This window comes from Hemiscyllium ocellatum, chromosome 17 (genome assembly GCF_020745735.1).
Source record: "Hemiscyllium ocellatum isolate sHemOce1 chromosome 17, sHemOce1.pat.X.cur, whole genome shotgun sequence".
NCBI lineage: Eukaryota > Metazoa > Chordata > Chondrichthyes > Orectolobiformes > Hemiscylliidae > Hemiscyllium > Hemiscyllium ocellatum.
Genome location: NC_083417.1, coordinates 27,411,648 through 27,682,984, shown reverse-complemented (window position 1 = coordinate 27,682,984; position 271,337 = coordinate 27,411,648). Strand labels below are relative to the sequence as shown.

At 38.9% G+C, this 271,337-nt stretch overlaps 2 protein-coding genes and 1 long non-coding RNA gene across 3 annotated transcripts in view; 2 read left to right on the top strand and 1 right to left on the bottom strand.

Moving 5' to 3' along the window:
- The first annotated feature begins 1,169 nt into the window (after nt 1-1,169).
- Nucleotides 1,170-27,361, top strand: tmed6 (transmembrane p24 trafficking protein 6). Its single transcript, XM_060838329.1, has 4 exons — nt 1,170-1,382; nt 14,046-14,172; nt 16,887-17,041; nt 27,128-27,361. The coding sequence occupies exons 1-4, from the start codon at nt 1,170-1,172 to the stop codon at nt 27,359-27,361; spliced, it is 729 nt and encodes a 242-aa protein (XP_060694312.1).
- Nucleotides 27,362-36,604: 9,243 nt separating this feature from the next.
- Nucleotides 36,605-237,064, top strand: wwp2 (WW domain containing E3 ubiquitin protein ligase 2). Its single transcript, XM_060838011.1, has 24 exons — nt 36,605-36,654; nt 60,282-60,365; nt 82,433-82,577; nt 87,913-88,034; nt 119,505-119,642; nt 125,194-125,278; nt 158,552-158,694; nt 165,087-165,318; nt 176,244-176,333; nt 177,954-178,128; nt 192,398-192,452; nt 195,086-195,167; nt 207,367-207,501; nt 209,445-209,520; nt 210,320-210,391; nt 211,855-211,943; nt 219,009-219,168; nt 221,311-221,444; nt 221,956-222,096; nt 223,639-223,759; nt 228,697-228,801; nt 231,662-231,758; nt 232,694-232,766; nt 235,203-237,064. Exons 2-24 carry the CDS (start codon nt 60,296-60,298, stop codon nt 235,300-235,302), a joined length of 2,640 nt encoding a protein of 879 aa, XP_060693994.1. The 5' UTR covers nt 36,605-36,654; nt 60,282-60,295; the 3' UTR covers nt 235,303-237,064.
- Nucleotides 237,065-267,937: 30,873 nt separating this feature from the next.
- LOC132823669 (uncharacterized) overlaps nt 267,938-271,337 on the bottom strand; it is a 13,469-nt gene continuing 10,069 nt past the window's right edge. The window contains exon 3 of the long non-coding RNA XR_009645575.1: nt 267,938-268,026. This is a non-coding gene — a long non-coding RNA (uncharacterized LOC132823669). The remainder of the gene's footprint in view (nt 268,027-271,337) is intronic.

Here is a 271,337-nt window from a genome sequence, read left to right as displayed (position 1 = left end):
GTTCATAGGCCTGTCATATCATTCAAGTAATTAAACTGCTTGTGTGAAACTCCAAAATGTTGGAATGGCCTTACTTCAAACAAAATCAAATGGAACTTCACGACCAAGATTAATTTGAGAACTCTATGGTGGGAATCTTAATTGGTCACTGGGGTCAGTTGTACCTTTCCATATGTACAATGCTGAACAAATGCAGTCCAGCAGAGGGCAAGATTGTTCACTTTTCAGATATGTCATACACATTTTTCTAGAAAACTACAGTGAAGCCAAACCTATGAACCAAAAGCCCTTTCAGTTACCTGATGACAGTATCAGGTATTTTATTGTCCCCGCAATGAGTTGAAGCTAATTTAATTGATATGTAGTTGGGGGAACATTTGATATTCCATCAAACTATAACAATCCTCCTAAATGACTTTATTTGAAGTCACGTCATGAGGCTGGCAAGTTTTGGAGCTGTTATGACTCTTCTGTTAATAGGGTGAGAGGTGACCAATTAGCAGCTGGCAAGGCTATTTGATTTTAAATAACTTCTCAGGAATGTGTGAGACATGTCTAGCATTGACTGCAAGGACATCATAAAATAAGCTGTCTGACTTTCTGATTTATGAAGATAGTTTCCGTATTCTGTTTTTTTACCCTCCGATAATGTGTCCACATTCCAAGAAAAATTACAGGCATGTGTCGTGGCCATAACAAGGTCCATAAGATTATATTGTTAAGCAAGACCTCCCCAACCACCCCCCAAAAATATACTGACACCAGCTCTACTCTAGATTCAAGTACAAATTAAATATCATTGCAATGTGCAGTCTGCTTATAATATGTTCAGAAGGCTTTGCTTTTTATGTGTCATCGTTAATGTAGCCATTGAGTACCATTTATAAAATTGACACTTCTTTTCAAGTCCAGAGGAGGCTAAAGATAACAATGTTTTCTTCAATCAGCTCAGAGTAACATGAAAATATGTCATGCTTCTCAATGGATTGCATAATTTCTAGTTCAGCAATAGGATCTTTTTGAATGATGTTTGTTTAAAATGTGTATTTTACAGGTGCAAAAGACATTGAGTAGGATTAATATGCAGCAAAGATGAGATAAAAAGTTAATAATTTCTTAAGTTGTAAGTTTTCTGCTTGTGGGAATTCTCTATTCATCACTGCAGTAAAATGTCTGCGCAAGGTGCTACATTTATGTACGTGTGTATTGTTCTGCTTGTAAGTGGAACATCACAAAATACCAAGTCAATAAGTGGTTCCGGTGAATCTGTTACTTTTCGTGGTGCTGATCAATATGACTTTTCCATCGTTATCTCAGGGGGTGAGCAGGAATGTTTCTGGCATTATGCAGACAAGGCAGGCTATTTTTACTTCAATTACGAGGTAGGATCTTACCTTCCTGATTTTGTTGTTACTTTCAAATAAGACTTGGTTGAAGTAAATTTTAAGAATTCTTGTGATGATTAGGTTAAAAGGAATGATGTTAAATATTCCAATGTATTGAGATTTTAAAGTAAGATCTTGCAAATGCTGGAAATCTGAAATAAAAGCAGACAATACTGGGCAGGTCAGGCAACACTCTAGCATTGGTGGCTGAACATTCCAAGCACCGTTATGGAGATAAGACCTTAGAGTTTAAGATCTGGAGATTTTATTACCTTTTGGCTCTTTTTATAATTTTTTCTGTTTTTATTTAAAACTAATTTTGTAACCTAGATGGTGTCAGGGAATGGCACCTTTGTACACTTTTCACTGTTCTTATGTATTCCTATACTTGAGTACATGTGGCAATAAAATCTAATTAGGGCAACATTTCAGATTGATGAATGCTTATTTGCAGTTCTGATGGAATGCTGTCATCCTTACATATGAACTTGATATTTCATTCCACAGATGCTCTCTGACCTGTTGAGTATTTCCAGCATTTTCTATTTATTTTGAATGAATGTAATTTAATGGAGATTATTTGAATCTATTGTTGTGATTATTAAGTTATTCTGTTTAAATAATTTTGTTACTGACAAATTAGAACTTTATTTCTGACATCCAAATAGCATTGATACATAAAGACAAAGAAAGTTACAAAATGAAAAACAAGCTGTTTGTGTCAATAATTACCCTCTACATCAGTAAGTCATTTGAATCCCATTACCTACCCTGTTTCCTTGTTCATCAATTTCCTTTAGGAAAACCAATCTGTATTCTGACCCAGACTGGCTGACATGTGCCTTCTGAAATTGTTTCGTGAGCCACTCGTCTGTACTGAAGCAATACGGAAACATTAAAAATAAAACTGAAGTTACAGAAGAACCATCCAGCATGTCTAGCCACTGGAAACAAAAGCACGCCCTATCCAATTGATTTTACCAAATCCTCTGTATTAATATTAAGGCAATTGTAGCAAATTTGGGGGAACTGTCTAATAGACTATTTAAGCAGCAGGCTAGCAGAGTTGCACACTGAATCATACTTTCTAGCCAGTGGGCAGACCCTTCAATTTGTCATTCCTGGGTTTGTTTCTACCAACTGACAGGCCAGACCACCAGAAATGCAACTATAGTGATGAGCAGTGAGGAGCAAGTTGATGTTGGAGTCTTCACACTAATGTTTGGTGCTAATACATTTCTATCTCAATGTGCTTGCTGTAATCATGTGAACCTTACCATGGCATTTGGATGGGGACATTATTAGGAAGGGTTTAGAGGGATATGGGGTGGGTCCTGGCAGGTGGGATTAGAGTGGGTTGGGATATCTGGTCAGCATGGACAAGTTGGACCAAGGGGTCTGTTTCCCTTCTGTACGTCTCTATAACTTTGAGGCACTGAGTGAAGGTGTCCATTTTACAGCAGTTCAGTAATGACATCATAGTAGTGTTACATTTGGGTCTTGGTGAGGGTCATTTCCTTCTGCGTGAGGACAAGGAATTGATTCTACTACTTCAATCAAACACCCAAACTGCACCCTTCCCCTAACCATCTCTGGCAGTTGAGCAGTTAGTTTGGAAATCATGCAGAATAGCTATTCTGTGTAATAAATGCAAAATTTGTAGATGCTGAAGGTACTGATGACGTATGTGAAGCGAGAAATAGAGTTAATACTTCAAGTCAGGTATGACTGTTCTTTAGAACAGAAGCTGTAAGGAGGTTTCTGGTTTAACTATGACTTTTGACTGGCAGTTTGCTTCCAGAAAAACACTAAGGAGCTCAGGCGAACAATGGGATCTTGTGCTTGTCCACACATCTCTGAAGGTGGCATAACAGGTTAATAGGGTAGTTGAGAAGGCATACAGAACACTTTCCTTTCATCAGTCCTAATATTAAATGCTGGGAATACTCAAAAGGTCAGGCAGCAAAATGGAATGAGAAAGAGTTCATCTGTAAGGATGAGAACATTCCATCAGAACTATAAATAGAAGGTAATCAACCTGAAATGTTGATTTGCCTCTCTCTGGAGTTGTTGCCTGACCTGCTTAGTATTTTCTGTTTTTACATCAGATTTCCAACATCTGCAATATCCTGCTTTTAAATTTGCGTTGAAATATTTAATAAAATTCATTCATGAAATATCCTTACATCAGTCATGGCTGAGCTTATAAGAGCTGGGAGGTCATGTTGGAGCTGTACAGAACTGTGGTTAGGCTATAGCTGGTGTTCTGAGTGCAGTTCTGGTCACCACACTATAGGATGGATGTGATTGCATTGGAGCAGGTACAAAGGCAATTAGCCAGAATATTGCCTGGGATGGAGCATTTCATCTGTGAAGAGAAGCTGGCTGGTTGTTTTTTTGGAGCAGAGAAGATTGAAGACGCTCCTGTTAGAGGTGTTTAAAACTGAGACATAGACAAAGTGAATAGAAAGCAGCTGTTTCCCTTAGTTAAAGGGTCAACAACATGATGCATAGTTTTAAAGCAGAAGGCAGGAGATTTAGAGGGGATCTCTGGAAAAATCTTTTCACCCAGAGGGTGGTTTGGGTCTGGAACACTCTGCCGTGAATGGTAGTTGAGTACTGCAAATTAGTACAAATAATAGATTGAATTCAAGGCAGGATTGTGTTAGGTAGGAGAGATGCTACCATGACAGCACGTCTACTAAACGTCGAAACATCATCACAGAAAAGTAATTGACTTATGCAGAAACATTGAGCTTCTAAATCAGCAACTTGAGCATATTTACACCAGAACGGACCAGGCCATACGGTATCCCAATAGATATCCCAGGACAAAAAGGCAGAATGATCATGGACAAAGGGCAAATTGTGATTAATTTTTGTACACAATGAGTAGGTACAGATTGCCACTGGGGAGATATCGGCAAATCGACAGTTCACACTAGACCTTACAGCAGGTTGGATCAAAACATATAAGAAGGAATAAATGATTTATGACTTTTGGAATGATGACTGCAGAAAAAAAGCATCAAGTCAACAGTGTTAGGTATACACCTGTGCATCATATAACATCATGTGTTATAGTTCAACATCGTGATCCAAAAAAGAAGTCTGCAACAGTAAGGCTGAGGCTATATGATAACATTATACTCTGAGAAACAGATTTCACTGATAGCCAATTGCAGTGGAGTTCTAAATCCTAGATGGTAAATAAAAACCACTCACCTTAGCCTGAGCAATACTAAAACTGGTATCCATTAAGTACCAGAATAAATTTGTAACATATTGCAAAACACAAACCATTGTTTATGAAACATATTCTAGAGGAGCACAACACTGTGTTTACAGGTTTAAGATGTCTTCCTGGAAAATATAATCTCGAATGTCTGCTAAGGTAAATTCTAGTTATCCTCGAGGCTAGACTGAAAGAGAAACAGAAGAATTGGTAAAGAAGTGTTTAACTAATAAAGTGATAACTTCTATGAACTGGATTATCAGCATGGTAGCAGTAAAACAACCTGGAAAATATGCACCGACCCAAAGGATCTGAATAACTCCTGAATAGATCTCACTATTGCATGCCAATCATCTCAGAGATTTTAACATAATTTTGCAAAGGCAAAAGTTTTTACTACCCTAGATGCACTGGATGATGATTGACTACATTCTGGATGCAGTTTGAGAGACATTGGCAAGTGTGAATGTCCTTGGCATTTCCATGGCTCCAGCGGAGTCAATGCAGACCATAAAAGATTTGAACGATATTCCTAGAACCTAGAGTAGATAGCTTGTTAGCGTATAGATGCAGAGATACAATGGATGAAGTTATTGCTGACCATGACACACACAAAAATTATAGGACAACTATTAGAGTGAACTTTTCAGATGTACATGAAGTTGAAGGAGAAAAAAGTGCCATGAAAGATGCCTGAAGTGAAGTACATAGGTCATGTATTGATAGCAAAATGTCTTCACCCAACTGTTGCAAAGGTGAGAGTTGTAGCAGTAATCTAGTGAACATCAGATATAAAATTAGTGCACTGATTTTTTGGATTAATTGACAATTTGACAACAATCTTGCTTGAATTGTTACCAGAGTGTAAACCATTATGCTAACCCACTGCCAATGTCATTGGGACATGGAACAAGAAACAGCATTCATTGAAATAAAGCAACTAGGGGGGATTCAAGATGGCGAAGTCTAACAAGTCTGACTTGCTGAGCTCTGCACCATAACTCAGGCAAAATGGTGCTTCCCCCCCCCCCTCCATATTTTAGATATTTTGTGAAAAGTTGGTAGTTTTAAGTTACTAGAATCACTATATATCTTTTTTTGTGAATTGCGAAGATGACTAAAGGCAAAGGGCAGCATGGATCACAACAGGTAGGGCACTCCCCTGCAGTGATGGATGTACCTGCGGCCACAGCATCGGCCTCCATGGAAACCCCATTGGACTTACTTACTCAGCAAGGCCTATCTTTGGAATTTGTTAAGCTCCGAGAAAAAATCGAATCAATAATGGAAGAGACTTGGGCCAGGCTGGTACCAATCTTGGCCATGCTGCAAAAGCATGAGCAGGAGATGCAGTGTCTCAAGCAGCATGTGGAAGAGGTCGAATGGCAGACTGTGGCATCAGAGACCACAGCCAAATCTTTTGCAGGACGAATCCAGGCTTTGGAAAAGCTGGTGCAGGCCTTAATAGAGAAGGTCGTCGACCTTGAGAAGGGGATCAGTCAGCCAGCTTTTTTGAGTAATGGCTGCTGCATTTTCTGGGATGGAAAGCCAAGGTGGGCCAGGTGTGGGTCAATTTGAGTTCACCAGGTCTCAGTGTGCAGGCCCAAGTCAGACCAGCGTCCCTGCCTGGTCCGAGTGCACATGCCCTGATCTATAAAGGATAGAAGGTTATGTTTTTTGCAGGACTTTTCTGCGGCCGTGATCCATAAGAGGAAGACCTTCTTTGAGGTAAAGAAGAGATTAGGGATCTGGATATCCAATAATCTCTAAGGTACCCGGCAGTGCTTCATTTCATCCACGATGGTCTGTGTATGTCTTTGACTCGAACTTTTTGGACACTTCAAAATAAACTGACTGGCTCAAGCAATATGGACAATAATGGGGTTTTTTTTGTTGTTTCTTTCATTGTTTTGTCCCTTTGTTTTTTCCCTCCTCCTCTCTTCCCTTTTTCACTTTACTGGTCTTTGGGAAGCGTTGTCAGAACTTTGTGGGTTTTTTCCAGCAATAATGGAGGTCGATGTTTGGGTGGGATGGGTGAAATGCCCATTTTTAATTTTTATGCTTGTAAGAGTTAGGTATTCTTTACTTTTAGTTTTGCCTGAGTTTGGGGCGGGCTTCAGTTAGAAGGAGCCATGTTTGTGGGTAATGTGAGCGCTCCCTATGGGCAAAGGATAATCTACACAAGTGGATTGATTTGTTTCTTGCTGTATTGGTTTATTGTAACTAGTTTTTAAAAGTGTTTTTGTTTTTAGTAGTTTTTGTAAATGTGTTCTTCAGGCTCCACGAGTCTTTAAATTGTCTCCACTCGGCACGTCATGAGTAGAGTTCTTCCTCTCGGGGGTTCATGGGTTGTTTAGATGACTCTGGCTAGTTGTTATTTCAAATGGTGCACCTAGAATATTAAGGGAAGTCACTCACCAATTGAGAGAAAGAAAGTACTTTCAAGTCTTAGAAAGGGGAATGCTGATGTCACTCTATTACAAAAAAACCCACCTTGATGACAAAGAGCATCTAAAGTTGCAGCAGGTTCGGTTCTGACAGGGTGTTCATCATTCAACACTAAAAGCAGGAGAATGACTATACTCATTCAGAAGAATCTCCCATTCCAGAGGGCTCCCCCCCCCCCCAAATCTATCACATCTATCAGAGAGGGCACTGGGACTCTTAGTTGCGACTTCAAAAGATTAATATGGCTTTTTTGGAAATTTTACTCCGTGCTGTATCGGTCAGAGGGCTGTGAGGTCAGGTTGGTGATCAAATTAAGGATGGGGAGATCAGATTAAGGATGAATATGGGTGGTTTGTGATTCTCGAAGCTTTAATACATGTTGATGAATACAGTATTTGAATGTCTACTGTCCCCTGGCACACCCCATTAAATTTTTGACGGATGTGCTTTCTAGGTTGATTACCCTTAAAATGTGCCTTACTATTATTAGAGGAGACTTTAATTGCCTCATGGATCCCACAATGGGTAGGATGCCCAGGGGTTCTCAGGGCACCTCTCCACAATCTAAACAATTGGTGGACTTACGTGTGGAGTTGGGATTGGTGGATGTATGGAGATGTTTTCACCCAGTGGGTATGGATTTCACGTTTTTCTCCAATCCACACAAGTGGATTGATTTGTTTCTTGCTCCATTGGCTTTTTTGGATTCAGTGCTGTTCTGTAAAATTGGGAAGGTAGCCATTTGGAGGTTAAGGCAAGTGGCAATGGGATAAGTTCATGTCATTAGAGCATGGATCCCTTTCTCCTTAAGGATAGTAAATTTATCAAATACTTCTTGAGGGAGTTTAAAGTGTTTTTGGGTATCAACTTGGGCACAGTCAGTAACCCGTCTGATCTTTGGGAGACTGCCAAGGCCTATGCAAGGGGTATAATCATCTCTTACTCAGCAAGTCATAAACGACAAAGGGGAGAACAGCAACGTCTGCTTAAGACCTGGCTGAAGACAGCCGAGATTGTATACTTTGATAGGCCATCCGTGATTAAATTACAGCGAATCACAGCTCACTGGGCTGCTCTGAATTCCGCGCTTACTCAAACAGCAAAGAGAGAGATTCTTTAGTGAAACAAAGATTATTTGAGTATGGGGATAGGCTAGGTAAATACTTGGCATATTTGGCTAGGAAAAAGAGGGCTCACACCCCCCCCCCCCCCCCCCCCCCCCAATCTATCACATTTATCAGAGAGGGCACTGGGACTCTTAGTTGTGATTTCAAAAAGATTAATATGGCTTTTTGGAAATTTTACTCTGCGCTGTATCGGTCAGAGGGCTGGGAGGACAGGTTGTTGAAGATGGAATCCTTAAGAACCTGGACCTGCCAGGTGAGATTTCGGAGCAGACATCCCTTTTGAATGCTCCCTTGACAGTGCAAGATATACAAGAGGTGGTAAGGCAGCTCCAAAGTAGTAAGGCAGATGGCCTTCCGAGTGAGTTTTCGAAGGAATGTATGAAAATGTTGGCTAGGCCAATGCTGGACATGTACAATTATTTGCACAGTCAGGACTGTCTCCTGCTGTCTTTGAGAGAAGCTAATATTTCTCCCATCCTCAAGATGAAAGGCCCCAGAGGACTGTGCTTCGTATAGGCCCATTTCGCTGCTAAGCTGGAATTTTAAAATGTTATGTAAGACACATGTTGGGATTAGAGAAGGTATTGCCCTCTATTGTAAAGGAAGACCAGACAGGTTTTATTAAGGGCTGAAGGTCATCTAATAACATTAGAAGATTATTGAATATGGTCCAGGTGTGTCAACAGAGGTCGATTTCAGGCTTGGTAGACTCCCTTGATGCGGAGAATGTGTTTGACCAGGTGGAGTGGCCATATTTTTATGTTCTGGAGCAGTTTGGTCTCCGTGGGGTCTCTACCAGATGGGTAGAAGTGCTGTATAGTGATCCTATGACAACGGTCCTTACTAATGGCATATAGTCTCATAATTTTAGTATCGGTAGTGATAACCAACAAGGTTGTCCCCCCCTCACCGCTGCTGTTCATGCTGGTGATTGAGCCTATGGCAGAGGCTATCCAGAGCGACCCCTCTATAATTGTCCTGGAGGTGAGTTCAAGGACGCATAAGATCACACTCTGTGCAGATGATCTACCTTTCCTATCAAACCCGGCAGTGTCTGTGCCTCATTTGTACCAAGTATCAATTTATTTGGCTCTTTCTCAGGATGTAAAATTAATTTTATGAAGTCGGATGCTATGCCCATGTGGTATGTTGGGAGAATACCTGATCTCGAAGGTGAAATCCAACTCTCTTTTAGGTCTTTACAGGCACGTTTCATGTAACTAGGCATTTTCATTAATCCCGCCTTTGACCAGTAAAGGCTAACTTTGTGCACTTGTTCGATAAGGTAGCATCTTTAGCGTTGGCTAGGCCAAATAGCTCTTATTAAAATGAATGTTCTTCCTCACTTATTATATCCATGCAAATGCTCCTTCTAATTTTGCCTAGGCAAACATTGCAGAGACTCACATTTGGTATCACATGCAACCTCTCATTAGGTTTGCCAAATTGCAGCTTCCCCAGGGAATTGTTGGTGGGGGGGGGGAATGTGTGGTGTAGACTTTCCAGATATTAAGAGGTGTCAAATAAGCTCCCTACTATTCTTTGTGAATGATGGGGCTTGTGAGAACCTGAGTCAATATGGCTGGATATAGAGCGCTCCCAGGTGGAGTGTCCCCTTATTAATCTGTTATTCATGGATAAGATGAGGACAGTCACAGAGTATTGTCAGAACCCAATTGTCATCAATATGATTAAAGCATGAAGAACGATGGCGACAAAGCAAGGGCAGTTTATCTCAACCCTCCTTTCTCACTCCTATTTGCCAGGATTTTGGCCAGGGTTGATGGACTCTGATTTTACATTATGGGCGTCCAGGAGAGACAGACTTATTTAAGGGGGAGGTCATGATGTCCTTCTATCAGTTGAGTTGCAAGTACGAATTGCCCAGCAGGGACCTCTTTCATTACCTTCAGGTTAAGGACTTTATCCAGAAACAGACTACATTTCTGATTGATCCTAACAGGTCTGACATAGAGAGGAGAGTGCTTTGGACTACAGGTACTCCCCGATTAGCACCCTTTACCATTTACTGGAGGTGGCACCTTGGAAGATATTGAGTGGCTTCATGGGGTCTGGGAGCAAGAGTTGGGAGTGGAGATTTCGTCAGAGATATGGGAGGACATTTGGGAGAATGTGGGAAAGATCTCAATCTGCAACAGGACATGTTATGCAGTTGAAGGTCTTTCATAGGGTTTATCTTGCCCCAGAGCAGCTTGCAAAATTCAAAAAGGGAGCATCTCCATTATGCCCCACATGCAAAATAGGTATTGGCACTCTTACCCATTGTTTGTGGTCCTGACACAAGCTTTGCAAGTATTGGGGCACTGTAGCAAGTGTCATAGAGGGGGTCCTGGGAACTGAGGTCAAAGTAGATCCGATGTCTCTTCTCCTGTGCCTGCCAAATTTGCCTTTGTGAGATGAGAATGGGATAAAGCTGTTTAATACTCTTACGTATTGTGCAAGGAAGAACATTTTCATGAGTTGGGTCTTGGAGAGCCCTCTGGGCCTGTCAGGATGGTATAGATTAGTTAAGGAATACATCCCCCTAGACTTCCTTACAAGTATGGTGCACCAGAAAACAGAATCTTTCTACAAGATGTGGTGGCCCTTTCTGCACTATCTAGAAGCAGATTTGTCAGCCATTTTAATTAGGGCCTTTGTTTAGCCATGAGACCTGGGTCTGATGAGCCATGCGCCATGAGAGGAAGAATCCCAAATAAGTACAGGTATGGTAATTGATACTTCCCGTAATGGGGAGCTTTGGGGGTGTTGCGCGAGTGGAGTAATTTAATTAATTAATTTGTTCAATTATTTATTCAAATATAGTATGGGTAGTTTTTTTTTAAAATTTTGTTTGTAAAGTAGTTGTTTATTGTAATTGTTATATTCATTATATTTTTTGTAATTTTACAATTTCATAAAGAATAAAAATCTTTTCAATAAAAGAAAATCAAGCAACTAGTCATGGCCATTCAAGTAATAAAATACTATGACGTAAATATTAAGTCATCCCGCATTGTGGTACTAGCAAGACAGGATTTGGAGCCATCCTACTGAACAAGGACAACTAATCACATTTGCATCCTCCACATTCAACCCAAAAGAACAACATTACCCTCAGATGGAGAAAGACTAACTGACTGTTGTATTTGCTTGTGATCATTTTCAGTAATATCTGCTTGGCAGAGATATAGTCAAGTTTGACCGCAAGCTACTTCCAAGCATTTTTTTCAAATCTTTATTAATTGCTCCAAATTATTTGCAGAGAATGTTATTCCAGATACAGAGGTACCTTCACGATATGAAATACAAATAAGGGAAACAGATGGACTTCACTGAAATGCTGTCAAGTACAACACTCCCTATGAAGAAACTATAAGCTGCTACGACAGAATATGAAATTTTCCAGATCCACTTTAAAGCAGCAGCTCCACATGCTCTGCAAGTCATCAACCTGACAGAGACATTAAATATAGCATATTAGTGTCTCAATCAAATCAAGCAAGTCTCCTCAAGTTTTGGAAAAGTACTGATGAGAGGATCATCTGAAATCTTCAAGGATTTTCCTGTGGTCGCAACAGCATATTGGCATACAGAGATGAAAGCACAAGATGGTATTTTGTACAAAGGAATGAGTTATTATCCGCAGTGAGATGGGAGTGTGCAAGCCATCAAGGAATTGAGTCAATTCTGTGGAAGGCAAAATGTGCTTTTTTTTTTCTTTTCAGAACCTCTGACACTCCTGTTTATTTTTAAAAATTTTTTTTCTATTTTTGTTTTCTTATTTTTTTTTCCCCAGCACCCATGCTATGTGTGTGCAGATGTGAGACTCTGTGAAAGACACAGGTGCACAAATCTTTATTCAATTTCCACCACTAGGAAGAAAGGAAACACCCAAGTGGCCAGTGACAAGCTTGATATCAAAGGGCAATGCTGTGTGATCAAACAGTGAAGGGGAGGGCAGGGATTAAATCAAAATAGAATTAGAGGGGGAAATAATGCACTCCACTCCCTGCGGCGCCCACCTCTCCCTGAACAACTCCAGGGTGTCGGTGGACACCGTGTACTCCTTCTCCAGAGACACTTGGGCTCTAACGTAACCGCAGAAGAGGGGCAGACAGTCAGCCCTAACAACCCCCTCCACGGCCCACTGCCTGGACCTGTTTATGGGCAGTTTGGCTAGGCCCAGGAGCAGACCCACGAGGAGGTCAAAATGTGCTTTATTAGCTGCACATGAGCAAATAAATCAGGGACCAAGGTTTAACAACTACCATGGTAAACAAACTAAAGAGTTTCTGATGGCACATGACACCCCAGATAGACCATGTGTTATAGACCAGACCAACCCCCCCCCCCCCCCCAAATAGCCTCGACCATAACTTTTATCTCATTTAAAGGCAAGTATAGGGTGTTGTGTTCCAGATCTGATTCAATTAATCAAACTACTAGGCTTTAAGCAAAATACACTTTATTCTTGCACTATAGTTAAAATATTAACTGAATGAAAGCTATGTTTTTTTTCTATCAATGTATTTAAGATAATATACATTTTAATTACTACTCGGCTGCTGTTCCAATATAGCAGCATCCCATAAATACACCTTTAGCAAAGGCAAATTCAGCAAAACAGATTTTCCTCACTTGCTATCTCCCCCACTCCAGGCGAAGCAATGAATGAATCTAGCAGCAGGGAGAGAACTCACGTTTTTGCAGCTGCAGAAAGACAGCTTTATTTAGCAACTTCAACTCCAAACTCCCAACTTCAGTAACTGAAAGTAAAACTAAATCCTTGGTCTGTGAGAGCCTGACCCCACCCACTCATGTTTCTTTTGTCTAATTTTTAAAAATGCTAACGCTATTCACTCTGCTTTCCATGGAGCAGACATCTCTTCATCAGATTTATGACACCTCTCTTCAAGAGAACCAGGACAGACAAGTCCCTCTTAAAGACACATCTCATCACACATGGATGAGGCTGGGATAGCCCATTTCAATCTCATAAGGACTCTTCATCTTGACACCATGGACTATTTTATATACTGGGAGGTAGATCAGGTGACTTCATCTGTAACTTTTGAGATTGTGGAGTTCCTGAAAGCACATTTTGGTCATTGCAGCATTTCAAGTATTCTGATGAATGACAATAAACCTCAATTCCTGAGTGAGTACAGTAGCCTTGAAGGACTGGAGAATTCAACACCATACACCATCTTCACACTATCCCCAGTTAAGTGGAAGGTTTGAAGCAAGAGTGAAACCACCAAATGAATCATAAAGAAATCAAGCATATTCAGACTGCATTCTGTCCAGTTTCATTCTGGCTATTCACAGTTGCAGCTTGATACAACTGACTGGTTTTCAGGGCCAGTTACAAATCAGTTACATTGGAAAGGAACTGGAATCATATAGATCAAATCCCACAAAGACTGGGGGTTTCCTTCACTAAAAGGATATGAGTGAATCACTGGGATTCTTTTTTTCCAAAGCCAAAGATATTTATGGTCTCTTCTGGTGATTCTAGCCTCTTACTTCCAGACTCTTAAAAATATAATTCAGATTTTCAATCTACTTTGGTGGGATTTGAATGCATATTCTTTATTAGATAAGCAATAATGACCATGCATTTATTACTTTGCTTATTTCACATTTTGAAAAATTATCATACTGGCACTGCTCAGCATCAAATGGCCTTTATGGTGCACTGACTTGCAAATTGGTTGAAAATCAATTCAGATCCATCCGTAGTTACTGTATTAATGTATAACTATTGACGATTTCTGCTTTTCACAATCAGAATTACCTCAGTGCAGTATTGTGTCTTTTATATGTTTGAAATCTAATTCCTACTAGGTTCAGTGGATGATGGGATTACAGAATATCCGAGCTATAACCGCCACAGTTAATGCACCCACTGGGCATTTGATTGATACATCCAGAGGAGCAAGTGGCCAAATTAATTTCAAAACAAATGAATCAGGTATATACAATTATATTATTTCAAGTAAACTACTGGTAAGAGGTTCATTATTGCGCTGTGTTAAATCTGTCTTTTGTATTTTTGTACCATTATTATACCATGGTTAAGTAATGAAGCAGCTTGTAAAATTGAATATTCCATTCTATGATGGGGTAAGTTGGTGATGTACTGTGTCGCTCATGGAGTGAAATATTTCTTGATAGATTGCTCAAATTTACTAGCAGAGAAATGGGGAACTCTGTTGAGAGTAAGGAGGTTTTTATGAGAAAAGCAGAAAAATTGAGGTGGGCAGACACGGAGGTGACTTCAATATGTTAGGTTCTTATTTTTCATGCAAAACGATCAGTTCCTTATTTTTGCAAATTAACACTTGTGGTTAATAAATTATAAAATTTAGTGATATCAGTTATTCCTTTAAATAGCATGGGCTTCTTGCCTTTAAGGATTGAATCACAGTGTTCCCGATATATCTAAATGAAAGCAGTATTTGGGACTGTAACTTATGAGTGAACCTGGAGAGATAATGTGTTTGCCACACGTATTACAATGTAACATCGCAAGAAATGGACGGAGACAACACTTGGTAAGACAGGGCCAATATGAAACACTAAGTGATTTTATTTCCCAGTGAGTTAACAGCAGAGAAACAGTTTTGAGTATATTTTCTTGGTTTAATTGGCAGAACCTATCACAAAATGCCTACAGTGCAGATAGAGGCCGTTTCGTCCACAAAATCTGCACCACACATCTGAAGAATATCTCACCCAGACCCATCCAGACCTTTCCTCCCTCACCCTGGCCTCATCCTCATAACTCCACATTTATCACCTATGATTCTATAATCCACATAGCCTACACACCCTTGGACATGAGACTAAAAAGTAGCATGACAAAACTACCTAACCTGCACATCTTTGGACTATGGGAGAGAACCAGAGCACTGGCTGAAATCCACACAGACATGGGGAGAACTCCATACAGACAGTTGCTCGGTTAGCAGACTAGCATAATGGTTAGCATTGCTGCCTCACAGTGACAGGGACCTGGATTCAATTCCAGTCTTGGGTGATGGTCTGCCAAATGGCCTCTTTCTACTCTTTAGGGATTCTATGACATTTCTTTATCTAATCATGCAGAAATACTGAGCACAGTGCATTTCCCCATATGTGTTTTAGTCTGGGGTAATTCACCATCACCGTCTTCTTTCAGTATGCTGAACCTGTTTAATTATCAGTGGTAGAGGATAGTCAGCTGATGAATCTAAACAAAAGAGGCACTCGCCTTAACTTGCTAGGTATAATTACTCAGGACATGATGGAGTGTATTCTCCATGTGAAATCAGGACTTGGTCTCCACAAGGACCAGTGGTCACTCTTATCGTTACTGTAATGGACAAGCTGCATCTGCAACTGGCTGACTACAAGAGTCACACAGCAAGGAAGCAGACCCTTCAGTCAATTTAGCCAAGACTGGGCATCCATAAGGTGTTGTGGGCATCAGCAACAACAGGATTGTACATCAACACAATCTGCAATCTCATGGCCCAGCATATCGTCACTCTAAGGTGAAAGATTTAAAAAGGACAAGGGACAACCTTTTAGAGAGTTACCCATGTGTGGAATGACCTGCAAGAGGAAGTGGTGGATGCAGGTACACTTACAATGTTTAAAAGACATTTGGATAAGTTGATGAATAGAAAAGGTTTGGAGGAATATAGGTCAAATGCCGGCAAGTCGAACTAATTTAGTTTGGGGACATGGTCAGCATTGATGAGTTGGACCGCAGGGTCTGTTTCCATGCTGTATGACTATGACTGTTAGGAGCTGTGTGAGATATATCTTCTGCTGTAAGGAACTCGTACAGAATTCAACTGCCTTTACCCAAAGACTGTATGACATCAGATTAAGTAGAACTTAAAGTAACATGTATATTAACTCCTTCAGAACCATTAGCTTGTTCAACAATCAGTTGCTCAACTTGCTTAATGTAAACAAGTGAAGAAAGGCAATTGACCTGAAACACTGGATGAGGTGGAATCTTTTATGCATCTCCAGTGATGCATTGGAAGTGGGGAAGGGATTTCATTGGGCCTGCCACCGTTGCACTTAGTGCAGGGACAGGAAAGTGTGTGGTCGACATTCCCGTCCTGCGCCAATTGATGTATTTGAGTGGCCAATTAATTACCACTCAAGGATCTTGTTCTGCCACCACTAGTATTAATGCAGCAATAATTAGGCTTATGTCATGCAACATGCACTTGCTTGTTGTCTCCTAGGGTACAGGTCTCTCTCCTTCAAGTGCACTTAGTGTTTGATCAACAATCATGGCATTTTTAAAGGGAGCCCACCGAAACCAACCCACTGCCGTTGTCACTGACCCACCTATGCCCTCTACTCCATGAATCCCATCCCATCAAACCCTCCCACCAATACTTAGCTGGGACCTTGATCACTCCATAATCCTGTGTGTCCAATGGATGCCCAAATTGCATATAGTTGCCCAACAGCTGACGTCACTGAATTTTATCATGCATTAACTACAAGTATCAAGTTGTAAAAATAAAGAAAATAGTCAATTTGCAGGGAAAAAATGTTTTCTGTCTTAAAATTGCTGCAGAAATCCAACAAATTGTTGTTGATACTACAGGAAGATTTTTAAGAACTGATTAAAACAATATTGCATTTCGCAGACAATCATGTTTTGATTTCTTTCAGGTTTTTATCAAATTTGTTTGAGCAACTTTTTGTCGCACGTTGGATCAAAGCAGATCTTTATCAGTTTTGGAGTTTACTATGATGGTTTTGGTGAGAAAACAGAAGCAGAAAGTAAAGCAAAAGTTCAACTGAATGATACACTTTCTGCTATTCGGGTGAGAAACAATGATCAGATTAAGATATCAGCATATTTAATACTGTCTTCTTCTTTTCCCTTCAAAGCAATCAGCTGCTACTATTGTAAACATTTTCTTTCCTGGCCTGATGGATGAAGAATACAAAGTTATTATATAGTGTTATACTGTCTTATTTTAAAATAATTTTAAAGTAAGGGGCATTACATTTGCAAACTTTGATGAGGCATTCCCCAACAATTTTGATGGCAAGAAAGGGACTTGTTTAATTTGACTATTTTAGTCAAAACTGAAATTGGTAGGCTTCATTTATTCCTTTTTTATAAACTGTTGAATAAAAATGTACATTTAGCCTTCGATATCTTATTTTATACAAGTCAACCTTGGAATTAAACAGACATTGACACAGAGTCAAAAATGTCAATTCACTGATGGCTCTGATGGAAAAATAAATGCATAGTTCATCGTTGTAAGTCGACCTTTGAAACCTCAGCAATCCTTCCAAAAACAGGGATCAACTTGTATGCTATGTACAAGTTGTAAAATGTTGTGTTAGTGTAGGTGGTTGTCATTTTGAAGTGTGAAGAAAAGATATGGTAATGCAAATTAAAACAGTGTGATGCATATATAGAAACATGGAAAACAGGATTAGACCATTCAATTCTTCAAACCTGTTACATCATTTAATGTGATCGTAGCTGATCATCTAACTCACTACCCTGTTCCCATCTTAGCCCCTACCCTAAATGCTCTGCTTATAAATCTTTTACGATGCACTCAATATTGATGTCAGGCCATCCGGGCCATATTTTCCTGTTTCCTCTCTATTTCCTTTTCCAAACTAATATTGCTTGAATTATTCTTACTCTGATATGCATGACCACATTAAAGCATTCTATTAACTGTGAAACTCATTCTCTTCACCATCCGATGCAAACAGTTAATCAAATTTGTTTTGATTCACTTTGGTTATGGCATCCTTATAAGGATTCCATTCTGGGTCAGATTTGTTGCTTTTGCTCCCAGAATGATCCTGCCACAACAAAACATCTTCCTCTCCATCCGCTTAATTAGATATTCTGTATTTTTCGAACAATCTCAAGTCAGTTTAATAGCATCTCATAATTTGATAACAAAACCACATAAAACATGAAATGGGGGAGCATGCAAATTTCCATTCTCTTGGCAACTGGTTTTTCTCTGTTAAATATCCATTTATTCCATTCAATCTGGACATGATATTTCAAAGCCTTGCTGAGGCACATATCCAATATTAAACGATAAATGTTAAATCCCTGTTATAACTACAATTTAATGTTAATCTATTGATTTCATTGTTTATCTCAAATCTGAACATCTTGTTTCCTGATAAGCCCTATTTGGATGCAATATCTACCCACAATTTCACTCCATTTTAATTCATTTAGCCATTTGCATACACATGGACAATTATTCCTGTAGGGAACTTGGTTTTTGACATAGTTTTATATTTGAAAACTAAATTAAAACTGATTTTAATATCATTTTGTTGGCCATGCAGACTTGTATCATTGTGAACCTTGTCTTTTCCTTGTCCTTTGGTTTTCACTAGAACTATTTTCAAACTTTTTATTGCACCTTTTGTTTTGCTTAAAATATCAAAATTCAAAGGCATTTCACCTATGCTATTGCTGTAACAATGGGTGCTCATTTTTGCCACTGTTTGATGAAGAAACATCAAAAACATACAATTTTGGCATGAAATTGTTTGATAGCCTCTGAGACATTTGTGCATCTGCACAACTAACCTACTTTGTTCCATAAACTGTCTTCACGAACTAGCTATTGCTTTCAAATCTTTGCTAAACTTAGCATTTAATTTGGCCCACATAGGTACATATGTGTTCATTATATTTCTGGTAGTGGTATAAACATTCTGAAGAGTTTCAAGGACCCATTCCAATACAAATTACTTCTCAAGATTAGGTTAAAATGTGATGAAAGGTGTATGATTTAGGTGTGTGTTTATATAATATAGAATAAAATTCTTTTCCAGAGTTCAGATTTCAAACTTGTGATGAATGAGTGTTAGTCATTTCTGTGAAGTGGTTTAAAAATTAACTAGGTCAGTCTTTTTGGAACCGTGAGTTTAAGTCAGCATATGCCAGAGAGAAGAGTACTGAAGGCCTCCTGAGGATTAATGGAAGTTTGTTTATATTTTGGGGTTTTATAACAGGAGAAAGGAATAAAACAAACATTAAACCATTATCTCAGCAGAAGCTAGGATGGAAAAACAATTACTTAAAACATTAGTTAAAAAGTTTTGAAATTCAGTTCAAAAGAGACCTGACTCGAGTCGGGTGTAAGAATGGCTTCTCCTAGAAAAGGAACTTGTTCAGAGTATTTAAAGGAATAAGTTATCTATATGTAGGGGTTGTAGTTTATGAAAACTTTGAAGCCAAGAATGTTTGTTTAAAACAGGGCGGATTATTAAATGTCTGTGGATGTATTAGCTGACAGTGATGTGAATAGTCTTGGCAAAAGGCCTTACAGCTCACAGGATTAGAATTGGAAAGAAATAGTTAAGACAACATCTGGATCTGAAAGGGAATTAAAATTTCTTTGGATTTTGATGAACTGTACATGAAAATGGCTGAATGTATTAAGATGGAGTGAAATTGTAGGTTGATATTGCATGGAATTAGGGCTTATCAGTGAGCGGAACATTCAGATTTGAGATTAAGAAATGAAATCAACAGATACCAGTGATTTAAAAAAAATTATGGTTATAACAGGGAGTCTAATGTTTATAGTTTAAACTTTGGATTTTGTTTTGCTAGGTGTTTGAAATATTCTAAACTGTGTTATGATTAGATTAGATTCCATACAGTGTGGGAACAGGCCCTTTGGCCCGACAAGTACACACCGACCCTCCGAAAAGCAACCCACCCAGAACCATTCCCCTACATTTACCCCTGACTAATGCACCTATCACGATGGGCAATTTAGCATGGCCAATTCACCTAACCTGCACACCTTTGGTGCTGTGGGAGGAAAGTGGAGTACCCGGAGGAAACCCACACGGACACGGGGAGAATGTGCAAACTCTGCACAGACAGTTACCTGATGCGGGAATTGAACCCGAGTCCCTGGCGCTGTGAGGCAACAGTGCTAACCACTGAGCCACCGTAGATAGTTTGGTTTCTTTTATCTCATTTTTCCTTTTGCATTATGAATTTCTGTTCTATTGTTAAAATCAAATCTGCAGCCTGGTTGTTCATATGTTTCAGTGCAAGATGATCATGTTAATTAAGAAGAAAAAAATATGAACTATTAAGGCAAATTTAACTCTGGGATATCACCTGTCCAGTAGTGTCATTATAAGAGGTGGGAAGACCTTGTTCTCAAAGTGCATTTATCTTTGACATTTTAATCAGGGTACATTATTTCTTCCTCCACGCTTGCATAATTTTCCTTTGTTCACCAGCAGAACTCAAACCTGCAGTACAGTTATTTGGTGAGTCAGCAAATGTTAGCTTGAAACCGTCTTTATACTTCATTCAGAAGTATAGCACTAAGCTATAATTACTGCTGAGTAATGTTTGTAGCCTTTGAAAAATACCTTTTTACAAGTCTTGTTCTTTTGTAAGAAAATTAACTTTAGAAGTTCTGTCTTTCTCTTTTCCTAATCTTTACATAATAATCTTCAGATATTAATAAAGAATGCACCCTGAATAAAATGTCAAAGATAAAATGCACTTTGAGAACAAGGACATCCCACCTCTTATGATGACGCTACTGGACAGGTGAAATCCTACAATTAAATTTTCTTAATAGATCATATTTTGTTCTTTCTTAACTTAACATGGTCATCTTATACTGAAATATATGAACACTAGGCTGCAGATTTGATTTTAACAATAGAACAGAAATTCGTTATGCAAAAGAAAAAAAATGAGATAAAAGAAACCAAGCTATCTACATATAACACATTTTAAAATATTTTAAATGCCTGGCAAAACAAAATCCAAAGATTAATCTATAAACAGTAATATTAGATTTCCTGTATTGTTCTTCTTGGTTTGAACTCTACATGGCTCAATGAGGATACTTCAGTCTGATGGTTGAAGAACTTCATTGTCACTTTCCTTGCTGACACATGCTATGAATGTCTTTTAGAGGCCTCTGCATTTGTAACATGGATTAGAAAAAAATCTTTGAACTAGGAAAACGTGTGGACTGCAGGCAATGAAACGAGTGGCAATTGCCATTCCTTTGTTGCTGAGAGCTGAGAGCTAATCTCGAATCATTATGTTTCCCTCATCCCCACACTTGCATAGAGATATTCCTTTAACCTCTAACTTAATCTTTCCTTCCAAGAAATACTGATACTTTTTTCTCCCCCACCTCAATGGAATTTGACATTCTCTCTTCAAAACCTGTTTACGTGATGTTGTTTTCCCCCTCTTCAGCTAAGTTGATATTCTTCACATTGATTTGAAACTCTGCATACATTGGCTGTCAGCAGACACATGTCAGAACTCATGTATTTTCATACATATGTACAAAAAGGTTCTGCGCAAATTACAAAGACATTTAGGAATCTGAAACAAGATAGATCTGAGGGAATACTGGCAATCACTGTGAGATGCTGTTGGCTACCATATGTTAAACATCATCAACACTGGATGACAATAATAGAGCAGAATTCTGTTCTGAAATATGTTGAATGCATCAATGGTTTAAACAAGGAAGCAACATTTTCTGAATCAAATTATTTGATGGATTGAAACCTTTATATCCTTCCAAACTAAACAGTTTAAATCTGAAAATGATTAGATTACTTACAGCGTGGAAACAGGCCCTTCGACCCAACAAGTCCACACCGACCCTCTGAAGAGATACCCACCCAGACCCATTCCCCTACATTTATCCCTTCACCTAACACTACGGGCAATTTAGCATGGCCAATTCACCTGGCTGTGGGAGGAAACCAGAGCACCCGGAGGAAACCCACACAGACACGGGGAGAACGTGCAAACTCCACACAGTCAGTCGCCTGAGTTGGGAATTGAACCCGGGTCTTAGGCGCTGTGAGGTAGCAGCACTAACCACTGTGCCACCGTGGTTAATGCACCGTGGTGCATAATGATGCACCAATATATACTGTTAAGCTGCTGTTAGTACAAAAATTTTCTGAAGAAACACCTGAAGAGAAAATAGAGTAGGTACTCATTCTAGATGCTTCTAAGTTGTAGATGTAGGGTGGAAAGTGTCAATGATGCAAAAGAGCTGATGTCGAATCAGCCACTCAGGAGACACTGAACAACAATTTACAGAACTGAAAATGAAGCACTGTGTATAATGGGGTGCTTAATCCACTACTGCCTGAGAGGAATTTCCTCAATTCTTCCATATTATCAATTACCTAACTTCTGCATTATACTAATTGATAAATATAGGCCAATGTGGCAGCTAATGATCACACAATAAATGCTATGAACAGCACAAATTTATTTTTTGTGAGGTTATTTGAGAGAAATATGTTATTAGTTCTCTACATTTGAGTGCTGTGAGTTATTTTAGTATCCACCTGCTCCAAAGTAGAAACTTTTGTTTTAATGTGTCATCCCAAGCCCACCACCTCCATCAGTAGTAGTTTTTTATTAATAATTAGTCTTACACTATGACCATCATTATCAAGGCCATAATTTATTGTCCATCCTTTGACCACTCCTCCTCGAATTACTGCAGATAATATGGCATATCCACATTGCTTTTTTCTGCAGTGTTTTAATACATATGAGTTGAATGCTCAGTCATTTCAGAGGGCAGTGAAGAGCCAAGCACATAGTTATGGGTCTGGAGTGATGTATAGGACAGTAGGAAATTATGGCAGACTTTCTCCCTGAAAACCAGATGGCATTAGAAAACCAGATGGATTTTTACTACAACTTTCTTATTATTAGCAATTTATTCCATAATTTTTATTAATTGAACTTAATTTTTCCAGTTACCATGATACGATTTGAACTCCTGTCTCTAGTGCATTCTTCCAGGCTTCTGCATACCTAGTAAATTACTAGAATGCAGCCTGCCAGTACTCATTACTGTATGTGGGTATAAACCTTGGTTTTTTGCTCATTTACCTTCAGATTTAGAACTAAGTGTCATGCTAATAGAACCAAGCTGATACATCAAAAGGATTGAATGTCACACTTGTGCTCACAGTGGGGCAAATGTGATATGAAAATCCAGCCACACCAAAATCCTGTGAACGAATGAAAAATATATCACTATAGATCCACTAAATTGAGAGTTTTGGTTAACATTGATTAGATGTTTACCTAACCTGCACATCTTTGGACTGTGGGAGGAAACTGGAGCACCCGGAGGAAACCCACACAGACACAGGGAGAATGTGCAAACTCCACAACAGACAGTTGCCAGAGATGGTAATTGAACCCAGGTCCCTGGCTCTGTGAGGCAGCAGTGCTAACCACTATGTCACTGCCCCAAAACATAATCTCTGAGATTTACCTAGATTTTGCAAATGATTATAAAGTCCAAAAATGACATTAAAATCATGTTTGACACTGACTTATTAGTCTTTTTTCCACTTCACATTGCCATGCGTTTGAAGCTTTCCATTAATAATGCAACCCAGACCATGCTGATCCATAGCTAAAGTGGCCAATGTATGTCCTATCCACAAAAAGCAGGAAAAATCCAATTCAGCCAAACGCTGTTTCAGCAGTCCACTCTCAATTCTTAGGAAAATACTGGTAGTGTTGATTATCAAATACATTCCCTTATTAATATCCTGCTTTCTCTTGCTCAGTCTGGGGTTCACCAGTACCATTTAGCTCCAGATTGCATGACCAGCCTTGTTCCAAACATTTATAAAAGATATAAATTCTGGAGGTAAGGATAGAATGCTTGCACTTGATACCAGGTGGCATTTCGTGGGCTACGGCATCAAAGAGCAGGAGTCATATATCACATAAATGAAGATGGTCAAGTTGTTGTACACCAATCGTTACAGCTCCTGGATGTCTCTGGTGCCATTCCGTGGGGCAAAGTCCTGAACTCTTTGGAGATATTTTTAATCAACCTGTTCCAGAAATGATATTATGCATTTAGGACTTGAATCCTGGAGCAGTTAGGACTTGAATCTCGGTCTCCTGGCTCAATGATGCTTAATGAATTGTTTTACTTCTATCATTATTTCCTGATGATTACAAAATATTCAATTCCATTCATAAGTCCTGAGATATTGCAGCAATTTGGGGCTGTATGTGAAAAGACCCGAACAGCATTTAAGCTTGGCCTGCACATTTATGCCACAGAAGTGTCGGATGGTGACCATCTCCAACAATAGAGAATCTCACTACCTACCATTGACATTTAATGTTGAGTATTTACATTCCCCACATAAAAGACTATGACTGTCAAAGGTGGCAAGTTTCAGAATTCACATCCATCTCTACATTACCAGAAACTGAATTAAACCAACTATTTATATACAGTGACTGCAAACAAAGATTTGAATCAATCCATTTGAGTGGCAGTATATAATCTTTAAATATTCAAGACCTTCACCATTGCTGCATCCTGGTAGTATGTACAATCTGCAATATGTACTACAGCAACTCACTAAAGCTTCTTTGACAGAAGCTCCCAAATCTACTATCCCCCCTAATTCGCAGCAGGCACATAGGAACACCAGCAGCAGTCTGAGCATAAAGAATCTTCCAGCTTCTCTGTTGGAAATCTTGGAACTCTATACTTACTCCACACATTGGGAGTATTTTTACCAGATGCACTGCAATGGTTTTAGGTGCTGGCTTGCCATCACATTCTTCAAACAAATAGGAATAGGCAATAACTGATTATGTACCTCCAATGCCCAAATCCAGTAAATTAATTTTAAAAATGTGAGGTTTGCATAGCCAGTCTGATTTATCTTCTCCCAAACAGAGAGGAATACATGAAATGACTAAGCATGGATCACACATGTGCACATACATTGTTGCAATCAATTACAAAGAATACAGAAACCTTCAATTTTCTCCCATTTCCTGCTGATGTTGCTGATTCTTTTCAGAAACCGAGAAGTCCTAACACATCCATTCCACATGAGATGAATCGAGGCACCAAGCAATGATAGACTGACTGAGCCTGAACTCTTTGAAACGTAGTACTCACTTAGACTAATTTTCTGGTCAGAGCCAAGGACCTGAGGGCACAGCTTCAGAGTGAGATGAGGAAGAATTTTTTTCAGCCAGGGGAGGTTAATCTATGGAACTCATTGCCACAAAAGGCTGTGGAGACCAAGTCATTGAGTGTATTTAAGATAGAGATAGATTCAAGAGGTTCAAGAGTTATGTGGACAAGGCAGGAGAATGGGGTTGAGAGTCATATCCGCCCTGATCGAATGGTGGAGCAGACTCAATAGGCTAACGTGTGTAGTTCTGCTCCTATATTATAGTCAAAAAGGTGCCACTGGAAAAGCACAGCAGGTCAGGCAGCTCCTGGCCTGCTGTGCTTTTCCAGTGCCACACTTTTTAACTCTGACTCTCCAGTATCTGCAGTCCTCACTTTCTGCTATGTATTGTGGTCTATTGAATAGCAATAAATTTCTTCACTCCAATCCCACAATGGGGAAACTGAGGTAAAAGGGGAATTTTCCCAGGCAAGGAAGTGGTTTTCTGTGCAATAATTAAATCTCCTAATTTTTTTGACAGTCTTACACACTTTACTCATCTTCAGCTACACTTCTGTTATCTGCCTTCACTAGGGCGTAGATGAAATTTATGTAGCTCTGATTTGCATCTCCTATCAAAAGCAAGAGGAGTTCAGCACTCACAGCAACTGCAGCAGCTGTTGAAGCAACACAGTGGCAGCACTAACTGCCTTCTCCTCAGCCTCATGATTCTCGATTAGACAAAAGGGAATGGAGTGGTGTAGTGCTCATGACATTGAACCAGTAATGCAGCATCTCAAGCTAATGTTCTGGGAGCTTGGTTTCAATAAAAATCTGGAATAAAACTTGAACAATGTAATCACTGTTAATTACTACAATAAATCCATCTGGTTCATGAATGTTCTTTGGAAAAGGAAATCTGCCTCCTTACCTGGTCTGGCCACATGTGACTCCAGACCCACAGAAATATGCTTGCATTAAAAACTTGCCTCTGGGCTGCTAGGGATGGTGAATAAATGCCCATATCCAATTAACTAATTTTTAAAAATAAAAACAAGCCATTTCCAGCCAGGCAAGATATAGTCTACAGACAGAAAATTAGCTCTTTCAACATTGCTGAGTGGCATTGTCTCCAGAGGAGCAGATTTCATGGCAGGGCATTGCCAACTTCAACAAAGGGCGGCACGGTGGCACAGTGGTTAGCACTGCTGCCTCACAGCGCCAGGGACCTGGGTTCAATTCCCACCTCAGGCGACTGACTGTGTGGAGTTTGCACGTTCTCCCCGTGTCTGCGTGGGTTTCCTCCGGGTGCTCCGGTTTCCTCCCACAGTCCAAAGATGTGCGGGTCAGGTGAATTGGCCATGCTAAATTGCCCATAGTGTTAGGTAAGGGGTATATGTATGGGTAGGGGTATGGGTGGGTTGCGCTTCGGCGGGTCGGTGTGGACTTGTTGGGCCGAAGGGCCTGTTTCCACACTGTAAGTAATCTAATCTAATCTAAATCCTCATTCTGAGTTGGTCAGGTGTACACACATTGCCAGTAGTATTAAGATGCTGCTGCACAATTTTAAACTTCGGGAACTCCAAAACCTAATGTCCTTTTGGATGATTGTAACACATCCTGGTGTCAATGTATTTCTATTTCCTTCCTTTGACAGAATCAGTGTGTCATCCCACCCACTCTCCTAGATTGGCCAGAGAACTTAGATGTAGAATGCAAATGCTATGAATTAATTAAAGATCTTCAGCAAAGCCTGTTCAAGCTGTCAATGAGTTCATGGCCCACTAGCTGTTCTGTCATTTGGGCAGAAAACAAGTTCAGAAAATTTCACCCATACGGCATGCATATTCATTGGTGGGTAATTTATCATTTTAAAGTCTGTCTTACACCTAATTTAACATCCACCTTTTTCCCTTTCACAGGATACTACCATCAAAGTACAAAGCTACGTCTTCCACATGTGGAGATTCTATAACTTTGCCAGGATGCGCAAAGGAGCTGATTACTTTATTGTACTAGCAAGCAATAATTACGTGAATCGGTGGTCATTTGCCCAGAGTGTGGTCATCGTTTCATCTGGTGTTTTACAGCTTTACTTTCTGAAGCGTCTATTTGCTGTGAGAGCCACCACTGCAAGTGAAAGATCCAGATGCTAGATGTAGTTAAATTGAAAAAATATAACTGCTAATTCAAGTGGATTACTAGAAATTGACAAATTTTAAACAAGCTTTATCCTTTCATCTAATGTTAACTTCTCACAGGCCTGGGACAGACCATTCAGTACTAGTTTATTTAGTTTCCTTGATGCCTGAACTGCCCTTGTTTTAGCCTCACAAAATAATAAGGTGAATCTGCCCACAAATTGATAAATATGCTTGTCTGAAACTTGTGGATGTTTTTACCATTTTAGTAGAATGTAGATGCCCAAAATTGCTGATTTCTGATTATTGTTTATATTCAAATTTTGAGGGAAGTTTTATTTCCAGAGATGACACAAACAAAATGCATGGGAAAATGATTACAACCAACACTTAATCCTTTATGTTTAATTCCATCTCCATTTAATGTTTACCTTTTCCTAGATTCAAATTTTGTTTATCTTGAAATCTCAATAACACCAAATTGTTCAAAATATAAGACTGTACATTTATTAAATTAAAATTACTTATTTCAGCAATTTTCAGAGTATTTGAACTTTTATGTCGTGCTAAGTAGGCATATGTTTTTTTAAAAGGAAGGGCGTTTTGGAAATAAACAAAGGTCAGTCTAACCTTAGGGGGATTTTAAATACTAAAATTGGTCTATAAATTCAGATGTGTCCATTCTTGGGCACAAGGCCAGTTCAGGGAACAATCCTAGGAATGAATTGTCCATTAAATGAGTCACTAAATGCTCCTGAATGTTAATGTCCTGATTCATATGTCATGGTTAATGACTTCCTTTTATCCAAAATTGATTAATGCTAGTAAGAGCTTGGTTATCATCTTAATATATTTTGAGGGGGTTTGGTCTGGTCTGGTCTGGTTCCGCGTTTGGGCGGCACGGTGGCACAGTGGTTAGCACTGCTGCCTCACAGCGCCTGAAGACCCGGGTTCAATTCCCGACTCAGGCGACTGACTGTGTGGAGTTTGCACGTTCTCCCCGTGTCTGCGTGGGTTTTCTCCGGGTGCTCCGGTTTCCTCCCACAGTCCAAAGATGTGCGGGTCAGGTGAATTGGCCATGCTAAATTGCCCGTAGTGTTAGGTAAGGGGTAATGTAGGGGTATGGGTGGGTTTCGCTTCGGCGGGTCGGTGTGGACTTGTTGGGCCGAAGGGCCTGTTTCCACACTGTAAGTCTAATCTAATCTAATCTAATCTAATAACAAATGGGAAATTATACTTGACAAATCCACTGCAGATTTTCAAGGATGATAGAACATTACAGCGCAGTACAGGCCCTTTGGCCCTTGATGTTGCACCAACCTGTGAAGCCAATTTGAAGCCTATCTAACCTACACTATTTCATTATCATCCATATGTTTATCCGATGACCATTTAAATGCCCTTAATGCTGCCGAGTCTACTACTATTGCAGGCAGGGCATTCCACATCCCTACAACTCTGAGTAAAGAAAATATCTCTGACATCTGTCCTATATTTATCACCCCTCAATTTAAAGCTATGTCCCCTCATGTTAGCCATCACCATCTGAAGAAAACGGCTCTCACTGTTCACACTATCCAATCCTCTGTTCATCTTGTTTGTCTCGATTAAGATTAAGTCATCTTTCAACCTTTTTCTCTCTAACAAAAACAGCCTGAAGTCCCTCAGCTTTTCCTCTAATACCCTCCTCTATACCAGGCAACACCTTGATTCATTGGACTCCTTTCCAATGCTTCCATGTCCTTCCAATAATGCGGTGACCAGAACTGTATTCAATACTCCAAGCATGGCTGCACCAGAGTTTTGTACAGCTGCAACATGTCCTCATGGCTCCGAAAATTAATCCCTCTACCAATAAAAATGAACACACCATACGAATCAACCCTATCAACTTGGTGGCAACTTTCAGGGATCTATGCACATGGATACAGAGATCTCTCTGCTCATCCACCCTACCAATAATCTTACCATTAGGCCAGTACTCTCTATTCCGATGTAACTATTAGAATCAAAAAGAGGGATGAACCAATGGTTGTCGTTTACTAGGGCTTTCAAAAGACTTTCGATAAGGTCCCACATTAGAGATTAACATGTAAAATTAAAGCACATGGGTTTGCGAGTAGAATACTGACATGGATAGAGAATTGCTTAGCAGACAGGAAACAAAGCATAAAAACAAATGGGTCTTTTTCCGAGTGGCAGACAGTACTGGTAGGCTATTGCAGGGATCAGATCTTGGATTCTAGCTTTTCACAATATATTAATGATTAAGATGAGGGAACAAATATGTGATATCTCCAACTTTGCAGATGACACAAAGCTGGGTGGGAGGGCAAACTGTGAGGAAGGAGCATGTAAAGATGCTTCAGTGTGATTTGGACAAATGCAGGACAGATAAAGTATAATGTGGATAAATATGAGATTATCCATTTTGGTAGCAAAACGAGGAAGGCAGATTGTTATCTGAATGGCGGCACAGTGGCTCAGCGGTTAGCACTGCTGCCTCACAGCGCTAGGGTCAATGTTCGATTCCAGCCTCTGGCGACTGTCAATGTGGAGTTTACATGTTCTCCCCATGTCTGCATGGGTTTCCTCCAGGTGTTCCAGTTTCCTCCCACAGTCCAAAGATGTGCAGATTAGGTTGATTGGCCATAGTGTCCAGGAATGAGCAGATTAAATGGATTAGCCATGGGAAATGCAGGGATAGGGGTGGGATGCTCTTCGGAGGATTAGTGTGGCCCCAAGGGGCTGAATGGCTTGATTCCACACTGTATGGATTTTATGGTAATAGATTGGGAAAGGGTGCAATGAGAACTGATGTCCTTGTACATTCATTAAAGCAAGTACACACTCAACAGGTGATGAAGAAGACAAATGTTCTGTTGCCCTTCATAGCAAGAAGATTTGAATACAGGAACCAGAACATCTTGTTGCAATTATATAGACCTTGGTGAGACCACACCTGGAGTATTGTGTGAAGTTTTGTTCACATTCAGATATTTATAAGATCCTGAGGGGCATGGATAGGGTGAATAGATAAGGTCTTTTCCCTGGTTTGGGGCAGTCCCGATCTAGAGGGCAGAAGTTTAGGGTGAGAGGGGAAAGATTTAAAAGAGACCTCACAGGCAACATTTTCATGCAGAAGGAGGTGTGTGTATGGAATGAGCTGCCAGAGGAGGTGGTGGAGGCTGGTACAATTACAACATTTAAAAGGCATGTGGATGGGTACATGAATAGGAAGGGTTCAGAGGGATATGCATCACGTGCTGGCAAATGGGACAAGATTAATTTAGGATATTCGGTTGGAATGGACAAGTTGGACTGAAAGGTTTGTTTCCATGCTGTACATCTCTCTGATTCTATTATCTGAGAAAAGTGGTTCTGGCTATGGAGGGAGTGTAACTAAAGTTTTCCAGACTGTGAATGGTCGCACTTGTAAATAAAGAGAGCCCGGATTACTGAATCAGTTCGGACTCTGGAAGAATTAGGGTGGGTAATGAAGTTCTAACAGCACTAAATAGGGTAAACACAGGAATGACATTCCCATTGACCAGGGATTCCAGACTTAGGGATTACCATTTATTGATATAGGGTAGGTCATTTAGAGCTGAGATGAGGAGGAAATTCTTCAATTAAGGAGAGGTGAGCCTGTGGAATTCTGTGCTACAGAAAGCAGTTGAGGCCAAAACATTGCATGTTTTCAAGTAGGAGTTAGACATAGTTCTTAGAACTAAGAATCAAAGGGCATGGAGAGAAAATGGGATTAGGGTAAACTGTTGGATGATCAGCCATGATCGTACTGAATGGTGAGGCAGTCTCGAAGAGCTGAATGATATATTCTCATTTCTAAGTTCCTATGCTGCTCCAAAGACATTTTAAGCACAGGGACAAGCAGCTGTCTCATGGATTGGACTGGGTGCAAGTCAGGGTTGCTTGCTCTCTCTTAGTTTCCAATTATTTTGTGCCTAATTCGATGCTCAAAACACCCCTGCCTTGCCTTGTGTTTTGGCACTTTGCTGCCTTAGCCAGAGCCTAAACATTCATTATACTTCTGTCTTGACTTCCTGTTTAGAGCAGATACAAAGCCAGTTGGCTTGTCCTGGTTGTCTGCATCGATCAATCAAGACAGTGGACATGTTACTGTATGGCTCCATACTATGAGAAAGTGAGGACTGCAGATGCTGGAGTACCAGAGCTGAAAAATGTGGTGCTGGAAAAACACAGCAGGCCAGGCAGCATCCGAGGAGCAGGAGAATCGACGTTTCGGGCATAAGCCCTTCTTCAGGAATCAGCACCACATTTTTCCAGCACCACATTTTCCAACTCTGGCTCCATACTATGTCAATCTCATACCTACAGAATGCACTCGCAATGTACGTAGCAAACACACCGTTGATTCAGTGAAGTTATCCTATCAGTGCAAATTTCTTCTGTTTTGCAGTAACAAACAACTAGCATTACAAGTGAACTCTAAGTATGTTAATTACCTAGGAGGAAATGAAAGGCCGAATAGTGTATTGAGTTAGAATATTTACAGAAGTTATTACTGAAAGAAGAATGGACTAGTTTTGAATATATTGTAGAATAAAGAATACATTTATTTCCTTCTCAATATCCACATTTTTATCTGTGTGGCTTGCTAATTGTATGTAAGGTTTCCAAACATTCATTTTATTTTAATTGGTTAGCCAAGTGTCTGACCACTGCAGAAAACCGTTAGCATGATAAGAACTTCCAAGCCAAGCTAATGAGAATGGAATGTTTGTTTGCCTGATTTGAAGTGCACATCCCTTCTGTATAATACACACTCTATTTATCGACTTCCAGAAAGTCTACCAAGAGTTCAGAAATTCTCAGAGTGAATAGGTGTTTTACATGAACAAATGAAAAAGGAACAAAGTAGTGCCCTTCAAGCCTGCTCTGATTTTCAATATATTGATGGCTGACCTGATTTTAACCTCAACTCTACATTCCTGCATGCTCCTGATAATTGTTTAATACCTTGGTAATTAAGAATCTGTTCACCTCTACTTTAAAAATATTTAAAGATTCTGCATCCACAGTCTTTTGAGGAAGTGAATTCACCCTTCTGAGAGTCTTTTTTCTTCGTCTCTATTTTAAATGGGTGGCCTCTTATTTTTAAATCACAACCCTAGTTCTATATTTTTCCATAAGCGGAAACATTCTTTCCATGTCTATCAAGTCCCTCAGAAACCTTTTTGTTTCAATTAAGTCCCCTCTGACTCTTCAAAACTCTGGAGGATACAGGCCTAACCTGTCTAGCCTTTCCTCATAAAGTAATCCACTCATTTCAGGTATTTTTTTGATAAACCTTCTCTGAATTGCTTCCAACACATTAATGTTCTTCTGTCAGTATAATAACAATACTGTACACAGTCTTCCAAGTGCAGTCTCACCAATGCCCTGTATAACTGATGTGGTTAAGGATAATGTTAACAATACGGTTCAACTCAACATTTCTGGTAAGATAGACATGGGACCTGCCTCCTCATTCACTCCGAGAGTGGTAAAATCACCACTGTCAAAAGCTGTCAAGGAAATACCTTTTGATAATGTATCAAAAAGCAATGGACCAAGGACCTGCTCTTAATGTGATAATCTGAAGAATGCCTTAACCTGTAGAAGATCTGTGCACTTGAATGGATGCTATATTTGACAGATTTAGTTGTGAAAACATGGTTAAGAACTATTATTACAACTATGTTCTGGCAAAAGGACAACTGAATAGTTCAATACCAGTACATGAGAAAATCAAATGTGCGAAAATTTAACTTTGATCTTTTCCTGACGGATCTCATTTCATATCCACACGATCTTTGCATGATGTGCTTTACCTGTCTTAAACAAAAATAGAAATAGCTGAAGAAAATCAGCAGGTCTAGCAGATTCTGTGGAGGGAAAACAGAGTTAATGTGTGGGGTCCAGTGTGACCTTGCCTCAGAACTGATTGTATCCAGGTTGGTATACATGCTAAAGATGGAATTGGAGTGGGGAGGCTTGGAGTAAGGAGCAAATGATGAGTGGAGGTGGAGCCCAGAGAGAATGAATACTTGGAGAAGCAAAAGGATGGGTAATGGTCAGCATGGGAAAATCAGCTGTTGCTAATGGGGGCCATTTGTAGCTGATATGTGTATTTGAGTTGTTTGTGGTAGCAGCCCAAATGATGACAAAGCCTGGTGTGTAAGGGTTGAAGAGGGACATGGAAAAAGGTGCTTAGGCCCTAAAACTGTTGACCTCGACATAAAGTCTTGAAGGTGCAAGGTCTCCACACGGCAAATGAGATTCTGTTCTTCAAATTTGCGCTGAGCTTCAGGGAAACACTGCAGCAAGCCTGAGACAGAGACATTGATCAGGAAACATGTTGGTGTATTGAAATGGCAGGCAACTGAAAGCTCAGGATCATTTTTGCAGATAGAATATGTGTTCTGCAAAGCCATTGCTCAGTTTGCATTTTCTCTCCCAATATTGAGATCACATTGAGAGCAGCAAATATAGTAAACTAGACTGAGTGAAGTGCAGGTAAATTGCTGTTTCACCTGGAAAATGTGTCTGGGGCTTTGGATATTGAGGAGCAAGGAAGTAGATGGGCAGGTGTTACATCTTCTGCAATTGCATGTGAAGGTGCAGTGGAAATGTGGGGAGGCATTATGAGTGGAGAAATGGGCCAAGGTGTCCCAGAGGGAATAGTTCCTGTGGAAGGCTGACAATGGAGGCAAGGGCAATATATGTCTGGTGGTGGCATCCTGCTGGAAGTAGTGGAAATGGTGTCTTATGATCTTTTGAATATGGGGTGGTAAGTGAGGACCAGGATGACCCTATTGGTGTTGTGGGAGGGAAGACAAGGGGTGAGGCCCGAATGTAGAAAAAGATGAACATTTTGGAGGCCCCTTTGTGAAAGCTGGTATCATAAGATAGATGTGCTGGAAATAGAGAATGGAATGGAATCTTTTCAGGAAGCAGGGTGAGACGATGTATAGTCCAGGTAACTATGGGAGTCAGTCAGTGCGTAGTGGCCAGACTATCCCCAGAAATGGAAACAGATATGTTGAGGAATGGGGGGGGTTTGTAGCCAGAGATGAACCAGGAGGTGAGAGCATGATGGAAATTGGAAATTGAAAGAAATAAATTTTTCTAACTCCGAATGAGAGAATGGAGCAAGAGAAAGAGTTGTGGAGAAGAACCTGAGTAGGATCAGGACAAGATCTGTTCCATGTCTGCTATCAAGAGACAAGCATAACTGGGCCCCTATCAAGAGACAGGCATAACTGGGCCCAAGTAAGTAGCCATGGCTACACCTTTGATCTGAAGAAAGTGAGAGGAGCTAAAGGAGAAATTGTTCAAAGTATGGACAAGCCCAGCCAGGCAGAGGAAGGTGGTGGTCGATGGGGACAGGGTTCAAGACGTTTGTCCAGAAAGAAGTGGAGAATGCCGAGACCATCCTAATGGAAGATGTACAAAGTTAAAAATCACACAACACCAGGTTATAGTCCAACAGGTTTATTTGGAAACACTAGTTTTCAGAAGCATTAGCTTTCAAATAAACCTGTTGGACTATAACCTGGTGTTTTGTGATTTTTAACTTTGCACACCCCAGTCCAACACAGGAACCTCCAAATCATGACGACTGATGGAAGATGGATATGTAAGGGGATTGCATGCCCCCGGCAAAGAGGCGGCAGATGGAGCCCATGAACTGGAAATTCTAAAACTGACATAAAGCATCAGAAGAATTGCAGATGTAAGTGGAAGAGAATGGATAGAGTGAGAAAAAAATGTGAGTTGAGGCACAAAGAGATGAATTTTGTGGGGCACAAGCAGGCAGATACAATGGTTCTGCCTGGGCAGTCCTGTTGTGGATTTTGGGAAGGAGATAGAAACGAACTATATGGGATTAGGGAACTATAAACCTGCTGGCACTTGTGGGTGGGGGAACATGCTTAGTAGGGAGATCACTAGATGAAATCAGTTTAGTGACTGTTGTGGACACAAAGGCCTGATGCTCGATGGTGGTGTAAAAACCTGGGGGGCATAGGAGGAGGCCTTTGTTTTCTGATTTTGTGATCCCTTCTTATTACATATCCACAAGTCACCAAGAATGCAGGTATAGGCAACATTGAAAACATTACCTATGCCTGCAAATAAATCCCCAGGGATCTGGGAGAATGACACAATTTTTCCTCTGGCTTTCCAGTTATTTTGATCTGCACAGCTCTATGACTCTATGAACAGCAGAGCTGCAGCTGGAGTGACTTACTCTGCTGCCATCTTATTGTGTTTGTAATTGGGGATAGTACAATTATGGCAACAGACACTGTTCTCTGTGATCAGGATTATGAGTCCTGAAGGCTGTGTTGTTTGTCTGTAACATAATTTGGAGATGCTGGTGTTGGAATGGGGTGTACAAAGTTAAAAATTACACAACACCAGGTTATAGTCCAACAGGTTTAATTGGAAGCACTAGCTGTAACAAATATTGGAAGCGAAAGAGTTAATATTTCAAGTCAAATATGGCTTCAGAACTGAAAAACAGTCATATTGGACTTGGAAAAGTTCTGAAGAAGAGTTATATCTCAATGTTTAACTCTGTCACTTTCCACAGATGCTGCCAGATCTGCCGAGTTTTTCCAGTCTTTTGTGTTTGTTTCAGATTTCCAACATCAACAGCATTTTGCTTTTATGTCAGTCTTTCCAGCATCTTTGCCAATGCTCCTGTTTGAATTCATTTTGTCCACATCTGTGTCCTCCACAACCACCTGACGAAGGGGCAGCGCTCCAAAAGCTAGTGCTTCCAATTAAACCTGTTGGACTATAACCTGGTGTTGTGTGATTTTTTTATTTGTCCATTCCGATCCAACACTGGCATCTCCAAATCTGAGTAACCAGTCATTGATGTTTCTGTCTAGCCGTGGCAATGTGCAGTTTTGCCGCAACACTTGTCTATATAGCAGTCATACCTGCACTTCAACAATCATCGATTTGTTGTAAAGCATTTTAGATCATTGGCAGGGCATCACAATGCTAAGTTTTCCACTACATGGTACTGGACTCCACTCGCTAGCGACATTTTTAAAAGCAAATTATAACAAAGTTGACTAACACACTTGTCGAGGTGTTAAGTTCAACTGCTTCAATAAGGGAAGACATTGATCAGGCTCAGGTGGGTCAAACAATCTGGTTACCAAGGCCTGGCTCCAGTCTGAACCTTGACGTTGCTAGGCTGCAGAATGACTTCCGGTCAGGTGACAAGTCAGCTGACAGTGGAGGCGGAAGTGGAAGCGACGATTGAGGTAAAGTGGTGGCTGATGGCCGCTAATGTGACTATTTATTAATGGGGGGGGCGGCTTGGACCTTTAGCAGTAATTGGTTTAATTAATCGTTTTAGAGCGCACGGTGCGAGGCTGCAGGTGGGCTGTGTGTTCGGCCGAGCGAAGCCCGTAGCGCTGTCACTTGTTCAGGGTTTCCAGTCGGTGATACACCCTAACAGCGGGTTGTTGGGGCAGCTGCCGGGGAGGGAGGGAGGCTGGCTCACCGCTTCTGTCTTCAGGTCTTTGAAGTCAGACCCAGGAAGCTGCTGGGACACTGGGCACCCTCACATTCCACTTTCCAGAAAATTCGCTTAACCTGCCTACCATTGGATGACACGTCGGACTCGAAATGTCAAGCTAACATTCGTGTAGAGATTTCAATGGTTTAGTGAGGTTTCATGATGAATGTTTAAAATGCTGGGCACAGGCTCTTAAATAGTTTTACTTCTCCCCGAAGATGGAGAGGGATTGACTTGGGTGCATGTCCCAACGGTTTGTCTTTAGCTGTTGCCTGAATCCCGACCGACTGTAAGGATGGTATAAACCGCCTGAAGGAAGGACTTCTCCCTTCCTGTGGGAACTTGTTCATAGCTTAATTTATATCCAGGGATCTGTACCCCTCAACCTGGGTAAAGCCGACCGCAGGTTTTAATCAATGTTGGAGTTTTGGTCGTAACTGAATTGCATATATAAATTTGTTATAGCCAAGTCTCCCCGGCTTCCCTACCGCACTATTTATTATATAACAGACCTCGTCTCAAAGTTGGAAAGGTTTTGTTTTCTACATACAGTATAAGGTTCCTTCCTGTGCGCCTGCCCGGAGGCTTTCTGCAAATTATGGCCAGACTTTCAGGTTCAGTTTTATTGTAATTGAATTTTTTTTTAAACTCAGTGTAGTCTTTATGTTTAACGCGTCTTTATAAAAACTGAAAAACTTACCCCCGCCTGTAGATTCAACTAGATGGCGTCTGAATCAGTTAAAACATTAAATAAAGAGAAAAAAATGCTGCTCATCATAGTTTCTGATTTGGTTTATGCCCATTTTGTTTGAGTGTATTCTGAGATTCAGCGATAAATCGGTGTGCGTCAGCCGGAATGGCTGCATTTTTGGGTCGAGGATTTGATCATGCCCATTCAGGAAATTCCAGGCTCTTGTTTACTATTGATGCAAAACTGAAAGTACCCGACACCACTGCTAAGCTTTCTGCATAAGACACACCTCACCGTTTATGCTGATTGATGGATAGTGGAGGAATTTTGCAGTGAGTATTCATGAGAATCCAAAAGGATTTTATAAACACATTAAGAGCAAAAGGGTAACTTGGGAGAGAAAAGGGCTCCCCAAAGGCAGCCTTTGTGTGAAACCACAGTGGATGGGGAATATACTAAATGAGTGTTTTGCATCCGTCTGTGGAGAATGACAGGGAAGATTATACAATGTGGGGAAATAGATGGTGGCCTGTTGAAAAATGTCCATAATATAGAAGAGGAGGTGCTGAATGTCTTGAAGCACACGAAGGTGATCAGGGCCTGGACTTGATCAGGTGAACCCTCGAACTCTGTGGCAAGCCAGGGCAATGATTGTTGGGTCCATTGCTGAGATATTTGTATTATTGATAGTCACAGGAGGGATGCTGGATGACTGGAGGTTTACTAACATGGTGCTACTATTTTAAAACAGATGGTAAAGAAAAGCCAGGGAATTAGAGACTAGTGAACTTGACATCAGTGTTAGGTGCATTATTGGAGGGAACCCTGAGGGACAGGATTTACAAGTATTTAGAAAGTCAAGGACTGATTAGGGATAGCTGACATGACTTTGTGTGTGGGAAATACTGTCACACTAAGTTGATTGACATGACGTGGAGGACCAGTGTTGGGTTGAGATGGGCGAAGTTTAAAAATCACACCACACCAGGTTTATAGTCCCATAGTTTATTTGGAAGCACTAGCTTTCGGAGCAATGCTCCTTCATCAGGTGGTTCTACATAACCTGGTGGTGTTTTTTTTTAAACTAAGCTGATTTAGTTTTTTTTAAAATAAGTAACTAAGAATTGATGAGGGCAGAGCAGTGGACATGATCTATATGGACTTCTGTGAGGCTTTCAACAAAGTTCCTCATGGTAGACTAGTTAGCAAGGTTATATCTCATGGAATATAGGGAGAGCTAGCCGTTTGGATACAGAACTGACTTGAAGGAACAAGACAGGGTGGTGGTGACTTTTCATCATTTATATAAATGATTTGGATATGAACATAGGTGGTATAGTTAGTAGGTTTGCAGATGACACCAAAATTGGAGGTGTACTGGACAGCGAAGGTTACGTCCGAATATAACGGAATTCCTGATCAGATGGGCTGAAGAGTGGCAGATGAAGTTTCATTTAGATAAATGTGAGGTGTTGAATTTTGGAAAGGCAAATCAGGGCAAGACTTATACACTTAATGGTAAGGTGCTGGGTAGTGTTGCTGAACAAAGAGACCTTGGAGTGCAGGTTCATAGCTCCTTGAAAATGGAGTCGCAGGTAGATAGGATAGTGAAGAAGGCATTTAGTATGCTTTTCCTTTATTGGTCAAAGCATTGAGTCTAGGAGATGCAAGGCCATGTTGCAGTTGTTTAGGATATGGTGAGGCCACATTTGGAATATTGTGCGCTGTTCTGGTCTCCCTCCTATGGGAATGAAGTTGTGAAACTTGAAAGGGTTCAGAAAAGATTTACAAGGATGTTGACAGGTTTGGAGGATTTGAGCTAAAGGGAGAGGCTGAAAAGGCTGGGGTTGTTTTCCCTGGAGCGTCGGAGGATGAGGGGTGACCTTATTATTGTTTATAATATCATGAGGGACGTGGATAGGGTAAATAGGCAAGGTTTTCTTTTCCAGGGGTGGGGGAGTCCAGAACGAGAGGGCACAGGTTTACGGTGAAAGGGGAAAGCTTTAAAAGGGACCTAAGAGGCAACTTTTTCACACAGAAGGTGTTGCATGTGTGAAATGAGCTGCTAGAGGAAGTGGTGGTGGCTGGTACAATTGCATCTGGATGGGTATATGAATTGAAAGGTTTTAGAGGAATACGGACCAAGTGCTGGCAAATGGGACTGGATTAATTTAGTATCTGGTTGGCATGTACGGGTTGAACCGAAGGGTCTTGTTTCTGTTCTGCCCATCTCTATGACTCTGTTAAGTTTCCAATTTGTGAATATTTAATTTGTATGTATGTACTTATTGTTAGAAAGATGTTGGACTACCTATCTTCCTTGTGATAATTGTGAAGATTTGATACAATTGGAACACCATTTTATTGAAATGTGGATTCTTATACATACTGTTACACTTAAAATGTTTCTGTACTTCACATGGCACGTTGGCTTCCCAAGCAAAACAGAGCTCTTGTAGCCTCGAATATTTAACATACAACAAAAGGAAAGTGTCAATAAGATCAGGAAATACAGAGAAAATGAATTGTACATAATTCTTGACATGAAGCATTAAAGAAAAGCTTTTTTTTAATATTGTAGTTGGGAACTCTATTTTTAAAATTTATTTATAGGAAAATAGGAACAGGAGTAGACACTTCATTCATCAAGCTGTCCTACCATTCAGTGAAGTCACGGCTGATCTGTGGCTTAAATCCAAAAGTCTGCTCATATTTCTTAATACCTTATTTAATGACATGGTGGTGTTGTGGTTAGCACTGTTCCCTCATACTTCCAGGGACCTGGGTTCGATTCCAGCCTTCGGTGACTGTGTGGAGTTTGCATGTTCTTCCGTGTCTCTGGGAGTTTCTGCCAGGTGCTTCAGTTTCTCTTAAGAATCCAAACGTGCAGGCCATGTGGATTGACTGGCTGTGCTAAATTGTCTATAGTATCCAGGGGTGTAGGCTAGGTGGATTAGCCATGGTAAATGAAGGGTTTCAAGGATAGAGTTGGGGGCTGGGTTTGGGTGGAATGCTCTTTGGAGGGTTGTTGCAGATTTGATTGGCCTAATATACTCTTTGTGCAACGTAGTGATTCTATGATTCAATACAAATGTAACAACAATATGTATCTCATATCTAAAATTAACAACTGATCCTGCATCCATTGGATTATTTCAGTTTATGAAGGATAAAAATTGGGGAAAAGAGAAATCCTCATGTGGTCAGGGAAAAGGAGATCTTGTTGACGATAGTAAAGGTAGTTTACCACATGGTAAAAAGGATACCTATGAGGGGGAAATAAAGTAAAAAAGCTCACGTGTTTTCACTGCAATAAAAAAGGCCAAATGAAGTCACAATGTTCGTGATTTAGAGAAAGCAATGGAAAGATGAATGTGGGCAAACAGGATAAGTCAGTAAATTTTGTTGTCGGTAAAGGAAAGTGCAGTGAAGCTAAAAAGTTGCAAAAGAATGTGCAACCTGGTCAGGGTTTGTTGAGAAGGAGATGCCAGCTTTCTTGAAAGAATTTACTTGAATGGGTAAGGTTTACTTGCATTCTGGCAGGTGTAGATAAAGAAATTAAGATTTTGAGATATGCAGGTAAGCCAGTTTTTGAGACATGAGGAGTTACTTAATTCAGAAGGAGAATTGCAAGAAAAGGTAGGGATATGAGGAATTCATGGTGAGAAGAGCAGAGTTCCATTATATAAAGCGAGGTTTGAGATTCCAGTGAAATGAGGTGAAATGGTGGTTGGAGTAATAGAGAAATTCTCAATTCTGGAAATACTGTTTATCCTTGGTAATGATATTGCTGGATCACAGATGGAAGTGATACCTAGTGTGGTTGAAAAACCAGTGGAAAATCATGCAACTGAGGTGTTACAGGAAGTATATTCTGGCATTTTACCTGACTCTGGTAACCAGGTCACAAAGCCACAGATTGAAGCAGAAGGGGAAATCAAGGAATAAAGATAAGGAAGTTGAAGTTCAGTTTATCAGAAACTGTTTGATCAATTGGTTGAGGAAAAAATCAAGAATGAGTGGAGGGCAAAGTGGATATTTTTAGTACAGGCAAATTAGCTGAATCAGAAGAGAAAGATGAAAAAATGAAGTGGTTGCATTAAAAACCATACACAAGAAGAATCTACATGTATCCCAGAATGTTATTGTCTTAAAACTGAAATCTTGATGAGGATATGAAGACTATCATATTCAGGTGGATGAAAAATGCACAGAAATTCATCAGGTTATGTAGTGGTGAGTTACAGAGAAGGAGGTTTTGGGTAGGACACGAAATACCAGTAGAAGGTTATTTGGGAATAAGGAGATCTCAAGTCAAAATACAAAAAACATTTTTATTGGCCTGAACTGCTTAAGGATGTGGTTGACTTTTGTTGGACATGCATTGCCAGGTAATTGGAAATCCTCAGGCCGTGATAAAATCAGCATCCTTAATACCAATTCTCGCATTCGAAGAACATTTTACAAGATTCTGAATTGATTGCGTAGGACCCCTACTTCAAACAAAAAATGGGAATCAGTATTTGGTAACTCTAATAGATGCCTCTACGAGATTTCCAGAGGCCAATCCATTGCGCAGTTTCATGACTAAAAGAATTGATGAAGAGTTATTCAATTTTTTTTAACTAGATATGGACTACTCAGAGGTACAATCAAAACAAGGGTCAAATTTTACATCAAAATTATTCAAGAAAGTTTTGGACAGCTTAGAAATAAAATAATTCAGATCCAAATACATACCATCCTGAATCGTAGGGAGCTTTTGAGTGGTGGCATCAAACTTTACAGAGCTTGTGAGGGCTTATAGTAAGATCGTCCAAATGAATGGGATAAAGGAATTCCATTTTAATTTTCCACAATTAGGGATGTACTGAATTAATCAACTAAATTCAGTTCATTCGGATTAGTGTTTGGATATGATGTGAGAGAACCACTGAAATTAATTAAGGAGAAATTGGTGACACAGAGTTCAGAGGTGACATCTTTGGTCTATGTATCAAAGTTTAGGAAAAGATAAAACAGAGTGGGTGAATTGGCTTGAAGCATTTAAAATTAGCACAGCATGGGATGAAGCAGGAAGTATACCAGATCAAAAATTCACTTGATCAAGAAGTCACTTCACCTGTTGAAGGAGCAACACTTCCGAAGCTTGTGATGTAAAATCAACCTGTTGGATGATAACCTGGGGCCATGTGACTTCTGACCTTGTCCTCCCCAGTCCAACACCAGCAACCTCCACATAATGTTTTTAAGTGATGGAGGCATGATGATACAATAGCTTTGAAGTGTAATTTATCCTTTTTTTAATGAAATGAGGTTGAGACAGAGTTAGTGAATGGTCTGCTTCACTACTTGTGAGGCCCTGGGGCATTTTAACAAGTTGGAATAATAGAAGCTGCCTAAATGGGTGGGGTCAAGCACTAAAACAGGATTTTTCATTTAGTTTTCAACTGTTGCTAGGTCTTGAAGCTGAATTTGGAATCTGAACAAGTGTATCCCAGGACATTGTGGAGGCTAGGGAAGAAATTGCAGGGCCCCTAGCAAAGATTTATATCATTGATAGCCACTGGTGAGGTGACAGAAGACTAGAGAGTGGCTAATGAGGTGCCTTTTTTAAGAAAGGCTGCAAGGAAAAGCCAGGGAACTATAGACCAGTGAGCCTGACATCGTAGTGGGTAAGTTGTTGGAGGGAATTCTGAGAGGCAGGATCTACGTGCATTTGGAAAAGGGAGGACTGATTAGGGATAGTCAGCATGGCTTTGTGCTTGTGAAATTGTCTCCCAAACATGATTAAGTGTTTTGAAAAGGTGATCAAGAAGGTAAGTGAAGGCAGAATAGTAGATGTAGTTTATATGGAATTCAGCAGGGTGTTTGTCAAGTTAGTGCATGGTAAACTGATTTAATAAGGTTAGATTACATGGGATCTACGAACAGCTAGCCAATTGGGTACAAAATTGGTAGAGGGTTGTTTTTCAGTTGGTGGTCTGTCACCAATGATGTGTCACGAGGATCAGTGCTAGGTCCACTGTTATTTGCCATTTACATAAATGATTTGGAATGACAATATAGAATGGCATGATTAATAAATTTGCAGATGACACCAACATTGGTTGTAAAGTGGACAGTCAAGAAAGTTTATCTAAGATTGCAACAGGATCTTGATCAATTGGACCAGTGGGCTGAGGAATGGCAGACGGAGTTTAAATTTACATAAATATGTTTTGCTAAGATAAATCAGTGCATGCTTTACACAATTGATGGTAGAGCCCTGGGGAGTGGTGTTGAACAGGAAGAGACCTAGGAGTACAGCTACATAATTCCTTGAAAGTAGCATTGCAGGAAGACTGTAGTGAAGAATGCATGCTTGCCTTCATTGGTCAGAGCATTGAGAGCATGGGTTGGGACATCATCATATGGCTGTACAAGATATTGGTAAGGCTACGTTTGGAGTACTGTGTGCAATTTGGTCACCCTGCATTTGGAAGGATGTCATTAACCTGGAAAGAATGCAAAAAAAATTTATGGGGCTATTACCTAGACTGGGGGATTTGAATTAAAAGGAGAGGCTGGGACTTTTTTTCGTGTAGTGTAGAAGGCTGAGGGGACCTGATAGAGGTTTATAAAACTACGAGCGACTGAAGTAGGGTAAATAGCCAAGGTCTTTTCTCCAAAGGTAGGTGAGTCCAAAACTAGAGGGCTTAGCTTTAAGGTGAGAGGGAAAAGATTTAAAAGAGATGTGAGGGTGGTGTGTATTTGGAATGAGCTGCTAGAGGAAGTTGTAGATGCTAGTACAATTACATTTAAAAGACATTTGGATAGGTGAATGAACAGAAGAGGTTTGGAGAGATATGGGCCAAATGCAGCCAGACAAGACTTGTTCAGTTTAAGAAACCTGGTCAGAATGGACAAGTTGGGCTGAAGGTCTGTTTCTGTGCTGTCTGACTATCACCCGACTTGATGAAAATGTTTCTGAGACCTTGCATCGATTCATGTTGGGACGTTTTTTGGAGGGGAGGTCAAAGGAAGGAGAGAAAATAGTTTGATTAGTGTTCCTACTCTGGCTGAAATCCATGATCTCTCTTCTAGAGACAAGAGTGTTGCCAACTGAGATAATTGAGCAAATTTCAAGAGAAAAGCCATGTTATGTATTTTGGAACACCAGCAAGTAATTTACTAAAACAGTTTCCCACTTACTATTTTGATAGTCATTACAGATTAATCACGTATGTTTCACTGCTGCTTTTAAAACACAAGGGAGAACCCAATTACACTGTTCTGGGAAAATAACAAAGCTTATGCTTTGTGCTGCCCTGAAAAATATTTTGGACAAATGTAACAATCTGTTTTAAAAAAGCAAAATCTGAAAATGGCTATAATTTCCATCTTTCCCACAATATGATGTATGATGAAAAAGCAACAATGCTGCTGGAAAAAAGATAGGTTTGACAAAATAGTGGTTCAATACTCTTGGAAACTGACAGCTTTTTTTTCAACAGTTGAAGTGAAATAGACAATTTAATGTCTTGTACTTAAAGTTAACGTGGGCTAATGAAACTGCTAGAAGTAAGTAGTAATAAGAACATAGACATTTTAAATAGATTGATCATTTGGCTTGTAGATATGTATTTTGTATAAAGAAAACAAACTTTCTATAGACTCTGTTGACATTGCTGTCAAATGGCTTAAGGATTAATAAATGCAACAAAGTATTTGAATTAGAGTAATTGTGTAGATAATTGCGCAACCCCTCTACACAAACTAAGACTAAAAAAAAGGCATAGCTTATCTTAATTTTTGAGTTAATATTAGTTTAGGGAAACACATCCTGCTGCACTTGCCATAGAGTCTCAGGGTCCTGAACAACATAAGTCACCAAAATGGGCAAATAAGAGTGTCAAAAAAAAAAGTGAGGACAGCAGATGTTGGAGATCAGAGTTGAAAAGTGTGGCGCTGGAAAAACATATCAGATCAGGCAGCATTCGAGGAGCAGGAGAGTTGATGTTTCGGGCGTAAGCCTTTCGTTAGGACATCCAGGTCTGGGATCGGCAAGACACTAATGAAACTGCTACTAATAAGTCACATTATCTAACTTTTCTGTAGTCCTAAAAACTAGAATGCTTTCTGGTGGAAATGGTTGTCTCATCCGCTACATGTGTGATTGAGAGTGAAAAGCTCACCTGTTAAGTCATCTGACGTGATAATGCAAAGACTTCCCTGCTTTTCATTTCAATGTAAATTCTTGTTTGCAAAAGAAAACAGCCTTTAATTTGTTTAAATGTCTTGAGTTAATGCTTAGAAAGTTTCTGGCTAAATTTTGAGATTTTGGCAATACTGTACAAGGCACTAGTCAGAACACAGCTGGTATATTGTGAACAGCGTGGGGCCTCTTATCTGTGGAAAAGGTATATGTATACTGGCATTGGAGACGCACAGAAGGTTCTCTAGGCTGATACGATGATGATTTTACTGTCTTTCGCAAAGGTTGAGTTGATTTGCCTTGTGCTCAGAATTTCGAAAAAAGAGAAGGGATCTTATCATACAAGATTGTTAGATGACTTGACAGAGTAGATGCAGAAGGGTTGTTTCCCCGGTGGGAGAGTCGAGGACTAGAGGACATAATCACAGAATAAGGGGTCGCACATTTTAAGACAGAAATGAGAAGGATTTTTTTTAGAGTAGCAAATCTGGAATGCTTTACTACAGAGGGGCATTAAGTATATTCAAAGATGAGAGAGACAGGTTTTTAATAAGTAATGGAGTCAAAGGTTATAGAGAGAAGGCAGGAAAGTGGAATACTGAATTATTAAATCCAGCCATGATCTTATTGAATGGTGGAGCAGACCTGATAGGTTGGGTTAGAATGGTGCTGGAAAAGCACAGCAGGTCAAGCAGCAACCGAGGAGCAGGAAAATCGATGTTTCGGGCAAAAGTCCTTCATCAGGAATAGAGTCAGGGAGCCTCCAGGGTGGAGAGATAAGTTGGAGGGGATCAGAGAGGACTTCCTGGACCTCTCCATCTCCATTAATGATGACTGACTTGACACTGACATTTTTTACAAACCCACCAACTCCCACAGCTACCTGCATTACACCTCTTCCCACCCTACCTCTTGCAAAAATGCCAAGCCGTATTCCCAATTCCTCCGCCTCCGTCATATCTGCTCCCAGGAGGACTAGTTGCACTACAGAACACACCGTTTGGCCTCCTTCTTTAGAGACCACAATTTCCTATCCATGTGGTTGAAGATGCCCTCCAAACGCATCTCATCCACATCCCGCACCTCTGCCCTCAAACCCACCCCTCCAACCGTAACAAGGACAGAACCCCCCAGTTCTCATCTTCCATCTTACCAACCTTCGCATTAACCGCCGACATTTCCACCACCTCCAAACGGACCCCACCACCAGAGATATATTTCCCTCCCCACCCCTTTCCACAAACACCGTTCCCACTGTGACTATCTGGTCAGGTCCACCCCCCCCCCCCCTCCAAAAACCCACCCTCCCGTCCTGGCACCCTCTCCTGCCACCACAGGAATTGCAAAACCTGCGCCCACACCTCCTCTCTCATCTCCATCCAATGCCCCAAAGGAGCCTTCCGCATCCATCAAGTTTCACCTGCACATCCACCAATGTCATTTACAGTATCTGTTGCTCCCGTTGCCGTCTCCTCTACGTTGGGAGACTGGATGCCTCCTCGCAGAGCGCTTTAGGGAACATCTCCAGGACACCCGCACCAATCAACCCCACTCTGCCAACATTATAACTCCCCCTCCCACTCTGCCGAGGACATGCAAGTCCTGGGTCTCCACCATGGCTCCCTTACTACCTGGAGGAAGAACGCCTCATCTTCCGCCTCGGAACACTTCAACCCCAGGGCATCAACGTGGACTTCACCAGTTTCCTCATTTCCCCTCCCCCCAGTTCCAACCTTCCAGCTCAGCACTGTCCTCATGACCTGTCCTACTTGTCAATTTCCCTTCCCACCTATCTGCTTCACTCTCCTCTCTGACCTATCACCTTCATCCCCACCCCCATTCACCTATTGTACTCTTTGCTACGCCCCCCTCCACCTTGGAGGCTCCCTGCCACCATTCCTGATGAAAGACTTTTGCCCGAAACATAGATTTTTCCTGCTCCTTGGATGCTGCCTGACCTGCTGTGCTTTTTCAGCACCATTCTAATCTAAACTCTGGTTTCCAGCATCTGCAGTCCTCACTTTTGCCGAGACCTGATAGGCCGAATGCGGGTCAAGAACATCAAGTTCCTAGGAGTGACAATAATCAACAATCGGTCCTGGATCTCCCATATAGATGCAAAGGTCAAGAATGCGCCACCACTTTCTCTTCTTCCTCAGGAGGCTGAGGAAATTCGACATATTAATAAGGACCCTCACCAACTTCTACAGATTCACTATAGAAACCATTCTATCTGGATCCATAATCACTTGGTATGGCAATTGCTCTGCCCAGGACAGTAAGAAACTACAAAATTGTGCATCATGCATGCCAACCTCCCATCCATGGACTTTATCTACATTCACATTGCCATGGAAAGGCAGCCAACGACATCAAAAGCCCCCTTCCATCTCCGTAATACACTCTTCCAACCTTGTCCATCAGGCAGAAGATATAGACACTTAAACACACATACCAACAAGTTCAAGAACAGCTTCCTCTTGTTTTTAGACTGTTGAATGGATGTCTAATTTCAAATCTAATGTTATTACTTTTGTGCACTTCCTGGCGCAGCTGTAACTTTGTATGTCACGCTCTGTCATATACCCTATGATTTACACGTATGATTTGTCTGTACTGCATGCAAAACAAATCTTTTTACTGTATTTAAATATGTGTGACAACAGTAAATCAAATAAATTAAATGGCCAACTTCTGCTCCTGAAGTCTTAATTCAATCTAACATAAAGATTAAAGGCATCAATGTTTAATATTTCATGCCATTATTATCTTCTGATGTGTCTTTGTCCTTCTGTTGGAGGGCTACAGACTACTCCTCCCCTTCCCCTCTGTATTTGAATTGAATTTATTGTCACGTGTACTGATGAACAGTGAAAAGCTTTGTCTTGTAAGCAATACAGGCAGATCACAGAGTTAAATAACATAGTTAAGTAAACAATAGGTAAACAGCGGCAAAAACAAAAACATAGGTACAGACGAATGTTAAGCATTTGAATCCATTCAGTATTCTAACAATAATAGGATAAAAACTGTTTCAAAACTATCTGGTGCATGTGTTCAGGCTTCTGTACCTTCTCCCCGATGGTAGAGGTTGTAGAAAAACATTGCCAGGGTGGGCTGGCTTATTGAGAATGCTGGCGGCCTTTCCTTGACAGCAGGCCTGCTAGATGGATTCTATAGACGGGAGGTTGGCCTTTGTGATTGTCCGGGCTGAGTTCACCACTCTCTGTAACTGTCTCCGATCTTGAATGGTACAGTTGCCATACCAGGTAGTGATACATCCAGACAGAATGCTCTCTCTGGCGCACCTATAAAAGTTGGCAAGAGCACTTGCTGACATGCCAAATTTTCTCAGGTGTCTGAGGAAGAAGAGACGTTGTTGTGCCTTTGTAACCAGTGCGTCCACACGAAGAGCCCAAGAAAGCTTGTTGATGACCACTCCCAGGAGCTTGACGCTCTCCATTCCTTCCTCCTCTGTGCTGTTAATGTGTAGGGGGGCATGAGTAACATCCCGCCGAAAGTCAATAATGAGTTCCTTGGTTTTGCTGGTATTGAGAGCTGGGTTGTTCTCAGTGCACTGTTTTTTCCAGGTCTTCTACCTCCCGTCTGTAGTCTGTTTCGTCGTCATCTGAGATTCGACTATGATGGTGTTATGAGCGAACTTGTAAATGGCATTAGTCTGGTATTTGGCGACGCAGTCATGGGTTTACAGTGAGTCCAGTAAAGGGCTGAGTACGCACCCCTGGAAGACTCCACTGTTGAGTGTTAGTGAGGATGAAATATTGTCCCCAATCTTCACTGTGGCCTGTGGGTCAGGAAACTAAGGATCCAGTTGCAGAGAGTGGGGCTTAGTCTGAGATCACGAAGTTTAGTAATCAGTCTCGAGGGGACAATAGTGTTGTCTACAGTTCAGCCTTCAATGAATAAGATTCTTCGTAGCTGTTCTTGGTGTCAAGATGTTCTAGGGAGGAGTAGAGAGCAAGTGATATGGCATCTGACGTGGATCTGTTGGTCCGATAGGCGAATTGGACTGGATCAAGAGTAGTGCGGAGGCTGGAGTTGATTAACACCATGACCAGCCTTTCAAAGCACTTCATGACCATCGAAATTGGGGCCACTGGGCGGTAGTCACTGAGACATGCTGCATGAGCACCTTAGGCACAGGGATGATGTTGGCCCTCTTGAAATGGGCAAAGACAGTGGCCTGCTGCAAGGAGACGTTGAAGATGTCTTCTGCCGGTTGATTTGCGCATCTGAGTGCACAGCCTAGTACTCTGTCTGGTCCCATCACTTTCCTTGGATTCAAACGATGGAAAATTGATCTGACCTCTGATGCAATGACTGTTGGGATAGGTTCGTAAGGACTTGTTGGAATAGGTGTTACCTCCCTGCCAAAAGTCTGCTCAAAGCGAGCATAGAAGGTGTTGAGATGATCTGGGAGGGATGTGTCATTGTCTTCTATCTTGCACTGTCGCTTTTTAGAACCTATGATGTCATTTCAGTCCTTGTCATAGCCGTCAAGTGTCTGTCTGGGCCTCGAGCTTGGATCGATATTGGTCCTTGGCTGCCTTAGTGTCTCTGCGAAGGTCATATTTGGATTCCTTATACTTGAGTGGGTTTGCTGATCTAAAGGCCTCATACTTGTTTTTTTAAGCAGGTTCTGTATGTCCTGACATCCAGGGTTTCCTGTTGGGAACACCTGGGTTGACTTCCTCGGTATGCAGTCCTCCACACACACACTTGCTGATTAAGTCTGTGACGGTGGTGGCGTACTTGTCCAACGTACCTGCGGACTGTTTGAACATGGCCCAATCATATTTTGATACTTGAATATTTAACTTCATATGAAAGACCTAATGGAATATCGAACAATGGTTTACTCTTTTGGCTGGAGCCATGGATCTGGGGAATTTATCAAGGTGGTGCTAATGTGAGATGCTTTAAAGTCTGCTCCTCTGCCGCAGACCTTTATTCTTGTTAAATTCTGGAGCAGTGAGTTCTCTGAACGTTGGCTTTAAATATGTTCAGCAGTTGCCTTGATTTTGAGGTAAAAGTCTTTTGTGCAGTCTTGTTGATTAAATTATTTGGGTATATTGATCGTGTAAATTGTTCAATTGGTAAGCACAAAGCAATGTGGGTTTCTAAATGCATCTGTATATAACTTTATTTTAATTAGATTGAAATTTTAAATATTCTGGTGAGCTAACCTAAGTGAAAGTATAGTATAGTAAGGAATTTTATTGATTAAGGCAGAAGCAAAGTACTGTGGATGCTGGGGGTCCGAAATAAAAACAAACAATAATGAAGAACTTCAGCAAGTCTGGCAGCATCTGTGGAGAGAGGAATGTTTTGAATACAAAGAAGTGATATTGGACTCAACATTATGCTGTACAATAATAGTATTTGACTGCATTAGGATTGATTTTCAGTGGCACATTACAGGATATTTTCTTTCTGGTTGATTCCCTCTCTGATTTGTACTTGGATCGACTACTTTCCCAAAGAAAAAGAATCAAGTTAGTTTAGGTATCTTGACGTTCATTAAATCCATACCACTAGTACATTTGATTAACCAAAGAGAAGAAGAATGGTTTATCCCTTTGACATATATTTTTCTTTCTTTCCAATCAATTTCCCATTTTATTTATAAAGACCATGAACATTCTTTGGTTCAAAGAACAGGCACTTGATTTTCTGTCAGCCTGATGTGATTGGGAAGACAAGCAAACAAACTCCAGCATCTTTACTGCAACCAACTCATTCAGCAACATAACCGTAATCATCTAAATCAACTCTTTTCTAACAATACATCAATCATACTGCGTCAAATAATCAAGTTACAAAACAGATCTTTTTTAAAAATTGCTTAAGGATCTCTGTGGAAATTGTGGAGGCAGATGCTGTAATTTTTCAAACTTCCTTAGATGCAAGGGTGGTGCCAGGGAACTGGAGGATTCAAATGTTACACACTTGTTCAAAGATTTGTTGTGAGGATATGCTAAGCAACTGTGGACCAGTAAGTTTAACCTCTGGCAAGGGCATCTTTTAAAAACTATTTACATAATGAGAAGACATTTTGGTAAATGTGGGTTAGAGAAGGAAAGCTGATAATTCGTTCAGGGCATGTTGGGCTGGAATGTTTTCAAGACTTAACAGAGACAGTTGATGAAGATAATGTTGTTGATATGCACATGGACTTCCAACAAGTAGTTGGTGCATTCTGCATAACAAACTTGTGAGCAAAATTACAGCTTATGGAATAAATGGAACAGTAGTACAGAGGTACAAAATTAATTGACAGGAAACAGTAGTGATAAACTATTATTTTCAGACTATTGGAAGATTATAGTGCAGTTCCCAGAGGTCAGTGTTCAGACCCCTGCTGTTCCTGATCTATGTTAATAACCTGGACTTCAGGTTATTAAAGCAACATCAACATTTGCAGATCGTGTGAAATTTGGAAATGTTGAGAAGAATGAGGAGGCTTGTTTTAAAATTTAAGAGGACATGCTGTAAATCATAGCCTATAAGTTGATCTGGTGTATTTTGACTCCATTTTTCACCAATAAGTGATTTATTTTTGTTTGTGCGACCTTAAGTGACTGCAAGTTATCAAGCAGGTGAATATGGGCTGCATTTTAAAGGTACATGATAGTTAAAAGCAAGTCTACTGTAACCTTCCCTCTAAATTGTACAGCCAATCGGAGATTTCTACGCAAGCCAATCGATTATGCTGATACTGTTCCCAACATTGACGTCACATTTCAGAGGCCACTGCCATGTACAGATTGAAAAAAATAATTAAGGGGACTTTTGGCACACTGTTTTGGATGTTGATATTTCATTGGTGATCAGGCATGCACTCTTATAACCAACAAAATCAACCCCTGGTCTAGGAATGAACTTTTGATCGACTGACTTGTCTACCATAGATGTCAGCATACAGGTCTGGAATGGACAGATAGTACAATACAGAGAAATGTGAAGTGATTCATTTTGGTAGAAGAGGATGCAAAGACTATACAAAATAAAGGATACAATTCTAAATGAGGAGGAGTAGAGGGATTGGAGTGTATCTGTGCATTAATCATGGAAGGCAGCAAGGCAAGTGGAAAAACCGGTAGTAAAGAAGTGGGACCTTCAGCTTTATAAATAGGACACAATGAACTTTGTGTCCGATTCTGGGTACCATAAGAAGCTGTGAAGACAGTGAGAGGGTGCAGAAAAGATTAATTTAAGGATGTGGAACTACAATTATACTGACAATTGGAGAAGCTAAGACTGATCTCCTTGAAGTAGAGAAGCAGCAGTGGACATGGAAATCTCCTTTACATAGCAGGTGAGTAGGATCTGGGATGCACTGCTTGTGTAGTGGAAGCAGATTCAATCATAGCATTCACAAAGTAATTAGGTCATTATCTGAAATGGAAAAGATTGCGAGGCTAAGAGGAAATAATAGTGTATTTGGGACTTGGAGAGGTGATTTTGTGAAGAACTAATGGTGAGCTGAATGTGGTCCCCTCTGTGTTTTGACTATTTTATGATCCTGTGGTTGTCTTGAGCAATTGCTGTGTTTAGGAAAAATGACTTGCAGCATTGTTCTTTTCTTTTTAAAGAATGCAATCAATCCAATAAGAGGAAATGGTTTTCTAGTAAAGTATGCTGAATATATTGGAGTTTGAGTACAATCACAGTCAATGGACAAACAATTTCCACCTGCTTTTAATGACTTTAATTTTTAAAAATTAATTCATGGAATTTGGGCATCACTGAGCCAGCATTTATGTTGGATTTGAAATCAGAGCATTACCCTGGGTCTAAGGAGTGGTATCCAGTGATAATACCAGTACACCATCACCTCCCCAAGGATCAAGCTTACCAAATACTAGCTGTTCATCTTACATTCGTAAGGAAAAAACTCAATGCCAATTTTAAGTTATCATTTTTACATGGAAAAGGGTGCTGATTGTTTGGTAAATTGACTCTGACTTCTCTATGGCAATGCCCTGGAGAAAGCAAAAAGGAATTATGGGCTCCCAAGCTAATTCAAAAAGGAGTGAGACTTCAATATATTTTGTTTGCAGAGAACAAGCCCCTGTGTATGAATAAATGTTGCATCTAGCAAGCACAAATGGGCCACTTTTAGAAGCATGACTGAATAAGTTAAATTGGTTGTTAGTGTAGCTACTAATAATTTCAGGATAATTCAACAAGTACTGCAGTCATGGAACATCGTGTAACAGAATGTTTATTTTGGATTTTTCAAGTGCGGGCATTGTGTACAGTCAGTACTCTGCCTAAAGCAATATGTTTGGTTTGAATAGCCAATCACTAAGGGGTATGGCCTCTCTGCTTGAACCACATGAATATTGTGTGTTAGTGTTAGAATCCTTTCTGATTTTTCATTATTTAATTTTTATTAATATTATCATTTTTGGTTTGGAGTTGAGACCTGAAGTGACTGTTGCACTGAGCAGCAGCTTGTTTTTTTAAAAAAGGAACAAATACCTGATGTACTTATATATGGTATGATTTGTCTGATTAGCATGAAAACAATACTTTTCACTGTCTCTTGGTATGTCTGACAATAATAAATTGAATCAAATTAATCGAGTAAATCAGGATCAGCATGGCCATTGTCCTGCAAAATATCTTTAATGGGCTCCTTGCAAACATGACACAAACAGCTAGGGCCTTTTTCCAAAATTACTGGTAAGGCCAATTTTATAATATGCAGAGTTGTACAGATCCCAACATATATACTGATTTGATTTCAAAACATGAGTATGGTTCAGCTGCTGATGGATCACCTCTGAACCAGAGGTTTTTAGGTTGGAGCCCTAGTATAGAACTTCAGTACATTATCTTGATTGACAATTCAATGAAATATTGAGATTCAGAACCGTGATTTAATAATTAAGCTGATGTGACCTCAGTTTTTCAGGTTAAAGTGACATTGCTGATTTAACTGTTTCAATAGATACATCATGCTGATATTGCTGTTTATTAACTTGCTTTAGTCTTGCCCTAGCTCTACTCTGCCAGAATGACTTTTTCAAGTAAGTGTTTATATATCCGAGAAACCATGCTGCTGTGGAGAACTTTGTGGTTACTCTTCCATCACTCAGTGGTCAGTTTAGGAGGGCTAGCCAATGGCCTGATCATGCCTCTGACCCAGAACAATGGCATGTTTGATTGAAAGAAACAACACAGGTGACTGTGTTTGGAAAGTATGAGTGGCCGTGATAGAAATTTGTATAGTATTGCAATTGTTGTGAATATTAAGTTCAATGGATTGTGTGTCTTAGAACATAAGCTTTAGTTTTAGAAATGATTTGCCTGGGTGAGTACAGCTCCCAACAACACTGTAGAAACTTGACACCATGCAGGACAAAGCAGCCGGCTTAATTGGCACTTCATTCACAAGCATCCACTCCGTCTACCACTGACACTCAGTAGTAGCAATTTGTACAATCTACGATATACACTGCAGAAATTGACCAAAGATCCTTAGACAACACCTTTTGAAACCCATGACCACTTTTCTCCTGAAGGACAAGGGTAATGCCACCTGCAAGTTCCCTTCCAAGCCACTCGCCATCCTGAGTCAGAAATATATTGCCATTCTCTCACTGACTCTGGGTCAAAATCCTGGAATTCCCTCCCTAAGGTCATTGTGAGTCTACTCCAATGGACAGCAGCAGTTCAAGAAGGCAGTTCATGACCACCTCCAAGACAACTCGGGACTGGCAATAAATGCTGGGCTGCCAACAATACCCAATTCCTGAAGAAGGGCTTATGCCCGAAATGTCGAATTTCCTGTTCCTTGGATGCTGCCTGACCTGCTGTGCTTTTCCAGCAACACATTTTCAACAATACCCATACCCCAGGAGTGAATAAATAAAGGTAGAAAATGGATAAATGCAACTAAAACAGAATCTTGGAGCCTATTAAAGTTTTGGGGCCATGTGCTTTGAAAGTTTAAAGGCTAATAAAGTTGTCAAAAAAAAGTGCATTCTGGAGAGAGATTTTTGTTTTAGGAAGTAGAGCTAAATTAATTTTCAGGGTAGATCACATGGCATACATGGAGAATTAGCCATTTGATAGGCTCAAAGGTAAGTAACAGGTGGTGGTGGAGCGTTGCGTTTTGCACTGGAGGCCTGTGACCAGTGGTGTGCTATAACAATCAGTGCTGGGTCTACTGCTTATTGTTATTTATGTAAAATGATTTTGATGTGAATATAGGAGATATGATCAGTAAGTTTGCAGATGACACCAAAATTGATGGTGTAGAGGACAGTGAAGAAGGTTAGCTCAGAATTCAACAGGACCTTGATCAGATAGGCAAATGGGCTGAGGAGTGGCAGATGAGCCTTAATCTGGATAACCGTGAGGTGCTGCATCTTGGAAAGGCAAATCAGAGCAGGACTTATACATTTAATGGTTAAGGCCTTGGGGAGTGTTGCTGAACAAAGAAACCTTAGAGTGTAGGTTCATAATTCCTTGAAAATGGCATCACAGGGTAATGAAGAAGGCATTTGGTATGCTTGCTTTTATTGGTCAGTGCATTGAGTATATGAGTGGGGAAGTCATGTTGTGGCTATTCAGGACATTGGCTCTGCCACTTTGGAATACTGCATTCAATTCTCGTTTCCCTGCTATCCCAAAAATGTTGTTAAACTAGAAAGGGTTCAGAAAAGACTAACAAGGATGTTGCCAGGTTTGAACTATAGGGAGAGGCTGAATAGGCTGGGGCTGTTTTCCCTGGAGTGTCTGAGGCTGTGGGGTGACCATCAAGAGATTTATAAAATCATGAGGGTCATTAATAAGTTGAAGAGTTACGGTTTCTACAGAGTTCAAGACTAGAGTGCGTAAGTTTGGGTTGGCAAGAAAGGTTTAAAAGGAGCATAGCAAACAAACTTTTCATACAAAGGGTGGTGCGTGTATGGAATGAACTGCCAGAGGAAGTGGTGGAGGCTGGTTTAATTACAACATTTAAAAGGCACCTGGATGGATAAGGGGTTTAGTGGCAGAAGGCCCAAATGTTGGCAAATGAGACTCTAGATTAATTTAGGATGGCTGGTTGGCATAGATGAGTTGGACTGAAGGGTCTATTTCTGTGATATACCTCTCTATGACTCTGTTCTGTAAACCCATCAATAAAGAAATTGGAAATTAATTTAATGGTCAGTTTGAGGACAGTCTAGAGCAGGTGCCATGATCCTGGAGTTGTGTTTTCTGTTGTTTGCAGAAAGAAGTGAGAATTATAAAATCCCTACAGAATCATAGAAGCAAAGAAAATGACATAGTTCTTTACTCCATTTACAGATCTAACTTCTTTAACCTTTATTGAATTTCACAAAGTTAATCTCTTTATGAATCTTGTGAGAACAACAAATGGAAGATGAAGTGAGTGAGTGGCAAAATCTATAGTGGGCCTTGCACCTAATCACACATTGTTTCCGGAAACAATCTAATCACTTTACATTGCTTTTGGGTGGCATGTGACTATGCGGGAGTGGTGGGGGTTGTGTCTTGTGTGCATGACTGACTGATATAAAACCCTGTATAAAGGGAGGATGGTTCCCTTATTCAGGGAGCCTCACTTGACACGCTCCACAAACATTGCGAAGAGTGTTAAGTGATCCTCCAAAAGCTTGGACTTGCTTAAATAAAACGTGGCTGTTCACAGAACTTGGTGTATTGCAGTTGCATCAAGCATGAAGGAAACCTCACAACTGCTATCTTCTTGTGCAGAAGCACAATCAAAATGTCCATTACCAACAGGCTTCTAACAATGATAGAGCAAGGATTGCAGATGCTGGAAACCAGAGTGAATAGATGTGAAGATGGTAGAGTACATCCAGATGCTGTGACCTGCTGTGCTCTTCCAACTTCATATCTATTGACTCAGGTTGCTGACAATGTTGTGAAGAAATGCTTACAGTTGAAGCAACTGTTTAATGATTCTCTTTTAACTTTTTTTCTTTGCCAGTGCTGCAAGATTACCTGTAGGTCCATTATGAGCAGAAATTAATTTCCTTAAAATTACAATGCTGAGAATTAGCCAAGCCCAATTTAAAAACAAAGTTAAAGAAGTTAATTAGATTCCTAATTGATTGATTGAATATCTGACACAAATTGTTATGATTCTTTCAGGGACAATTATTTTTAAAAGAAATCGGAACACCCATATGCATTATTTGGCAGAATAGCACAAGATTTCATGTTTGCATGTTTGGTAAACGAAAGCTATACACAAAAAAAATTTGAAAAATAAGCAGTACTAACAATACTAAACTTACAAAGAATTAAGTTAAACTTAGTTCTAATTTTCAATTTAATTCACCCTCCCCAAAGAATTGTATGAAAACTTGGAAGTTTCAAGATTTGTGGGACCAACCCAAATGATATCCATAGCTCTGTGGAATTTACTTTAATTCTCATAATACAGACGTCATCTGAGGTAAGATTCAATGGCCTTGTCAGCATCAACATTTTGGCTATTTTCTCCTCAGCTTCTTGGCCTTGTTAGCAGATAGCTCAATTGTCTTGACATAGCTTTCCAATCTAACTTTTTGTGTAAGGCTCTGTGAGGACCATTGTAGTTTTCTTTTCCTTATAAACTGTGAGAACAAATCCTCCAACTGCTTTTTCCTAACAAAATCTAACTGAGAGAGCTCCACCTGCATTCCACATAGCAAGCAATGACATTGTTTTCTTTGCATTAAATGCAGGTGTAATTAACATTTTTTTGACTGTTCCCCATTTGACCAAAACTGCAGTTGCCTAGTTGTTGTCAAACTGAGCTGCTTGCTTTTGTCTGCCATCTCACAGATCAATAAAGTCTTCCACTGCTAGCTTCTGTGTTCACGATGATAAGACAGGCTTAAAGACGCAAATTCTCTTGGAAATCTGATTAACTTATTTGACGAATGACATGGTTCTTTGGTTCTCATAGAATCATAGAATCCCTATAATGTGGAAGCAGACTATTTGGCCTGTTGCGTCCATACTGACCCTTCAAAGAGCATCCCACCGAGACCAATCCCCCTAACCTATCCCTGTAACTTCATATCTACTTTGGTGAATCCACCAAACCTATACATCCCTGGACACTCGGACAATTCAGTATGGCCAATCCACCTAACTTGCCAATCTTCTGGATTGTGGGAGGAAACCAGAGTGCCTGAAGGAAACTCGTTCAGACATGCAGAATGTGCAAACTCCACGCAGAAACCTGAAGCTGAAATTGAACCCGGGTCCCTGGCACTGTGAGGCAGCAGTGCTAACCATTGAGCCACTATGTTGCCCCAGTTCTGTAACCCAAATTAATTATTCATAATTCTCATGAGTTGTCATGACTGTTTCTGAGAATGTATAGCTTTGAACTTACTTCTGAGATAATGATGAATACTTTGGCTCTACTCAAATATTCAGAAATGGGCCTTGCATTGTTTGTTGTGTATTGTTAACTCTTGATCTAAGACAAACACAGGTTAATTAACTTAGGCTTGTTAGATTTTTCTTCACGTTAACAAGCAAAATTAATTTAAACTCCATGTCTTAACCAGCTTGTACGATTTAAAAACATTTAGTTATTAAGCTGTATTCCAAAGCATGTGAATTATGAACTATATTTTTGCACTATTCACTTGAATTAATATTGTTTAAATGGAGTGATTCAAAGGAAAATGTTTCCCCTCTGTCTTTTTTTAAAAACTAATGACTGGTTCCATTTTTGGGAGAAATGTATCTTCAGATTAAATGGCTTGCCTATGAGGATAAGTGATTAAACTGTATAACTGCTGATTTATTCAATATATTTGGAATTTTTTATTCGTAGTACAATCCAAACCTTATTACATTGTTAACAGATCATTGTTTGATGTAGAATTTGATAATTACCACTTGTAAAGTTGCGCCAGTTTGTTTTGTGTTGATAAGAGGTTTTTCATGGTTGCCTAAGCTATATTTGGTTTACAGGTCATAACAACCTACACAAATATGACTTATGAAATGAGGTTTGTGATACGTTTTGTTGAGCATTGGGCTTGAGCAGAAGAGAGAAATTGGCTGTTGCTGAAAACTACTTTTGCATTCATTTGGTGTCTCTGAAATGCTTTTAACAATTCGTTTGTTACGTGGTCTGATTCAGCAGCATTGTGAACTTAAATTTACATTTGATTAACACAGACTATTATTCTGCATCCTATGTTGTAATCTGTATGAGCAGTTGGTAATTTGGTTTACCTTCAGTCGAGCAATGCATGGAGAGAAAGCAATGTTAATCTTCAAGTAGGAAGAAAAGATTGTGCATTTGTATTGTAGAAATAGCACAAGTGATAATTAGCTACCACTGCAAATGCAAGCTGGAAAATTGAGAGGTCTGAGAATTTTTTTATAACAACAAATACAATCCAAAGCTGGTTTGAATAATATTTCATTTAACTGGATTTTTTCTTTTTTTTACCCCCTTTAGCGTGGTGTGACGTCATGGCAACTGCCAGTTCTAATGCTGGTGGGAATGACCAAGCTTTGGAAAAGTCACAGTTGAATATAAAAAGTAAGTCAGAGTTGGTTAATGCAAAGTTACAGTTTTACAGTTACAGTAACCTCTCCAAATATCTGCCTTTTACTTTATTGTGGGAAGGGTGATTGGTTCTGGACATCATAAGCATGGACAAATTTTATTTCTCTGGATTGGTTAAATGCAACTCTGCCAGCCTGGAGTGGAATTTAGTAGAATCGCCGTAAATTAATATTGTTACAACAGTCCTAAAATGAATAATAGGAGGAGGAGAACCATTCAGTCCCTTGTCTCTGTTCCACCATTTAATAAGATAATTTTTGCTCTGTGGCCCAATTCCATGTGCCTGCCTTTGGTTCATATCCCTGAGTACCTTTGCTGAACAAAACTTTCTGTACTCAACAAAGGTCTTAGTTTTATCCCTCTGCAGCCCCACCTTAATGAATTTCAGGCACAACATGAAATTGAGCTCTCCTTTGCCTTTGCCTCCATGCCCATTTCTTTGGACAAGAGTCCTCTCCCCATCAATCAGACCCCTTTGCCCACCTCCAACACTCTCCCTCCAACTGGATCCCTCCCTCTGGCCTTTTACCTGCACTCAACCTGTTCATCGAGAACTGTCAATGTCATATTAGTTGCTTCTATTTCTTTGACCCATTCCAACTTGTCTCCCCCTGAACTGATTGTACACCATGGTCTCCGATCCTGACTTTGTAGCTAAGCCTGTTGATATGGGGAGTGCAGTTGTTGTGTAGCAGACAAACCTTGATATTGCAGAGGTTGAGTGCTAGCTCTCAGATCGCTCCTCCAATCGCACCGTAAACAATGACCCCACTATGGAACATCAGGCTACCGCATCCATAATAGTCACTAACCACATTTCACCTGGTGATCTTCCCTCCCACTGCCCCCAAACTCAGTCTCTCAACCACTCAGCACATTTCTACCTCCTTCCCAAAATCCACAAACAGAATTGCTCGGGCAGACCCATTGTTTTTGCTACCCTTGCCCAGTCCCTTATGACCTAGATCTGCAATTCCTCTGACACTTTGTCAGTTTCAGAATTTCCAGTTTGCGGCCTCAAGCTGCCTCCTCTTTACCATGGACGTGCAATCCCTTTACATGTCCGTCCCCCATCAGGATGGTGTCAGGGCTGTCCTCTTCCTCCTGGGGAAAAAAATAGTCTGAACTGTCCCCATTTTCCATCACCTTCCTCTGCCTGACCAAACTTGTCCTCACTTTGAACCACTTCCCTTTTATTCCTCTCATCTTCTTCAGGTCAAAGGGGTGGCCATGTTACCCGCATGGGCTCCAGTTAGGTCTGTGTCTTTATGGAATATGTGGCAAATTCCTTGTTCCAGTCCTATTCGGGCCCCCACCTACAATTCCTTCTCTGATATGTCAATGTAAACATCGTTGCTGCTTCCCTCTCTCTTCCTGAATTGGAAAGATTTATCAATTTCGTTTCCAATTTCCACCCTGCTCTCATCTTCACCTGGTCCATTTCTGACTTCTCCTTTCCTTGACATCTCTCTTTCCATTTCAGGGGATAGGTTGTCAACCAAGCTCCACTGTAACCTCACCAACTCCCACACTTGCCTTACCTTCTCATCCTGCATCCTGCAAAGATTCTATTCCATTCTACCAGTTCCTCCATCTCTGTCGCATCTCTTCTAATGATGCCAACTTCGACAAGGGGGTCTCTGAAATGTCCCACCTTCTTTCTCAACAGAGGAATCCCCAGCACCACAGTTGACAGGACATTCAGCCGGGCCTGACCCATCTTCCACACATTAGACCTCATCCCCTCTCTCCCTCACGTAACAGCAATTGGGTCTCCCTCATCCTCAACTAACATCACACCAGTATCTACATCGAGAGTATCGTTAGTTGCCATATCCACCAGCTCCAACAGGATGTCACCACCAGAGACACATTCCCTTCTCTTCTCTTGTCAACCTTTGGCAAGGACTATTGTCTTCAGGACATCGTGGTTCATTCCTCTTTCACTCTCAAAATCCCCTGCAGTCCAATTGCACCTTCTCCTGCAACCACAGAATGTATAACACCTGCCTGTTTACTTCCTCCTTTTCAGTATCCATGGGCCCAAACATATCTCCCAGATGAAGCAGCACTTTACCTGCACTTCACCTCCCCACCCATTTCTGCTTTTCGCTAAGACTGTTCCCTCCATGACTACCTGGTCAGGTCCACGCACCCCCAACAACCCACACTCCCATCCTGGCACCTTCCCTTGCCACTGCAGGAATTACAAAACTGGCGCCAACAACTCCTCCCTCACCTCCATCCAAGGTCCCAAAGGAGCCTTCCACATCCATCAAAGTTTTACCTGCACATCCACCAATATCATTTATTGTATCTGTTGCTCCCAATGCGGTCTCCTCTACGTTGGGGAGACTGGACGCCTCCTAGCAGAGCGCTTTAGGGAACATCTCCGGGGACCTACACCAATCAACCCCACCGCCCCAATGCCCAACATTTCAACTCCCCCTCCCACTCTGCCGAGGACATGGAGGTCCTGGGTCTCCTCCACCTCCGCTCCCTCACCACCCGACTCCTGGAGGAAGAACGCCTCATCGTCTGCCTCGGAACACTTCAACCCCATGGCATCAATGTGGATTTCACCAGTTTCCTCATTTTCCCCTTCCCCCACCTCACCCCAGCTCCAACCTTCCAGCTCAGCACCGCCCTCATATGTATCCTACCTGCCTATCTTCCTTTCCACCTATCCACTCCACTATCACCTCCATTCCCAACCCCATTCACCCATTATACTCTTTGCTACTTTCTCCCCACCTCCCACACACCTCTCATTTATCTCTCCACTCTGCAGGCACCCTACCTCTATTCCTGATGAAGGGCTTTTGCCTGAAACGTCGATTTTCCTGCTCCTTGGATGCTGCCTGAACTGCTGTGCTTTTTCAGCTCCACTTAATCTAGACTCTGGTTTCCAGCATCTGCAGTCCTTGTTTTTACCTTCACTCTATCTAGTCTACTCTGTTTGCTGTTCACAATGTGGTCTCCTCTACATCGGGGAAACAAAGTGTAGACTGGGTGACAGCTTCGCAGAACGCGTATATTCTGTCTGTAAAGAGACCATGAGCCTCCAGTTGCCTGCCACTTCAACAGACCACACTGTTCCTTGGCCAATATCTCTGTCTCAGGCTTGCACAATGCTCTGATGAAGCTCAGCACTTGAGTGCCTTTCCCTACACTTTCCCCACTCCCACACATCAGGTCTTATTATCACATGGTTTGTTATTACACATAATCCCAATGGTACACATTAGCAACTATTCGTTCTCCTAGGCGTATCACTCCATGTATCTGTTCAACTGTTTTTCTCTGTCTTTGGCTCTATCTCTACCTATTTCTTATTCCTTACCTGGTCCCACCACTTTATCTTCTGCATTAAAAACAACCTTTTCCTAGTTGCCATTAGTTATGAAGAAGGATCCCTGGACCCAAGATGTTAACTCTGATTTCTCTTCACAGATCGTGCCAGTCCTGCTGAATTTTTCCAACAATTTGTTTTTTGTTTTTGATTTATAGCAACTTGCAGTTTTTTTTCACTTTTTAAAAAAATGTCTTTCTGAGATTTAAAATTAACAACTGATCCAGCATCCACTTCGTTTTGTGGCAGATAGTTCTAAACATCTACCACTCTTTCGGTGTAGAAGTGTTTCCGAAGTCTCTCCTGAATCCCCAACCAGCGGATCTCATTTGTCTACCCTGTCTTCTCCTATTAGTATATTGAACACTTAGATCAGGTCACCCCTTAACCATCTAAATTCTCAAGGAAACAGTCCTAATTTATGTAATCTCGGTTCATAACCCTGAAGTGCAGGTATCATTCTTATAAACCCTCATTGCACTCCTTCCAAGGCTCCTGTATCCTTCCAAGGTGTGGTGCCAAGATCTGCTCACAGTACTCCAGGTGGAATCTTACCAGAGTTTTGTAGAACTGTAGCATAACTTCTGCTTCCTTGTACTACAGTCCTGTAGATATAAAGGCAACATTTCATGTGGTTGTTTGAACACTTTCTGCACCTGCAACATTTTAAAGATCTATGCGCCTGAACCCCAAGTCCCTTTAGACATCCACTGTATGCAACTTCTAGAAAGTACCCTCATCTATCTTATTTCAGTCCAAACTGGTTAACCTAACATTTGGTTACATTGAACTCCATCTGCCACAATTTTGAACCAATAACTTAGTCTGTCAGCATCTCTCTGTAATTTTATGCTGTCATCTACATTGTCTACAATGCTGCCTACCTTTGTTATCAATACATTTGGATATATTTTCTATACCATTGTCCAAGTCATTAATAAATAAAATGAATAATGAGGGCTGAGCACAATTCTTTGAGGAATACCACTAGTCATACCTTGCTAAGTTGAGTATCTACCTATCATCCCTACTTCTGTCCGTCACTCAATCAATTTCCCAGCCAAATCAGTAATTTGACCTCAATTCTGTGGTCTCTTACTTCAGTTAACAGTTTCTTATGTGGGACTTAATCAAATATCTTCTGGAGGTCCATATGAACAATGTCCATCGACACTACTTGTTCAATACCTTAGTCACCCCTTCAAAAAACATTCAGTCACTTTTGTCAGGTGTGACCCAGCTGTCATGAATCCATGCTGGCTCTCCCTGGTTAACTGAAAATGTTCAAGAAGTTCAGTTACCCAATCCTTGAAGAAGTAACAAAGACAATTGATCAGGGCAGAGCGGTAGATGTGATCTATATGGACTTCAGTAAGGCGTTTGACAAGGTTCCCCATGGAAGACTGGTTAGCAAGGTTAGATCTCATGGAATACAGGGAGAACTAGCCATTTGGTTACAGAACTGGTTGAAAGGTAGAAGACAGAGGGTGGTGGAGAGTTGTTTTTCAGACTGGAGGCCTGTGACCAGTGGAGTGCCATATGGATCGGTGTTGGATCCGCTATTTTTTGTCATTTACATAAATTATTTGGATGTGAGCATAAGAAGTACAGTTAGTAAGTTTACAGATGACACCAAAATTGGAGGTGTAGTGGACAGCGAAGAGGGTTACCTCAGATTACAACAGGATCTGGACCAGATGGGCCAATGGGCTGAGAAGTGGCAGATGGAGTTTAATTCACATAAATGCGAGGTGCTGCATTTTGGGAAAGTAAATCTTAGCAGGACTTATACGTTTAATGGTAAGGTCCTAGGGAATGTTGCTGAACAAAGAGACCTAGGAGTGCAGGTTCATAGCTCTTTGAAAGTGGATTCGCAGGTAGATAGGATAGTGAAGCAGGTGTTTGGTATGCTTTCTTTTGTTGGTCAGAGTATTAAGTACAGGAGTTGGGAGGTCATGTTGTGGCTGTACAGGACATTGGTTAGGCCACTGCTGGAATATTGCATGCAATTCCGGTCTCCTTCCTATCGGAAAGATGTTGTGAAACTTGAAAGAGTTCAGAAAAGATTTACAAGGTTTTTGCCAGGGTTGGAGGATTTGAGTATAGGGAGAAGCTGAACAGGCTGGGGCTGTTTTCCCTGGAGCATCAGAGGTTGAGGGGTTACCTTATAGAGGTTTACAAAATTATGAGGGCCATGGATAAGATAAATAGACAAAGTCTTTTCCCTGGGATGGGGGAGTCCAGAACTAGAGGGCATAGGTTTACAGTGAGAGGGGAAATTTCTAAAAGAGACCTAAGGGACAACATTTTCACACAGAGAGTGGTACATGGATGGAATGAGCTGCCAGTGGAAGTGGTGGAGGCTGGTACAATTACAACATTTAAGCGGCATTTGGATGGGTATATGAATAGGAAGGGCTTGGAGGGATATGGTCCGGGTGCTGTCAGGTGGAACTAGATTGGGTTGGGATATCTGGTCGGCATGGACGGGTTGGACTGAAGGGTCTGTTTCCATGCTGTACATCTCTATGACTCTGTTGATTGAAGACCAACAATTTTTGCACCACTGTTAAGCTCAGTGGAGTGATGTGCTATTTTTCAATTCTGAGGAACCACTCCTGCATCTAGGGAGCTATTAAAGTTAAAGCATCTACAATGTGCTCCCTGACTTCCTTTCATACTCTCACATGGAAACAGTTAGGTGCTGGGATTTGTCACTCTTTAATTCCATTAGCTATATTTTACTCGTGTTGATTTTATTTTCTTCCTATTCCTGGTCACTGTTCATTTCCTCAGGAATTTGGACAAGTTTCCTCCTTTTCTATTGTAAATACTGAGACAAAGTAAATATTTAAGGTGTCTGCTATTTCCCCATAATTATTGACAATACTCCCACTTGCAGTCTTCAGAAGGGTGACATTGCTCCTGACCACCACTTGCCCCTTATACAACAAAACTTCTTATTTTGGCGACTTTGGCAAGTTTCCTTTCATAAGCTGCTTTGTGACCCTTTGCTGGCAATTGTATCTCTCCCATTCAGCAGGATTGGTGTTGTTTTTATTTGTACTTCTGTACCTTTTCAATTTTATGCTGTTCCTTATCTCTTTAGTTGTTCTGGCTGGTATTTTTCCTGTAAAATGCAGCTTTTATCTCTCAGAATTATAAATTGCCTTTTTCAAAATTGTGATAAATATTTCTTTAAAAATTCTCCATTGTTGTTCACTTGTTTTACTCATTAGTAGATTTCCCAGTATATTGAGTACAGTGTCTGTCTCATCACATTGAAGTTGGCCTCACCTAAATCTAGCTGAAAATGTATTGCTGGAAAAGCGCAGCAGGTCAGGCAGCATCCAAAGAACAGGAGATTCGACGTTTCCGGCATAAGCCCTTCTTCAGGAATCCTGAAGACGGGCTTATGCCCGAAACGTCAAATCTCCTGTTCCTTGGATGCTGCCTGACCTGCTGCGCTTTTCCAGCAACACATTTTCAGCTCTGATCTCCAGCATCTGCAGATCTCACTTTCTCCTCCTTACCTAAATCTAAGCTGGATCATGCCTTTTGCTTTCAAATGCTACATTGACATCTATCATGTTATGACCACTATTTGATAAATATTCATACGCCGTTGGGTTTGGTCATTAAATCTGGCTCATTACTAAATCTGTTATTGTTTGTCCTCTCATTCGTCCAAGACGTATTGCTGTAGAAAACTACCCTGGGGACACACCAGAAACTCGCTACCTTTCTGACTTATCTATGTTAAAGTTAGAATCCATTTATAAATACGGGGAGATGGTGGCCGCTGGTATTATTGCTGGACTATTAATCCAGAGACACAGGTAATGTTCTCGGACAGTGGTTTGAATCCTGCCAGAGCAGATGGTGGAATTTAAATTCATTTAAAATCTGGAATTAAGAGTCTAATGATGACCACAAATCCATTGTTAATTGTCAGAAAAAAACCTATCTGGTTCACTATTGCCCTTTAGGGAAGGAAACTGCCATCTTTACCTGTGACTCTACCTCATTCCTCTACATGTGACTCAAGACCCACAGCAATGTGGTTGACTGCCAGTGAAATCTTCATCCCATTAATTAACTTTTTAAAAAGCAGAATCACCTCAGATTTGCCACCAGGGGATCTGTACACAACTCCCATTACAATTTTAGATATTTTGCTGTTCCTTAGTTCCACCTCTGCAGTCTCCACTGAAAATTTCACCTCATTATTATCTTCCCTCACTATTTGAAATAATTTTGTTTCTAATCACCAAGACTATGCCACCTCCTCTGTCATTTTTCATGACCATCCTGTGAACCTTTTGTATGTAGCAATGTACTAAATTGGTATTTTTTGTGCCCAATCCTGATGATCCTGCAGCCTTTTCTCAGTAATGGAAACCGTATCATAAACTCCAATTTGAATTTATGCTGCAACTCCTTTAAGTTATTCTTTACACTCCATGCGTTGAAATATAGAACTTTTATTTGGGTCATACACCTGTCCATCAGCAGTGATGCTTTATTCATCTGTTTATTGCTTCTCTCTTCCGTTTTAATCAATTGCTTCTTACAGTTTTGCCATTACCTGCCAGAACTGAAATAGGATTATTGACGGTTTCTTAACTCTCTATCATGTTACTTGATTTTGAAACTTTATTGACTTCCCCTGACACATCACCTCCCCAGTTTACTAGTTTAAAGTCCTTGTGAACTACCCTATTTAGCCTTTTCGCTTGGACATTGGTCCCAGTAGTATATTTCCGTCCTGTCCCAATACTGATGCTAAATCCCCAGGAAATGGAACATCCTTTTCCTGCCACCACTCCTTTAAATATGTGTTTACTTCCCTACTTTTCTTATCTCAATGCCAATTTGTTCGGGTAAGAATCAGAGATTATAAACTTTGAGTTCTTTATATTTTTCTGCCTAATTCCTGATATTCTCTACACAGGACCTTTTACTTAAGTTGTTAGTCTCAACACAGACCACACAACTGGATCCTTCCCCTCCCACTCCAATATCCTTCTCAAGCTGGTTTGAGATGTATCTTACATTGGCATCAGGCAGGGAACACGCCATGGTGTACTCTCAATCCTGCTTACAAAGGATGCTATCTGAACCCCTAACAATAGAATCCCTTACTAATACCAAGTCTCTTTTTGCCTCCCCTGAATGGCTACCTGTTCCATGGTCAGTTTTCTCATCTTCCCTGCAGTTCTTTACCTCATTCACACAGGAAGCAACTACCTCATTCCTGTTGGACAAGGTCAACAGGACCTTGTGACTGTGTCAGTGTGCCGGGTCCACCATTGTTCGTCAGATATGTAAATGATTTGGATGGAAATATAGGAGACATGGCTAGTAGGTTTTGCAGATGACACCAAAATAGGTGGTATAGTGGACAGTGAAGAAGGTTTCTTGGAGTACAATGGGATCTTGATCAACTGGGCCAGTGGGCCGAGGAATGGCAGCTGGAGTTTAATTCAGATAATTGAGAGGTGTCGCTTTTTGGTAAGCTAAGCCAGAGTAGAACTTACACAGTTAATGGTAGGGCCCTGGAGAGTATTGTCAAACAGAGGCGCTTTGGAGTGAAGTACATAATTACTTGAAAGCGGTGTCACAGGTAGACAGGTGGTGAAGAAGGCAGTTTGCAATTTTGTATTCTTTGGTCAGAACATTAAATACAGGAGTTGGGATGCCTTGTTATTGCTTAACAAAACATTGGTAAGGTCACATTTGGAGTACTGCGTGCAATTCTGGTCCCCAGGTGTTATTAAACTGGAAAGGGTGAAAAAAGGATTTACAAACATGTTACCAAGTTTGGAAGATTTAAGTTAAAAAGAGAGGCTGGATAGGCTGGGACTTGTTTCATTGAAGGGTAGGAAGCTGAGGGGTGAACTCAAAAATTTATAAAACCATGATGGACATAGAGAAGGTGACTAGCCAAGGTGTTTCTCTGAGTGTAGGGGAGTCCAAAACTAGAGGGCATAAGTTTAAGGTGAGACAGAAAAGATTTAAAAGGGTCCTAAGGGACAACTTTATAACAGAGATATCTGCATCTATGGAATGAGGTGCCAGAGAAAGTGATAGAGGTGAGTACAATTATAACATTTAAAAGACATTTGGACGTGTGTGGATAGGAAGGGTTTAGAGGGATATGGGTAATTGCAAGCGAATGGGACTAGTTCAGTTTAGGAAACCTGGTTGGCATGGATACGTTCTACCAAAGGGCCTGTTTCTATGCTGTTCTGTAAAACAGTGTAGTAGATATAGCATTCATGGTATTCGCGAGTTTTGAGAGGATTTGTAGCTCATGGTTGAGCTACTGGATGTAGGTTTGCTGGCTGAGCTGGAAGGTTGAGATGTCTTTGTAGCCACTCTCCCATATGTCAAAGACGTCTCTGAAATGACTACCAGACTACTCCTGATGACCCTTTGGCATCATGGTGGCCCACAAACCCACCAACACACTAAAACAGTAGCTGATGAACTTGAAAGACCCTATACAGACAACAAGCAAAACTAATGTAATTTACAAAATACCATGCAAGAACTGGAACAAACACTATATTGGACAAGCAGGCAGAAAACTGGCCACCAGGATACGTGGTCTTGTCATAACTCTACCTCTGGGTCAGAAAGTCCAAGTTCAAGACATACCATCTGATGGCCACAAACATGTGTCATAACATGTCTGTACATGCTTTCTGAAATGAAAGTTATTTGGTTACTGTTTCACTGGCTTGGAGCTGAATTGATAATGGTAGTAGTGGATGATTGGAAATGAAGAATTATTTCCTGAGAGAAGATTATAATTCCTGGAGAAGAATGGCTGAAACTAATTGTTAAAAGTCGGTACATGACTCCCCATCAATATTTTATTAAGCTGAATCTTTTGGTGAAGAGGAAGTGAAGTGGCTCTGTGACATGAGTTACATCTACGCCAAGAAGAAAGCAAGGTATAACCCTTGCACTGTTCCTTCACACTGGAAGCATTATTAGATGTAAAGTACTCCTGGAGCTGGAGTCTCAACAATTAGAAACAGAATGGGTGGAAATTCTATTTAGTAGTATGGACAAAATTATAAGAAAGGTGACTTATTAAATGCATATGAGGCATGGACAGAATTTTATACATTTAGAAAGAACACCTATTCTAAAGAATATATAATAACATTTGGCAGAGTAGATCCAAAATGGCAAAAGCTTATAATTAGATGTTCCTACTTCAATGCTTGCCTTAAAATTGTTGGACTATATTATGAGGTTGTATTATAAGCAGCATTCCCTCTAATTTCTTTCCTTCTATGTGGATCTCCAAACTCTGGGTGCAGCAGCGACTTTTGGAACTGGAAGTCAGTGTTGCAGTCCACACTGGCATTGGGGCAGCTTCCTGTGCATCCACGCACCTTAGAGGGAATGTTGATTGTAACATTAAAAAAAAATTGTGTATATCGGCTTTTAAAATTTTTACTTAAAGAGAAGAGTAGAATTTATTAATAAAAGAACGGCGAATGCTTTAAATCAGAAACAAAAATAGAAATTGCTGGAAAAGCTCAGCAGGTTTGGCAGCATTGGTATAGAGAAATCAGAGTTAATGTTTCGGGTCGAGTTCTGAGGAAGGGTCAGTTGACCTGAAACATTAACTCTGATTTTTGTCCACAGATGCTGCCAAAACTGTTGAGTCTTTCCAGCAATTTCTATTTGTGTAGAAGTTGTAAATATTGCAAGGTGGTGATTGGAGTTAACTAATTCACTGCCTAGATCTCAAGGGAGAACAGGTCAGATGCTAACGGTTGGAAGGAGCTGTAAGATTTATCCGTAAAGAAAGTTGTTTTGTTTTCTGTCTCACTGTCTGGCTTGAATCTGAATTGACACGAGATATTTAATAAGATGCTTCATAATAGCAACTTGCATTTATCTCATGTCTTTAATTATAAAAAGGTTTGTTAGAAAAATCCACCATGGATAGCAAGTTGATTGATGGATTAGCAACAGGGTTAGAGTGTATGGATTCTGAAGAAGGGTCATTGGACTCAAAACATTTACTGTTTTCTATCCTCAGATGCTGCCAGACCTGCTGAGTTTTTCCAGCTATTTATTTATTTTAGACTACATTGAAGTTGCTCAGTCTGGAGAAGTTTTGAGACTGGTGCACCCAGGATCAGTGTTGGTCCCCTTTTGTACTTCCAAATGTATATATTGTGGAGTGGGTTAGAATGTAATGGTCTTGCAATCTGATGACAAAAAGGAAGGAATTGACAAATAGTAGGTTTTTCCAACAATCAGCAATTATTTACTAGTCATTATTAGATTTTAAATTCCACATGGGTAATAATTCACCCTTGGTTTATTTGCACATCACTTCAATGTATAACTCTTGGTTTTTTTTTCTTTCACAAGCAGGAACAGCTTCACCTTAACTACTTTAGCCATTCAGCTTGTCATTTTCTCTCCAGAGAGAACATTCCTGACTTCAATCTGTCCTCAAACCTCAAGTTTATCGTACCTGGAACCATTCTAGTAAATCTATTTTTGCTCTTTCCAATATGTTTGCATCTTTCCTACAATGTGGCACCCACAACTGTACACAATATTCCAGCTGAGACCCAACAAATGCCTTGCACAAATTCAATATCACCTCCTTGCTCTTGTACTCTATATTCAATAAACAAAAGTCAGAACACAGTGGTCTTTATTAATTCCTCTGCCCTCCTAGCCTTGCGAGTAACTTCATGTTCCTTACAAGAATAAGAAAAAAAAAGACACTGATCAATTTGGATGCTATGCCATAGTTGAGACCAAGAATTTGTAAACTGCCTTAACTACTCTTTGAGGTTTGGGGAGTACAGGAATTAGAGCAGGGACTGATGCATCCTAGACTTGGATACGCTGGAAAATAAATGATGGAGTCCTTGTATGTGATTCCTAAACATTACAATTCATTTTGAATAGCTTTAGACATTATTTGGCTGACACACACCAAAGGCATTTCAATCCTAGCAATATAAGATGAGGAGCAGATGCTCCATTTTTCTCCAAACAGAGACATAGCAAAAGAAGATGCTGAAGATGGTGACCAGCCACTAGAGGGCATCCTGGACAGTGGTTTGCTCTTTCATAAAAGAAAATAAGTACAGAATGTGTTCATTTACTAGAATCTGAACCTTTGGATTGAAGTGGCAATGTTCCTGAAAAACCAGTTGCCTCTTTTGAGGAGAATTTGTCCTTTCTTGAAGATAAAGAATTAAAGTTGTCTCTCGCACAGAACCTATGAAGGAGATGCAGCAATAGCAAATGCAGTCACACTAAGATGAAAGAGTTTATTTTGGAGCTTGTTGATTTGGGAGGATTACACTATTTGTCTCTGATCCTCCTGCTCCACAGGTTACACAGATTTAATTAATTAATTACTGATTTATTATAAAACACATCTGTCAATGAAGATGTGAAATTCATTTAACACACTTAGTTTGTAAGGTGAAAGTATAAATGTTTACCCCTCCAAATAACCTGAAGTACAAACCAACAAGTCAGGTAATGGAATTAAAAAAAAACAATCCCATGGATGTCATAAACTAGGACGGATAACTCTAGGATCTTGGCAGATGTTGTATGCTCAGGAAATAGTATCTTGAACTTTTCAGGATCATTCAGATTGGACCAGGACCCCTGGTGCCAGAGAGGTCCTATACATGAGATTTTTAGGAGAGCTGGACTTATCCTTTCCCAGATTAAACCCTAACTGAAAAATTCAAATGATCTCTAAAGTAGAAGGTGAAACCTGACAGTTGTAAACCCAATCTGGGGATATGCAGTAAACAAACAGCTTTCATAAGACTTGTAACTTGCAAGTAATGCCTTGTTAAAAAATATTCCACCGCCTTTCATTCATAATTTTTTAAAAAGATGTCTCCATGATATTTCAAATTTGAGTCCTTAAAAATTATTAAATATGAAGTGTTTATAACAGTAGACACATTGTAAATGCAACACCATTCAAGATACTGTGTATGAAACAAGAGATTAGGAGCTCTAATGCTCTTCAGCTATCTGTGTACTGTGGTTATAGTGTGTATTTTCTAACAGACTAACAGTGGTAGCTCACCGAGGCTTCTTTGACAGCATTTGCATGGCTATGACCCTCATAATCTCTAAAGACAAGCAGTATACAGAGACATAATCCCCTGTAAACTGCATATTTCATGACCATTTCATCGGTATCCTGTAACACTGAACCTAACAGCACTATTCACAAAATTGGCTGTACCTGTCCAAGGAGACACTCCCCATGAATCATGAGGGTAATTAATAATAAACAATAAATGGTACTCACATCCATATTTCGAAGAAGAATTAAGATTAAATTGTATTTAGGCTTGGGTAGTTTCAAAAATATCCCTGAGAAGAGGATCTCTTAATATTTTTGCCACATCTTTTTGAAGACTCTGGTATTCCAGAGCCCTGGTCAGCATGTGTCATTCAACTAGCATCAATAATACATAATTTTTTATAGTACTAACAGAATAGTTATTATGAACCCATATTTCAATTATGTTTGCAGTTAACATCTATTATTTCCATGATCAATTTACTTTCTTGCATTTTTCCTAATTTCTGTACATTTTCTGTAATACATTGGATCTTTACATGACTGAATCAATTATATTTTTTTAAACAGTTTTTGTTTCTCAGAATACTCTTTTTCACACCCAGTGTGGGTGGAATTTTAACTTGGGCCTTCTGGCTCAGACGTATGGACATTAGCACTGTGCCTCAACAGCACAGTGTTCCTGCCTGGTTTCAAGCAAGTGAACAATACATAACCACAAGTTACTATTAAAGCCAGGTCAATTGCAGAAAGATTTTAGATTAATATTTGTAGAAAATTAGAAAGCGTGAGAAGAGAGGCAAATTAAACTGAGTATTAATAAATAGTTTTGCAGAGCTTCTGATGATGCAGAATCCAAAATATACAATGTCTTTTGCACTGATGTTCCATTTGTGACATGATAAGTGTTATCTCTGAAGTTAGCCTCATCATCCAGGACACACAGCCCTCTGTGGTTCTGTTGGGACTGATAAATGCATATATTATCTTAACAGGAGGTTTGCTAATTGGGATTGAACTGTGGAATTGGAGGAGATTCCTTGCAGTTAATCAGAAGCATCAGTATAACAATCAGATTAGATTGGATTGTCTGCATTCATGCCAATTCTGGCTTGAGTTCTTCAAATTCACATTGCTTGTCTTTCTAAGTTTTTTTGAGTCACAAAATAAACAGGAAGCATGGTCCAGTAAGAGAGGAAGAAATAGAAAACTGACAGGAATACTCTAATTCCATTTGTTGCAAGCAGTAGGTGGGCCTACCACATGGTCAGTGAGTTGTGGATGAATTTAGCTCGTTTAGCCCTATTTCAGCTTATAATGATCTCTGATAAAACAGACCATCAATCAAAAGTTTGCATAAATAAGTTAAAGATTAGTTTATTAAAAGTTATAACTGAAGGTTTGTAAAAGCTGGACAGTGTTATTAACAAGAAATTACAAATACCAAGATTGAAACTAACGAAGGCTCCAATATGTCATATATGGAATGAGCTGCCAGAGAAAGTGGTGGTGGCTGGTACAATTGCAACATTTAAAAGGCATCTGAATGGGTATGAATAGGAAGGGTTTAAAGGGATATGGGCCAAGTGGTGGCAAATGGGACTAGATTAGGTTGGGATATCTGGTCGGCATGGACGAGTTAGACCAAAGAGTCTATTTCCGTCTGGTACATCTCTATGACTCTGTCAGTCATATACCATTTGAAGTCATTGCTTAGGTTTGTTGTTGAAGTGAAGATGTTAACTCTTGAAATCAGATCCAACAACTGGGATAACTTCTGTATTTGATTTATTATTATTTTCCTGGAGGGATGGGCTAGCCAGGTTTTACAAGGTAGATGATCTGCACATGTGGCACATTTAGCTGCGCAGTTGCTTATCAGTACATCATGGGTTGTTTTGAGATGTTGCTATGTTACCCCTGTTCTCTCTTCCTTTCATGCTCACTCCATCTTTCCATTTTTTTCTCTCTTTTTTTCAGTACACTCACACTCTTGCTTTCTTTCCCTGTCTTTCACACTTCCTCTTTCTTTCCGATTTTGCTTTTTCTTTCCCTGAGTACCCCTAACTTCCTGCAGCCCCTCTTGCCAATAGGTGTCCATTGTCTTTCCTCCCGGTTCAGCTCTCTTCTTTCGTCATCACTATGCCTAGACATTCTTTTGCATCCCTCCCATCTGTCTGTGCTGTATCTAATTTAGTGAGATTTACAGAGCTGTTGTGAAACAATTGTAAGATCTATAATAGCACTGAATGTGGATTGAGCTGGTTGCTGCACTCTTCTCAGAGGGCACAACTTTTGATGTGGGTTCCCATAATTGTCTATATGTTACTTCTGTATTACCATGAAGGTAATTTACATTTTGCAGCGTTTATTTCAAAACTGATATTAGGAGTGTAATTTTCTCGATACTCTATACAGTTAATACCTAAATTGTTTAAAAAAATTAGTTCACACAGTCACCATGCATCAGCTCTGTTGGCATTAGTGCCATTTATTGACGTAATTTGAGCTAGAAATGAGACAGACTTGTTTCTTTTGGCACTGTATGGTTGCAGTTATAGGACAAACTACAGAACCTTGTTATGAGTCATAATGTGATCAACTTTGGAGGAAAAAAGTCCATGTTTTTAATGGCAAACTTTTTTAAAAAAGTAGTACAAGCCATGAGTTGTTTCCTTAAAGGATAGTTTTGATGTTTTTGAAATGTATTGTTTGTATTGTAACTTTGTTTAAATTCTGTGACATGAAAGATTTATAGCTTCAGACTCATTCTAAGTGTGTTTCTAATGTAGCCACCATACATACAGGCCAAGAGCTGATTTTGATCTATGCCGTTAACAGATTTATGCCAAGGTAATAGTGAGAGACTTGCCTCCCTAATGTTAGGAAGGGAATAATAAGCAGTTTTCCCATTCTCCATTGCTTTTTAGAGATCCAAGTTAAAAGTATGCATTTGGTTGCCTTGAGAACTGTATCAGATTCAGCCGTGATGTATTTTGGTGCAATGTTCAAGCTGCATTTGACGTCTAGATTTGATCTCTTAGCATGCTTAGTGTCAGTATTGTTTCTGGAGCACTAAAGAGTCAGTGTCGTCAGTATGAAGGAGGGGTTGACTGGTTGAACTTGAGCTCAAATACTGCTGGAGTTGCTGGCTAGTTCAGCATTTTGAGACTTTCTAGCCAGAATGGGTGAGTACACCATTCTGTGCTTCCTGCTGTAATTGAGCCATTTATCTTTGGGATTGGGATTGGGTGGTCGGTTAGATCAGTTGGCTGGATGACTGGTTTGAAGTGTAGGGTGATGCCACCAGTGTGGGTTCAATTCCTGCACCAGCTGAGATTATCATGAAGAGTTCTCTTTCTCAAACTTTCCCCTCACCTGAGATGTGGTGACCCTCAGGTTAAACACCACCAGTCATCCTTCTAACCCGAACTGTAGCTCTAACCTTTTTGCAGTCCTATGGTCTTGTAAGACTACGGAGACTTTACCTTTTTATCTTTGGGATTCCTTACTGTCCTTTGTGGGGCCTTGTGGAATTTATATCTTGGAGTACTTTGTTTTTAATTTAACCCAGGCCATCAAAACAGTTACTTCTGCCACCGCAATAACACTTGAAACAAAAAGCACAGTTAGCATAAAAAAGCTGCCAGGGTGCTTACAGAGATGTGATGAGATAGGGGGAGAGATGGAGCCAAAGGAGGTGTTGAACGGAGGTTTACTGCAAGCTTAGTCAAAGAAAGTATTTTAAATGAAATTTTGAAAAGGAAAGCATGTGGAGAAGTAAGGAAATTTTGGGAGGTATTTCTGGAGCATGGAATCCAATGGCAATAATGATACACAGGATAAAAAAGGCAATTCCAGTCAAGTCTGGAATCCGAGGGGTTGTTTGAGGTTGTACTGGAAGAGGAGATTACTGAAATTGGAGTGAGTTTATGCAGTTATCTGAATAAGTGGACAACAATTTTACATTTAATGAACTAGAAGGGGATGGTGGGTGCAGACTGCAAAGTTTTGCATGCACAAAGTTAATGGACAGTGAAGGATTGGAGATGTACGGGGGAAGGATTGGAATAATCACATTTGGGTGGGACAGAAGGTATAGTTAAAATCTTTAAAATTTATGGTAATGACAAGAATGATATGGAGGTGGAAGTAAGTGTCTTTCTGATGAGCAGAGACTCAAATTGGCTTTGAATGTGTGAACAGTTTGATTTAACTTGCAATGATAACCAGGTTAGGGATAGAACTCTGGTTTGGATTTGCTAGTTACAGATGTTTGCTGTTCATCAAGTTGCACCATTGTGCTTTTTTAAAAAAAAAGCATAATTTTTAGTATTTTCCCCTGAACAAAGTTGGTTGCTTTCTTCTTTGATACAAGTGGTTTGAAATAAACAGGTGCTTCAGGCTTGGGTACTTTTGTTTTGCCACATTGATTGGAATCAACCCCAACTATTGGCATGAATTTGCCTCAGTCTGCTGGCAGTGAAGTGCCACATGTGAAGTTGTTCTCACTCAATTTTAGAGTGGATGTAGATCCACAGCACAAAATTGTGCTCATTTACACACTAGTTGACAGCATTATTGAATCTCTTGCATGGGGTGACAAGATTACTTCTGTGTGGAATGTTAAGATGTCAAACTCTTGAAATGAAGCAGTTTACCATCTAATTATAATAATTGTGCCTAGGAGCACTTGATGTTGGTTCTAATGACCTGGGATAGAAAGACTGTGTCCCTCAGTATTAACATCCCTCTTGCTGAGTACAGAATTCAATTATTTTTAAAGTAAAAACTGTCTTGAAGTTATTCAGCCTGATGGTTTGAAAGGATAGAGTTAGTGGAGAGTACGAATACTATTAAAGTAGATCCTTCAGTTGTACTGAATAAATTCATTTCCCATCATGGCATTAATGCCTGTGTGTCTATTTCCTCTCATTTCAGTTAGAACCAGAGACATCTTGAAAGATTATAGAGCTGGAGGTGTTCAATGATGTGGTAGGGTGAAGCTGTGGGGATGAATTTGTCAACAAAGATGAGAATTTTAAATACAAAAAGTGAACTGACCAGGTATTAATGTAAGCCACAGAAAGATGAGTGAAAGGTTAACAAGGCTTGAGAATTAGCATAGAGCCAGGTTTAGCCCAAATTTATGCTCAGTAATGGATGGTAGGATTGTCAGGAGAGAATTAGTTTAGTAGAGTGTAGACTTAACAAGGCATGATGGTTTCATTAATTGAGGCAGTATCAGATGATATTCCACAGATGAAAATAAGTTGTTTTAGCAATGACATGGATATGGGACCAAACATGACAGTGTGGTTGCTAACAGTCTGATTCAGCATCAAGTTGCTCGGGAGATGGATGGAGTCAGTATCTCAGAAACAGCTGATGGTACACAGAGTGTCCAAGACAGTGTTTTAGATCTTCCAGAGACTTTACGTATATATTAATGATTTAAGACTTGAATGTAGGAAGGTTGATCAGTGAGTTTGCAGATGATTTGAAAATTGGTGAGGTGCTAAATAGTTAAGAGAATAGCTTTAGATTACAAGAGTCTTTAGATTAGATTACTTACAGTGTGGAAACAGGCCCTTCGGCCCAACAAGTCTACACCGACCTGCCGAAGCATAACCCACCCATACCCCTACATTTACCCCTTACCTAACACTACAGGTAATTTAGCATGGCCAATTCACCTGCACATCTTTGGACTGTGGGAGGAAACCGGAGCACCCGGAGGAAACCCACGCAGACACGGGGAGAATGTGCAAACTCCAAACAGTCAGTCGCCTGAGGCGGGAATTGAACCCAGGTCTCTGGCACTGTGAGGCAGCAGTGCTAACCACTGTGCCACCGTGCCACCCTAGATGGGTTGGTCAGATGAAGTGATCAGTGGCAAATGGAATTCAGTCTGGATAAGTGTGAAGTGAGGCACTTGGGCAGTACAATCAAGGGAAAAATATGCAAAATGACTAGAATGATCCTGGGAAGCACCGAGCCTCAGAGGGACCTTGATGTGCATGTCCACCAATCCCTTTAGGTGGCAGGATAGACAGATAAAATGGTTAAGAAAGCATAGGGCATACTTCAGTTCGTTAGCTGAGGCATACAGTTTAAGACTAGAGCAGATTGGCTGGAATTGTATAAAACATTGATTAGGTCACAGTTAAAATATTGTGTGCAGTTGTGGAATCCACATTATAGGAGGGATGTGATTGCACTGGAGAGGGTGCAGAGAGCATGTATCAGGATGTAGGATGGGCTGGAGACTTTGTTATAAAAAGAGATTGTATTGACTGGTTTGTTTTCCTTGAAGCAGAGGAGACTGAGGGATGGCGTACTTGAGATGTATAAAATTATGAAGGGTATAGATAGATTGGACAGGAAGGAACTTTCCCTCTTGATGGAGGGATCAATGAATAGGGGGCATAGATTTCAGATAAGGAATAGGAGATTTAGAGGAACTCGTTTCAACATTTACAGCATACACTTGAAATGCCAAGGCATACAAGGCTAAGGGCCGAGTGCTGGAAAATGGGATTAGAATGGTCAGGTGGTAGTTTTTTGATAACTGCAGACTTGCTGGGCTGAAGGCCCAGTTTCCGAGCTGTAGATCTCTATGATTTTATGACTTTGTTGTTCATCAGCACTAAATCCAGGACCAGCATTTGGAGGGGGTCTAAAGGGGGTGTAATGTAGCTAGGTGTTTTTCATATGAACTTGATGTAAGTGAGGGTAGCATGTAGATGAGAAATGGGTTTGGACCACCTGAGATTGCAGATGAAGTGAAGCCAATGCAGGCAATTCTCTTGCTGCAACCAAAAAGGTAAAGATCGTCACCTTAGTTTTAATACCCAATTTGAATATCTGGAAAATTTGAAATAAAAATGAAAAGTAGTTCCAAAGCTGGCAGCTGTTTGGATCCTCCTCTGCGTACAAAATTGTTTGGAGCGCTGCTCACTTCAAATTAGAGTCAGGAGGTAAGACGAAAGAGCAAGTGGTCATAGTAATCAATACAGCACCAAAGACCCTGAACGTATACTCACTTGGCTTTACATCAGGAATCATCCTTTTGCAAGTTATTTATGCTAAAGGGAATGTAAAAAAAAATCCAATATTAGGTTTTAATGTAACTATCAAAGTGAATTGAAATATTAATTCCGGGGGTGAAAGTTGATGGTCCTTTTTTATGGTTTTAGAAAATTAGTGATTTGTGGAAAACGCATTGTTAATTTTTTTTAGAATTTATTCTGAAGTCTTGGAACCAGTTGTTTCACCAGTTAGAAGCTTAAAATATACTTGTAATCAATTCTTTGTTAAAATGAACATGTGCCTTTTTTTATAAAGTCATTTTCACTCTTCTTCTGTTTTTCCAATGGCTTATTTGATTTGGCATTAACAGCTTGCAGTTGTTGAATCTGAGACAGTGAAACTTGCTCGTGGAATGGATTGTATTTGGAATATATTTTTAAATGGTGATCTCATGTCGAGCTATTAACCTTGTTTGTGTAATGTCTGTGCACCAATGTAGTGTTCCATTTTATGTTTCCATCAATTTTGCCCTCTGTAGAGGATGAAAAAAGACTTCAAAGTAGTGGCAATATCAGAACAATATTGAAAGATAAAGTGGATACCTAGCTGTGTTGGGGGTTAACTGTTGGCTGGTATCTGGGATTAACTAGTCTCCCTTCCTCTGCCAATGTGCTGTCTTGTGTCTGCTGTCTGCTGTGCCTCACCATGGTTGTGCAGCTAAATACATTTTAGGTTTTTTGTATATTTTAGTCAATATGTGAAATGTAAACATGAAAGGAACTTTACTTAAAGCTGCAGTTTACAAGGCCTCCACTGAACTCTCTGAGTGAAGTGATGCTTTTTTTTATTCATTTACAGGATGTGGGAGTTGCTGGCAGGGCCAGCATTTATTACCCATCCCTAATAACCCTTAGCTGAATGGCTTGTTAGGTCATATTTAGAAATCGCTCCCATTACAGTCAGGTCTGGAATTACAAGTCAGCCAGATTGGTGGGGTCAGCGGGTTTGATTCCTTGTAAAATATTAGTGTAGATTGGTTTCTGCAATGATCCAGAAGTAACACCATTGATTATGCTTGCCTTTTATTTAAGTTTTATCTGTTGGCTGGCTTTAAATTCCCAGCTGCTGTACTTGGACTTGTAATCCGGAAGCATGAGTTCAAAACTGATAGCAAAACCAGTGTGCTACTGGTTAACTTCAGAGTGCTATCCATTAATACACAAATGCTGTATACGTAGTAATTCATTAAGTTTAGCTCTCTCCAAGCAAGGGCTGATCTTGTCACATGCTTTTGCTTTGAAAATATACTTTTGACTTTCTATTACTTTTTAATCTATTTTAGGTTTTGAAATGTATTTTGTCTCAATGCTCATCTATAAATAAAATGACCTTGCTGGCTTAATTTTGAAATACTGTATGAGTGTTCAGACTTTATTTTTGGGTGCTCCTAGTGATGAGAATTGCTACTGCAATTGTAATTACCTATTTGTAATTACTTTAACAATACAGGTTTTACAACAATTTAAACTTTTTTTGTTTTAGTTTTGAAAGCAAAGCTGAGAGTCCCCAAACCAACAAGGATCAGTTGCTATGTTGAGGTGACAGTGGATGGTCTGAACAGTGAAACTAAGAAAACTGGAAAACGAAATGGAAACCTCCATCCACAGTGGAATGAGACATTGACCTTGTAAGGAAAAACTATCATTTTATTATTTCCTGTTGCATACAACTCATGGATTCAACACAGGCAAAATGTAATTTAATGCAGTCTCCTTGTGAGATGAAGCATATTTCTTCGACAAATTGTGTCTTGTGCCCGAATGAGATTAGAAGTAATATAGCAGAGATTCATTCCGTGGTCATTTTCTCCAGAATTAGCCCAGGTTGAAACCTAAGCCCTCAGTGTTGAATATGTATCATGTATAAAAGTTTTACATTTGTCTTCTCATTTAAAATTTTTGATTGATCCCTATTTGTGTACCTTATTTGATCCAAATGTTTTAAATCTGTTGCTAAACTCTTCCAAATTGCCATCTTAATTGTTCAGCGAATGGATTAGATAAGCTTCTTTGTACATGGAATCATAAAATCCCTGCAGTGTGGAAACAGACCCTTCGGCCCAACAACACATAAATACCGACCCTCCGAACAGTAACCCACCCAAACCTATCCCCCCTACCCTAATGCATCTAACTACACATCCCTGAACACTACGGGCAATTTAACTAGCCAATTCACCTAATCTGCGCATCGTTGGACTGTGGGAGGAAACTGGAGCACCCGGAGGAAACACACGCAGACACGGGGAGAATGTACGTAGTCAGTGTATTGCCAAATATTTTGATTCCATCACACGTATGAAAAGTTTAAAGCACTGTAATGCATCCTGGATCATGTGAATGATTCCAGTTTGCACGTCAATATGCATTACACTGGTTCTCTAAACACTTGGAGATGTGAATTTGATCTTCTTGATGTAACAAGTGAATGAAATGATTCAATTTGGACATTTATGTAAATTTAGCATGGTGCAAAGCCAACTGCTTTCTCCAGTGTGAACAATATTGTCTCTTGCTCTTTATTCCATATTTCTCCAGTCTATCATCTTGTCCCTTAGATTAGATTACTTACAGTGTGGAAACAGGCCCTTCGGCCCAACAAGTCCACACCGACCCGCCGAAGCGCAACCCACCCATACCCCTACATTAACCCCTTACCTAACACTACGTGCAATTTAGCATGGCCAGTTCACCTGACCCGCACATCTTTGGACTGTGGGAGGAAACCGGAGCACCCGGAGGAAACCCATGCAGACACGGGGAGAATGTGCAAACTCCACACAGTCAGTTGCCTGAGTCGGGAATTGAACCCAGGTCTCAGGCGCTGTGAGGCAACAGTGCTAACCACTGTGCCACCGTGCCTTCTTAATCATTTACATTTTTCCTGCTGTAATAATTGATTTTACAATGCAGAAGTAGAGTCAGAGAACCACTACAATAGGAAAGAGGCCATTCAGTTCATTGAGTCTGCACCAACCCTCAGAACAGCATCTGACCCAGAACCAGTCCCTTCTCCTTTCTGTGCAATCCAACACTTACCGTGGCCAATCCACCTAGCCTACACATCCCTGGAGACTACAGACAATTTAGCATGGTCAATCCACCTAACCTGCACATCTTTGGAGTGTGGGAGGAAGCCAGAGCACCTGGACCAAGCCCATGTATACACTGGGAAAATGTGCAAATTCCACACAATCACCAGAAGCTGGGTCTCCAAGTGTTTAGAGAACCATTGTAAGGCATATTGACATGTAAACTGGAATCATTCACATGATCCAGGATGCATTACTGTGCTTTAAACTTTTCATGTGTGTGATGGAATCAAAATAGTGCTGGCTTTCTGAAAGAGCTATGCTCTAATCCCTTCCCCTGTTAATTCTGATGTCATTTTGATTCGTCTGGTTCATAAAGAAACTTTTTAAATATTTTAAGGAGGTGTCAGATAATCTTTAGGTCTGGCTGGTTTTCCCTTAAGTTTTTATCCTGTTTGGGAAAAGTGCCAATGCTGCCCAGGCAGACACCAGATTAGCATTGCTCAGCCTTGGCAATGACTTGATAATGGCCTGATGTGCATAATTTAACAGTGCCCTCTGGTGGGAGACCATCCTGCTTGAACATTAAATCTACAGCCAACCATAGGTAAGCTGAAGAGAATGGGTCACAGAGTCATACAGCGTAGAAACAGGCCTTGGGTCAGATTGCACCTTCATTTAACTGCTGTGATGAAGGTTTATAATATACTATTTTATTATTTGAGAACTTGAATTCTATAAGAGAGTTAAATGGAATTTTAGTCTTCAATACTGAAAAGCTCTGATTTTTGGAAAAGGGTCAAAGTCATTTGGAATGGTAAGCCGAATACAACATTGCCAGAAATCATATGATTTGATCTATGTGACTCAACAAGCTATCTGATGAGATAATTGCTGTTTTATGTTGACTTGAACTTATATGGCCCACAAAAGGGAAGGCCAAAGCTCGAAGGAAGTCACAGTTCAGCAGAAAAGATCCATACCAGCAGATACGCTGTCTAACAATTTAAAAGTAGTCAATGTCTTGGGTCTGTTTCTTAAAGATCATTCCGAAAAGTCAATGAACTAGCCTGGAAGATTGTGTAGCTCTGGGACAGACAAAAGCAGAGAGAATCACATCTGTTGAATGTGCACAAAGTTGCTGACATTTGTAATTTCAATAAAAAAAATTATGTGAAGGAATATAGAATATTACAGCTCAGTACAGGCCCTTCGGCCCTCTGTTGCGCCGACCTGTGGAACCGATCTGAAGCCCGTCTAACCTACACTTATTCCATTTCATCCATATGTTTATCCAATGACCATTTAAATGCCCTTAAAGTTGGCGAATCCACTACTGTTTCAGGCAGGGCATTCCATGCCCCTACTACTGAGTAAAGAAACTACATCTGACATGTGTCCTATATTTAACATCCCTCAATTTAAAACTATGTCCCCTCATGCTAGCCGTTACCATCTGAGGAAAAAGGCTCTCACTGTCCATCCTATCTAACCCTCTGATTATCTTGTATGTCTCAAATAAGTCACCTCTCAACCTTCTCTCTAACAAAAACAGCCTCAAGTCCCTCAGCCTTTGCTCACAAGACCTTCCCTCCATACCAGGCAATATCCCAGTAAATCTCATCTGAACCCTTTCCAAAGCTTCCACATCTTTTCTATAATGTGGTGACCAGGAAGGAGTGATACTTCACTGGGTTTGTGTGTCTTGAAGGATATTGTTAGGAAAATGGGTTGAATCTTTCTTTTTGCTGTTTCCATATTGTCCTGTAATAGCTTTTTTGAATTTACTTTTGTGTAATGAACTTGTGTTATTTTACCAAAATTAGATTGAAGCTAAAAGTGCATTGACAGCCTTATGTGAATATTTTTTGTGAATGGTCACCACAGTAATCAAATTCCCAAGCTGGCTTAAACTCTGGAATCTGAAATGTTCTGTGGATCATAATGTTGTTCCAGCCCCTGGACTTGGTCTTTGCCTGATGATGCTATTATCTTGGAGTTAGAAACAGTAACATTGGACCATAGGTTAATGTGGCTCCTGTGTTAGGTGTGTGGATGAAAAGATGCCAGTGAGACAACTCTATAAAGGAGACAGAATTGAAGAGTCTTTTAGACCCCAATCAATGGGGCACTTATACTTTCTATACTTAATCAGAATTATTATTTGTTACAAGTAAATAGATTTTCAATACAGAAGTAGTTATCATTGATACAAAACTGAGTTAAAACTGTAACCACTTTATAAAAGTCGCCCTGTGCCTACACACACACACACACACACACACACACACACACACACACACACAATAAATCAACGTAATGGAGGGAAGGAAGTTCAGTGTCCCTTTGCTGATGATTACACTATTTCTCAACCTTCCATCTTCAGAGACGTTCACTCTAGGAGGCATAGGGTAACTGTTTCCTATGTACGCAAGTCCATGACTTATAAATTAAATGTTATAGCATCTGGTGAGGGAAAGTAAATTGACCATGTTCAGACTTATGATGTTTTTTACTGTAGGAAAAGACAGCTCCTTTCCCTCCAGAGGTCTGAGGTCTTCTACATCAAGCATTAACCCACAAGATGTTCAAATAATTGTTGGCCAGCAGGAGGCCTTTGTCATTGGTCTGTGGAATGGTGACCAGTTTACAGTTGGCTCCTTGTTGCCAGCCAAATTTCCATTCGTACGCAGCCTCTTGTCTCCAGCTTATCTAAAATAGGCTTTCTCTCTGCTTGAACCATCAGCTGTGTAAACTCTTCTAATGAGTGTCAGGTAACTTGCTTTTAAAAAGTGTAGTAATTCTTGGCTTTTTAAGTAGCTGTTTTCCCATTGCAGAAGAAAATTAAACAATGTTACCTTTACACTGCAAATTCTTATTGGGGATATTTCCGCTGAATAGATAGAAATAGAAAGAGATTTAATTAGAGATCTATAAACTTAAATCAATTTGCAAGCGAATGAAGGACTATTATGTTTGGGGAGTCATAGGCGAAGGCTGTTTGATTTAGTTTGTTTTACTGGCCATTATACCTTGTCAGTGATCAACAGGAACTGAAAGGACTGCGGATACTGTAAATCAAAGACGGGCGTAGAAATTGATGGAGAAGCTCAGCAGGTCTGGCAGCATCAGAGAAATCAGAGTTAATGTTTTGGGTTGAGTGACTCTTCCTCAAAAGTGATCAATACTTGTACGTTTGAAGCACTTTGAGGTAAAAGCAGAAGAAAAATGCCAACACAGATCTGGATTTTTTTCATTATAAGTGTGGTGGAATTTGGGAGGTGAAGAAAAGGCACCAACAGTGCAGTTGGTCCCGTGCCTTGCAGCTGATGAAGTTGACAATAGTGCCTGTGATTTACAACACAAAGCACAAACATACTGGCAGTCAGGTTAGTTCTGCTAATGGGGTAGGTCAAGAGATGTGATTGAGTTGGAGAAGATTAGGAAGCAATCTGGATACACTGATGTGGAATTATTTTTAATAAAATGGAAATGCATAGTTAAACATGCAGTATCTGTTTTTAGAGAGGGAAAGGCAGTTTAATGTTTTAACTGGTATTGTAAGACTTCAAGAGAAGATGCACAGAACAACTCAGTATCTCAAATCCAATTTTCTTTTTTCCCCCTCTGGTGAAATACTTTGCCATTTTGACTTGGAAGAGCACCTTCTGTTGAAAATGAATCCTACTTGGTTATGTTTTCATGGCAGCATATAATTGAAGCAAGCAATACAACATTTAAAATGACTGACTCTGGGCTGAAGTCCAGTCTGTTGTCAATAACCTTAGTGGCTTATTTTGGGCAACTAAGTTAGGTAAATCTGGGCAGTATATACATAGATTTTAAGAACCTGTGCTGGGAATTTTGAAGGGTTTTTATGTATCCATATTAGCTCTGAATTCTTTTTGTAATGACATGTTTTTCATCTTAGGAATGTAACGCCACAGAGCAAATTGGAGCTGAAAGTCTGGAACAGTCATGCCTTGAAAAATGAACGCTTTGGCAGTGTGACTCTTGATGTCTCTGACATTTTAAAGAAGAACAATGGAAAGTGTGAGTTCACTTGCTATGTATTTTTAAAATTAATTTTACCATGCAAGGTTTCAAAATCAACATTTTCATTATCTAACTAAAGTCATTGAAAAAAAATGGATTGCTGTGTTTGTTATTGTATTTCTTTCATTTATCCGTGAATAAAGAATAAGAATGCAATTCGTATTCTGTATGTCTGAAAAATGGAGAGAAATCTGGCTGCTTTAAGTTGGCAAAAACTACCTAGATCTCAAAGACTTGATTATATTGTAAGACTTGCTGACGCTTACCTCAGTACAAGAGACGAATACTTGGAGAGGAAATATGAATGTTAACAGTATTGGTGCCGACATTTGAAACAGTGTGGCCGATGTATTACAGTCTGTGCCTAAAGGCACAGCATACACATTGCCAGAGTTGAAAAAGCATAAATGCTTTGCTGTTTTACACAATATTGTTAACTATTTGGAGAAATTAGCAATGTATCCAACTCCCTTCTCAGTTACATATTATTGTGCTTACTAATTAAAATGATTTTGCTTCAACTAGAAACTTATCTGGAGTCTTGAATGAGTGAGAAAGGTGCAAGTGCATCTGTGATAAGGCTCAGTATTGGTGTTTTTTAATTTCAGAGTTCCACAGGAATTGAAAATTTCAAATTAGAAAGGAAAAGAGTTTTACTTTTGGAGAAATCACTTTTAAAGACTGCTTTCAAAATTATTGCGTTCTTATTATGGAACAGTACTTATTGATTCATTGTTATACAAATATGCGATAGAACTATATGCAGTGCTGGTCACCACATAGTTCGAAGGACATGATTGCACTGGAGAGGGTGCAGAAATGATTTTGCAGGGATGTTGCCTGGAATTAAAATTCTCATTATAAGGAGAACATGCTGAGTTTGTTTTCCTTGGAGCACAGGAGGCTGAGATGGGGTTCTGATTGAAGTGTACAAAGTTATGAGAGGAATCAACAGAGTAGATCAAGAGAATCTCTTCCCATTGACAGACATGTCTAAGACCAGAGAGCATAATTTTAACCTGAGGAGCAAATGGTTTAGGGGAGATGTGAGGAAAAAAAAATTACCTAGTTGGAGGTGAATATATAGAACGTGCTGCATGGGAGAGTGGTGGAGGGAGGTACTCTGGCAACATTTAAGAAGCATCTGGATGCATACTTGCAATACCAAGGCATAAGGTTATAGACCAAGTGCAGATAAATGAGATCAGTGCAGTTTGGTATTTGTTAGCCAGCATAGACTTTGTTGATTGAGGGCCTGTTTCATTGTTGTATGACTTTATAACAACTGGTATTGTGGTTATTTCACCTCAGGGTTTTATTGTTTTCACTTCTGCACATCCTTTAGTTTTTGCACATTTTGGGCCAGTTGAGAGAATAGACATGCAGGTAATCTTCTCCTGGACTTCTGACACTGCTGTTTGCTTTATATTTGTTCATGGGATGTGGGTGTTGCCAGCATTTCTCAACCTCTTTGCTCTGGGTCTGGAGTCGCATGAATGCCAAACCAGGTAAGGTTGGCTGATTTCCTTCCCTAAAGGACAGTATTGAACCAGATGGGTTGCAACCATCAACCATTCTCGTCATTAGGCTAACTTGCTAATTCCAGATTGTCTTTTAAAAAAATTGAGTTCAAATTTTCACCGTTTGCCATGATGGGATTCAAACACATATCCCTATAACACTAAACTACAGTTCTGGATTACTAGTCCAATGACATTACCATAACACCACATCTTTCATCTTAGCTGATTGCTTGAAAGTGTGAGGGTGACATTTTCCCAACGTTTTTCCAATGTTCCCTTGTATTATGGAATTGGACCTGATAATTATTCAACAGATCTCCCTGATCACATTGCTGAGATCAAAACTTAAGAATTATGGACATATGCCCCTGCTGTATTGATCCACAAGTTGAAACTTGGGAAGCCATTTTCTGCATGCTGTCCACACTGAAATAGATTACTAGCTGCACTTCATCTTGTTAGCATAAGTTTTTACAGAAAAATGCAAATGTGCTGTGACTCAATGCTAAGCAGTGCCATAAACACAAAGAAAGATGTACTTCAACAGGACAGAAATAAAAGCTGTATCCATAATATTTGTTCTGTGAGGGACCTTAGGTGTTATACAATGGTAACTAGCTACAGAGGAGGAAGTGCTAGATGTCTTGAAATGCATCAAGGTGGATAAATCCCCAGGACCTGATCAGGTGTACCCTAGAACTCTGTGGGAAGCTGGAGAAGGTTTTGCTGGGCCTCTTGCTGAGGTATCATCAATGGTCACAGGTGAGGTGCCAGAAGACTGGAGGTTGGCTAACGTGGTGCCCCTGTTTAAGAAAGGTGGTAACGACAAGCCAGGGAACTATATACCATTGAGCCTGACGTCGGTGGTGGGCAAGTTGTTGGAAGGAATCCTGAGGGACAGGATGTACATGTATTTGGAAACGCAGGGACTGATTCAGGATAGTCACCATGGCTTTGTGCATGGGAAATCATGTCTCACAAACTTGATTGAGTTTTTTGAAGAAACAACAAAGAAAATTGATGAGGGCAGAGCAGCACATGTGATCTATATGGACTTCAGTAAGGTGTTCGACAAGGTTCCCCATGGGAGACTGGTTAGCAAGGTTGGATCTCATGGAATACAGGGAGAACTAGCCATTTGGATACAGAACTGCCTCAAAGGTAGAAGACAGAGGGTGGTGGTGGAGAGTTGTTTTTCAGACTGGAGGCCTGTGACCAGTGGAGTGCCACAACGATCAGTGCTGCATCCTCTACTTTTTGTCATTTACATAACTGATTTGGATGTGAGCATAAGAGGTATAGTTCGTAAGTTTGCAGATGACACCAAAATTGGAGGTGTAGTGGACAGCGAAGAAGGTTACCTCAGACTACAACAGGACCTTGACCAGATGGGCCAATGGGCTGAGAAGTGGCAGATGGAGTTTAATTCAGATCAATGCAAGGTGCTGCATTTTGGGAATGCAAATCTTAGCAGAACTTATACATTAATGGTAAGGTCCAAGGGAGTGTTGTTGAACAAAGAGATCTTGGAGTGCAGGTTCATAGCTCCTTGAAAGTGGAGTCGCAGGTAGATACGATAGTTGTTGTGGTTCTGTTCGCCGAGCTGGGAGTTTGTGTTGCAACCATTTCGTCCCCTTTCTGGGTGACATCCTCAGTGCTTGGGAGCCTCCTGTGAAGCGCTTCTGTGATGTTTCCTCCGGTATTTATAGTGGTTTGTCTCTGCTGCTTCCGGTTGTCAGTTATTGCTGTCCACTGCAGTGGCTGGTATATTGGGTCCAGGTCGATGTGTTTGTTGATCGAATCTGTGGATGAGTGCCATGCCTCTAGGAATTCCCTGGCTGTTCTCTGTTTGGCTTGCCCTCTGATAGTAGTGTTGTCTCAGTCAAATTCATGTTGCTTGTCATCTGCTTGTGTGGCTACTAAGGATAGCTGGTCATGTCGTTTTGTGGCTAGTTGGTTTGTGTGCTGTTATGAGTCCTAGTGGTCGCAGCAGTCTGGTTGTCAGTTCGGAAATGCTCCTGATGTATGGTAGTGTGGCTAGTCCTTTGAGTTGCGGCATGTCCTCGTTCCGTTGTCTTTCCCTTAAGCATCTGTTGATGAAATTGCGCGGGTATCCATTTTTAGTGAATACCTTGTATAGGTGTTCTTCTTCCTCTTTTTGCAGTTCTGGCGGAAGAAGAACACCTATACAAGGTATTCACCAAAAACGGATACCCGCGCAATTTCATCAACAGATGCCTAAGGGAAAGACAATGGAACGAGGACATGCCGCAACCCAAAGAACTAGCCACACTACCATACATCAGGAGCATTTCCTAACTGACAGCCAGACTGCTGCGACCACTAGGACTCATAACAGCACACAAACCAACAGCCACTCTCAGACAACAACTCACCAGAACGAAGGACCCGATACCCAGCAGGAGCAAAACCAATGTAGTGTACAAAATCCCATGCAAGGACTGCACAAAACACCAACTAGCCACGAAACAACACGACCAGCTATCCTTAGTAGCCAAACACGCAGATGACAAGCAACATGAATTCGACTGGGACGACACTACTATTATAGGGCAAGCCAAACAGAGAACAGCCAGGGAATTCCTAGAGGAATGGCACTCATCCACAGATTCTATCAACAAACACATCGACTTGGACCCAATACACCGGCCACTGCAGCGGACAGCAATAACTGACAACCGGAAGCAGCAGAGACAAGCCACTATAAATGCCGGAGGAAACATCACAGAAGCGCTTCACAGGAGGCTCCCAAGCACTGAGGATGTCACATAGAAAGGGGACGAAACGTTTGCAACACAAAGTCCCAGCTCGGTGAACAGAACCACAACAACGAGCACCCGAGCTACAAATCTTCTCCCAAACTTTGAAAGATAGGATAGTGAATACGGTGTTTGGTATGCTTTCTTTTATTGATCATAGTATTGAGTACAGGAGTTGGGAGATCATGTTGCGGCTGAACAGGACATTGGTTAGGCCACTGTTGGAATATTGCGTGCAATTCTTGTCTCCTTCCTATCAGAAAGATGTTGTGAAACATGAAAGTGTTCAGAAAAGATTTACAAGGATATTGCCAGGGTTGGGGGATTTGAGCTATAGAGAAAGGCTGAACAGACTGGGGCTGTTTTCCCTGGAGCGCCGGAGGTTGAAGGATGACCTTATAGAGGTTTACAAAATCTTGAGGGGCATGGATAGTGTAAATAGACAAAGTCTTTTCCCTAGGATGGGGGGAGTCCAGAATTAGAGGGCATAGGTTTAGGGTGAGAGGGGAAAGATGTAAAAGAGACCTAAGGGGCAACCTGTTCACGCAGAGGGTGTTACGTGTATGGAATGAGCTGCCAGAAGAAGTGGTGGAGGCTGGTACAATTGCAACATTTAAGTGGCATTTGGATGGGTATATGAATAGGAACGGTTTGGAGGGATATGGACCAGGTTCTGGCAGGTGGGACTAGATTGGATTGGTATATCTGGTTGGCATGGACGGTTTGGACTGAAGGGTCTGTTTCCGTGCTGTTGATCTCTGTGACTCTATGACTGTATAATTGTTAAATCTTGACTCTTGCCTATTTATAATTGTTTGGTTTTCTCAGTCAGTGAGTAGGAAGTAATGTTTTCAAATCTCATTCCAAGATTTGATCAAAAATAAATTCTGAGCTACATTGTTGGAGTTAGAGTTGATGTTTTCCAGATGAGATATAAACAGTAAATACTGTTGCTAACCGAAAAGGAGTCAGGAACGGTTGCACGTCCACACTGTTCACATTGTGGCCACTTGTACATGTTACATGTCTGTTTCTGCATGATAGGCACCCACAGCTGCAGAGCACCAGTTCAAATCCCAGTTCAAATTTATGACCAAAAATAAGGCGGAGGTTTGGCTGAATTTACACAGCCTCACAGATCTTGTTTAAATACAAATCCTCTGAAGTAAGTTGGGAAGACTTTGTCGAGCTATTTCCCAGCTAGGTCCGTTGGTAGTTCAGAGCTCTTAGCCCAAAGTCATAGTCTTGAATCCCACATTGGGTGGTAAATTTGGTAAACTTTAAAATTTAAAAGTTTTTTTTTGCAAATGATAAAGTTCAAGACTAATTCACTGTGATTTGCTCTGTATGTGTAGAGCTGTTCCCTCTGCGCAAATAAACACAGCCCAAACTGAATCTGTCTGCACCCTCAGGTGGGTTTACTAGATCCCAGGGCACTCTTTTGAGGGAAAACAAGAGAGTTATTGCTAGTATCCTTGATGAATGAAACTTTGTGTGGACAAACATGTGCTCAGGTGTTTAGCTTGTTTTGACCTGTGATTTACAAGAGGGCAAGTTGATGACTTACTCAAAAAGTTAAGCTTAATGCTGTAAGTTCATTTGTACTCAGAATTACAGATATAAAATGGACACACAGTAAAAATGATTTGATTTAATGGGCTGAGAATGATGGGAAAAGAGCATTTAAACCAAAGACTTTGCTACTGTACTCCCAGAAAACAAATAATTCAAATGTTTCTAGCAGTATAATGCTTAAATGTTGCCTGAAGTACTTCATACATTGGTCCAAAACAGCCAGATCCTATTTAGAGATGGACTTGTATTGTATAGATTATATTTTGTCCAGTGAAATTGAGTTCTTTGTTTTGGCCATAAAGTTTGAACCTGCCCAGAAATTGTCCATCTTTCTTTAGTTTCCTTCCAGTGACCTTCTGTTATGCCAAGTCCTTTGTAGTCAACTTCACAGGTAAGGATATTTGGACAGCAGAATATTAAATTCCATCTTATTTATTTAATACAGTTTCCTAGATTTGTTCCTCATAAATGCCAGAAATATCTCCAAATACCAAGTCTTTCTTTGTCAGCACTGTCTATTCTTTCTCCGTTGCATTGTTAGCTTCAAAATTCAGAAGTAGGCAATTCAGCCCACTAGATCTGCTGTCATTCAATGAAATCATGGCAGATTTGATAATCTTCACTTTCTTGCCTTGTCCCAATAAGCCTTGATTCTCTTACAGACTTAAAATGTGTCTCTCTTGAATATACCTCTGAGAGGAGAAATTCCCTCATCACTGTCTAAAGTGTGCATGAGCCCCTTTATTATTTATTTATTTTTCTAATTTATTCCTCAGAATTTGTACTTAGGTACCTTGTACCGAAGATGGCATGAAGAACTGTAATACTGAACTTTTTATTTCTTTATTTTTCTCATTTATTCCTAAGATCCTGTCACGTAGGTACCAATGATGGCACCATAAGTGGTGGCTTTGTAAACTATTCACTGCACGCATGTGAGTTGATGTGACCATCAACTGAATTCGAATTCTAATTCTCCTCTGAGATTACGCTGTCTGGTCTGAGACACATTCACCTTTCAGCACCTATCCTGTCAAATCCCCTAAGAATCATGTGCATTTAATAAGGTTGCTTCTTATTCTTCTATATTTCACAGCATACAGCTCCAAACAACTACTTTTAAGCAGAGGCAAGTGGGATTAATTTAGTTTGGGAACATGATCGAAGCGGACTGGTTTAACTGTTTCCATGTTTTTTGTCTCTATGACTGAGAACAAACATTTGTGATAATAACACTGCACACTTTTCAAGGCACGGTAGTTCATTGATCAGCCTTCTGTAATAATTGTGCTGTAAAAATCCTTTCCTGTTCTGGATGGCTACTGGTTACCCTCAATTGACATCACAAAAGCTGATTATCTGATGTTTATCATATTTCTGTTTATGGAAGCTTGCTATGTTGAAATTGGCTGCTGCATATTCTAAATCATACTGTGATGACAATAGAAAAGTAATTAAATAGATGTGAAGCACTTCGGGCTGACATGCTTATGCAGTATGTTATATGAAATACCGATTATTTCTTACACGTTACTTGCCTAGTTTTTACCTCTTGACTGTAATGTTGCAGATACATACTTGAAAATTGGTTGCCTTGTCTATTTTATCTTCCAACTAGAGCAAAGGGAGCCCTATATTTTGAAAAAAAAAGATTTTTTGTGCATGGAAGGCAAGATTGGATTAGTTTAGAATGGCTTTGTAATCGGCTATAATATGAAAACTTTGCATTTTAACTTAAACATTTCCATAAAATTAATTATTCATAAACATGAGTTCTTTCTTTCATTGTAGCATCTTTAATGACCCAAGGACATCTGAAGTGCTTCACAGAATTAAACATTCTGAAATATATTGGGTGGCATAGTGGCACAGTGATTAGCACTGCTGCCTCACAGCACCAGAGACCCAGGTTCAATTCCCACCTCAGGTGACTGACTGTCTGGAGTTTGCACATTCTCCCCGTGTCTGCGTGGGTTTCCTCCGGGTGCTCTGGTTACCTCCCACAGTCCAAAAATGTGCAGGTTAGGTGAATTGGCCGAGCTAAATTGCCTGTAGTGTTAGGTGAAAGGGTAAATGTAGATGAATGCGTCTGGGTGGGTTGCGCTTTGGCGGATCAGTGTAGACTTGTTGGGCCGAAGGGTCTGTTTCCACACTATAAGTAATCTAATCTATATTACTATTTTATTGTAGGAAATGCAGCTGCATTGTTAACTAACAAGGTACCACAAAAGAAATGATCAAACAATCTGTATTGGGATTGTTTTGAAGGATAAATAGTGGTTAGGATGTTAAGAGAGCACTCCTGCTGCACTTTAAATAGTTCTATTGGATTTTTATCTCCACTGAGAGGACATGACTTGCCAATCTCCATTTCTAATAAAAAGGTTCCTAGGGTCAGTTTAACTCCTCATGGAAGATGGCACCTCTGATGATACAGCACTTCCTCAATGCATTCAAAATAGGAGAGGAAGGCATTCAAAGTAGAAGCCCATGTTTGTGCAATAGTACAGTTTGTGACTGTTCCCAAAAGAATTTTATTAAGTGACTGTAGTATCAGATAAACTCTAGTAAGAAGGCAGCAACTGGATGGAGACTGTGAGTACTTCATTCAGCTCCTACAATGTCAGTCTGCCCTCCGAGTCAACACCTTACAGTGTTCAATAATATATCACTGTTATATGAAACTTTCATGATGTTTATCAAGTTGGCTACTATATTTCTTAGCCTAACTGTTGAATAATTCTCCTTTGTACTTGAATTCAGATGAACAGGAGCTCCTTGTGCAGTGGTCAGCTTACTTAACATTACCTTATGAGAGAGTCCTTTAAAGACCAAATTTGAGGCTGTAATCTTCAGAAGGTAGGCTGTACTTGGCCTAGCCAGTAATTCCCATTCCTGGTATACAACTGGCTACAGATATGCATATTGCAGTTCATAATTGTACAGATATTCACAGCTTCAATAATCCTTTATGTGCTAGCAGACTGAATTGCAATTCAATGGATAACATTTCTTTATGTATATTTTGTGATGACTGTGTTTTTCAAAAACCCATTTAAATCCCTTCAGCACTTAAAAGGTGCAGAAGAAATAATGTTTGGAAGACACATTAGTAACCTGCTTCAGCAATGGCTCTTTCAAATAAAATGCTTTTTAGGTTCTCAGGTTTTATTGCAATTTAGTTTATTTTGTCTGTCCATTGCCGTCACAATTTGAACTGTATTTTCTCAATTTGTTGTATTTCTCCAAGACAATAAAAACAGTGATCTGTTTCTAGTCTTCACTGAATGTTGTTTTTGTTCAATACAGTTATGCCTGGATTGGTTTATTGCTTTTGAATTGTTTGGTATGTTTGCTGACTCTGATTAAGAGAATAGTTTGACTTTGGGATGTGGTTGCAGTGTGTGCCATCTTCAACAACAACTGTAAATAACTGTATCAGAACTTTCTGAATTGTTCCTTGTTGAAACTTCTTGAATGTCAAAGCACAGCAGGCCAGGCAGCATCTCGAGATGCTGCCTGGCCTGCTGTGCTTTGACCAGCAACACATTTGCAGCTGTGATCTCCAGCATCTGCAGACCTCATTTTTTACTCGAAACTTCTTGAATCTCAATATTAATTTGTCACTAACATTTTTAATGACATTTTCTTTTTCTCCTGCTCTCCTACTTTGATAAAGTATGATAAGATAATGTAAGAGCAAGAGTAGGCTGTCGAGGCCATTATGCTTGTGCTACCATTGAGTTTTGGAACTGGGGGGATCTGTACTGATGGGACGGTCTCGGTCTGTAATGATCTGGAACCAGTGTTCTAGTGAAAAGGATAAATAGGCTGGTCACTAGGACTTTAAACTTGTGAGTTGGGGGGGAGGGGAACAGGGAGTATGGTGATAAATGAAAAGGTAAGCATCAGATTAGTTTGTATGGAGAAGGGTTTACGTTTAAGGCAGACTATGAAAGAAGCAAAAGTGAAGGATAACTCAGGAGATATTAGAGATGTTATAAATCATTACGGTAAGAAAGCTAGCATAAATGCATTTTAGCTCGTAGCATTCTTAACAAAGTTGATGAGTCAACAGCACGAATCATCGTGAACGAATATGATTTGATAGCCATCACAGAGACATGGTTGCACAATGGTCATGACTAGGAATTAAATATCCAGGGGTACTAATTATTTGGAAGGACAGACAGGGATGCAAGTGAGGTGTGTAGCTCTGATATTCAAGGGCAACATCAGGGCAGTGCTGAGAGATGATATAGGTTCTATGGAGCGTGAGGTTGAATCCATTTGGGTGGAAATTAGGAATTCCAAGAAGAAGAAGTTACTAATAGGGGTTGTCTATCGGCCACCAAATAATAACATCACATTGGGTCAGGCAATAAACAAGGAAATAACTAATGCCTGCAATTATCATGGGGGATTTTAATCTGCATGTAGATTGGTCAAAGTAGCTAGGTTAGGGTAGCCTTGAGGAGGAGTTTGTTGAGTGTATCCATGATAGTTTTCTTGAACAACATGTAATGGAACTGACAAGGGAGCAAGCTATCCTAGATCTGGTCCTGTGTAATGAGACAGGAATAATGACCTCATAGTCAATGACCCTCTTTGAAGGAATGATCACAGTATGGTTGAATTTAAAATACAGCTGGATAGTGTGAAGATAAAATCCTATACCAGGGTCCTGTGCTTGAATAAGGGGGACAATGATAGAATGAGGGAGGAGCTGGCTAGAGTAGACTGGAAACAGAGACTTTACGGTGTGACTGTTGATGAGCAGTGGACGACCTTCAGAGAAATTTTTCGAAGTGCTCAGCAAAAGTATATTCTGGAGAGAAGGAAGGACTGTGAGAGGAAGGGTAATCTGCCATGGGTATCTAAGGAAATAAAGCAGGCTATCAAGTGAGAGATAGGGCATACAGAGTGGCCAAAATCAGCAGGAGTCTAGAAGATTGGAAAAACTTTTAAAGGTCAACAGAAAGCCACAAAAAGAGCTATAAAGAAAAGTAAGATAGAGTTTGAGGAAAAACTAGCACAGTATATAAAGACAGATAGTAAACGTTTCTATAAATATATAAAATGAAGAAGAGTGGCTCAAGTAAATGTTGGTCCTTTAGAGGATGAGAAGTGGTATTTAAGTCATAGGATATGATGAAATGGCTAAGGCACTGAACAGGTACTTTGTATGAGTCTTCACAGTGGAGGATACTAATAATATGCCGGGAAGTAATGAAGGGACAAAGATATGTGAGGACCTGGAAATAATTATCATTATGGAACAGTTCGAGTTAGAGTTAATGTTGGATAGATAAGTCTCCTGGCCCTGATGGAATACATCCCGGGGTACTAAAAGAGATGGTGGGAAAAATAGCAGGTGTACTGGCATTAATTTTCCAAAATTTGCTGGACTCTGGGGCAGTCCCAGCAGATTGGGAAATAGTAAATGTGACGCCACTGTTTAAAAAGAGGAGTACACAAAGGATTGAGAATTATAGTCCAGTAAGCTTAACCTCTGTAGTGGGGAAGATGTTTGAATATATTATCAAGGAAGAAATAGCAGGACATTACGATAGAAATTGTCCCATTGTACAGACGCAGCATGGGTTCAGGAAGGGCAGGTAATGCTTCACAAATCTTTTGGAGGTCTATGAAGACAGTTCAAGCAAGGTGGATAACGAGGACCCAGTGGATGTGGTGTACCTAGATTTCTAAGAGGCCCTGTTAAGGTGCCGCACATGAGGCTGCTGCATAAGATAAGGATGCATGATATTAGGGGTAGAGTATTAGTGTGGAAGAAGATTGGTTGACTGACAGGAAGTTAAGAGTGGGGATAAAGGAGTGCTATTCTGGCTGGCAATCAGTGACTAGTAGTGTGCCTCAGGGATTGGTGTTGGGACCACAATTATTTACAATTTATATAGATGATTTAGAGTTGGGGATCCCGTGTACGGTGTCAAAATTTGCTGATGACACTAAGATGAGTAGCAGAGCAAAGTATGCAAAGGACTGTGAAATTTTGCAGAGGAACGTAGAAACATTGAGTGAGTGGGCAAGGGTCTGGCAGATGGAATACAATGTTAGTAAATGTGAAGTCATACATTTTGGGAGGAGTAACAGCAAAATAGATTATTACTTGAATGGTTAAAAAATTGCAGCATACTGATTTGCAGAGAGACCTGTCTGTCCATGTGCATGAATCACAGAAGGTTGGTCTACAGGTATAACAAGTATTTAGGAAGGCAAATGGAATTTTGTCCTTCATTGCTAAAGAGGTTGAGTTTAAAAGCAGAGAGGTAATGTTACAGCTGTGCAAGGTGCTGGTGATGCCACTCCTGGAGTATTGTATGCATATTTTATCTCCTTACTGAAGAAAGGATGTGCTGGCGCTGGAGGGGGTGCAGAGGAGGTTCACTAGGTTTATTCCAGAGTTGAGGGTGTTGGTTTATGAGGAGAGGCTAAGTAGATTGGGATTATATTCATTGGAATTCAGAAGAATAAGGGGGGGAATCTTCTGGAAACATAGAAAATTATGAAGGGAATTGATCATATAGAAATAGATCAGATGTTTCCACTGGTAGGTGAGACTAGGACAAGAGGGCATGGCCTCAAGATTAGAGGAAGCAGGTTTAAACTTGAACTGAGAAGGAACTTCTTCACCCAGAGGGTTGTTAATCTATGGAATTCCTTGCCCAGGGAAGTAGTTGATGCTACTTCAGTAATCGCTTTTAATGCTAAGGTTGATACTTTTTTGAAAAGTGAAGGAATTTAGGGATATGGTGAAAATGTAGGTAAGTGGAGCTGAGTCCACAATAAGATTAGCCATGATCCTATTGACTGGCAGAGCAGGCTCGAAGGGCCGGACAGCCAATTCCTACTCCTAATTGTTATGTTCTTATGACTTACCTTGGTTTCATTACTCCTAAACACTTGTCTAACAAAAATGTACTTATCCAAATTTTGGGGAAACAACCATTGTCTTTGTTTACCAAAACTCCTACTTCCTAGCAATTGATTCTACTTTTCTTGCTGGCAACTGTGAGGCTAATGCATACCTGTTCACAACCTTAGAATTATATTTGACTGAGACAAACTTCTAATTAAGACTTCATCAGCGAGATAGCATAGTTTCACTGTTAACATCACCCACCACTACTCCATCTCAGTTGAAAGCCTCATTGATGTCTTTTGTTGCTTTTAGACTTGCCTATTCCAGCCTATTTTTGACTGAAATCCCATCTTTCTTTCTGTGTAAGTTTAGTTATCTATGGCTCTGCTATACCTGTCCTTACTTTTACCAAGTCTTGTATAGCCACCAACCATTTCCACTGACTTACATTAGCTTCTAGTTAAGCAAATACATGATTTTTAAAAATCTCGTCTTTGTTTTCAAATCACTTCATTCCCTTAATCCTTCCCATCCCTGCATTCATCGAATTCTGGGCTCTTGGACATCCCTGATTTCAAACTCATCTTCACTGACAGCCACATAACTTCAGCCACCGAAGCCCTAGTGTCCATTGTTCCTTTCTTATATCTTCATGTGCCTCTACACCTTTCTTCCTTCAAACCTCTTGAAACCAATTTCTTCATCCTTTTGGCATCTACCCTTGTACATCCTTTTGTGACTTGGTTTGTCTCCTTTAGAAAAAAAAGTATTTAACTCTGTATAGGTGCAAATTAGGGATCTGTGAGATTTTCTGTTGATTTGCCATCCATCAATAGCTATTTGTGGGGGACAGTTCCAAATTTCTTGTACTCTTTGTGTAAAAATATTTCTGATTCCCACCATGTATGTAGACTCCAAATGGTATTTGGTAAAATAACGTATACAGTATTGTCAGCAAAATTGAAGCCCATGGAATTAAAGGGATAGTCTCAATATGGATATAAAATTGGGTTATGGAACAGAAAATAAACTCGTCCATGCTGATCAGATATCCTAAATAAATCTAGTCCCATTCGCCAGCATTTGGCCCATAGTCCTCTAAACACTTCCTATTAATTTACTATCCAAATGCCTTTTAAATTTTGTAATTATACTCCCCTATTCCTCTAACAGGTCATTCCAAGCACATATCACCTTCTGTCTGAAAAACAATTGCCTGTTAGGTCCTGTTTAAATCTTTCTCCTCTCACCTTAAACTTATGCCCTCTAGATTTGGAATCCCCAATCCTGGAAAAAAGACCTTGTCTATTTACCTATCCATGCCCATCGTGATTTTATGAATCTCTGTAAGGTTACCCCACAGCCTCCAATGCTCCAGGGAAAATAACGCCAGCCTATTCAAACACTCTCTATAGCTCAAATCCTCCAACTCTGGCAACATCCTTGTAAATCTTTTCTGCACTTTCAAGTTTCACAACCTCCTTCCTTTTCGCAGAGAGACCAGAATAATGTGCAATGTTCCAAAAGTAGCCTAACCAATGTCCTGTACAGCCACAACCTGACCTCTCAACTCCTATACTCAATGCAATGACCGATAAGGGCAAGCATACCAAACACCCTTGTGACGGTACTGCTCCTTTAGTGAGTTTATTCTGTCCTTGGTTTTTTTTTCAGAGGGATTGTAAAGACAGAGGTTTCCGATATGTTTGGAAATACCTACTTGAAGAAGCTTTTCAGTGTTTTTTTAAAACACTTGTACAGTGAAAAGGGTGTGGCAGTTCTGTCAGTTCAGGGTTTGGTCTGGTTTTAGCAAACTGTTTTATTTGCAGCTGCTATCCAAATTTTGGCTGGGAACCCAGAAAAGCTGCTGAATTCCCAAAGAAACAGTTCCATGCTGGTCCCCTCTCTCCCTGCAATCTCTCTCCTGTAAAAACCTGTGTTTGAATTTGCCTTCTTGCCAATTGGGTGTTTATAGGGATGTTGCAAATATTTGGAACAGCATCATTATATTGTGTTTTCGCATCGGTTAGGTTTTCAAGTAGCAGTTATTCTAAATTCGGTTTTCTTTTGTTTGTGGTTAAATAAATTCAGTTTTGTTTCAAACTGAGTGGTTGGACCAGCTACATCACTCCTGAAATATCCACTCTACTCCTGCTTAAAACAATTGGAAAAATTAGGGTCTGGGCTATTTTCTTGAAATGTTTTGAGGGGTTCTGACCTGGTCCATAACACCACCTTCACGATCCTATCTACCTGGGACTTCACTTTCAAGGAACTGTGAACCTCCATTGAATTTTTTTTTGTTTTAATAATAAAATTGTGATTATGTTTGCTAAGAAACTTGATTGGTAGGTCTTTTTCTTTAAAATATAGACAAAGTATTTAATTGATCATCTTGGTCACTGAAAGAAAATATTTTGTTTTGTGTTGCAGCCTGTGTAATAGTGTAATATGAATTGATATGTTTTGGGAGAAAGAAAGGAAGTGTGACAACATAAGAGGCTGTAGGAACAGAAAGATGTGGGCCTTATGTCTGTCAGGTGGTAGGGCAGGCTTATTATAATCCGAAACTTTTAAAATTGAGGTATAGAGTGTAAAATCAAGTAGGTTGTATTGAATCTTTCTAAAACATTGGGCCTCAACTGGAGCACTGATTTCAATCCTGGACACCACTTCCAGAAAGATTTTATATTAGGATCAGAAAAAAAAATTGAGAATGAGGGACTTCATTTATGTGGACAAATTGGAAAAGCTGTATTATTCTTCTTGGGAAGAAAATAGTGAGAGATTTGATGGAGATGTTAAAGATCCTGAGGGCACTGGACTGAGTTGAGCACAATAAACTTTTCCCATTGAAATGAATCAAGAGCCAGAAGGGAAAATGTTTTTACTGAGTATATGGTTAGGGATCTGAATGCATTGCCAGTGTGTGGAGGCATTTTTAATTGTTGTAAAGGGCATTGGATTGTTACAAAGGAGAAAATTTGCAGGTGTATGGGGAGAAGTCAGGAGAATGGGACAACCTAACTTCTCGAGAGCTGTTAAAGAGTGAAGCTTCATTGAATGTCTTATCTCTCCTCTACCTCTTATTACCACCTTTAAAATTCAACTAGCTTTGTTAAACGTGACTTCCTGTTGCAAATCCATGCTGGTTTTCTAATGGCTCATACCTGTCCAAATGTTCAGTCACCCTACGCCTGTTAATAGCTCAGATGACTTGCCCAAAACTTAAGTTTATATGCCATCTTTAAATGATGGAGCAAATAGATTGTGTTTGGACGATCGTGTCTTAATGCAAGGTGTGTTTAAGTCATCAGTAAGTTAAACATCATTGTACAAGAATACAAATAAAAATGACATCACAATGATTTTATTGGAGATAAGGTGGCACAGTGGATGTAAGAGTGCCCTTCATTCCTAATGCCTTTATTACATTCCAATTCTGATTGGGATGAAAGTTTTCTCTTTGACATTAAAGGCTGAAGTAAAGAAAGCATAACTTTGATTTTAAAATGTGCTGCTTAATCTTGGTTCAATTTCCAATGAATCAAACTCTTGCACAAAATGAATGTCCTAACCTCATAGAGCAATGTTTTCAGGAATTTTTAACTTCTAATGTTTAAGACCAGTCTGAGTTTGAATTCAAACTTAGCTGCATTAAACCAGTGTCACACCTGGTCTGGAAAGTCTTGATTCTGCCACAGGATTTGCAGTAGAAAGCAAACTCTCCTGATGAATTATGTCCGCTGTTTTGATTTCAGAAATAGCCAGTCAGTATTTATAGTCGAGGTAGAGATCAGCATGCTGCTGGACATCCCAAGGAAACTAATAATCTGAGATCTTGCTCAAGATTAACTTGATAAAAATAACTCTATTGAAACTAGTGACATTCAAGTCAAAAAGGAAAAATGTTGTTAAACTTGAAAGGGTTCAGAAAAGATTTACAAGGTTATTGCCAGGGTTGAAGGGTTTGAGCTAGAGGGAGAGGCTGTATAAGTTGGGGCGCAATTCTCGAGAGCATCGGAGGCTGAGGGGGTAACCTTTATAGAAATGTATAAAATCATGAGGAGCATGGATATGGTGATAGCCAAGGCCTTGTTCCTAGGGTAGGGAGACCAAATTTAGTGGGCATAGGTTCAAGGTGAGAGGGCACAGATATAAAAGGGACCTATAGGACAACTTCTTCATACAAACATGAACTGCCAGAGGAAATAGTGGAGGTTAGTGCAATTGCACCCTTTGAAAGGTATTTGGATGGATACATGAATAGCAAGTGGGACCAGAATAATTTAGGATATCTGGTTGGCATGGACGAGTTGGATCAAAGGGTCTGTTTCAATGCCGTAAAACCCTTTGACATATCCAGGACCGGTGTTCCCTCTAACTGCACAGAGATCCCACCTACTCTGATACATACTTTCTGTGTAGACAGGAAAAAAAATGTGAATATAGTTCAGGACCTGTTGTTTATTTTTAATCTAGGCTTTTAAAGGAACTAAGTGAAAACACTGCAGATATCGTACCTTTTAAGTCTTTCAAACTTCTCTCTATTTTTCCTTTTGATTTGAAAATTGTGTATCCCACACAATTATTATGAAAGATGACACAAGGAAACCATGAACTTACACACATTTATTGTTGGGAAATGGCTGGCAAGATAATTAGCGATTGTGTGATTGAACACTTTTACATATTTTCATCAGATTAGAGGGCATCAGTATGAATTTACTAGAATGATACTTAAGCTTCAAAGGTTACATTATGGGATGAATGACGTCAGTTGATACAGCTTGTAGCTTGGAAGTTTGAGGTGATTTAGGTATGTTTTCAAGCTATTAAGGGGCACAATTAAAGTAGATAGATGAGGGCCATATCTGCTGGCTGGAGAGTCTTTAACCAGGAGGCAGGATTGAAAATTAGACCCAGACTTTTCTGGATTGAAATTAGGAAACATTTCTATACACAAAGGGTGGTAAATATTTGGAGCTTCTGCAAATGGAGGGTGATGTTATATATTCATTGTAAGTTTTAAAATGTGCTACATTTTTGTTAATGCACGGTATTAAGAGATATGGAGCAAAAGTGAGCTTGTGGGGCGAGGTTGCAGATCAGTTGCTATCTCATTGAATGGTGGAACATACCTGAGGGGCTGAGTGGCTTACTGCTGCCAGTTCTCTGCTCCAAAAAAAAAGGTGGCTGTAGTAAATTGGTCTAGCAGGAACTATATATAATAGTGGGATTGCTTGATTGAAGGGTCTACATAAGTTACAGGTAAAAGCTGATGCAAGTGTCGAATAAGGGACTCATGGCATATTTAATGACTGCTGTAACACATTTTTATTTATTTTAATGTTTGGATACTTAGTGAGTTCTGATTCAAAGGTAGTAGTGGCAATGGTGGAAACAGTTGGACTATAAAATTGCTAGTGCAAACCAATGTTTTAAGCACATTGTCTGTATTCTCATTTGAACACAATTTCTAGTTTTAGCATTTCAAGTCAAACTGCTATAAGTGCCCAAATATGATAGTGAATTGTACGAACTGTAAAATATAACTAAATCCATAATGCAAAAGTTAAATAGATATATACAGTTCTTGCATGTAAACTGAAGTAGGGCAGTTATAAAAGTTAATGTTGTTAATTGTCTTTCCCAAAATGTTATTTCATTCATGCATAACCTGCTCTTTGTTTACTGAGTTTGATGTTACAGCACTACTGTCAAGTTATGTGTGACTCAAAATAAATGAAATGCTTTAATAATTCAATTTCAGCTAGTGCATTTTACTCTAGTGTACAAGATAGCTTGATGTCTATAGTTTGTTTTTTGTACAGAAAGTTTTGTTCAGAAGAATGCCAAATTTTTTACTCATTTGTGTCCTTGCCGTCTCTGTTTCTAGTCACCTCTTCTGTTGGTCAACTGAATTGTGGTTTCATGGTAACTTGACAAACAGTGCTCACAATTCATTTTCATGGGGGAAGGGGAGGAGAATGTGCCTGTCTTCCAGCATATCTGGATTAACAGAATCACAGCCAGCTTTTTTTTTGTCTGTACGTTTAAACACATATGGCAGGCAGATTGCAATGTCAGATGAGAGTTGAATTTCAGGCTGTGAACAGACATTGGCTGTTTCTTCTGAAGAATTACAATTTGTTATAATTTACCATATGCTTTCTCAAATTCAGAGTGTCACTTGGAAGTTAAACTAGGGAATAAATCTTTAAGTCCTGCCAAGTGAGTTTTTTTTCTGTTTGTATTATGTTCAGGATAATTGCAAGTGCACCTTTCTTCTGATCAATAATCACTTCAAAGAAGTGTAAATAACAGTTGTTTGTAGTAAGAAATAGTTCACAGTTACGCTCGCTTGAGTTTTCTCCAAAAGTTACAGCTTCTGCAATGAGCCTTCCTGAATGTTGGACTGGAGTCTATGTCATGTGTTTGAGTTCTGTTTAGTTCAATAACTTTTGAGAAAACTTTAGTCAAATCTATCATGTGGTACACTCCCCTGTCTATTGTCAAGGCTTTTTACTACCACCACAATGTATGACTGGCTTGCATCCTATTGAATTTTTTAATTACATCAACATTAGGGCTGTATTCACTTTCTTGGATTCTTTGCAAGCTACCATTATCAATGGGAGCCTTCAGTGAGATTTGTCAGTTTACTCAAACCTCAGGGGTGTGGTGGGAATGATCAACATTCCTGAACCTAGTTAGCTCCTTTTCCACTGACTATGCTGTTGCTCATCCATCAGCAGTTTTTCAGTTGTGATCAAAGTGGATATCCTGCTAAGTATTTTCCTATCTTCACCAAAATAATTAGTGTCCTATTTATTGTCTTCAGCTGCAATCAGCCGACCAACCATTAAGTGACCAACAGCCTAAGTTGTAATACTGTTCTATGCATGTCTTGAGCAATGCAATAACACTCTTGTGAATACTAAATGACAGAAAAGTGTTTTATATGGAGCTTAAATTGTAAAGATTGCAAATTAATATATATCAGACTCATTAAAGCTATTTGGACTTAAGATAACCAGATTATAAACTTGTAAATAAAAGATTGTTTCCCAAGGATGAGTAAAATATTTAATTGTCTGAGCAATCTATACCAAGAAATAGTCATCATTGGCATCCTAGCTACAGGATGTGGTTTTACTTTGTCAACGCAATCACCTAAAATAGACTGGGAAGCATGAATGAACAATAACTCTGTTGTTCATCTGAAGGGTTCTACTTCAGCAGTCCTTAAGGGTCTATTAAAGCAGTATTGCTGTTTCTTTCTAAACTTATTGAACTTGCACTCACTGCTGTACACTTATGTTCATAAATTAGGGACTTTTTTTGCAGTAAAATTATAACATAGTCTCTAATTGTTTGTGAGAATACAACTTGGCCCATGTATTAATGAAACTTGCAGAGATAGTTTTAACCCTTAAATGATTTAGAGGAAAAACTGTAAGATCTGGTACTTTTTGTTCAACTTAAGTTTTTTAAGAAGCAGGCTACTCACCATTTATGTTTCTAAATCTAAAGACAATTCAGATGGGCTTGGGCTGTGGAAAAATTCAGTTACTACTAATTGTCATCACTTTTAAGATGGTACAGTACATGTCAATGTGCTCATTCAGCCATGATTCATTGGATGGAAGTCATTGTTTCACAGCATGAATTTGGTGAGAATTGAACAAAAACGCTTATGATTGTGAGAAAACTTTGAATATCCAAAACACTTGCAACATTTTGTGATCCATGTCAATCCAGGACATTCTTGGAAATATCACAGCTATTACAGAATTAGCGGAAATTTGAGGGAAGTGCCTACTACCAGTACTTGCAAGGCAGTATTGGATGGGCAATGAATGTGGCCAGGTCAGCATTACACATAGAAACACAGAATGTAGGAACAGGAGTAGACAATTCAGCCCTTCATGCCTTCTCTGCCATTCGTTATGATCTCAGCTGATTGGACAAGTTAATAGCCTGTTCCTGTTTCTGCTCATATCCTTTAACCTCAACTTTTGTATCCAGCTCCTTTTTGAAATCATGCAGTGTTTTTGCCCTTGACTGCCTTTTGTCATAGCGAACACCACAGGATCACCACTCTTTGGGTGAAGAAATTCCTCCTCATCTAAATCTCTCAGTCTGGAGTCTACTGTCAGCAGAAACATCCTTCTTGAGTGTGCCCTGTCCCATCTTGTTAGAATATTACAGGTTTTAGTGAGACTCCCCCCTCATTCTTCTGAACTCCAGTGAATATAATCCTAATTGATGTTCCTCCTTTCCTTGTACGTGAGTCTTGCCATCTTGGGAATCAGTCTGGTTGAATCTTTGCTGTACTGCCTTTGTAGCAAAAACATCCTTCCTCCAATAAGGAGACCAAACCTGCATGCAATTTTGTAGATGTGGTCTCACCAAAGCCATGTATAATTGCAGCGAGACAATCCAAGAACAAACTTACATTATTCATGTATCAATTTAGAACACTGTCGATATAGCATGTTGTTCTCACATTGGAGGAATTATTCTTAAGTACATTGTGGACAGGCACTAACAGCCGTCTGACAAGAAAGTTATATTTCTATAGCATAGGATTAGAGCATCTCAATCAGAGGAAATATGATAAAAGTAGCAAAATGATGGTCTGATGAACAAATGGAATACTCTAAACATGGATATTACACAATTTATATACTCACTAACAGTAGATTGTTTTACTTTGGGCTTTTATTTTTCAGAAGACATTGAGTATATTTCAAACTTAGTCTTGAACTTTCTATTCTTGGAATTTTTTAAACAACAGCTATAGAGTTATCCTATGAGAAGAAGGAGCAGCCCATAAAGATAGCATGAAAATTGTTCTCATTTCTTACAACAGAATAGTAAGATTGAATTAAATTCCAAGTTACTAAAATTCCAACAAGGCAAATTAAGTCAGAGTTAATTGCAGACAAAACAAAATTGTTTATTTTAAAAATTGTCTGAAACCAAAATAACTGCAAATGTGTTGCTGGTCAAAGCACAGCAGGCCAGGCAGCATCTCAGGAATAGAGATGCTGCCTGGCCTGCTGTGCTTTGACCAGCAACACATTTGCAGCTGTGATCTCCAGCATCTGCAGACCTAATTTTTTACTCGAAGATTGAAACCAAAATAACTCAAGTCAAGGTTTAAATTTGGAAGACCTGTTTGGCACAACTGTGGAATACTTCAAGAATGGAGGAATTACACTAATAAATTTCACTGGAAATAAAGGTTAATAGTAAAATATTGCAAAAAGAGATTTGACAAATGTTCTATGTCTGAAATCTAGTGGAACCCTCTAAGAGCTGACTGAAACCACAATGCAATCAGATAACGGCAATGAATTTGACCTGTGAAGTGTTTATGGTACAGTACGGACTGGACTGCACATAATCCAGAAAATATTTGAATGGAAGATAATGCACATGCACCCTTTCCAAACAGATCCATAATTTCTGATTGCCACAAATGCAGTTGGCCTAGTATGTTGCGGTTGATGGTGCAACATTTTCATCTTTCATTTGCAGGTAATCACTGGTTGATAGTTCAAGGCTGGATATTGAAACTGTGGTCCACAGTCTATATGCAACTTTTGAGTCGTAGTTACCAAGGCTACATAGACCAGCTAAATTTCTGTGTCTTAGATTTCTCATTTAAATTTTCGGGACGTCTTGAGGTTAGCATGGATCTTCTTAGCACAAGGCTATTTAATGTATTCCTCATTATCAATGGATAATTTCTTCCTGACATTTCAAATCCTTGACATGTAAGTAGAAGATGCATTCAGGGCATGAAAGGAAAAGTAATTTTGGTAATAGGAATAGTGATAATTGAGAAACCAGTGGGAATCAGGATAGTGGCGTGAACACAATATTGGCGCAAGTAGGCCAGTTAGAATGGCACCTAAGACATGGTGAACATCGTTCAGGAATGAGCACATCTCTGTGAATGGGGACAGGGAATGTGAACCAAAAACTTTGAATGAACAAACTGAGAGCAAAGGTTGGCATGAGTAGTAATTAGTACCACAGGACCAGAACACCAGGAAGGGCTGAGCATGAGTTTTTGTTTAGCTTGCCTTCCTTGCTTTTGCACTCTATTTTACTAGTTTAGGAAATGCCATTTTTAACAAACTTCTCAGCTTTTACCTTCTTTCAAACTTAGACACGGCATCCATGTTTGCTGTTGCTGCACCCACTTTAAAATTGAACAATTCTGTTCATAATATCTTTCATCATTTGTCTTGGCAAAAAAGAACACTTTTCTGTGCGAAAGTTCATTTACTGGGTGTTTGTACATTACTGCAGATTATGTCTTCCTGATGTTTGTGGCCAACCTCTTCATTGTTTTACAAATTTCATATCATCTGTTAACTTTGAAATTATATTCACAATGCCTAGGCAAGACAAAGTCATTAACATAGATCAAAAAAGAGTTGTGGTTTTAATTCTGAACACTGATCAGTCCCAATCTCTAGAATGGTGAAGCAGGCTTGAGAGGCTGATTGACTACTCTTGCCCCTATGTTGCACATTGCCTGAGGAAATACAACTATATATTTCTGTCCACTGTGGGAACTAATTGCTTACCTCCACTCTTTTCTTTCTGTCCCTTAGCTACTTTTGTATCTAGGTTATTTCACTGTCCTTTCTTAAGGATTTTAATTTTCCTGTATGGTACTTTTTGAGAGTCCAGTACATAACATCAAAAGCACCACTAAATGCGTGTTGATCTTGACTCTCAGAATCCCCTCCAACAACCCACCACTAATGTTAGGCTCACTGGTCTGTAATTCCTGGATTTTCCTTGCAGCCTTTAGTATGCTTTCCTTTATTGTTCGGAGTATGGAGTACAGGAGTCAGGAGGTCATGTTGCAGTGGTACAGGATATTGGTTAGGCCACTTTTGGAATATTGTGTGCAATTCTGGTCTCCTTCCTATTGGAAGGATCTTGTGAAACTTGAAAGGGTTCAGAAAGAATTTCCAAGGATGTTGCCAGGGTTGGAGGATTTGAGCTATTGGGAGAGTTGAATAGGCTGGGGCTGGATTTCCCTGGGAGTGTTGGAGGCTGAGGGCTGACCTTGTAGAGGTTTATAAAATCATGAGGAGCATGGATAAGGTAAATAATCAACGTCTTTTCCCTGGGTTGGGACAGTCCAGAACTAGAAGACATCTGTTTAGGATGGGAGGGGAAAGATTTAAAAGGATCTAAAGGAACAACTTTTTCCTGCAGAGGGTGTGGTGCATGTATTGAATAAGCTAACAGAGGAAGTGGTGGAGGCTAGTATGATTACAACATTTAGTTACAGCATCTGGATGGGTGTATGAATAGGAAAGGTTTTGAGGGAAATGGGCCAAGTGCTGGCAGATGGGACTAGAATAGGTTAGGATATCTGGTTGGCTTGGACGAGTTGGACCGAAGAGACGTACAGCACAGAAACAGACTCTATGATAAGACAAACCAGGGTAGGGTTTACATAGTTAGTGATAGGGCTCTGGGGAGTGTTTTTGAACAGAGAGACCTGGGGTTGCAGGTACAGTTTTTTGAAAGTGGCTTATGGATGGGAAGGTGGTAAAGAAGGCCAGAGCATTGAGTACGAGAGTTGGAATGTTGTGTTACAGCTGTACAAGACATTGGTAAGGCCACATTTGGAGCAGTGTGTGCAACTCTGGTTGCCCTGCTATCGGATAGATCTTATTTAACAGGAAAGGGTGCAAAAAGATATACAAGGATGTTACTAAGACTGGAGGGTTTGAAATATATGGAAAGGCTGAATATGATGTTTTTTTTCACCTGAGCATAGGAGGCTGAGGAGTGATCTTATAGAAATTTATAAAATGATGAGGGACACAGATAAGATGAATAGGGTAGGGGAGTTCAAAACTAGAGGGCATAAATTTAGAGTGAGAGGAGAAAGATTTAAAAGGGATCCAAGGGGCAACTTCTTCACGCAGCAGGTGTTGCAAATATGAAAAATGCCAGAGGTGGTGGTGGAAGCTGGTACAATTACAAAAGATATTTCAATAGGTACATGGATGGGAAGCATTTAGAGGGATATGGGCCAAATGCAGGCAAACAGGAGCTAGTTCAGTGTAGGAAGTTTGGCTGAAGGGTGTTCCGTGCTATATGACTCTACGAATTTATGAAACTACAATTTAACAAGTTGAGTCAATCAAGCATAATTTGCCAGAACCAAATCTGTAGTGATTTATTTATCAAGAGTTTATTTCGGGGGGAGATGTTTGCATAGTGGTAATTTTACTTTACTAGAAATCCTGAATGTCACGCTAATATCTTTGGGATAGATGTTTGACAAATGGTGATGTTTGGATTCAGTAAAATAATCTGGAATAACCACCGTCAATTGTTGTAAAAATTATTTTGGTTCACTAATACCTTTATAGGTAAGGAAATCTGTTGTCCTTACCTGGCCTGGCTTTCAGACCCACAGTAATGTCTTTGACTAATAACTACCCTGGGTGTCATGAGGACTGAGCAATAAATGCTGATCTAACTGGTGATACCTGCATCCCATGAACAGTTTTAAAAAATTCCTAATGCCAATTAATTTTATCCCCAGACTGGACTGGACTTAAGTTAGACTGTTTATCCACCTTTAATCTTTTTCAAATGGGCATGTAGCATATGCAATCCTCTATCATCCTCCTATCTAAAGAGGGTTGTAAGATTGTGGCAGTCAGCAATTTCTCCTCTTATTTCTCCTCTACTACATTTGGAACATCCTTTTGTGAAGACAGATAAAAAGTACCCTGCTGAGACCTCTGTCATATGCTCTGCTTTCATGAGCTTTCATTATTAGCTTCTTAATTATTACCTGATTACTGTTTTAATTTGTAAAAGACTTTTTGTAAAATAGCTGTTAGCTACTGGTCATGAAGGAATCAAAAAGGAAAATGAGGGAAGGAAACTGATACTCCCACTTTCACACAAAACTAAGACTCTAACAGATTGGAAATCAAACGCCTGGAGGGACTTAAACTGATTGAAAGTATGTAGAAAGGACACAAACATCAGCATAGATGAGTATGATCCCAGTGGTGCTGTTTGGGCAGGCTGAAAAAGACAAGCTAAATCCAGAAACTGACAATTCGGCAAATATACAATTGTTACAGCTGTTTGTGTTGATTGAATCTAACAGTGATCTACGGCATGCAGACTGTAGAATGGGAGTTCAGGAGGTTCAACAGGCAATCCATTTTTGGTGATGTCTGTCTCAGTGCAACTTGCTTGTCAGTATTGCTGCTGTGAGCTGAAAACTTGGCTAAATCCTAGAAGAGTTGAATTTTTTTGATGGGAATTCAGATTGATGACATATGGGACTGACTGGACAGCAAAGTCAATTTGTAAGATCTCTCTTAGATGTATATGCCATTTATTGTGTAATTTATAGTTTTTGATTGAACATAATTTGCCTGTTAATACATGTTTAACTTGTGTTTAGATTTTAGAGTACATGTGGTTACCCAAGATGATAATATTTAGTGTTAGCTTTGATTTACACTTGTATAGTAAAAATTAGTTTGTTTTAAACCACAGAATCTTGTGGCTTCATTTCTTTCAGTAAATTACTGGGATTTCACGTTTCTTCTTTTCCATAAGAAGTTATTGATGTCAACCAAGATTCTAGCATATCTATTCTGATATAAGAAAAACAAAAATCTGCAGATGCTGTAAATCTGAGACACTAAGTGCTGGGGAAACTCTGCAGGTCTGACAGCATCTGTAGAGAGAAAAGCAAGATTAACATCTTGATTCCAGTGACCCATTGTCTCATATTCTCTTGTCGCTCCTCTTGTTTGCTTCTGGCTGTGCTTGCTATATTCAAATCTTATGAATTATCATGAGCATTCTTCTGTTTTCATTTTGACTCACTTCAAATGTTTTTACTCACTGAAAATTGGTCTTCCTCCAGGAATAATTTTATGCTTGATTTTCCATAATCATTCTTAACCTAATATTTTGCTTACTGTTTTCCAAGTGTTCTGTCTTGAAATCAGACTCCAATTACCCCACTTCATTCCTCAAAACTTCTTTCATCATTGGGCTGAAACACCTACATCAAACAGAGTTCTGTAACAAAATCAAAGTGCTGGAGAAACTCAGCAGGTCTGACAGCATATGTGGAGAGAAAAACAGAGTTAATGTTTTGAGTCCAATCGCCTTTTGTCAAAACCAGAAGCAGCTGGAAAAGAGATCTCAGATCTCCAGCATCTATTCTTTGTTTTATTTGTGAAAGCTTTCTATTGCCATGAATTTAGTGGAAATTCCCAACAACTATTGTAATTTCATTCCTTCCTTGAGTCTTGGTGCAGACTAGCAATTTACTCACTGATAATTCTTTTGGAACGTAGGTTCTTGTCATGTATAACCAGTTTCTTTTACTTTCCAAGAATCTACACACATCCCTCAATCTCCTGATCCATTTTGTACAATCACTTTTTGAGAGCATTATGACAATGCAAATATAATGGTGTGAAAATTCATAGCACACCTTTCGAAATAAAAGTTGCATTATTTCATCTAGAATTGATATGATGTACATTCTCAACATGTTCTGTTTTTAATTTAATTTTGAGCATTTGTAGATCTTCTCTGGTAGACATCTAAGAAGCAATGTACATTTTTTGTCATGATGCAATTCTTGTGAAATCACTGAGGCCACATGGTAGGATATTGTTTGCTTCAGACTGCTGTGTGAATGTGTTGATTCAAGTGGCCTCTTTCTGTATTAGACACTTCCGACACACTATTTAGAATTGTACCATAAAGTCCATCATGTGGCAGCCTTGCATTTCTGTTAATAGTAACACCTCATTATTCTCTACATTAACTTGGCTATGTCACATGTCTGTCCATTTTATTCATCTTTTTATATTCTGTTGCAAGCAGTTTGTATCATTCTCACTGTTTGTCACTCTTCCATGTTTGGTGGTATTTAGAAATTTAGTTGAAAATCTTCTTCCATATTCCAAGACTCAGGTAAATTATAAACAGCAATAGAAATATTTTAGTATTGATCACTGGGGAATACCACTCTCTATCATCCTTAAGTCTGAAAAAAGAACCATAGTGGGATGCCACAGGGTTTGGTCCTTGGACCACTGTGATTTAAAATCTAGACAATGACTTGGATGCGGGGATAGAAAGTAATCTAGTCAAAATTGTAGATTGTACCAAAATAAATTAGAGCGTAAGTTGCAGTGAAGAAATCAGAGATTTACAAATGGCTATAAATTGGTTAGATGAATAGACAAAATTTGGCAGATGAAGTTTAATGTCAGTAAATGTGAGGTCATCTATTTTGGCCAGAAGAATTGAAAGACAACTTATTAGCTAATTTGAGTGAAAATACAGTGTGTTGGTATAGAAATCACAGAAAACTAGTATGCAGGTATAGTAGTTATAATAATAAGTTGAGAGTTTAGTGCTGAAAAAGCACAGCAGGCCAGGCAACATCCAACGAGCAGGAAAATCAATGTTTCGGGCATAAGCCCTACATCAGGAATGATTCTTATGCCTGAAATGTCGACTCTTGATTCTGATCTCTAGGATCTGCAGTCCTCACTTTCTCGTAGGTAACAAGGAAGACAAATGGAATGTTGGCAATTATAAAAGTAGGGAGGTGTCACCTCAAATGTTCAAACATTAGTGACTCTGCACCTTGGGTATTGTGTACAATTTTGGTTCCCTTTTTGAGGAGTAATATAGCTAAATTGAAGGCAGTTTAGAGGAGGTCCATCAGATTGTTTTCAGAGATGACGGTTTTTTTAAATAAAGAAAGGTTGAGTGGTTCAGTCCAAACTCTTTCGGTTTAGAGGAATGAAAGGAGATCTAATTGCGATACATAAAACAGTAAATGGCATTGACAAAGTAGATGCTGAAAAAAGCTTTCCTCACATGGGGCAATCCAGGACAAAGGATTTTAGGATAAAGTGTGAGCGATTTTTGAGAAGGTTTGTAGCTCAGTTTGAGGTTCTGGATGTAAGTTTGCTCGCTGAGCTGGAAGATTTGTTTTCAGACATTTCATCACCATAGTAGGTAACATAATCATTGAGTCTCCAGTGAAGCGCTGGTGGTATGTCCCACATTCTATTTATGTGTTTACGTTTCTTTGGGTGATGACATTTCCAATTTTTTTCTGAGGATGGTGAGGATGATTCTGAGGATGATTCCAAATCGATTGTGTTTATTGATGGACTTCGGTTGGAATGCCATGCTTCAGGAATTCATGTGCATGTCTATTTGGCTTGTCCTAGGATGGATGTCTTGTCCCATTCAAAGCGTTGTACTTCTTCATATGTGTGTAAGGAGACTAGTGATAGTGGGTCATGTCTTTTGTAGCTAGTTGGCGTTCATGTATCCTGGTGGCTAGTTTTCTTCCTGTTCGTCCGATGTAGTACTTGTTACAGTCCTTGCAAGGTATATTTTAAATGACATTCATTTTGGTGTAGGTTAGAGTGGCTAGGGTTTCTGGACGCGTTGTATCTGCTTGTTTAGGTTTGTTGCTAAGGAATCTACGGACTGTGATTATTGGGTACCTGTTCTTCTCGAACACATTGTATAGGTATTTCTCTTCTGTTCGTAGTTCCTTGATGCTGCAAGGTGTGTGGTGGCTCTCGTTGAAATAATGTTCTAATGCAGCTTTGTTTGTAGGTGTTGGGATGACTGCTTCTATGGTTAAGTGTGTTGTTTTTCTGTTGACGCAGGTTTTAAGCTCCATATTGAGTGTTCGCGCTCCTGTGACATCTAGGAATGGCAATTTGCTGTTGTTCTCCTCTTTGTGAATTTTATGCCAGTGAGGATATTATTGATGGCATTTTAGGTTTCCTCTAAATTGTTTTGGTGATGACAAAGATGTTACATAGCAGACCTGAGGTGGTTGGGAGACCTGTGACATACCAGCCACTTCACATTCAATAACAAGATCTACAAACAAATCAGTGGAATGCCCATGGGATCAACAATATCAGGGTTTGTAGCAGAAGCAGTTATGCAGAGGCTCAAGAAACAGCCCTCCCAACCATCCAACCCAAACTTTGGGGTCTGCTACGTGGATGGCATCTTTGTCACCACCAAACGAAACAAATTAGAGGAAACCTACAACACCACTAACAATATCCTCACTGGCATAAAATGCATAAAAAAGGAGAACAACAAACTGCCATTCCTAGATGTCATGGTTGAGCGAACACTCAATATGGAACTTGAAACCTGTGTCTACAGGAAAACCACATACTTAACTATAGAAGCAATCATCCCAACAAACAAAGCTGCATTAGAGCATTATTTCAACTAGCCACCACACACTGCAACACCGAGGAACTACGAAGAGCAGACGAGAAATACCTGTACAGTGTATTCAAGAAGAACAGGTACCCAATAAACACAGTCTGCTGATTCCTCAGCAACAACCTAAACAAGCAGCCACTTTACCCTACATCAAAGACACCTTTGAAATGACTTCCAGACTACTCAGACCTCTTGGCATCACGGTAGCCCACAAATATGCCAACATACTTCAACAGCGGCTAATGAACTTAAAAAGACCCTATAGAAACAACAAGCGAAATGAATTTCATTTAGAAAATAGCTTGCAAGGACAAACAGGAAGAAAACTAGCCACCAGGATACATGAACATCCTCTAGCCACAAAAAGACATGACCCACTATCACTAGTCTTCTTACACACAGACGAAGAAGGACACCACTTTGACTGGTACAAGACATCCATCCTAGGACAAGCCAAACAGAGACGTGCATGAGAATTCCTTGAAGCATGGCATTCCAACTGGAACTCTATCAATAAACACATCGATTTGGACCCCATCTACCATCCTCTGAGAAGAAGAACTGGAAATGACATCACTCACACAAATAGAAAGTGGCACATACCACCAGTGCTTCACCAGAAGCTCACTGATTCTGTTACCCCGTATGGTGATGAAACGTCTGAAAACAAACCTTCCAGCTCAGCGAGCAAACTTACACCTAGGATAAGGTGTAGCAGATTTAAAACAAATGAAGAGAAATTATTTCTGTGCTGTGAATCTGTGGAATTCACAAGCCCAGTGTGCAATGAATGCTGAGCCATTGAATAAATTTAAGGAGATAGACTGATTTTTAATTATTATTGGGTTAAAGGTGTATGGAGAGTGGGCAGGGAAGTGGAGATGAAATCAGCAATTATCACATCAAATGACAAAGCAAGCTCAAGGAGCTGAATAGCTTATTCCTGCTCCTATTTGTTATGTTTTAAACCAACAGAATATCAGCCTTGGTATTCCATAAGCCTTTTTTTTATCAGGCACTTTCTTAAAATCCATAAATATAAAGTCAATTCCATTCTCCTAGTCAGAGAAACATAGAAAATAGAAGCAGGAGCAGGACCATTCTGTCCATCCTTGGACTTAGAAAAGGAATAATAAAAACATTTTGCTCACATTATTTATTAGTACAGATTGGAACATTTAAAAAGCTCTGTTTCAGTGCATCCAGGCTTACACTTAAAAGTTTTGAATTCAGGTGTACTTTAACAGAAGGTCTTTGTCTGCAGAAACTTGGTGACCTGAAAACTGCCCATGGTATTTTCTCACTCGTGAGTGGCAGAGAAATAACAAACTCAATCAAATCATTTTTTTCTTTAACTTTTTCTTGTTCACAGTGGAGAACATTCAGCTAAATTTGAACCTTCAGGTGGGAAACAAAAGTGGTGTTGTGTGCAGCGGTGAATTGACTGTTTGCCTGGATGGCCTTAATGTTGACTTGGGAAATTTGCCTAATGGCACCATCATGACAGAAAGTAAGTACTGCACACACATGGTTCATTCTGATACTTCGTTTGAGGGTGATGGGTCATACATAAGAAATTACTTAATGCTTCTTAATTGATTTGCAGCTCTTCAATGAGAATGTGTGTTTTTATAGTTAGTATTAAAACGGGTAAGTTTGTTCTTTAAAAGTAATTGTTTCTTGTTGGAATTGCAAAATCCCATTTCATGAATCTATATTAATAACTTAATTTCACAAAGTCTGAGATGTTATCTGTTGCTTGTTTTAAATTGATGACCATAATTTTATTACTGTCTTAAAATATGGCTCTTATTTCTTAGCATATAATAATAGCAACTTGTACACTATGGAACGCTCTGTGTAAACTTACTGTATTCTGGTGTATGTTATACTACAAAACAGTTAGTTTTCAAGCAATCAAATTTTGTTTAATGTTTGTCATTTCCATTTGGTTTTCACCTTAGTATTTATTGAAAGTTAATTTTAGGTTGGCTGAAAAAATGCAGGAAAATTTTAATTACATTGGCACAGTCATTTATCAAAATCTTGCAACATCTAATTCTTCAAGCTTTTAAAAATATTTGTATATACTTAATTGACTTCTACTGACAGCACATTGCAGCACTGTATAACAATGACTTAAGCCAAATGAAAGCCATGTTTTCCTTTAGGAAATTAGTCACCTGTTATTTACAGCTTCTCTAATTTCATTCCAGGAATAATTTCTTTCATTCTAATGACATTCTCATGACAAATGCTAGCTTTTCAACTTCATTTCTAGATATTGAAAATATTTTCTTGGATTTATAAATGTATCATATAATATTGCACAGGGGTTACATGTTGAATTAAGAATGCACTAAATTTGTTAGAAATCCAAAAAGAAATTGGAGCATGAATACAATTTGTAAATAAACTAAGAAGCACCACTAAGTTTTTTGTTGCTACAGTACATTGAAGTGTTTGAAACACAGTGCAAAAGTCCATGCAAACATTATACTTAAGACTTCTTAAGCAACAAGCTGATGAGATCCCTGCAGAATTTGAAGTCCTGGCCCCCTCTTTCTCTGACCATGAGGAGATAATGAGCTGTTGACTTTGTGAATTGCTTTATATATCTGTTTTCTTTGCATGCTGCTCATAGTTCTGCTATGTTTAATAAAATGCTGAAGATGATTTCTAAAATATCTATTCAAATTATTTTGATTAGAATGCTTTTACAGTATGGATTGCATTAAAAATATTCTAACCATATTTAAAAGAGATATTTACAATTATTCAGTAATCATAATAGACCAGAAAGTTTTGATTCTTAATGTACACTCTTGAATTTTCTGTTTTAGTACTGAATATACAATGTTAGATTTGTGCTGTGAAAGACAAGTCTGTTTTAAGGAAATTTTGAACCCAGGCTGCTTTGTCTTCATAAAGCATTGGGCGTTATTTGGAGACCTCTGTGGTTTTATTAACTTCATATTTCATCTGGGACTATATAGGAGCAGGAGGAAAACATTTGGCCACGGACTTGTTCCATCATTTAATTGGATCATGGTGTATTTCTACCCCAACTCTGTACAACTCTATTCCTTGATCCACTTATCCAACAAAAATCTATCAATTTTAATTTCAATTAAGCTGGAATCCATAGTATTTTGTGGGAACACATTTCAGATTTCCAGTACTGTTTGTATGAAAAGTGCTTCCAGATTTCTCTTCCAAAGATTTAATTCTCTTTTAAAGGTTATGACCTCTGGTTTGAGGTTCTGCCACCAGAAAAATTAGTTTTTCTCATTCTATACTGTGAAACCTTTCTAATTTTAAATATATGAAGAATTCGCTCAGCAACCTTCTAAACTCAAGAGAATAGAAAACAAGTTTGTGTAATCTGTTTGATAATTTAATCCAGTTATCATTCTGATATGCTGCACCGCTTCAGGACCAATATATCTTTCCTGAGGTTAGATGATCAGAACTGAGCATTGTAGAATAATTGCAAACCAAGCAAACCTTTATGACCAAATTTTCCTACCATTGTATAACAAATGCCTTAAGAAAAAGACCATGATTTCATTTAATTTTTGAATTTTGTACTAGCTTTGAACAATTTCTTTTACATGAATGTTTGGGTGAAATGCAGTTTCCTCCAATTAAATATTGTGAAGTCCATAACTAATAACAATAGTTACTACCAGAAAGTATATACACTTCCACCAATTCTTTTTCTCCTTATCAACTGTCTTGGACAAAGCAGATGGTTTGCAGCCTCCGTGTGTTTTTAGATGTTGAGCTGACCTTTTTATCTCATCCTTGCCATCACTAATACTGCCAATTTCCACTTCTATACAATTGCTTGCTCCCACCCTACTGTGACTTATCCATGGTAGGAAAAGTCGTACATATCTTTGTCACCTGGCAGGACTCCCAACCTCCATCCTTCATAACCTTCAAATTTTTTGTGCATTCCTTACCAAACCTAATTCTACTCACTCATCATCCCTGTCCTCTTTGATCTGCATCCTCCTTGGAATATAATTGAAATTGTCATCTTGATATTGAAATCATTCCAGTTTTGTCTCAGCTCACGTCCTCCAGCTTTACTAGGATCTGCACCTCCTAAATCCACAAACTATTTACAGTTGTGCCAGACTTGTCTGGATGCCACTCTTGATTGTCTCCCTTCGTCCTTCTGTGCTGTCCTTCCTTAAAAACCTTTTCAAAACCCATTTCTTTCATTATAGCTTAGTATCATATTTTTAAAAAAGAAATCTGAGAAATACCGTAAAATTTTCTTCTATACTTAAGTATGATGTAAATGTAGGTTACTCCTTCTGTTTGTGAGTCTGACACAATGTACCATTTGGAGGCCCAGAATGGGAAAATATACTTGGGCAATACTCTTTCAGTTGGTGCTCAAAGGATGTGAACTAAAGGACACAGCTTTTATTGTCAATCTGCTGAATGCATATCAAGTTTTATTTTTTTTCTTATGATCAAATTAGTCTTTGCATGGTTTTGTCCTCTTTCTGCAGCCATCTCTAGCCTAGTAACCCAGTGCACAACCGCAGTCATTCAACTGTGAATTAATTGTATTATTTTCATTCTTCTTTGGCGAGGGCCTTTCAAAGTATTTCAGATTTGCTGGTACGACACATGGTTCGACAGACCTTGAGTATTGTGTAGAGTAATGCAATTACAGCTTTTCCTCTTGCATTTATTAGGATAGAATTACAAGAGTACAGAATCTCAATGTGACAATTTATACTGTATGAGAAAAGGTGCTGACCCGTTGGCAAGTACACTCTGATTAGTAGAAAGGTTGCCATGGAGAATACTGTTAAACTTTTTGTTTAAATTCAAAGCAGGCAGGTTACCATCAGCTGAAGGGATATAGTGATGTTTTGTTCATTAGGGTCCATTAGTGGTTGGTATGTATGGCCTTCGTACGTGGGATCACACTGGCACTGGAATTCATGTATCTCACTTGTCATTTGTGCCATCTTTTTGGCTTGACAGCCTTATACTGGAGAATTGTACTCATGTTGCAACTGTGCAGTAGCAGGACAAAATGGCTAGCTTCGTCTGTTGTGCAAACCCAAGGTAAGTTGAGTATTTTTCAAGGCCAAAGCCATTTGCTTACCATTCAAGCTTAATGCTGCACAAGGGTGTGTAAGAGCAATCCTGAGGGATAATGGTTACCCTAATCAGATTATTGCTTGCTCTTTATCCTGCGAACTTAGGAATGGGCCTAAGGCTGCAACATTTTGTCCTGAAAAGTACCTAGTTGACCTCAAATCACCCAGGAAGGGCACGGTCTCTCAGAAATGTGAACAGCAGGTGAAGCTACTAGACATTTCCATGCTACCATTAATCAAGAAAAACTTGTTCATGCTAAGAATTGCACTTGCAACCAATTTAAGACTGTCAGTGGGCTCTTGATGTGGGTTACCATAAATTTTCTGGAAGTTACATGTGTTCGCATACAGGGTGCTGCTCTTTGTGAACGGAAAGGATAGATCCATGCATAGCACCTTTTTAAGCCAAATAAAAGCTTGGGTCCAGACACTTCCTGGTGCATTCCCCATGACAGTGCCTTGACAAATCAGAGTTGACTTGCGTCGTTTAAATTTTATTAAAAACTTGGCAGTTAACTGTTCCCTGATGTATTGTCCATGGAAAATGCTCTCCTGCTCTGCATTCAATTGTCAACCAATCAGCACCCTTTTCTCATACAGTATAAATTATTGTGCTTTATCAGATTAGATATTCATGCAATTTTATATTGATGAGTGAAAAATATTAAACTCTGGGAGGTTTCCTTTTTTCAACAATTTATAAAATGCAAAATTCTCAAAGGTTTTGTTTGGAAATGGTGCAGTTTTCATAATGTGTAAGTGGACAAATAATTTGGGAAAAGAACTGGCAGCAAAGTGCTACCATTCTGTAGCATATATGCTCTCAACTTCTCTTGTTGTGGAGTACTCAATTAGCTTCATGGACAAAATAACCTGTAGCCAGTCAATGATTTCAGTTTATAGTCGATTATGAAGGGTCTTGAGCTTAACTGACAATTATACTGTCACCATTTTTTTGTCAACATAATCGGTCAATCAGATGTTGTCAGTTCAAAACAGGACCCCATGTAAAGCAAAAAAAAAATTGTTTTAGTAAATCAACAAAAGCCAAGGATTGACTCTGCCTAATCTAATCTCAAGAATTAAGAGGCACTAAAATTTTAAATTGGAAAAAGAGGCATTCTTTGATAACTTTTACTTGATGTCAGGTATTCAGTACTTTTGATAAATGTTGTGCAAGACATATGAATACATTTTAATTGGTTGTATATTTGCTTGAAATGTTCTCTAATGATACAGTCATTGTTTTGAATTTGTTGTGGAACATTTTTCAAGTTTTAGATTGCATCTTCAGTTGTCTAATTAGTAAAGTTTTGGAATAGTTGATCAGAAATTAGGCATTTAAATTGAATCTTGTAAGTATTGAAAATTGTAAGCACGAGTTTTTTTTTAACATACTTAAGACGCAAGGCTTGGCAATAGGAACTTTGAACACTCATACGGAAAATGTCTGACTGCATACTTAACTCCTTGCATGATCACGGTGACTTGTGAAATTTGCCAACCCAACAACAAATTAAACAGTACTTTTGACTGCTCACATTCTTATATTTCATGTCTCCATTAACTTTTGTTTGATTTGTTAAACCTGGTATGTATGCTTGTTCACGAGATTATGGGTAAATTTTACATGGAGCTGGTATGTTTTTTATGAGATCACCTCAAGGGTATAAGTTAGTGGCCTTAAGTACAACGTTCACTGAGGTAGTTGAATCGCTGTTCTTTTTGTCCATGATATATTTTATGGTTAAAAAGTTAGGAAAAAAATTACAGATTAAACAAAATTGAGTCCATCTGAGTCAGTTCTGAGCCGATTGGTAGTTATGCATTTCAAGCTATTTTATATCGAGAGGACAGGCTCTTTGCCAATATTATGATGAACTGGTTGTTATGTCTGCTAGTTTTTATCTCTCTGTGTTTCTTCTATAGAATTTCAGCAGAATGGTAGAAGTCATCAAGCTGATGATTCACAGTGTTCACCCTCACGTACCAGTGTTTCCCCAGACAGAGTGAGGTAAGAGATGGAATTATTCAAAACACTATTTTTCGACAGAGCTTTATCTACTACAAATTATTAATCTATTATGATTCTGGGTGAATGAATTATGTGTACAAGTTTGAAGTGCAGGGTTTTAGTGTTGAACTGGTAATTCAGACAAGTGGTGAATTATTTTCCTGTTGGCTACGGTAGAATAATCATTTGTTTAAAGTGTCTTTTGCAGAATTATCTTTGCAGTTATTTGGAAATTGCATATGTAGCACAAGAGTTAAGTACTTTTTGATAAAATGTCCCCGAAACCTATGAATATCCCAATGCACTGCATAGAGTTTGTTTTTTCTTTCAGAAATTAAATATTTTTGGAACTAAGGTACTAAAATGTTAAAGAAAGTTAAATGTTTGTCTTCTATATTTTTCACTTGGTTTAGAAGTTTTAATTGTTTAAAAATTTATGAAAAGTTAAAAATGAGATTGAAAACTTGGGTTGATGTACTTTTATATTAGCTAGATTTGTTAATCCAGATCAACTATTTATAAATGTAGTATAGAAATAATATCATTAATAACTATGTAATTTGAACTCTGCAGAAATAATTATTAGCATGCACAATGTAGTACAAGCAGTTGGTACTGGTTGGTTTAAAATTCTGTCTGAAATACATTTGTTTTGAGACATTTATGATTGTATGGAAATATTTGAGTTGTATTGTTGCATATATTACCTTGCAATATTATGCATTGATCAGGCAATTTTTCTGAATAAGATTCAAATCGGAAGATAGGAGACTATAACATTTATGTTGAATGTAGAAGAGGGAAATTCCTGTGCTTGTGGTTAGCTAATCTGGTTTATTTAGTGGAGTGTCTCAACCAGAGCCTCAGACAGGCCCGCACATAGTGAACCCAGAGCTCAAGCTCCTGTCCAGAACAACAGCAAGCATTGATGACTGAGAAGCCTGCCAATCAGGATAGACTGAGTGGCAGGTTTGGACACAGCTAGAAGGACTGCAATTATTGGTCAGAAAAGACACAAAAATTGAGAAAATTATTAACTGTGAGGAGAACAGTGTAACATTTGAAAAAGTACGTTGACAAGTTGGTGATGTGGACAGATTGGTGGCAAATGAAGTTCAAAGGAAGTAGTGGAGGCTAGTACAATTGCAACATTTAAAAGGCATCTGGTTGGGTATGTGAATAGGAAGGATTTGGAGGGGTATGAGCTAGTTGCTGGCACGTGGGACTATATTGCGTTGGGATATCTGCTTGGAATGGATGAGTTGGACCAAAGAGTCTGTTTATGTGCTGCACATTTCTATGACTCTTTGATTCTGATGATATAACACTGGTTAGATTTTATTTGGAGTTTTGTGTACAATTCTGTGCACCACACTATAGCAAGTATGTAGGACAGAAGAATTTTATGGGGCTCAATTATGAACAAAGATTGGAGAGGTTAGGGGTATTTTCATTGGAGAGGAAGACTAAGGAGATTTGATGGAAGTGTTCACAATCTTGAGATGTCCCGATTGCATAGATAAAAATACTATTCTTGCTTGAAATATCAGTGAAAATTGACACCAAGTTGAAATATTCAGAGAGCCAATGCAGACATGATGACCTGAGGCACCTCCTTCTGCACTGTAACAATTTTTTGATTCTCTGGCATGCTGGATACCCCTGTCCCTTCAGTCTCTCCTTGTGAAGAAAATTTAGTTTGTTGGGGAAAAGTGGCAGGTTTTGTCATAGAGGTGGACAACAAAACATGTGCTTTCTTCAGACCTGGAATGCAAGGTATACATGTTAAAGCACAGCTTTTGCAATACTGACTGCTTTAAATAATGTCTAGCTCAGAAAATCACAAACACATTTAAAAATCTGTGGAGCTAAAATACTATGATTGCACTGAGACATAATGTGGCCTGACCCCCCACATTCTACCTCACCGCTGTCCTGTACTTGCATGATGCCACACTGAGTACTGCCTGCCACTGGATAGCTTTCAGGCAAAGATTCTTTGTCCTCATTGGTCTGTGTATGGGAGAGGAGGATTCGCTCCCATTTATGGAGCATCAACTGGCAGTCCAGTGACGAGCAGATCATTCAGCATAGAATCTGATGAGGTCTTTCTGGCTAGTGCCTTCACTGATTCTGTCATGAGGGAACTACAGAGGAACCTCGATTATCCAGCATTCGATTATCTGGCAAGATTGCGAGGTCCCGATGCTCGGTTAACTGTTATCTGGCATTCGATTATTCGGAATTCAATTAACCAAATGAAATAACTGCCTCCCTTTGTCCTTCAGTTAATCGAGGTTCCTCTGTACGTTGCAATTTGTCTTAATGTTTCACCTCTGCATTGGGTTTCTATGAGACTTGAGGAAGGAAACATTCCTAAACCCCTCAGTGCTAGAAGGGAGTCATGTCTGGTGAAATGCTGTATGAAAACTGAGGGTGTGCTTTATCCTCTATGTGTGACAATTAAATACTGGGACAGCCACATGTATCATGCACCTGGACTTTCAACATTATCTTCAGGTGGATGAGGCTTCCCACTAGGAAGTTGAACTCTTTCTCCTCCTGTACTCATGGGGATTTGCATTCAGAGTAATTACAGTATATCCTAAAGTGCTATGCTACTGTTAAGATCCCTTCCCCATGCTAAAAAACTCAATATTGTTTGAGTCCCGTAGCGAAAAGTAACTTGAACAATATACGTATTGGTGCCAAAATCTTTATTTTTCTGCCTCACAACTCACCACATAATTGATTGTTTGGTGGGGTGTTTGCTTGGGGTAATGGAGTTGCAGGTCTTGTGATTTTTCTCACTGACTTTGATCTGAACCATCCTGATCGGCCAAGTCTGATCTTTGTTGTGTTAGTTGGCTAATAACTGACAAGTCTGACATTGCAACAGTGATTGCATTTAAAAACAAAAGTACTTATTTAGCTGCAAATGGATTTTTTCATTTTCGGTCATAGGAGTGCTACATTTACGGCCTCCTTTTTGGAATGAGGACAATACAACAGGCTGAGTTGCTGCTTTTGACAACTATTTAGTGATTCCTGTTGGAAATAATTATATTAGAATTTGAGAGGTGAAGATTGGACTTGAATGTAAAACTTTCCTGTGTCTGAATACTATTTTGAGATTTATATTTAATTAGGCATGACAAGTTTGAGAGACTGAAGGTTGCTTGAAGCCTACAGAACTGTTTCTGCTTCAGTAAGTCAGTGCATTCAAGGACGGACTCTGAGAGGGAAAGGCACAAAATTGTCAGGAGAAGAGGGAATTGTTCCGAAATCCATATAGACATATGCAGTTAAAAATAAATACAGCATTAAAGTAAAAGCAGATTTTATCAAAATAATCAGCTTAAAATAAAACTGGAGCACAATTACATAAGTTAATTTGGTTAATTGCTACATTTTTTTGTGGAGAGAAGCAGAATCTTCCTTTGATAAGTTGCTGATATTTGCTCACCAACTCTTTCAAGCTTCAGTCTATGAGCTTTCCTCTTAAGCACAGGTTCAAAAATTGGGAGCAGCATTTGCGAGATCTGCAGAGTGGAAGAAAGTATCTTTAAATTACAGATGCAAACAAAATCTCCTGGAAAATTCAGATGAAATTTCACAACTGATAGTGTTAAGTTCGAAGCTTTGTTTTCTTTTTTACTCTTTTTGAGATTTGACAGTTCTTCAATTTTAGAAAAGATTTAGCAGATTCATTAGCCAAGAAAAGCTGTATTATAACACAGTCCATGACGTGTTCTGTCTGGATATTTGTTACTTGCTGCAATATTTTCAAAAGGAAAGTGAGACGTGTCTGACAAAACTAAGTTCTGTAATCCAGCACCAGACAAGAGGGCTGTAATCTTCATCAGCATGGTGATCTGATACAGAAGACAAAGCTGCTGAAGTAGAACCTTAAAGCTGTCGGATTTTTCTGAAACTACGTGGAATAACGATATTTCGTCAGTTCCCTTGTCAACACTTAACATTAATTCATTTATTATACATTAAATGTTAATCGGCAGCACAGTATTAAATCATTGTGGGCTGAATGGTCTAATTCTGTTCCTACATCTTGTGGTCTTACTATTCCCTTTAAAACAGCAATTATTGCAATCACACAGAACTGTGACTTTTTACATCAGCATTTTGGGGCATTTTCTATGTTAACTGTATTCTGCAAATATATGTTTTATCTTCCTCACAGAAAACATGATTTCAGTCAGTGTGACAAGCTAATTTGGATTTGAAACCAAATCTTTTAGTTGTGCTATTTCTTGTGTTTTCCTTCCATTGCACAAAATAGAAAATATTTTCCCAGCGATAAATATCTTTAAGAAGCTAAACTGCCTCCAGTGTCTCTTCCAGTGTCATTGCGTTATTTATTTCCTGTGATACGTGTATGACTGGTGTTGGGTTATTACACTATCACTTTGTTCTCTTGAAGCTGAAGTTAAGTCAAAGTATCTTCAACTGCTTTAGGTCGACATAAAAAATCTCGTGGTACTACTCAAGAAGAGCAGGGGATTTTTGACAGTGCGGTAGCCAAGATTTACTCTTTAGCTGACACTACAGGTGATCTGATCATTTATCTCCTTGCTATTTGAGTGTCCTTGATGTGCAGTATTAGCTGCTGTGTCTCTTCACATCAGAGCAATAACTGTGCTTCAAGTGTAATTCTTTGACTTGTGAAACGTATTGATATGTCCTGAGGTGAAAGGTGTTGTATAAATAGAATTGCTGTCTTGTCATCTTCTCCCACTGGAAATATATTGTATGCATGCAGAAATACACTAAGCCAACAGGTGAGAATTTAACTCTGTCAAGAATGTTTTGTTATGAGACAAGCTATTGGAGCAGTTAAAAATATTGGTTTGATGCAATTAATCCACATACAGGTTACCACGACAACATCAATATTATAATAGAATTGCTGATATTTATTGTTTGAAATATACACTGTGAATGGCATTATGTTTAAGCTGTGTAGATTTCTTGAATTCAATCTGTAAAAAGTATACCAATGAGTTAGTGGACAGCTACATTTTGTAACTTCATCAAAAAATTTATGAATAAGTGTTGCATAATTTAGCTTGCATCTGATAATAATTCTTTGTTAATACTTAGAATCTGATGTTTAATTATTTTGATTTCACTATATTCCTTATGTTTAATAGCTAAAATCAGGGTCTGAGTAACTTGACAGACACTGTGGCACACCCCAGAATTAACAAATACCTCATTGTTTTCTTAGCAATTTAACTGCAGTGGTTCATTACATTTCCTAAAAAGCAAACACATGTATGACTGCAGTGATTAAGTTGTTAGCCATTGATTAAAACCAGCACTGGAAATCTTGCAGTACTGTATCTCTGGGGAGCTTTTGTTGGACAAAGTAAAATAAAAATGTTGCAAAGTTAAAAGAATATTTTCATTTAATCACACAACTTTTGCCCTACCTTTTTCATTGTGTACTTTATTAATTTACAGGTTAACCAATGGGGAAGGATGGTAATCTGCAATCATGTGCAATTAATTATACACCTTTTCAGAGACTGTGTATGCAAGTGGTTAGCTGTTTGGCCATACAGATAGATGTAGAGCACTTCATGTTAATGTCTACATGTTGTATGCTTACTTGATCAAATTTTTTTACATCTGTAGCTGCAAGGATGCTGATTGTAGGATCGCCAGATTCTGTTAAAGTGATGGTGTTCATTCGACTTTGAAATGAGTCAACAGCAGGTAGATTGATTAAAAGTCAGCAGTATTATTGAATTTAAACAGGATGTACAGCAACACGAGCAACTGGAACAACTGAAAATAAAAACAAAGTTAGACATATGGCAGGCTGGTTGTATAATGAAAAGTGCATTGGATTTGCTTTCAGAAAAGTCAGTTTATATATAAAGCTCAACAGTTTTTCAGATTTACTTCTAGTAAATGGGTCAGTTCCAGCAGCTGGATGTGCTCCTTATGCAACAGGAGGCTCTGCCTCATTAAGAAGGAAAATTATAATGTTACCTGGCCTGCTTTTAAAGTATCTTCCAATTGATTAATTTTGCGGTAGACCATCAATAGTGGCATTGTTCAAGAAGTGTAAGGCAAAAACTATCTGTTCTTGTTGAAGAGAAAATTAGGGTTATCTGAAGCATTGCTTGGGATTTTGGGGGGATAATGTCGGTAAAATAAAAATAGATTCAAGGCATGAACAAATTTCTCTGCTAAACAGGTATTTTTCCTGTCTGCCTTTGGGGGGCTGTTTCCTTAGAGCGCATAAACTGAAAGTGAATGGCCCCCTACCTCCCAAATTCCATCATCTGGAACTGATGGTACTGTACCATTTGGACCATGCTGATCTCTTGGATTTTTGGTTTCTAGTACAAAATAACATTTATGCAAAACATGTGGCATCATCCTGCAGAATGAGAGTGTGGTTTAACTGCAGGACATTCATAGAACAGTACAGCATAGAAGGAAGCAACTTGGCCCATCGAGTCTGTGCTGACTTTTTGAAAGAGTGGCAATTGGTGGCCCTCCCTTGCTCTTTTCCTCTATTCCTATAATTTCTTTCTTCAAGCATTTATCCAGTTTTCTTTTGAAGTGTATCATTGAATCCCCAGCAATCATAATTTATATTGATTGGTGCATTCCAAATCCTATAGTTATTGTGGAAAACATTTTTTTCCATGTTACTTCTAGTTCTCTGAGCAATTCCCTTTAAATCTGTGCCCTCTGATTATCAACCTTTCCACCATTAGAAACAATTTTGCTTTACTTTATCTAAGCTACTCATAATTTTGAACGTCCTCTTAGTAGTGGATGCTCTTCTTGGTCATCTCTTAGAAGCGCAATCCCAACTTCTGTAATCCCTCATCCCTGGGTCTATCCTTGTAAATCCATTCTGTGTCCTTTCTAAACACTCATTCTTTCCCAGAATTCTATACTTAAATTTGCTTCATATGGTCCTGAATTAGTGGTTTATATGGGCTTAACATAACACCATATTTGTATATCTCTATTTATGGCCCCATGAACTATATATGTTATTACCATTGCCAATATAAATAAGGTTTCCATCCTTGGAGCCATCTTGAAAGCTTTCTGCATCAGATTGTGCAGTCTTGTGTTTAGAATACATCCATTTCAATGTATGCAGCTACACAGTGTAGAATGTTTTCCTATGTTGTCATTCATTTTGTTGACTAGTTACAAAGATTTAAGTTAAAGGAGAATAGAAAATGCAGCTCAAAAATAGATATTATCATTAATTTTCGAAGACATTCTTGACACCATGAGGAATATTTGTTCAGTAAAGTGATTATTAGTACATCTCAGTCATAGGGCATTTTGTCCAGAAACCGTTATTGTAAAATCATGTTGATCAGCTTCCATCAGTACACTAAACACAGCAATTCTATATCTGCACCACTTCCCATAATCACTACTATGCTGTCAGACTGCCTGATGGTTGGCAAGCACCTTGAGTTAAAAATTTATGTCCTGACTAGTGGGCAGCACGGTCGCTCAGTGGTTAGCACTGCTGCCTCACAGCATTAGGGACCCAGGTTCGATTCCTGCCTCGGGCGACTGTCTGTGTGGAGTTTGCACATTTTCCCTGTGTCTGCGTGGGTTTCCTCTGGGTGCTCTGTTTTCATCCCAGTCCAGAGATGTGCACGTCAGGTGAATTGCTCATAGTGTTAGATGCATTAGTCAGGGGTAAATATAGGGTAGGTGAATGAGTCTGGGTGGTTACTCTTTGGAGAGTTGTTGTGGACTTGTTGGGCCAAAGGGCCGGTTTCCACACTGTAGGGAATCTAATCTAATCTAATCTTGACAGACCTGTCTCCATGAAAACGACTCTGGCGTGCATGGTTTTGGGTCTATGGATAGGGAGCAAGAGCATGATCAAGTCAGGCCTCCGTTCAGAGGCAGCCATTGAGACGAGAAATTTCTTCACCCAAAGAATCCGTGGAGTTCTCTGCCACAGACATTGAGGCCAAGACATTGAGTGTTTTCACAGAGGAGTGAGATGTAGTTCTTAAGGCTAAAGGGATGAAAGTGTATTGGGAGAAAGCAGGAACAGGGTACTGAATTGGATGATCAGCCGTGGTCATATTGAATAGTGGAGCATACACTTAAGGGCTGAATGGTCTAGTCCTGCTCCTGTTTTCTATGTTTCTGTTTCTAGATGTCCTGGTTAGAAGGTATATTTCAGTTGACTGAAACTTTAGTCCAGCTTTATAAAACGTTGTTAAGCCCCATAGCCGTCACCTCCATTTCATAACTTAGGTGTCACCCTTGACAGATGTTACAGTCTCCATCCATGTCGCTTCACATGCACCCACCTAGACCCCAGGAGCCATATGAAGATGAAAGAAAATTATTCAACTTCTAATAGTGCTCTCATTCAGAGACACTTGATACTGAAAGAAAATTCATTCATTAAACCCATTCTTGTATTCAATCATTTTTAAAAACTAGCAAATGTTTATTCATCAGAAGCTGCTAAATCTTTAGTTTCTTATACCTGTCAATGAAATGTGAATTCACCCCACAAGCCAGCTGAGTTGATTACTCATGGTCCTTTTGAAACCCAACCAAGCATTCATAATATGTTCATCTATAGTAAAGCCCCCGGGAACAGTAAAGAATAAACTGTTGAAATTACATGAATGGATGATGTGTTTTTCTAATCTACACTGGTTAGCCTCACAATCAATGTTTTCCAACCAAGATTATTTTAAACTCAAACCACCATAGCTTCTTTATTTTTCATGTATAAAGAGTTAAATATTTAAATAACTTTGGATCATGACATTTAAGAGCTTTTCTCTGCCCTTCAAATGTGATTATGTCTGCTCTGTAAATTTGTGATCCTAAAGCTGCAGTCTATAAGCCTTGAACAGCAAAAAATGGGATCTGGTTGAACGCTGGACTAATCTTATAAGGTGCTGTTGAATTCAGGTTTCCCTCCTATGCGATTCCTTGCCACCAGCATCCTTCTGCTGGAAAAAATGGGATTTTTGATAAGTGAGATTTGGATTTAGATATCCAGAATCTGTCTGCCATTTTATAGGCCTCTGGAATTGGCCTGACTCTATGAAAATCTCGCCTGATGTCTTGAATCTAACAACAAATTCTTCGATTTGCACTTTGGGAAGATTTTTGGCAGCTTAAACTGTGCTTCTTAATAATTGTCATTTTCACCCTTCACCATAAGATTGGACTATGGAGCTTCAAATCCTACACCCTGTTGATCACAAAGCCGGCTCGATTCTTCTATCCTCTTCTGCCTAATTCCCAGTGCCACTTAAACCACATCTATGATTTTGTTATGTCTGGAACTTGACTTTTTAGATCTGCTCTACTTCATCCATAAATCTGAGCATGTTTAAAACATAGATTCCCAATCCTGTTCTCACATCACCTGTGCTTGCTGATCTTGACTGTTGCTCTTATATGTCGAAGCAGCTAAATTCCTCAATGTACTCCTTCTATCCCAACTTTATAGCTTGCTCCAGCTTTATATCTTCCCTGAGGGTAAAGCGCTGTCTGATATAAATCTTGTACAGTTGTCACATTACCTTAGAATTAGAATCCCTACAGTGTAGAAACAGGTCCTTTGGCCCAACAAGTCCACACCGACACTCTGAGGAGTAACCCATTCCTCTATCATACTGTATTTCCCCTGACTCAGGCACTTAGCCTACTCATCCCTGAACACTATGGGCCATTTAGCATGGCCAATTCACCTAACCTGCACATCTTTGGACTGTGGGAGGAAACTGGAGTACCAGGAGAAACCCACACAGACACGGGGAGGACGTGCAAACTCCACATAGATGGTCGCCAAAAGTTGGAATCGAACCCGGGTCCCTGGCACTGTGAGGCAGCAGTGCTAGCCACTGTGCTGCCACCTTGTTCCTAAAATTCCTTGATTCCCTGTGTCTCCAGAAAATCTAAGTTAGTTTTTCATTGTCAACATCAAAATCTGCTTCAAATGTGCTTAAATCTATCCAATCTGTATTAGTTATCCTCAATGTTTCTCTAACCAAATGACTGTTGCAGCTCTAGCTAATGCAAATGCATTGTTGCTTGAAAAACTTGATTTCTGGATGACAAGATGTGTATAACCAAAAATGTTAGAGAAAATGTTGGGAGCTATGGTTCCCTATTCCTATGTTCATTGGTGATCAATGCTCCTTAGCTGGAATTTTAGACCCAAATCACTTATATCTAAATCACTGCCTTCCAAACCCTTGCAGTTGAATTTCTTTCAGCTGTTTCTGGAATTTTTTTTAACTTGGTAAGTATCCCTCTTTGCACTTAAGAAAGCACTCTGAGCTGTCATTTTCACACGAGGATTATGTCATAAATCTACATTAATGATGTTGTTACATTTGCAATTCATAACATTTCGTACGAATGTGTCAGGCACACCCTTCTCTGCTTCAGACTCTCACCTTGCTCTCCACAATGAATGCATTATCTTTATCATCCTGCTGGATTGTTTTTATAATTGTTAATGTACGTATGATGCCCATTTGATGGATTCACCAGTTTGATCTTTAATGGTTAAGTTAACTCTTCTGCCATACACTATGTAGCATAGAAGGAGTCTGTTCATCCGATCGTTGCTTGTATCAGCTCTTTGAAAAAGCCACCAGGTAGTCGCACCACCCTCCCCTTCCCTATAGCCTTGTAAACTTTTCCTTTTTAATTCAGTTCCCTTTGAAAAGTTATTATTGAATCTGGTTTAGTCGGTGTTCTAGCAGAAATAGTTTTTCTAACTTTGGAACAAGCTTCACGTCTGCTATATTAATCCGGTATAATTACCAGTTAATGTTAAGGAAGAGAAGAAGTGTTCTGATTGGAATTTTTGTTTTTGTTTTCTTTACTAATCAAATGGACAGAAATGGAAGTTAATGCTTATGATAAGCTAATAATTTACAGTATTTAAATTCATGCAAAAGATCTAAAGCCAGATTCATAAGGAACATCCAAAAGTTACTAGCACTTTCACCCTAATTGTCTTTTTGATAAGTTCCAAATTGTTTCCTTTAACTTTGAACTAGTTAGAAAATTCAAGGTAACAGAGCCAACTATTATGTGTTTTCATGTATCCCTGACAGAAGTGGTAGTTCTAATGCCATGTGCCTGCCCTGTTTGAAAGTCCGTATCTTTGTATATCCTTCAAATCTATTTATTTTAAAAAAACCTCCATGTTCTTAATCTTTCCATTTAAGCCAGCTTCTCCCCTCTACATTGGTAACAGTCAGGTTTTATGCAGAATACTGCCAACAGCATAAGTGCAATTCCTGCACCAACTGAGATTACCATAAAAGGACTTTCTCAAATTTTCCCCTCATCTGAGAAATGGTGACCCTCTGGTTAAACTACCAACAGTTGTCTGCCTCTCTCTGTCTAATGAAAGAGCAAACCCTTGTCCACTTGTAATTTTAAACACTTATACCAAACCAACCTATAATCATTGCTGTAACCATAAACAAATCCATTGGTGCTGCCATTCTCTTCAATTGAATAAATTTTTGCTTCATCTTGACCTGTTGCTTTTCATTTCGAAATGTAATCAACATTTCTGCTGATCATTTCTTAATGTGCTTCCAAAGATGTTTTGAAGCTCTAGCATGAAATGATATGCAATGTGAGTTTCCTTGTGTTTTTCTGCTCTGGCAACTTGCTACTAGTATTGGCTGTGTTACTATAATGAAGAACCACTTAGTGATTGCCAAAGAGGAAGTAATGGTAGATAAGTTATCATTAGTTGCTCTTTTCTGTACTTTGGCAGATAGCTCAGTAGCATTTTAAAATGTTTACTCAAGGGACATGAACATTACTGATTAAAGCACCATTTTTGCCTATCTCTAATAACTCTTCAGAAAGTAGTGGTAAACTGTTGCCTTGAATCATGTTTAGTCTGTGCTACTTTAGGAGTGAATGAGGCTATTGGGATAGTATTATCGCAGCGGTGTTAGGAGGGGATTTGCAAGATTTTGATCCAGTGATAGTGAAGAAGATGATATTGTTTCAAGTGTGTGGCTTGGAGGGAAATTGGCAGATGGTGGCATTCCCATGCATCTGCTGTTCTTGTCCTATTCGTGGGTTTGGAAGATGCTCTTATAGGAGCTTTGGTGAATTGTTGATGTGGGTCTTGTAGATTTTACTCACTAATGCCACTCTGTATTGGCCATGAAGCGAGAGAATGTTGATGGTAGATGATGGGGCTGTTTTGTCCTGAATGGTGTCAGACTTCTTGAATGTTGTCGAACATGCAGTTATCCAGGCAAGGAGAAGGCTTTCTATTGAAGTCCTGACTTTTGCCCTGTAGATGATGGAAAGGCTTTGGGACATCAGGAGGTAAGTTATTCATCTCAGAAATCTTAGCCCTGTCTGCTCTTAAAGCCATAATGTATGTATGGCTAGTTCAGTTCAGGCTCAGAACAATGGTACGAATTAAGAATCTATCTATCTCTGTCATTAAGACACTCAGTGACTTGGCTCCACAGTCTTCTGTAGCAATTAGTTCCACAGATTCATCACCTTCTGACTGAATAAATTCCTCCTCATCTCAACTCTGAAGCGTCATCCTTCACTCTGAGGCTGTGCCATTGGATCCTCATATCTTGTATCAATGGAAACACCTTCTCCATTCTACCCAGGCATGTCAGTATTCTGTAAGTTTTAATAAGATGTCCCCCATCCTTCTAAACTCCATAAAGCACAGACCCGAGTCCTCAACTGCTCCTCATATGTCAAGCCTTTCGTTCCCAGGATCATCCTTGTGAAACCCCCCACAAAGGCCAGCACATCCTTTCTTAGATACCAGGCCCAAAATTGCTCATAATATTCCAAATCCAGTCTGACCTGAGACTTTTACAGCCTCAGCAGTATATCTCTGCTCTTGCATTCTAGTCATCTGACATGAATGCTAACATTGCATTTACCTTCCTAACTGCTAACTGACCTTGCATTTTTAAGTTAGGAGACCAAGTTCAGGATTCTTAGTCCCTTTCTGCTTTGGATTGCCGAAGATGTTCCTCATTTAGAAAATTGTCTAAGCCTCTATTCTTTTGATCTAAATGCAAAACCTCAAACTTTCCCACAATGTATTCCACCTGACACTTCTTTTCCCACTCTCTTAACCTTGCCAAGTCCTTCTGCAGTGTCCTGCTTCATCAACACAATCTGTCCCTCTTCCTATCTTTGTGTCATCTGTGCCAGTACCTTGCCTCTAACCCCATGGACTTAATCTTATTTAGCGGACTCCTCTGTGGTGCATAGTCAGAGGCCTTCTGGAAATCCAAGTAGATCACGTCCACTGGCTCTCCTTTGTCTAATTTGCTCATTACCCCCTCAAAGAATTCTAACAGATTTGTAAGGTATGACTTCCCCATGGTGAAGCCATGCTATCTCTGTCCTATTTTACTCTAGACTTCCAAGTACTCCACAATCTAATCCTTAACAATGGACTCTAAAATCTTCCCAGCAGCCAAGGTCAAGCTAACCAACCTACAATTTTCTGTCTTTTGCCTCCCTCCTTGCTTAAACAGTGGTGTTACTTTAGCCATTTCCTGTCCTCTGGGACCTTCTGTGACTCCAGATTGCCAACAATGCCTCCACAGTTTCCTCAGCTACTCTTTCAGAACTCTGCGGTGTAGTCCATCCAGTTCAGACTTTTCAGCTTCCGCACCACATTCTCCTTAGTGATTGTCAGTACATTCACCTCTGCCCCCTAACTGTCTCTAAATTCTGGTATGTTACTGGGATCTTTCACTATGAAAACTGATGCAAAGTGGTTCCTCTGCCATTTCTTTGTTCCCCATTACTATTTCTTCAACCTCATTTTCCAGAAGTCCAATATCCATACTTTCCTCTTTCTCTCTTTTCATATATCTAAAAGTAAACTCTTGGAATCTTTTTTATGTTACTAGCTAACTTACCTTCATATTTTGCCTTTTCCTTCCTTATTGCTTGTTTTAGTTGCCCTATGGTTTTTAAAGGTTCCCAATCCTCTGTTTTCCCGTGAATCTTGACCACATTTTCTTTTGCTTTTATGCTGTTCCTGACCTCCCTTGTCAGCAATGGTTGCCTTGTCCTCCCCTTCGTATGTCCTTCCTTGGGATGAATTTCTGTTGTGTCTCCTGAATCCCTCCAGACAGTTCTGCTATTGCTGCTCTACAGTCTTCCCTGCTCGTCTCCCCTTCAAATCAACTGTGGCCAGCTCCTCCCTCATGCTTTTGTAGTTACCTTCTGCTTCTTTTCAAACTGCAGGGTGAATTCTGTCTTGTTATGGTTACTGCCCCCTAGGAGTTCCTTCACCTTAAACTCATTACACATCACCAAATCCTGGATTGCTTATTCCCTTGTGGCCTGTACCACAAGCTGCTCTAAAACAACTGTCTTCGTAGACATTCCACAAGGTGCTTTCTTGGAATTGCTGCCAACAATCCACCTCAATATGATTCTCTTGTTGGAGATTGTCATTGTCACTGAGTGGCATGCATATTTCTTGCCACTTAACATCCAAAATTGTCCATGCCTTGTTGCATATGGATATAGACTGCGTCAGTATCTGAAGAGTCTCAAAAGCAGTGAACGGTATGAAATCAGCAAATATCCCTAGACCTTATGTTGGAGGGCAGGTCTTTGATGAAACAGCTTGCTACTATTAATAATGGACTCTGGCAATGTTATCTGTGTTCTCAGTTATTAATTCAACTCTTCATCTATGAGGAACTTTTGCAAAGTATAAAATGTGTGAAAAGGATGACTTTTCCTACAAGATGGTGTGTGATCTGGGTAAGGGAACAGTAGATGTACATTGTAAAATGCAATGTGAGGTGTTTCCTTCAATATATTTTTAAAAAGCTCCAATGTATACCTTATTACATTTGAGTTACAAGTCAGCCATTTTCAATTTAAGCAAGATCTTTATACTTGAATGAACTCCAGAGCTGAGTTCCAAAGGGGCTGTGAGAGTGACTGCCCTTGATATCAAGACACCCTTTGACAAATGTGACACTATAACAGAATTGGAATCAAAAGGAATTTAGTAAAACTCTCCAATGGTTGGAGTTATACCTCGCACGAAGGTAAATGGTTGTGGCTATTAAAAGTCAACCACCTCAGCCTGAAGACATCACTGCTTTCCTCAGGTGGTGCTCTAGGCCCAGCCGTCTTGAGCTGCTTTATCAGCATTCTTCTGTTCATCATAAGATCAGAACTGAGGATGTTTGCTGATGATTGTATAATGTTCATCATTCATGTTTTGTCAGATACTGAAATAGTCCGTATGCAGCAAGACAGAGACAATATCCAGCTTGGAATGACATGTGACCAGTAATATTTTTGCCATACATAACTGGCATTAACCATCTTGAACAAAAGAGAATCTAACTATCACCCCTTAATGTTCAATGGTATTTCCACCACTGCCCCACAATCAACATATATTGTGGCTACAAGACCAAATTAGAAGCTTGGAATTCTGTTTTGTGCAACTCACAACCTGACTCAAAGTTTTGTGCACCATTTGCATACCATCACAAGATGGAACACTCTTGCCTGCTTGGATGAATACAGCTCCAGCAGCACTTCAGAAATTTGACATTTTCCAGCATAAAGCAATCCATCACCAACTTCAATCATTCACTGTCCACTTCACTGACATAGAGTGATAGCATCATGTACCATCTACAAGATGCACTGCAGTAACTCACCAAGGCTCCACCCATAGCAACTTCCAAACTTGCAACTGCTGGACCTAGAAGGACAAAGGCAACAGATGCATGGGAGAATCTCCAAGTCGCACACCATCCTAACTTGGAAATTTATCACCATTCCTTTAATGTCACCGGGTCATTGTCCTGGAACTTCCTTCCTCATAGCATTTAGGAAGTCCCTGCACCCCAAGGACAGCAGCAGTTGACAAAGGCAGCTTATCACCATCTTCTCCAGGGCAATTCTGGATGAGTAATAAATTTCAGTGACATCAACATCCAATGAACGAGTAGAAAGTAATTAAAAAGAAATGTGGAATGTATTGTACAATACTTAATAAAAAAATTTAAAAGACTAAGTCTATCTTCAGGTATAGCTTACTACCTTTGGAATATGATTATGCTGTCTTTGAATTCAAAGTAGTTGTGATAGGACCTTGTTGACCCATTACTGAAATTATTTTTCAAAAATATCAGTGTCTTGAGTACACTATGTAGCATTTTTTACCAGGAGAACAAATTCTTTTATAGTTATTGGGAATGGAATATGAAATTTCTATCTTGTGATAAATCTAAACTTTGAATTTGACAAGTTGCTGTAACATTGGTTGAATCTGTGGTTGATATTGTCAAACAAGAATGATTGTAGGTTCTGAAATATGTGTGGCTCCAAAACAAAATGAGGGGAATGATATAACCTTTCACTTTTAAATATGAATGCACTTTGACATTACCTTAAATTGTCTTGACTGGGACTTGACATTGTGGAGCTGCCATAGGGTTGTACAGTATGGAAACAGACCCTTCGATCCAATCGTCCATGCCGACCAGATATCCCAATATTCTAAATTGATGAACAAACATTAATTTTCATTTTGTAACCTTGTAATTCTGTAACTGTTCTAATTTACAGCTTACAAATTCAAGATAGTTTGTGTGCTAACATTTTAAATGTTTAGTAACGAATTCAACTTAACAGTTAACAGCAAAGTAAACAATGTGCTTAAAATATTGAACAATGCAAGAAGGCTGCCCTTTATTCTGAGGCACTTTGCTGGAAGAAAGCAACTGAATTATGACTAGTGTTAATTCTTTGATATGGTACTGCTTGATACATAATTTGATCATCAGAATATTAAGTTCACCTGCAAATAACTATACTTTTACATTTCATAAAGATTAAATTCCTGCATATGCTTTAATAAAAGGCAACTTTAATAAAATGTCCCTTTTGAAAACCATTTTTGATAACCAACTGTGGGTCTGGCTAAACATCCAATCTATCATTCTTCACCAGTGTGTATATAGCATGCTGAAGCTTACTTCACAACAGCATGAGTGTCTGGCCATTTGAGTAGGATTATGTTGTGTTACCTGGACACTGATGTTGCTTTTTTTCTCCCCATATAGATTCAGCTTTTAATTCATAGCTGCTTCACTGAACAGATTGGCTTTGGGATGGGTGCTGGAACCTGACTTGGAAAAAGTTGTTTTTTGGCACCAGCCTGGGCTGTGAAGTTACTTAGTTAAGAGTTTAGCTGTACAGAGCAGAATGTTCTCGTCTTAACACTTAGTCAATGCAAAACTTTGGGAACAGCAGTTTGGGGATGAAGGGAGATTGCTGATGGGGTTCTTATAAATGACTTCGGACTCCACAATCAATCTAAGGAAACATCAATAAATATTAATGAGCGCTGCTGTACATAAATAGGCATTTAATCGCCAAGCGCGTTTCAATATAGGTGTGTGTGTGATATGGTGAATCTTGGGATGAGGGATAAGAAGGCTATCTACTGCTTGAATAATGAGGATCTAAACAGGGATTAAGGAACAGAGGAGTCCAAGAGAACAGGTAAACAAATTTGTAAAGAAGCTTTGCTGATTAATAAAGCTACAAATTGAACGATTACATTTTTACAGGATAGAATTCAAGCAGGTTCAGGTCCAACCTGTATAGTACCTTGGACCTTATTTGCAATAATGAGTACAGTTATGGTGTCTGTAATTCAAAAAGCAATACAGAAGGATTGTAAAATTATAAATCAATTTCAGAAGCAATGATAACAGGTCTGCAAAGATATGCCTGCGAGAGCAACAAGACCACTGAAAAGACTGGTCTGTTTTTTTTAAGAGATTGGAACACTGAGGAATGACCTGATAGAACCCTTTAAAATAATGAAGGCATTTGTTAGGACATGGATATGATATTTTCACTTTTTGAGTATGTCACATTGAGATCATAAATACAATGTGTAAGATATGAATAAGGAATTCAGGAGAAATGTCATTCCCCAGAGAAGTAAGGATGTTGATGCTAGCGCAATAAATGGTTTGTACATGCATAATAGCCATTTGGATGAGTTACACATTCTGGAACTTGAGTTCTATTCCCAGATAGTGCAGTCTCAGGATAAAGGATCAGACGTTTAGTACTGAGATAAGGTGAAGTTTCTCATTTAGAATGTTGTGGATATTTGGAATTTTCTATGAAGTGCACTGTGTGTACTGAATTGTTGGTCACGGTGGGCGGGGGGAGTCAAATGATTGCAGGCAGAGCGAGGTGGATGGGTGGGGGATGGGAATGGAAAGAGGAGAAAATTGGCCAGAATAATAAAAAAATCACTTTTCAGAACCTAAGTTGGATAATGTGATTTTGCTGATGGGCCTTATTAGTGGTCATTTAAATCATTTTTAGAAATGAGATACAGCTGTATTTTTTGTGTTCTTTGCGTGGTAAAGAATTTTTTTTAAAAAAAAACATTTGGTTGCTATTTTATATGTTTTGCCTGAAGAGGTTGTGAATTTCAATGGAATTACTTTTTGTAAAATAATCATAAGTACAACTTCTTTGTAATCTTTTTTACGTATGTATAACTTTGAAACTAACTGACATTCATGAATTAAAAGGCTAGGCTGTATAATTAAAACTTTTGCCTCAGCATTAATGGTCTTTCGGTAAAAGCCTAAAATAAATCTTGATCGTGAAAAAGAATGTGGACCTGCTTTGTGTATAATCCTTGGAACTGGTATAGTGAGACCAGTGTTGCAAGGAAAGTCTGAAGACCAAGGCTCATAAATGATGGCAAACTGAATATTTATCTGTATAATGGGCAAACACATCCAACAAAGGGCCCTTTTGCAATAGATGGTGGGGAATTTAACAGCCTCCGGCTAGTTTCTATTTGTCTTAAACTTGGACTGATTTTCTGTAAATATGCTTTTCTTTGAAAGGGTTGTGTCATTAGATCACTTCACCTGAAATTTTCTGGCTTGCCTAGAACATGTATAGCAGCTGCCCTTACTTGACTCTTCTGGAAATTTAAATTTCAATGTCTTTTAAGTCACCTTTGTGTCATTAGTATAGCATTTCCTCAGTATATTAATGAACCAGGTTACTTAAGTGTGTTTTAATTTGTTTTTGCATGTAACAATTGTAGATTTGATGACATAGGAACAGAAAAGCAGGAGTAGGTAATAGAAACATAAAAACAAAGAAGATCGGTACAGAAGTAGGCCATTCAACCCTTCAGGGCTGCTCTGTCATTCACTATGATCATGGCTGATTTTTGAGCTCAAGATCCTAACCCTTCCCTACAGTATCCCTTGATCCCCAGCTACATCTACCCCCCTCCTTGAAAACATAATGTTTTAACCTCAGCCTTTTTCTGGGTAGTGAATTCCATAGGCTGCCCATTCTCTGTGGGAAGAAATTTCTCCTTATTTCATTCCTAAAAAGTTTACCCTTATCCTTAAACTACAATCTCCTCAGGTAGTGGACTCCTCCACCATCAGGAACATCTTCCTACATCTAACCAGTCTAGTCCTCTTATAACTTTATAGGTGTCAATAAGATCCTCTCTTCAATCTTCTAAACTCCAATAAATAAAATCCTAGCCAACTCAATATCTGCTCCTGTGTCAGTCCTGTCATTTCTGAAATCAATTTGATAAACTTTTGCTGTATTCCCTCAATAGCAAGAGCATCCTTCCTCAGATAAGAAGACTAAAACTGCCCACCATATTCCAGATGTTGCGTCACCAATGCTTTATACAATTGCAGTAAGACATCCTTGTTCCTGTACTTGAATCCTCTCACCATAAAAGCCAACATGCAGTTTGCTTCTTTAGTGCCTGCGCTGCACACCTACTTTCTTGACTAGTGCACAAGGACAACCACATCTCACTGAACATGACCGTCTCTCATTTACAGCCATTCAAATAATAATCTACAAAGTAGATAACCTCATATTTATCCACATTATACTGCATGAGCCATGCATTTTCCTACTCACTCAATTTGTCCAAAACATATTGGAACCTCTGTAAATCCTCACACCTCACCCTTCCACTCAACTTTGTGTCATCTGCACATTTTGAGATATTGCATCTAAATCATTTAACATATGCAATGAATAGCTGTGGTACTTGCAATGATCCCTGCAGTATCCCACTTGTCACTCTGTCATTCCAAAAACATCCATTCATTCCAACTTGTTTGTTTCCTGTCTGCTAACAAATTTTCTATCCATGTCAATGACTACCCCCAATTCCAATCACTGTAATTTAACATATTAATAAAGTCTTCTGAGGTCCAAGTAAACTATATCCACTGGCTCCACTTGATCAACTCTACTAGTTACATCCTTGAAGAATTCTGAAAGACTTATCAAGCATAATTTCCCTTTTGTAAATCCATCCTGACTCTGTCTGATTCTGTCACTGATTTCTGTGCTCTGCTATAAAATCCTCGATAATGGACTCCAGCATCTTCCCCACAACCAATGTCAGACTCGTTGGTCTATAAATTCCCTGTTTTCTCTCTACTTCCCCTTTTAAAGAGTGGAGTTACATTATCGACCTTCCAATCTGTAGGAACTGATTCAGAGTCTAAAGAATCTTGAAACATGACCACCAACTCACCCACTATTTCTAGGGCCACTTCCTTTGTGCTGTTGGGCCCTTGGGAGTTTCAGCCTTCAATCCAATCAATTTCTTCAACATCATTTCTCTACTAATACAGATTTGCTTCACCTCTTCCCTCTCAGTTAACCCTGTGATCCCCATCACTTCTGGTACTTTGTGCCCTCCTTTGTGAAGACAAAAGCAAAGTATGAATTTAGTTTGTCAGCCATTTCTTTGTTTCTCATTATAAATTTTTGATTCTTAAGCTTGCTCTCGACTCAAACATTGTTATAATGTCATAGAGACCAATAATTCCTTTGAAGACGTGAATTTCCCAAGAACCAATACAAAGAACTGTATGATAAGATTTCATTTAAGGCTTTTATTGCAACAAACAATCTGAAATCCATACGTACTAAATATTGGTTAACAGGCAACTAATAAACTGAAGAAGATATTTTCGTTTTCATGAATGCAACTGAAATATGCTTTACACAATCATTTTATTGTGTGCCACTCTTCTGGCAGAAATGTAGCATTAAAGGAACAGTGCCAAACCAATTCCCAGCTCACAGTAAAGGTTCACTTCTCCCTGCCATGTCAAGTTGAAATTTCCAGTGTCCTCTGACAACTGTGCCACTCTGAGTTTTCATCATCAAAGTGAACCCTGACACCTTTCTTTCCTTAAATCCTTAAGAGTCCCATCTGTTATGTTCCTTTTTTTTTGCAGAAACAAACTCTTAAAATCATCCAGTTTGAACGTAAAAGCTTATTCCTGATTATCCACAGCAGTAGTTTCTTTGCTGCCGTATTTCAACTGCAGCTGGCTTTGTACCATGAGTAACTGAAAGGTGTAAAAATTGCCACACCACCACAATGAGTTTCTTTTCAATTTCTCTTCTTTTCATAATTGAACAAATGGACATTTCTCCAAAGTGAAATGTGAAATCTTTTGCCAGTATTCTTTTTTCTTTGAACTTTGCATTAAAGGTACGTTTCAAAATGTAATAATCTTACAAAGTTCATGAAAACACCTATAATATTTTAAATTGCTAATTAGTTGGATGGCTAGTTAAACTTATGAATATGACCAATAGTTTGTGTTTATCTGAAACGTAACTATGTTATACAAATGCATTCAAGATATCCCAAAATTAATGTGTATGGTAACAGTTTAAAATCTTATTGAAGATTTGATCAGAAGAGTGAGTTTGTGTATGGGATTTTTTAATGCAAAAATTAATACTTTGTGACATCCAACTTTTTATTATTGTCTCCATTGTGAAAGAATATTCTCTTGACTTTATTCAATTTCATACCATCATTGTAGTTTGAAGTTTGGTCTCAGCTACAGTTCTGGGAACGAATCAGACTCTGGAGTTGTCAACATTGTCAAGGATACTGCAAGAAAAATATAACACATTATTTGTAGTGTGAGAACTTACTGTTTTCTTGGCCTTTTGCTAATTCTTCTGAATGGTCTTGAAGGTGGAATAACTCTTGTGTTAATTGTTCTGTGTTTGATCCACCAGACAATATGTTTGAGATGTGGGGTAAGAAACCCCCCTTCTTCCTATATATTTTTCCATTGGTTGACTGCTCAGAATTTATGGGAAACTTGATTGATTGTGTTAATGAAACTTGTCAATAATCTACGGTCACTGCTCCAAGCGTTGTTGCTGCTGTTTAGTTTTAGCAAATGAGGTTGAATACATACTTGAGTTCAACATTCTACGCCAAGTTAGAATATTTGGAATTTCTTAAAATACTCTCCTCTTAATTGTTATCAGCATTGTTTGATAAAATATGCTCCTGTAGCTGCACATGAGGGCAGTGAAAAAGCAGAACAGGCTAATTAATCAGTTCTAGCTCCACTTGCCTTTTCTCTTAGTTGTCAATGTTACTATGATTTTTGTGAAAAACAGATACAATTCAGTTTCTGCATAAGTGCAAAATCACAGGTAAACTACTAATTTTACTCTTTCAATAACTAACAAATCACTAGATTGAAAGATTCTGCATTGCTATCTTTGACATTTGTTAGCTTTTTTAAAAAAATGTGACTGTCCTTTCAATTGTTCTGGCATCCTAGTTTTCAGTAGTGCTGTATATACATTTGCAAAAACATAATTAGAACGGCTTGCTTCAAATAGCGTACACCATTAATTATATAAGCCCTACCCTTGTTTGTTGTACCAAAATGCAATATCTCCCATTTATCCAGATTGAACCCCATCTGCCATTTTTCAGTCCAATGATCCATTTGATCAAGATCCCTTTGTAATCTAAGAAAACCTTCTTCACTGTCTACTATGCTTGGTGTCATCCACAAAACTTACTAACCATGCCTTCAATAATCTCATCAAGAACATTTGTATAAATGAGAAACAAAAGAGGTTGCAGAACTGATTCCTGTGGCTCACCTCTGGTGACAGGCCTCCAGTCTGAAAAGCAACCCTCCACTATCACTGTCTCCTGCCATTAAGCTAGTTTGTAGCCAGTTGATAAGTTCACCCTGAATCACGTGACCTAAATTTACCAACTACCTGTAGTCTTACCATATGAAATCTTGTTGAAGCCTTTACTAAAGTTCAAGTAAACAATGTCTACTGCTGCACAATCAATCCTTTTGGTAACTTCCTCAAAAAACTCAATTAAGTTTGAGAGACACGATTTTCCTCGCACAAAACCATTTCTATGGTTTTGGTACCAAACTTCATCTTTGAAGTAAAGAGTCTCTTGTTTTGAGGAGTCATGGTATTCTTAATGCCATTTCAGTCCTCTCCTCCTCTCCCCCCACCCGTCCAAAAGAAGATCAGATTTAACCTGGTGCAGGGTCTTCTCCCCATTAGCAACTCTGCTGGAGCTATTCGTGTAGTTGCAAGAAGGGTGATCCAAATTAATCAAATATGAACCAAGACAATTTGTTATCAATTGAAGCTGTAGGCTTTGCTCAAGCCTTCATTCAAAGTTTGGACTGCTCTTTTCGCCAGATTATTGGGTGATGGATGGAATAGGGCTGTCCTTATATGCTAAATGCCACTCGACTAGGAAGTACTCCAATTTCTTGCTGGTAAATGACGGCCCATTGTCTGTGACAAACATTTCCGAGAGTCGGTGTATTGCAAAAGATGCTCGTAACTTTCCTAAGATTGTTCCTGTGTTTGACGAATGAATTCTATGCATATCCAGTTCGCTTTGAGTGGCCAACCACAATGACTAAGAATGTTGAGCCCATGAACGGGCTGACATAGTTTATGAGCAAACAAGTCCAGGGCCATTCTTACGAATATGGGGAAACCGCTGGCGGTAATTTTTGTCCTTGTTGGCACTCAGGGCACTGCTCCACCAACTCGGCTATGTCTGCATCCAATCCTGGCCACCAGACAAAATGTTTCGCCAACATCTTCATTTTGGACATCCCTGGCTGACCTTGGTGGAATTCAGCCAGTATCTGGCAGTTTCATTTGTTCTGGGCAATCTCTCTTGCTCCCCATGTTAAAATGCTGTCCTCTATAGGTGGTCTGGTCTCACTAGGGCCTGAAAGATTTCAATTCTGGTTGTGATGGCCCTTTTGATTCCCCACCAACACCAGCCACTTTAGATCTTTGTGTCCAGAGTCTGATATTGTCAGCTGTGACCAGAAGGGTATCCAGAAAGCTTAAAACCAGAGTGAACTCTTCCAATTGTGGTACCCACGGGTGGTGTATCTGCTAGCGGGAGGCAGCTCAAGTAATCTGCATTTGCTACTTGGCCTCTTGGACAGTGTTCCAAATTGTTATTGTATGCACTTTGAAGTAGATACTACTACTGAATTCGACCTGAAGCTATGGCCCTCTAAGTAGGCTGAGAATGGGTTTGTGGTCTGTTACTATTACAAATGTGTGTCTAAAAAGGTGTAGGTAGAACTTCCTCACACCAAAGATGTCCACCAAACCTTCTTCCTCCATCTGGACATACTTCGGCTGATGCAGAGCGCAAATATGTGAAGCATATGCTTATAGGGCATTCTTCTGCATTCGGCCATCTATGAGCCAACATTACCCCAGTACCCTATGGGGAGGCATAGCATGTCAGTGTCAGATCTTGCTTGGGATCAATTTGTGCCACACTTCGATGATGATCATTTCCCTAAAGGCTACATCTTGGCTACGAGACCATTTCCAAGGCTGACTGTTTTTCAATAGCAGGTGTAAGGGTGCCAGGATTGAGATAAGGTTACGTATGAACTTTCCATAATAATTCACTTATCCAAGGAAAATTCCCAAGCTCCAACACTGACAAGCTCCCTCACTGTCTTCCATTGGGTGTTACCTGGCCTTGCCAACTCTGTAGCCCAAGTAGGTCATTTTAAGTGCATGGAACATTTTCCCCTTCGAAGGCATACATTCGCCTTGGAGAAATGTCTAAGGACTGTGTCCATGTTCTCTAAGTGCTCTTTATTGGTCTTTCCTATTATTAATGCATCATTGAGATAAATGGCAACCTGGGGTAGACCTTGTAAAATGTTCTCCATCAACTGCTGAAAATGGCAAAGGCTGATGATACCCCAAATGGTAGTTTCATATGTTGGTACAGACCCTTATGGATATTATTTGTAGCATACTTCTGGGAATTCTCATCTAACCGAAACTGCAGGTATGCATGGATCATGTCCAGCTTTGTGAAGGACAGAACCTCTTCTCTCTCTCTCTCCCTCCCCCCACTCCCCCCCAAAGCTAGTTTTGTGTATAATCCTCTATGCAAGGGTTTGGGTATTTATCCAGCTGTGAGAAGGGGTTTACAGTTCATTTAAAATCCCTGCAAAGGCACACTCACCCATTGGGGTTGCACATAAGCAGCCTCCTGATTTCTGCCTTTACATTTACACAAGGCCAAAGGCATTTGGCAGGCCTTGCTGAATCATGGAATTGCTTTCTAGTCAACATGCAAGGTGGCCTTGGCTCCTTTAATAGTCCCAAGGCCTTCCGGAAAAACCTCTGGATATTCAACTAAATCTTCACTCATGCAGCCATTTTCCAATCGAAAAATGTTCAGCCAATCAAGGTGAACCTTTCTTAACCAATTTCACTCCAAGCTTCAGCCCAAGCCTTTTACTACAATCAGCAGTAATTGAACCAGCTGTTTCTCATACAAGCCTAGAATTGCAGTTGTACCCTTAATCTGTAAAGGTTCTCAGTCTAGCTGCGGTCTTATAGAAACCTAAGGGTTAAAGTCCATAGTGAGTTTTGTTAAAGATTGGTTCTCTAATCACTGATACAGCTATCCCAGTATCAACATCCATTAGAACCAGGAGACCATTTAACCAGATGCTTATTTTGATTAGTTCTGATTTGGATGTTGCTCAGCAATTTATTTGTTCTAAGCCAGATGTAGGTGGACTTTCCAGGGTATGCACTCTCCTGGATACCAGTCTGAGAGTTCTCTTACTCAGTTCAAGCCTAATGTGACTTTTGCTGTCTCAGGTCCACAGACCAGCAGCAAGTACAATGGGGTTTTGCTGAGTCTCTCCGCGAATGATATGTTGAGTGACACCAAGCAATTGCCTTTACTCAAGTGGTGTCCCCCAAGCTTAGTCAAACTAGCAAGGGTGTTCAGTTCTACAATATATCCTGTAACTCATATGCTCCTAGAACATAACAGCACAGTACAAGCCCTTTGGCTCTTGATTCCACAGGTCAACACAACAATCTAAAGCCCATCTAACCCAAGTGTTCGATCATCCATATGTTTATGGAGTGATTATTTAAATGCTCTTAATGTTGATGAGTCCACTACTGCTGCTGCTGCAGGGGAGACATTCCACACCCTTACCACTGAGTAAGGGACCTACCTCCGACAGCTACCCTATATCTATCATCCCTCAATTTAAAGTTAATGTCCCCCTTATTCTAGCTATCACCGGAGGAAAAAGGCTCTCACTGACCACCCCGTCCTGATCATCTTGTATGCCTTTGTTACACACACCTTAACTGTCTCTGTACTGAAAACAGCCTCAAGTCCCTCAGCCTTTCCTCAAGACCCTCCCTCCATACCAGGCAACATCCTGGTAAATCTCCTCTGCACCCTTTCCAATGCTTCCACATCCTTCTGATAATGGAAGATAGAAAAGTACAGCGCAGAACAGACCCTTTGGCCCATGATTTAATCCTAATGTCAAATATAGTAACAACCTACACACCCCTCAATTCAATGCTATCCATGTGAATGTCCAGCAGTCGCTTAAATGTCCCTTCCTGACTCTGCTTCCACCACCACAGCTGGCAATGCATTCACAACTGTCTGCGTAAACAACCTACCTCTGACATCTCCTTTATACCTTCCTCCTAACATCTTCAAACTAGGACTTCTCGTATCACTCAATTCTGCCCTGGAGAAAGTCTCTGGCTATTGATTCTATCTATTCTTGTTATTTTGTACACCTTGATCAGGTCTCCTCTCTTTCTCCTTCTCTCCAGAGAGAAAAGTCAGAGCTTCTTCAACCTTTCTTCATAAGGCAAGCCCTCCAATCCAGGCAGCATCCTGGTAAACCTTCTTTGCACCCTCTCCAAAGCCTCTTTCTTTCCTATAGGAGGGCGATCAGAACTGGACTCAATATTCCAAGTGTGGTCTCACCAGGGACTTGTCTAGCTGCAGCAAGACCTCACTGCTCTTAAACTCTATCCCCTGGTTAATGAAAGCCAAAGCACCATATGCTTTAACAACCCTATCCACTTAGGTGGCAACTTTGAGGGAATCTATGTACTTGCACACCCAGATTCCTCGGTTCCTCCACACTGCCAAAGAATCCTGTCTTTAATCCTATATTCAGCATTCGACTTCGATAATGTGGTGACCAGAACTGTACATAGTTAAGTGCTGCCACACCAGAGTTTTGTGCAGCTGCAATATTACCTCATGGCTCCAAAACTCAGTCCCTCTACTAATAAAAAAAGTTAACACACCATATGCCTTCTTAAGCACCCCATCAACCTAGGTAGCTACTTTCAGGGAAATACACACGTGAATACTGATCTCTCTGCTCATCCACACTACCAAGTTTCTTGCCATTAAGCCCAGTACTCTGTACTCCTGTTGCTTCTTCCAAAGTAAATCACCTCACACGTTTCCACACTAAACTCTGTTGCCACCTCTCAGCCTAGCTCTGCAGCTTATGTTCCTCTGTAACCTGCAATATCCTTCACTGTCCACAACTCCACCTACCTTAGTCATCCGCAAAATTACAAAACCATCCTATGCTCTCATCCAGGTCATTTTGATAAATGACAATCAGCAGTGGACCCAAAACAGATCCTTGCAGTACACTACTAGTAACTGAACTCCAGGATGGACATTTCCCATCAACCACCACTGTCGGTCTTCTTACAGCGAGACAATTTCTGATCTAAATCACCCTCAATCCTATGTCTCCTTATTTTGGGAGAAATCCTTCTATGGGGAACCTTATCAAACACTTTACTGAAATCCATATCCACCATATGAACTGCTTGACCCTCATCCACCTGTTTGGTCACCTTCTCAAACTCAATAAGATTTGTGAGGCACTACCTACTCTTAAAAGTGTGTTGTGTATCCTAATCAACTTATTCCTTTCTAGGTGATTATCAATCCTATCTCTTACAATCCTTTAAAACATTGCCCACAACAGAAGTAAGGCTCACTGGTCTATAAATACCAGGGTTGTCTCTACACCCCTTCTTGAACAAGGGAACAACATTTTCTATCCTCCAGTGTTCTGGCACTATTCCTGTAGACAATGACAACACTTTCCAGAATTGCTAACACCTCCTCCTTATGAACCTCAATTAATGTCTAGTCTAATAGCTTATATCTCAGTATTCTCAACAACATTGCCTTTTTCCTGTGTGAATGCTGATGAAAACAAATATTCATTTAGCACCTTTCCTATCTTTTCAGACCCCACACACAACTTCCCTTGATTGATCCTAATCTTACTCTGGTCATTTTTGTTCTTGACACGACTATAGAAAGCTTTAGAGTTTTCCTTGATCCTACCTGCTAAAGACTGCTCATGTCCCCTCCTGGCCCTTAGCTCTCTCTTTAGGTCCTTCCTGACTAATTTCTAACTCTGAAGCACCCTACCTAAACCTTCATATCTTCTCTTGCCACATTTTCTAATGACAAAGCCACTTGTAGTGGCTGTTTGAAGTCCAGTTGAGCTTCAGCTAGTAGGTGCTTTTACACCATTAACTCCCACAAACCAAATGGCCTCTCAGCATCTCTAAGGGTTAAATGAAAGTCACATGCCTCTGCCAGTCATCTTAACCTCATTAAAAATCCCAACATGGATTCCCCTGGACCTTGAACTTCCAAGTAAAACCAATAGCATCTCAGAATTAGAGGAATCTTGGGCTCATAATATTCTTTAACTAAATCTGAACTATTGAAAAGTTGTAGTATCTGGTACCTCAGGAAATGTTAGGATCCTAATACCTAGAAAAAGCTACAGGTCCACATGCTGTCAGGAGAATTACTTGTTGCTTTTCACCTGTCCCAATGTCATTTGCCCAGAAAAGATAGTACATTCTTTCCACGTACTAGGCCCAGTCTTCAACGACAGGATCAATAGAGTCAAGCTTCCCAAATAACATACTCAAAGATGACTTTTGCAATCAAGTTTCTTCAGGAGAATTTTTTTAAAACTTGTCCCCACTGAAATAACTCCAGAGACCAGCCTCCAATCACCAAGTCCATGTGTGTTTACACATGCATTATAACTCAACACTAGCCCAGCTTCCTCAGAGCCAGCTCTCAAAATGAGTAGAACTGCTGACATTTCTGTGTTTTTGTTTCTCACATCCTGTTTGTTTATATCATTCAGTGAAGGCTCCCTGACTGGACCAGATTAACAATCCCAATCAGGGAACTCATTTTCTATGACATCCACCTGGCTGACCTCATTATAATCATTACAAACTGACTTTCCCCTGGAAGTATATCAAGTATGCAATCCTTGGAGTGAATTGGCATGCAGTGCTGTCTTGACACACTTGTGTAGCTCAGCAGTTCAGGCTGTCTCACCTCAGAACATTCGGAAGAAGGGTCATTGAACTTGAAACTTAAGTCTGGTTTTTCTCCACAGATGCTGCTAGACCTGCTGAGTTTCTCCAACAATTTCTGTTTTCGTTTCAACTTTAAATGGTGCTAGCCACACTCGGTATTGTTTTCCTTGCTGACATAGCCAATGAAAAGTGCAGCTGCATATAGTGCTATTCCAAATGAGCTTGCAGAACAAAGTTGGCATACTGACTGTGTTGCAATCAATGGAAATGGAGTAATCACTTGGGATGATCCCTGTGGTAATTTTCAGAACTCTATTCAATTTAGTCTGTCTAGATTTTGATTGAGGATTGATATAAATCTGCCTGCTGACCATTTTGATTGGTTCTTCCAGAAAACATTTAATAATGCAAGTTTATCTTTACTGGATGTTTCAATACAAAACATTTTAAAAATAATTTAAAATTATTTGTTTTGTATTTCCCACAATGGAAAATCATGTTTATATTGTGTGAAAATCACACCATCAATGCCCTTACACGTCTGCTAATATATTTCTACAGACATTGTACATTCTTGGCCCTTGAAATCTATAAGCAAGAATATGATATGTTTTTTACAAGTGTGAAATGTCCACAGTTAGTGAAGTTGCCAAAAGCACAGCTTGGTTACAATTGGGTCTATTCAGTGTTGAAGGTTTCAGTGGGTGTAGATTTGGTTTGTAATCAAGCTGTATCTACCAGTATAACAAGGGAAACATGAATTAGAAGTATTGTTCAGTGTTTTAGTCACATTATAAGTTGAGTTGTTTGTGCACAATGTTTTGCCATTGACAAAATAATTACATCAAAATGCAGTAGAAAGGGGTTTATGGTAGTTTCCTTAACAGTAAATTCATCATCTATTTTGGATTGATTTTTCAATAAAAGACTGTTTATTTATTTTTGCATGTATTATTGATACCACCTTTTGCTGGCATAGATGTGAGAACATGTCACCTACCAAGCTTCTTTGGGCATTGATGTAAGAATATCTAGTGAGAGGATTTAAAACTTGAGATCAAAGGCAGCAGAATGGCTCAGTTGTTAGCATTGCTGCCTCACTAGTGCCTCACAGCGCCAGGCACCTGGGTTCGATTCCAGCCCTAGTGACTGTGTAGAGTTTGCATAGTCTCCGTGTCTATGCATGGATTTCCTCCAGGTACTTCAGTTTCCTCTCATAGTCCAAAGATGTGCAGGTTAGGTGGATTGGCCATGCTAAATTGCCCATCGTGTCCAGGAATGTGCAGGCTGGGTGGATTAGCCATGGGAAATGCAGAGGTACAAGGATAGGTGGGGGATGGGGGTCTGGGTCTAGGTTTGCGTCTGGGTGAGATGTTCTTCAGATTGTCAGTTTGGACTTGGTGGGACAAATAGCCTGCTTCTATACTAAAGGGATTCTATGATTAAGTTAAAATGAAAGAACAAAAAGTTTTCTATTAAATAATTCAGTGGAAGTCATTCAGCCCATCATGATTTTTTTTTGGAGCAGAAAGGCTAAAAAAAAATAAAAGTTTCCAGTTGGTGACTGCCATATAACTTGATGCATTTTCAATTGTGTCTTTGGGTTAAATTGAACAAAATCATTTTATAACCTGAGAAGTGACTGCAATATCTAATCATTAACCTCTTATTACGAGGTCAGAAAATTGCTAAGGTTTCTCACTATTATCAGAATTCCTTAATACCCTGTTGAATTTATGAATCTTAAATTACCTTAAATTTATGAATCTTAAATGACATTTGATGACTAAATTGTTTGAAAGAAAGGAAACTATTGCTCTATCTTAATCAGTCTTTTGTCTTTCTAAACGTTCTTGCAAAAATGAATTTTCTCTTCTTGGGAATTCAAAAATCAAGACTTATTTGAAGGTGTGAATATCTTTTTAACAGTTTGCCTACATGTTGACCTCGTTGAGAGATTAGTCATAAAAGTGAATCTTCATTCCTTTTGTCATGTAAATCTCCATTCATTCTAAAAAAAATTCTGTATGTCACTTCAGCTAGTGAATCTATCTTTATAGTTCCATGGGTATTTAATTCTTCTATTGGCAAATGGTACAGCGTCACAACATTAAATTCAATTGATAGTTAAAATTTATCGAACAATAGAAGAACAATTACATGTGTAGCCTTTGTGAATGTCGATGTGCAAATCAACTTCAAGAGCAATACTTGGTCGCACTGAAGTGAAAAGAAGTTCCCTGCATTGCATTGTATTTCCAATTGATGGATAAGAAGGTTTGACCTACTTTTACAAAGATTCCAAATATGTTGACTGAGTTGAATTTGTTGAACCATTCAACTTATAAAATTTCTCCTGAAACCATTTGCTGTAATTTCTTGAATTGGAATAACTGACAGCTGCAGTCAAAAATAACTGCCAATCATCTAGAAAACAGAGCAGTTCACAGAACTTAGTGGTTTGGCTCCTCCCCTAAACCTTAGAGACACTTGCGACTTAACACCACACCCTCAAAACAATGTTAATGTCACTGGAATAGTAATCCAGAGACCTGGGCAAATGCTTCAGGGGCATGGTTTCAAATCCTATTATTGCAGTTGATGGAATTTTCAATGAGGTAAAAACAATGACTGCAGATGCTGGAAACCAGATTCTGGATCAGTGGTGCTGGAAGAGCACAGCAGTTCAGGCAGCATCCAACGAGCAGAGAAGGGCTGCTGATGAAGGGCTTTTGCCCGAAACATCGATTTCGCTGCTCGTTGGATGCTGCCTGAATGGCTGTGCTCTTCCAGCACCATGATCCAGAAGATGGAATTTTCAAGTCAGTTAATAAAATCTTCAACTGATATTTCGTTAGTGTTGACAATGATAATTATCATCAATTGTTAAAAGAAAAATATCTGTTTCACTCATATCCTTTAGGGAAGGAAATCTGTTATCCTTACTTGTTCTGGCATATGTGTGTCTCCAAATCACCACCGATGTGCTTGACTCTTAGTTGTCTTCTGAAATGTCACTCAGTTCAAAGACATTTTGGGATGGATAGCAAATGCAAACCTTTTCGGTAATGTCTATATTGCATTAATGAATAAAGAAAAAATCAACAGTCAGAGACATTCTGGCTGACTCATTCTGACTACAGCTGTTTATAAAGTATTTACTCTCATTTTCAAGTTAAAATGTTGTCAACTAGAATTTTGTTTTCCATGATATTTTTCTATTGCAGTGAATAAAGTACAGATAGCAGTTATACTTTCATTTGATAATGTACAGACAGACAGCCAAAAACTGATAGTTTGCGAGTTCTAGCCTTAAATTGAGCATTGCTGATATCGTCACCTGATGAAGGCAAATCTACTATTGCACACCTCATCTAAGTTAATTTACAGTGGTAATTGGCAGAGAGCTCCAGCTTTGCATAGAAAAAGATTAACCTACAAACAGGGAAGAAAGATCATGTCCGAAAGGGGGAAAAAGTACACTCACAGATGAGTCTAATTTTGTACAGAATTATTGCAAGTCTTCCAAAAGAGATAAATTGAAGAAACTAGAAATACATTAAGCCTGATGAATCATTTAAGAAACTTATTGTCTTCTGTGTCTCTCCTCAGACCACATGGGCAGAATGGAGTTGCTGTGCAAGAGCCTGTCAGTAATGGAGAGAACACGGCAAATGGGGTGTGTGATAGTGGTAAAAGTAAGCAGAAGCATGCATCCAGGGTATCTTCGCATTCGCCAACTCTTAGCGGAATAGGCAAGTGCTAACCACTTTCATTTGGTTTTAACGCATTGCTGACTGTGCTGATAATTTTCCCAATTGCTGATATCTTAAATACAGTGATTACCTTTGTTAAATAAAGACACATTATCCTTTAATCATGAAAATGTTCTAGAAAGTAATCCAGTCCTCTTAGAAGTAAGAGGGCATATTTTTCTTACGACCAAATGGTAAACTATTTACCCGTTGGCTAATTTTAATGTCTTGTTCACAAAATACATTTCTTGTGTTTCTTGAAACTATATCTAACCATTGTACTTTACAAAATATGTTAACACAGTTGCAGAATGCAGAAGATCTGTTGCAGGAAGTGGTTTTGGATGCGTTCTGAAGGAAAATGCACAAAGGTTTTTGTTTCGAATGATCATAGAAATGAAACTTCTGGATTTTGTTGAATGCCCTTTTTGAGGCTATAAGGCACATAGGTGTTTACTAAAATATAATTAAGGGGGTGGAACATGGGAAGCCCATTGACAAGCTTCAATTAGTTGTTTATTTATCCAAGAGTTAAGTAGTGATGTGTAACTGTCTGACTACTGTTGCTAATTCACCACCTAAATATAACTTCAAATTTTATAATTTGAAGAAGCCAGGGTATAGAATTTTTAGGCAAGATGGTGGGGAGGGGTTGTTGCACTACGGAATGGGACTATTTGGTGCCGCCCTTTTGGCGCCGATCATTTGGCCCTGCCGTTTTGGCTCTAAACTGTTTTGGTGCTCATTAATTTGGCGCCAATTCAGAATAAAAAAACGTCTTGTAGAGCCCGTAAGAAATTCGTTTTTATTGCATTGTAAGAAATAAATCTAATTCTTTTTTATTCATTACTTTTAACCTATTCATTATAAAAACTAATTTCTACATTTTGCTACATTTATCAAACACATATAGATAACCATCGTGTGAAAATTTTGGTTTGTCTCTTTTGCTTAGAATGGTTTCAGCCATTTCTGGTATGGGCTCTACAAGAAAATAGAAAGAAAATTGTATTACAACTTTCCAATGTGAAGACAGAAGGGCTTAAGTATCATCAAGGCACTGGATGACTATTAACAATTGTTAAATGAGAAAATGATTACAACACGAGATTTGAATCTACAGAGGAACATTTTTGATTACAGCTTTGACTATCAACTCTTGCTAGTCGAGAAAATTACATTGGGTCGTTAGTCATCCTCTCTTCTTCAACCAAGCAAAACTTTTTTTTTATTCTGAATTGGCACCAAAGCAGCTCAGCGTCAAAGTAATGAGCGCCAAAACAGTTTAGAGCCAAAACGGCGGGGCTAAATGATCAGCGCCAAAACGTACCCGACCCATTGCACTATTGATGAGGAATCAATTACTAGAGTAAGGAAGGATGATATTGCAGAGGCCATAAAGAGGCCATGTGGGCAGAACCTGAAAAAAAAACAAAAAGGGGGCATTCACTTCACTGGTGATGTCCTTCAGACCCCCAAACAGTCAGAGAGAGATAGAAAGACAGAGACTAAATGTAGGAAATCTTAGAGAAGTGGAAAAATAATAGAGTAATAATTCAAAGTTTGGAAGAAGATTTGTAGCTCGGGTGCTCGTTGTTGTTGTTCTGTTCGCCAAGCTGGGAGTTTTTGTTGCAAATGTTTCGTCCCCTTTCTAGGTGACACCCTCAGTGCTTGGGAGCCTCCTGTGAAGCGCTTCGGTCATGTTTCCTTCGGCATTTATAGTGGCTTGTCTCTGCCGCTTCCGGTTGTCAGTTGCTGTCCGCTGCAGTGGCCGGTATATAGGGTCCAGGTCGATGTGTTTGTTGATAGAATCTGTGGATGAGTGCCATTCCTCTAGGAATTCCCTGGCTGTTCTCTGTTTGGCTTGCGCTATAATAGTAGCGTTGTCCCAGTTGAATTCATGTTGTTTGTCATCTGTGTGTGTGGCTACTAAGGATAGCTGGTCGTGTCGTTTCGTGGCTAGTTGGTGTTCGTGTTGCATCAGGACACTATTCAAAAGGGCCACAACACATTGCAGTACACCAGAACTGCAAAAAAGGAAGAAGAACACCTATACAAGTATTCACCAAAAACGGATACCCATGCAATTTCATCAACAGATGCTTAAGGGAAAGACAACGGAACGAGGACATGCCGCAACCCAAAGGACTAGCCACACTACCATACATCAGGAGCATTTCCGAACTGACAGCCAGACTGCTGCGACCACTAGGACTCATAACCGCACACAAACCAACAGCCACTCTCAGACAACAACTCACCAGGACAAAGGACCCGATACCCAGCATGAGCAAAACCAACGTAGTGTACGAAATCCCATGCAAGGACTGCACAAAACACTACATAGGACAAACAGGAAGACAGCTAACGACCCGCATCCATGAACACCAACTAGCCACTAAACGACACGACCAGCTATCCTTAGTAGCCACACACAGATGACAAACAACATGAATTCGACTGGGACAACACTACTATTATAGGGCAAGCCAAACAGAGAACAGCCAGGGAATTCCAAGAGGCATGGCACTCATTCACAGATTCTATCAACAAACACATCGACCTGGATCGGACAGCAACTGACAACCGGAAGCGGCAGAGACAAGCCACTATAAATGCCGAAGGAAACATGACCGAAGCGCTTCACAGGAGACTCCCAAGCACTGAGGGTGTCACCTAGAAAAGGGACGAAACGTTTGCAACAAAAACTCCCAGCTCGGCGAACAGAGTAATAATAGTAGAAGATTTCAACTTCCCCAGTATCAACTAGGGTAGACATGTGTTAAAGGCCTACGGGGGACGGAATCCTTAAAATTTATCCAGGAAATCTTTCTTTTTAAGCCATCGTGTAGGAAATCCAACAAAAGAAGGGCCAATGCTGGAGCTAATGTTGGAGAACAAAGTAGATATGGCACTGGAGGAATATTTTTGATTAGATTACTTACAGTGTGGAAACAGGCCTTTCGGCCCAACAAGTCCGCACTGACCCTCTAAAGAGCAACCCACCCAAATCCATTCCCCTACATTTACCCCTTCACCTAACCTGCACATTTTTGGACTGTGGGAGGAAACTGGAGCACCCGGAGGAAACCCATGCAGACACGGTGAGAATGTGCAAACTCCACACAGACAGTTGCATGAGGTGGGAATTGAACCCGGGTCTCTGGTGCTGAGATAGCAGTGCTAACCATTGTGCCACTGTAGCGCCCATATGATAGTGATCATAATTCAGTTAAATTTAAGGTAATTATAAATAAAGATAGAACAAAAATAAAAATCTGGTAGACTGAGGAAAGGTTAATTTTACTGAGACAAGATAAGGCTAAAATGGGTTGGAAGCAGGTATTTTCAGGAAAATCCATATTGGAGTAGTGAGAGCATTCTAAAGGTAATACTGAGAGTGCAGGGCCAGCATGTTCCATAAAAGTGAATAATAGGATCAACCAGGTCAGAGGGCCCTGGACCTCAAGGGATGTACAAGATTGGATAAGATTAAAAAAGGAAGCATATGGTAGAGGCTCAACCAGTGGATGCTTTAGATGAATATGGAAAGTGCAGGGGTTGCTTAAAAAAGAAATGAACAGAATGAAGAGAGGACATAACAAAACACTGGTGGGTAACATTAAGGAAACTCCAATAGAGTTTTACAAGAATATTTGAGGCAAGAGAATAATCAGGGAAATAGTAGAGCCTATTAGGGATCAAAGTGGCAATGTATGTGTGGAGTTGGATGACATGACTTAGGCTTTAAGTGGGTATTTTGTATCGTAATTCACATTTGAGAAGGACAGCGAGAGTCTAGAAATCAGGGAAAAGGACAGTGGTATGCCTGAGCAACTTAGCATTGAGAGGGAAGAGGTTCAGGTTGGGTATCCTTTATCTGCACATTCAACAATCGAAAAGACCTAAAAACTGAAAGTCCTTTTGTAAGTGGATCCAAACAGACCTTTAGACACACTGATATTGGGCCCTTTAGAAGGAAAAACTTTCGCTTGGCCTGAACAGACTTAAAGACAAAGTTTTCTTTTCCTCAAAGAGCCAAACTCAGCATGTCTACAGGTCTATTCAGGCCCTTTCGGAAAAGCACTTTACTTTTAGGTCCATTTATGCCAAGTTGGGTTTATTCCCCCCAAAGCCCAAGTGGATCGGATCTAAGTCATAAGTGAAGCAACTAGTGAATGAAGAGTTAATTTTAAAATGTTTACAGATACCATCAGATTTTTGATAAAAATAATGTGAACCCAACAGGCTAGATTATAATGAGTTCACGAGTTAAATTAATATTCTGCTTTTGGTTGCGAGATGATTGATAAAAGATCTTAGAAGGTAAGGTAAGTGGATCTGAAAGCCAAAAATATCCTTCATGTGAAAATACCTTTCATTCAAAAGCAGTTGGACTTGCAGTTTTCAAATAAAGAATTCTGACCTGTATGAACAAAATTTGTAAGCATGAAAGTGGATAAATTCCAGGTTCAGGTGGGATGTATCCAAAGCCACTGTGGGAGGCAGAGGGATTATTGCAGGGGCACCAACATTAATTTTTAAATCCTCTCCGGCCACAGAAGAGGTGCCAGAGGCATGGAGGACTGCCACTATCATGCCATTATTCAGATGAGTGAGGATATTACAGGCTATTGAGTTTAACACCTATGGTAGGGAGACTATTGGAAAACATTCTGTGGGACAGAATTACTCTGCACTTGGAAAAGCAAGACTAATTAAAGAAAGTCAACATGGCTTTGTCATGGAGATCTTGTCTAACAAATTAGATTAAATGTTTTGAGAAGGTGACTAAGGTATATAGATGATGATAGTGTTTTGATTATGTATATATGGACTTCACTTGAGCATTTGCCAAGGTCTTGCATGGTTAAGAAGCTAATAGCTCCTGTGTTTTCGGGCAACTTATCAAGTTGATCCAAAATTGGCTTCGTGGCGGGAAGCAGAGGGTGATGATTGAAGGGTATTTTTGTGACTGAAAGCCTGTGTCCAATGGCGTACCACACAGTTTGATGCTGGTACCTTTGCTAGTTGTGGTACACATTAATGTTATAGACATGATGTAGGAAGTATGATGAATAAGTTTGCAGATGACATGAAAATTGGTGGTGCGGTAAGTAGCGTGAGGGAAAGCCTTCAACTACAGATTAATATCGTTGGGCTGGTCAAATGAGCTGAACAGCTGGAATTTAATCCTGAAATATGTGAAGTGATGCAGTTTGGGAGGACTAACAAGAGAATACATGATGAATAGTTGGACATTAGGAAGTACAGAGGATCAGAGGGACTTATTGCGCATGTTCAAAGATCTTATGAAGGCAGCAGGACAGATAGCTGATGTCATTAAGAAGACTTGATTATATTAGTCAAGTCATTACATATAAGAGCAAAGAGCTGTATATTACACTAGTAAGGTCACAGCTGGATTAGTGTACGCTGTTCTGGTCACAACACTGTAGGAAAGATGTGATTACACTACAGAGAATGCAGAAGAGATTCACCAGGAGATTGTCTGCATTGGAGTGATTCAGCTAGGAAGAGAAACTAGATCGGCTGGGATTAATTTCCTTAGAGCAGAGAAGACTGAGGGGAATCTGAGTAGTACAAACCTTTGAGTGGCATTTTCCTATCAGAAGAGGCGTCAATAGCTAATATGCACAGTTTTAATGTAAGGTGCAGGAGATTTAGAGGAGAAATCTCTTTACTTTATATGTCTCTGAAATTCACTGCTTAAAATAGTGGTCGAGACAAGAACACTCAATATGTTTAAGAACTATCTAGATGAGCACTTGAAATGCCACAGCATACAAGACTATGTGCCAAGTGCTAGAAAATGGGATTAGAAAAGATGGTTGTTGGATGACTGATATGGACATGTTGGGTTGAAGGCCTCTGCTGTTAAAAACTCTATACGACAGCCAACTTCTTATAGTTTGTTTAAAATTGAGCTCTTTGAGTACCTGTTTTTAAGTAGTTCAGGTAATTATCCTGAATCGTCTCTTCATGCTTCTTTTTGGGGCTATGAACCTGAATGTGCTCAGTTTTGCTTTTTAATTTATTAAAATACATTAGCAAGCCAAAGGAAGTTCTTGAGTAACTGGAATGGTGTTAGTCCGACCATAGATTATATAAACAAGGTTACAAAAATACTGTATTTTGAAAAAAACTAATTTTTTTTTGGAAAAATGCTCATTCGGTGGTGAATTTTCAAGCTCATTCTTTTCATAGTGCATTGTTACTATTTATTGATACATCAAAATCAATATAATTATGAAAATGGTTAAACCGTTGTCACTTTTGCAGGTTTATCATTGGTTAGCCTGCTGGAGGTAACGTAAGGTATGTTTTCTTGAACAAGTTATCCATTGTGTTTTTGATTCCTATAATTTCAGAAAATGGAGAGACTCCTTCAAATGACGGTGACAATGGGAACTGGAGTAATGGGTTAAATCCTGCCACCCCACTAGCTGTGGCGCTTCCCTCAGCCTCAGTTACAAGCTCATCGACCACCAGCACTGCAAGTCCCTCCATATCGTCTGCAGTTGGAGAGACATCAGAAGTCACTCCTACCTCGACAGAACAGTCTCAGACATTAACCCAAAACTTGGAAGCACTGCCTCCTGGGTAAGAGTGTAGGAAAGTATTTTTTTATTTAGCCAGTCTTCACACTTTGCCATTCACTGGGAAATAAACAACCTATCTATTAATAGGTTTGGTCAGTAAACGGAAAAATGTCAGCAGTCATGTTATACTTAGCCACTGGGTGATAAAAGCACTGCAGTATTACTCAGAGGATATGAGGAATTTTCACCAATTAGATGGTGAATACTGCATTGTATTGTAACAGAACAGTATGTCTCCTGAATAAACAGTCTAAAGTAATAGTTCATTCAGTCTGCTAATTTGATCTTTTCATTTTTTTAAAAAACTAAACTTCTGAAAAATTAATTATCAGACGAGGGCTTTGCCTGCAGGGGCAGCACATTCTACGCTCTAGTTTTTCAGAATGAGTGACAGTGGTTTTCTTGAATTGCTGTTGTGCAAGGGTTTGTAAACCTTGCTAAGAATGTTTCAGAGGACAGTTAAAAGTCAACTACATTGGTGTGGACCTACAGTCACCTATAAACCAGATTTTGTTTTCCCCTGAAGAATGCTAATGAATAAGTTGTTTTTTTTTACAATTCAACAACTTTGCAGTCACTTTTATAGATACATAACAGTGCGAGTATTCATCAAAATATTCCGAGGTGGGGTGTGGGGGGGGGGGAAGGGGGGCGCAGGTGAAAGAACCTCCCAATTTGCCCCACCCAATGGTTCTGTTTGTCATTCCTTCGTTTGACTTGAAGGGTATGCGTTCGGGTTTCACAGTTTTTGCAGTAGTTTGCAAAGAAGACACTTATAATCACACAAATAGTGAAAAATGTGATCAGAAGAAATGTGAGGCTGATTCAGGCTCAAAAGGACGCTGAGGTTCTAAAGAAGTATTTTGCATCGCTTTCCCTAGTGAAGAGATGCTGCCAATGTCACAGTGAACAGCAAAGAATTGTAATAATTAAAAAAGGTAAAAGGATACATAAAGGTTTGCAGTCCTCAAATTAGAAATGGTATTTGGAGTGGATAGAATGTAGGCTAGGTTGCTGAGGGATGTAAGAAGGAAAATACAACAGTCTTTGGTCACAAACCTCCATTTCACCTCATAAGGGAATGGTCTCAGAGGATTGGGCAATTGCAAATGTTGCAGATATTTTTAATCAGGTTAGGCAGCATCCAAGGAACAGGAAATTCGACGTTTCGGGCCAGAGCCCTTCATCAGGCTCTGGCCCGAAACGTCGAATTTCCTGTTCCTTGGATGCTGCCTAACCTGCTGTGCTTTAACCAGCAACACATTTTCAGCTCTGATCTCCAGCATCTGCAGACCTCACTTTTTACTCGATATTTTTAATCAGCCTGTTTAGAGATGTTATAACACATCACTGGGGCAGATGGTACTTGAACCTAGACTTCTGGTTGAGAGGTAGGGACATAATACTGTGCCACAAACTGTCTTTTGCAAACGTTCTATCCTCTTTCAAAGAAAATGCAAAAGATAAATCCAGCATTACAGGCCAATCAGCTTAACATTAGTGAGAGAACAACGTTTTAGGAAGATTGGGAAGGTTTTAGCTCATTTAACACTCGACCACTTGGGATGGGGTTAAATTCAGGTTTGAAAATGTGTTGCTGGAAAAGTGCAGCAGGTCAGGCAGCATCCAAGGAACAGGAAATTCGATGTTTCGGGCATAAGCCCTTCCTGATGAAGGGCTTATGCCCGAAACGTCGAATTTCCTGTTCCTTGGATGCTGCCTGACCTGCTGCGCTTTTCCAGCAACACATTTTCAGCTCTGATCTCCAGCATCTGCAGACCTCACTTTCTCCTTAAATTCAGATTTGTTAATCTCTGACAAAATTAAATAACTTTGGAAAATTCTGAGTTATTCCATCTTGTGCTGAACAGAAAAATGTTTGTTTGATTTCCAATGTTCAGATTGAAATTTGCATTGGAACTTTTGAACTGGGATCTTTTCTTTTTTTAGAAATTATTTCAGATGCTCGATCCTTAAGTTACTTACCTGTCAAGTGAGATCCATGCCTGACATGAAGTCTTGTGATTGTTCTTTAGTCTTTTGAGCCCTGCAATAATATTATGATATTCTGATTGAATGTCATCTATGCACTAACAATAGATCCTGACTGCTTAATCTTAACTTTTAAGTTGTATTTGAAAATTTGGCTTGGATGCTGCAAGCACCCTTAGAGCTCCAAAATATGTCTGATGATACATCGACACACTGATGTCACAAATCATGATGTACACCACCTTGGTGCATTGCTCAGAGATATATGCAGTCAATCCTGATTAGACATCATCAATGCTGTTCTGGCGCTCAGCAATCTCTCTCAAATATACACAACTTAAACAAAGATTAGCAGCAGAAAGGAACTCAACACTCCCACCCACCTCAGTGAAATTCTGTACCCTCAGCTTCCTCCAGGCTCGAGGTGGAATCTGTTGTCAGCATCTTGCAATCCACATCCACTGCTGCCTAAGCAAGACTCCTTCTTCAGTGCCAATTTCTTATTCAGTAAGAGTGCCAATCTCCTGTCACCGATCACACAGTACACAAACGAAAATCAACACAAAACAAGCATTCCAAATCTATTTATTAGTTAGATCATGCATTTGTGTACAACAGCATAGTCATAATCCTTTTGCATTCCATAAGTGCACTTTGTGGGTGTTACCCCAGTGGCTGCAACCTGGCTGGTGGGGGCTAACTGCTTTTCAGTGCAGGAGCATGCAAATACCCTGGAGAAATGATTCTCAAGCAGCTCTGGACCTTGAAGTCCCAGAGTCAAACTGTGCCACCTTGACTGGCAACAATAGTGGGCACTTTGGAAGAAAGAACTATGAAAGGTGTAAGGAAAAGCCAAGGAACTATAGACCAGTGAGCCTGATGTCTGTGCTGGATAAGTTGTTGGAGGGGATTCTGAGGGGCAGGATTTACATGCATTTGGAAAGGCAAGGACTAATTATGGGTAGTCGACGTGGCTTTGTACATGGGAAATCATGTCTCATTAACTTTGAATGAGTTTTTTGAAGAGGTGACAACGAAGATTGATGAAGACAGAGCAGTAAACGTCTATTTGGATTTCAACAAAGCGTTTGACAATGTTCCATTTGGTAGACTGGCTAGCAAAGTTAGATCACATGGAATCCAGGGGGAGCTAGCCAATTGTATACAATATAGGTTTGAAGGTAGGAGACAGAAGGTGGTGATAGACGGTTGTTTTTCAGACTGGAGGCTTATGGGCAGCGGTGTGCCACAAGGATTGGTGCTGGCTCCACTGCTTCTCATCATTTATATAAATGATTTGGATATGAATATAGAAGGTATGGTTAGCAAGTTTGCAGGTGATACCAAATTGGTGGTGAAGAAGGTTACCTTAGCGTACAATAGAACCTTAATCAAATGGGCCAATGGGCTGAGGACTGGCAGATGGAATTTAATTTAGATAAATGTGAGATGTTGCAACTTGGTAAGGCAAACCAGGGCAGGATTTGTACAGTTAGTAGTAGGGCTTAGGGGAGTGTTGCCAAACAAAGAGACCAATGGGTGCAGGTGCATAATTCCTTGAAGGTGGGCTCACATGTTGACAGGGTGGCAAAGACGACGTTCGGTGCACTTTATTGGTCAGAACATTGAGTAAATAAGTTGGGGCATCATGTTGTAGCTGTACAGGACATTGGTGAGGCCACTTTTAGAATACTGCATTTAGTTATGGTGTCTCTGCTATAGGAAAAATGTTGTTAAACTTGAAAGACTTCAGAAAAGATTTACAAGGATGTTGTTGAGATTGGAAAATTTAAACTATGGGAATATGCTGACTAGGCTGGAGTTTTTGCCCTGGAGCTTCGGAGGCTGAAGGGTGACCTTATAGAGTTTTAGAAAATTATTAGGGGCATGAATAGGGCAAATAACCAAGGTAGGGGAGCCCAAAACTAGAGGGATTAGATTTAAGGTGGGAGGAAAAAGATTTAAAACTGCTCTGAGGGGCAGCTTTTTCATGCAGAGGGTGGTGAATGTGTAGAACGAGCTGCCAGAGGAAGTGGTGGAAGCTGGAACAATTGCAACAATTAAGAGGCATCTGAATGGGTACATGAATAGGAAGGTTTGAGAGGGATGCAGGCCAAATGCTGGCAATGGGACCAGATCAGTTTAGAATAATTCTTATGAATAATCTTAAATGTAAATTTTAGGTGGAAAATTTAGGTTTTTTTGAATGGAATGCACGATAACCATTGTTATGTATCTAGTAAAACCTGGTACATATGTTAATCAGGCTTTTTAGCAATTCATTGCAATATTAGAGCAAAACTGAGTTCAAGAGGGAGATTAAGGTATGCCTGTCAGGAAATTCTGAATTAATAAGGCACATAACTGTTTGTTTAGTTTTGAATTCAAGACCCTAAAGCCAAGCAGGTCTTGTACAGTAGTTACAGATCATTGCTGTTTAAAGGCCAGTGTTCCTTAATGTGGTATGTATATGTTACTGTTTCCCTGGTTGTCAACATCCTGGCAGACACTGCAAACCTCAATGTTACACTTTGTCTCAAACTGGTTTTTATTCTTTAACTTATAGAACTGATATTTTCTTCATTATTATTGAGTCTAGGAAATGGTTCTTTATTTTCATATATATTTATATTCACATAAATTGCAGTCTGTATCTGGCTTCATTGCTGAGCACCTCAGTTGTGTGATTTTTATATCTGTTTGCATACATTGATGTATGAATTGACGAGCGTTTCTGAAGGTGACAATTTGATGAACTTCCTTTCTACCCTTGTTTTGTGTTGATGAAAATGTATAAAGCATTCAGTTTTTTATTTCAGATTTTTCAATTTAAAATCACAACAATGTATCCAAGTAATGACATTGGGAATGTTAAGCTTATCCAGAACTCTTGCTCATACTTTAACTCACCAACACTTGTTCACCTTTTAGCTGTATGCTCAATGACCTATAGTGCCTTAAATGCCTCATCTTAGTGTTCAAATCATATCATTCTCCCAATCTCTGCAATCTAGTTCAGTCTACCTTTCTACCTATGTTCCTATGCTGATTTTGATTTATTCATGGGAAGTGGTCACGTTTGATTAGATTAGATTAGATTACTTACAGTGTGGAAACAGGCCCTTCGGCCCAACAAGTCCACACCGACCCGCCGAAGCGCAACCCACCCATACCCCTACATTCACCCCTTACCTAACACTACGGGCAATTTAGCATGGCCAATTCACCTGGCCCGTACATCTTTGGACTGTGGGAGGAAACCAGAGCACCCGGAGGAAACCCACGCAGACACGGGGAGAACGTGCAAACTCCACACAGTCAGTCGCCTGAGTCGCCCGGGTCTCAGGTGCTGTGAGACAGCAGTGCTAACCACTGTGCCACCGTGCCGCCCACCGTTTGGCTGGGTCAGCATTTACTGCTCATTCACAGCTGTCCTTGAGATGGTAGTGGGGAACTGCCATCTTCAGCAACTGCAGTCTTTTGGTGTAGGTACATCCACAGTTGTTTTGCAGGGAGTTCCAGGAATTTAATTCAGCAACATTGAAGAAATGGTGATATATTACCAAGTCAGAATGGTGAGTGGTTGAGAAGGGAGCACATAAGTGGTGGCGCTTCCATTAACCTGCTGTTACAGTGCATCAGTGGTAGAGAGCGTGAATATTTGTGTATGTGGTGCCAGTCAAGCAGGCAGTTTTGTTCAGGTTGTGGTCAAACTTCTTGAGTGTTATTGATCAGGCAAATGGGACAATTCCATTACACTCCTATTCCTATATGATGGCCAGGCTTTGAAGAGTCAGGGGGTGAGTTACTCACTGTAAATATCCTAGCTTCTGATCAGTTCTTGATGCCATGCTATTTATATGGTCGGTTTCTGGTTGGTGGTAACCCCAGTGATGTTGATGGTCTGGGATTCAGTGATGGTAATATGAGGAGTGATGTTTGGATTCTCCCTTGCTGGCGATGGTCATTGCCTGGTACTTGTGTGGCATGAACGTTACTTGCCACTTGTCATTCCACACCACAATATTGTCCCGGTCTGGATGAATTTGGGCATGCACTACTTCAGTACCTGAGGTGTTGTGAATGGTGTTGAAAATTGTGCAATCATTAGTGAACTTCCCCAGTACAGTACTGACCTTATGATAGTGGGGAGGTCATTCATGAGGCATCTAAAGATGTTTGGACCTCAGCCACCACCGTGAGGTACACCTGCAGAGATAAAATGGAGCTGAGCTGGCTGATTTCTAACAACCACAACCATTTTCCACTGTGCTAAGTGTGATTCTATAACCAAGAGAGAGATTTTGACTCTAATTTTGCTTGGACTCTTTGATGCCACACTTTGTAAAATCTGGCATTCTTGTCAAGGAGAGTAACTATTGCCTCCACTGTAGAATTCTGCAGCTTCAATTTCTTACTCGTCATTGGTGACCATACCTTCAGGTGACTTTGTACTGAAGTTTTGAAGTTTACTTCTTCCACTGATCACTGTTTATAAGTCAATCCCATGAGTTAAGGTAATCCCTATTTATTTTAATTCCATAAGCCATGATCTTGCATGTATCCAGATGAAAAGATGATTCAGATTTGAGCTTTGAAATCTGTACTGTCAGCCTTAATGTTTTGACCCAGGAATACATTTTTTATGTAGCTGATCCTGTAAGTCAGTACATAGAACCGAGCAGATGATACAGGCTGTGTTGCAAAGATGATGTGTTGAAGTTTAAGACACATTGTAAACCACACAGAAATGGATCCTCCAAGAAATGAATGAAGCACAGTGCTGGTTTCAAGGTGAAAGTTGTAACTTGTGCAAACTTGTCGAATTACTAAGCTGCAGCAAGAGAATTGAGTGTTCATGAAAAACTGGTGCAAGAGTGGAAGAGAAAAGTGATTTCATTATTCAATCATTAGTGCGTAGAGTGTCATTATATGACTCAAAAATGCAGAATATACAATGGCTGGAAAGGAAGATGATTTGCTGTGAAGGAATGAAAGTGAAAATGCTATATCTGATCCAGAGTGGGATCCTTGCGGTGATGCCAAAGTGAGTTGGAATGAACTTGATGGACTTTATCGGATCCAGAGACAATGAATTTGACAATTTAAAATGCTTTGATTGTCATTAAGGATATCATTGTGCAATTAATTCATTTAATAAACTGTTGTGCCGTAATTTGAAATCCTGGTACGATTTTCTTTTGTTTTTCAAACAGCAACAACAAGTTGATCCTGTCCTGGTGTTTTAGAAGGATTTCTGGAGACTTTGGGGATGAGCTTACATATCCTGATTTATAGTTTTGATAAACAGTTAAATAAATTATTTTCTCCCAGATCTGATGCCAGTCTCAGCCCAACTGTGGCAATGGCATCTTACACCAAATAAGACCCTGTTTCTGCCTTCAAAGTCACTGAGACATCCTCACTACGGATTGAAGTTTTGTCTGTGGACCTTTCCTTATAAATTAAACTATGCTTTTGGTATTTGTCTCTGTCCACTATGGCAGACCAGTTGTACTTTCATCTCTGAATCCACAATTTGTGTATTAAAATCCATCACTGCACACTTGAGCACAGAATTCTTTCCTGACACTCCAGTGTAATAATAAGATATCTTCTTCTGAATGAGGCATTAAAACTATGTCCAGGACTCCATGGCACTATTTTGAAAATAAACTCGAATTATTCTTAATGTCCTGGCCAATATTTACCTTTCAATCAGCAGTACTGTAATAATAATAATAATTTTATAATATAATCTATACATCAACATATTGCTTTTTGTGGAAATTTGCTGTGACTAAAATGGTTTCCATGTCTCCTACATCCCAATGATAACTATACTTCAAGAGTATTCATTGACTCTAAAGCCTTGAGGTTGTGAAAGGTTTAGTAAAAATGTGAGGTTTCTTTTTAATATTCCCATATGCATGGTTTGACACATGTGTTTGTAAAGCCACATTGAGACTATTATTTATAATGTAGCTGAGAATGATGTTTAGACCAGAAGATCTTTGCATAAGAGAACCCCTTGTGAAAAGTTTCAATGAAAAATAGTCCCTTTTGTGAACGAAATGCAAACTACAGCTCATGTCATTTCTGGTTCTTGATTTCAAGCAATTAATCCTTAAAATCTGGTATTTTGGTTCTATTTGTGCATCAATGTCTTAGTGGTCCTAGCTAAATTTCATCAATATGGGGTTAGTTTCTTGGTGTGCAGTATTTATCTCAGTTCTAAATTAATCCTAAACATTATTAAAAAACCTAAATATATTGGTACCCAGTCCTTGAGATGTATAAATTAATGGGAGGGTTGATTGAAATTTTCCTTTATTTATTAACTGCAAAGCATTTTGAAATGTCTGTAAGTTTATGTAAGGTACTGTATAAATTCAAGTTCAATCTAATTTTTTTGTATTTGCAATGCTCCATGATCTTCACCATGTGGCACACAGATATTTAAAGCTTGTGTGCTTCATGATTAATGATTTGAAATTAGTTTTAGTTACCTTTGCCTAGAATTCTGGACTTAATGTTTCTGTGTTCATGTTGTATGCATTTGCTGATGATAAGGTGAGAATGTAAGTTGTGAGAATAATATAGCGAGGCTGCAGGAGGACTTGGACAGATGAACATAGCAGATGAATAATAATAATAATAATAAAGAAGTGTAGAAATATTCACTTTGATAGAAAAAGCAGAAAGGCAGAATAGTTCTTAAATAGTGAGAGTTTGGCAAATATGTGTCTAAAGCGATCTGGGTGTCCTTGTCTGTGAGTCATTAAAAGCTAGCATGCAGCAGCAGCAAACAAATAGGAGGGTACAAAGTATGTTGACATTCATTTTAAGGGTTTTTGTGCAGGAGTATAGTTTCCATGTAGTCATTTAGAGCCTTGATGAGGCTGCATATGTAGTAGTGTGTACAGTTTTGTTCTCAAATGAGGGATATATTTGACATACAGACAGTTTATCGTACGTTCACTAGATTAATTCCTGAGATCTTGGGATAGTTTTAGATGGAGAGATTGAGGCACTTGATCTGTATTTCCTAGAGTTTTGAAGAATGAGATATGATCTCATTGAAACTTGCAAAATTCTTAGAGAGCTTGACAGCTGGATATAGATCAGTTGTTTTCCCTATCTGATGACTCTTAAATCAGGGGACATAATCTGAGGGTAAAAGAGAGATCATTTAAGACTGAGATGAGGAGAAAAGTAGTGAATCTTTGGAGTTCTCAATTCCAGAGATGTGGAAGCTCAATCATAGAGAATGGATTGGGTTCACTCACTCCTACTATATGTGTATGTCAGTTGCATTATTATTTATTCTCGAAATTAGTAACTAGTATTCCTCACTGCTTTGACAGTTCAAAACCTGGTTAAATTGGGTCCTTTTAAAAACATGAATTCATTTAGTTTGGGAGAACAGGATCCTTTTAAAATGAATCTTGGAAACAACTGACAGTAAACTGAAGTAAAGAAAGGGAGCCAGTGTACCCTTGTCACCTGGGACCTGAACAATATGGGCAATCCTGTCTGGAATAGGAACAAATTATGGAGCATCACACATGGTCTGATCATAACAGGTACTTAGCTACATTAACCCATTATAATCTATACGTCATTTTAAAATGGAGAGATAGAGAAATGGAAATGTAAGTCCCATTTTTATTTTGTCATTAAACAGTTTAGATTAGATTAGATTGCCTACAATATGGGAACAGGCCCTTCGGCCTAACAAGTCCACACTGACCCTCCGAAGAGTAACCCACCCAGACTCATTCCCCTACCCTATATTTACCCTTGACCAATGCACCTAACACTATGGGCAATTTAGCATGACCAATTCACCTGACCTGCACATCTTTGGATTGTGGGAGGAGACCAGAGCACTCAGAGGAAACCCACGCAGACACTGGGAGAATGTGCAAACTCCACACAGACAGTCGCCCAAGGTTGGATTCGAACCAGAGTTGGAGCCTTTTCCTTATTTAGAAGTATTAAAATCTGGTGATTTCTAATCAGCCAAGTTCACTTTGGAGTGCTTTTTGAACATTTACGTCTAGTGAGTTTGGATGCACTTTAGGAAGTAGTGCCTTGAAAACACAGGTACAGAAAATGAAGGGACATGAATGAAAGTGTAACATTGGAGCAGGAGTAGGCCATCAATCCCCCAAGCCGGCTTTGCCATTTTAATTACCTGTCCTGACATATTACCCTACCCTTTGATATTTAGAAAGCTACTGTCTCTCTCTTGGACATATTCAATATTCGCACATCCACAACCTTTCAGAATGCAGCATTTCCTTTTCAGTAATAAATTCCTCTTCATCCTCTGAATTGCTTGTCCCCCTTTGAGACTTCTGCCTTAGGTCATGGACCCCTCCCCTTCCTCTCTTTCTCTTTCTATTTCACTTCTTGCGTTTAAATTAATTAATAATGTTTCAGTCACCAAATTGTTACCATCACAAAGTCCAGGCATTGATCTGAGAAGTCAACGTCATTTGTTAACTCTGATTTCTCTCCTCAGATGCTGTCAGACCTGAGCTTTCCCAGTGATTTCTATTTTTGTTTCTGATTTACAGCATGCGCAGTTCTTTCAGTTTTTATTTAATAATTGTATTTCTCAGGTTGTAATAATGCAAGTTAATTGTGATTTGGGGCAACATTATGAGAAACAAGTACTTCTGAGACAATCAGAAATCTTAAAAATGAGGAATAATATAAGTGAGCATATTTTTGTGCAAGTAGATAATACAAGCATCTTAAGTAATTTTGGAAAATCCAATGTTTGTGTACATTCAGAAACCACTGGAACTCAATCTTTCATTGAATATCGAAAAGTTTAACGTTATTATGTGGTGTATGTTTTATTGAAATATTGGAAGTAATTTAATACTGAAGTCTTATTTAGACTTATGGCTTATTTTTCAGATGGGAACAGCGAATGCTTCCTAATGGAAGAGTGTACTATGTGGATCACAATACCAAAACTACTACATGGGAGAGACCTCTACCACCAGGGTAAGTACAGGTCCACTAGGTATTATTGTATAGTAGAAATACTTCTTTAGAGCCACGCTATTAATCACAGTGAAATGTCCATTGCCCACCAGATGGACAAAACATGAAGCCCTGAAAGATTATCAAGACTGGTTGAGAATTAAGGATTCATGCTGATAACTGTGGGTGTAGCTGGCTGGCCCAACATTTATTATGTTATGACATGAAGACTGAGAGCCAAGTCAAATCAGCCTCCCTATCTTCGCAGCACAGTAAAAGTAAAAAATTCAATGACTCTCAAAGTTGACTCCAGTGGTACCTAAGCGGACTTTGTGTGTAATCAGTACCAGACTTCATGAATAACTGAAACCAGACATCTGGTTTAAAAGTTTAAACAAAAGTTTTTAAAAATGTATTAATAATACTGTAGCTTTAGCAGAAAAAAATTAAGCAACAAGGTATTCTAATTAATGCTGAAAATGTGTTGCTGGAAAAGTGCAGCAGGTCAGGCAGCATCCAAGGAACAGGAGATTTGACGTTTCGGGCATAAGCCCTTCTTCAGGAATGATCCCTGAAGAAGGGCTTATGCCGAAACGTCGAATCTCCTGTTCCTTGGATGCTGACTGATGTGCTGCGCTTTTCCAGCAACACATTTTCAGCTCTGATCTCCAGCATCTGCAGACCTCACTTTCTCCTATTCTAATTAATGCCTCTGATTTAAATCCAATTTTCTTTGATTCTAGCCCCCACTTTCACAAAGGCAGACAGAAAACAATGTTAAGAGATAAATCAAAAGAAAAACAAATGAGATCTAACTGTCCAGTTCTCTTAAGCAAACTCCAAGATCTGTAACATCACAGGCACATAGGGTTATATTTTGCTTGATTTCTGAAGACTCTAATGCATACGGATAGCTTCTGGTAGTCTCTGAAAAATGTTCATTTAATTCTTATAACTGAGATTCTATTCTCTGCACTTTGGATAAGCTGATAATGTGTTCCAGAGCTTGCTGCTCCTCTAACCAAACTGTTATATTGTGCAAATTTGCTTAGGCACATTGTGTACAGAAAAAGCAGGCCAATTACCACCCTATCAGTCTTCTTTCGATCATCCTTAGCATATGGACTGCAGCAGTTCAAGAAAGTAGCTCTGATCATGTCCTGACCTTTAAAATCAATTTGACGACGTCAAACCCTCAATATCAGATTTGCATTGTCATTTTCTATGGTGAAATTGTGTTTTGCCATTTTGATGAGGTTTCGCTGTTGAAAACAACATTAGACATTTAATACATTTCATTTCATGTTTTTGAAAGGATCAAATTCCTGCCATAGATAATAATTTAGCATAATTCAGTATTGTATTAAACGTTTTCAATAAAAGCAAAATACTGCAGATCCTGGAATTCAGAAATTGAACAACAGGAAATGCTGGGGAATCTTAGCAGGTCTAGCAGCTTCTGTGGAAAGAGAAACCGAGTTAACATTTCAAATCCAATGTTCTGAAGAAGAGTCACTCCACTCAGTATTAACTCTGTTTCTATCTCAGATACTGCCAGACCACCTAAATATTTTCACCACTTCCTGTTTTTATTTTAGAGCTCCAAAGTAACTCTAAATTGTGAATTCTTCATTTTTAAAGTTGGGAAAAACGAGTAGATCAACGCGGCAGGTTTTATTATGTGGACCATAATACTCGGACAACAACATGGCAACGGCCAACAGCCGAATCTGTTCGAAATTTTGAGCAGTGGCAGTCACAAAGGAATCAACTTCAGGGAGCCATGCAGCACTTCAACCAAAGGTTTTTATACCAGGTAAGATGAAGTGACTTTACATAATTTTATTTTCTTCATGTTCTTATGCATTTTACGTATTGCCTTTTGCTTTTAACTCTGAAGCACTTGACATTTCTTTTTCCCTATATTGGATCATATTCAGTATTTTTATTATTTGCATTCTATGAAAGTAAGCAATGGATTTTCTATTTTTGAAATTGAGTGAAAAGTATGTACAGAACTGGTTGAATTCTTCTGCGTTATCTATCTCCTTAGTAAGCTGAAAAATCAGTTACTGCAAAATATTAGACTTGATTTTGAGCAAATGCTGCAGTTGTATCCTTGAAAAATTTAGCATAACTGAGAATGATACCATATCTAAATATATTAGCATAATTTGTTCAACCTTGTGAGCCTTCATAATCCATACCATTTGGAACTGAGAAGTCAATCACATTACCTGCTCCTAGACCTTCATTCCAGATACTTTCTAGTCACCCTGTTAAATGATGAATGCACATCTCTGGAGCAAGTGGGACTTAAACCTGGTCTCCTGACTCAGAGGTAGGGATACTTCACCACAAGAACTCCTATATTTTTCTATCCTATCATTAATGTGATTGAGAACAACCTGAAGCAAACTGATCCTCCAACATTTCTCTTGATAGGAAAAGCCTTGCTCATTTTAAGAGAATAAAAGTAAAGGTGCAGAATTATGGATCAAGTATTGCATAACACTACATAGTATTTTGATATTTTATATGATTCATTGCTCGCTCAGCAGGTTTTGAAGGGGACGTCATTCAGTCTAATGGTTAAATTTATTGAGGTGCAGCCTTTTGAAGTAAAATGTTATCCATACCGTGAATTTGTCTTGGATACCCATCAGATGTTAGTGAATAAGGGACTATTCATGTTTTTGTACCTCTATTGTTTCTTGCACAAATCTTAGGAACGTAGAAAATAGGAACAGCAGAAGGCCATTTGGCCCTTTTGAGCCTGCTGCACCATTCAATATGATTGACTGATCTCCAAGTTAATATCCTATCCCTGATTTTTCCCTGTACCCTTTGATCCCTTTAGTTCTAAGAATTATATCTAACTCCTTCTTGAAAATATTCAGTGCTTCGGCAAAACCACTTTTTGTGGCAGAGAGAATTTCATAGGTTAACCACTCCCTGGGTGAGGAAAAGTTCTCCTCATCAGAGACCTAAATGGTCTACCCCGTATCCTTAAACTGTGATGCATGGTTTTGTACTCCCTGACCATTTATACATTTCTGTAAAGTTTCCTCTCGTGCTTCTAAACTGCAGTGAATGTAGTCCTAACCGATTCAATCTCTCTTATGTCAGTCCTGCTATCCCAGGAATCAGTCTGGTAAGCCTTTGTCACACTCTCTCCGTAGTCAGAACATGCTTCCTCCGATAACGGGATGAAAACTTCAGGTTGGTCTCACTAAGTCCCCAGGTAAAAACAATGACTGCAGATGCTGGAAACCAGATTTTGGATTAGTGGTGCTGGAAGAGCACAGCAGTTCAGGCAGCATCCGAGGAGCAGCAAAATCGACGTTTTGGGCAAAAGCCCTTCCTGATGAAGGGCTTTTGCCCGAAAGGTCAATTTTGCTGCTCCTCGGATACTCACTAAGTAACTGCTGTACAGCTGCAGCAGTTACTCCTGAACCCAAATCCTCTCGCTATGAACGCCAAAATGCCATTTGTCTTTTTCACCAACTCCTGCATCCACATGATGTGGAGGTGCCATTGTTGGACTGGGATGGGGACAAAGTTAAAAATCATACAATGCCAGTTTATAATTGATAAGATTTATTTGGAAGTACAAGCTTTCAGAGCGCTGCTCCTTCATCAGGTAGCTAGCTACTGAAAGCTTCTACTTCCAAATAAACCTGTTGGGACTATAAGCTGGAACTGTGTGATTTCTTTCTTTGCATCAAAATGATTACTATGAGCTACCGGTGTACAAGGACACCCAGATCTTATTGCATTTCCCCTTTCCCAATCTATCACTACATGCTGCCAAAGTGGATAACCTCACTTTTATCCACATAAGGCTTGATCTGCCAAGTACCTGCCCTCTCACTCAACCTGTCCAAATGAAGCTGAAGCATCTGGATCTTTCTCATATCTCACCCTCCCACCCAGCTTTCCAAACTTGAACGTATTCTATTTAGTTTCCTCATCTAAATCGTCATGAATAGTTTGGGTCCCAACTCTGAACTATGTCGTACCCCACTAATCACTGCCAGCTACTTGGAAAAAGACTCATTTATTCCTACTTTGTTTCCTGTCTGCTTACCAGTCCTCTATTGATGTCAGTACACTGGTCCCCAGTTCAATGTGCTTTAAGTTTACATACTAATTTCTTACATGCAACCTTATCAAAAGCTTTCTGAACCACATCCACTGGATCCCGCTTATCAACTTTACTAGTTAGATCCTCAAAAAAAAGATTCCAGTAGATTTGACAAGTGTGGCTTTCCTTTTGTAAATCGATGCAGCATATCCAATCCTGTCACAGTTTTCCAAATGCTCTTGCTATTAAATCATTTATAAAATGATTTTCCCCACTATCAGTGTCAGCCCTGTTTTGACTCTACCCCTTTTTAAAATAATGGGAATACATCAGTAATGCTTCAATCCATAGTAACTGCTGAATTCTATCAAATCTTGAGAGATGACCACCAGTACATTCACTATTTCTGGAGCTACTTACGTCAATACTCTGCAAGATAGATGATTGGATCCTAGAGATTTATCAACCTTTTAATCCCATCAGTTTCCCCAACAACATTTTCTTACTAACTTAAAAATCACACAACACCAAGTTATAGTCCAACAGGTTTAATTGGAAGCACTAGCTTTTGGAGTGCTGCTCCTTTATCAGGTGAAGGAGTGGCGCTCCAAAAGCTAGTGCTTCCAATTAAACCTGTTGGACTATAATCTGGTGTTGTGTGATTTTTAACTTTGTACACCCCAATCCAACATCGGCATCTCCAAATCATTCTTACTATCTGATTTTGTCAGTTAGTCCCATGCACTGTGTTCACAACATTTTTGAGATGTTGTTTGTACCCTCCTTTGTGAAGCTGAATGAAATAAATATTTAATTGGTCCGCCATCTCTCTCAGTCTCCTGTCCCCCTTGATCCACCCAGTATCCACATATCTTTGGTTTCCTTAATGATATCAGTGATATTGTTGACTGTGTTGTTCTCCAATTCCTCCTGGGGTTTACTCTTGAAGTCTAGTGGTAGCCTGAGAATATCACACATAAAATGAAGTCGCTTGTCTTTAAACATTTCCTTCCTTCTATCCTCATGCCTTTCTGTACTTTGCTGTCTTAGACTATAATTGTAAATTTTCTGATTAATAAACTGTTATAACACCTTCACCTTCTGTTGTATCCGGCTTCCTAATTTGTGAACATTCCACAGCAAGCTGACTTTTTCTTGTTAAGTTTTCTAGTTGCCATGTTATAACTGAATTATTTTGTTCCATATGTTTTATCTTGTTTTTGCCTGGTGCCTCTTTTAATTTGTACTAGATTTTAAAAAAAGGCTGTACACCCTACAGGTCTTTTTTTTCATTTCTTTGGTGGTATCAACTAATCTAATAGGTGTTTTCTTTTTCCTTCATTCTTCTCCACAGCATTCCATTCACTCTCTTGAATTTCAAATTTGCTTTTGTCGTTGCTGTTCTTGGAGGAAACAAAAACCTAGAGCTATCAAACCACTTTTTGCAATCCTGTTATTTTACTTAATTATCAAAATTGTTCAAGTGGTTTTAGAAAATCAATCTTTCTTAGTGGCCAAGTACTGCTTTTTTTGTTTGCAATCTACTTTTGTGACAGATTCAGATACCTCACACACTGTCTTATTATGTTGCTACTGATTGACTGACTGCAATTTGTCTTCTGGATTACTCATTATTATTGTCAACATTTGGTGGAGGCTTCTTGGATGGCTGCCACAGTCGGTCAACTGAGGATATTGAGGGCTGGTTGACTGGACATCTATCTTTGGATGTCGGCATAAATTCAGTCTAGACAGAAACAGTAAAGATATTCTATGATTGTTGCTGATATCGAGACTGGCAATAACTAAGCTGTCCAAATAATAATATATTTCACAAAAGAATAGTCAGCCAACAGAAGCATTTGTACTGGAAATTAGTAGCATATAATGAACTCATTGCAAACTGATTTTCTACGTTCATATGTAATGTGAATATTTTTCTTTAGTTTTGCTATCCATTTTCATCATATAACGTGATATGGCTCCCCTTCTAGAACATCAGAAAAATGTATTGCAATAAATGCAATTTGTAACTTCAAAGAAATAAATATATCAGTAACCAAAATAAAAATGAAAATTATAGTTGTCTTCACCTCAAGAGAATGTTTTCATCTGTTATTCTTTGCCTCTTGTTATTTCTCCTTTAAGGTTAAAACTGAGATTTTAATTGATAGCCAAATCAAGGATGCTTGGGGATCTGCAGCATAATAGTAGATTCCCATTTTGAAAGGATAATCACAAATTGCAGTCTGAGTTATATGTTTTCCTTCAAACAGGCAGGTTTTTCAAGCTGTCAAGTCTGATTTTATTCAAGCAGATTTTATCTGGCATGACTTAGTATGTGCAATAGGATTCTGCTGTGTTTACTTTTTAATATTTGAGAAAGAAAACAATATTCAAGTTTTCTTTTAGTCTTTTTGGTTGCTACAGAACCTTTATTATAAAATAAATATTTGCGGTGGTATAGTAGACTGTGGAATGCATTGGTTGTCCAGTCTGCATTAGTGAACAAAGGAGATATTGAAACTTGGTAAAAAGTGTAGTCTGTTGAGGAAAGGCAGTTTGGTGTAATGGGTGTTACCACTATGAGCATGGTTCTATTGGGTCATGTTTTGATCCACTTATGTTTAAGGTAGCATTAGAAAATAGAAAGACGTTGGCTGGTTCTTTGTTTTTCTGCTTTCAGTTTCTCAACATTTATTTGAATGGGTGGAAAATTATAGACTGATTACCACAATTACAAAAAGACCTGGTGATGTAAAGGTGTGAGATTGAAATTACAGCAAAAAGTTTTCGGATGTGAGTGTGAAGAAGTCTTACTGCACTTGAATGGAACTTTGATTGGATGGCAACTAGAATACTGTGTACATTTCTGACCTTCTTTCCTACCAAAGGATGAATAAATGTCTTTAATCACACTGTTTGGACATGTTTAGACACGCTTCTGGGGCAAATAGAAGTTGAACCTGGTCTCCCTGGCCCACCAGTAGGAACATTGCCATTCTACCACAGGAACCTGAATTAACCACATATCTTAAGGCACACCTAGGTTTGAACCAGATGTTTCTTGATCTTTAGTCACACACTCTGTCACTGAACTATAGTCATTTCCAAAGGAACAACATACTTATTGTGCAGGACAGGGTCACTGTGCAAATTGATATGATTTGGGAGGATTTTATTCTGTAGAGAGATCGCTACCAACAATTTAGAAGAATGATGGGTGATTTTATTGAAACATTTAACCTCTTAAGGCAGATGTTGGGAGGATGTTTTCTGTCACTAAGAGTTTAGAACTTACTCTCACAACAAGGATTGGCCATTTTGGACTGAGAAGAGTGGATCTTTGGAATTCTCTACTCAGCAACAGAGCCCTGGATACTTCATTGTTGAGCATATTCAAGGGAGATTTTGTTATATTTTTGGGTATAAATGCGTATAAGGATAATACAGGATTATGTTGAGATACAATCAGTGATCATATTGAAAGGTAGTACAGGCTCGACTGGCCAAATAACCAACTCCTACTCCTATTATATTCCTGAGCTCTGATGCAATAACAAGCTGAACCCCTGAGGTACATTTTGCTTACTATTTATTTCTGCTCAGTTGTATTATCAATGCTGCTGAGTTGTATATACTGTACATTTCCTTTGGTTTAGAAGATTTGAGATGTAGTTTTATTCTGTTTCTCTTTTAAATCATTTTCACTTTAATTTTGATCTACTAATTGTGGAAAAAGCTTCCAATAGAAGTTTGAAAGTGTTGAATTTAAGATTTATGTTGCAACTCAGACACCATGCTTCACTGTGTGCTATTTTACAGAATTATTGCCATGCAGAAGGAGGACATTGAGTCCATTACATTTGTGTCTTGGTGACCAAATCACTCCTTTTGCTAACAGCGTAGTTAGTTTTAACACCTTTGAAATGAGATGTTTTTACGGATAAATTTCTTTGTGGTTATGGTGAATGGCTTGCAAGGAGTACTATTCGACTTGCACTCCAGTTTTATGTTCTTATTTCTGACAAAGCATTTGAAGGTGAACACAGATGAGAGGAATGATACACCACTGGAGGCCACGAACTTGTGCACCTTCGTAGCCATTGCTATTAGCATAGCATTACTTTACTTTCTTGGTATGGCTTGAGGGTCAAAGGGCCTGTACTGTGCTGTACTGTTCTATGTTCTATTTCCACAATCATGTTTCTCAGTGACTACTCCATTGAAAAAAGTAATTGCAGTGACCATGTTTCTTCGGAGCTAGAGGGAATGAAGCTCAAAGTGCTGAAAATCGTTTTTTTAAGAAGCTGCATAGAATACCTGACAATTGATTTACAATTGCTCAAATTTATATTTTTGAATTAAAATAGTTTAAGAACTTGCATTTTGTGATAATCCTTGGCAATTGTTTTTTCAGAAGTAAATTTCTGAGCAACGAATTTCCTTTCTAACCCCTTTTTACTCCTCCAAAATGGTATTTTTCAGAAAATTAATGCTAAGTATTGGTAAACACAAGTAATTGCAGGACTCCTGAGGCATATTTCTGTTACAAGCAAAGGGAAATGGAAAATTCTTATCTTGTATTTCTGCATCCAAAGTTCAAAAGCTGCCTCATTAATCATACATTTTATTCAAGATACTGGATAAAAAGTTTGGGATTGATTTCCTGAGGAAAATTGTATCAATTTTGCATTTAATTTTTAACTCTCTTCTCTCCCAGCCATTAATTGTTAAACCCTCTTGAGAATTGGCAAACACTGATAATTAAAGTCCAGAAATATAAAAGTCAGATGTGTTCTGACATTTACTACCCACTTACTCGTGAAGTTGTCCTTGCCAGAAGTTGAGAATCAAAATCTGACAATTGTCTGTCAAATACAAGGAACATTTATTTTACTCTTGATTTCTTTAAAGTTTGCCTTCTTAATTCTTTAATGGACAAAAGCTGGGATATTGGAAAACATCCTAACTGAAAATCTTTTGGAGCTTATTTATTTAGCCATGAATGTGCCAACCATACAAGCTTATATTTTGAAGATGGAATATCCAAGTCTAACTGCAAAATGTCCAACATTCTTTGGTGACTTTTCCATGAAAATGGATGTTTTTAAAATCCTGTAATGCTGTAATTGAGATAACTTATTAAATGCAGCAGTGTTCAAGAAAAGGAAAGAACCCCCTGGTTTCTATAAAGTTTTAGTGTTTCAGCACAAATTTTAGTTCAATTTGTAACACTGGATGAATTGGGCAGTGGTTAGAGTGGGGAGTGTGCATATAGGCGGCAGACATTGATGTTGCTCTTGGCATATGACCTGTGTAATTCCATTTGACTGACTGGCTGCCTGTCTACGTGATAAATGGAACTTCTGACACAACTCTGCAGACCTATTTCAAGTAGGGATGCACCTCTAAAACAGCTAGCACTCTTCCACTATAATGTTTGCTTGTAGAAGACTGGGGAAGATTGCTGTAGCGCAGTTAAGTGATTGGCTGATTTTTTTGAAACCTCTGGTGGAGGAAATGAGGGTATGGATGGAACAGATGTTTCCCAGAAACTGCAAGAACAACTCAAAGGTCATAATATAGCAGCGCCTGACAGATCACTGCGATCTACTTCACCCGGATTTGAGTTCCATTTGAAAAGAGGCACCACAGCAAAGAGGAATGGTTTTGCAGCAACATCTGATCGTTTATGTAATGGACAAAGACCAATCTGGCAACTTGCTTGAGTAGGATGCCTGGCATATTGTTTGTGATCCTTTGTTTACTTCAACAACATTCACAACTTTTACTTGAAGATGTTTGCCTTTATCTGCTATTCTATCTTCTGTCCTTTTTCTCTTTCTTTTCTACATTCCACTTGATAGCAGGAGACCTCTGCATGGCAAAACACATCCACCAAAGAATGGATGCAGAATATGCACACAGCCTGTTCAGAGATGTTATGATACATCAGGTTTCCTGGTTCAGAGGTACCACTGTGCCACAATACTCTGTGGATGCAGTGTTATATACACAGTTGTTTCCAGGCACAAGCGATCATTATCACTAAGTAAACCAGAGGAATTTGCATATGATTAAACACCCAGTATGACTGGGCAATACCAGATACTGACAGCAGGGTCAGCATTGGAAACATTTTGAACAGACTGCAAGATCCCCTTCCTACAAAAACAGAAAGTTCTGGAGAAAGTCAGCAGGTCTGGCAACATCTATGGACAGTTAATGTTTCGGTCCAGTGACCCTTCTTCAGTTCTGCTGATGAGTTTGCAGATCACACAAAGCATGGGAGACTTGTAATATAGAGTACTGATTCTGAAGGTTTTGCAGGAGTAGAGAAACCTGTGTGTATATGTTATTAAATGTGGTTGGATGAGTATTGAGAGTGGTTAATAAAGTATACAGTATTCTGGGCTTCATTAATAGAGACGTAGAGTATATGCACAGGAACATTATTATGCGTTTTGCAAAAGAAGCAAATGTGAGGTGAGAATTTATTTTCGTACAAAACTTAGGTTAGGTATAAAAGGCACTGTCTGAAAGTGTGGTTTTTTTGAGCATTTAAGAAGGCACAGGATCAATATTTAAATATTTTAGTTGCAGAAAAAAAGACAGGAAATTGGCACTGCTAAAATGCTTCCAGAGCCAGTGCAGACATGACAGTCCAAATGGCCTCTTTCTGCACTACAGTGATCTGTGACAGAGATGAAGAGTTCAGTTCCTGAGAATATGTGAGGCACCACATGAAATATTGTAAAAGTTTAAGTTTCCGATTGGAAATGTGCAGGTGTCAGTCTCTAGCCTGTGTTGTGCAACTTAAAGTGCAACATCAGCACCCTGCTATCTACTTTGAAGAATGTGGTCACTTCCAGAAATGTTCAGCTAAACTCTCTAAGAAAGTATAGGTCTTTGCAACTTTACTGAAATTTTCGGACTGTAATCATGCAGGCTATGGTTTCCACATTTGAGAGACCCTGAGTAGTGGACTGATTAATGGACTGAAAAGATGAAGTTTTTAAAAAGTCAAATCACTTGCAATCAGAGATTCATGGGATTAGTGAGTCTTACATGCATGGGATTAGCAATGGTGTGATAGGGGACAAATATATTGGTCCCTGTCACAATGCAATTATATCTATTGGTTTTCCATTCTCTGAACCATTATCCACTATAGTCTGAGTCAGCAACGTACCGAGCACCTTCCAAGATTTTATAACCTATAATCCACTTCTCACAATCCCAAGCACTTAAATTGCTGGCTGTGGCATCTCAAGGGACTCAATATAATAAACAGCAGCCTTCTACCACTTTACTGAGGTTACCAAAGGAATAAAAACACTCGAGTAAGAAATGAATAAAGACATAACTTTTGCAAGTAAATTCATCATGTGTAACATTTTGCGCTTTAATTTTCATTGTGGTTTAATAGCAGCAATATTATCATCATTGGCATAGAAATGTTTTGGATGGTTTGTGTTCTTTCATGCAAAATGAAGGCTTTGTGTTCTTTCATACAAAATAAAGGGAATGGTGAAGTTTATGAGGAGATTTGCAGTGCAGAAGGACTCAGTATAACTTTTGAGAACAGGAAAGTTATCTAGTCCCTGGAATCATTGAGTCCTCAGATTTCTTATCACAAAGTCTGAAGTGGACCTTCTCTTCCTGCTTTTTCTCCTTCAACCTGGTCTAGATTCTGTAATGAGCACTACTGCCTTTCATGGCCTCGTCCAAATGCACATCGCTTTAATGCCAAGTTCTGCATTGTACCACATATCATTACAAAGCAAGAAACTCTGGCTGGGGTATGTTGCAGACAATCCATTGATACTGATCGAAAAGTTAACCCTGTCTTGGCCTCTCCAGGGTGCGTTCAATAATTATCCTGGTAGTCCCCTGGCTACAGTGCTATGTTATATCTAAGATTTGGACAGTTTTGAGTTAAAGAAGGGTGTTCTTAGCCATCTCTATGGGAAGTAATCCCCTCCAACATTAGCCATCTAGATGCATTCTGAAAGAGTAGAATGTTGGGGGATAGTTGAGGCTTGCAGGATAAATGAATCCTGTCATCATATCAGTACCTGGGTAAAGATAAATATGATGTTATTTCTTTAATTTTCTAGTAATTGATTATGGTAGCTTTTCTGGTGACAATTCCCAATGGCTGGATTCTGGTGTATAACAATGTTCAGGCAGTAATGAATTTGAGAGCCCTTTCCAAAATATAGCCTCTGTATTCAACAGGCAGTAGATTCCGTTGTAGAAGTCCGTCAAAGTTTATGATTACCTGATTGGAAAACATAGCCCCCATTCAACACTGATCTTTCACTGGATTCAAGAAAGTGCCTGGCATGGGCATCCCTAGATTACTTCAGATTTGCAGCTGTGCAAGATTCTTTGCTGCTTGTTTAAGCTGCTACTTCTGTTGTATTTCCTGTTACATTTTTTCTTTTCTGTGTATGAAACTAAGAATAGGTAAAACCATAATTAAGAAAAAAGGATGATAATGCAGAATAAATGTTCAAAAAGCAATCTAGAATCTAGCTACTTTCCCAGAAAACCATGCAAGTCATAGGCAATGACAATCTCCAACGAGAGTGTCTAGGTATCTCCCTATTACTATCTATACTACAGAAACTGAATTTGACCAACCATTTAAATACTGCAGCTACAACAGACTGGAAATTCTGTGATTATAACTCAGCACTCACTCGCTGTAACCTGACCACCATCCCACAAGACACAAATAGAATAGAATAAGGCACAATGATAGAATACTCTCGAATTAGCTGCATTCATGCAGGAAAGTCAAAAACTACTCTAAAGGCTCAGTACAAACCTCATCCACCACCTATAAGTTTACTCCCTTCAGTAATGGATCACTGCAGCAACTTACCAAAGCTTCTTGAACAGCACCTTTCAAACCTACAATCTTGACCAATCAGAAGCACAAGGACAACATATGCAGGCAAACATCTCCAAATTGCACACTGTACTGTTTGAGAACTATATTGCTACACCTGTACTGTTATTGGATAAAACTCCTGTAACTTTCTGCATAACACAATTGTGAATGTTCAAGAAGGTGGCCACCAACACCTTAAGGACAAATAGGAATGAGCAGCAAAAGGGGAACTTGCTGATGATACTCACATCTTGGGAAAGAATTTTTAAAAAGACAATCTTACTATCCAATAAACTGCAACTAAGTGCCTCATTTAAGTACATAAACTGTGGATCTGAGAAGCCATTCCCACTATAGTTCATGGGTAGATCAGGGACTGCCCAGAACTTGTCTCATTTTGATTTAAAATTGGATTTGGGTCCTCTATATATAATAGATGTTTATCAACGTGTGAAACTCCAACTGCTGGGGGGGAGCAACATTTCTAAACCAAAAACTGAGATTTAAATCATGACGGCAGGAAAGATTTGGAGCAGTAAGTGCCAAAAATAAATTTAGTTTAATTTTTGCAACAAATTTTAATTTATGCAGGCATTCAACAATACAAAAATAAAATGACACATACCTAGGAATACTAAAGGCAATATATTCTTCATGGACATATAAATAACTGAATAATCTGTTCAAATCATTTGTTGTGTTACTATCAATTAGGTTCTCAAACAACATTTACTGCACATCAAGATACAGATTATATTGACAGTACATTAAATGTGAATTTATTCAGAACTCTCATTGAGAAATGTCACAGAAATCATTTTCAGCTTGAATTAGAAATATTTTTAATTATGTACTTAATGAACTGCAAATGGAAGTTTGTGATTTGGATTCGTTACATTCTAAGAACCACATTTAGTGTTTACTCCAAGCAGTTTCTGCAGTTTGCAATATGAATTTATAGAGAGCATAACCCAGCAGAAGTTTCATGGATATCACCATTTAATCCTGGCAATGATGGAATCAATTTGGGAGATCCTTATGGATAATAGACCTTTTACAAGATGTCTTCACATAGGTTTTTGTTACATACTTGGAAATCATGAAATAAGTGAAAAGACTTTAAATGAAGCATTGATTTCTTGAGGAATTAATGTTAAAACCAGAATTAGGTTCCTTGAGTTTTCCTTATCAGAGAAGCAAAAGCAATGCGGTGCTTTAAATGCCTGATTTCTGTGTTGGTAAATTAAGTAACTGTTAATGTAAAATAAATATAAAAGCATTGAAGAAAAATGTAGCATTTCTACTGATAGTAGAGTACTAATTTAGAGTACTTTCTAAGTATTTGATCTAGGAAACATCCCAATCATTATAGATATGAGACATAAGGGAAAGAATAAAAATACACTGAATAACTTATCTTTTAACTTATTGAAACAATTTTTTATAATTAATTTTTTTGTTCCTGTTACCCACAAATTCTTTCACTAATCTCCCAACTGAGTACTTTTGCTGTCTCACATGTCGTTTGAATCTTTACTGTGTTCCCCTCTGTATAAGAAAACTCACTGTGATTGATCAACTAGACTGGAATTCAGTTCATCAAAGGATTCAGTCTATTTTCCCTACTGATAAGAAGGCACTGAGCATGCATCAGCTGAGAGTATCAAATTTGAGTGATCCTAAAAGTAGCCCTTGAAATCCTAAGTTGGAGATCTGGATTGGAGACAAACAGTCAAATATTTGAACAACACAATCAATTCCATCAAATCTTCTAAGCCAAGTAGGTAAAACCAATGATGAAGTCCTTGGGACATTAGGGGAAGCTTAGGCCTAGTGGTATTATTGCTGGACAGTTAATCCAGAGACAAAGGTAATATTCCAAGACCCCAGATTTGAATTTTAGACAAAGGGCAGTAAAGTTGTTGCTATGCCCCAACTAGGATTTGGAGCTCAAAATAAAGGCATCTGATCATGACTAATATTTTGGCAGATGATGGAATTTGAATTCAATAAAAATCTAGAATTAAGAGCCTAATGATGACCATGAAGCGAATGTCAATTGTTGGGAAAACCCATCTGGTTCATTAATGTCCTTTAGGGAAGGAAACTGCCATCGCTACCTGGTCTGGCCGACATGTGACTCCAGGCCTGCGGCAATGTGGTTGACTTTTAACTGTATTCTGGGCATATAAGGATGGGCAATGAATGTTGGCCTCATCTGTGATGAATAAAAAACAGTCTAATATGTTATGGAAGCTTTTATCTAATACAGTGGAATTAAATTGACCATTTCAGTATTCATGATTTCAATGATATTTCTGTAGTATATTTGTGAAAAAAAGTTCAAAATGGATCACCCTAACCAATGCCAAGTACTTGTGGCGCAACACTGTGCTAGTAATGTAAATACCAAAACATTAGTCATGATCAGTTTCCTTTACTCTGAGCTGCACAGCTTGGTTGGGGCAGAGCAGCCACCTCATTGCCATTCATTTACATTCAGAATAAAGGTGCTTTTGTGAGCATGAATAAAACATTCATAGTGGGGAAGGGCGTCTGTCTGGAAAGAACATGAATGTCCCCTTAGTTATAATTTACATAGCAGCATACTGCTTACATTAACAGCACATTGAGAAAGGTTGAACACACACTGCAGGCAGGAAGCTTGGGCGTACACACCATGCAGTAATGATTTCATTAGAACAGCCTGTGATTTCTGTGTGTAGATCTTGGAGAGAAGGGGAGAGACGCACAGCAGCACAGTGCGATTTCAACTGACTGAGCCAACAGTATCAGTCAAAGCGTTAGGACAGTTAGTGTTCTATAATTGATCCATGAAAAAGTTTTAAATTAATTGTCTAGATCTCTTATACTGTGCTTTAGTGATTTGATTGCTTCAGAAAACCCAGTTTTAATTACATTTGAAAGATGAAGATTTCTGCAGCAACTAAATTTGAAGAATTGATTAAAAAAAGAAGAGACCTGTTGGGAGATACTCAAAAAAAAACACATTATGATGTGATAAAGCGGTCTTAATATCTTAACCATTCTGTCGAATAACAATGTGCTGGATTTCTATTTTTTTTGTTATAGCCATCTGGAATCTCTACTGACAATGATGCTCTCGGTCCTTTGCTTGCTGGCTGGGGTAAGTAGTCGTGATTAGAACTTCATTAAGCTGAGCTTTTTAATTCTATATAGTATTAAATTGATTGAATTTTGTAGCTGTGTTTGCAACTTATGTCAACAATTGTAAACCAGAAGAATTTGGTATTGTTTAGTAGTTACGTAAATGTTTTGAAATTTGGTGAAGTAGTTTCCTTTTCTGTGCTAAAAATACAATCTCTGTCTTGATTTTCATTTATTTGGAAAATCAGCTATGGCAGGCAAGCCATGTGGTCATGAATTATTTAGTGAAAATCACTAATAAGAGTTGTACTTTGCTTTTCACTTCAACATTTTCAGTTTTTTTTTAGATGCTATTTTGATGGAAGTGTTTATTTGGTGCATAAATGATATGTACCCATATGAAATGCTATGCAAAAGAGAAACTAAATTGTAACTCTATAAGAAAAATCCTAATGCTTTGTCATTCACAGGAAGGAGACAGGAATAATGATAAATGAACATTCATCATGTAGCCCTAGCCTCTACTGAAATGTATTGATCCTAATATATTGAGACCATAGCACAATTTTCCAAGAACATATTAATAGACAGGGAAATCTACTCATGCCTTTCCTGTTTTTTTTCAATGTTGTGCAGTTTGGTTTGGTGTTGAACCTTGGGTCCATTAACTCATCCTGTGCATTGTCATTTGTTGCTGCTGCTGCTTAAGAGTATTAGCAGGCAGATCAGAAATGTTTAGTGCCCAATCGTCTATTTTTTAAAGTTTGGAGATGATTGTCATTTTGATATTTATAGCCTGTGGGAACATATCTGCAATTTACTTGGGAGCTTCTCAAACCCTGTGACAATGTTAATGACATTGAGATCTTGGTGTGAGGGGAATCTTTCAAGTCAGCATAGGGAATGTTTATAAATGGAAATTTATTTTAATGATCTGTGAGGCATACTACAATTCAAGACAACTGGTAGTGTATCAGTGTGACATAATGCGATGAACCACGTAGGACTTGGGCACTTCCTAAAGTGTGTATTCCAAGAATGTCAATTTCCTGATCCCTGCCCTCCCCGTACTTTTTAAATCCCTTACAAAATTGGTGCACATAGCCCTCCGAGCTTAGAAGGTATTTTGCTTTGATTTTCTTTCTATTTTTAGCTTAAACATTGCTGTCTTTTTCAGTATAAAAGAGCAAAAGAGACACATTATCATATCCCATGTGACAAACAAACTTTACAGGTAGACCCTTGTTGATTTTGGACAAAACAAGTTAATTGCCTAACCTTGTCTTGCCTGTAAAGCAGTGACTTTTCATTATGAATTGGCAACAGGAGGTATGATTTCAGTCGGGTACACTGCTGAGTATTATTGTATTTTTCTTTCAATTTTCCCATAAAGTATGAGACTTCTTAGCTCCAATACATTCAACAATTTTGTTGTAAGCTGAGAGCGATTAACTAAATCAAACCCAAGCACTTCCGTGGATTTCATTACTTCTGGCTTTCTACAAAAATCTTCGTATATAGTTTTAGGGAAAAATGAATGATTGCAGCTACTTTTTTGACGACTGCAAAGTTCATACAATTTTGTATCTTTCAGTAGTCATTATTATAATTTACATCTGGAGTTGATTTGCTTTAATTAAAAGCACGAGTGTATAGATATTGAATACATTTTAACTGCATTGAACAATAGATCATTGAAATAAATGACAATTTTATTAGTGAGTGGGCTGGATCATTCATAATTTAACTTGGTTGTTTTTCTCAAAGCCAAATATGTGTGTTCCACAATGCTAGTGGGTGGCAAGATAGTCCTCTTGCTTGTAGCAAAAGGAAAGCAATAATTCAATCATTTGCTGGGCTTAGTGAAGTTATTGAACTTTCCATGACTTTTCTTATGATTCTCAAAGTAGACATTTGGCTTTGTCTGATAAATTGCCCCTTTCCTCATGATGATAAAGAACAGTTTCATTTAAAGGAAACTAGTAGATCTTTATGAAGGTACAGGAGACATAAGCATCAGCTGTGAATTAACTATAATGGCAGGAGAAATGCATTTTTTGAGATTGATTTTTAAACATTGATTTGCCTTATGCACCACTTCTTATAAGTCCTGTTACCTGAATCAATCCTTTGGAAGAAAGAATTTCAAAGGAACAGCAACAAATCGTTAAGTTTTAAACCTCACTGACCTCAAGCACCTGTGGTGTTCAATGAAACTACTGGCAAGAGGCTCAATTTTTCACACCATAGGGCAGGTTTTATTTCCTCTGAGGTGGGACATAAAAACTTTCAAGCCAACTGTGACAATTTTGTGATAATGGACAATGTTGACTATCGGCCTGTCTGGGGATTTCAACTCATGACTCCAAATAACACTAAAAGCATATGACAGTCTCTACTGGTGCTTTACTGTCCTTTCACAGATAAAGTAAATGTTGCTATTGATTTGCCACTTGATTAGACTTTCTGATGATGCACTGTATTCCCCAGACTATTTGGCTTTGTTTATAAAGTACATCAGATTACCTAATTATATAATTAGAAATTAATAAAGTAGCAGAAAATCCACTGAGTAATATGTATATACTTGTAAAAATTTTTTATATTTGTATTGCCAGATTGATAAAATGTCTGATCTTTTCCTTTCCCCAGAGAAGCGGCAAGATAATGGACGAGTCTATTTTGTTAATCATAATACAAGGACAACTCAGTGGGAGGACCCAAGAACTCAAGGGTAAGCGTGGATAAAATTTTAAAATATTGAAATAAGTATACTTAACAATGGGTTGCCTTATGCTGGGGATGTCTGTTTCAATGGTATTTCATTTTTAAAGAATTTATTTTCATTGCAGCAAAGTATCCTGTCTGTCTGGTAATATCTAATTAAAATTTATATAAAACATAATATATATCGGTCATTAAGATTTGCAACATTTTATCTGAATGTGTGTTGATAAATAATAAGGAGCATACTAAGCATTCGGATCTCGGTCACGTTGAGAGCAAATATTGTACTGTGCTGTTTCCGGCATAATTAAATCATACTTTGAATTTAATTTTTTTTCCCCATTTCTTTTGCGTTTTTCATTTTTATCCCTATTTTTGAGGTAAACTGATACTTTATTTCAATTTTTCTTAGATTTTCCCTCAGTCATATTTAATTTTGCAGTCTAGCATTGGAGTTCATTGCATAAGAGTTGACCTGTGAATGCATTTTGATCTTTAAATTTGATCAGTTCATGTTTATATTCATTACCATTCTTTAGCTTTATCGATTCTGTACTTACAACCAGTATTATATTAGAGTTAGTGCCAAGTACTTTATGGGATGGAGGAAAAGAAACCCCAATGGATAATCTTCACCAGGCTGAACCTGAGCACCTCCTGGCACATGGCTACAAGCGGCACTAGAGGTTTCTGAGAAACTGGTTACGTGTCCCATCTCTGACAGCCATAGGATGTGTGCGCACTGAGCGAGACTAATGAACAACAGAGTAACAGATCTTAAAAATAAAATGTAAATTCTGATCCTATAGCTTCTCTGAATATGCAAGAAAGCTGGGTTAGTTGGAACCATTGCTAACTCAGTAGGTAAACATGTAAATCCTTTTGCAGAGAACATTCACTTCTAAATGGAATTGGACACATTTTTAACAAGTATCCATGCAGCTAGAAATATTATTTATGAAATCAATTCAGCTACTTACAAATGTTTGCATGACTTAGTATTTTTTTGCATTGTATTGTTAATCTGTTACTTTTGTTCCAATATTACCACTGCTAATCTTCTATTGTTCATTATGTACTTAATTTAGCCTATGCTACATGTTCTAATTATTTACTGCAGACTCTGAAATATTGCACTTGAAATGGACAGTTTAATTGGCTGCTGTACTGAATCATGCATCACTGCCACAGAAGAGTTTAGTTCAGCTTAGATCTGAGTTATAGATGACCAATCTCATCTGGTTAAAAAGGAAACCTTTAGTATGTAGCTGCAACATGTATCAAAGACAAAAGTATAAAATATCCAAGTCAATCCTGCAAGAAGACGGGTTAACCAACCTTTGAGAATCCGATAATAGGGATATTAATCTATGTTACTCACATATGCATGAATCTACTAAAATATATATTTAGATTTTAGTGCATTTTAAGGACTGTGAATAAATACTGTGTCTACATTTAGATTTACCATTGAATATAAAGAAATAATCTGCATTTACCAACTTTTGTGCTACTTTAACATTATTGGCATATCTCAAAAGTTCTTCACAGGCAGTGAACTCATTTTGAAATGGAGACACAGTTATTCTCCATTTCAAAATTAAACTTTATTTCTTACAGTGGTTCCCTTAATGTGACATCACACAGTGTCCGCGTTAGTAAATGTTTAATTTTCAATTTAGTTGATGCAACCTATTTAACCATAACAGACAATTAAAATCTGAGTTCCCAAGTGATTTTTATTTTACCCCCAATGATGATAACACTCAGAAGCTTCTTAACTGAACACCAGGGGATCAAGTATGATGAATTAGGTCTTCTTGTTCTTTCATGTGGCTGTTGCTGGTAAGGTCAGTATTTATTGCTCATCCTTAGATTGGGTTTCTAGGCCATTTAACGGGCAATTAAGAGACAATCAAATTGCTGTGGTAACGAGCTGGCCACAATTGACGTCAAACACCTGGTTTCAGAATAGGTTTCGGTAGGATTTCTATCCTGACTGCTATCCTGTAGTCCTACAGGAAGTGCCTTATGCAGTGTGTAGAAATGTGCCTTTTTTTTATCGTTAATTCATTTGTCAGTTACTTAGACCAAAGTTACTTAAAGAGCTATATGCAATCAAGGAGTCAATGCTGAGATCAGAAAGAGAGATGAGGGCAACTGATAAGAAAAATGGTTTGCCAACATCAAATCAGGATATTAGTCTTAATAAATTGCTGTTTTTTGTTTGCTAAACTAATATTGTCTCATCAAAAATGTTTGTTCTGTGATCAAATAAGCGATTAGAAATCAAGTCACCAGCACCATTTATTTATTTATGTCAGTTATGTAGTATTAGTTCATGACACTTTGTTTCATTAACCATAGCACGATGAACTCCACATAGAATTGTGCATAATTTCTAATATGGTTTTTGCTGAGCAGACAGCTTCAATTAGTGAATTGCATATCACAGTTAGTAATGCAGTAATGGAGCTCATTGTTGATGTTGACTAAATCTGTGCATGAACCTGTTGATTTCAGTGGCGAAAATTTCGGTCACCTTTAATAGAAAATGGCAGACAACTGTGGGACATGCTTATTCGCTGCACCTTAAAAGAAAATGCTGCAGTGAAAAGACATTGGAAAATTAGGTCCAGTAAATAAGATTTAATTTTTGCAGAGTTAAAAATATTTAGACATTTTTGGCAATGTAAATATCTTGGAGTGGATTCTGTGCATAATGGTAATGCAAAGATGCTTGCTTCTGACCATGAACTAAGTTTTGCTATGAGATGGAGTGAACACAGTGGAAAGAATTTCAGCTCTGTGCAAAAGTAATGTAACTTATTGTAATGCTCTTTATGGTGCATTCATGATATAGAGCAGCCAGTCATATGTGATTTTCACAATGCCCAATCAAAGGAAAAAAACACTAAAAATCTGTTAGTTTTTTTAAATTGAGATAATTGAAGTTTGGGACATAAGTACAGGGTGAAGGTAGAAGCTAAAGTATTTTGAAAACAAAATTTATCAAAAATTAGGTATTAGCTTAAAATATATTTGTATTTCACCATTAAAGGCTCTGCATGATTATTGCATTTATATTTCTGTTCTGTTGATTATTAAATTTTGTCAAACACATTCCTGTTAAAAACCCAGTGATATCTGATTAAACAAGATGTAACTTTTTCAGAAATTTCAAATGGTGACAAAAGGTTGGGGAATTTGAAATGCTCTCCAAGTTCAATAATGACAGAATCTAGGGATATTGGGGGTCCATTCAGGGACCCGAGTGATGAATTGCAACTGCAATAGTCAGTCTCTGTAGAATAGTAGGGTTGAATAATGATAGTCTGCTACTCAAGCTCTTCACCACCACCACTCCGCCCCACCCCCACCCCACAAAATTCACACCAATTTCAGAACGAGAAGTTTCATTATTTTTAACAAGTAACACATTTTTAACAAATTTTGATCAGAATATGCATACTATGAAGTGTTATTTCAAAAATCTGACAAATTATTCAGAAAAGTAATGGATTTTATTCTTTAATAATATTATCAAAACTTTTAAAATGTTTAGTCTTTAAAGAAAAATGAATTCATATTAATTTTTCTAAGATCCTTTTTGGCCTGAGTCTTGTTAAGTATTGTGAATTGAGAGATGGACCCTTTTGCCTGGAAATATCAAGTCAAAATGCAATGTTTTGCTTTATTTTTTTCCAGCATTTCCCCAACATTTATTGCCATTTGAATAGTTTGCTAGATTATTTCAGAACACAGTAGGTATATGAATAGGAAAGGTTTGGAAGGATATTGGCCGGGTGCTGGCAGGTGGGACTAGATTGGGTTGGGATATCTGGTCGGCATAAACGGGGAGGACTGAAGTGTCTGTTTCCATGCTGTTAATCTCTATGACTCTATGGCTCTATGACAGTTAAGGGTCAACCACATTGTTGTGGGTCTGGCATTACATTTAGGTCTGACCAGATAAGAGCAGCAGATTTCCTCCAGACTTTAACAAAGGACGTTGGTGAGCCAGATGGCTTTTTGTGACAATTGATGATGGCTTTATGGTCATTGTTACCAAGACTAGCTGTTAATGTGAATTTTAGTGAATTAAATTTGAATTCCACTTGACACTGTGGGATTTAAGCCGTGACTCCAGATGGGCTTCTGGATTACTAGGCTAGTAATGTTATCACCACATCACCAAACTCATCTCTCCAATTAATTTGTAATTTATGGACATTTAATGTACATTTACACTGTTTCCATAACTTGCCATTTGACGTAGTGTCCATGGGTGTGGCATTGGTTAACCTGACACAACTTTCTAATTTGAGTGTGATTGTGTGTACATTCATTCACTCATAATTCTGGAGCCACCCAACATCCTGTAACAGCAAAAGTTGAAGATATCATCGTTACTGTCATCACAAAATCTGTCTTGTTGCGTTTGACTATATTTTAAGTTTAGCAAAACAGGATCTTCCCATAAGTATCTTGGTTCTTTGAAATTTATATTCTGCTTAAGAATACCACATTCACTCTGCTATATTCCAAATTATTCATACATTGTATCCCAAAATTTTGTTATTGGAAATAAATCATTTTTTTTTGTTTTGAATCAATATTTTCCGCTTCTGCTAGCTCCCAAGGGAACTTTTCCAACAATTAACCCGTTGTTCACTAAAATAGTGTTTCCTCAGATTTGTTTTGAATTTACTCTTCTTAAAGCGTTGCTCAGGTAGAAGGGAAAGAATCAGCCCACGTTCACACACACTCTGGTGTCTATTCATTTGGTAGAGTTTGCTGAAAAATGCACTTGTGTTAATATTAGTTGAGGATAAGACTGTGCTTTCCTAACATGTTTCCATTATTAGATAAAGTGTTGGTAAGCTGTCTGGATTTACAGCAGTGCACCAAGGTGCTAACTTATGCCATGTCCCTGCATGAATCATTGCCTTTCAAAGGAAGTTGGAGAAAAAGTAGAGGCAAAATTAATTGGAATTGGTTGGAATCAGTACAACATGTAACTACTAGTTAGAAGGGCTTAAAGTTTGAGGGCTGGGTTTGACGAGCAAATTTGGTTATTTTAGAGAAATCAGTTTTTCAGGTATTATCTCTGGCTATTAGTTGGGAAGTTATACTGCTGTTAGAAGGGAAAATGAAGCAGGGAACTTAAGCAGCAGGTCTACAAATGTATACAAGATAGCACTCAGGTTTACTGTGGAGAAAACTATTACTCAGATCTTCGAATTTCTCATATTGAAGGGAAATGTATGGAGGTAAAAACTTGATTTTAAAAAACGACGTGTTTGAAAAAGTCAAAACAAAGCTTGTGATTTTGTACAGGAGTGCAGTTCCAGAATCCAGAGGAGAATAGATTGAGGCAAGGGCAGTGATCAAGCACAACTGAGTAGTTACTGTGGCAGTCTATGATGGTGTGGGCTAAGAAGGACAAATTGGCACACTAAAGGAATTAAGGAGTTATGGTGAGCGGGCAGGTAAGTGGAGCTGAGTCCACAAGAAGATTAGCCGTGATCTTATTGAATGGCAGAGCAGGCTTGAGGGGCCAACTGGTCTTTGCCTGCTCCTATTTCTTACGTTCTTATGATGAAAAGAAAAATTACTGTCAAAACTGTAATTTCTTGGTTTTAATTATTCTGCTGACGAATCTCAGAAAGGTTGAACTCATCAAAGTAAGTCATTGTACAAAAGGGCTCACTTTCCTGTTCAATAACTATTCAGTACTTGTGTGAGTCAGTTTAAAATTTAAATTTGACAACCAGCCAAGTGGTGGCCAATTGGCTGTGATTACCAACAAAAAAAACATGATTATCTCAATTTGCCTGTCAGATCAACAGAAACAGCAACAGCAGTTATGACAGCATTGCAGAAGTATTTTATAGCTATTACTATTCATTATAAATACCTAATCAACATTTTTGCTTAACTAAATCGTGAATGGCATTTAAACTTCCCAGGATTCTTTCCTAGTGTTTGCTCTATGAAGGAAAAGGGTGATAAATAAAACCTATCTTCTTGTTTGTAGTTAAATGCCTAATGCAACTTCTGTGAAACTGCTGTTGCTTAAAAAAGAGAGGCAGCATGATTTCTCAGTGGTTAGAACTACTGCCTCACAGTGCCAGGGACCTGGGTTCATTTCTTCCCTCAGATGACTATCAATTTGCACATTCTCCCCCAGTCTGTGTGGGTTTCCACTGGTGCTCTGGTTTCTTCCCACTGACCCAAGATGTGCATGTTCGGTGGACTGGTCATACTAAATTGCTCATAGTGTCCAGGGATGTAGGTTAGATGGGTTAACCATAGGAAATGCAGGGTTACAGGGATGGGGTTGGGGGATGCCTCTGGATGTGGTGGGTTAGTTAGGTGGACTCATTAGGCCGAATGGCCTGTTTTCACACTGTAGGGATTAATTAGAGTTTCCTATTGTTATCCAAAAAAATAACTAACAGTCTGGATTTTAAGCTTCCACACTGATTCGTTTGAAGATGAGGTCATGTAAAATCCAGTCATTGGCCTTTGCACTACATGCTCCCAACCTGGCTGACCTTTATAGAATGCAAAGGGAGAGAGAAGAGAGGAGTCAGGGGACCTGCAGCCTGTCTGTGCTTGTGCCTATTGAGGTCGAGAAGTACCTGACGAATATTATTTTACTTGTGAGGTGATGCCATATAATATGGGTAGTGTGGCAAATTCAGCAACATGGGCTGGTGTTGAGAAATAGGGGACAGAAGAGAATTTCTTTGCCCCATGCGTTTGATTATCTTATGGCTAAGTCCATTTCTGGATGTGAGATTTCCTTGTCATTGCAAGTGTTATCTTTTATAATACTTTCCTTTTTATCTTCACACCTCCGAACTTTTGATCTGCTGACCATTGGGACTTTTCAAATAAATTCTTAACATAGGCCTTGCAAAATCCAGCCCAATGTTGATCAGTGCCTATTGGGTTGCAGGATCTCGATCACTCATCAGATGGAGGTGCCAGTGTTGGACTGGAGTGGACAAAGTTTAAAAATCACACAACACCAGGTTCTAGTCCAGCAGGTTTATTTAAAAGTACAAACTTTTGGAGTGCTGCTTTTTGATCAAAGTGTAATGTATCTGCAAATATAAATGCAGATTCACCCAGAGATGTATATGTCTGCGTGCATGTATATGGTGTGTGAGGGAGAGAGAGAGAGGTGTGTCTGTGTGTGTGTAAGAGTGTAGAGTGTTGTGGGGTCACCTGTAGCCTGTATGTCCTTTGTACCTGCCCCACTAGCAATCTGTTGAGCTCCAAAAACTTGTACTTTCAAGTAAACCTGTTGGACTAGAACCTGGTATTGTGTGATTTTTTACTTTAACCTCTCATAGCAGCACAAAGACCGTCACAGTGTGTTACTGTACGTCATCTTGGTTTTCTTTATTGTCAGACGGGGAACAATGATTTTATGCTATCCTGCAAAATTTGAAAACCATTTTCTATCAGCACTTAGGGGTGTTGATGATCGTCATGATTTGGAGGTGCCGGTGTTGGACTGGGGTAAAAAAAGTTAAAAATCACACAAAACCAGGTTATAGTCCAACAGGTTTAATTGGAAGTACTAGCTTTCGGAGCGCCAGTACTTCATCAGGTGGTTGTCACCTAATGAAGGAGCAGCGCTGCAAAAGCTAGTACTTCCAAATAAACCTATTGGACTATAACCTGGCGTTGTGATTTTTAACCATTTTCTAAATAGTCTCGAGGTACTCTTTGTTTCCATAGGCAGTACGTTCCTTGGAGTTGTGCAACTACTATGTCTAGTGGACATTATGAATGGCTTACTCTTGCTCACTAGTCATCCCCTTGAGTTCACATTATCTTAGGTGGAACAGGATGCCAAAAGTAAGCTCAAAGATATATAGATAGACAAACAGTCTGCGTGAATTCAAATTAACCACAACACTTTGATAAGGATTGTCAAAGGAAGTAACAAGCAGAAAATATAGAGTTCACTTGGTGCCAAAAGGCAGAATGTGAACTTTCAATTTCATGTTGGAAAAGACAAACTCATTTATTGTGTCGCAGTAGGATTTTACTACTTGTATTAGAAATAAAAGCAAAGTAGAAACCTGTTTTATTTTAGACACTTGTGTCAAGCACATTAAGTGCACTCATGTTTAGCATAATTACATGCAAACAAAAGTTCCCATTGCCCTGCCTCAATTTTGCATCACAGGAAGAACCCTCTATTGTCTCAGCATGATGGTTTCATTTCCACACTGACTGTACTATGGCCTGAGTTATACTGGAAATTGGGACAAATTTTTATGCTGTGGTCCACACTCAATGGTAACTTGCTTGAAATGACCAAAGTATTTCAGTCATGGTCCCAGAGGTGGAAACACAGTGCGCTAACTTGTTGCCAAATCCATCATACTGTTTATATTAATTCATGTATTTTCAAATGTCTTTCTGTACTCTTTCAATTTCCAAACTTGAAATATAGTTGAAAATTTACTCCCAAAATTGTTTCACTGATCTCTCTAACTAGTCAATGCAGTCAGAAATGATTTACTTGTACTTAATTTTTATATTAGGCTTTCAATAATCTTTTGAGAGTACAGATTTCACAAGCTCTGAAGGCTGCCCAGTGTCGAAGAACTTCTGCTGAGTGAAATCTACACTATTTGCTAGGTTGGCTGACCTCAATAACGATGGCCGTAGAAGACTAAGTGCTCAGTGGGAAAGTTTGTAATTCTATTCCGACCCAGCAATTCCTGCAGAAAATGTGAATGTTGGGTGAGAACAGAATTGGCCTTAACTCCCTCTGCAATTGTGTAGCATTTATTGTTGCCGATTTTGGATAAGGTATAACTCCATCTGCATAGCACCTATGGAATCATTCCCAGCAACTTACTGCTGGCAGAAATTGCTTTTTTGTAATTAAAATTATTTTAACCTTTAAATTATATTACCAAGCAATATTCTTAAGTGGAATAAAATTAGCCAACAAATTGCAGTTTTTATCAGTCTGTTTTTTTAAAATTAATTAGATTCCCTACAGTATGGAAACAGCCCCTTCGGCCCAACAAGTCCACACCGACCCTCCAAAGAGTAACCCACGCAGAACCATTCCCATTTCCCTACCCTTTATTTACCCCTATCTAATTCACCTAACACTGTGGGCAATTTACCATGGCCAATTCATCTTACCTGCACTTCTTTGGATTTTTGCAAGGTTTGTGAAGGTTTGTAGCTCAGGTTGAGGTTTAGGGTGTAGGTTTGCTCGCTGAGCTGTAGGTTTGATATCCAGACGTTTCATTACCTGGCTAGGTAACATCATCAGTGGCGACCTCCAAGTGAAGCGAAGCTGTTGTCTCCTGCTTTCTATTTATATGTTTGCCCTGGATGGGGTTCCTGGGGTTTATGGTGATGTCATTTCCTGGACAAGCATATAAATAGAAAGCAGGTCGCCACTGATGATGTTACCTAGCCAAGTAATGAAACGTCTGGATATCAAACCTAAGCTCAGCGAGCGAACCTGCACCCTAAACTTCTTTGGATTGTGGGAGGAAACTGGAGCACCCAGAGGCAACTCATGCAGACCACTGGGAGAATGTGCAAGCACCACTCGTACAGTCGCCCAAGGCAGGAATTGAACCTGGGTCCCGGGTACTGTGAGGCAGCAGGTGCTAACCACTGAGCCATTGTGCCACTCTAAAGCAATGACAAACATCAAACCTGTGACCTGCGTGGGGATTGTTGAAATTAATCTGGTACAGTTCCAAAAGAAACCTTGGCACATTCTCTGCAAGATTACTGTCGTGGATGTTTTAAAATCTGATTTTTGAAATCATGTGAGTTTGCAAATCTTCTAACTCATTTAATTTGACAAAGCCGAAAGCTATACCACTTATCATAACATGACGAATCATCATTTTCAGATTTTGTTTCAATCATTTCAATTGATTCAGTTTCTATTTGGGTACAATTCTATTTTACTGGAAGCTGCATCAGAAAAAGAAATTGCAGGCTTTGTTGCTTATCCTGTTTCTGGTTTACCCTACCTCTCAACCATGAAAGGTGATGTTGGCGCCAGAAGCATGAAATTGCGGTAGTGCATAGAATAGTTTAGGGCTGAGAGAGAGGTCATCAAAACAGAGTAGCATCTTACATTGTAATTAATCGGAGTGCCTTTTCTCATGAGTGCAGGGGGAGGAAGAGTCCAGTGTTACTATACCAAAGGGAGCCCTTATCCTCCTTGAGCATATTAGGAGCCCAGTGCATGGTGCAAACAGCTGTCTGTTTTAACTAATGTTCATATATTCTGACGATAATGCACATCTTTAGCTTTCACACAATATTTACAAAACCAGGATCCTCTTCAGCGGTGAGGGGTGAGGAAATGTTATCTTCCACAAATGCTTTTTGCAGATAAAATCTATGCATAGGTGAAACATAAATTTGTAATGTAATTGCCTCTTGACATAGTCAGTGAAAACTTCATCCAACTGAGCTGGACCAGCCAGCAAGATGACATCGCAGTCCATGAATTATTAGCTGACCATTGCTGTTTAGGGAGTCAATGTTACAAAAATGGCCATTAATCCTCTCTCTCCCCTGCACACAAACACAGACCAGGGAGGATAGAAAGTACTTGTATCACAGCTATTCTATGGCAGACACTTCACATAATGTGGTACCAAGCAGGGACAGAGGAGCTGGAAATTTTGAGTTAAGAAACTGAGAGGCAGTTTGGGGTTTAGGCTATATTTTTCTTCAACACAACAGCAACATTTTACCTGTGCAGCAGGGTCCTGGTTGTGATTTTATAAGTAGGTGCTGTTGAAAATGCTCAAGTTCTCTGACCAATAGATTAATGCAGGGACAGGTATGTAAATTTGTTTGCCTTATGCTGCAAGTCTGAAAAAATTGCCTGCCCTACCTTCCACTCTACAAGAACAAAATTTGCCATGAACTCTCAATAAACACAGCTTTGTATATGGCAAAGAAGAAAGGGGATTCTGGCACATCTTGCTAAATGAATGTCTGTTTTTATTTTTAGAAGAATCTAAAGTAGCCATTCTGGCTTGTAGACGATTAGATCGACAGGTTACTTGTCCAGTGAGTGCTGTTGTTTCTGGCAGTGTGTGTAAGACAATTAATTTTTAATCTCAAGGTGTGGATTCAAACGTTTCTGTACTTACAGCATGATATTATGTAGCCTGCCATGTATCAGTCACCATATTAAGGCTGTCTTTACAAGCAAAAACTATACTGCTGATGCCTTGGTACAGTGTAGACTAAAAGGAAAAAATGCATCTCGAAGTGATAAAGATTATATTTATCTCTTTCTTAGGCGGCCTTTGTTTTGATTTTCCTCAGCCCCATCTTAATTTCCTAATGGGAAATATAAGTAAATTCAAAAGATCAATATTGAAGATATATTTCAGTGAAAATGATCTGAACTGTTAATTTAACAATGTAATCTCTAACTCTTGATATGCAGGATATGTATCAATATGGTGACAAGTTTATCAGCAATGCCTGGATTCTGTCATTAAAGGTCAATACTCTTGTTTGACCCTGAATGACAATTTTACCAAAACATACTTTTAAATATATATTGATTTTAATGTAATTAAAATGTGCTGAATTGAAATTTTGGCAACTGGTGAAAGTGAAACCCAAATGCAACGGTGGTATTTAATGAGGAATTGTTATTAGACAGGTAGTCTGACTGTAAAGAGCATGGATTTGTGTGTTTCATCATTTGAAATATGCATCCCACTTCGTGCATTCAAATTATTTTGTTCAATAATTTGAAGTACTCTGTATTAGAGTTTGAGAAGTGTTAATAACTGCTAAACAGTTCTGAGTTTTGTTTTATTTGGAATAACTCCAAGCTTTCATCATTTTTAAACTTAAGGAAACTTAAATTTAGAAATGCTACCACAATTCTCGTAGGGAACCTGGACAGCCTTGGATGAACTAGATGTCAGTCAACATTGGTAATCACTGGGCTCCTAATAAATGAAAAGCAGTTCTTCCTGCAGGGGAAAAAAAAGCTGAGAGTTATTCAGGAAGTGAATCTGCTTTTGAGCAGATCTTAGTCTATGCAGTACACAGTTATATAACTTTAAACCAGTTGATATTCAATATGTCTAATTTTAGTCCAGATATTGTTCAAAGATATTCCTATAACATGAGCCAAAATTGGGTTTTCATAGGATGATCCAAGAATCCCCGCTGCCACCTGGATGGGAGATGAAATATACAAATGAAGGTGTTCGATATTTTGTGGACCATAACTCTCGATCCACCACCTTTAAAGATCCTCGAACTGGATTTGATTCCACTTCTAGGTAAATATGATTTCTGTTTAGGTTTATTGCAATTTTATATTTGCACTGTGCCAAAATTATGAAAATATAAACATTCCAGCATATTTACACATAAATTGGATGATTTATTTTTGTGACTTATATCCAATGGCATTCTTTGCAATGCTGCTATTACCAAAGATAATTTGCCATTTAAAATGGAAAAGCATTGATTGGAATGGATTGAGCCTTGTAGTAAATTTGGTTTAAGGAGAAATTACTGCTTTAGTAATTAAGCTTTTTCTTTAAAATATTCCATTCCCAAGATCAGTCATGCCTATATTACCAGTTGGTAGACTTCATAACATTTTTTCTGAAGTATTAAAAATTCCCTACTACGCTTGATATCCTTACAAAGCATCTTATTATGAAATTAATAAAAGGTATGTAGATTTATGATTTCATGTTTACATACATAAAGGAAAAATGATAGGTCAGAAGGCAAAATTATTGAAGTTCATTAAAACTGCAATGTGCATTTTTACAAGTTACAAAGTCATGGAACCATATAGCATGGAGACAGATTCTTCAATCCAACCAGTCAATGCTGAACATAATCACAAACCAAACTAGTCCCACCTGCCTGCACTTGGCCCATCTCCCTTCAGATATTCCTTATTTATGTATTTCTCTAAATGTCTTATAAACATTGTAACTGTACCTGCATCTACCGCTTTCTCTGGAAGTTCATTCCACACACGAATCATTCTCTGTTTAAAAAAGAATTGCTCCTCACATTTTTTTTTATCTTTCTTCTTTCACCTTTAAACATATGACCCCTAGTCTTGAAATTCCTACCTAGGGAAAAGACATCTGTCATACACCTCACCTCGTGATTTTATAAACCTCGATAAACTCAATCTCTTACGTTGCACTGAAAGAAGTGCCAGCTAATCAAGTCTCCCCCTATAAATCAATCCTTCCATTCTTGGCAATATCCAGATAAATTTCTTCTGAACACTATCTCTAGCTTGATAATATCATTAATCATCAACTTTCATCGTCAAGCTGATACCTGAAAATTGTCCACTTTGCATCCTTTGACATCAATGTTTTTGCTTTCAAAAACAATTAAACAATGATAGTGTGTATGACAATTCAGAATTGAAATTGCAGTTTCCGTAGCTGTTTTCCTTTCCCAATTATTCTCCATTAAATAACCTCTTAGTCAGAACCAAGTTCCTCAGCTGGTAGTAAACTCGTGCACATCTTCCGATGCCCCTGCCTCTGTTGCAGTTATAGAGGCAGATAGCAGAAGAATGTCTGGATTTAAATTTTTCTTCTGATTTTAATGAATAATGTGTTTCAGTAGTGGAGAGAACTATTTCACCAATCTACCTTAGAACTAACCTGATTCCTATGGACGAGCATTGTCTGAGCCCTACAGCCATTACTGTATAAGAAATTTCTTTTTTTATACACTTCTAATATGTTGACAATTAGAATGTAGAAAGTTGGTGTATATGAACAGGAATAATTTATTAACCAGTGTAAATTCATTTAATAAATTCTACAAACAATAGATTTCAGATAAGTGACTTCCACTAGTTGACATTTGTGTGGTGCAAATTCATTTAATAGTGTCTGTTGTATAGTGGATTTTACTATAGTGACACTGGCAGGCTGAAGCATTACTTTATACAAAAAAGATACTTGAAAGACTTGTAAACTTCATGTTAATTTCACTAAATTCATTCATTATTTATTCCTTGTAGCATTTCATATTTTCATTATTTTGTCTAAATTAGTGTGCATGGACATAAATTAAGTAAATGCTTTTAAGTTTCGCTGAATTACCACTTAGAAATTAAATGGTTTTATGCTAAGTAATAGCTGGTGTGAAACTTGTTATGCGAACCAAATTGAACTTCAGTTTATAGTAACTAGTTAATGTCATGACAAGACAAACTTTTTAATAATTACAGTTCTAAAAATGGATCTCCAGCAGCATATGATCGAAGCTTTCGATGGAAATATCACCAGTTTCGATTCCTTTGCCATGTGAGTATAATAATAATAATAATAATATATTTCAATATTTTGATATTTTTATTTATTTTGATGTTTACATGTTTTCAATAATAAAATAATATGTAAGTCATTGGTATATAATGAATTATGCTAATAGGGTCATCTAAAATTAGTAACAAGAGGATACAATTTCAGTTTATATTTTTTCTAATGGTAACAGCATGTGCCTATTTAACTAGATTATTCAGCTCACAATATGATTGCTGGTTAAAGAAAAGTCTTCACACTTGCCATCTTATTGATTTGCAAAGTGAGTTATTTTGACATTTATTTTCTTTTACTTCTGGCTAATGTGAAACAGCTTTGTCAAAATCAGCTGACCAAGTTTCCAGCTGTCCTAAACTGATATTTTAATGGCCTTTGGAGTTGAAACCAGGTTTTTTTTTACTTGAAGACATAACCTGTACGTGGCATGTAAGATAGGGGCAAAATATCAATAAAAGCTTTCTTTGTCTTATTTAAAACTGATTTTCCACTTCTTTGTAACTGGGAGGAAAACATATAGCAGACCAAGGCAGAGATTTTACACAATTCTAACTGCAATTAGAACGCCGAAAATATAAAGTGATTTTTATTTTCATTCTTTTAAAACAGAATTGTATTCAAATGAGGAAATTACATTATTTAAAGCCACTTTAATAGTTTTTTTCTAAATACCTGGCCATAATCTGAAAACAAATGGATTTTAATTTTAAAGTTCTGTATTTTTGCCTCGAATTTTGAATTTATTCTGTTCTCTTATTTTGGTCAATTTTGATTGTTGTTCCAGTCTAATGCATTACCAAGTCACGTTAAGATCAGTGTCTCCAGACAGACCCTATTTGAGGATTCTTTTCAACAGGTAACAAAATTTAAAATCTAAATGCTGGAGGTAAAGGTACCATATGGAAAAAATATGCATTAAATGCATTTTCATTCTTGTCCCTACAAGCAGAGTTACTGCTAAGACTGAAAGCAATGTTGTGTAGCCATTTCTTTTCAATTACACATTGGGAAGTGCAAAGATGTGTAGATGAGTCTTAACCCATCTGCTGCCACTGCTATTTTTCCCAAATCTGAAAGGCGCGTACCCTGATGAGACTTGTTCATCACAATAGATTCAGACTGCTAAATTATGTCAGGGTTCACCAGGTGTCCGCCATTGAGGATCCTCTCTGGGAAACATTGTATTGAGCACCTCTATAGCAAGTCCGGGGTGGATATATTTCTGATATTTGATCACTTGGCAACCCTCGACAGGATGCTATTATAGTCAGGCACATACACTGGACACTTTCTTAAACTAGTTGTTCTGAGAGGAAATCCTTGTACTCTAGTTCTGCATTTCTGAGACTTAGTTGCCTGTCATTTCTGTTGGAAACATTTGTCAATTTGTAGCCAGCTGCAGCTGCTGGAAACTCGCATCTTCTGTCTTCACTTGCTATTACTGCAAATACTAATTTTCAGTGAGCAATCCATATTTAAGCTATGAATTTGTATCTTATATCACATTCAAATTTATTTCTAACCTCGTCATTCTCTTACTCAATGTGAATATCAACAATTTTTCTTTGTCAACTTGCTGCTTGCAGTTGTCTTTAGCTTGTCAAGTTTGCTTTTTCTTTGTTTTAATTAGTGTATATCATTACTGCATATCACTTTGTTTCTCGAATCAATTGTTTTCTGTATCCATCTTATCTCTAGTCTTTATCACTACAATGATTTTCTTATCTGAACAATCTGCATAATAGAATAAAGATACTGGATAAGACTAAGCATGAGGAGATGCTCACAGTTGACTTATTTGTTTCTAGCTTTGTTTTGCTTTTATCGTTTTTGTCGTGTGCATTGTTTGGCTGGAATGTGATGGTTGGCAGCAAAACCCAGCTTGAAATCATTGCAGTAAATGAAATGCTACCTTATAATGACTTGAAGATCTTATTCAGTAGCTGTTACAATCAGTCAGTTATTGAGATGTACAGAATGGAAACAGACCCTTCGGTCCAACTTGTCTGCGTTGACCAGAATTCTAAACTGATTCAGACCCATTTGTCAACATTTGACCCACATCCCTCTTAATCCTTCCTATTTATGTAGTTATTCATTAATAACTTGCAAAGACTAACTTATCTGAATTGAATTGGCACCAGTCACTTAAAAAGAACACTCATTTGAACACTGGAGCTTTCCAAATGTAGTTCCTTACATAACATCATCAGCAATCATTGTTGTTGAGTGTGTGTAAAATGTAAACTGACTAAAAAAGGCCTTCACTTTTTCCCCTAATTGATGACTTTGAAATATATTGAATTATTCAATATACAGATAATGAACATGAAGCCCTATGATTTGCGCCGTCGGCTATATATCATCATGCGTGGAGAGGAGGGTTTGGATTATGGAGGTATAGCAAGGTGAGTAATACTAAACTAAACAGTTATTGGGATGGTAGCTGTTGCTTTCTCCTAGCTAAATAATGAGATTATGGTTGCAAGACTGGCTACAGACTTGGGCACAGACGGATTATGATATGGTTGTTGTTTTACATTTGAATGTGTTCCTAGTCGGATGGATACAAAAAAGCACAGGGCACTAATTGAAAGACAATTATGACTTTATAAAAGTATACTCATGCTTACATTTCCTGTACATGAAAGAATACAGAACAGAGTGTGTACAACCTAATATGTTAATCTTTATAGGAAATATAATTAAAAAAGCTTTTTTTTTTAGAAGGGACTTTTTATAGTAACATTCTAGCTAAGCAAAGGTGCTCTGATTGTGAACTGTGGTTTCATACTACAATTCAGTTTCTGAATAAATACAAAACAGTGTGACATCTGCAACAATCTATAATGAGGTCTTGGTTATCCTTTTGTATTTGGCTTATGATGATTTTGTGATGATGAGAATCAAGATACAGTTAAAACTTGCTAGATATCAAAGCCTTTAAACAGCAAGTTGAGTTGCCATTGGATTAGTGGATCAATCTTCTGTTCTAGAAGTTTGCTTTTCTCATGTGTCTATTTGTGATTTCACATAGTGGATTTGCCATAGGTCAAAGTAAGCTAGCCAAATCGTAAGCGTTCACTCAAAGAGAAACCAGTCGTGAGCACCTATTTGAGATGAACCCCAATAACTTTGTGCTTGTCTTTTCACATCGTCATTCAGCACAGAACAGCTCTTTTGGCTCATCAAGTCTGAGCGAACCTATTTACAGTAATCAACAGCTTTGTGGCCCATAGTTTTGAGTGTCATGTCATTTCAAGTGCTCATCCACAAGCTTTTTAAAGGTTGTGAGGTTTCACATTTCTCCTGCCTCTCAGGCAGTCCATTTTAGATTCCCACCATCCTCTGGATGAAAAACGTTTTCCTCAAATCCCCTCTGAGCCTCCTGCCCCTCACCTTAAAATAATGCCCCCTCATTACTGAACTTAACTAAAGGTAACAGCTGCTTCCTATCCATTCTTCATGTATGCCTTTCATAATCTCATACAGCTCAATCAGGTTCCTGTCTCAGCCTGCTCTAAAGACAACAACCCGAGCTTATCCAGCATCCCTTCATAACTCAAATGCTCCAACCTAGGCAACATCCCAGTAAATGTCCTCTGCGCTTCCTCCAATGTAATCACATCCTTTGACCAGAACCACACGCAGTATTCCAACTGTGGCCTAATCAAAGTTTCGTCAGGCTCTAACATAACCTCCCTGCTTTTATAATCTATGCTATGACTGAAAAAGTGTTGAATATGCTTTCTTCTCTAATCTATTTTCTTGTCCTGCCATCTTCAGTGATCTGTGGACAAGTACCCTAAGACCGCTGTATTTCTCTGAGCTTTCTTGTGTCCTCCCATTCATTGAGTTCACCCTTGTCTTTTTACTTCTTCGAAATTGCATCATCACCTCGCACTTTTCAGGGTTAGATTCCAACTGCTATGGATCTGCACATTTAACAAACCTCAATATCAACCATAGCCATCTGACCAATCTTTGTGTCATCTGCAAGCTTAACTTACCATCCCCTCCCAACATTCTCATCCTTATCATTTATATATATCTTGATTGATAAGGAACTTAGTTCTCTGTGATATACCACTGGAAACCAATCTCCAGTCATACAAACAGCCATATACAACCATCCCCTGTCTTCTACCACTAAGCCAGATTTGGATCCATTTTGCCAAGTTATCCTGTATCCCATGTGGTTTTACTTGCTTTATCGTTTCCCATGTGGGACCTTGTCAAAAGCTTTGCTGAAATCCAATCAACTAAATCAACTGCACTATCCTTATCTACACATCTGATTGTAAGACCTTAGCTATAGGAGAAGAATTATATCATTTGGCCCATCAAGCCTGCTCTGCCAGTTGATTACAACTGATATGTTTCTCAACCCCATTCTCCTGCTTTCTTTCCATAACCTTTGATCCCCTTACCAATCAAGAATTTATCTGTCTCTGTTTTAAATACACTCAATGACTTGACCTCCACAATCCTCTGTGGCAATGAGTTCCACAGATTAGCTATCCCTGACCTCACCTCAGTTCGAAAGGCTTGTTCCTTAACTCTGAGCCTGCGCCATCAGATCCTAGTCTCTCCTACTAGTGGAAACTTCTTTTCCACATCCACTCTATCCAGGCCTTTCAGTATTCTGTAGGTTTCAATCAGATCCCCCCCCCCCCCCAACATCTTCTAAATTCCACTGTGTACAGACCCAGAGTCCTCAACCGCTCCTCATATGACAAGCCCTTCATTCCAGCTATCATTCTTGTAAACCTCCTCTGGACCCCCTCCAACACTAGCATATCTTTTCTTAGATGTAGGGTTAACCTAAACTGTTCATAATGCTCCAAATGCAATCCAGATCATTTTGGGTCTGAGCTCCTGTAATTTCTTCCTTCACCACCCACAACGGCCTGGAATGCCATTTGTCCATTTTAAGCCCACCAAAATCTTTAATACCTTCTTGGTCCCGATGTCAATCTATTCAAGACTCCTCTTCCCAAATTCTGTACCTACATCCTCTTCCTCTTGAGTGAAGATGGAAGTGAAATACTCATTTAACAGCCTACCAATGTCTTGCAGCTCCAATGCCCTACCAGTGTCCTCCATCTTCAAATGCTGTTGACAGCTTTTATAATAGTGTTCTCAACAGAGTTGCTTGCCTTAAAATCAATTGAATGTATGTGTGTAAATGTGTTTGTGTCATAAGAAGATGACACCTGCATGATCAGAAATTGCAGCATCATAAATCTGCTGGTAGCAGTAGATTAACTTGCTCGAGGTTGCTTAAGGTGACAGCACCGGTCAGGAAACTGGTGCAGTCAACCACATAGACCAGTTAGGGGTGGGGAAAATAATTGAATTTTTCACATATAAAATAATTCTGAACAGTTTTGAAACATGCTATCTTGGCTTTCAAATGGTATTGTTTCACTCGCAACTCATGTTTTGTAACTTTAGTAGGAAAGGTCACAGTCCTCAATAATAGTTATCATTTACTCACAATGTCCCCTTTATTCTCATCATCATTGTTTGCTACCCCATGTTTTGTTATGATTCCAATTGCCCAATATGAGACCAATAACCTAAAAGAATTAAACTTGCCAAACAACTCCAGCAGAAGGAACAGATGGACAAGATTGCACTTTGCCAACAAACCAAAATCAACATATACGAAATAGGAGTTCACAGACCATTTTTATTCACTAGAAACTAGAAATCATAGTTTACGTATCCAGTGTAACAAACCAAGATCTCTCAAATTTACTATCAGTCCCCTTAGCATGTGTAGCCACAAAGTCCTTCATAACTCTGTCTTCCTCAGGTGGAGTTAAAAGTCACAGAACACTAGATTATAGTACTTGCAAATAAATCTGTTGGATTATAACATGGTGTCGTGTGATTTTTAACTTTGTCCATCCCAGTTCAACACTGACACCTCCACAATATTCCTCAGATAGAGTTCAATCTCTTTTCTTCAGAAAGTATTTTGTCATCAAATCATTTCCAACTATATTAGATTACTTACAGTATGGAAACAGGCCCTTTGGCCCAACAAGTCCACACCAACCCTCTGAAGAGCAACCCACCCAGACCCATTCCCCTACATTTACCCCTTCACTTAACACAACGGGCAATTTAGCATGGCCAATTCACGTAACCTGCACATTTTTTGGACTGTGGGAGGAAACCAGAGCACCTGGAGGAAACCCACGCCAACAGGGGAGGTCACATGAGGTCACAGTCTGGTGTCATAGCCATGTATCCTTTCTTTCTTAGAAATCTGAAGTTTTGGTTTCTCTTTCAGAGCCTGTCTTAAAAAATACAGACTTTGAAATCCAGAGTTAGTGGAGATCACAACTTATGCATGGTTCCCATTCATCTGACAAAGCAATGAATTTCATCACAATGTTCATATTCTGAGTTTGTTTTACACATCTGTTTTTTTATATTCTTGATAAATTGCCTGTGCAACAATGGAGCAGTATGCGAAAAGACTTGAAATAGTTGGAGAAATTAGCTACTTGACTAAATATTTCCTGTGCAAGAACTTGATTGGAGTTGGTTCCTTGCACAGTGCAAGAATATCTGGTAAATGCTTATGCCTGATACTGCATTGTCATAGGATGTAAACAAAACTTGTTTTCAGGCCTTTTTTGAAATACATCATCACACACTCTTAACTGATATCAGAAAACTGCTCAAATTTCAGCACCAACTTGAGAGATGGTGTGCATTAATTTTGAAAGCAAAATATATGATATGTACAGCATTTTTAATTTTGGGTATAAAATTGCACACTGAACTGTAGCAGGTGGTTGGCTGCATGAAATCTTAAAATCTTCATTAGAAGCTGCAGCTGACAATTAAAATTTCAATTTCAATATCTGCGATATGTTAATCTTAAAGAAAATTCTAAAATGGCATGGCCAACAAAAGATATTTTTGTGTAAGTTACATTATTGTATATTTTCTAAAATGGTGCAGCTTTTAATGCAGGCTTGCTTAAGTTTCTGATGTTTTGCATTACCTTTGTATAAGAAAGTTGATTTTCAATATTGCTATTCTTTCTTGGTGGGTGAAGTTTCTGTACTTAGAGTCTCCATCATCGCTTCCTGCAGCTGCTTTCACTCTGTGTCCTACCAGTGGTTTTACCCTATGGTAGGTTACGTCATGCTGTTCTACCACAGGGTAGAACCACGGACAGGCTGCTGAGACTCTTCCTGCATCAATGGAAACCATTTGTCTTTGTGCTGAGGTTCTTTCTTATTCTGTACCTTTTTGTTCTGAACGTATGAGCTGAAACTGCAATTTGCTGTTTACAAATTCAGGTTAAGTATAACTTGATTCCAGTTATCTTTTCCGTCAGATTCCAGATGAACTGAATGATGCAGTATACCATGCTTCTCTCTAATTGAAATTTGAAAAGATAATTGTCGTATTTTGGTTTTGAAAAAAGAAGTAATTATGATTTTGCTTGCACCTATCACAGACTTTAAGTTGTCCTGCTCAAATTACTCTTGCAGTGTTCTGGATTGACATTCTTTTCAGCGAGATTTTATATCTAGGGGGCACAATCTGAAAATTAGAGCAAGACTGTGCAGCGAAGTTTCAGGAATAGAGGTTTAAAGCTGTCTTCAACAAATGACAGTTCGTGTTAGATTGGTTGTTAGTTTTAGATCTGATATAGATGCACTTTTGTTCAGCAAAGGGATTAAGGGATATGAGCCACAGATCACTGATCTCATTAAATGGTTGAACAGTGCTCAAGGGCTGAATGGCTGACTCCTGAACCTATGATTGGGCTAGGTTGATGCAGGTTGATGCTAGGTTGATCTTCTTTCCCTTCGTTTGGGAAAGAGACTTAGTTCCTCTAGTGGCCTCTGAGTTAGGGCTTTGGACTGCATCGGGCAATTCTGAGGAAATCTTACACACAATTAGGTCTATATGTAATGCTATACCAATAAAGTCAGTCATCAATTTTAATAAAATTCAATGTGATAGAACCGTGTGACATGGTGAGTGGAGCAGTCTGTGCTCGCAGGCAACATCCCACCCAGAAATGAATGTTTACTTGGGAATAAGATGGGCTAAATTGTCAAGTGTACGGTGGAGTATAAGAATAAACATTGTACCATGTGGTTTGAGTTAGAAAAAGAGAATTATCTAAAAAGGAACATGGGAACTGAAAGGGGCTAACTTCAATGGGTTGAGAGGGGTTCTAGCCAGAGTAAAACAGAACCAAAAATATTCTGGCCAATAAGAGAATAGTGGGTGATCTTTCAGGAGAAAGTATTTTAAGTACAGACCTGGTACATTCCAATAAAGGCAAAAGGTAAGCCAACAAAATTCAAGGCTTCTTGGATAATGAGGAGGAGAAAATATTATGAAACAGCAAAAAGATAATGTTTGATAGACTTCAGGCAAATTCTTCAAAGTATGATCAGGCAGGACACTATAATTTGGTAAGGCATGCGAAGAAGAAAATAAGACTGTCAAAATGAATATGAGATCAGAATGGCAGTTAACACTAATGAGAAGTCAGAATTCTTTGTTTTGTGAACAATAGATTGTAAGAGATGGTTGGGGTCTTCTTGGGACAAAGAAGGTGATATGCTTTGAGTTCTATTTGAGAAAACGTGCTCAGGGCATTCCATATAACCATAGAGCAGTCAGTTTATCATCAGTGATAGGTAGCGTTAATAATAGAGGAAAATAAACAGGCATGTAGAAATATTTCAGTTAGTTAAGGACAATCAGTATGGATTTACAAGACAGATAACACTTGATTAATCTAATGGAATTTTTTAATGAATTAACAGCAAGTTGATGTAGGGAAAGCAATATTGTCCATATTTAACAATTTGTTTGACATGCATCATGGTTAACAAAATTGAGGCTTTTGGAATAGTAGTGTCAAAGTCAAGGTGAATCAAAATGTGCCTGGAGGACAGATACCAGCAAGTTTTGGTAGATGTCTATGGTTTTGGATGCAAGAATGCTGTGAGGTGGGTGTTTTTGCACTGGAAGAATAATGGAAGCAGAGATGATGAATGATTTTACAAATGAATTGAATGAGACTTTAAGGGTTCTGAATTTGCAAAGCTACAAAGGTAGAATGGAGGCATTGCTCTTTCAGGAGTCAACATAAATTTGATGGTCAGGTGGCTGTGAAACTTTAATTATGAAGTTGCCAGAATGTTAACGTATAATACTTTGAGTAAAACATTGAATGTGGTGAAACAAAACTTTCTTTGATTCCATGGTGGGAAGTTACAATTTCTGCTCATTGTTCATGAGCATCTGAGGTTGGAGAAGAGTTATGATTTCTTGACTACATAAGGATGGTGAAAAATCTGTTCACTTTTAAACATGCATTATCATTGCATAATAGTATGAAAGTTGTGTTTTGAGCATACAATTTAAATTGATAAAATTTCAATTATTTATTATTTGAGTTTACTGTTGTTCCATAGAGAGTGGTTTTTCCTACTTTCCCACGAAGTTCTCAATCCAATGTACTGCTTGTTTGAATACGCTGGAAAGAACAATTACTGTCTGCAGATAAACCCTGCATCATCAATTAATCCAGATCACTTGACCTATTTTCGTTTTATTGGAAGGTTCATAGCAATGGTAAGTCTAAAGATGGATATAATTTAAATATAGTGTATGTAACCACCTGCATTCTAAATAGCCACTGTCAATTCCAAACTGCACATGGTCAAAGTTGTGTTAAAATAATTTTTGGGATTTCAGTTTTAGATCTGGAACCTATAAATTTAGATATTTGCATCATTGACGTTCCATTTCTGCCAAGTTAAATGCAAATCTCCCAGAAATACTTGGAAGCAAGCATGTATTTCTATGGTCCTTTAATAAATTAAAGCACCAAAGCATATCAGAACCAATGAAATACTTTGGAAGAACTGTTGTAACATAGAAAAAACTGGTAGTCAATTTTCATATAGATACTTGCTTGGTAGTACAGAACTTAACGATCGCTGAAAAGAGACATAATGTTGAAGCAATTTTTTTCCGCTTCTTTGAACTAGAATACAAGAAATCGTACTGCCAGAAGAACACTAATTTCTAGAGTAGAAGGCTCTAATATGTTGGGCAGTTGTTGGCAAAGATATAGCAGGAACGGTTAATTGCCAGTTTTAGTTCTCAGACCTGGCAGATAGACTTTAATTGGTAAAGGGTGTTGTTATAAAGAATTTGTGTATATATATTGTACTTGTATCATTGGAAAAGAGATGACAGAGACTGACAAGTTTTTCTACAATGTTTAATTTCTCCACAGCATATTTAAGGCATTTATTTACTTTTGTGATGTTGATTGAACCATAAATATATTGAGATCTCTGTGCCCTTCAGTTTCAGCATTTTGTGCACCCTTGCTTTTAATCACTCTACCATTGGTGGCCAAGTCTTTAGCAGTCTGCGCCCTATGCTGATGAACTTTCCCATAAACTCTCCTTCTCTGTACCCTTCTCTCTTCCCTTAAAACTAATCTCTTTGACAAGTCACTTATTTTATTATGTTATTATATGACTTGGAGCCTAATTTTATTTGATAACATACCCAGGATGCGCCTTGAAATGTTTTATCACAGTTAGAAATGCAATATAAATGTAAGTTGTCATTAGAACATAGGAATGTGGACCATCCAGGCCCTCCAACATTTCCATAACTATAACTTGCTTTGATCATTCTGCCTTGGTTCTATGACATCAGTACCCTGGGGAGAAGGCTTGTTTCAGACTTCCAGTACTCTATCTGAAGTAATGATTTCTGACAATTACTTGGTTTTATATGACCTTGTTCTAATTGTAAGATTATGCCCCATTGTTTGGAAATCTCTCATCAGAGAAAGGAGCTTCTCTCTCCACCCTATCACATCCTTTGATTATCTTAAATGCTTCAATTAGAGCACCCTTTTTTCTTTTATATTCAGGAGAGTACTCCCTGAGATCCATCCTGTCTTCACAACTCTTATAACTCAAATGCAATTCTAGCTATTTCTCTACTACGCCCAGTCCTTTCTTGGACCTAAAGTGCACTTTACACTGCTGCTTTGAACCCATTGGCTGTAGTTTTTCCCACTAATTTATCTTGCAATATCTCTACAATTTTCTGCATCAAGCCAAACTATTTACTAATGAAATGAATTGATGTTGTCAGCAAATTTATATATGCCCCTCTGTTCCTTTATCTGAACCACTTATAAATATAATGAGAAGCTAAGGTCACAGTTCACATCCCTGTGCAATTCTATTTATTGTATTCTGCCAACTTGACTGCATACCCATTATCCACCTTCTGTTTCCCATCCAGGCAAATAGTTACTTCCAAATTTTTGGGCTCTCATTGTTACTGTCAGTCTCTCCACTGGAATTTTCTTGAGTGTCTTATAGAAGTTCATATAACTATATCCCTAGACACACCCTTATCAAACACATTTGTTAATCCTTCAAAAAATTCAGCTCGTTTCTATAAGAATTGGAAGAACATCCCTTTATAGATCCATATTGACTCTCCCTAATTAAGTCATCTTGGACAATGAACTAACCAATTGCCCCAAATATGGTGTTACTTCCTTGTCTGGCACAAGAGAGGATCTCAAAGATATTTTTGAAAGATGACAGTCTGCTTATTTCAAATATTCCTTATGACTACTTGGAGGTCTTAATGAGTGCTACTTTCAGCTTTTTCATAGCATTTCTGTAAGCTGTAATATGAAACCTTACTTTCGCTTGTTTTGTTTACTTCTAGGCTCTTTACCATGGTAAATTTATTGATACCGGATTCACATTGCCATTTTATAAGCGTATGCTGAATAAAAAGCCTACAATAAAGGATTTAGAATCAATTGATCCAGAGTTCTACAATTCTCTGCTGTGGATCAAGTAAATATCACTTTGTATTTGAATATACAATGCATTTACTTACTTCGTTGTAAAATGATGCAAATATATATTCTGATGTTTGTGTACAGTTAACCCTCTAGGCATTTTGAATTTAGTAATTTCAATTTTATGTTTCAACCAGTCTCCATTGTTTTGGGAAAACACAGTTGAAGCCAGTTAACAGAGGGTATATAGAAGTTTGGTATTACTTCTCAAAAATTCAATGTAAAATTGAATGAAAGCAAAACACTGCAACTGCCTAAAGATCTGAAGTAAAAATGGAAAGTGCTAGAGAATTTCAGGTTTGGAAGCATCTGCGGAGAGAACAACTATTCTATCATGATCAATGTCTGCTTTTTGGAACCTGTTTCACTCTTCACATTTGCTGCCAGATCTGCTGAGTTTCTCCATCATTGTCTGCTTTTCATTAAAAACAGAAAACTGGATGGTATTAGTGATTGTGTTGTGCTTAATATAGTTTTAAAAATTATTGCATTTTTTTCCTTTTCAGGGAGAATAATGTTGAAGAGTGTGGTTTGGAGTTGTATTTTGCTCAGGATATGGAAATCTTAGGCAAAGTTACAAGCCACGAACTGAAGGAAAATGGAGAAAATATTATGGTCATTGAAGAGAATAAGGAGGAGTACATAAGGTTAATGATTCTAAATATTTTATACAATCTTAATTTAGATATCCATTTTTTTTTATATATATAGACCATGGTAGGACAAATGTATACCAGTCAGATTGTGAAAACAATTACTTAAAGCTGCTTTCTATAAATATATTCTGTCAGTAATATTCTTCTGTAATACTACAGGGTTATGGAAATTTTCTACATTAATCAATATTTAGACAGTATGGTTTGTTTAATATTTTTCAGAGTTATGTTAGCCTAGGTCAAACTCAGTTTTCAATATTATATTTCAAAGAAAAAGTATGTAAAGAAGGAGTTTCTGTGAACACTGAATACAAAACAAGACACTAGGTAATTACTTCACTTGTATTTGACTGATTTCATTGAACCTTGCACTGTGTAGTAAATCATGACCTAGTACTAGAATTCATCATTTGATCTATTATGAATTGTACCACAGAAAAATGTTTTGATCTATTTATAACATGTTGTATACATTACTGTTAGTCATGATACAATTCTATGATGACTGTCACATTTCCACATGACACTTTGTGCACAACTTTTTGATTGCCTTAAATTTATCATAACCAAAGAACCAACAAATTCCGAACCATAGACATGAGTAACTAGACGAGGGATTACTGACTTCTTTTACCCTACTATTACTGTACGCCAGTTAGGAGTAATATTGCTAATAGTGACAGAGACAGACAGTACTAAATTATAAACTGCGCACAGATGATCATAAAATTTGTTTGCTTGTTAATAGGTCACATCCAGAGTGCAACAGTTATTGACACCATTATCTTACTAATGAAGGTGGTTGGGGATAATATTTTCTCTCCTGCTTGCTAGACTGTATGTCTTTAAGCAACGTATCTTAGATTGAAATCTTTCTCTTAGCATTTAATTTGGTACATTTGAAACCTGTCTATTAGCATTTAACTTGGCACACAGATTGGGAATGGCCCAAGAAGAATTGTTTTTTTTTTGGGTGAAGATGTGACTCTGGATCTGGAACCCAGAAATGTTTTTGAGGATCCATTAATGTTGGGAAATAGGGAGAATTGATTTTTCTTATCAAATATTGCTGGCTTTTAAAAGGATGTTATTGTTTGTTTTAGAATGTTGAGGATTGTCTCAACTGCTGTCGTGGAGTTTAGTACATCTGTCAAATTTGAGCAGAGTTTTCAGAGCATGGTGTTAGTTGTGAATTAGCTGAAGCCTTTAATAAAAAGATTTTTTTCAGCTTTGTAATTACAGAGCTTTATTCAGGCAGGGAAATTTCCATTTTTTTTAAATGTTTGTGCATTAGACAGTAAATACCATATCTCTGGTCTGCAGTGCTATGTTTTATTGTCCAAGGTTGACTAAAGAATTCCTGACAAATTGCAAAATGAGTGAGTCAGCTTCTAATTTTATGAAGTAAACATGGAACATTTAAACCATTGCCTCAAAAACCTGCCTATTGTCAGCGTTTACAAAGATACATCAGTCTTAATCACTTTTAAATATTTGCAACAATGTACATTCAATTAATTTTTTTAACTGCAGGCTGCTGACAGACTGGAGATTCACTCGTGGAGTTGAGGAACAAACCAAGGCTTTCTTAGATGGGTTTAATGAAGTGGTACCATTAGAATGGCTGCGATATTTTGATGAAAAAGAACTAGAGGTAAGAAACCTGTTTTGAAGTCTCTTTAGTGGCTAACTACTCACACGGTATGATGCAAGGTGTGCACAATGAAAAATAGCTGGAAGACAGGTTGATTCCATTTCTCAGGCAAATTGATTATGTTGGAAATGTTTTAAATTACTCTGGTGAAGAGATGTTCCAGAAACCCCTCAAAAACCTGTACGCTGATGCATTTTTAAAATCAGTGACAATACTACATAGTTTTAAATGAAAACAGCTTAACTTTAGTTTCTTTCATTTTCCTAGAGTCATAGAGTCACACATCATGGAAACAGAACCTTCATCCAACTACCTATTTGGAGGGAAGGTTGCTGTTAGGATTATTACCTGTTGGTTAGACTGGTCAGGGTCAAGATCAGTTGTGTCCTTGAACAAGTAAAAGGTATAATATTTTCTTTATCCCATTGAAAGAAGTGGTCGGAAAGGAAAACATAATTATGTGAGTCAGCCACTGTACTGTGGAAATGCTGAAGGTTCCAAATAGAAATTTAGGTATGAATGTTGATAAATGGGAGTGAAATCATCCACTAAAAAATCTAAGTTGACTGGTCAATAGAGAAGATACTTTGCTGTAGTAATAGAAAAAAGAATGAGGGTGAACTGTTAAGCACAAAGGAAAATGGAGCAATTTCATTACCAACTGTAATACTTGTGGACTGTCATATAATGGCAGAGCATGTAGATGATGTTGGTGCCAGACTTCACAGAAATGTCTGAGATGATGGATGAATCATCTAAGTCATCCTAGAAATGTATAACATGTGAATAAAGTAATCAGTAGAATAACTATTTAAAAACATTTAAACACAGGTCATTAACAAGTCTGCATTCTTTGGAATCAACCAAATGGATGAGAATGACGTAGTTCCTATCAACCTGTTTTGGAGCTAGGGGAAGTCTAATCAAGCATATCTTCTGATGCAGTATGGGTAGCTATCATCTCTGAATCCCAGGAGTTTTCCTATGGATGTTTTATCTCCACCAAGAATTATAATTACATAGTTATGATTACATAACATTTAATACATTATAATTATATAACATTTATAAACAGTAAGGTTGCACAAACTGAAAGATTTGTGTTTGTATTGATGGGGCCAGATGATCTTTCCTTGCCATTTTCATCTGGATTAAACTAGAACTTTAAAATGATGGATAGCTTGAAAGTTGGTAGCAGCTTTCATAACTCTAGAAAGAACTGATGTCAGGATAATCAGTTTGAAGGAAAAAGAACACATTTTTTGAAGTTAAACTTTCAATCTTTGGTATCACCTTATCAATGAAATTCACTTCCTCCTCATCTTTCACTTGAATACTATATGCATGTATCGTCATATCTTAATTAAGTCCAGCTGGGAATCTTTAACATTGGAATAGTTGCTTTTTAAAATGTAGCGTAGCATTTTTATGCTATAAACACACAAAACACAAAAGATTGATATCTTGAATTGTTTCTTGATTGTATTATGATTTGAAGTACATTCTTACAAAATAAAGCCAAATTGCTGGACATAGGAATTCTTTACTTCTTGGCCAATTTTGGTTTTTTTTCTCCATGGAATACAATGATAGAAAAGCTTATTTTAACCCGTCATTAAGCATTGTACTTGTAAAATAAACAGCTCACGACATAAAAATGGCCTATTTGCTTCATTTTGTACCTTTTTATTACAAATTCCCATTCTTCACTATGTAATTAATGATGGTAATGCTGGACAGGTCAGATCCCAGTGACTTTGCTTAGTAGATAAAAAAAATTTGAATTTTAATGAGCCAGATGCCTTTGGATAAATTTGCAGTTGTTTATAGTCGTGGTTAGCATTTTCTCTATTTTTTTTTCTCTGCATGGACCTTTGAAATCTATGTGTAGTAGTGACCTTCAAAACCAGAAGTCAATGTCATGATCAGCATTAGAGCGCCGATCACCCTTGCACAGAATCTTGGAACAGCTGCACACACGCACTTAGACATATGGTGGTCGTGGTTAGTCACTGAAAGTTATTCACAGAAGGCTGGATATGTGTGACAGTTTAGAAGCGTCTTAACTAAACAGCAAATCAAAATTTCAACCTGTATCCTAGTAATATGCTTTAGACATGCTCAAATCCCAGAGAAATATCCTTTTGCTTCTAGGATAGCTAAACAGTTTTATGACGTCTTTCCAACTTTACTTGCCTGGACTTCCTTTAAATTCTGTCAACTTGAAAATCTCTATACAAACTCTAACAGCTTGGAGACTCCACAAAACAAAACTCTACTTCCAGGGTGAACTAAACACCCGATTCTTCTGAACAGAGGTTAAGTGGAGGAGATTACTGCTAGCAGTATGAATGAGTGGAGCCATCTCCGAAACCAACACAAAACAACAGGAAATTACTGAAATAAACACATTTTAAAAGTTAATTAAAATTCAATGAAAATAAATTAGCTGTTGTGCTTCAACCTTTTTTTCTTTTTTGGAATCATATAGTTTCTGGAAATTGGTTCCAACCACACTGTAGAGTTGGATTGGAATCATTTTAATGAGCCAGAATACTTTTAGGGTGGGAGATTGTTGGTGAAATAGTAAAGAAATTCAGACATACTTTCATTAGACATTGAACACTTTATTTTTTGCACCTAAATTTTCTTATTCTTTTATGCAGATTTTTTTTAAACACCCAACAAGTCTCCTGTGTCTCTGGAACGGAAAATTGTTCATTTCAAACAAATAGCAGGGTTTCTGTATGATCTTACTGTTTGTTCCTCTGTGTCTGTTATCTTGATTTTCAAATATATGATGTGTTCAGTACTCTTAAATGGTAACACCAACATTTACCACTTCTAACCTTACCCTTTTTAAATTTTCCTCAAACCTCTGGTTTAACTTAATCCCTCCTTCTGTCTTTTAAGATTTATCCTAATTTAACTTTAAAACTCTCTTCCATTTACTGCAGGTACTACATTCATCCAAATCTCATCATAATTGTCCACTTCTAAATAATAAACATTTTTCTACTTCTTTTCACATTGTGTTCCATGGACACTTTTCCATAGCAACCTCTGTTAAACCCATAGGGTATACATTTCAACAGAGCTGTTTCTAATAATATACTGCAATGTATTCAGTTGCTGTATTCTTGACTTTTGGGAATTCTGTTCTTAACTTCTATCCCTTCCTCAAGTGTAACTTCAAAGTGTTTTACTCATCATTCAGGGTATTTTTTACCTGTTTTGAAATCCATTATTTCCTCTACTTGTGACCAGTGAGCCTTACTTCAGTTGTTGGTAAAGTGTTGGAAAAGATTGTAAGAGATAGGATTTATAATCATCTAGAAAATAATAATTTGATTAGGGATAATCAGCACGGTTTTGTGAAGGGTAGGTCGCGCCTCACAAACCTTATTGAGTTATTTGCGAAGGTGACCAAACAGGTAGATGAGAGTAAACCGGTTGATGTGGTGTATATGGATTTCAACAAGGTGTTCGATAAGGTTCCCCACAGTAGGCTATTGTAAAAATGCGGAGGAATGGGATTGTGGGAGATATGGCAGTTTGGATCAGTAAATGGCTTGCTGAAAGAAGACAGAGGGTGGTGGTTGATGGGAAATGTTCATCCTGGAGTCCAGTTACTAGTGGTGTACCACAAGGGTCGATGTTGGATCCACTGCTGTTCTTCATTTTTATAAACTACCTGGATGAGGGCGTAGAAGGGTGGGTTAGTAAATTTGCAGACGACACTGAGGACAGTGGAGTTGTGGACAGTGACGAAGGATGTTGTAGGTTACAGAGAGACATAGATAAGCTGCAGAGCTGGGCTGAGAGGTGACAAATGGAGTTTAACGTGGACAAGTGTGAGGTGATACACTTTGGTCAGAGTAACCGGAATGCAAGTACTGGGCTGATGGTAAGATTCTTGGTAGTGTAGATGAGCAGAGAGACCTTGGTGTCCAGGTACACAGATCCTTGAAAGTTGCCACCCAGGTTGATAGGGTGGTTAAGAAGGCATACAGTGTTTTAGCTTTTATTAATAGAGGGATCCAGTTCCAGAACCATGAGGTTATGCTGCAGCTGTACGAAACTCTGGTGCGGCTGCACTTGGAGTATTGTGCATAGTTCTGGTCACCGCATTATAAGAAGGATGTGGAAGCTTTGGAAAGGGTGCAGAGGAGATTTACTAGGATGTTGCCTGGTAAGGAGAGAAGGTCTTACGAGGAAAGGCTAAGGGACTTGAGGCTGTTTTTGTTGGAGAGAAGAAGGTTGAGAGGTGACTTAATAGAGACATAAAAGATAATCAGAGGGTTAGATGGAGTGGACAGGGAGAGCCTTTTTCCAAGTATGGTGACGGCGAGCACGTGGGGTCGTAGCTTTAAATTGAGGGGGTGATAGATATAGGACAGATGTCAGATGTAGTTGCTTTCCTCAGAGAGTAGTAAGGGTATGGAATGCTTTGCATAGTAGATTCACCAACTTTAAGTATATTTAAGTCGTCATTGGACAAGCATATGGACGTACATGGAATAGTGTAGGTTAGATGGGCTTCAGATTGGTATGACACCGAGGGCCGAAGGATCTGTACTGCGCTGTAATGTTCTATGTTCTATGTGTTTTTCCCAAACTACATGGTAATAGTTTGCTATTTTGTTTTTGAATTACCAGTTCTTTATTACCCTTTCATTCTTGTGTGACCTCTTGCCCTGAAACATATATAAATATTTAATTGTGTTCACCTTTATACCTGTGTAAATATGAACATTTAAAACAAAATTATTTGTCATTCTGCGCTAAATAACAGCTACAGAAAAAAATTAAGCATTAAAAACCTACATAATTTCAAGTGTCACAATTTTGGTCGACTGTGTAATTCAAAGAATACTTTTGTTTACATTGTGTTTAGCCAGAGATGGCAATTGAATAAAGTTCTCATTTATTTCCAGTTAATGCTTTGTGGAATGCAAGACATTGACCTATCTGATTGGCAGAAAAATACTATCTATCGCCATTACACGAAGAACAGCAAACAAATCCAATGGTTCTGGCAGGTGGGTAACAGTTAATTCAGTTAGAAAATGAGGCAGCTCAGGACTGAGGATATAATTTGCGTTGCTGAAGTTAGTTTATAGCAGCTGCCTATAGTCTGCTTTGGAATGACTTCTATTGCAAAACCACAATTTAATTGTCTAATTCTTGCTGAAGGTTTAGGCAATAGCTACCACATTTATTGCACCGGAGCAGGGTTGAAAGCTGATTCGCAATACTAGCAATAGCTTGGTTGGGCAGTACTTTGCAACTAAACTATAAATAGTAAAATATTTAATGCTGAAAATTTTGAGTTTATTCCATTATTCTGTTCCTTTTTCTGAGCATCTTATGTAATGTTAAATTGTAATAGTCAGTTGTTAAATATACGTTTAATAGTTTTAAAATCAGTAAATTATGAATGAAATATTTCTTCTCTTCACTATGTATAATATTTAACTTCTTACAAAGTCAGAAGTCACACACACAGGTTAGAGTCCAATAGGTTTATTTGAAATCACAAGCTTTTGGATTGCTGCTCCTTTGTCAGGTGACTTCACCCAATGAAGGAGTAGCACTCCAAAAGCTTATGATTTCAAATAAACCTGTTGGACTATAACCTGGTGTCGTGTGACTTCTGACTTTGCCACCCCAGTCTAACACTGGCACCTCCACATCATACCTTACAAAGAACATATTTACCATTTAATTGTCAATACCACAAAATGAAATCTGCCTTCAGCACGATGTAGACATGATGGCCTGAATCTCCCATGAGCAACAATCACTATCAAATTGTGGCTTTCATTGAATTTAAACTGCCATGTCTGTAATTGCTTTGCCTACCTTTCCAACGTTTTTGAGGAAACATGTCATGTTTGTAATTCCCCAGGTTTCCAGCACCATGTTCATAGCTAGTGTTTCTGCAGTTTCCATTCTTGTTTCTATCAATTTTCATTCTCGATTCCTTTAATTTCCACTCTCACTTACTTCAATACCTTTGGATGCTGAAGTCCATCAAGTACAGGTTCCTTAACAAATATAAGTATGAACAGCTTATCCAATACTACTTCCTTTTCAATTTTAAACCTTCCAAAGACTGGGTTTTCTCACCTGTCACCACAGCTTGAGCAGTGTCTGCCTCATAAGTAAAGAATAGATGCTAAGTATTAATTCAACACCTCAGCCATTCCTCTTGTCTCTATGCATAAATCCCCTTTTTGCTCCCCAATCTGTCCCATTTGCTTTTACTGCTGCTGTGTTAGAGAAGACTTTGATTTCTTTTTATGTTCGCTGGCAAGTCTTTTTTTTTCAAAATCTCTCTTTACATGTTTTATATGCTTTTCCACCACACTTCTGAACCTTCGGTATTCATCTTAGTTCTCAACTGTATTTACTACCTGACACCTGCCATTAGCACACTTATTTTACTTTCTATCTTACTTTCTATCTTATCTTCTTCCCTATCCAGGGAACTCTGGATTTGTTTGTGCTACATTTACCTTTTGAGGGCATATACCTTGACTGTGTTAAAACCATCTCCTAATTTCAGAGAGCCAATTATTCAGCTGTTGCTTTCTCTGCTACCCTTTGGTTCCAGTCTGTCCTGCTCAGCTCTGTTAAGAGCCCCAGTAAAATTAGCTGTCCGCCAGTTGATCATTCTCACTCTGGATTGACCAATATCATTTTTTACTGTCATCCTAAACAATGGTCACTGTCCCCTATATGTTCTGTGACAAACAAATCATCTACTCAGCCCATCTCATTCCCAAGAATTAGGTCTAGCAATGCCTTCTTTCTTGTTTGAGTAATTGCTGTAAGAAATTCTCCTGAACACAATCCAGGTATGCTTCCCTCCATGCTCCTAACGCTACCACTATATCATTTGATATGTGAATAATTAGTCCTGCACTGTAACTACTGTGATGTGTTGCACCTCTCCGTAATTTCCTTGTGGATTAGTTCCCCTACATCCTTCCCACCAGCTAATGGTGTGTATGTTGTACCAAGCAATGTAGTTGTACTCCTATTCCTTAGTGCCAGCAAATTGATACAAAAGCAAATGCTACATTTTTGAAAATGGAATGTGGGTGTCTGGATATTTGTTGCACATTCCTAATTGCTTATTGAATTGAGTGGTCATTTCTGATAGCAATTAAGGGTCAACCAAGTTGTGAGAGTCTGGAGTCATGTGTAGACCAGACAAGGTAAGGATGGTAGGTTTCCTTCCCTAAAGGACATTAGTGAATACAATTGGTTTTTACAACAATCATCAACAGTTACATGACCACCATTCCTGAGACTGGATTTCAATTTCAGCTTTATTAATTGAATTTAAATTCCATCAACTATTATGGTGGAAATTAAAAGCATGTCCCCAGAGTATTAACCTAGGCCTCTGGATTACAGATCCAGTGTAAGTACCACTGCACCACATCTCCCCTTTAGTGGCCAGTGAATCAAAGTTAGTATTTCAGGTCAATGGTCTTTCAGCAGAAGCTGACCTGAGTCCCATTTTACCACCGTAAGTCGTAACATACAAAATGTGAATTGAACTTGGAAATTTTCTGCTCCATCTGGCTGAGAATTATATTGGGCAGTATTTTCAGTCAATGAGGCTTTGGAGCAGTCCGTTATTGTGAGGATTTTGTTTCATAATTTCATGATGCTTTAACTAATGGAATTGCAATGTCCTAACTTGATATCAATATTTAAGTGCTGGAAAATGGGATTAGAATAGTTAAAGGCTTGTTTTTGACTGATGCAGACTCAGTGAACCAAAGAGCCTTTTTCTGTCTTGTGGACTGTTATGACTCTATAACACAGAATATTTGGCGACTATGTCTTTAGTTACTTTGTGCCTTTTACATATTCTCTTATTAGGTTGTAAAAGAAATGGACAACGAGAAGCAGATCAGATTATTGCAGTTTGTCACGGGCACATGTCGTTTGCCAGTTGGAGGCTTTACAGAATTAATAGGTAAGAAGTTTTGTTCTAAGGTTTTAGGACACTTAGTTCAGTTTTTGCAGCTTTGCTTTACACTAAGAACACTTTTTTAAATGGAGTTTCTTCATCAAAGCCATTGATTAGCATTCTAAGCTATTCTGACTTGCAATTTAAATGTTTTTTGACAGTAAGATATTGAATACTCTGTCTTCATCTGATCTCTGGACTACTAAAAATGCCTATTGAGCGATGCATGTTGATGACTGTGGTAAAGTGTTCCCAATGCCATTCATTGTTCATGCCCTCTACTATTCGTTCACTGCAGAAAGTAACTGTCCTCTTTTCGAAACAGAATTGACATCAATGAGAATGAGAATTAGAACTTGGCACACTGGGATGTGGTGGAACAATAATTCCTACTGTCATTTTGTATACTGGTGATCCCCAAGTCCACACCGACCCTCCGAAGAGCAACCCACTCAGATCCATTACTCCTTCACCTAACACTATGGGCAATTTAACATGGCCAACTCACCTAACCTGCACATTTTTGGACTGTGGGAGGAAACCAGAGCACCCAGAGGAAACCCACGCAGACACGGGGAGAATGTGCAAACTCCACACAGACAGTTGCCTGAGGCGGGAATTGAACCCGGGTTTTTGGCGCTGTGAGGCAGCAATGCTAACTGCTGTGCCACCATGCCGCCCACTAAGTTCTTTTAATACTAAGTTAGGATCCTTTGAAATTTTAAATATATTTGAAGTTGACTTTCCACTGTGTAATTTAGCTTCTCACCAATATTGGGTTCTGGTTTTGCATAGTTTAAGATATTCAGATTTTGAATCTTTGAACATAGTACATGAAATTTAGCAAGAGTTAGTTGATAATTGAACAGCAGGGATGAATCCCTGGTATTTAAATGTTGAACCGCAATATTTTATTCATAGAATGTGCACTTTATTTACAGGAAGCAATGGGCCACAGAAATTCTGCATTGACAAGGTTGGAAAGGATTCTTGGCTTCCAAGAAGTCATACTTGGTAAGTAACAATGAATTAACCTGTTCATGAAGAAAAAGTTGATTTTTTTAGCCCTTGATCAGTCAAATGTAATTAAGAAATACTGTAATTTATATGTGAACAGTGGTTTATTATTGGTATTGTACTATCCTGATAATGTTTCTAACAATTGCATAAAGAAGGTGAATCCAATTTGACATGTATGACTGCATCCCTCAATATTAATATTGCAATGTAATATTAGTAAACAAATTACTACTTGTCTCAACATCCCTTCACGTAATAAATAAATTTAGTAATTGTCTTGCCTTACAACTGCCCAACAAAAGTAATGAAACAACACGAAATGGAATAAAGGCTGGATGAAGACTTTCTATTTGGATTCTGCTTGGCATTGATTGTGTAGTAAATTATGCATGTTAACAACTCCTATCCTTAAACCTAGAAAATGTCCCAAGGCACTTCACAGAACTGTAATCAGTCAAAGATGTATGCCAATTCAAAGAGGAGATATTAAGGCAGGTGACTAGAAATTTGATTAAAGTAGTAGATTTTGAGGAGAAAAAAGTGTCAGACAGATATTTTCTGGGCTTAGAGAATATACAAGTTGCCTGAGATGGAAAAGCACAGATACTCCAGGTTTGCAAGGGTGAGAGTTTGCAGACACTGGGAGAGTGATGAGTGAATGGAACTTGGTATGAGCTAGGGTACAGGTCGCATAGTTGTGGATGAGCTGGATTTCATGGAGATTTGAGTACCAGATACTAACAAGGAGAGCACCTAAATAGCCACATCTGGAGGTGGTGAAGGCAAGAATGAGGGTTTTGGCAGAAGAAGCAGGGGTAGAAAGTAGGCTGTCTTTCTATTGAAGAAGATCTGGAGTGTAAAACTCAGCTGAGTGAACCAAAATTGTGAACTGCAGGGAATGGCAACACTGATTTGCCATTCCCTAGTTCAGGCACTTGACGGCCTGTTTTCATACATTTGCCCTTGCTTTACTGGTAACTAACCAACCACAGATTTTCAAAATGTTCTATACGTTCCATTGTTCTGGGATATTTAAAACAAATTCAAATGTTTGTACTAATACATCTGAGATGTAGTTTCTCTAATGTCAGGCAAATTTGTCATAGTTCACATTTAACTCACCTTTGCATACAATTGTGAGAAAGTGAAGACTGCAGATCCTAGAGATCAGAGTCGAGAGTGTGGTGCTGGAAAAGCACAGCAGGTCAGGCAGCGTCGAAGGAGAAGGAGAATTGACATTTCGGGCATAAGCTCTCTTCAGGCAGCATCCTGATATGTCGATTCTCCTGCTCTTCGGATGCTGCCTGACCTGCTGTGCTTTTCCAGCACCACACTCCCGACTTTGTGTAAAATTGGTTTGTTCTGGTGTACAATTTATCATGGCAATTTATTCTGTCATCAAGAGATGTATAACCACTGGGAATGGAATTTCTTCACAGTGATCATTGGCATGTTCTCAAAGTCTGATCCCAAGGCAAACAATTCATCTTTAATGAAAGATGACTAAAATGTGATAACTTTTATCATATAAATTACCTCAACAAAAGTTGAGTCTACAGTGCTATTGTAATAGTTTTGTAGCTTCAGCAGTTGTCCCATTCCACTGCCTTTTTAAATAATTGATATTTTAAATGGTATTGCTCCCATCCAAATGTTCTACATGTTTTTATTCATCACTTTAGGGTAGCACATTCAAAGGATACTTTTTCCTGAGCCATGGAGTTCTGCAAGTTTTCAATTTATTCAATGTTACTCTAAAGGATGTTAATGTTGACTTATCATACTGGCACTTAAAATACAGTAGTAATACCAATAAATTAATTCTAATTGTTTCATCATCTGTTTCCCTTATTATTCTTACCTAATGTCTCCCTACTAGAAATAACTAAAAAAAGCTATTGCCATTTCTTTTTCATCCAGCTGTTAATATTTTGGAATTGGAAACAACTTTAATAAATCTGTGTTTGCATAGGATAAAATGAATTGAAAGATAGTGAATGTTCTGAAGGTAAAAATGCATCAGAGGCAAAAGAATTGTGATAAATATGTTTATCATCCCACAACACAACATTTTCCAAATATATAATGTCACCCATGGTATACATATATGACCCCTCTTGAAATCTGTGTATTTTTCCCTTTTCCCTTTTCTATTTTGTTATTCACAATATATCAGTGCAGAAAGTTCATTTTTTAATGATTCTATAGTGTTTGACTATCTGAACTGAGCAATTTTCTTTTCATTTTCCTTTTGTCCACCGTCCTGTAATGTTAAATGCTTATTGCTACGATCAAATGCCGAAAACAGTTGCAGTTTCACTGTTTGAGAACAGATACCTTTTGTGAAAGAGGGATTTTTGAAATTATTTTTGAAAAATCAAGATATTAAGATATGGTTGATGCATAATTCTGTTGATTGGGTCTTTACAGCTTCAATCGCCTGGACCTTCCCCCTTACAAAAGTTATGATCAGCTAAAGGAAAAGCTACTGTATGCCATTGAAGAAACAGAAGGCTTTGGTCAAGAGTAATGGGTTATTTAAGTGTACTTACAGCAAGCTACAGAGAGAAGCCATCAAACAAAGCAATTTTGCTCAACTTTCAGAAGACTGTGCCTACCATGAAGAATTTATAGCTTCATTTTGATTCTATATATTTGTTTTAAGTGGACTCCAGGGAACATTGCATCCTTTTCTGTTGAGACTAGCATTCATCAGATTTTATGAAGAATAATGCACCTTTATTTGTCAAAATTTAAGTTGTACTTTTTTAATCAATCATATGTTTAAATGTAATAACTTCTTTGCGCTTAATCTGAAGTCTTTTTGATAATGTTGCAATAATCTTGTAATGGACAGTTTCCCTTCTAATTCAGATCAAGGGAACTGAGGTCAGTAATTGGATCAATTCAACAGTGTGTAAAAGGATTTTAAAGTCTCATTAATAAGGAAATGATAATTTGACTCCAATTGTTTCAAGGTTACTGTAAAATATTCTGGTGATATACTACAATTACAATTGTGATTTTTGTTTTAAAGATTGCAGCCAAGCTATAAATATTTTATTACAAGGATTGTGATAACTGTTCGGAAAAAACAAAGTGACATGTTTTAGTTTGCTTTAGCAATCATAGGTAAATCATGTTGACCATCAACGGACATTTCATTCTCTAATAGCTGCTTGAAAACTTGCTATTGTAATAGTTTGTAGCTTCAGCAGTTGTCCCATTCCACTGCCTTTTAAAATAATTAATATTTTAAATGGTATTGTGGTACCATATGTAGAATGAATAATCATTTTTATTTAAAATTCCACAACATAATCAATATGCTGCATTACTTTCATGTTCCAGAAGAAAATGTGAAATTTTGGACAGAAGTGAAGACAAAATCTTACCAAAAAAATCATATACTTGGAATAAAATTTTAATTTAGTAGCTTTTCGAAATTAAACTTATTGGAAGCAGCAAATATAATTACTAAATGAGATTCTTGAGATCATTTTGAGATTGGAATTGTTCTTTGCTGATGCCCTCAATGCTGCTTCCTCATTTCAGTCCATGTGTATAACATACTGGCTTTGGCATCAAAAGGTAAAACTCAGTAAACATTATATCTAATTTTCCTAAATAGTATTTTATGAACATATTTAAAATTTCAGCCTGTCAAAGGTTTGTTTTGTTTTATCTTTTGCCAAGCACTAATATATTGATAACTTTGCATCCTTTGGTAGAAAAATATTCAATATTTTACTTAAATTACATCTATTGTACAATCAAAGAATGCAGGACAAAATCCTGGAAACAAGATTTGTTTTTTCAAACTGGATAAATATTGTGTATTAAAAACTGTATATTTGTCTTTCTGGAACAATAGCAAAAAGAAATCAAAGATTTTATGGATATGTTGTAAGTAATAGCTCATATATGTTGCAGAAGTGTGGTAAACAATTTGTGGTTTTCTAACAGCACAGAAATGAAACATGGTGCATAAGTCACTGTGCTGAACTGTAGCTAGATATTTACTGATTTTCAAGAGACAATGATTTTCGAAATGAATTGTTCACGACATTTCCCAGTTTTGAATTGGCTTGTGAATTATATTTGAATTTTCGGTTCCTATTGTATTTGTTGATTTCCTCAAGTCCAGATGAATTGAACTCTGTTAAATAGCAGTCATTTTCAAAAATAAAATTAAGTAATAGATTTAGAATATTGCCAAATAAAATCAAATTTTTCAGGAATAATTATAGTTGTGAATATTTAAAAATAAAAGATTTTAATGCATCCAGAAATGTTAAATTTATTCTGATGTTGTGTTGCATTCATGCAAAGTATTCTGTGCAACAGCAGCATGCTTTTGTGCTGTGGAGTGAACATTTCTTGGTATAAACCTTTAAAAATATTTTAACAGAAATTCTTTGTGTATCAGTACCTTGCCCTATTTTTCTTCTTTGCAGTCTCTTTCCTAACAATTAGCTTTAATCTATTCTTTCAGACAACTTCTAATTTTTTTCAATCATTGTTTTAACCTTCTTGAACAGGATGTTGCCATTTTTGAGTCCGGAATTAAACTATGTTCTGCAATCCCCATGATTAGAATTTGTTTGAAAATGGTTTCCCCCCAACTCAGCCTCAGTATGATCTGTGTCAGTACTGTGTGGTGTGAGACATAGTAAGTAGCAGGTTGCTGTGGGGCGTTGCTGCACCACAGATTGGTACAATCAAGCTACTAGGTTGTAAAGACATTGGAAATAAAATTTGGTGGACATGAATCATTTTACCATATTAAATGTAAAAACATTTAAGTTTGATCACAGCCATATTATACATGTTTTTCAGAAGTTGTCTAAAATATTTTAAGTGATAACACACCAAAATATTAAGTGCAATTAATCATGCTAAAAAGTCAGATATTACTTTTGAACATAGTTTATCAGACTTTTAAGACAAATTACTTTGTAACAACAGTTATCAGATTTTTTTTCTGATTTGTTTAAGAATCTATTCATGTTAAAACAATGGTAAATATTAGTATTGCTCAAAAAGTGTTAAAACTAGTGTGAGAAATCTTTAAAAATATTAATATAAAACATAGAAATTTCTGAAATCACAACACATTTAAAAAAAATCTTAATATCATTTGCTCGAACCCATTTAACTTTTCAAAGATCTTTTTGGTGTGTGCTTTCACCCTAAATATTCATGAAATGAGTATAAACTCCTTAACATCTGGAAATGCCAGATTTCGATGTCTTTGTGTGGATCCTTTGTTGCCACTGAGCAATTTACACATTTAAATCTCCTGCTGAATAACAGAAGTTGCAAGGCCTTGAGAATAGTGTAAATTAGCCCAACACACTTTCCAATTCTGCATGCTACATCACAATGTGCTACCTCCTGGTCCACTTTGACGTTTAGTAATGATGATGGTGAATACTGCGAATTTTATTGATTAAATATTTACTGAAACGTTATGGCAGAGGACTGGTGGAGAGATAATAATTCCAATCTTCTGATCTGCATCCAAGCAATTCTGCCCAAGGCAACTCACAAGAAAATATGCATGCATACTTATCAGTATCTTTTCAGGCCAGGCCTATGCTAGCTGATTCCTGGAAACTCTTATCATAACAAATTGTGCAGACATTGAGAAATTGCAGGATAGGCTAAGGCACACCATATTTTATGATACTAATGACATAAGAAACAGGAGCAGGAATAGGCCATATAGCCCCTCATACCTGCCCCACAACTTAACAAGATCGTGGCTGGTCTTTTGCCTCTTCATCATAGCCATCAACTTCTTGATATTTCAAAAATCTATCTACCTCCACTTGAAATACTTAGTGATCAAGTCTCCACAACACTAAAGTAGAGAATTCCAGACATTCTCTACTCTAGAAGAAAAAAAATACTTTGCATCTGTTTTAACTAAATATGTTCTAGTCTGAGAATTCCCCACTAGTGGAAACACCTCAACATACACTCTGACAAGCCTCCTTAGAATCTTGCATGATTTAATAGGATTCATTCTCCTAAACTCTAATGAATAAATGCCTGACCTGTTCGGCTATTCTTGATATGTCAACCCCATCACCCCAGGAATCAGCCTAGTGAATCTCTTTTGAACTATCTCCAATGCCAATGAATTCATTTTAAACTATGGGGAGAAAAATTGTACAGCTCTCCAGGAGTGCTTTAACCAACACCCTGCATAGTTTTAACAAGATTTCCATGTTTTTGAACTATAATCCCTTCGTAATAAAGGCCAAAATTCTGGTTGACTTCTTAATCACTTGCTGCACCTGCATACTAGCCTGTATTGCATGTACAAGAACACCCAGATCCCTCTTCTCTGTACCTTTTAAAAATGTCTCATTATTTAAATAATAGTCTGCATTTTTATTCTTCTTCCTAAAGTGTATGACATCACACTTTGACCCATTAAAGCCCACCCACTTACTCAAACTATCTCTACCCCCTTGCAGATTCCTTATGTCCTCATCATAACATGCACTCATAAGTGTTGTGTCATCAGCAAATTAAGATACATTATTCTATGCTCCCCTTCAAGTCATCAATACAGAAAAGAAATAATTGAAGCTCTAGAACTGCTCCTCATAGCACTCCATTAGTTATGTCTTTCCAACTGGAGAAAGAATAATCCCAACTTTGTCTTCTGTGTGTTAACAAATCCTCTATTCATACTAATTCACTACTCCCAATATCATGAGCTCCCATATTATCCAATAACCTTTTATATGGCACCTCAATAAATGCCTTCTGAAAATCCAAATTACACTACATCTACCAGTTTCACTTCAACTCTGCTTGTTATATCCTCAAAGAATGAGAGAAAATTTGTCAAACATGGTTTCACTTTCACAAATTGTTGACTCTCTTTGAGTTACTAAATATTCTCCTATTTCTTCTCTAGTAATGAACTCTCACATTTACACAATGACAGATGTTACGCCAACTGCCCTATAGTTTTCCTGCATTCTGTTTCCCTCCCTTCTTGTACAGAGTGATCATATTAGTGGTTTTCCATCCACTAAATCCCTCACAGAAGTCAGTGAATTCTGGAATGTTTTGACCAATACTTTCACTATCTCTGCGGACACTTCCTTTAAAACCTTAGAGACATTTAAGTGACTCTTGGATGGGCACATGGAAGTTAGTACAATGAAGGGTATGTTGGTTAGTCTGATCTTAGAATAGGATAGAAGGCTGGCACAACATTGAGGGCCAAAGGGCCTATATTGTGCTCTACTGTTCTAAGTTCTGTGTACAACCCTTGACTGAAGGCCATAAGGTCCATGTGACTTGCTTGCCTTTAGCTCCATTACTCTTTAAAGTACTTTGTCCCTCATGATTGACTAATGAGATCTTTCCTTCCATTATATTCCTTCCTTCTCTGTTCTCTTTGGGATTTTTGTAGGGTCCCTCATGAAGACCTTAGCAAAATATTGGTTTAAGTTACCTGATGTACCTCATTATCAATTCCCCAGTTGTATCTTCCAAGGTTTCCACTCTTACTTTAGCCAGTCTCTTTTTATATATCCATAGAAGCACTTGATGTTTGTTTTTACATTTCTTGCCAATTTACTGTCAGAATTTTCTCCATCATCCGCTCCTGGTTCCTGAATTCCCAATCCTCTGACCTACCACTATTCTTTACCACTTTAACGCCTTAGTTTTTGATTGGTTACACTCCTTGACCACTTTGTTAGCCATAGGTGATTCATCCTACTCAATGAGTCTTTTTTACCAGAGTAAATGTTTGTTGAACATTATGTAAAGTCTACCACTGCTTATCCACTGACTTTTCCACTTAGTCTATTTTCCAACATGCTTTAGACAACATTTTATTCATACCTCTGTAATTACCTTTATTTAGTTGGGGACTTCGATTTGGGAGCTGAGTTGCTCTCCCAAAAACTGAATTTCAGATTCTACTATATTGTGATCCCAACCCCATAGCGGATGTTTAACTCTGAGATCTCTTATTACACATCATTAGATCTAAAATAGCCTGCTCCTAGCTAGGTTGTGCAGCATACTGCTCTAGGAAGCAATCCCTGATGTGCTTTAGAAATACGTCTTCCATGTCACTCTTGCCCATCTGATTTGCCCAGTCAATATGCAGATTAAAATCACCCATTACAATTGTAGTAACTATATTATAGAACATAGAACGTTACAGTGCAGTACAGGCCCTTCGGCCCTCGATGTTGCGCTGACCTGCGAAATTAATCTGATGCCTATCTAACCTACACCCTTCCATTATTATCCAAATGTATGTCTAATGCCCATTTCAATGCCCTTAATATCGGCAAGTCTACTACAGTTGCAGGTAGGCCATTCCATGCCCCTACTACTCTCTGAGTGAAGAAACTACCCCTAATATCTGTCCTAAATCTATCACTCCTCAATTTAAAGCTATGTCCCCTCGTGTTAGCCTTCACCATCCAAGAAAAAGGGCTCTCAATGTCCACCGTATCTAACCCTCTAATTATCTTATACATCTCGATTAAGTCACCTCTCAACCTTCTCTCCAATAAAAACAGCCTCACTTCCCTTAGTCTTTCCTTGTAAGACCTTCCTTCCATACCAGGCAACATCCCAGTAAATTAACTCTGAACCCTTTCCAAAGCTTCCACATCCTTCTTGTAATGCGGTGACCAGAATTGCATGTAGTACTCTAGATGCGGCCTTACCAATGTCTTATACAGCTGAAGCACGACCTTGTAGTCAGAAACTCAATCCCCTTACCAATAAACACCAATATGCCTTCTTAATAACCCTATCTACCTGGATGGCAACTTTCAGGGATTTATGCATCTCAACATTGAGATCTCTCTGTTCATCTACACTGACAGCGAATTTACTATTAGCCCAGTACTCTGCATTCCTATTACTTCGTCCGAAGTGAACCACCTCACACTTTTCCACATTAAACATCATTTGCCACTTCTCAGCCCCGCTCTGCATCTTATCTATGTCCTTCTGCAACCCACACCATCCTTCGGCACTATCCACAACTCTGCCTACCTTAGTGTCTTCTGCAAATTTACTAACCTATCCTTCTTTGCCCACCTCAAGATCATTTATAAAAATGACCAATAGTATAGCCCCAAAACAGATTCTTGTGGTACATCATAGGTAACCAGGATGAACATTTCTCATCAACCATGACCCTCTGTCTTCTTTCAGCTATCCAATTTCTGATCCAAACTGTTAAATCACCTTCAATCCCAAAACTCTGTATTTTGTCTACCGTGTGAAACTTTATCAAACACCTGGCCTATAATTTTCCTCCCATTATGTTTCCCTCCCTTCTTGGACAGAGTGATCATATTAGTGGTTTTCCAATCCACTAAATCCCTCACAGAATCCAGTGAATTATGGAATGTTTCGACCAATGCTTTCACTTTCTCTTCAGACGCTTCCTTTAAAACATTAGGGATGTTTAAATGACTCTTGCATAGGCGCATGGAAATTAGTACAATGAAGGTTATATAGGTTAGTCTGATCTTAGCTTAGGATAGAGGGCTGATACAACATTGAGGGCCGAAGGGCCTGCACTATGCTGTACTGTTCTAGGTTCTTACTGAATTCCATATACATCACATCAACTGCCCTACCTTCATCCACCTGTTTTGCCACCTTCTCAAAGAACTCAATAAGGTTCGTGAGGCATGAGCTACCCTTCACAAAACCGTGTTGACTATCCCTAATCAAATTAGTCCTTTCCAGATGATTATAAATCCTATCTCTTATAACCTTTTCCAACACCTTACCCATAACCAAAGTAAGGCTCACTGGCCTCTTATTACCAGGGTTGTCCCAACTCCCCTTCATAAACAAGGGAACTGTTTATTCCTGTCAACAATAATGACATAAAGATCAAAGCAAAGGTTCTGCAATCTCCCTGACATCCCAGAGAATCTGAGGATAAATCCCATCCAGCCCCGGGGTCTTATCTATTTTCAGATCTTCCAAAATCGTTAAAACTTCCTCTTTGTCAACCTCAATCCCATCTAATCTTGTAGCCTGTATCTCTGTATTCTCTCTTACATTGCCCTTTCCCAATGTGAATACTGACAAAAAGTATTCATTAAGCACTTTCCATGTCCTCAAATTCCACACACAACTTTGTACTACTATCTTTGATTGGCCCTCATCTTACTCTAGTCATTCTTTTATTCCTGATATACCTGTAGAAGGCCTTAGGGTTTTCCTTGATCCTATCCTCCAACAATGTCTCATGTCCTCTCCTGGCTCTTCTTAGCTCTCTCTTTAGATCTTTTCTGGCTAACTTATAACTCTCAAGCCCCCTAACTGAGCCTTCACGTCTCACCCTAACATAAGCCTTCCTCTTCCTCTTGACAAGAGTTTCAATTTCTTTAGTAAACCATGGCTCCCTCTCTCAACCTCCCTGCCTGATAGGCATGTATTTACCAAGGACCTGCAGTGGCTGCTCCTTGAATAAGCTCCACACTTCAAGTGTATCCACCCTCTGCAGTTTCCTTCCCCATCCTATGCATCCTAACTCTTGCCTAATTGCATCATAATTGCCTTTCCCCCAGTTATACCTCTTTCCCTGTGGTATATACCTATCCCTGCTCATTATTATTATAAACATGTGGTCACTATTGCCAAAGTGATCATCTACCTCCAAATCTAACACCTGGTCAGGTTCATTCCCCGGTACCAAATCCAGTAAGGCACTGCCCCTTGTTACATACTGTCTACATACTGTGTCAGAAAAGCCTCCTGCACACACTGAACAAAAACTGACCCATCTAAACTACTTCAACTATGGTATTCCCAGTCAATATTGGGGAAGTTAAAGTCCCCCATAACAACTATCCTATTACTCTCACTCCTATCGAGAATCATCTCTGCTATCCTTTCCTCTACATCCCTGGAACAATTCGGAGGCCTATAGAAAACTCCCAACAGGGTGGCCTCTCCTTTCCTGTTTCTAACCTCATTCCAAACTATCTCAGTGGATGGGCCCTCAAATGTTATCTCAGCTGCTTTAATACTACCCTTGATTAACACAGCCAGACGCTGCCTCTTTTACCATCATCTCTGTTCTTGTTGAAACATCTAAATCCTGGAATCTGCAACAACCATTCCTGTCCCTCCTCTAGCCATGTCTCTGAAATGGCCACAACATTGAAATCCCAGAGACCAACCCATGCTGCAAGTTCACTCTCCTTATTCCAGATGCTCCTGGTATTGAAGTACACACGTTTCAAACCAACATCCTGCTTGCCGGTGCCCTCTTACGACCTTGTAAACCTATCCCTGGCCTCACTACCCTCAACCTCCTGTACAGTGAAACTACAATTCAGATTCCCATTCCCCTGTTGCATGAGTGTAACCACTGTGCCCCCTCCACCACTCCCGAACATCATTAGCAAATGTCCCCCGTGATATTGGTACCCCTCAAGTTCAGGTAAAGACCATTCTGTTTGTTGAGGGACCTTGTAGAGTTTTTAGGGAGTTCCATTCCAGTAATTAAGTTTAAATGTCCCTGAATATTTTTATACATTTGTGGGAATTTGCTGGCTGGCCAGCATTTATTGCCCATCCTTTGTCCTTGAAAATGTGGTGGTGAGCTGCCTTCTTGAACTACTGTAATTCACAATACCGTTAGAGAGGACTGTCAAGATGTTGACCCAGTGACTCAGAGAGTGGCAATATACTTCCAAGTCAGGATAGTGAGTGGCTTGGAGGGGAACTTGCAGGTAGTGGTATTCCATATATCTACTGCCCTTGAGACCTTCTTGGTGGAAATAGTTGTGTGATTGCTTTGGTGTGAGTGAGTAATTGTATATGTAATTGTTTCTGCATAAAGTTTGTGAGCAGAGGAGATGGTGTCCAGATATGGTTGCCCACGAGTTATAACAGCATTTAATTGATCTCATTTCCTGGTAAATATCTAGGTAAGTAAGATCAAACCCTCCAAAGTCTCCAAATCTAATCTCCTACTCCAACTCAGAGTCAGGACCTCTTTCCAAGAGGGTGACAGACAAGGGGTAATTGCCCATTGGAAATTTAAGCTTCCCTTATATTCAATGTTTCAGGACTTCGGAGGAGTTCCAAGGTGTAACTTAGTGTATCTCATCTTCAACTATCCCAAGTTGGGAAGAGCAAGAATGGTGCAATTCTCAATTTTAAGAATGGAGTTGGATCAAATACAAGAAGTGAGAGAACAGTTATCTTTGAAGGATTGAAAGGGAAGTTGAGAAAAAAAGATACTTACACTAAAAGAAAGTGTAAAAATATGATTTGTAGGGTGTGCACTAGTCACTAAAACATTCAGGAAAAATCTCTTCTTCTGAGGTTGGTTTGAATGTGAAACTTGCTGCCACAAGATACATTTGAGGCAAATATCATACATGGGTTTAAGGCAAAACTGGATAATTACGTAAAGAGGAAAATAGGAACAGGATGTGCTGATACAAATGAATAAAAGAGGATGAGAGTGTGGGAGATTAGAAATGTTTTTGCAGATAGGTGAGGGGGTGTTGTGGGGGAAGGGGAAGGGGGCATTATACAAATGGTCATGGAATTCTTGTAGCATGTAACATACTTAAGGCTAAGATTTTAATGAATAGAAAAGAAAATAGTTTTAAGCTAGAAAATAACTTCAAACTGTTGTAGTTGACCACAAAAAGAAGCAGGAGGGGCATTTCATAATAAAGCTTATAGTATGATAAGAGAAACTGGACAAAAGAACAAGCTATAACAAACAAGGAACAAAGAATGCAGACAAGGACAGCAGGATGGCCAGATAAGAAAATAACTAGGCTTATGATAGGATGGGAAAAGGGAGGCGTGATTCCGCAACTTGTAAACTGAATAAGGATGCAAACAGGCTCTGTTTTCGTGCGTATTTCTGCTTGATTGCAGAAGCGTCCGGTACTTACTGTCATAAATTGTTCTTGTTTCCAAGGCTTTGTCTCAGGCTGATTGATTTGTGAGTGAGTTCTGTTTCTCACAATTGGGGGCCTTGTTCCGGGATCCAAAACTGCGACTGCTCAACACTCTTGGGACAACAGGGGAGGTGCACCTCACCGATTTCAGTGATCTCCGACTCCCTTGCTTGTCGTTCAAGGTTTGGGCGAGTATGATCCGAACTGGGAGACCCTGGAAACAAGGCGGGCAGACGTGACGGGTTCGGTCGGGCAACGCTTGTGCACTAGACCCGGGTAGGGAAAGGTCTTAAAGGATATATCCGGGCGACCGGGGGCAGTGATATTTGTTGCAGGAATTGCCGCGGGACGGAGCACACCGAAATGACCAGGTAACTCTGTGCACAGACCAAGGTAAGGAAAGAAACCTTTAAGTATGGCCTTGGTGGTCGGGACATACAAAAGTACAGGGAATTGGCGATATATAAAATTAAGCATATGTCCATGGAAAACAGCCCGTGTCAGAAGGGCTAGTAGCTGAAGGGCTACTGAGGGTGCACTTCGTAACTAACTTATGGCCAGACGTCCAGAAGAATATTCAAAAGCTAGAGACGTCGTTGCGGGAAGCTCAAAGTGTGTGTGTGTGTGTGTGTGTGTGTGTGTGTGTGTGTGTGTGTGTGTGTGTGTGAGAGAGAGAGAGAGAGAAAAGAGCTGTACAGCTAGTAGAAAGTTTAACCCTTGTGATTCGGTTTGAATGCACATTAGTTTGTTGGTGATTATATATTTGTGCTTTGTTCCCTGGAGCTTGAGATCTGGGACTGTTTTGAATCTGATTTCTACTATGGAAATTTTAACATGATTTCTTTTAAGGTTAAGGATTTGACAGATTATGAAATAAAATGTTAACTCCTGTTGTTTTTACAGGTCATGACTGCCTTACTATCAGTTTCTAACTAATCTGTTTTATCCTTACATAAAAGTGATTTATGGAGGACAGTTGAAGTCTCAAAAAGCATATAATTGGTCAGATTAATCAGAGGAGTAAGGTGTCTAGTCAGGACCCTGAAGGGGGTGTGGAAGAAGGTGACACCGGATCTTGTTAATATTAATTAAATTAGCAACAATGGGAGGCACAGAGAGTTGCCTGGGTAACGATCGATCTGTAAATAACGTTAAAAATCTGTAAATATCCTGCCTGACAGTTCTTTGGGGAGAATGTTGGGTAATTGGGAACACAACTCCCGAACGCAGGAGAAAGATAAGGCTACAATGATAAACTATTGTTGTTTTGTTTGGACTAGAGAAAATATTAAGGTGCCTGGTATTTTTTTTTGGCCCAAATATGGGTCCGATGAGGATTGGCTGTGTCAAGATCTTAATATATATGTCAGTCAAAAAGAGTCGATTATGCGGCTTGTTGGATAGGGAGCGTGGGAGTAAAATTATGTCCCATGAATACGGAGGAATCAGGGAAAGAACAGAAAAAGAATGAACAAGGGAAGCCACAATGGGATCCCTTAACGTGTTTGCCTGGAACGAGCCTACAGCTCCCGAAATAGAACCGAGTCCAGACACAGAAAAGGGAACGGACTCTGAACTAAAAGATGCAGAACCTGAGGTGGGTGGGGGGTGCAGAATCACTCGAGCCACCACATGTAAAGGAGGGGCAGAGATAATGGAACATGTAAAATTATGTCCCTTACGAGAGGTTCCGATTGGGGAAGGTACAATCGGATATGTAAACGTTCCCTTAACTAGCAGTGACGTTAGGGTCTTTAAAAAGGAAATGAAAAGTTTAATAGAGGATCCGGTTGGACTAGGGCCTAATTTATATACCTGGGGAGAACTGATGACAGTTTTAGGAACATTATTTTCAGGGGAAGAACGAGGTACGATTAGAAGAGCGGCTTTACAGGAATGGGAAAAGAAGCACCCAGCTGGGGAATAAGGGGCCCCAGCAGAACAGAAATTCCCAAATGTTGACCCTCATTGGGAAAATAATGACAGAGAAGATAGGGAGTCAATGCGGGATCTTCTAGAAATGGTAATATTAGGAATTAAAGAGGCGGCACCTAGATCACAAAACTTTGTTAAGGCCTTTGAAGTACGACAAGAGAAGGATGAAACCCCTTCTGCATTTCTTAAAAGGCTCAAGGAGGCCACAAGGAAGTATTCGGGAATGGATCCCGAAAATCCGATAGCACAGGGACTCCTAAAGGTCCAGTTTGTAACTAAATCATGGCCGGACGTACAAAAGAAATTACAGAAATTAGATGGATGGAGTGAAAGACAGATGGAAGAACTGTTATGTGAGGCACAGAAAGTGTATGTGAAAAGGGAAGACAAGAAGCAGAAACAGAAAGCCAAAATGATGGTGGCGGCAGTAGAAGAAATAACAAAAAGGAGAATGGGGATCAGGGGATAACAGGAAGGGTAGGGGAGGACACGAAAGACAAGGGTCAGATACCCGGGAAAGGAGGCAACAGGCAGGGTGTTACCATTGCAGGAAAGTGGGGCATTTTAAAAGGGAATGCCCGGAATTAGCACGAGAAAGGGAAGCCGTTTCCCTAATGACCTTAGATGAAGATTAGGGGAGTCAGGGTTCCTTCCTCCTGAAACCCACCGGGAACCCTTGATAAATTTAAAGGTGGGACTTGAAGGGGAGGAGGCAGTATTTTTGATGGACACGGAAGCGGCACAGTCATCCCTAAGTTATAGACCTACCGGTGTTAAATTCACTAAGGTGTATCTTAACGTTTCCGGAGTAAAAGGCGAGGAATTCTTGTGCCTATTTTTGAGCCAACCCTAATTAGAGGAAATGATGAGGAAGTGACAGGACAATTACTAACTGTAGAGTTCAATGATAAGTTTTTAAAGAACTATATTGTGGCGCTCGGATCTTCTTTGTCTGTCCTTAGGAAGAAGGATCTGTTGACCCAGACACCTCCACTTGAGTTCGCAGTACATCGGATACGACTGGGTGATTGGGTCCTGATAAAGACCTGGAAAGATACCAAACTGCACCCAAGCTGGGAGGGACCATTCCTAACCCTCCTGACTACTGAAACAGCCATTCGAAATGCTGAAATAGGGTGGAGTCATCACACTCGTGTTAAGGGCCCAGTGGACGCTCCTTCCCCTTCGGCAGAGTGGCAAGCTCATCCTACAGACAACCCTCTGAAAGTCAAGCTGAGCAAAAAGAATGGACTGAGATAAGAGACTATTAAGTATTGGGTTAAAAAAACTGCATCCCAAAACAATTGTAAGTGTCCCCCCTGTCATACAAAGGGTTAGGGAATAGACAGATAGGGTTGTGAGCTGAAATGAGTGGTCAGCTTTATATTGTCACAATAATATTGGCACTAGCTGCCAAGAGGGGTGGGAAAAATCATTTTCCCGCTTTATGTCAGCATTATGCTAAACTAAAGGGGCATACCGACTGTTGAGTATGTGCGGAGATCCCACACCATGGGGAATCCGGAATTCCTCTCACGGTAATACCACTTACCAAAGAAGAAGTGTATAATGTAGAACAATTTGACTCGGGCTCAAACAATACAAAATGGAGATCTGACAGGGGTAATTATAATTTTGCGGGATGGTTCCCTCGACCAGCCCTGAAAACTCTGGGTGCTATTGATGGCCTTAGTTTCCCCACCGAAAGGAGCAGTAAATACCACTTGTTTCTGTAATCAGAATGATACTGCACTCCTCCAATTAGGAAATTCATCTTGTGTCTACACCAGCCAAGATACTCCCACAACCATTCCCCAAGTATTGAATGGGACATATTGGGTGGATGGCTTAAAGGCCTACCCATTTATCCCCGGTGAGAAGTACGTTTGGAGTAGCGGATGTAACGGGAATGGGTGCTGGGACCATCCAGTTCAGACACTACCTCAAAACCAGAAAGGCTGGAATGGCTGCCACTACCTTGCCTATATAATTCCCCACTTGAGGCTGTTAAAGAGAGCCCCCAAAATACCTCGGAATAAACAGGGAGGAAGGCGAGTAACCCGGAAAGTAACCGAAGGAGACCACCTCCTCTGGACTTTGATACCTATGTATGGGAAATACAAAAGTTAGCGGCTTCTCTGGAAGAGTTGGCCAACAATACTGCTGATGCGTTGGCCGAAACCCAATCCCAAGTTATAGCCATAACGACCGAAATGATTGCCACTAGGGTAACGACCCTTCAGAATAGGATGGCTCTGGATTATATTCTAGCAGAGAAGAGTGGTACCTGTGCAATAATTGGAGAGGAATGTTGTATGTACATACCTGAGGTCTTCTCTAACATTACTGATATCTCCAAACATGTGCAAGACAAAATTGCCAAGATCAGGGAGGCCGGTAATCAGTACTGGAACGAAAAAGGATGGGAATGGGGGAATTGGGGATTGACTGGTTGGGGAAGGTGGTTAGTCAATCTAGCTATCTATGGATTATTGATATTAGTGGGTCTGGTGGTCGGGTTCAATGACATAAAATGGGTAATGAGCCGCCTGATGACATCCCTTGGGGAAGGAACACAAATAAATCATCAGATGCTTTTACAATCAGCAGGTGATATGCAACAAAGAGAAAGTCAAAGAATGCTTCTAGAGTTCGAGGGACGAACAACACAAATGTAAAATGTAAGATTGTGAACCTCATCGCCAAAAGGCGTAAGAGGGCAGAACATAAGAAAATGAATTAAAGGAGACTTAATAAGTGCAGAAACAATAGTTTTTAAAAAAGAAAAAGGGGGAATTGTGGGAGATTAGAAATGTTATTTTTGCAGAAGGGTGAGGGGGTGTCGTGGGGGGAGGGAAGGGGACATTATACGAACGGTCGCAGAATCCTTGTAGCATGTAGCATATAGCATACTTAAGGCTAAGATTTCAATGAATATAGAGGGTCTTTTAAAGAAAATAGTTTTAAGCTAGGAAATAACTTTAAACTGTTGTGGTTGACCACAAAAAGAAGCAGGAGGGGCATTTCACAATAAAGCTTATAGTATGATAAGAGAAACTGGATAAAAGAACAAGCTGTAACAAACAAGGAACAAAGAATGCAGGCAAGGACAGCAGGATGGCCAGATAAGAAAATAACTAGGCTTATGATAGGATGGGAAAAGGGAGGCATGATTCTGCAACTTGTAAACTGAATAAGAATGCTAACAGGCTCTGTTTTCGCGCGCATTTCTGCTTAGTTGCAGAAGCGTCAGGTACTTGCAAGGCTGTCATAAATTGTTCTTGTTTCCAAGGCTTTGTCTCAGGCTGATTGATTTGTGAGTGAGTTCTGTTTCTCACAAGAGGAAGCCTGTATGGGATATAAAACTGACAAATATTTTGAGTCAAATAGACTTTGCTGTAAAAACTGTGTAATTCAAATAAATATCTAACCTGGCATTAGAGTTACATTAGGTAAATATGTGCATGTTTTTTCAATTACTTCAAACTTCTGCTTCAATCAATAACAAATACATTTAAAGCTATTAAAATCTACTTCTGTCATATATATAACAATTTTTATATCTGGCAAAAACACTACCTGAAGGGTTGCAAGCAGAGAGGTGGGTCTCCCAGGGTGTGTATGGTAAAGCTGAACGGACCTGTCTGAACTTATGAACCTGTCTGAACTCTGACTGTCTATTGAAATCCAGGGAGAACAGCAAGAACCACCTATGGTTGTAGCTTCGTTAGACATATCATAACTTTATATTATTGCTAAACCCTTTCTGCTTTCCTTAGAATGGTCTCATCCTTCCCTCGGTTGAAAAGATAAAGTGCGCTGTTTCCATGATTTATCGTACTCTTTTTACTCCAACTGCATTATTTCCATGGGGTGCCATATGGTCGTTCAGCTTTATAATTAAGCATCGTTGGAGTTCCCTCATTCCTGCCACATTCTTCGGATCTGCTGAACCTTCCAAACAAAATATAAATAAAATAATTTTACAGACAACTGACATGTCCATAGTTTTAAATATTTCACATTTTACAGTGGTTGGATTATTTTTACAAACTGCATTGTATTTACAAAACCAAATTTTGTACCCTGGACGTTTGAAGTTTGCTTTTTGGTTGACTGGTAGGTGTACTGGATAAACACTAGGCTTTTGTGCTGTGCACTGACAGTCACACACTTGCCTTGGTTCTCGACTTCAAGCACACATCTTGTTCCATCAATCAGAGTGATAATGATGTGCTTAATAGAGTAGCCTATTACTCAGACTCTTCTTGTTGAAAGAAACTAAGATGGCAAGTGAATAGTAGAGGTAATTGATATAAAAATAATTAATTGGTGAAAGATTAAAATAAGTACAGATCAATTCTTCATTCTAATCATTGTGAAGTTGATGGGGTGGAGTTTCAAACAGCATGAATAAATATAAAATGTAAGTTTTTACTTTTTCTAAAATTGTGCTGATAATGTCTGCTGGATATTAGTTTTAAAATGATAATTACTGTCCATTATATTTTACAGTTAAAGCATTAGCAATTGTTGTTATTTCTCATAAGATTATTTTTTCTTTAATCTCTTTAGACAGCATTGTATTTATTATGGATTTTTTTAACCTCCCAGCTGACTGTATACCTATCCATCTGTATATCTTTTTAAAACACCAGAAGCACTGCTTTGGTCCACTAAAGGATAAGGAAGGAAGGTTGTCTGTCAAACCTGAGAAAATGGGTGAGATTCTGAATGATTACTTTGCATCAGTGTTCACTGAGGAGAGGGATATGATGAATGTTGAGATTAGAGATGGAAGTTTGATTACATAAGATCACGTTGACATAAGTAGGGAAGATGTGTTAGGTGGAGTAGAGATTATTAAGGTGGACAAATCCCCAGGACAGAATGGGATCTCTCCCTGGTTGCTGAGGGTGGCGAGAGAGGAAATAACTGGGTCCCTGACAGATATCTTTGTAGCATCCTTAAACACAGGTGAGGTGCCGGAGGACTGGAGGGTTGCCCATGTTGTCCCCCTGAACAAGAAGGGTAGTAGGGATATTCCAGGTAACTACATACCAGAGAGCCTGACGTCAGTGGTGGGAAAGTTATTGGAGAAGCTACTGAGGGATAAAATCTGTTTATATTTGGAAAGGAATGGGCTTATCAGTGATAGGCAACATGGTTTTATGCGGAGGAGATTGTTCCTTACCAACTTAATAGAGTTCTTTGAGGAAGTGACAAGTTGATAAATGAAGGAAGGGCTGTAGATGTCATATACATGGACTTTAGTAAGGCATTCCCTATGGTAAACTAATGGAGAAAGTGAAGTCACATGGTGTGCAGGCTGTTCTAGCTAGGTGAATAAAGAACTTGTTGAGCAACGGGAAACAGAGAGTAGTACTTGAAGGGAGTTTCTCGAAATGGAGAAAGGTGACCAGTGGTGTTCCACAGAGATCAATGCTGGGGCCACTGTTGTTTGTGATATACATAAATGATCTGGAAGAGAGCACTGTTGGTGTGATCAGCAAGTTTGCAGATGACACGAAGATTGCTGGAGTAGCAGAAAGCATAGGGGATTGTCAAATAATACAGGAAAATATAGATAGACTGGAGAGTTGGGCAGAGAAGTGGCAGATGGAGTTCAATCCAGGCAAATGTGAGGTGATGCATTTTGGGAAGTCTAATTCTAGAGCGAATTATACAGTAAATGGAAGAGTCTTGGGAAAAGTTGAGGAGTGGAGAGATCCGTGAGTTCGGGTCCATTGTACCCTGAAGGTTGCTGCACAGGTGGATAGAGTGGTCAAGAAGGCATATAGTACGCTTGCTTTCATTGGACGGGGTATTGAGTATAAGAGCTGGCAGGTCATGTTAAAATTGTACAAGACATTGGTTCGGCTACATTTAGAATACTGTGTACAGTTCTGGTCGCCACATTACCAAAAGAATGTGGACACTTTGGAGAAGGTGCTGAGAAGGTTTATGAGGATATTGCCTGGTATGGAAGGTGCTAGCTATGAAGAGAGATGGAGTAGGTTAAGGTTGTTTTCATTCGAAAAAAGGAGATGAAGGAGGGATCTGCTTGAGGGATCTGAAGGGTATAGACAGGGTAGATAGAGATAAGCTTTATCTCAGGGTGAAGGATTCAATAACAAGAGGTTATGCTTTCAAGGTGAAAGGTGAAAAGTTTAAGGGGGATACACGTGGCAAATACTTTACACAGAGGTTGGGAGGTGCCAGCAGAGGTGGTAGAGGCAGGCACGGTAGATTCATTTAAGATGCGTCTGGGCAGGTGCATGAGTAGGTGGGGAGCAGAGGGATACAGATGCTTAGGAATTGGGCGACAGGTTTAGACAGTGGATTTGGATCGGCACAGGCTTGGAGGGCCAAAGGGCCTATTCCTCGGCTGTAAATTTTCTTTGTTCTTTGTTCTATGCTGGAAATCCAAAAGAAAAACAGAAATTGCTGGAAAATCTCAGGTCTGGCAACATCTGCGGAGATAAATCAGCGTTAATGTTTTGGGTTGAGTTACCCTTCAGAACTGGACTTTCTGGATGTAGGTTTGCTCGCTGAACTGGAAGGTTAGTCTATTCTTCTTCTATGAATCTATCTAGTTATGCAATTCATTCCTGAATCTAATGACACCCACAATTCCTCTCTTTTGATGCTTACCATGCCGAATGAAGCTACAATTCATTGGTGGTTCTTGCTCTTCTCCCTAGATTTCAATGGACAGTCAGTAGGTTAGATTCATGAGTTCAAACAGATCTGTTCAGCTTTACCACACATGCCCTGGAAGACCCACCATTCTGCCTGCAATCTTTCAGATAGTGCTTTTGCTAGTGTCTATGTCAGCAACAAACTCCACATTTATTTGTGAGTCCGACTTGAATTAACAGCTGCCACACCTCTAGGATATGGCAAGCAACTCCAATCCAGGGGTGATACCCAAGTCCCAAACTGCCTGTCCCCATTCTATGTCTTCCAGTTTGGCTTCCATATTCTCCCTCAACTTTTGGATCCACAGATATTGCTTTATTGTTGTGTGGGCATCTCCCTTCATTTTCCATATACATTCCAGTAATTTTGACATTTGCTTCATCTTGGGAAGCAGGCAGCCTAGTAAATCCTCACTTATACCATCAATTGTATTCGTCAACTCCCTACAGGGAGGCTGAATGATAGTATTACTGGAAGTCTGATTGTCATTCTAGTCCAGGGATACAAGCAGAAACTTGAGTTGCTCATTGGGCAATGGATATTAGTCATAAAGTTACAGAGCTGTACAGCACAGAAACAAACCCTTCAGTCCAACTCTTCCATGCTGACCAGCCACCCTAACCTAATCTAGTTCCATTTGCCAGCACTTAGCCCATATCCATCTAAATCATTCCTATTCATATCCAAGTGCCTTTGAAATGTAATAGTGCCAGCCCTCCACTACTTTCTCTAGCAGCTCATTCCATACATGCACCATCCTCTGTGTGAAAACATTGCCCCTTCGGTCTGTTTTATATATTTCCCCTCTCACCCTAAACCTATGCCCGCTAGTTCTGGACTCCCCCCCCCCCCCCCCCCCAAGAGGAAAGACTTTGTCTATTTATCCTACCCATGCACCTCATGATTTTATACACCCTTATAAGGTCACCCCTCGGTCTCTATCGCTCCAGGGAAAACAGCCCCAGCCTATTCAACCTCTCCTTATAGCTTAAATCCTCCAATTCTGGCAACATGCTTGTAAATCTTTTCTGAACTCTTTGAAGTTTCACAACATCCTTCCAATAGGAAGGAGATCAGAATTGTAAGCAATATTCCAAAAGTGGCCTAACCAATGTCCTGTACAGCTGCAACTTGACCTCCCAACTCCTACATTCCATACTCTGACCAATAAAGGAAAACATACCAAATGCCTTCTTCACTATCCTATCTACCTGTGACTCTACTTTCAAGAAACTATGAACTTGCACTCCAAGGTTTCTTTGTTCAGCAGCACTCCCAGGATCTTGCTCTGATTCGCTTTTCCAAAATGCAATACCTCGCATTGATCTAAATTAAACTCCATCTGCCAGTCCTCAGCCCATTGACCCATCTGATCAAGATCCCAATTTACTCTGAGGTAACTTTCTTCACTGTTCACTATACCCCCAATTTTGGTGTCATCTGCAAACTTACTAACTATATTTCCTATGTTTGCATCCAAATCATTTATATAAATGATGAAAAGTAGTGGACCCAGCACCGATCCTGTAGCACACCACTGGTCACAGGCCTCCTGTCTGAAAAGCAACCATCCATCACCTACCTTCGACCTTCGAGCCAGTTCTGAATCCAAATGGCTAGTTCTCTCTGTATTCCATGCTAACCAGTCCCCCATGAGGAACCTTGTCGGACACCTCATTGAAGTCCGTATTTTTAATGCTCTGCTCTCATCAATCCTTTTTGTTACTTATTCCAGAATAAGTAGATCTAATACCGAGGTCTTCATTTTCTAGGTACCTCAAGCCCTTCTCTTTTTTTCCGAAACATATGGGACTTGAACTCAGGTCTCTCGATCCAGGGGTAGGGACACCACAGTGGTTGGTTTAAACAGGGTTTGGAAAAGCAATGACTCTTTCGGTCACCAAGAGTTTTCTGGAGGTGGAAGAAGTGACCTTGGGGGTTTTGCAAAAGGTGATTAAGGCCAAGCTGCTGAAATTAGCACATGAGCTGGAGCTGTCTCCTTCCAGAGGAAAAGAGGGATAATTACAGTAATAGCTCAGCATTTACATTTGCTGGAAATGCCATCAGAATCTCTGGAAATGGCTAAACTTCAATTGAAGATGAAGCAGCTTGAGTTAAAGGCAAAAGACAAGGAATTACAATTCAAAGCAGAAGAAAGAGAAAAAGAGAAAGAAAAGGAGAGCGAGGAGAAGAAGAAAGAGAGAGAGTTTGAACTTCAGAAATTGACACTGAGTCAGCAAATTTAGCTTAAAAGGACAGAGATGAAGGCTGAAGGTAAACTTAGTGAAGAAGAGTGTGAAGATGAACAAACCCATAATAGTCAAAGGCCTGGTGAGAATCTGTTGAAACATTTTCAGTCATTGCCTAAATTTGATGAGAAGGATGTGGAAGTCTTTTTCATCTCATTTGAAAATATGGCTAACCATGTGCGTTTTGTTGATCCAAACAAAACTTGTACACAAAGCTTGTGAGGTATTTGCATCACTATCAGGGGAGGTGTCTGGGGCAGATGAGGAGATGAAAAAAGTCCATCTTAAGTGCATATGAGCATGTACCAGAAAACTACAGCCAACATTTCAGGAATCTAAGGAGGGACCCTGGTCAAACCTACACTGAATTTGAAAGGATCAAACAAAGTAATTTTGATAGGTGGATAAGTGTATTAAAAAATGCAGCAAACCAATGACACTCTTCGAGAGACAATTATTTTGGAGGAGTTCAAAAATTCACTTCCTGAAGTCGTGAGAACTCATGTGGAATATCAGACTTAAAATGGCAAGATTAGCAGCTGGTGGTTATGAGTTGGTCCATAAAGCAAAGTTTGGCCTCCAGAATCTGTTTCAATCAATGAGGGATAGAAATTGAGGAAAAGAGAAATCCTTGCATGGAAAGAGAAAGATAGATCTCGGTGAAGATCATAAGGATAACTCACCACAGGATAAAAAAGAAATTCTTGAATGGGACAGAGAAGTTAAAAAGCTCCGGTGTTTTCACTGCAATAAAGTAGGCCACATGAAATCACAGTGTTTGGTGGGTGAGAATACGTACTGGGAAGTCGGATGTAGGAAAACAGGATAAGCCAGTGAACTCTATTCCAACCAGAACTCTATCAACAAACACATCGAATTAGACCCCATCTACCACCTCCTGAGAAAAGGAACAGGAAGTGACTTCACCATAGGAAATATCATCACCACAGGAAATGACAACACCAACCCAAAGTAACACAAACATAAATAGAAAACAGGAATTTTCAGCATTGCTTTGCATGAGGCCCAATGAAGATGTTACCTAGTAAGGTAACAAAACGTCTGGAAATGAACCTTTCAGCTCAGTGAATAAACCTACATCCAAAAGTCAGTGAATTTTGTTGGAATGGTAACAGAAAGCACAATGGAGGCTAGAAAGCTGTACCAGAATGTACAAGCTGGTCAGAGGTTAGTTAAGGAGGAAGTGCCAGATCATCTTAAACCATATACCTGCAAAGGTAAAGTTTATTCGTATAGGCCAGGAGCAACAGGTATAGAAGTTACAATATTAAGAGACACAGGATCCTCTCAATCTGTGATGCCAAAAGATGAGAAAATATGTACTTCTGAAGGACTACTGCTAGAAAAGATACTAGTAATGGGAATTCATGGTGAGATAAAAAGTGCTCAATTATGTAAAGTGAGGTAAGAGTGTCCAGTAAAGAGTAGAGAATTCATGGTAGGAGTACTGGACAAACGCTCAGCTCCAGGAATACAATTTGTACTTGCTAATGATATAGCTGATTCACTGGAGTGCTGCCCACGGTGGTTGAAAAGCCATGAAAACTCAGGCAATTGAACTATTGCAGGACATATGTTCTGTGATTTTTCCTAGCTATGTGGTAACGAGGTCACAAAGTCACCAGCTGAAACAGGAGAGACCAAAGAGTACAGATAAGAAAGTTGAAGTGGAATTAGCAGAGACAAACCAGGAGCAGATAAATGACAAAGTATACATCTTTGGCTCTGAGAAATTAACCGAGTTTCAGCAGAAAGATAAAAATTTAAAGCAACTGTATCAAAAGGCATACACAAAAAAATGAATCCGAGTGTATCCCTGAATGTTATTATCTTAAAAGTGATGTCTTAATGAGGAAATGGAGACCATCACAGATTCGGGCAAATGAGAAATTGGCAGAAGTTCATCAAATCGTATTGCCAGTGGGTTATAGAAAAGAGGTGTTGCGTGTGGTGATTGAGCTACCTGTATGGGGTCACTTAGGAGTGAGGAAAACTTGAGCTAAAATACAAAATCATTTTTACTGGCCGGGACTGCACAAGGATGTAACTGAATTTTGCCAGACATGCCATACATATCAGGTAATTGGAAAACCACAGGCAGTATTAAAACCTGTACCTTTTGTACCTATTCCTGCATTTGAGGAACCTTACAAGAGTCTTAATTGATTGTATAGGTCCCCTACCTCAAACAAAAAGAGGCAATCAGTATTTGTTCACAGTAATGGATGTGTTGACTAGATTTCCAGAAACCATTCCATTATGCAATATCACATCTAAAAGGATTGTAGAGGAATTACTAAAATTTTTCACTAGATATGGACTATCGTCAGAGATACAATCGGATCGAGGGGCAAACTTCACACCAAACTTACAATTGTGGACAGCTCAGGAATAAAACAATTCAAATCTACTATGTATCATCCAGAAACACAGGGAGAACTAGAAAGATGGTATCAGACATTAACGACCATGTTGAGGGCTTAAAGTCAAGACTAGCCAGATGAATGGGATAAGGGAATTCTATTTATGCTTTTTGCAACCAGAGATGCACCAAATTAATCAACCAAATTCAGTCCATTTGAATTAGGTTTTGGATAATGAAGTGAGAGAACTGTTAAAATCGATTAAGGATAAATTAGTAAGTCAAAATACAGAGAACACATATTTGGTCTGTGTGTCAAATTTTAGGGGATGATTAAATCGAGCTGGGGAGTTGGTTAGATAGTATTTAAAAGTATCACAGCATACAATGAAACAAAAAAAATCAAAAGTTCACAATTTTGCTATTATAAGGTATTAGTGTTACTTCCAGTGATAGGTGAACCTTTAAATGCAAGGTTTATCAAGTCAAAAGGAAACTGAGTGAGGTGAACTACTTGTTAAGGACTCCAGATAGAAAGAAATCTCAGAGTATGTCATGTGAATATGCTGAAAAGATATTTTGGCAGGGAAGGAAAATAAGAGGAGAATGTGTTATTGATTACAACACAGAGGGAAGAGCCAAGTTCAGAGGATTCTGAATTAGATATTCCTCAAATTAAATTGGACAATGAGGAAATTGTCAAAAATCGGGATAAGTTATTGAGTTACCTTCCAAAGGAAAATCAAAATGACCTGAAAGAGTTACTACAATCACGTGGGAAGATAAGTAGAAATAAGCTGGGAAGTACTAACCTAATTATTACATGATGTTGGAACAGGAAATGCTGATTAAGCAACATCCTTGTAGGCCTAATCCTCTAAAGTTGGCACAGCTTCAAAAGGAGATTGAACGCATGCTCCAAGATAACATAACTGAAGTGAGTTACCGTGACTGGAGCTCACCCATAGTAATGGTGCCAAAACCAAATGGTACCCAAAGATTATGTGCGGGATATATCACAAAATCAATGCTGTTACAAAGACTGATGCATATCGATGTTGCATTTGCAAGCCTGTGTTGAGAAGATGGGACAAGCAACTTATATTTCTAAATTGCATTTGCTCAGAGGATACTGGCAGGTACCTTTGTCAGAAAGAGCAAAGGCAATTTCAGCTTTTGTAATGCTGAGTGGACTGTGTCAGTTTAAAGTCATGCCATTTGGTCTGAAAAATGTACCAGCCACACTTCAGAGATTAATCAATGAAGTCATTATCAGATTACCCAACTGTGTCATATATGTTGATGACCTGGTGATTCTTAGTCACACATGGAAGGAAAATTTACAACATTTATCAAACTTGTTAGATGAACTTTGGAAGGCAGGGTTGGTGATAAACTGGGCTAAAAGTGAATTTGCCAAAGCCCAAGTCACCTTCCTAGGCCATGTTACTGGACATGGAAAAATGGCCTCACAGGATGCAAAGACAAAAATAATGGGGAGTTTCCCATACTATTGACAAAATAAGCAGTATTACGGTTCCTGAAATTGAATGGATTTTATCAAAAATTCGTCCCAAATTTCAGTCGTGTGGCTGCTCCACTCACTGAATTGCTAAAGAAAGGCAAAAAAGTTTCAGTGGACAGCGGATTGTCAAAATGCATTTGACAGTCTGTTAGCTGTGTTAACCATTGCTCCGGTATTGGCCAGACCTAATTACACAAAGCCATTCAAGGTGGTTATCGATGCAAGTGATATGGGTGTCATTGCTGTGCTCTTGCAAGAAGACAACTAGAAGATAGCAAGACCTATTGGGCATTTCTCCAGGAAGTTGAACATTCAGCAGCAGAAATATTCAATGGTTGAGAAGGAGACTTTGAGCTTGGCATTTGCAGTGTTTCTGTTCCCAGTAACGTATCTGAGACAATCATATACACTGATCATAATTGTTACAACATGGAGTAAACCCTCCTGCTTAATTTAAAGCAGTAACACAGAAAAAAAATTTCCCCTTGCAGTAATCTGTGAAAATTTGAGGCCAAGAACTATTTAAAGTAAACATTAACAATTTTATTTCTTAAAGTATAACAGAGAATAATTAACTGCCAACTACTTACAACTCCTTCCTCTAACCTATCTTTTACCTTCCCCTTCTACAATACTGGTCTGAGAAAACCCCCTCATCAAGATTTACCAAACTTCAAATTTTCAAAATCAGCCAGACATGAAATCTTCTCTTCCTCAGTATTCTTTTCTTCTTATGGATTTCTGTTTCACAGGTCACTGATCTATAAAGGTACCTTGAAAAAGCTATTTTTTGGGCAGTCTCTAAATGCTGGTGGTGTGGCAGTTCTCTGCCCAACTGTTCAATTTTCCCCAGTCTTAAACCCCCAAAGCTTCGGATTGTGTCATTGGCTTTTAAGATTGTCAATATACTAAGTTCAAATTTGATTGGAATTTAGTAGTTTTGGGGGTATAATTTAAACCAATTGGCCTAATTTGAATCTGTTTTTGTCTCCAGGCAATCAGCTACCCTAGCTACCCCAGTAGCTGGACCACATATTACATTGTATCTTATTTAGAACACTTGGTGCTGCCAGGTAATTCTACTAGCTTTTAACTCCCTTAAAGGTACAGTACACTAGCATCAACATAACACCTCTCCCCTTAAGAAAAAAATAAAGCATCATAATGAAAAGGTGGCTTTTTTTAAAACACATTTTAAACACATTAACATTCAGATAACTTCAGTATAAGTTCACCTAATGTCTTCCCATGTATCTGTATGTGTATGTATATGTTATATATAATATATAAAACATTAAATAATTACAAATCTCAAGTAAAGTTTATCAGTTAAATCCGCGATAATGCATCTGCGATTACATTCTTAAAACTCGCAACATGTATGATTTTAATATTAAAAGTCTGTTACGTAAGACCCCAATGAAATAGTTTCATATTCTTGCTTCTAAGTGTTCTAAGAATGTAAGCAGATGATGATCCATGTATACAACCGTTTCTGACACATTGTTCTTGACATAAAAATTTGTAAGGCCAGTACCAAACTCAATAGTCCTTTTTCAATTGTGGAATATTTCCTCTGGTGGACGTTGAATTTCTTTAGAAAGTAACCAATTAGCAGTTCAATTCCATCCTCATCTTCCTGTAGGAGTACAGCAACCAACTCCAATGTCACTAGCATTGATGGCAACTTTAAAAGGTTTTGAAAAGCTTGGTGCAGTTAAGACTGGTTTGGTGGTTAATATTGATTTCAAATGGTCAAATGCCTCCTGGCATTGTTCTGTCCACCGAAACTTTGTGTTCTTCTTCAGCAAATCGATTAATGATGCCACAACATTGCTGAAGTTTGGAACAAACGTCTGATAGAATCCGCTGAGTCCTAAGAATTGAAGCACCTCTTCAAAGTTGGTCGTGGAAGTACATCAAAGGCCTTTCTCTTTCCATTCCATGGGGTCAACCTTCATGGAGATACTGGTGTTGGAGACAATCCAGGTATTTTTCAATGTATAATTTCAGTTACATCACACTGTAAACTTCTGCTATAAATTCTGTGCTTTACTATTGTGTCCTCCACAACCACCTGGTGAAGGAGCAGCACTCTGAAAGCTAGTGCTTCCAAGTAAACCTGTTGGACTATAGCCTGGTGTTGTGTGATTTTTAACTTCAATGACCAATGTTATGTCCCAAGAAAGTCACCTCTGCTTTTGCGAATTCAGTTTCATTTAAGTTTATTGCCAGTTTTGCTTCTCATAGTCGCTCAAAGAGCTTTGCCAACTGTACCATGTGATCTTTTCAGGACTTACTAAAGATCACTACATCGTCCAAACAAATTGCACAGTTTGCTAACCCGGCCACAACTTTGTTCATGAATCCTTGGAATGTGGCGGGTGTGTTCTTCATTCCATAGGGCATCGCTTTAAACTGATATACCCCATTTGGGGTTACAAATGCAGAAATTTATTTCACCGTCTCTGATAAAGGTATCTGCCAGTAACCACGCATTAAGTCCAGCTTGATGATGTAACTGGCTTGTAATGGCGCTGACCTTCTAATAATCCATGCAGAATCATTGAGTCCCATCCAACTTGGGAACTAAGGCGATTGGCAAACTCTACTCACTCTGGCTTGGTTCAATGGTATCCTCATCGAGCATGGCCTCCACCTCCATCTGGACCTGTTTAGTTTTGAAAGGATTAAGTCGATAGGGGTGTTTTATCGGAGCAGTATTCCCTATGTCTACTTCATGTACAATAGCATCAGTCCTCCCCATCTGATTCTTACATATGTCCTTATACTGGAGTAACAAATCTTTTAACTGTGTTCTATGCACCTGAGGTTGATAGCTGATTAACCTATCCCACCCCTCAAGAACTTCTTCACTTTTTAATCTATTTTGAGGCACCTCCAAATCCAAAACATCTGGATGATTCCTCACTGTGCAGGGTAGTAACCAACACCTGTTCCTCCAGTTGTTTCTCTCTAGTATAAGACAGTTTCAACATGTTCACATGACATATTCAATACCTTTTTTTCCTATCTGGCAGCATTACTAGATAGTTCACCTGACTCAACTTTTTCTCAATTTGATAGGGACCACTAAACCTGGCTTTGAAGGGATCTCCTATCACTGATAACAGCACTAACACGTTATCCCCTCCGAGTCTCAGAGCTTTTATCCACCACTTGCTTCATTCTATGCTGTGCCCTCTTTAACTAAGAATATTCTATGCTGTTTAACTAACTCACCTACTTGATTTAGTCTGTCCCTCACCTCTGATACATAATCTAAGTGTGAGATCTTCGACTTTGGTCTTGTCAATTTTTCTTTAATTAATTTCAAAAGGCCTCTCACTTCATAACCGAATATTGACTCAAAGGGACTAAACTGAGTCGATTCATTTGGGGCATCTCTAGTGGCAAACAACACGAATGGGATATCTTTATCCCAATCATTCAGGTAATCCTGACAGTATGCTCTCAACATGGACTTCTTTCTAAAGCTCCCTGGGATTCAGGATGATATACACTGTATACCTAAGCTATCGATAACCTCCTTAAACAGCCTTGCAGTAAAATTTGACCCTTGGTCTGATTGAATCTCTCTGGTGTGTAAAGAAAGTTACCAATGCCTCTACCACATTTATCGCCTTGATACTCCATAACGGAATTGCCTCCAGAAATCTCGTAGACACATCCATTATGGTTAACAAGTTCCAACTTTTAGTTCTCGGGAGTGGTCCTACACAATCGATTATAACCTGTGTGAAAGGTTCTTCAAATGCAGGAATTGACAACAAAGGTGTTGGTTTTATTATGGCCATGGCATGCCAATCATATAGCAGGTGTGACGCATACGGCAAAAGTTAACCACATCTTTGTGTATTCCACACCAATAAAAATGTTTTTGTACCTTAGCCTGAATCTTTCGTGCCCCTAGGTGACCTCCTACGGTAGTTTATGTGCTCCCTGACACACTTCCTGTCTGTAACACAATCTGGTGCACTTCGGCCCATTTCTCCTCTGCACTAACCTGCCGTGGTCTCCGTTTCCATCTTAGGATTCCACCTTTCAGATAATAACCCTCCGGAATATTCTCTGCCTCCTTTTCAGGGTATGCATCCACATACATATATTTTATTGTTCTTGTCCTGCTGTTGCAAGTCTCTTAGCCTTTCAGGAGTAAACACTTCTGTCTGACCCTCTGCCTGTTCAGGTTCTTCCTGCACCATTACATCAAACGGAGTGTCTGCTAATTGAACCTCCTTTATCTTTCTCTTTACATTTCGCTTTGTGCTGTGACTTACGATAGTGGGATCTGGTTACCATACAGTCTGGGAAAATACCAGGATATTTCTGTTTTAACTCCTCAGTTTCTTGGTCTTCCTTGGGCTTCTCCACAACAAGGTGTGTCACTCGCAACTTGGATCCTGCCAAATCATTCTCAAGAATAAACTGAATTCCTGGAAATGACACTCTGTCAGTCACTGCCACTGTAACTTCCCCAGTCTTGAGTTGGCACCCAACCTAATCTTATATAGGGGAATGCTAAATTTCTGTCATATATCCCACAAATTACCATGCACACGGGTAACAGATCAGAAAGAGTGCATATTCGCTCATCCCTTACTATCAGTGACTGGTTAGACCCTGTGTCTCTCAAAATTATAACTTCATGTCCTTCTCCCCCTGTTTTCCTGAGTAAACTTTACCCACAAAGGCAAATTCTTTATCGAGATCAGGTACTAACTCCATACCCAGCCCCTGCCTAGGCCGAGCGCTCTCCTGCAGCACCTTAGCTCTTCTTGGGGTCTTCTTTACTTCTTCACTAATGCCACTGACTTAATGTTCTTTTACCACATCTTGTCCCACAGTGCCTTTCTTTAACAACCAGCACTGTGTCTTTACATATCCTACTTTCTGGCAGTGAAAACACCTTTTCCCAGTGCCCTTCTGAAACTACTGGTATTGTAACTTTCTGTGTCCCACTCCATTACAGTGAAAGCACCTGAGGACTTTCACCTCCCTTCTTCTCTCTCTCTTTGCTCAGCCAAGAACATTGTCTCTCTCTCCCTCTTTATCCTCTCTCTCTCTTTCTCTCTCCTCTCTCCCTTTGTTTATCTTCTAACTCCATTTTCCTCAATTGTAATTTAAGTTTTTCTACCTCTACTGCACTTGTCTGCTTCTCTGATACACCTAAGTGTTTGAGTAACTCCCTGAGAATTTCAGCTTTACTTTTGTCCTTGGTTAAACTAAATGTAACGTATTTGCTGATTCTAAAAGTATGGCCTTTTTCTTTCCTTCCAAACTTTCTTGGCAAATTTGAGAATCATCTTCAACTCCCAAAACTTCTTTAGCCATTTTATGACCCATTTCTCTCACTTTTAGTTTAATCAACCACAAGTCACTGAAATTAAACAAATTGTCTCACTTACATTTTATTTAAAGATCTAGGACATTAGCCTACAAGTGTTTAACTCTGCTGGGATTTTTCATACCCCCAAATCTATTCACATCTGTCTAAACCAGTTCAAATCCTGGACGAGTCTCCAAACTGTTACGACATGGGGTAAACTCTCCTGCTTAATTTGAAACAACAACACAGAAAATATTTATCCCATACAGTAATCTGTGAAAATTCAAGATGCCAAGAATGATTTAAAGTAACAACTAACAACTTTATTTCTTAAATGTATAACAGAAAATAATTAACTGTCAACTATTTACTCTAACCTATCTTTTGCCTTACCCTTCTACAATACTAATCCGAGAAAACTGATTAAGATTTACCAAAACTCAAGTTTTCAAAACCAGTCAGACATCAAATCTTTTCTTCTTCGGTCTTCTTTTCTTTTCCTCCATGATTTCTGTTTCACAGGTCACTGATCGATAAAGGTACCTCTAAGAGAGCTATTTTTGGGCAGTCTCTACATGCTGGTGGCGTGGCAGTTCTCTTCACAACTGTTAAAGTTTCCTCGGTCTTATACCCCCAAAGCATCAGATTGTGTCATTGGCTTTTAAGATTGCCAATATTTTAAATTCAAACTTGATTGGAGTTTGGTTTTTTGGAGGGTAAAATTTAAAATGATTGGCCTACATTGAATCTGTTTTTGTCTCCAGGCAGCCAGCTACCCTATCTACCCCAGTAGCTGGATCACATATTACATTGTATCTTATTCAGAACACTTGGTGCTGTCAGGTAGTTCTGCTAGCTTTTAGCTCTCTTAAAGATACAATAAACCCACAACTTCATAACAATAACCCATTGAAGTTTGTGGAGAAACTTAAGAATAAAAATGCCAGACTGTTTAGATGGAACTTGTTGTTACAGACATTCAATTTGAAAATTGTACATATGGCAGGATGAGAAAAGGTAATTGTTGACGCATTATCGACACTTGAATGAGAAATGGAAGCGTTTGGTGGCAGGAGCACAACAGACTGAAACAGTATGTGGTTTCGCATGTTTGCACGCTTATAGTCAATGTAATGTATATTTGTGTTTTAGAGTCCGAACAAATATTTTTAAGGCTTTTAAAAATGAAGCCACCTTTTGATGTTGATGGTTATTTTTTTTTAAGGAGGGAGGTGTGATGAAGCTGCTTATTTAACAAGATTATACTGCCCTTGGCTTTCCTTTCAAAGATGTCATTAACAACACAGACTCTGAAAAGTCTGGGGTTGTAAAGCTTCAGGGCCAGTTTAGCTAACAGATACTGCATCAGGCAGAAGGCTTTCAAGTTAAAAGAAACAATACTGAACAGAGAGTGGCCAGTTCTCCTAGCTCAGCTTTTCCCTGGTTTGGTTTGGTTTGGTTTTTTTAACAATAATGTGGAAAAGCTGCTGTACCCAAAGAAGCAGATCCAGGCTGGTACTCTCTCTCTGACATCTCTCCTGTAAGAATCTGTGTTTGATTTTACCTTCTGTGCCAAGGGATATTTCTGGGGATTGTTGCAAGTATTTGGAACAGCATCATTAAATTGGGATGATCTGTTGGGTTTTCAGAGAAGTTAAGTTATTTGGTAGTCTGATTTCTGCTGTTTGTGTTTCATTTAGTAATCTTTTAAATAATTTCTGTTTGTGTAAAACTTAGTGGTTTGACCAGCTGATTCTCTCCTGGAATATCCACTTTATACTTGCTTAAAACAACTCACAAAGTTGGGGTCTGAAATGTTTTGAGTAGTCTGGCCTGGTCCATAACACTGGCTAATAGTAAATTCTACCAACTATTCCTATTGTTGTAGTTTTTCTAGCAACACTCAGCATAGAAATGATTGGGATCCAAACAAAGCATATTCTACCAAATATGTTGGCAGTTATAGCTTGGGAGAGGCAGTTCATTAAATGAAGGTTTCTTTAATTCTTTGCGGTATACCATTTGTCACATGACCATAAACAGTATGAGACAATCATAGTGTACATGTCTCATATGAAGGTTGGACCAGTTCCTGGTTGGAATAAACACTGTTCATCGTAAAAGCAGTAAAGCTGCCCATGTCCAATGATTATGTCCCTGAAAATACAAACAGGCTCTCATTTACAACAATTATTGCCCCGAATTAACGAGCTAATATTAATGAGTTTCTACTTTTACATATGTTATCATAGTGACATCTCATTGTGTAGTTAAATGGCAGTGTCTGCTCTTTGCATATTTCTGAATTAAGCATACATTCAATATATTTTGCTTTAACCTGTAAAGACTTAACTAAGCATTACTCTACTCCAACATCTTGCAGTATCATGAAAAACTCTTCTATATATCTAGTTCTCTAATTAATTTCTGCACCTTCTGGGCGCCCATAAAGTCTTTTAATTACACAATTATTATCATTCAACTCAAAGGAACTAACTACCTTTAAGATTTAATAACAGCTTCGGGATGACCTGGTTTTCTCATTGGCTTAAATTGTGAGTGCTTTGACACTTTCTTCAAGATGCAGGGCAGCTGCCATTATTCCACTGAAAAGCCTTTCTAGGTGGTCCCAAGTTATTGATGCAGGAGAACAGATGGGGAGGAGGTTTGAGGTCTTTTCTTTGCCTTCCTTTGTGCAGGATTGTATTTGCTTGTTTTTGTACGTGACTTCCTGGCTTGTCTTTGGTAGGTCGAACTCTTTCAATTTATTATTTATAGCAGAGACCATGGAAACATTTCTGTGGTTGAGAATCATAGTTGTGATAACAAATGAATTATTGCTTGCCTCAGGTTTGGTGCATGGGAGGATAGCAACCAACGGAGTGCTATTGAGACTTCTACCCCCACCACCCCCCTCCACCCCACCCCCAGCCCACTACAATTTCAGAGAGCGTGAGATATCAATAACTCTCTGAATGCTCAGAAACTTAATTCTCTGATCACAATATTCAAAGATATTTGACTCTATTTGCATGGAAGTTGCATTGAATTTTGCTTTCCTCCAGGGTTCATTCCTTTAGCATAAGGATTACCTTCTCTTTAAGGAGATGGAAAGGAACTTTATATTCCCTTTCCAAAAAGTGTAGGTGATCATATTTTATTAAGACAACAATACCCTGATACTGATTCTCGTACATTTGTCATTATTATACTAGTCCCCCCAAAAAAGTAAGTTGCAATTATAGGTGCAAATTTCAATTTCTCTTTAAATTTATGGGTAGCTACACCTCCTATTACCTTTGCAGCCCTTATAAATAGCACTTGGACTGTAACAGGGATGAAAGGTTCTGTTCAGTCCAACAGATTTGGATTACATCTTTCTGCAAAGCTGTAAACACTATCAAACTTTTATTTTCACTACTACGTTGCTAAGTTTTGAGGAATAAACTTTTATTTTTGCGCATTTTAGAATCATGGACTGAAGTGAAAAGAACTTCTAAAACTCAGAGATTTACAAGGATGACTGCATGTTTAGAAATTCTCTTTATTTAGCTGTGGGTTCCAGCTATGAGCAGACAAACTGGCATTGTGGGGTTGTTTATAAATGAATCTGATTTGTTTATGGACTACAGATCAATGACAAAGATCCAGTGCCAACAATTGTGATTGGGTGTCAGTTAGCTGAATAGTTTGGGTTGTGTGTAAGATGGAGTGCAGACCAATCAGGAGAGAAAGTAAACCTGTGGCAGCTAAAAAAAACCTCTCTCTCTCTTAGTTCTCTGAAGTAAGCCACTTTACATCTGAAGAAAACCAGTTTATCTTTCCTGAGCACTCATTGCAAATTGTGACTTTGAATTCAATAAATCAAAGTTCTTTCATCAATGAAACAGCCACTCTGTACAGCTTGAAACCAGTGGAAGCATTTGAAAAAAAGAGTTTGAGGAGCCACAGTGAGATATTAATTCGGGGGATGAAAAGGTAAAAAAATTTAAATATTCTCCAAAAGGAAGGGAAAGGTAGAGAAGTGGAGAAACTTAGAGAGGGAATTTCAGAGCTCCGTGTACAAGGTGAAGGGAGCCAGGGATATTGAAGAGGCCAGAATTTGAGGACAGCAGATATTTTAGAAGCTTGTCAGGCTGAAGGAGATTAAAGAGATGGTGATAAAAGGAATTCAGTGAATATTATTTATAGATAGAGGTTGACAGTTCTAAAACTTGGTTGGCACTTGCCTGGGAACCAATGAGTATTAATTATGTGATTGATACTGGGAGTTAGGATGCTACCAGCCCGACCTTTGGATGAACTTAATTTCTTTCAAATCTGGACCAAATGGAGGATGGGAAGCTGGCAGGAGACTGCTAGAATAGCCAAATCTAGAGCTCATAAAGGTATGGTTAAGCACGTGGATGCCTGAACAATTCAAGGTGTATTAAGGAATGTGCAACAAAGATGGGAAAATAGAGAGAAATTACCATGATCTAATTGAATAATAAGCAAATTTTGAATGGGCTAAATGACCTCCGTCTTGTTAGTAGAAAACTAACAAATATTGGCTTCCTCCCAGCAACAAGAATACTTGATCACTTAAATGGGCAAAGCCGAGAGCTTACCTGCAAATATATATTTCTATTTAGAATGCAGAAGTTTAGCGCAAATTCTAATAAGCCATCTGAGAAATCTGATTTTCAAATCAGTTCTCCCTGTTGAGGTTTCTGAGAGTCCAGAATCTCTCAGCAATTAATGATCAGTAGCAAAGGTGGAGGCAGGCAATGTTAGGGAGGTATGTATGGATAGATGACTGCATATGAGTTTCAAATACTTTTGGAAAAATCTATCTATATATAACATTCACTGAATTCCTTTTATCAGTATATTGCAACTTTCTCAAAATAATCCATGCAAGTAGCTACTCACAAATTGCACTTTGCAAATTGATGTTGATTGAAACTGGTGAACTATAGATGAGATACTGCAACTTAATGAGAATTGTGATCCATTTCAAAAAGTAACCACAGAGTTAGCCCTTCTGCTCTTGAAAGCAGCTTTAGATGGTAGGTCACTTGAAACACAAGATTAAAGGATTTTCATTCAGTAAATAGTGTCAAAAATTAGTTGAAAAAGAAATCAGTCTTAAAAATTGTACTTTATAATTAATTCTTCCGACTTTTGTGGAAGATTTTCAACATCATTTAGGAACATAGGGGCAGGACTAGGCTGTTCCACTGTTCAATAAGATCATTTATCATTGCATCAGATGAATTGATTTTGATTCTGAAGAACCTTCAATAGAATGGAATGTCCTTTATTATGCAAAGTGATATATATAACCATTTTTGTATCAAAAGCAACAATGTGGAAATTGATCCTATATTTGAAATCATACTACTTTTGATATTTGCAGTTTGAAATAAAAACAAACATGCTGGAAATACTCAGCAGGTCTGGAAGGTGGAGGGACAAAGGGTGGT

What these genes read in the sequence shown, in the direction of transcription:
- wwp2 (XM_060838011.1), top strand. Translation starts at nt 60,296, where the DNA reads ATGGCAACTGCCAGTTCTAATGCTGGTGGGAATGACCAAGCTTTGGAA. An exon ending in TGGAATGAGACATTGACCTT is followed by an intron (nt 82,578 to 87,912) that starts GTAAGGAAAAAC and finishes TTTTCATCTTAG; the next exon opens with GAATGTAACGCCACAGAGCA. An exon ending in AAAGAAGAACAATGGAAAGT is followed by an intron (nt 88,035 to 119,504) that starts GTGAGTTCACTT and finishes TCTTGTTCACAG; the next exon opens with TGGAGAACATTCAGCTAAAT.
- tmed6 (XM_060838329.1), top strand. Translation starts at nt 1,170, where the DNA reads ATGTCTGCGCAAGGTGCTACATTTATGTACGTGTGTATTGTTCTGCTT. An exon ending in TTTCAAAACAAATGAATCAG is followed by an intron (nt 14,173 to 16,886) that starts GTATATACAATT and finishes GATTTCTTTCAG; the next exon opens with GTTTTTATCAAATTTGTTTG. An exon ending in ATACACTTTCTGCTATTCGG is followed by an intron (nt 17,042 to 27,127) that starts GTGAGAAACAAT and finishes TCCCTTTCACAG; the next exon opens with GATACTACCATCAAAGTACA.